Here is a 288,358-nt window from a genome sequence, read left to right on the forward strand (position 1 = left end):
CTGAGTATATATATATATATATATATATATATATATATATATATATATATATTGGTCTACTTCTAAATTTTGAAGTTTCAAAATGTCGACTTTCTTATGGCCGAGACCATAAGATCAAAGTTTTCAAACTTCGACTTTATGGTCAAGACTACATGTAGGATTTAAAAGATAGGCTGCAATTTCTGTGGTTGCTGCCTTGCTATGCTACTTACCACTGTTATCTTGAGATAGTACAGAACTTTTTACAGTACGCTTTCATTATTGCTACATACCTGACTCAGTAACCTTGGATGATTTAACCTGTATGCTACTATTCCTGAACTGTCTCTAGTTTTGCAAACACTGTGTAACATGATATGTGTTGTTTACTTGCCAAAGGTTTTACTTGTATAGCTGCTTAAATGTGCTTTGTTTCCTTAACCCTCTTTTTTTCTCTCTATTTTTCCTTTAAGTGTGAACCCTTGCTGCTAGTACCAACCCCTAGCTTCAGTGTCCGTTGTCTACCAGAGGCCAAAGATATTTCTTCAACAAAGTTATCTGATACCTCATCCCAGTATAGGGAAAAGTATCTTGTCCTCCTATGCTGTACTGCATTTGAAACACAGGAATCATACCTTTTGGAAGTATGTGTCTAATACTGCTCACTTCCTAATCGAGTTATAACCTGCCTCATATTTATTTTATTTTCAGTGAATGTTCCCTGTCAGGGTAGCCAGCAGCAACAGTCTCCCGATTCGTTACCCCTTTACTCCCTATTGAGGCCCCCTGCAGAAACACCCCCCCAGGATCTACCTATTTATTTTATTTTATTCTCTCATACGATATACCTATTTACTTTATCTTCTCTCTTTCTCCTAATTCCCTACTCTTTTGCTTCCTCTATCTACATGGGGTACGCCTTATTACACAGTACCTAGGGTGACCACTAGAGGGCAGTAGGGCCACTTTTGTCTCCCATCACTTTACCTGCTTTACACTGCAGAAGTTACACTAGGTTTTAACTCTATTTTTGCCTCTGTACTCCCATACATTTTCCTTTATTTCTGTAGTTATCTCTAGCTGCTCTCTACCTACTCTTCCATCCCAGATATCTTACTAGGAACTCACCTCCATATCTCACTAATTATTTTTTCTCCTCTGCACTGGTCCTCTTGGCTCTGCCCCGGTCCGTTCACCCTGCGGGCTCACTCTGCTCCCCTACCCTACCCCCATATCCCACCCACCCCCAGTAGCCCTAGCCTTATACTTCCCTAGCCACACCCCCTCCCCACCTACCAATCATTTACTCTAATCAATCTAGACATCCTAACCATTCCCTCCATTTTTCACCTATCTCCTTACTCACTTTCTCCAATTCCCTTACCCTGAGCACTGTCCCTAATTCCTTTTCCTTTCCATTACTTCCTAAAAAAACTCTGCCTTCCTTCATTTTCCTCATTTCCCTTATCCCTGCCCAAACCTCTTTTGTAGTTGCACAATTTACCTTCTTGAACTTCCACAGCTAACCTTAGCAAGATGCTCACAAAAAAGAAAGCTCTCCCAACTAAGTTACTACTTATAGCCATTATTATACCAGTCCTCACTTCTGCCTACCTCCTCACCTCCTTTGAAAATATGAACTATGTTCACTTCAACTACTCTCCAAAACAAACAGCTATACAAACTTCTACCCTTACCCATTTTCAAATATATTACACATCTACCCCCTGCTACCTTCTAGCCAAATACCATAGTCTCACACATATTAAAGTCCATAACTCCTCCATAAGGAAACTAGGAAAAATCAATCTAGTGACTTTTATAACCGTTTGTCAAGACTAAAACCTCCCACCTTAAAATATTGTGATATCCACCCCAACCCTGGCCCGACAAATGTTTCCACAGTCACAACTCACAGCACCACTTCCTCTGCCCTAACAACCTTAACCAGTCTCCCAAACTCCTTGCTAGTAGGACATCTAAATATCCATAGTGTCTACAACAAAGTTGCCCAGCTCCATGTCCTTGTTGACATTCATTCCTTTGATATCTTCTGTCTTACAGAAACTTGGTTAAAACCAAGAACAAAGGACAATGAAATTATTCCCCCAGGTTATAATATTTTGAGACTTGACTGCACTAAACGGAAGGGTGGAGGAGTAGCCATTCTGTTTAGAACTGGTTTACAGATCTCCACAATTCCTTTCACCCCCCCCCCAAGATAGTAAGGCAGAAGTCCTTATTACTAAACTTAAACTAAATACTAGCAAATACCTAAACATCATCTGTACCTACCTTCCTCTTGGTAATAACAACACTATAATAGAGGATATTCTAAGCTGTGTTTCCACTAACTATCCACAAGAAACAATTATACTAGGTGACTTCAATACTGACTGGAACTGCATCAACACTGTAAACCCTTCCTCACATATTAACCTACATGGTTTCAGTCAATCAATCACCACCACTACTAGAATTAACAAACCAAATAAAAAAGAGAGCATCTTAGATTGGATTCTCATTAACAGACAACAACAAACTTATAAAGTTGGAACCTTGCCTGATGATGTAAGTGATCATACTTTGACTTACATTGTTAGACAAAAGAATGACATTCCAAACTCCCCCATGTCCAGGATCTTAACCAGGTGTCTTTCCAAAATGAACTTAACGCCTGTGACTGGAACCCTCTAAAAACTCTCCCACTCGAAGAAGCTGTTAAATATTTCAACTCAAAATTCCTAACAATTTTAGATGAACATGCACCCAAACGAACTATTAGAATGAAGTCCAAAATAGCCCCCTGGATGTCAAAAGATACTAGACAAAAGATACTGCTAAGCAACAAATATTGGGCTAAATGGAGATCTAGCAGAACTCTCTCTGACAATCAAACCTTTAGACAGTTGAGAAATATTACAAAAAGAGCCATTCTTACTGATAAAAAGAACTACTATTGTAAACTACAGCAAACTCACCATAATAATCCATAGAAGTTCTGGTCTAGCATACATAAACTTCTACATCCTGGGCACTCTACCACACCAAGCCCATTAGGAGCTGATAATAATACCCTCCAGCAAACAGCCAATGCCTTTAACACCTTTTTTTTTTACAGACACTATACAATCCTTAGCCCGTCATCTATCTACAGACAATGCTAGCCCCCCTATATCTTTACCTGACAGTCTACCTACCTTCCAACTTCAACCTATCTCTACTACCTACATCTAAAAAATCATCCAAAAGCTTAAGCCGCAGACCAGCTACCATCAGAATATCTGCAAAGAGCGGCTAAATTAGATGCCTACCCTATATCCATCCTAATAAATAGAACCATTATCGAAGGAATAATCCCAGAAATCTGGAAAATCTCAGACAACATTCCTTTACATAAAGGTGGTAACTCTAATGATTACTCCAATTACAGACCTATAGCTCTCTTATCACCCCTAGCTAAGGTCATGGAAAAATGCATTCACCATCAGTTAATGGCCCACTTAACCCAACACAATATCTTAGCTAACTGCCAACATGGTTTCAGGCCTTAACATAGTACCACCACAGCTCTCCTCTCTTTCACCGACTCCATCAATTGTAACCATAATAACAATAGCCTCTCTTCAGCACTCTTTATTGATTTGTCTAAAGCATTCAATATGGTAAACCATTCCCTACTCATAAACACCCTCAAATCCCTTTCTCTAGACAACAAAGTATCCTCTGGTTTAAGTCCTATCCTAACAATAGGCAACAGGCAGTTCTCTAGGACAATAAACTATCCTCCCACCTGCCCATCTCCCTTGGAGTCCCACAAAGCTTCATTCTAGGCCCTCTCCTTTTCTCTTTGTTCATCAATGACCTGCATGTTGCAATCCCTCAAGCAACCTGTATACAATATGCTGACGATTCTACACTCATATGTACTGCCAAAACTTCATCTGAACTTCATGCTCTAACCCAGAAAGTATTTAGCACAGTAGAGGCTTGGTTCTTGAAATGCTGCCTCCTGTTGAACACTAAAAAAAAACAAGCTCTTGCTTTTCACACCTAACACTAAGTCTTCTTCCATAGATTTCTCAATTAAATCCAATAATGGCACCTGTATATCCCCAGACTCCACCACCAAACTGCTAGGAATCACAATCGATAACAATCTCACCTTTGATAACCATATAAATAACACCATTAAAACAGTAAATAGAAAAATAGGCTGCCTATATAGAATAGAACACTTCCTAACTCCAACATTCAGAATTAGAATTGCTCATTCCCATTTAATCTCATCTCTTATGTATGCTTCACCCATATATACTAACCTAAAACAAACTAATCTTGTCAAACTAGACAACTCCTATAATAATATAGCCAGATTTCCCACTGGGAACCCTTTTACAACTCACCATTGTCAGACCCTACAACAACTAGATTGGCTAGAACTAAAAAACATTTTGACATATTCCCAACTAACCATTATTCATAAGATATTTTACCGACCAAACAACACCCCTATTCTTTTTAACCTCATTACCCCATACCCCATACAGGAATCTCAGTTCCTTACGATCTTCCAGTAAACTTCTTGCTAGCATAAGCATGTCTAATAACCTGGCAGGTGAGTCCTTGTTCATCAATACTGCTGGAAAAAACTGGAATAAGCTGCAACAGGATATAACTATGCTTCCCTCGCTGCCGCTCTTTAAACAAAGGCTCAAGAAATACCTGATGACTCACTGGTTATGCCCCTGTAGCAACCCTGACTAATCCTCTGATTTCTCTACTTCTACCTCCAGCCTGTCTCCTCTCACTAATCTATTATACTTCAGCCCTATGGAAGTAGTTATGATCTCTAGTAATTTACATAAGTCATGCCATGAATGTTATTATCAGTTCTGTTCGTCTCACCATTGATAACATACTGTAAAATGATCTATCTTTCTTGTACAATTTTTGGAAAGTAATGTAATCATTCCTATGAATTAGCTGCTTTATTATCTCTACTTTTTTGTAGAATTGTTCCATGATATATATGTGTGACACAATCACATGTAATATTTTATTGTATGATAAATTGTTTTTCTTTACTATATCTCTTGTTACTACTGGAGCTTTTCTCCCCGGGCCTCCACTGAAAATGGACATATACCCAGCTGGACTAGCCCGGTTAACAAATGTAAAATAAAAATAAATAAATAAATCAGCAAACTATATTTTCCTTAATACTGTCTGAAAGGAGGGCTTTCCCCTTAATCCCTACTTAGTTCTTACAAGCAAGGGGATAAAGGAGCACCAGTCCCCTTACAAATGGTACTACTGAAAATACAACTAAAAATAGAAAAACATGGTGCCAGAGCCATGGACTAAAACTCAATGCAAAAAAATGCATAAAAGTACCTTTTTGAAAGATGTCCACCCCTGGAAATTACCACATTGATAATACACCCTTAAAAACAGAATCTGTGACCAGGGATTTGGGAATGCATGCTGACATTAACCTGACTTTTGACCACCACATGTCTACTGTGGTGAAAAAATCATTTTGTGCTGCACAACTAATAAGTAAGGGCATGGCATCCAGGTCCAAGGAGGTCACTATTCCACTGTACTTGGCTCTCAGCACACCAATCATTGAGTACAATGCACCATTTGGCTTGTACCAACCAGGCACTTGCAACAGCCTGAGACCACAGAGCTTACTCACAAATATGTCTCAAAAATGTGGAATGCCATTCCACTCCCCATAAAAGTAGATTCTTCAAACAAATCCTTTAATGAAGTCCTAAAAATGCATCTCATGGATAATGAACTTGCTCTTGCTCCACCCCTAGCAAAAATATTATTCCTATTCACTTAATCCTATAAGTGGAACAGTGTGTCTAGAGCAATCCTACCTGTTAAACCGAAACAATACGTTTCCTAATAACCTTTGGTAGGGTTACCACCTTTTCAGATGCTTCATGCAGAATATTTTTCTTCATTTTATTTTATTATTTTTTTTTTTTTTTGAAGAGTGTGATTTTGCAGGACAAACTATACTTAAAGGTCAACAATGGGATTCTATTATTACATGCTCAACTTCTCTGTCCTTTTTCCTCCCTATTTACTGTCCCTGCTATGAATCAACAACACTACAGCATTTAAAATATTTTAAATCGACTGTTTCTCTCTCTACTAGAACAGTACCTTACTGTACTGTGGTGGTTTCACTTTCAAAAAACTTTTATCCCGCCCTGGAAAAGCTTGCTGCAGTCTCCAATTCATTGATATCTTCAAGGCCAATGAATACAGGTAGCTTTCTGGCCAATTCCCTCCCCAAACTGACATCACCATGACTGTCCTAAAAACCCACCCATGCTGTGATGTCATAGCTCCGAGGTCCTTCCCCTACCCATTACAGAAAGTAAAGGCTAAAACAAGGAAACAGTACATGAGTCAAGTCTCCTGCTCTGAGTTGTCAATCACAGCAGGTAACAGTTCAAATTATCCTTAGCACTTTGACAGCTAGGGAAGTTAGGTATAAAAGAGGAATGGGAGATGAGTCATACTAGTACAATTCAGGCTTCACAAAAGACTGTCGTTTAGCCATTCTAAAAAGAAGCCGCAGTAAAAAGCACTTTGAAAGTCTGTTCTGTGGCATTTGCACTGTTTGTGTTTTAAGTAGTCCTTGAAAAGCATGAAATGTTACTTAAAACTGACTGAAAGACAGCAGTGTATGCATGTAAAATCAATGCAGTGACAGGAGCTTTAGGAAGAGAGGCCTGTGTGATGTAATTTTTTACAGACAAGCACTGCATTGTGGGACACCTAGAGGCAGACTAAGCAATCTGAATTACTTCAAGATGCCAGACTCCATGTGGTCATACTCAGAAATTACGTATATAAATATTTAAAAACCTGTAAATAAACATGTTTTTTAAGTCTCTCAGTGTGGTTCTCCTTTAAAATCAATAGGAAAGACTTATCAATATTACCAAAATAAGTGATGGTTTAATAAAGACGTTTCTTGTATGAGAAAAACAGGAATTTAATAATTTATGTAATGTTGCTCAGTTTATAGGATATATAGCAATCCACGTGAAGTATACTGTTTATGTTAATTATAGTGTGATTACTTTTAAATGAATGTAAATTTGCCTATGTCACAAGTGATAATTCAATAAAGGCGTTTGAAAAAAAAATAAAAAAGCTCGGTTTTCAAGAATTTGAGATACTGATGTTATTTCATATCACATTAAGATGATTCAGATGCTAAATTGTTGTTTTATGCCATTTTTTTTTGCAGGACATAGTTTCTCAAAAAGTGACTGGTAGCAACTTCACACTTCTAAAGAACCTTGCAGAGTAAAAACACACACACAACGCCATTTAACTTCGATACAAAAAGTCCAGCTTGTAAATAAATTAATAGCACTTGACTATACTGAGTAGTTAGCAAAATGAAATCAAAATTAATTAATTAATAAAACGTTGTTGCCGTTCAGGTCATTACCACGCGCAGTCAAGTGCGCCCATGTTTATGGTATAGTACTACTCACACTACTGGCGTAAAGCTCTTTGCATTGTGTTCATCATAATACTGTATGTAGATGTAGATATTGACATTTATCTAACCCGGAAGTGTTCATCCTACACCGGAATAGATTGTTTGGAGCTTGCGTTAGTGTGGAAGTTTTGCATTTTGTGAACGTTGTGGCATCTTTTTAAGTCTAAGTCATGGTACGTTTTGTTTTTATTTCTTTGTTGAGTTATCGTGTTTATATTGAAACTAATGACACCATCAGCACTGAATTTATTTTGGTTATTGCAAACACGATTTCTTAAACGATTGATTCTGTAACTGGAGTTACAAAGTTTTGTTTAGTCATTGTCGTAGGCTGACAGCCGAAGTGCTATTAGTCATTTGATGCAGTGTACATTAGTAACTCGAGCTTCACTTGGTGTAAATATTTATATACATCTTAGTGTTTTGTGTGCTTTTTACAGCTGTTTAGTTTAATAACCGGTAAACGCTGAGCTATAATATGTATGTACAGATCGAAAGTGAAAATGTTTGTTAGTACGTCCCACAGATACACAGAGATGTAGAACGTGTGAACTGCTTTTTCCATTGAGATACGTGTGAGTGTACTACACTAAGTGAGAGCTTTGAAAAGACAAGTGTATATGTAAACATATACGTGTGCTGATGTTTGTTTTTTCAGGATTCACCGAATACTGCCCCTTTTAAGCAAAACCCCAGAGGTACAGAGGATTGAGCAGTAATTTAAACATCATTACTTAATATTACATCCAGTTTTATGTATTTGTAATACGGGATCCATCTTTTAAGCGGGATATTATTTTTACGGTGGAATGAAATAATTTTTTGTGTGGTGTGTACAAAGAGAATAGGGTTTTGTTATCATAGGTTTACACAAAGTTGCAGTTGATAAAATAGTTTTTAAATATTTATAAACGTCATGCTTGTATAGCAGGAAGATTGATTTACAAACGTCATGCTTGTATAGCAGGAAGATTGATTTACAGTACAATTAATAGAAACGTTCTTTGTTGTAATGTATGTTTTACAAGAGAATGCATCTTTTATTTATTTCAGTCAGTTATTTAAGTTTAATTGGAGTGGTCTGTAGACACTTTCAGCCCAACCTGGACCTGTTGGCACATGAATACATTAGTATGTATATAACAAACATAGTACAACGATTAATAATGCAGTGGTACGTATATGACAGGGTAATGCAATACTACATTTATTTATTTATTGACATTTGATTACTGGGTAGAAGCCCAATTTCAGCTGAGGCCCAGGGAGAAAAGCTCAAAATGATCACTAAATACTTTAAGAACAATCATTTTACAGTCTTAAAAAAATAAAAACATCTGCAGTTTAAATTATTAAAACAGGTTAGGCATAATATAAAAACATTTCTTAAGAATCGATACAAGGTGTATGACAGTCATTTAATATTTAGAGGTGTATGACAGTCATTTAATATTTAGAGAAATTTTAGACAGTTTGTAGATAAATTAAATGCAAGTTAGTTTAATACAAATAGGAATTGCAATATGAAGTTAGGGAAAACATTTAGAGAGAAAGTCAGAAAAGATAATTTGATAGCTGTAAGGAAGTAAGTGAAGAAAGGAGAGTAAGTACTTGTTCACATTTACAGATATAGTTTATCCTGGTTTTGAGAAGGAACAGGCCAGATTGTTTCAAAGATGAGAAGGAGGGTATGGACTTGATGGGTAACAGGTAAGGAGTTCATGCATTAGCAACCTTGTATGACTAGAGACAATGCCCAGCAGATTTGTTACGTTTTTAGACAGATGGGAGTATTTGGCCACTGGATCACAATGACAGACTAGGAATATAGTTGTGTAGAATGTTTTTCAGTGCTATGCAGACAGATGGATGCTGGATAATTTTTATAGATGGTAAGAACTTGTGTATGTTAGTTGATGGTGGCAGTTCTAATCAATTTAGTCTTTTCAGTGTGTTCTGAAAAGGGTATGTGCTGCAAATTTAATTTGTTAATAGCATTGTTCAAGTTTGTGAAGCCTGGGAGTTAGCATAAAGGAGGGGGGAGGAGATAAGTGTCAAGTGTAGTTTTAGTTTGGTCAGTGAGAAGGGTTTTGGCTCTCTAAAGCATATGTAGTTTTTGATAAGTATTTCTTATGCAGTTTTATATATGCAGAGGTCGAATGTAAGATTATCACCCAGTATCACCCAAAAAGTTTGCGATGAGAAGTGACTTAAATGGTTGTATTATCAAGTGAGAGGACTTTAATTTCATGAGAGAGGGATTTGGGGAGAGAAGTTGTAGTTTTTTTTTTTTTTTTTTTTTTTTTTTTTATTATTAGGTTTAGCATGAGTTGTGAGTTGCAAAGCCATGTTTCAATAGCTTTTAAAGCTTCCTGAGTAATCTTTGGAGGTGTACCATGTGTCATGTACAAATGAGTGGAATCATCTGCGTATTGTATTAAGGTGCCCTGTTGTTTGGACATATAGAGGGTGTTGGTGAAATGTTAAGAGGAGTGGACCAAGGATAGAGCCTTGTGGTACACCACTGGTGTCTGGGAGGTAAGGAGAAAGCATGGAGTGCCATTTTACTGACTGACAACCTATTGGACAAGTAGCTTTTGAATCACAGAAGGGTGGACTGAGAGAGACCTAATGAGGACATTTTGAAATAAAAGCTTGTTGTGACAAAATGTGTTGAAGACTTTAGACAAGTCTAGAAATAAGGAAGAGACTAGTTTGCCATTATCTCTAGCTTTATTGACGGTGTCTGTATAGGTTAGAACCGCAGTGCTAGTACTATAGGAAGGACGGAAGCCATGTTGTAGAGGGGATAGGAGTTTTTCCTGCAGGAGATATTCTAGTAGTTGTTTTTGAATATATTTTTCAAGTATTTTGGAAAGGAGATTACTATAGGTCTAAAGTTATTGATGTCTGTCTGAATTTCCTTTATATACAGAGAACTAATGGCAGCTGTACAAAATTCAAGTTATACAGTCATATGTCCATGGGGTTTGGCATATGGCTGGTGTTTAATTACAGTAACGTCTTCTTTTTTCGGCTTTTCCCGGTTAGGGGTCGCCACAGCGGAACTCCAGTCCGCTAATGATTGGCAGTAGATTTTTACGATGCCGAGGTGCCAGCCCGACACCCAACCTTCAACGAAGGCACGCCCATTCACGCATGTCTTTCGAACGCCACTCGACTGTGGGGAGGACATGTAGACTCCACACAGATGGCACTCCAGCTGACAATCGAATGGGAGAACCTCTTGCTGTGAGGTGACAACGCTACCGCTGCACCACCTCGGCTTACACTAACCATTCTCTCTAGAGCATAAGCGTTTGGAGTCCTGCAGCAGTTCTTTTAGTTTTGTTATAACAGTTTTCTTTTTGGGAGTTTATTCCAGATTGCAGGGACCAGTTTTTCAGACTGTACATTCTCCTGTGGCTGTATTAAAATGTGGTCTGGTGGGGGTTAAGCCAGCTCCTTGACTGTTTGATAGAGAGTAGTTTAGATTTTAAAAAAGGATGGTGTCCCAGTTTTAGTAATTTTAATACCTGTAAGCTGAGTAGCAAGGTAGCTCTTTCACACTGACAGGAAGCCACTTAATGTGCTCACGGATTTGCCAGAGGTCAGCTTGTGGTTCTGCAAATAGTGTAGATGTACAGATTTTGCTTGTAGTGGTTTTGTATTTTCTGCGTGTTCGTGATGGCGTGAGTTGTTTAGAGGGAGCCCATATTCAGTTTTTAAGATAACTACAGCTTTGCAAGCCTTGCGGTTAAGTAGGTGAGAACTTATAGCATTGTTTAAGTGTTTTGTTAATGATATCCGTTTGGATTATTAACAAACAAGTAGGATCCAAAGTTATTCCTAGATATTTTTATTTTGCTATTAAAGGTGGCATATTGCATAAGAATAACTGAAACAGTAGGCCCCATTATTGATAGTTTTGGTGAGTGCCAAAGACCATATTTGATTTTCTAAGATTGATGGCACACTATTGTTATGTCCATCGGAAGTCTTCTAAAACTAGTAGTTTTTGCTGTAGGATGGTAGCATCGTTACTTGATTCTAATAGCAAGAGGTTATCAGTCTACACGACTATACTGAGTTCAGTTAGATCTATATCAATGTTATCATTGAGTAGTGAGAACAAAAAGAGGGCCAAGTACAGAGCTTTGTGCAACTTCTGTTTTAATGGTACTTTAGACAGGGTTTCCCCTGCTAACACCTGTTATGTTCTGTTTTGCATGTAACTGTACTCATACAAGGTTGCTAAGGCCTGGAACTCCTTTCCTGTATCCATTAAGTCAGTAACGTCCCTCCCATCTTTCAACCACTCTGAAAGCCTTCCTAACTTAAATCTGGGTTAGTTTATCCTGGTTTAGACCAAGAACATTATCCCTAAATGTGAACAAGTATCTTTTCATTTCTTAAACCTCCTTACTTTTCCTTCTTTATTTACTTTCGTACTTCTTTCAAATTCTCTTCCTCGACTTTCTGTCTAGATATACCATATGCCTGTTTTTCTCTCCCTTCATATTGCATTTCCTATTTGTATTGGACAAACGTACCTTTAATTTTTCTATAAACTGTCTAAAATTTCCTTTAATGTGGATGGATTAAATGATTGTAGTATAACTTGTATCGGTCTGTAATATGTTATAATTTTTAAACTGCAGATGTTTTTGTTTTATTTTTGAAGATTGCAGAATTATTGTTATTAAAATGTTTTGTAATAATTTGGAACTTTTTCCATGGACCTCTGCCAAAAATGGGCTTCTAACCAATTGGACTTTCCCAGTAATCAAATGCCTATAAATAAATAACAATAAAAGCGTTCAAACCATCTTAGTAGCTGTTGATTCTAATAGCAAAAGATAGCCTAGGCTACCATCTTGAAATCAGCTAAATCAGAGATATCAGTGTACTTGACCATCTTGAAATCAGCTGAGTCAGAGATATTGGCGTACATGACCATCTTGAGATCAGCTAAGTCAGAGATATCCGCATACATGACCATCTTGAGATTATCATCTAAGTCTGTTGCCATTTCATTAATGAATAGTGAAAAGAAAAGAGGCCAGAGTACAGAGCATTGTGGATCTCTTGTGTTGCTGCTACATAGGTAAGGGGTTCTGTGCTTGTACCTGCAGTGTTCTGTTTTGTAGGTAACTTTCAAACCACCTTATAGTTGTTGAGCCTACATCAAAATTACTAAGTTTGTCAAGGAAAAGTTTATGATTTATAGTTCCAAACGCTCTTGTAATTTTTTTGAAATAGTTACCTGGTAATTTGTAATCAGTATTGTTAAAATGGTGTTTGTGGCAGCATGTAGTGCTGTCATGGTTCTAAAGGAGTTTCTGAATCAATGGAGGGAGTCTATGTGGTTGAAAAGTTGTTAGTAAATTAACTTTTTCAAAAATGTTTGCTGTTGGTCTGTAATCTTTGCATTATTTTGCTCTTGGCATTTTGGGTAATGTATGATGAAGTCTTTATTGACTTGTTTTGTATACTGTGATTTGTTTTCTTTACAGTGTGTTTTACTTGTATTCTACTTTTAAGTGCATACTAAAACTAGGAAAGAAACCACAGTTGTCTCTTGTGAGTCTCACAGAAATTAGAACAGGTCAGTTAAGTAGTCGAAGTTAAAACAGGTAAATTAAGGTTAAGTGTCTGTGAATTGTGGGTGGAGCTAGGAACTAAACTTTCCTTAAGTGGCAAAATAAAAAATGTCAAAGCTTTACTGGAAAAGCTTACCCAGACTGTGCCACAACTTTCTCTGAGTGAAAGGTTAGTTTGCTTTTGTTTTCTTGTGTTTTGTATTACTTTGTTGCCTTCTTCTGTTCTGTATACTGTGATTTGTTTTCTTTACTTGTACTGTGCTTTTAACTACATAATTAAAACTAGAAAAGAGACCACAGCGGTGTCTCTTGTGAGTCGCACAGAATTTTATCCCACCCTTGTACCCTAGTGCTGTTATATTCTTAAACACAACTGTCTTTCTAGTTGCCTGCCCCTTATGTTTGACCATGTACCTCTTTCCCTCTCCCCTTTCATTGGCTGTTGTGATTTGAGTGCAAAATTATCGTTTTGCAAAATCACTCCCCTTCAGCTGTTTAAATTTATTGGCCATCTCACTGTATTCCATAGAACCAGAATGCAAAATGCCCACCCCCTTTTCAATCTGTCTTGCTGTTTTAAAATGAGTGGCTCTCCACTTAAGACAGCTAAAGCTTAAATACCCCTCTTATTTATTTATTTTATTGCATTTGTTAACTGGGGAAGTCCACTGGGCCTGGAAATGGGCCATTTTCAGTGGAGGCTCGGGGAGAAAAGCTACACAATAATTACATACAAAGAAAATATCAATACACATAAAGAATTTTGAGCAGTACTATTACACTGAAAGAAAACAAAACAAAATCGTGAAAATAATTACAAGCTTGGAAAAACAGTAGTAATAAATGTCATATATTGAAATTACACATGAATGTAATATTTCTGCAAGATTCAATGCAGTGGGGGTGTTAGTACAGTGTAAGAATCGGAGGTGATAGAAGGGCTAAGGAGGAGAAAAGGCAGGATAGAGTGGCAGGGAAGGCAGTAAGTAGGCAGAGTGATGGGAAGGAAGTGATATAGGTAGTAGAGTTGTAACACCAGCGAGAGAAGTCAGGAGTTGGGGTTGTGTGTTGAGGTACAGGAGCATAACCAATGAGAGGAAAGATATAGTTTGAGGGATTTTTTAAAGGAGCCAGGATTGCTGATAGTTCTGAGTGATGGGGGGGGGGGGGATTATTCCATGCCTTAGAGACAGTATAGGAATACAACATTTGACCAGCTGAGAGCTTAGGTTTCTCAATGAGCAGTAACATTTTATTTTCGGACCTGAGGTGTCGGTTAGGATGGTACATAGTCAGTGTGGAGTAGAGGGAAAGGCAGGTTTCTGGTAGATGAGCTTGTAGGTTGTAGTTAATTGTAGAAAAGTGAGATAGTGAGGGTATTCTAGCCAATTCAGTTGATGCAGAGAGAAACGGTGATGGGTAGAAAATTTTGCATTTGTGGCAAATTTAGCGATTTTGTTGTAACAAGATTATAGTTTTGCTCTCAAGGAGGGACTGTAGATTGGTGAGGATGGGATCGCCATTTAGAAGTGTTGGAAGCAGGAAGGATGAGGCAAGAGCCTTCTTTGCAGAGGGGCTAAGAAAATAGTTGTGCCTACACAGGGCACCTAATTTTTCATGGGTAGATGTAAAGGTCAAAAGTTAGTAATTTGGTACTATGGACGACTTCAATGATGGTGTTGTTTTGGGAGCGAACTGAGTGACTTGTCAACAGGGCTGGATTTTGTGGGGGTAAAATATTAAAAGTTTTGCTTTATTGGGGTTGAGGGCGAGATGGTTCTGGGACATCCAGGTTTCGGTGGAAGCAAATGCTTCTTTGGTAAGATGCTGTAGTGCAGTGGCAGATTTAGAAGAGCAGGTATAGTCATCTGCATATTTGATGACAGTACTGTGGGTGAGAGAGGAATGGAAGTTGTTGACAAATATGCTGAATAAGAGAGGTTCCAGTATTGATCCTTGGGGGACACCTGTATTTGTACTTATAAAAGGGGAGGAAGAATGTTGCTATTTAGTAGATTGCTGCCTGTTACTGAGATAGGTTTGAGGGTTTAGTAAGCAGAAGTGAGTGGGAAATAGTGTTGAATGCCTTTGATAAATCTAGGAAGAGTGCTGAGACTAAGGAGTCAGCATCTCGACCTCTATTTACTGTGTCCAGGAAGTAAATGAGAGCAGTGTTTAGTACTATAAAGCCATGTTGAGTGGGGGATAGGGTTTGGTGTTGTATCAGATGACTGAGTACCTGAGTGTGAATACATTTCTCTAGTATTTTGGAGATTGGGAGAGAGTGGCAGTATGATAGAAGTTTGAGATGTCAGAGTTGTTGCCGCTTTTATGAAGTGGAAGGATAAATGCTTTTTTCCAGATATTGGGTATGCAGGATTTCTGGATGGACCTGTTGAGGAGGATGCTGATGGGTTGTGCGATGGAGGAGGCTGACAGTTTTAAGTTATCTGGGGCATTGGTACAGGGTTTGAGTTTGTGAAGAAGTTTTTTGATGGTGGAGATAGGTATGGGTGTTAGTGTGAAAGAAGGTAAAGGATTTGAAGGGGAATGTACAGATGGCGATCCTGGTGGGTCAGTTAAAAATGGGTGGGAAGGTGGTAGTCAGTTTTTTGATGGTGTCTGAAGTATGTGTTAAATAGGGAGGCTGTCTCGGAGGGTGTTTTTTTTCTGGGTTAGGACAATGGGTTGTTGTTAGTTCCAGGGTGGAGAGGGGAGTTGATTGCCCCCCCAGAAATACTTTGGGTTTAGTCTCTGTTGGTCTTGGATAGTCTAGAATTCTTTTTTTGTTTTTGATAACTAGCTGTTTAGCCTGATTGCAAAGTTGTTTATATTGAGTGAGGTTAGATAGTGTTTTTTTTTTTTTTTTTGCCAGACTTTCCAGGCTTTGTCCGTAGAAAGCCAAATAGCATGTATTGCCTTATTCCATTTTAGTCAGAGTGGGGCAAGACTATTTAGGATTCTAAGAAATGTAGAATTGAAGAATTCTACAGCTTCATTGAGTGGAAGAAATTTTAGTAGGCTCCAGTTAGTGTTCTGCAGGATGTCATTGAAGGTGTTTGGTGATCACTATTTGGGAGAGTCCCTGAGGAGGTGATTTTTTTGTGGGTCAGATACTAAGATCCAGTCCAAGATTGAGCCTCTGATTGGTTGGGTCTAGTAATGTCAGAGATTAGCTGTGTATAGATGTGAAGGTTAATATCTGTAGAGGGATCATTATTAGAAATATCTAACCAGTTAAAATTAATGTTGCCTAGGATGATGGTTTCATTTTTTATATTGTTGGTTGCCCGTGCAAGAATTTCTTCAAGAATAGGATTATCGCCAGGGGGTTGTATACAACTATGATGCAAAAGCTTTTGCAATCAAGTTTTAGGAAGGTAACAAGTAGCACTGCAGTGGAAAAATGGGGAATTGGTTTGGAATATGGGATTACTGTAAAGGTGCTTGGGAATAATAAGGCAATGCCTCCACCTTTTTATGTAGTCGTATCAGTTCTGAGGCAAGAGTAGTTTAGGGGTAGAAATTCAGAATCTTTGATGTATGGTTTTAGCCAGGTTTCAATGACAGTGGTAAAGTCTGGTTTATGTTGACTTAGCCATGCGTGCAGTTGGGGAATTTTGTTTCTAATGCTTTGGAGATTAGTTGTAGTAAAGCTTAAGGATTTTGTGGCGTTAGGGGAATAATGAGAGGGAGAAGAAGGGTTAGGATTTATGTCACCACATAGGACTAGATTACTGAGAACAGAAAGTGGTAGGTAGGGGCTTCTTCTTTTGGTAATGGAAGTATGTGACGTTGTGGTTGTAAGGAAGGTTATGATGTCGGGAGAGAGTGATGCGTTTCTTTTGTAATATTAAATCTGTACTATAGAGCGTGGAGCAGATGACAGAGTAACTGGGGAGGGTGTGTATGTAGGTTGATGTGGAAGGGGATGGTGTGGGAGGTATGTAACTTGTGTGAAAGGATGATAGTTTTAGAAGGAGAGAGTAGTAGATAATGTAAAAAGATGTTGAATAGAAGACGCATTGCTATAAAATGTTGAGTGGTAAGAGTGTTTGGATGAGTATTGTGGTGTGGGAGTTAGGATAGGGGAAGTATAGTACAATTGAAGGAGTGGAAAGGCAAATATAGGTTTGCTGGGTTATGGGGAGGGTAGTTGTAAGGGGTGGAGGTAGGTGAGAGATTGGGGTTAAGAAAAGAGTAGGGGTGGAGTGTATTGAGCTAATGAAGGTGGATGTGTATGTGATGGTTGATGAGATAGGGAGGAGTGTGGAGGAATGGATGGGTAGATGGGATGGGGATAGCTATAAAGATAATTGAAGTAGGGGTGGTTGGGAATGGGGTAGGATAGAGGAGTAGAGTGAACCTGAGCACAGTGAGGGTGAACAGAGAGGGTTTACCCAGCTGGAAGAGGCAAGAGTGCCAAAAACAGTCAGGTACAGCACTAGGGTACTAGATAGTAGGTAAGCTGTACTTTATGTTGCTAGAAGACTATCTTTAAGGGAGAAATTGTATGTAAATTGAGGACTTCACTCCCATGCTGTTAAGGGCTTTAGTGCTTGTAAAATAAGGGAGAAGGACTGGATGTCATTTGAGTTTATATCTATTAGTTTGCTTGTAATGTTTAATATATAAAGGTATTTGTGCAATACGTAATGGCGTATATTTAGATCTCTACTGCCATCTAGTGGATTATGAGGGGAACAACAGTTAACTGAACTAAAAAGAGCTAAAATGTAAATGGGGGACAAAGCAGAGAATAGAGAGATCCTCGGGGAGGGTCCACAAGTGCGCAAGCCACAATATAAACCAAAAAACTGCACTTAAATAACAGCTTAAAGCTGAGGGCTGTCACCTACACTGTGGGACTAATTAGGAGAGACTTCCAGGAAGTCCGGCCGATGGTCATCCGCTAGTATTGCCGAGAGTGCAGAAAAGTAGGATGTGGTAGAGATGGGAGGGCAGTCTGAGCTTAAACGGCATTCATCCAAGTGGCAAGCACAATGCGCGGAGGTCCGAGGGAGACGTCCTGGGCAAGAAAAAGGGATTTAAATATTTAACTGCTTACTGCACACTGCAATGCTTGGGATATTAACTCATTTTTTTTCCATTTTAGCAAATACACGAGAAGAACAGGAAACTGTAGACAAAGTCACCAGCCACTCAAAATTTAGTGTCGGACATGAGAAATAGGTTCAAAGTCCGTAAATCTTGATGTACAAAGTAGTAATCCTCAATTTCGAGACCAAAACAGCAAAGAAACCAAAGTGAGAAAGCCAAAATTGCTTTAATTTGATAGACCACAACAAGTACCATATATTTGTAAAGACTCTTGGGAATTCTTAGCCTGCATACCTTTGGACAGATACCATCCTGATTTGTTGATGATAACCATCGATGTCATTGAACTGTTCCCCAGCATACCTCATAACATCGGTATTGAATGGTTTACGGAGACATTGGTCACCGAATCAGAGTTCAATAGTAACATGGTCAATCTGATAGTGGAATTCATGGAAATCATCTTGAATAATAATTACATCTTTTTCAATGGCGAATTTTTCAGGCAGTGTAAGGGGGTCGCCATGGGTGCTCCATGTGCCTCCTCCTACGCGAATATCGTACTGCACAGATGGGAGTCCAAATTCATCCACACATCATTTTGGAAGGAGAACATCATTTTTTACAAACGTTACCTTGATGACGTTTGTTTATTATGGCAAGGTTCTAAGGACAGTTTCCTGGAGTTCTTTAACTACCTAAACTCTTCCACAAATTTCTTAACTTTTACGTACAAGCTCAGTGAGCACTCTCTGAATTACCTTGATGTAACTTTGGTGAAAGATGTGAGTAACAACACCTTCACATCTCAGATCTTTAGAAAAGAAACTTTTTCGAATGCATTTCGACAGTTTCCATCCACATTACACCAAAAGGGGAATAGTCAGAGGGCAGATGATCCGAACCTCGAGGATGTGCAGCACTTCAAATCTATTTTTGAATGAAATCCAGCATCTATCTACTTTATTTGAGGAAAGGGGGTACCCGGACTGGCTGATTAAATCATGTGTGGACGAGATCAAAACAAAAAGAGACTCACATTATCCTCCTTTGTTGGGCCATGGACTCCCATTACCTAGCATTAACAGACAGATACATGAGGAGGTTTCTAGAGGTTTTGTCTATACTTACTCTGAGGATGCAGAATGTATTGAGCACACAATGAATATGTTTTGGCCAATACTTATGGCACAAAATGATATTACCTCTTGGCTTCCTGAGAAAATTCAATTCATTAGAAAACGTGACAAGAATTTAAAAGACATTTTTGAGCAGGTTAGGCACAATCGTGTTAATAAAAACAACACTAATACATTTAGAAAAAACGGTTCCTATAAATGTGGGCTATGCAAGCAATGCCCTTACTTATTGAATGAAGGTCATGTATACATTCCATCCAGAGGCCGTACATTGAAGGCACGGGAACACTTTAACTGTAATTCCTTAGGAGTAGTATACCTAGGGTTGTGCACTACATGTTCCGCATTTTATGTAGGAAAGACAACCAGGACTATTAGAGAATTTATGAGCACACATACGACATTGAGAAGAAAAAGGAAAGTAATGCCTTTTATAGGCATGCCTTAAAATGTAGTAACATGGTGATTAAATTCTTCATTCTGGAGAGGGTCAGCCCTGACCCCAGAGGAGGAGACTGGGAGAACTTCCTGGAACATCGTGAATTGATGTGGCAACTACAGTTGGATGCTACTAGATTCCCAGGCCTTAATGATGGTGTTAGCCTCAAAAGTGTTCTTAAAATTAGAAACAAACAATTATAGGGATACTAGTACTGTAGTTTATTTCTTGACACCTTTGATATCACTTTTCTGGGTAAATATAATATAACACCCGGAGTTTAATAAATCTGTTCTTTGATTTATTGTTACAACAGGTAGTTACTTTTTCTTATGATTTTTTCAATATGCACCAAGAAAGACTAACTTTGTATTGTATTATATAATTGGAATCCACTAGGTGGGCTATTGATTTTTACATAATTTCTACATTTTTATATATTTATGGTAATACAATGTCCTAGTGACAAGTTATTTAGACTATGTTTTATATTATGTGGGTCAGTATTTGTAACATGAAAGCATAAATTAAGAATTGCATAACTTTATGAAAAAGTTCAGTTATATTGATATGTAATTAAAATATATATTTATATTTATTATTTATGGCTTTGTAGCCAAATATAATCTACACAGATCATGTGAATGCTTGCATCTTATATATACATATATATTTTTCTATATTTTTAATTTATTATGTATAGTTTTTAAAACAATTTTAAATGTTTCTTTTATGGTTAAACAATACTTGAAATGGCTTAATTAATTAATTGATTGGCCTATCCCATGATATAAATAAAGGGGATGGCCATATCACATTTGTAACTTGATAAAGCCTGGGATACACCAGGCGAAAGCGCTCGTTTTTACTTGTTGTGGTCTATCAAATTAAAGCAATTTTGGCTTTCTCACTTTGGTTTCTTTGCTGTTTTGGTCTCGAAATTGAGGATTACTACTTTGTACATCAAGATTTACGGACTTTGAACCTATTTCTCATGTCCGACACTAAATTTTGAGTGGCTGGTGACTTTGTCTACAGTTTCCTGTTCTTCTCGTGTATTTGCTAGTTTTTTGGTAGTTCCGCTTTTTTCCATTTTACCTTTAAAATCTGCAACATCTATTTCAAGACCACCAGTTAATGGAGAGCCTAAATTATCTCTCGGTAATCATCTTGGGATTAGTGCTTCTGTTTTCTCCTCATGAGAGAAGGAGCACAGGGACATTATTTCCTTAAGACTGTTGATCACCAGAAAGCCTAATAACTGCTTCATAGGTGACAGCTTGAAATTTGTGCTTATATTCTGCTCCTGGTGAGAGAGAGAGCAGAGTGCAGATTCTTGATTGTTTCTGGTTGGGCAGCGAGTGTCTTGCTTGACATTCCGGATTGGTCTGGTTGCTATTCAAGGCATATGTGACGTCCCCTCCATACCTCTCGACCTCTTAGTACAAGAAGTCTGGACAAAGCCTAACAAGATGGGAGGACAAAGGCCCAAAAATGGGGAAATATTTTAAATGTTGCTCTTATAAATTTAGAAAGTTGCTAGAGTAACAGGGTTTGTTTTGACATAAGTGCAGCAAGTACGGAACACCAAACCGAAAAACACAGCAACACCTGTTGATTCCAATAAAGGCTGTCCCTCCAGTAGGTTCCTCTCTTCAGGGGAACATAGAATACCAATACTTTCCAATAAGCACACAGGAGAATTCCAAAAACGTAACAGAATATTCACACAAACAAATAAAATAAAAAACAGATTGAGCGCTTTCATCTCCACTTTGGAGACTTTATCAGAATGATTATTCAAAATAATTATACACATTTTATATCAAGCCACATCACTTTTCATTGGCCACCCAATTAAATCACAAAAATAAATTAACTCTTGAAGGTCCAAATACATTTTAACAATGCTTAATACCATAAATATGTAAATATAAATATATAATGGATGTTCTAAAATTAATAAAAATATATGAGTATAAATGTAATGACATTTCTTTTAATGTGCAGCCTGTAGTGAAATACAGATTATTGTTAAAAGGAAACTGCTCCAAGATCCTTAGGAGTAGGTAATTTAATGTCCTTTTTAAAAAAAAGTATGCATCATGTTAAGTTTTGTTAAAAATATATTACGAAATATAATGTAAAGAATAATTGTATACAAATTATATAAATGTATATATGTTTTGTATTATTTCAATACTTGTTCATTGTTCCTTAACTAATGCATGTGTTTCTTTAGGGGTCCGATCTTTTGGGGTTGGATGCTAGTAGTTTTAAAGTGGGGATAATGGATATGTGGTCATTCAAACCTGGACTGTTGCATGCATCCAACCTTAACTGCCAGATCGTTTCCCGAAATTCTAATCGGGTCTCCCAATCACCCCCTCTCTCTCACTCTGTTTTACTTCCAACACCCAAAATTTGTAACATGATGCACACAGTGAAAAGTGATGTGGCTTGATATAAAATGTGTATAGTTATTTTGAATGCTGATTCTGATGAAGTCTCCCGAGTGGAGATGAAAGCACTGTCTATCTGTTTTTTTTATTTTATTTTATTTGTTTGTGTGAATAAATTCTGTTACATTTTTGAAATTCTCCTGTGTGCTTATTGGAAAGTATTGGTATTCTCCGTTCCCCTGAAGAGAGGAACCTACTGGAGGGACAGCTTTTATTGGAATCAACAGGTGTTTTTGTTTTGACATACATTTTCTGTAGGATTTCAAGTCTTAAACTCAAATGTGTGTCATTATTCAGTGACTTCAGTCCTCAGATCATCTCATTGATTTGCCAGAAAACCACAATTTTTACAAGGAACAGACCAAAAAATATGAGCCAAAAATCTGGGTATTCTGCAAAAATCTGGACACTGAGGTATGCTCCCATCACTGTCCCAGTAATCAAGGAGCCTGAATCCTCGCCACTGACACTGGAGAGGAATGTTCACTTGGAACAAAAATAGATAAAACAGTATTTCCAGATGCAGCTGTCTGCATCCAGCACAGGAAACACACTCAGTCCAGCATCTGGATTTTTCTCTCTGTCCACTGGCATAGCTATAGAGTTGAGTCCTAAGCCAAATGTCCAAGCTAAGTCCTGCAGCACCCTGTCTGTGAAACCAGTGCTTTGTGTCCCTGCTCCAAGTAGCTGACACACATACTCTTTTTTTGAGATTTGATTTACACACACCTGGGAAAGGCTGGCACAGATTTACTAGCTATGCCCCCCCCTTCTACCCAGACTATAAGGTAGTTACTGCCACCAGACACTCCAAAGCCAGCTCCTCTAAGGCTCTTACAAGGTTACCCAATTATACTGAGTAGAATTAATATTAATACAAATGGTAGTGTTTGACCAATGCAGTAAGGCTTTCAGGAATGGCCACAAGAGTCACCAAACAGATACAAGTACTCTCAAAGGTTAAAATATTCTCTAAAGGACAAGCCATAATGAAAAGTTTAAATATTTAGTATTTTCATGTTCTTTTATTATTAAATATATCTGGAAATATTTAAATAACGCAGATGAATAGATACACACACATATACAGAAAAACAGTATTTAACTAATCCACTGTTTTTCCTGACTGATCTAAAGAATTACCATTCCCTGGTTCAGTTACCAGAGCCAGGCAAGGTGAAGTAGATGAGGGGTGCTTCTTTGTCTGCTTCAAAAAGAGTGCTTTGAGACCTCTCTCTGGTATTAAAACATTATTTTTGTTGTTCATAGGTAGGTACTAGGCTATCGACCCTGGGGCCTATACAAGCCCAGCCAAAAAAGTACCCTGGCTTTTGCCACCCAAGAAAATTGTTTTCCTGTGCCACTGTCGAGCAGAGCCACAGAGGTGATCCCCGGGGTGAATTTCCTATTTCCCATCCAGTCATCAAGATTTTTCTTGAAGAGTGCTAATGAGGAACTTTGTTTGATATAGATAGGTAGTTTAATCCAGAGTATGCGAAGTCTCTGGGACAGGAATCTTGTCACTCCGGCATGTTCTGTTTATTGTGGTGACAAGGTTTAGGGCCCTAGAGTGTGTAGCTCGGAGGGATTGGGATTTCTTTAAGTGGAGCATGTCCAACAGCTCTGGGTTTGACATAGCTTTGTATGTTAGGCAGAGATCACCTCTGAGTAGGCGATGTGCGACGGAGTAAAGCTGGAGTTTTTTGAGACGGTCTGCGTAGGGCATCTGTTTGAGGCCGGTAATCCTCTTTGTGAGGTATTTCTGCGGCCTTTCCAGTTGTTGTAGATGTCTTGTGAGGTACATACCAAAAGGGGCGTTGTACTCTATAATGGGTCAAATGAGTGATGAGTAGAGGGGAACAATGACCTCTTTTTTTCTGGATGAGAAACCTTTTGTGATGAGTTTTGCCACGAAGAAGGATTTCCTGACTACTGTGGCGATGTGATTATCAAAGGAGAGACTGCTGTCCACCTGTGTCCCAAGGTGTCTTATCACACTTTCAGTGTTAAGTATACTACCGCCTATGTTGTAGTTCATGGGTACAACATTTTTACCAAGGGGATGACAATGCACTTTTTGGCATTGAGCTTGAGGCCATGGCTTTGACACCAGGCATCTGTCTCAGTGAGGCCCTTTTGTAGGATGTCCGCATTGTTAGGAGTTTTGATTGTGGCTCCTAGTTTGCAGTCATCTGCGAACTTCGTTAGCCAAAGAACTTCTGTGTTAGCCTGTACTTCAGAGAAGTAGATACCAAACAGGAGAGGACCCAGGACTGAACCCTGTGGTACTCCACTTGTTACTGGTCTGAAGTCGGATTTGGAGTCTGCTACTTTTACAGTGTGGGTTCTGTCAGTGAGCCAGTTGGCAACCCATCTTGTGATATAGGGATTTATACCTAGTTTAGTGAGTTTATCTATAATTCCAGAGTGGGGGGTGGTGTCAAAAGCCTTGGCAAGATCTAGATAGGCTGTGTGAACCACCTTACCCTTGTCTACGGCTGTGGTGACTGCTTCTAAGAAGTCTATCCGGTTTAGGAGACATGATCTGCCTTTTACAAACCCGAACTGGGTGGGGTCCAGAGTTTGGGAGTTTGGAGATTACCAATGTCTTTGTTTATAAGCTCCATGATGATATGTTCCATGGCCTTGCAGACCAGGCTTATCAGGCTAATGGGTCAGTAGTTCCTGGGGTTCGTGATGGCTCTCCCTTTGTGGAGTGGAATAACCATTGCTGTGCGCCATTCAGCAGGCACAAAGCCTGAGGTGAGGCTATGATTGAGCATGGTACTTGGGTGGGGTGCCAGTTCGTTCTGTAGTTCGTGTAGAACGCAGCCTGGGATGTTGTCTGGTCCCATGGATGCTATGTTCTTGGCTTTGGAGAGTGTGGTTTTTACCTGTGCAGCCGTGATTACAGGAACTTTGCATTCTTCCGATATAGAGATGGGCTCTTTAGGGGGTGAGAGGGGGGTAAAGTTAGCACTGAACCTATCTGCCAGGATGTTGGCAATATCAGTTGGGTCTGTATATTTAGTGCCATTGTGCTGTAACTCAGAGCAGATCTGAGTGTTGCCATTGAGATTCTTGACATAGCTATAGAATGCTTTGTGGTTGTCTTTAGAATCGGTGGCAATTTTTTTTGTTTTTGTAAATAGCTTTGGAAGATTTTATCAGGGATCGCAGCTTCTTACAGAGGCTGACCAGGGAGCTCCTCCACTCGTGGGATTTTACTCTCTTCTGCAACAGTTTCTTCTTTCTGTTGTATAGTTTGTTTATGGCAGGGGACCACCAGATTGGCTTCCTTTTTTTGGAGGATAGCTTCTTGGTTCTGTTTGGGATAGCATGATCCATGCACTCATGTAAATGCTTATAAAGTGCAATTGTGTAGGATTCAGTAGTAGTAACTGTATTGTCCATCTGCATGGGTGTCATGAAGTTCACCACTTGTGTCTTAAGAAGCATGAAGTTGGCTTTGTAGAAATTTTGTTACCATGGTTTCCTTAATGGGGGGTGGGGGCAGGATGTGGATATCTAGGGTAATTAGCTTATGGTCTGATCGGACCAATGAGTCGTTGACTTCAGGTGTGGAACACCGGTCACTCATGTTGGTAATGACTAGATCTAGGAAATTGTTGCCCCTGGTGGGGGTGTGGATAAGTTTATCCAGGGCATTGGAGTTTATGAATTCCAGAAAGCGTTGAGCGAAGGGGTTGGTACAGGAGTAGTTTTCCCAGTTAATGGTGGGGTAGTTGAAATCGCCCATTATTAGGGTGTTTGGTTGAACCCTAATATTTTCCAGTACATCAAGAAAAGAGGAGTGGGAATCCTGGGGCATGGTGGGTGATCTGTAGCAAGCTACAATTTGGATTGCAGTTTTGCCCAGAGTTGCACTTGGATAACCTCGGCTGCATTATGCTGAGCAACTAGCCTGTAGGTGTGGATATCCTTGATGAATATGGACACACCTCCGCCTTTGGCGTTCCTGTCCAGGTTACATGGCCGAAAAGTGTGGTATGAGTTATAGCCTGGTAGTGCAGGGGTGCTCTCTGGAGCCTTAAACCAGGTCTCAGTCACTGCACAGATGTTGATGTTCTCCATTTTAAGGAGTGCCTCTCGTGAGTGCATTTTGAGATTTAGACTTCTAGCATTGGGTTGCATCACCCTCAGTTTTTGCTTGCCTGTTCCTGTTGCGCTTGTGAATTTGTCGTTTGAACCTTGCCTAAAAAAGGCACTATAGGGGCGGCAAGAACCTTAGAAAGTATCTGGAATCCCAAGGGTGACAGGTGCAGGGATTACAGAATGACATCACATGCGTCTGGTCATCTGACTTCTGGTTCCCATGCTACCCAATTGCTAGAAACTGAATCAGAATTTAGCACATGTGTGTTACCATACACACAGATAGAGGTTTGCTGAGATGTGTTATACCATCTGGAAGCTATAAAACCGTAAAACGCTTCCACTCTTCCTACAGGAGCTAATAAACCATTCTCTGGCATAGACATTTTGATCTGGCTGCAGTCAGAATCATCAGATAAAATATTTATGCCTTAGATTAAGTAATTTAATTTCTTACTGTTTTTCAAAGTGAGTTAGACCGAGAGTAACATCTTCTCTTCCAGTATCCTCTATTAATATAATTTCCTCAGTTACAGTACAGTCAGGACCCACTGTTGGTACATTTTTTAACACAAGCAGCTTTATAAATACATTTTTCAACACAAGCATCTGTACAAATCAGTTTGATATACAAATGACATATAATTCTTTACAAAATTCCAGCTAGTCATGCTGGCATATGTTACACATCCACTGTCCTTCTTCTGGCATAACTTGCAATACCTCACATCACAGCATCTACAAGCTTACAGACCCTTGCATCATCTGGGACAATAAAGTGGATCACCAAACAGGCTGTGGCCTGCTTCCCATCCTGGGATTGGTGCAGATGTTTTGCTTCTGGTAAAAGAAGAAGCAAAGGAGCATTGTATCCTAGCAGAGTGAAGCTGTGGTGAGACCAGCATTAGTAGTAGCCAGACAGTAGCCTTTCATGCGGCTCCCCTCTTTTCGACATTCTTGACAAGGTATTTATTTGTTTTCAGTAAGTACCTGTTGCTCGACTTGTTTCCACCTTCAGAATGTATGCCTTAATACTTCATCCTTAAGTTTTTCAAGGTCTGCTTATTCGTTTCCCTCAAGTGTTTGGCAGTGCCCTGTATGGACACAGACACCTTGAGTGGCATTTTTCCTGTAAAACCACAATTAAAATTTCATCATTGCCTAGTTGCACACAGGATAGCTAGTTCGCAGTGACAAGCACTGTCCTCAGTGTTGCAAACTGGATACTCCTGACATTGCTTTATATTCTCATTCCAACTGTCTGTTAAATAAAAGAAAAGGGTGTGCTGCCATGGTTATGAACTTTCCTACTATCTCTGTTAGCTTGGGTGGGTATGGGCATTCTGAGGCAATATAGAAATTGCTTCATGTTTACTGACAACCAGTTATTCCTCAAACAAACTGATATGGAATGTGAGAGATGTATTTACACAGTGTCACTGGAGGCAGAGCTGTTACATAAAAGTACACCTAATGTCCATCAGGTTGGCAGTAGTACACACATTGCACCCATCACATTCAGTTCAAAGCAGACTTATAGACTCAACATATGCTGAGGTACGTAAATGTAACCTTACTAAACCCCAAAAACCTCAAGTACACACAAATACCCTCAGCAGCCCCAAATTCACTCTTTCAAAACCCCACATCAACACATGCAGCTACATCTCATGGAGCCTCGACTTCTAAGCCCATAAGGCAAGCTATCACACAAATCAACATTCTGATCATTGGAGACTCCACCGTGAGACACACTGATGTCCCTCTCACCAGGATGAGTAAGGAGAAAGTCGCAGTCAGTTGCTTATCGGGGGTTATAATCTGCCACATTATGCACACACTCAGGTCATTGGACTACAAGTACCAGTACGACTCCGTCATTGTCCATGTGGGTGTAAATGATCTGAGACGTACCTCCCTAGAGTATGTGAAGAGAGACATCATGGAGCTCTCAGAATGTGTGTCCTAGGCTGGTATGAGCCTAGCATTCAGCAGCTTTTTACCTTCTCCAGGGATAATGCCACAGTATGAACAAAAGATGGCTGACTGTAATAATTGGCTTAGTTTCTGGTGTCTTTCTAAGGGAATGCAGTATTTGTCAGCATGGAAAGGGATGGTCTGCACCTCTCCCCTTGAGGCTTTTAAATATTAGCTAAAACTTTGTCTTCCCTCATAGTGCCTTTTTTCGGCAATGCCAAACTGAAAGTACTTCTCCCATCGCAAATCAAAACTAAGAAAATCTAAAGGTATTACTACTCAATGCTAAGAGTCTAAACAAAAACTCCTTTCCCTAGAAGCAAGAGAATGCTGATGTCTGTGTGGTCACTGAGACATGGTTTAAAGCTGCGGAGAGCGCACCAACAGTGTAGGGTTATAATACCTTCCACACGTTTAGACCAGCTACTGCAGAGACCGGGACTAAAGGTGGAGGTATCTCAATTTAAATCGGATATAAATCACACCACAAGGAGGAAAACTGCTGAAATAAAAACTAATAAATGCAAAAACAGCACTGAAAGAATAAGACAGGATCGATTCCAAAAACCAAATAGTTTAATAACAAAACAAAAAAAAAATACATTTCATAAACGCATTAACTGTGTCACCGCATTTGTCACCCTCCAGACTTCATTATATGCCAGAACTATCCAGAATTGACCATATCTATGTATGTATGTATATCTATATATATATATATATATATATATATATATATATATATATATATATATAGATATATATATATATATATATATATATATATACTAAAACACTGCAATTTCTAACCAATTAAATTCAATAATCAATAAATGAATGATCAACATGATTAAAATGATCAAAATTTAAACACAGTGTTGCTCTGTCAATATAAATATGGTTCAGTATATACTAAAATTATAAGAGAGCTGCTATTTATATATGGCAACCATTAATATTGTAAAATAAACTTATCTATACTCTTAAAACACTACATTCAGTTAATAAAACCTAAAACTACAGCAAATGGTTGAAGAGGTGCATAACAAATGACTGTAATACATGTTTTATTAAAAATGTTTTCAACAGGAATAAATTGTATATAAAGATCTATAAAACTAAAATATGTTTAAAATAATAACGTTGTCACAGTCTGGCTGCCGTCAACTGTAAAACAGGGACTGAGACATTTTCATTCATCCCAGGAAGTTTATTGGCCTCAAGAACCAACTGCCAGTACAGTTACTTAAATTCAATAGAGGCAAGGTCCCCCTCTTATACCAATGGGAACTTACTTAATAACTAAAAACCTAAACTTGGCTCCCCTCACAAATTAAAGTATGTTTAAATAAAGCGTTCCTTTCATTTCTTTTCTTAATATCCTAATTATGCTCATAGGTTCTACTTTAACTTCTCCGTTTTCTTTTCCCCACATAGAAGGCTGCACAAACATCACATGTAGCAAGATAAACCAAATTTAATTACAATTGGAAAAAGTTTTACCAAGCATATACTTCCTCCTACTAGGTATATAAATATCACTTTCTTCAAACATGCAGGGACAATAGGGGCAGCAAGCACACCTACAGGTGCCAGCCCTCTTCTGACTCCTTTTAACATTATGAATGGTACCTCCCTCAGAAGTATCCTTCAGGCTCAACCCTTTTCGAAAAATAAATAGGTGGTGTTTTAGTAGGTTGTCAGATCTTGATAGGATTTTTAAACTGCATCCAGTCATGGTGATTATGATTTTTAATAATCCTGCATCAGCACTATATCACAAAAGCAATTTTAAATTTACCCATGTCATTACCTGTCACTGGTTCATCCTCCAACCCTTTAACTACTTCATCCCTCATACTATTTTCCTTCCCGAAAATAGGGTCAAATCTACTACTTTTGCCAGACACTACTTTTTATTCTTCAGCTCAATCAGATGAAGGGGGTACCCCCTTACAAGAAACATGTTCTTTACTGCCTCGCATTCATCGAAGAAGTCCTGTTCTTCTGATATCATTATATTAATACTAACAAATTGCCCCTCAGTACTCTTCTTTTGTGAGAGAGGGTGCACACTAGTATAAGTAGGAGTTGGAAAATGTATCCTGAAGCTGTATGGTTGATTTAAGTACCATAGTTGCCAGCACCTTATGAATAGTAACATCCAAAAAATTCACAGTCATATTTTATCTCCTAAGTGAATTTTAAAAATTCAGTCGTATTACCAATATAAGAAATGAACTCCATTTAATTTATCTTGTGTGTCGGACCAAAGTGTACACCAGCTTTGCAGATAAGGGGAATTAAACACAAATTTCTCTTCCCGTATAGAGGGAATGATGTTTGCATAAGCAGGTGCACAACATGCACCCATGGCTGCTTCACTAATCTTCTGGAAAAATTACCCCTTCAAAGTAAATAAAATTATTTTAAGTACCATTCACATGAGTTCAAGGCAAGTAAAAAAAATTCTTCATGCGTAAAGGTGCCCTTCTTTGAGAGAGCTTCCTCAAACCACTTCATAACTGGTCCCTATTATTTTAGCAAACGCATTGAATTGCGAACACTGTTTAGATGAACGTCATTACACGAAATAGCAAAATACCGAAAGCACGGAACAGTGAATTTTTTTTTTTTTTTTTTTTTTCCCTAGGGGAAAAAAATCACTGGGCCGTTTTCAGGACTTTGCCATTTCCTCCACTGTGGTGCGATCTCTGAGTTGGTATATTTAAGCAAAGCCCCCTACTTTTTTTTTTTTTTACGGATCGGTGATCTCCCCCCCCCCCCCCCAGGAAAAAAATCGCTGAACCGTGTGCTCGACATTTTCAGTTTTTTGGGGATTGTTGGTCAAAAATTGCGTTCGCTTATATAATATAGACCCTTCATAGCAGTACTGTGTGGGATAATGGAAAAAAGTCTACCACATCTGTTGTTGCAAAAATAATGTCATCATGGAATAACCCTGGTTTCACCATTCTTAAAATAAAATCCTAGGAATCTTTTAGAATGCTAGACTCCCTCGTCCATACTTTTCATTTTAAAGTCTAAAAACTTAGCCAGTGGGTAAGGCCTAGAACCACAAGCTGAAACAGTGGGTCGCAATGGGGTTGCCCATATTTTTATGTACTTTTGATATGCCAAAGATGGAAGGTATTCTAGGCTTGTCCATAGTTAAGTAAAAATGTTTCCAAATCAATTCTTTAATTGAGGGTGCAAAGGGGGATTGTAGACATACTTCTTTTTAACATATTGGACTCTACCCCATTTGTGGGCCCATCTATGAATAATAACGCCAAATTTTTCTTCCTTAAAGAAATAACTTAAGATCTATTATAACTTTACTAATATTGCACTTGGTCCAGGCAGTGAACTTAAAACCTAAAATAACTATAACATGCATAGCCTTAATACTTACATCTACAATATTTTAAATATAGTAGTTTACTTAAATTCCTCCCCAACAGTTCTCAGTTCGTGGCTACATCCATAATTCAAAATCTTCCCCTCTCCTTTGGTTTCCCCCTGTTGTAGTTATAATAATAAGGGGTTTTGTTTTTCAACCTCCCTATCACTCGGGGAGGTGGAAACTCTAAAGGGCCATTCAATTCTAAATTTTGCTAATAATCACTTTTATTGGAATTGATGTACCCATCACTTCCTCCATAATTAGCCATTCGAATATTTTCTGTAAAATAATGCTCATTACCCCAGTCCTTGTAAGGCCCAGGCAGTTTAGTTAACTCCGGTTCTTCCTATATTTCTCCAAATCCCTTTCCAATTTTTTACATTTTCTGCTCATTAAAAAATTACCTTTCTCACATACCTTGCTCTTAATACTAAAGTAGTTTTCCCTTTCATGTTCTATTGTAAACATTAAATCATAATACAATTATTACTGCTCTCAATATTTACAAAAATGGTTGCCATATCAGTCTCATTCTGCTTTATTATAGCTCTCATATCAAAACCACAAGAGTCGAATATCTTTAAAAGCTCTTTGTGGAACTTGCTACCTTCCTTTCCAAAGATCCATGGAGCTTTTTGATGTTACTATAAGTGTCAGCAGAATTATTACCAGCTATTTTGGAGCCTGATACTTAAATAAAAACTTGTCAGTTAATCAATTACCTAACCAGTTAGAATCATAGACCATGAACCAATGTATTGCATACATAGGTAAGCAACTGAACCAGCTGAGTCAGCTGCCCAACAATCTGCCTTAAATCGCCAACTTCTCCTCTTTTATGCTCATTATTCTGCCTAGTTGCCTGCACCTCCATATCCTACATAAGTCACTCAAACCAAATCACACAACAAGGAGGAAAAGTGCTGACATCAAAACTAAATAAATGCAAAACAGCACTGAAAGAATAAGGCAGATTCAATTCTGAAAACAAAATATTTTAATCACAAAACAAAAAAATAATAAATTTCATAAATGCATTAACTGTGTTACCGTGTTTTTTTGTCACACTCCAGACTTCATCAGATGTCAGAACTGTCCAGAATTGGTCATATATACACATACATACATACATACATATACTAAACCACTACAGTTCCATAACCAATTAAATTCAATAATTAATCAAAAAATTATTAAAATTAAAATAGTGTTGATGTATCAATATAATTATGTAGATATGCCTCAATATACACTAAAATTATAAAAGAGGTGATTATTTATTTAAAGCAGTTATAAATATTATAATAGTGTCAAAGAATGAATCGATTTAGCCATCAAAAAGATAGATTTAAATATTAATGATTTAATGCTATATATCACAATTGATTTGGAAACGTGTTTTTACTTAACTAAGGACAAGCCTAGAATACCTTCCATCTTTGGCATACCAAAAGTACATAAAAACATGGTTACCCCCCCTCCCATTGTGACCCATTGCATCAGCTTGTGGTTCTAGGACTTGCACATTGGCTACGTTTTTAGACTGTAAATTGAAAAAAGTATGGGTGAGGGATTCTAGCCTTCTAAAAGATTCCTGGGATTTTTTAAGAATGATGAGACAAGGGTTATTACATTATTTTTGTAATAGTAGAGGTGGTAGACCTTTTTTCCATTATCCCGTACAGTGTTGGTATGAAGTGGTTTGAAGAAGCTCACTCAAAGAAGGGTACCTTTTAAGCATGAATTTCTTACTTGCCTTGAACTCATGGAAGTGGTACTTAAAAATAATGTTATTTACTTTTGAGGGGAAAATGTTCCAACAGATTAGTGGGGTGGCCATGGATGCATGTTGTGCCCCTGCTTATGCAAACATTCTCTCTCTATGGGGGGAAAAAACAAAAATAAAAAAATTAATATCACAAAGATGGAACGCAGAAAAGAAGATTAGTAAAGTAGAAGTTAAAAAAAAAAATAGAAGTTGAAGTTATGGAGTTCCTGCGAAGTGAAGGATTTGGTATAGAAGGCCTAACACAGGTTACATCACAGCATGATGGAGTCCCGAAAGTAAGGAGAAGGAAGATTAGGAAACATCTGAAGAAGAAATATGGACATGTGGAAAGAAAGAGATTTCATACGGTGTAATGTTTATGCAAAGAAGAAAGCAAAACTAACCAATACAAAAAGAGCAATACCAAAGATATTTGAAGAGAAATACAGGCAAAAGAATTCTGACATGGAAAACTATACAATATAAAAAAATAAGACAGAGGAAAAGGAGATTATTAATGGAAAAGTTTAAGAAATAGAGTTGAGGTTATGGTGTACCTGCTAAGTGAGGGATTCAGTGTAGAATATCTAATGCAGAAAGCGCCACAACAGGATAGAGCAATTGATATCCAAATTGAGGGGAAACCAGTGGAACGGGAAGCAGTTGCTCAGGTGCCATATCAAGATATTTTGGAGCCTTCTGCAGGAAACCAGTATAAACATCCACTTGAAGTTAGACAGCAAGGGAAGGAACAGGAAATTGTGGAAACTCTGATGCAGTCAATGTTGAGTTATAGGCCAGTGAGTTCCCATATGACAGAGCAATGGATGGCACAGGATGAAATTGAAGGGAAAGTGCTACAGGAAAATGCTGTAGAATGTCCGCAGGAAATGGAAAACAAGGGATGTGCCCTCAGTTTGGAAGAAAATGAGCTAAGAGAAAAGTTGCTTGATTTAATAGACCTAGATATATTAATATCAATGAAAGAAATAGACTGCAGAAGGTCAGTAAAACCCAAAAAGTCAGAAGTCTGATAAAACAAATGGACGCAGTGATTAGTACTGTCTATAGAAATCCATGCGATATAACCGAAGTAAACAGGATATATTACTGTGCAGCTAAGTTAATAACTGATAAAGCTCTACCACAAGAACACTGAGTAATGAGGGAAAGGAAGTGAAGAAATCAAATACCGTCATGGAAGTATCAAATAGAGAAAACTATGAAGCAATTAACACACAAAGTATCAGTCTCAGACTATATAGAAGAGGGAACAGATCAACAAAAATACTAAGAACGTTAGATGTGATAAAAGCAATGTGCAGTATTAGAACAGACGAGTATCTATAATGCACTATCGCAAATAATTTCAGCACAGTCAGAAAAACTTAGAAGATACGTAGATAAATATAAAAGGAAAGTACAAAATAAACAATTTATTGATGACCCAAAATTTTATAGAGAACTGGGAAACAAGGTAAAAGGAATTAGGAGACTACCAAAAACAGAAGAAATAGATACATTTTGGAGACGTGTCTATGAAGATCCTGTAGAACATAACAAAGATGTTAAATTGATAGAAAAGTAAACGAAATAATAAGAAGTTTAAAGGTACAGGATATGAAATGGGCTGAAATAACAGCCAGAGAGAGTGAAACAAAGTTAAGAAAAACCTCTAATTGGAAAACCCCAGGCCCAGATGCAGTACCTAACTTTTAGTTAAAAGTATTAACATCTTTGCACAAAGACTTCACCATGAGTAAGAACTATTTATAAGAGCACCCCGAACAGACACCAGCCTGGCTAACAGCAGATAAAACAATGCTCCTACTTAAGAGTGAACCTCCAAGCTACCCTAAAAATTACAGACCAATAACTTGCCTTATGTATAAATTATACACTGGCATTAACGCTGACAGAGTTTATAGTCATTTAGAAGAAAACTCAATTATTGCAGTAGAGCAAAAAAAGTCATATGGAACAAAGGATCATTGTTAAAGTCAAAGTGGAGAACTGTAAAAAAGGGGGAGAATCAAAGTATTTGATAGTATCCCACATTCATGGATAAAAGAGTGCTTAAAAATGTATAAGGTACCCCCTACACTGACTACATTACAGTAACCATGAAACAGTGGCAGACCACTTTGCAATTAAGCCACGATAAAGGAAAAATTATTATCCCAAGGATAAAAATTGAAAGGGGGATATTCCAGGGTGTCTGTCTCTCTCTCTCACCATTGCTATTCTGCCTTGCCCTTAACCCATTAAGCTGTTTACTTAACAGCTTAGGCCATAGTTGTAATTTAGCTCCTAGAAATAATTTAGCTCCTAGAAAACAACAAAGTCTAAAGACTTCTCATATTCTCTTTGTCAATGATTTAAAACGGTATAGCTCATCAGATGAGGAACTGAAAGCACAGCTGCTGCTTGTCAAAACTTTTTCAGGTGATAAAAAAATGTCATTTGGTGTTGGTAAATGTTCAAAAGCAACCTTTAAAGCAGGAAAACTGCAGCACCAGGAAGACATTAGCTTGGGACAAGAATATGATATAAAAGAACTTGAGCAAGAGGGTGTGTATAAATATTTGGGAATTGGTGAAGGATCAACAATAAAACATGAACCAGTGCAAATAAAACTTGGTAAGGAATACTTTAGAAGACTTAAATTAATCCTGAAAAGAGCATTGGCATCTAGGATCTGCTCTTCCTGTAATTACTTACAATTTTGGAGTGAGTGATTGGCTCCAAAATGTGTTGGATAGATTAGATAGGAAAACAAGAACCATGCTTCATGCTCACCAAATGATCTGTAAAGATCAGTTTATACCAAGATTATATATTCCCCGTCCCAAAGGAGGGATGGGCCTCCTTGAAATTGATTACATGTAAAGATCTGCAGTTGTGGGACTCCACAAATATCTGCTGATCTCACAAGACCCAAATGTAGTGAAAGTTTTGAAACATGAGAATAAATCTAAGATGACTTCTTTGCTTAATCTAGCGGAAGCATATTGGCATCAAGCAGGAATGGAAATTAAACCAGACGTAAATAAAAATCAGGCAGCAACTGAATGTCCCAAAAAACAAAAAGAATATAAGGTGAAGGACGAAATGCGAAGGTAAGAAATCTGGAAAATGCGTAAATATAGTTTCATGTATAGAAATGCAAGAACCTCATGTTGATCGGGAACGAACGTAGGAATGGTTAAGGAAAGGCAAATTCATACCAAGAAATGAAAGGTTAATATTGGTGGTCCAAGATAATGGGCTATGTACAGGTTGGTTTACATAGTCCATTGAACATGTGGGAGAAAACATACAAATGTAAGTTTTGTAAAACCGAATTGGAAACTGTCACACACCTCATTGCTGGTTGTGACATACTAATGGTAGAAGGACTGTATACTGAAAGGCATAGTAATGTAGCAAGACTGTTGCACTTGGGATTGTGCTTACATTATGGTATTGAAGTGGCTGAAAAACACTGGAAACATGAGCCACAAAGTAGCATAGAAAATGATTAAGTTTATATCACATGGGATCACCCATTACCAACTGTTCAAAAGATAGATGCTAGAAAACCAGATATAGTGGTCCAAGGTAAAGAAGACAAAATTAGCATTGATCATTGAAATCGCCACACCCAGTGACTACAGTGTCTTGCGTACAAAGAGAGACAGTCATAAACTGCTCTCGTTTCTGCCTGCAGATCCTGTTAATGTGGAAGAAAGATACTCCGTTCCAATAGTAGTAGGAGCAACAGGTCTTATAAAAAGAATCTACAATTTTATTTAGATATGTTACCAATCCATATAACCCTGTACGAATTGCAAAAGGAGTCATTTCTGGGCAGATTGCAGGTGCTGAGAAGAGCACTTTTGGCTGACATCATAGATTAAAGTTCATGAAATTAGTATTGTTTCAATCATACTTTGACTTAGGAATGGGGTCCGTTCCTGTCCTAGTATTAGAAACCCAAAAGATTTGGAGACATTAAAAGAAACAATAACCGCACCAAAGGTATTTGAAGAGAAATACAGGCAAAGGAATCCGAACATGGAAAACTTTACAGTACAAAAAATAAGAAGACAGAGAAAAAGTAGAAAAGGAGATCTGTAATGCAGAAGTTAAAGAAATAGAAAGGCCATGAAGTACCTCCAAAGTGGAGGATTCCGTGTAGAAAATCTAATTCAGAAAGCACCCCAACAGGACAAAACAATGGAGCTCCAAATTAAGGGGAAAGCAGTGGAATGGGAAGCAATTGGGCAGATGCCATATGAAGATATTTTGGAGCATTCTACAGAAAACCAGTACAAACATTCACTTGAAGCTAGACAGCAAAAGAAGTAACGGGAAACTCTGACACTGTTAATGTTGAGATGTGAAAGGCCAGTGAGTTCTCGTATGACAGAGCAATGAGTGGTACAGGATGAAATTAAAGAGAATGTGCCACAGGAAGATGCAATTGTACTTTCTATAGAATGCCCACAGGAAATGGAAAACAAACAATGTGCCCGCAGTTTAGAACAAAACGGGCTAAGAGAAAAGCTGCTTGACTTAGTAGAGATAGACCTATTAAGATCAATGAAAGAAATATAATGCAACTTGAACAGCACAATTTGTGCTTTTTATTTCTTCATTTTATTAAAGCCTACATTTTAACAGAATTTCTTAGTGAACTTTTTGCTGTGGTGGAAGCCTTTTTTCATTTTACTATTTTTGCCTATTAAGGCTTCCTCTGGAGGTGGTTTTTGGTTTGATTGTTTGTAAAGAAATATAATGCGGGTCAATAAAACCCAAAACGTCAGAAGTTTGATAAAACAAATGAACACAGTAATTAGGACTGTCCATAGAGATTCATGCAATGTAACAGAAGTAAGCAGGATATATTACTGTGCAGCTAAATTAATAACTGATAAAGTTCTACCAGAAGAACACAGAGTAGTGAGGGAGAGAAAGGGGAGAAATGTGATACCATCATGGAAGTATCGAATAGAGAAAACTATAAAGCAACTAGGACAACAAGTGTCACTGTTAGAAGAGTATAGAAGAGGGAGCAGATCAACAAAATTACTCAGAAAGATAGATGTGGTAAAAGCAATGTGCAGTATTAGAACAGATTAGGATCTGTCATGCACTATCGCAAATGAACTATAAATCTTAGCATAGGCAGAAAAACTTAAAGATATGCAGATAAATATAAAGGGAAAGTACAAACTAAGCAATTTATTGACGACCCAAAAAAGTTGTATAGAGAATTGGGAGGGAAATAAGGTAAAAGGAATTGAAAGACCACCAAAAAAGAAGAAATAGATACATTTTGGAGACGTATCTATGAAGATCCTATGGAACATAAAGATGCTAAATGGATAAAAGAAAGAATAAGAAGTTTAAAGATACAGGATATGAAATGGGATGAAGTAACAGGCAGAGTGATTGAAACAAAGTTGAGAAAAACTTGTAATTGGACAGCCCCAGACCCAGACGCAGTACCTAACTTCTTAAAAGTATTAACATCTTTGCACGAAGATTTAACCATGAGTAAGAATTATTTATATGTGCACCTCAAACAAACACAATGCTCCTTCTTAAGAGTGAACCTGCAAGCTACCCTAAAAATTATAAACGAATGACTTGACTTCCAACAACATATAAACTATACACTGGAATTGATGCCGGCAGAGTTTATAGTCATTTAGAAGAAAACTCCATTATGGCAATAGAACAAAAGGGCAATAAAAGGAAGTCATATAGAACAAATGATCATTTGTTGTTAAATAAAGTCATAGTGGTGAAGTGTAAAAAGGAGAAGAATTTATGTATGGCATGGATTGACTACAAAAAGCATTTGATAGTATCCCACTTTCATGGATAAAAGAGTGCTTAAAAATGTGTAAGATGCACCCTACACTGATCGACTACATTGCAGTGATCATGAAACAGTGGCAGACCACATTGCAATTAAGTCATGATAAAGGACAACTTATTATTCCAGGGATAAAAATCCAAAGCGGGATATTCCAGGGTGACTCTGTCACCGCTGCTATTCTGCCTTGCCTTTAACCCATTAAGCTGTCTACTAATAGCTTGGGTCATGGCTATAATTTGGCTCCTAGAAAACAAAGTGTAAAAACTTTGCATCTTCTCTTTGTCGACGATTTGAAACTGTATAGTCCATCAGATGAACTGAAAGCACAACTGCGAGTTGTCAAAACTTTTTCAGATGATAGAATGTCATTTGGTCTTGATGATAAATGTGCAAAAGCAACCTTTAAAGCAGGAAAACTTACAGCACAAGAAAACATAATTTTGGGACAAGAATGTGATATAAAAGAACTTGAGCAGGAGGAAGTGTACAAATATTTGATAATTGGTGAAGGATCGGTAATAAAGCATGAGCAAATGTGAATAAAAGTTAGTAAGGAGTACTTTTAGAAGACTTAAATTAATCCTGAAAACAGCGTTCGTTAACATTTATGAACAAAATCCAAGCTATAAAACAATTTGCTCCTCTTGTCCTAACTTACAGTTTTGGAGTGACTGACTGACTGGCCCCAAAACATGTTGGATAGATTAGATAGGAAAACAAGAAGTATGCTTCATGCTAACCAAATGATTTGTAAAAATCAGTGCATACCAAGATTATATATTCCCCTTTCTGAAGGAGGGATGGGCTTCCTTGAAATTGATTTACATGTATAGATCTGCAGTCGTGGGACTCCATACATATCTGCTGACCTCACAAGACCCAAACATAGTGAAAGTTTTGAAACATGAGGAGAATAAATCTAAGATGTCTTCCATGCTTAGGCTAGCAGAAGCATATCGGCATCGAGCAGTAATGGAAATCAAACCACAAGTAAATAAAAAAAAAAAAATAAATAACAGGCAGCAACGGAATGTACCAAAAAACAAAAGAAAGACTATAAGGTGAAGGACCAGATAAAAAGGCAAGAAATGTGGAAAATGTATAAATATGATTGCAAGTGTAGAAAACTTCTGGAAGAACCTCGTGTTGATCAGGGACTAACGCAGGAATGGTTAAGGAGAGGCTAATTTAAACAAACAGATGAAAGGTTAATATCGGCGGCCCAAGGTAGTGGGCTGCATACACGTTGGTTTGCAAAGTCCATTGAACATGTAGGAAAAACAGACAAATGTAGTTTTTGTAAAACATAATCGGAAACAGTTGCACACCTCATTGCTGGTTGTGACATACTAATGGCAGAAGGATTGTATACTGAAAGGCATAATAATATGGTGAGACTGTTGTCAGAGGTTGTGAAAACGTTATGGTATTGAAGTGGCTGAAAAAATATGAACCACAAAGCGTCTAGAAAATGAGGAAGTCTGCATCACATGGGATCATCCATTACCAGCAGTTCAAAAGATGGATCCTAGAAAAGCAGATATAGTGGTCCAGGAAAAGTAGCATTGATCATTGAAATTGCCACACCCAGTGACTACAGTGTCCTGTGTACAAAGAGACGCAAAGTCATAAAATATCACGATTTGCAGGCAGAAACACGAGCAATGTGGAAGAAAGTTACCCAGGTAGTTCCAATAGTAGTAGGAGAAATGGGTCTTATAAAAGTGTACAATCCTGTGTAGATATGTAGCCAAATGGACAGCCTTATGTGCAGGGTTTGAATACACAGAAGGGTTATTGAGCATTTATTTACCTCCCTGTCCCCCCCCCCCCAGCAGTAAACCAGGACATCCCCAGCACCTGTCCCCCTTCCCTCATCACCAGGCAGCAGGTCTTTTAATTCCCTCTCAAAGCCAAAAAAATACAGTCTCCATGGGACCCGACAACATCCCTAGCTGCATCCTATATGAACTCAGGCATGGGCTCTTACCTCCTTTAGGCACCCTATTCAACCAGAGCCAGAGCACTGGCTTCGTCCCAGCCGAATGGAGGACAGCTACTGTCATCCCCCTACACAAAGGTGGAGCGTCCACTGACCCCGGCAGTTGTAGGCTCATCGGCCTAGCTAGCCTGATCTGCCAAGGCCATGGAATGTATTATCATGGACCTTATAAACAAAGACACTGGCAGTCTCCAAAAGCTTGACCCCACACAGTTTGGTTTTATCAAAGGGAAATCATGCCTATTAAACCTGGTCAACTTCATTGAAACGGTCACCAAAGCTATGGACGAGAGGAAGAAGGTGCACACCGCCTACCTTGACCTAGCCAAAGCCTTCGACACTATTCCTCACTCGGGTGTAATAGATAAACTCTCTCAGCTAGGCATCAACCCGTATTTTACCAGGTGGGTACCTAACTGGCTCACTGATAGAACCCACTCAGTCAAAATAGGGGAAGCCACCTCCTGTAGTGAGCAGTGTACCCTAAGTATCAGTCTTGGGGCCTCTACTGTTTGGGATATACTTTTCTGAGGTGCAAGCCAAAACCATTGGTGTGTGGCTGACCAAGTTTGCAGATGACTGCAAGCTGGGCTCTGTCTTAAATTCCCCTATCCTCCAAGAGGGCCTTACCCAAGCTAATGACTGGTGCCAGGAGCATGGCCTCAAACGGAATGCCAAGAAATGCATCATTATGAAGCTTTATACAAAAAGCCAGAAGAATCAAACATATTATCAGAACTACTGCAAAGCATTCATTGATATTTTATCATAAATGGCAAACAATGTTATTTACACAGATAGTAAACACAGCTCTGAGTTGAGAGTACTAACACCACTAACTAAGGTGACATTCTTGTATATATGTATATAGAGTATAGTAGAGTAGACTGTTAACCTTGGGTAGGTTGGTGTTGTGCCTCCAGTTATACTCTCATTTGTAACCAGAATATACAAGTGAACTGTTATAACAATGCTCTGACTATGACATAATATAGCATAGCTTCATAATAATCCAAAGTGTAATCTTAGTAGAAATGTGTAATACCTAGTTTAAAATAACTTGCGAAATGTTAAGCACTATGTAACATCAACTGTGTCATATATTTTATGACTTGTTACTCTCTCTGTTTTGCATTCAGTTTAAGAAAAATACTCAATAAAAAGATATTCAATAAAAGAAAAGAAATCCATCATTATCCCCTTTGGGGAAAATGGTATCCCCACTAATTATCACATTAATAACAATGTACTAAGCACGCAAGCAGTGAGGGGACTTGGGCACCCAGGTTGATAGCAACCTGATTTTTGGCCACCACATTGCCTCCATTGTACAGAAGGCTTTCTACATGGCCCACCTCATAAGTAAGGGTATTTCATCCAGGAACAAGAAGGTCTCAACATCCCTGTACTCCTCCCTTATCATACCCATTATCAAGTACAATGCCACCTTCAGCATGTACCTTGCCAAGCACATGCAGCAGTTGGAGAGACCACAGAGGTTCCTGATCAGGAAAATCCAGGGTCTCAAACACCTGTCTTTTATACAGATAGGCTAAAAGCCCTGCCCCTGTACTCAGTCTCATGCAGACTGCTCAGAGGTGACCTGTGTCTGGCATACAGGGTCATCTTAGACCCATCCTCGATGGAGTTGCTACCATAAATCAAAATCCACTTGGACAACCCACATGCAAGGCCTCAACCTGGTCTGGGACATTAATAGAACTTGTTGGCTGGATAGATTTGTGTCCCAGAGACACTCCCGTCTGTGGAATCGACTCCCTCTCCATGTTAAGCAGACTATCTCTCTAGCCCACTTTAAGAGGAACCTGGACAAGAGCCTCCAGGCCAATATCCTAGTGTCATCCTATGAACCAGTGCAGGTACCTCCATATGAATTGTAAAAGGAGTCATTACTGGGCACATTGCGGGTGCTGCGAAGAGCACTACTGGTTGATAGCAAAGAGTGAAACAATACTAATTTCATTTACTTTAATCTTACTTTGACTTGGGAATGGGGTCCATTCCCATCACGGTGTTAGAAACTTAAAAGATTTGGAGAAATTAAAAAAAGGAAGAAATCATCAGTTTGGGACCCAAATGTGATATAAAAGAACTTGAGCAGGAGGTTCTCCGGTTTGATCCTCGGCTGGGGTGCCTTCTGTGTGGAGTCTGCATGTCCTCCCTGTGGTCGCATGAGTTTCCTCCCACATCCCAAAGACATGCTGTAGGTGGATTCGATACTCTAAATTGGCCCTAGGTGTGCGTGCGTGTGTGTGCCTTCTGTCGAAGGTTGGGCACGGGGCTGGCAACTCGATACCGTAAATCTCCACTGCCAGTCATGAGCGGACAGTTGATCATCTGTGGCGACCCCTAACCAGGAAAAGCTGAAAGAAGAAGATGACGATGATGATGATGATGAAGGATCAACATTATTGTACTATTACTTGATATATGGGAAAATATTAGGCTTCAACCAAACACCCTAATAATGGGCGATTTCAACTACCCCACCATTAACTGGGAAAGGTACTCATGTACCAACTCCTTCGCTCATCACTTTCTGGAATTCATAAATTCCAATGCCCCGGATCAACTTATTCACACCCCCACCAGAGGCAACAATATCCTAGACCTAGTCATTACCAACATGAGTGACTGGTGTTCCACACCTGAAGTCAACTCCTCGTTGGTCATATCTGACCGTAAGCTAATCACCCTAGATGTCCACATCCTGCCCCCACCCCCCATTAAGAAAACCATGGTAAAATTTCTCCAAAGCCAACTTCTTGCTTCTTAAGACAGAAGTGGCGAATTTTCATGACAACCATGCAGATGGACAATACAGTTACGACTGCTGAATCCTACACAGATGCACTCTATAAGTACTTACATGAGTGCATGGATCGTGTTATCCCAAAAAGAACCAAGATGCTATCCTCCAAAAAAAGGAAGCCAATCTGGTGGTCCCCTGCCATAAACAAACTCTACAACAGAAGGAAGAAACTGTTGCAAAAGAGAGTAAAATCCCATGAGTGGAGGAGTTCCCTGGTCAGCCTCAGTAAGAAGCTGAGATCCCTTATAAGATCCTCCAAAGCTAGCTACAAAAACAAAATCACCACTGATTCTGTCAGTAATCTCAATGGCAACACCCAGATCTGCTCTGAGTTACAGCACAACGGCATGAAAATTACAGAACCAACTGATTATTGCCAACGGTCCTGGTAGATAGGTTCAGTGCTAACTTTACCCCCCTCTCAACCCCTAAAGGGCTCATATCTATCCGGGAAGAATGCAGAGTCCCTGTAATCACAGCTATGCAGGTAAAATCTGTACTCTCTAAAGCCAAAAACACAGCATTATTGAAGTAAAATAAAGTATGACCTTCTAGAATCTGAACTTCGACTTCATTGATTTTTTGCCACCACGGCGAGCAGAGCTCCTTAGCCGAGCCACATTTACGTTGTTTTGCTTGTTTTTTCTGTGTGTTTCATCTTTGATTTCTAGCTGCCACACTAGCGGTTCCTCTCACCAGGCGACCTGACCAGCCGGAACTGCGACCTGTATACGAAGCCTTTCTAAAGGCTTTACTCAGCCTTCAACCACAAGCGCTCCGGTACGCACAGCCTTTCTCAAGGCTTTACTGGTAGCCCAGCTTCTTTACCGACATCCCACCGTACCTTTATTAAGGCAGCCTTACCTGGTCATCCATTTCTTCTTGGCTTCCCTAGGGTATTTTATTTGTGAACATTTTTCCTCATCTGCTTAGGAGCTTGAATACCCAGGTCCCACAGACAATCTTTTTCCTGCTGGACTATTATAACTGTGTAAATGTATATAGTTTAACAGTGGAAGCTGGAACATAGAAAGTTAACTTGCAAAACTTCAGAAAAATAGTTGAAATTAAATTATTTTTTTTAACTGCGCCATAAAAGATGGTTTCAATGCAGCAAGGAGACAGTATGTCTAAAACTAGGGAGCCTTCTGCATTGTCTTGTAAGTGTTTTATTGTTTTATGTCTTCCAGCAATTGCAAAGATCTGAGGGCTATGTATTTTTCACAGGGACATGCTAAATGCTGGCAGTTGTGAGCAATGGGGGTTTAGCTTGGGAACTAAAGTCAGATGACAAGAAGTGATGTAATCCTGCAAGCTAACCCATCAGTAATATTTTATGATATTTTAAGAAGTCTGTGAGATAGATACAGTGTATTCTGTATTTGTCTTTGACCTGACATCAGCTGGAAAACCCATTCACCACACTTACCTTGCTGTGTAAGTTAAGTTAAGTAGGGTACAGCAAGTTCTCTTAGATTAAGTAAGGAATATAGTGAAGCATAGTTTAGATATTTTCTGTATTTACTGTATTTATTTGAGACTGTCCTGCAGTGTTGTTTTAAGTATTTCCTCTGATTTTGATCTGTGAGGTAACTGTGATTATTTTCCTAGTATTTACTTGTTCTTTTATTATGTATTCTTTATTGTTAAATATATTTAAACCTATCTTTGTGGCTGACATTTTTGAGACATATTTACGTTCTGGGAGTACTTGCATATTTATTTGGTACCACTGTTTGGGCCACTCCTAATAGCCTTGCTCTTGGTTAAACTACCATTTGGATAAATAGTAACATTACACAGTAAGATTGGACACCCTTTGTTGAGGGCCTTAAAGTAGCTGATAGAGTTGTCTAGTGGCAGTAATAACTACCTTATAGTCTGGGCATAAGGGGACATGGCTAGTAAACCTGTGCCAGCCTTTCCCAGGTGTGTGTGTTTGTTCATATGTAAATCAATTTTCAGTGTGTTTGTGTGTCAGCTACTTGGGCAGGGACACGAAGCACTGGTTGGACAGAGAGGGTGCTGGAGATCTTGGCTTGGCCACTCAGCTGAGATCTCAACTCTATAGCTGTGCCGGTGGGGAGTCATTAAGGATCTGGAGAAACCAGTCCCAGAGTGACTTGTGGTCTCTGTGTGCTCTTAAGGGAAATTGCACTTTACTGTGTGTGTACTTGTTATCCTCCCAGTGTGTACATCCCCCACTTTTGCCAGTGGTGATGACTGAGGCTCCTTGATTACTGGGCCAGTGTTGGGGTGTTACAGTGCCAAAAAGACAAAAGAGAATATAAGGTGAAGGATCACATGAGAAAGAAACAAATGTGGAAAATGCATAAATATAGTTGTAAGAATAGAAAACTTCTGGAAGAACCTCGTATTGGTCAGGAACAAATGCAGGAATGGTTAAGGAGAAGGGAATTCAAACCAAGAGATGAAAGGTTTAATACTGGCAGCTCAAGATAGTAGGCTATGTAGATGTTAGCTTACATAGTCCATTGAACATGTGGGAGAAACAGACAAATGTAGGTTTAGTTGCACACCTCATTGCTGGTTATGACATAACTGTGGCAGAAGGACTGTATACTGAAAAGCATAATAATGTGACAAGACTGTTGTACTGGGGATTGTGCAAACATTATGGGATCAAAGTGGCTGAAAAACACTGGAAACATGAGCCACAAAGCATCATAGAAAATGATGGATGAAGTCTACATCACATGGGCTCACCCATTACCAACATTTCAAAAGATATTTGCTACAAAGCTGGATATAGTGGTACATGAAAAGAAGACAAAAGTAACACTGATCATTGAAATCGCCACACCCATTGACTACAGTGTCTTGCATACAGAGAGAGACAAAGTAAAAAAATGTCAGGATTTGCAGGCAGAAACTAGAGCAATGTGGAATAAAGATACCCAGACAGTTCCAATAGTAGTAGGAGCAACGGGGGTCTTACAAAAAGAATCTATAGTCATATTTAGATATGTTACCAATACATGTAACCCTATACAAATTGCAGGAGGAGTCCTTACTGGGCACATTGCGGGTGCTGCGAAGAACGCTTCCGGTTGACATCAAAGATTGAAACAATACTAATTTTTTGAATTTTAATCGTAATTTGACTTTGGAATGGGGTCTATTCCCATGATGGTGTTAAAAACCCAAAAAAAGTGGAGATATTAAAGAGAAGAGAGAAATACGTGTTTAATTCCCCTTATCCACAAAGTTGGAAATTGTATAAGTGGTACCTGGATGATATTTGTATACCAAAGAAATTTAATGGAGTTCATTTTTTATATTGATAATATGACTGAATTTTTAAAATTCACTTATGAGATAAAATATGACTAATTTTTTTTGGATGTTACTATTCATAAGGTGCCGATGATCGACTACGGGATTTACATCTACCGTATATCGTAAGAGTACGTTTTCCAGCTCCTACTTATATTATGCTAATGGACAGCCTTTCTTGCAAAAGAAGAGTATTGTTAAGGGACAGTTAGAATTAGTAGAATGATATTGGAAGAACAGGACTTGCATGAATGTGGGGTAGTAAAGAACATGTTCCTTGAAAGGGGCTACCCCTTCATCTGATTGAGGCTGTTAGAACAGTAGTAGTAGAAGATTTGCCCCTGTTTTGGGGAAGGAAAATAGTATGGGGATGAGGTAGTTGGAGGATGAACCAGTCACGGATAATGACAAGGGTGAATTTAAAAAGTGCTTTTGTGACCGATTTTAGTGGTGATATGGGCGTGCCTTAGTTGAAGGTTGAACGTCGAGCTGGCACCTCTGCGTTCGTGAAAATCTACTGCCGATCATTAGCGGACCGGAGTTCCGCTGTGGCGACCCCTAACTGGGAAAAGATGAAAGACCAGCAACAACCGGGATTATTAAAGCATAATCACTAATGAATGGATGGAGTTTATTTAGTAGGTTGCCAGATCTTGAGATGATTTTTAAAAAGCCTCTTAAATTTATTTTTCGAAAAGGGTTGAGCCTGAAGGTATTTCTGAGGGAGGTACCATTCATAATATTAAAAGGTGTCAGAAGAGGGCTGGTACCTGTAGATGTGGTTGCTGCCCCTATTGCCCTTGTATTTTTGAGAGAAGTGATATTTATATACCTAGTAGGGGGAAGTATATATTTGGTAAAACTTTTTTCTAATTGTAGTTTATTTGGGGCGCTTTACCTTGCTATATGTGATGTTTGCGCAACCTTCTATGTGGGGGAAAACAGAGAGGAAGTTAACTAGAATCTGTGAGCATCATTATGATATTAAAAATAAAAATGAAAGCAACACTTTATTAAAACATACTTTAATTTCTGAGGGAGCTAAGTTTAGGTTTTTTGTCATTGAGGAAGTTCCCATTGATACAAGAGGGGGGGACCTTGGGAAACCACTATTGAATTTAAGGAATTGTACTGGCAGCTGGTTCTTGAGGCTAATAAATTTCCTGGGCTGGATGAAAATGTCTCAGCCCCGTTTTAAAGTTGAGGGCTGCCAGATTGTGACAACAATATTTTAAATGTGTTTGTATTTTATATACAATTTTTTCATGTTGAAAATATTTTTAATAAAATATGGTGTTATATGCATCTGTTCGACCGTTAGGTTTCATTATTTAAATTTAATGTCTTAAGGTTTTTAGATAAGTATTATGTTAAATATTAATGGTTGCCATAATTTTAGTATATATTGAAACATATTTACATATTTATATTGATACATCAGCATTGTTTGAGCATTTTAATCATTTTTTGATTGATTTTAATTGGTTAGCGACTTGTAGTGTTTTAGTATATATATGTATAGATATAGTCAATTCTGGATAGTTCTGACATCTGATGAAATCTGGAGTATGAAGAAAACAGTTAATGCGTTTATGAAATTTATTATGTTTTTTTGTTTTGTGATTGAAGTATTTTGTTTTTGGAATCGAACCTGCCTTATTCTTTCAGTGCTGTTTTTGCGTTTAAATCAAAATAAGTATACCTCAGGGCTGGTCACACAGGATACTGCACTTGAGATGCTCCATGTTCAAATCACCTTAGGCAAAATTCAACACTTCCTTGCAAGCTATAGGTCCTCCTGTATGACCCGGGAAACCCATACCATGTGTTTACACTTATTGGAAACACTCGCCATCCAACCCAATACCATATTCATTGGTGATTTTAATTGCACCACTATTAACTGGGAATCCCGTACGACGCCAAACATGCAGGCACAGATATTCCTGGATTTTGTAAACTGAAACTCCCTGGACCAGATTGTCTATACACCAACCAGGTTTGCAACCATACTGGATCCTGTCCTCACTAATATGGGAAAGTGCTGCACATCCCCTAGTATAATGTCGTCTCTGGTAAGATCAACCCTAAGGAACTACTCTAAGGCTAACTTTTGGCTATTAAGTGATAACCTGGCAAAATTTCAAGCTGCCATAAAACCTGAGAACACTGTTGCCTATGCAGAACTGTTCACAGAAGCACTATACAAGCTCATTAATAGCTGCACAGAGGCAGCTGTACCCACCAGAAGTAGTACATAACTAACTCAAAAAAACAAGCCACCCTTTTTTATCACAAAATCATTCAGCTATGTAACAGAAGGAAGAAAATCATGGCAAAAATTAGGAGGTGCAGCATCCAGCAGGATAAAAGTACTCTCATCAAACTAAACAAGCAACTCAGAGAACCGATAGTCTACCGAAGCCAAATTTGAGGTAAATGTGGCCTCCCAGGCTAAGGACAACCACAAGGCATTCTTTAGGTATGCCCGCAACCTCAAAGGCATTAAACATTTGTGTGCAGTGCTCATTGTAAATGGAGCCACCTATACTGAACCAGAAGATGCAACAAACTGGCCGATTAAATTCAGCTACGACTTTCCCCCTTTCTCGTCCTCAAACTTCCCTCAAGAAGTACCATCAAATGTAACTCACCCTGCTATCACTGGGGAACAGATCCTTAATGCTTTCTGTAAGGCCAAAAACACTGCATCAATGGGCCCATACAATATCCCGGGATGCCTTCTAAATAGTATGAAACGTGGCCTATTAGTCCCTATAGAATTGCTGTTTAACTGTAGCCTTTAAACAGGCTTCATGCCTCATAAATGGAGAACAGCAACAGTCATCCCTGTGCACAAAGGTGGGCCATCTACAGACCCTGGCAACTACAGATCCATAAGTCTCACTAATCTTGTATGCAAAGACATGGAAAGATTATCATGGAAATGATCAGTAATGACATAGGAAACTTCCAGACACTGGACCCTACTCAGTTTGGTTTTGTCAAGGGCAGGTCATGCCTACTCATCTTGGTGGACAGCAATGAATAAGGGCAAAATGGTTGACACTGCCTACCTTGACCTGGCCAAAGCATTTGACACAATACCCCACTCTGGCATTGTTAACATACTCGATAGATTAGGTACAAACCCGTATGTCACCCGGTGGATATCCAACTGGCTGACGGACAGGACCCAGGAAGCAAGAATTGGGGATTCCACCTCTGCAAAGAGGCTAGTCACAAGTGGAGTCTCACGGGGATCTGTCCTTGGACCACTCCTTTTTGGCATTTATTTCTCTGAAGTCAAGCCCAGTGTCAGTGGTCTGTCTCTGACTAAATTTGCTGATGATTTCAAATTTGGAGCCGTCATTGAATCCCACACTGACTCAGATGTTCTTGGGGAAGGGCTGACACAGACAAACAGCTGGTTTCAGAGCCATGGAATAAAACTAAATACCAAGAAATGCATAATAATATTCTTTGGGGAGTCGTCCATCCCTGATAACGATCATATTGACAACACACCCCTTAGAGTTGACCCAGTAGTCAGGGACTTAAGAATACACACATAGATAGTAGTCTAGCCTTTGACCATCAGATGCCTACAATAGTCAGGAAATCATTCTATGTTTAGCAACTTATAAACAAAGGTATGTCATGCAGGTCCACGGAAGTCATTGTTCCACTGTATTTGACATTCGTCAGACCAGTCATTGAGTATAGTTCCCTCTTTGGTATGTACCTAACCAGGCATATCCAACAATAGGAACATCCAAAGAAATTCCTCACTAAAAGAATACAGAGCGTAAGTAAAATTCCTTTGCAGACTGCCTCAAGGCCCTATCCCTGTATTTTATCTTCTACTGCCTGGCATACAGGGCATTGTTAGACCCCACTCTGAGGGACCTCCTACATATCCACAAAACAAACAGCACCAGAATTACCTGTTCTGAAGCCTTAAACCATGGCTGTGATAAAAAATAGAACCTGCTGGAGAGACAGGTATGTATCCCAGTGACTACCCCATCTCTGGAACAGGCTCCCCATCATGTGAATCAGAGTTCCTCCTTAACCCAATTCAAGTATACCTTGTACAGTTGGATGGAGAGCAGGAAATTCATCCCTGGTTTGACACCTGTGTCTCTAATGGACACAAGCAAACTGTAAATGGTTCATCTCCCAGGCACCTGATTGTAAATGACACATCTCCCAAGCCCCTGCTTACATGTATCTAGGGTACCAGAACTTGTCAGAGATTTAGGATGCATGGCTGGGCTTAAAAAGGCCTTTGTGTTTGTTTAGCCTAGGAAACACCTATGAACCTATGAAAGCATGTTTGAAGGCTGTAGGAAAGATAGTTGAGGTTAGTGAGAAATAGATTATGTGAGTGAAAGGTTTAGCTGTATGAGGTCTGAATTTTTTAGAAAAGCAGAGTGGTTTGGTGGCCTTACTGTTTTTGTAGGTTAAGAATAGCCTTTTTAAGTAAACTGTCTGAAATAGAAAGTTGGGTTGTATTCTACTATTCTGCTGGTGTGTACAGTTGGGGAGATTGGCTCTGTACTTGTGCTTCATTTGTAATCAGTAGAGGGGTTTGTATTTGGGGAGAAATGTTTGGCTCGGTTTTGAATGGTTTTGTTTAGAAAGTGTTTATTGCTCATTAATATGTTTGTGATGGTCTTTTCTAAGATTATTGGTCTTAGTAGAGTCTGTAATACTACCAGTTAATGATTTGACTTCCCCTAATTGCATAGGACTTCCTGTCAGAAGTTCTGGCTTTTGTTTGAGCTGGTTATAGTTTTTATGGATATGCTTGACTGAAGGCTGCTGTTTTCAGTGCTTTAGACTAGTTCTGTGGATTTGAGCAGCTTTTAAGTTCTGATGTTAGCAGTGGTCATTTCTACCCTGTCAGCCTTCTTTTACCACTGGGAAGCCTATGCCCTGGCAACTGGGATAAATTCATGGCCACAGTGTATTTTATATATGTGAGGGTGTCGTAATGGTTAAGGTGTTTACCTTACAGGCACAAGGTGCAGGGTTTGATTCTCACATGGGGTAATTGGCTATGCTTAAAATGGCCCACAAAGGCAGTTAGCCTAGCTTTAATCTATGAACCTATGAAGAGGGTTATGGCTGAGTTAGGACCTGTACAGCTATAAATTGTTGACAAGTGGTTAGGACCTGTACAGCTATAAATTGTTGACAAGTTAGTGGAGTTTGTTTGCAATTAGTATGTGGTGGTTTGATTCTGAAATTGATGTATAGGAGATGATACATTGTGGGATATTTGGTGATTTGAAGGACCAGGTGGAAAGAACTGGGTAATGATTTCTTAAATTAGTAGTTCAAATGCTATTTATTTGAATTCCCTTCTTATATTTGTTGTAATGAGATCAAGTATAGAGTCTTTTCCAGTAAGTGTTTGTAATGTTGGAACCTGCTAGATCAACATGCAGACTGAATGGCCAAAACACAGGCTTGGATATACTAAGTCTGAGTTGACCATTTCTTGGGATTTTCCCTTTCTTCCAAGGTATGGTGATCTAGGAGTTATATGTTCAGGAGGGGGTGCGGGGGGGGGGGGCTTGCCTCCCTGCAAAAGAAAAGTTTAAAGGAGAAGACTGATGTGTGAAAATCGCTTTTCTCCTCCAGTTTTTTTTTTTTTTTTTTTGGGGGGGGGGGGGGGGGCGCTCAGTTTTTGGAGTGCCAACATTTCCAGTGCTTAAGTTGGTTATTTCTCCTCTGTGATTGTTTTCAGCAAATTCAATAGGCACTAATGTTAGCTGTGCTCCAGATTAATTACTGTGGTAACAGAATTTGGTTTGTAGAGTTCATGGCTTATAGAAAAACAAACCACCGGTGGAATTAGTTGCTAGTTTATTATATTTATGGGGATAAGAGTAAAAATTGTGTATATAATCAGGAATAATTAAATGGAGTGCCCAGCATGTGTTTGATTAATTAGAGCAAGGAGTAACCAACTGTAGAATCGATTCTTGATCACTTTTCCTAAGTCTAAGAATTATGGGAAATTAGTAGGTATCTGTGATTGATATTAAAAAGGTCTGAGCATGCAGTTTGGTGGCATTGGGTATAGATAACGTATGTTGGAATTTTGTTTAGAGGTTATGTTGTTAATTCATTTCTGCAGTTGAAGTTGTGGAAGGGAAATTGTGACTCTTTAATACAAAGGGGAAGGAACAGGGAGGGATAAGTATAACAGAAGTGATCCGAGGGGTGGGTGTTGATGGGGATAGGGTGGAGAGTGATTTGAAGCAGGGCTACTTCTCTAGGCGCTGTTTCACTGCCAACAACACTCTGTAACCCATGGTGAGCTCGCACCCAGTTAAGGTTTCGGTGTTTCATGTTTTAATTTTTGATGGTATTTAACATAGAGGGGGCAAGCTACTTAAGCTACTAGGATGAGCCCTCTGGGATGCATGTGTTTCTCTCAGTTGTGTGGATATAATACCCAGGGTTTATTGGCTGTGGTGATTTCTCCACGAATGATTCATTACTCTTCCAGGGACGAAAAACTCTTCAGGGCAAAAATAGCATATAAACATAATCACTTTTCACAAACTAGCCTTTATGGCTTGTATAACAGAACAAGAAGGTTGGCAGCAGCAAGTCGTTTCTGATTTTAAATGTTTGGAGATATGGACATCTTTCCGCAACTTGTTGCTTTTATTTTCTTCTGTGGTAAAGAATCCGTGTCTGAATGTGTTACAGTAAGCAGGACTGCACACTGTCCTATGAAAAATAAAATTGATTTGAAAACAAATGCTCCATTTATTGCAGTAAGAGAGTGTATATATGCATATGTTGCTGTACACTACCTGAAGGGTACAATAACATATGCTGCTGTTGTAGATTGTATCATTACTAGTATGTTAGCCAGAATTTTTGCTTTTACCCTCTCACATCACTTTTGCACTAGAGCGTTCACAGATTATTCTGTTTTAGCATATTTGAATGTGAAATTAATTTAATCATTTGACAATTTACTCCTGTAATTTTAGTTTGTGGAAGTAAAAGTTGAGCTGTACCATTACGGTGAGGGGATTTAATATTCTCAGTCCTTTTGGAGTGAATCCCTTGGTGGTTGAATGTGGTGCTGAAATCAAGTTTAAGGTACTACCTTTTACTCAGTTTGGTACAGATTGCAAATGGCATAGCAGTAAGTTATCACCTTTTTATTTTTCAAAAGGCATTAACAGTTAATCGTATATCTGTTTAGGACTGTGGCCTTCAATATGCAAGTTTATAATGGGCTGAAAAAATTATAATGGGCTGAACCTGTTGGTGTTACATTGAGGATACTTTGTGTCGAGTGTGGTGCCAAATTCAAATATTAGTCACAAAATGGCATTAGGTTACAAGTAAATGCAAACTAGGTGTCATATTATCAACTAGCAGGTAAATTAACCCATTTAGTGTCTATAAATTTGAATATCAAATGTTTTGATAGGTGTAGAACAGGCTTACAGATTACTGACTCATAGCACTTGAGTTCATGCTTGTGACATTACAGGATTAAAGAAAGACTAGCATAGCCATAGAGAATCGTGCACATTATTAATTTCACCAATGAAGTGCTTTAATTCCATTTAATAAGATAGGAAATACAACTGGCATGCCAGCATAGAACCTTGGACTGGTATACTACAATAGAACCTGGGAATGGTGTTCTACCTTTTTTGTATAACACAGCTAATAATAGTAGATATCATAGTCATGACATCTTGGTAGTACATAGTTTTAACACTCAGTAACATTTTTGTCTGTTTAACCACCAAATTCTTGAAGGTCAGCTATGTATACAGTCAGTTTGTGTGTGTATCACATTACAACAGTGTAGTTTCAGTGCTACATTGTAGTTATTAGTTCAGTTTTAAAGTATGTGGCTAGTTATTGAGAGATATCTTTGCTTGGATGCAGCTATGAGTTTAAGTTGTAGACATAGACAGGTTAGAGAAAAGAAGCACTGCAGACACTTGATTATGGATTAAGAAATCGTGAGGTTATAATTTAGCCTGAGCAGTACATTCCAAGGGAGAGTTTACGGGAACACTGGCTAAGAGGGTAAAGACACTGAGGTGTGATAATGGTCACATCTTCAAAAAAGAAGCATACTACATGTTCTGTGATGGACATTTGTTTGATGGAAGTGATAAGTGCATCTGCTATATGGCAGAAAAGTAATAAGGGCAAAGATTAAACTACAGTGATTGTTATGTACACTATGAATGTAAAGTGCGGTTAACAGATCATAGGAGATTACTAGGCTATTGACCTGGAGGTCATTTTAAGCCTAGCCGTTTCAACCCAATGTAGTACCGTAAAAATACTAGTCCATACCAAAGATTACATTTAATGATGACTGCCCATGTCTAGGAGGGTTGTGGGCACTATCATCATCTTCTTTCGGCTGTTACCTTTAGGGGTTGCCACAGCGGATCATCTGTTTCCATTTCTTCGTCCTCTGCATCTTGCTCTGTCACACCAACCACCTGCATGTCCTCTCTCACCACATCCATAAACCTTATCTTAAGCCTTCCTCTTTTCCTGTTACCTGGTAGCTGCATCCTTAGCATCTTTTTCCCAATATACTCAGCATCCCTCCTCTGCACATGTCCAAACCAACATAATCGTGCCTCTCTGGCTTTGTCTCCAAACCTTCCAACCTGGGCTGACCCTCTAATATACTTATTCCTAATCCTGTCCACCTTCGTCTCACCCAGTGCAAATCATAACATCTTTAACTCTGCCACATCCAGCTCAAACTCCTGTCTTTTTATCAATGCCACTGTCTCCAGCCCATATAACATAGCTGGTCTCACTAGCCTCTTGTAGACCTTCCCTTTCACTCTTACTGGTACTCATCTGTCACAAATCACTCCTGACACTCTTTTCCACCCACTCCATCCTGCCTGTACTCTCTTCTTCACCTCTCTTCCACACTCACCATTACTCTGAACTACTGATCCCAAGTATTTAAACTCATCCACCTTCGCCACCTGTACTCCTTGCATCCTCACCATTCCTCTATCCTCCCTCTCATTCACACACATATATTCTGTCTTAGTCCTGCTGACCTTCATTCCTCTTATCTCTAGAGCATATCTCCAGGGTCTCCTCCACCTGTTCCCTACTCTCACTACAGATCAGAATGTCATCTGCAAACATGATAGTCCACAGGGACTCCTGTCTGATCTCGTCTGTCAACCTGTCCATCACCATTGCAAATAAGAAAGGGCTCAGAGCTGATCCTTGATGTAATCCCACCTCCACCTTAAACGCATCCGTCATTCCCACCACAGACCTCAACGCTGTCACACTACCCTCGTACATATCCTGTACCACTCTTACATACTTCTCTGACACTCCCGACTTCCTCATACAATACCACAACTCCTCTTTAGGCACCCTGTCATATGCTTTCTGTAAGTCTACAAAAACAATGCAACACAAGCAAGGGTTGTGGGCACTATCCCTGGTAAGAATTTACTGTGCCCCATCCACTCAACCAGGTTCCTCTTGAACAGTGTCATAGAGGTGCTCTGTTTTACATGAATTGGTAGCCTGTTCCAAAGACGTGGCAGTCTCCATGAGATTTATGTCCCTCCAGCATGTCCTGTTTAAGTCGCAGGCCATATTTAAGTCCCTGAAACGGATTTCCCGTAGACCCATTTGATTTGTGGATATGCAGTAAGTTCATTAGGTTTGGGTCTTGGGTTGCTCTGCAGACCAGTCATAAGTCTCCCCTAAGAAGTCTGTACAATACTGAGTGTAGTGATTTTAGTCAGTCCATGTAATGTCCTGGATGTCCTTGATCTTCTTTGTTAGAAACCTCTGAGGTCTCTCTGATTGCTGTAGGTGCTTAGTACAGCCCATACCAAATGGAGAGTTCTACTCAATTATGTGCTGGATAAGTGCTGAGTATAGGGGGGTTATAACTTATTTTGCTCTCGAGGCAATGCCTTGACTAATCAAATGAGCCACATGGGAAGCTTTCCTTACAACGGTATACACATGGTGGTCGAATTTAAGATTACAACCAACCTGTGATCCCTTGTCACTTACCACTTCATGGGTACTTGGGGTATTCTTGTTGATTTGATAGTGTGAAGGGACATTGTGCTGAAGGGAACGATGATGCATTTCTTTGCATTCAGTTTGAGACCATGACTAATGCCCCAGTCGTCGGTCTGTCCGAGAGCCTCCTGGAGTATACTGACATCATTTGGGGATTCAATGATTGCACCTAGTTTGCAGTCGTCTGCAAACTTGGTTAGCCACAACCTTTTAGTTTTGACCTGAACTTCTGAGAAGTATATAACAAACAGATGGAAGTTTATAAAAGTGCTATGTGGTATAATTGTCAGATAAGCACTTGTATTACTCTAACGGGGGGTGGAGGTAATGTTTTTATTATGCAGTTTGTAGAGATAAGGAGTGTGATGTTAGACTTGTGTGCTTTCTATACTCTGGTAGAGGGCATGTGGCTAGCTAATGTTTTTGGGTCTTGTCTAAGTTCATTTGGTAGTAAATTGCAGCAACTACCTATGTGGGTGGAAAAGGTTAATCCCTGTGGTGTGTTTTGATTTTTGAATATGTTTTAATTCTTTACATTTGAAGTCTTGGTCACCTTGATGGATTAAATTTCTGAATTAGATTTTTAGAAGGGTCAAACATCTGTCAGGTTTATTTAGGATGTTCTGATCTTTTTTGTGGTGCGCTACATCTGGTTTGTGTTTTAGATCAAGCCATTCTATCTTTTCAATGTATTACAGTGGCAGATTCTGATTTAAACATTTGCTGCAAATTTAGCTATAGCTTTGTTGTACTTTTTTATGTAGATTGATATCGTTTAAGCTAGAGGAATGATCTAGGCGACTTGAGAGTAGAAATGATTGAGTAGCAGCTATACAAATGTAGCTTGTTAAATATTTCATGCGTTTTGTATACTGTTGTGTACACTGTTCAAAGTCAGTATGTTCTACTACTTTCTGTTCTTGATTTGTCATTGCACATATGACTTTTTGGATCATTTCTCCATGGCCATCAACTGAAAATGGATTAACTTGTCCAGTTGGACTTTCTCAGAAAAGAGAAATAAAATCTTTTGGCTTTGGTTTTATATAACTTAATTTTTTTTATTGATTTAATTGATCATCAACCCCATTTTTCTGTCACCACCTCTCTCAATACAGTGCCACTCTCCTATATTCTGTTTCATGTCTTCTGTCACAAAATCCAGCCAACTCTTTACTGGGTATCCTCGTTTCTTCGTTCCTTCTTACGGTCTCAAATTCTTTCACTGAATCATCTTTCGTGCACATACACCCAAACCGCTATCATTTGTTCTCCTTATCATTCTTTGCAGTTAAAACTACTTTGGCTACTGTTCCAGTATCATTTCTTCATCTGTCCCACACCACCAGCCTCAGGTAATTCGTCTCCATCGCCTCTAGCTTCCACAACTGCACTGCTGTCACTGCCCAGGTTTTTGTGGCATACAGAAGTACTGGTCACAGCATTGTTTTGTACACTTTATTTTTCAGTTTCTTTGACATTATCCCATTGAATAGTATTCCTGACACTCTGTGCTGTTTGGCTGCAGCACCTGTGATTCTAACGTTGACCTCCTCAAACTTCCCTTATCCTCGACCACCTCTTCCAGATACTTGAAGCTGTTAACCTGTTCCCTTCTGTCTCAACCTTTGACTTATTCTGATTTTCAAGTAACAAAATGGGAGGCCAGCAACTGTGGCCTCCCACTTTGTTACTTGAATTTTTCCATTTTGGGGCCATGCAGTTGCCGTACTTGCAGGGGCTGCTTCGTTTGGTTTATTCTGATTTTTCTTCATTTGCTGCCATGACATCTGTAGTGTCTGTTCTTATTCCATGAGCCTTTGGTTTTGCATTTCATTTTCCTGTTTTGCTGAAGGCCACAAGGGTTTGATTTTGGGGCCAAGCAGTTGCCATACTTGCAGGGGCTGCTTCGTTTGGTTTATTCTGATTTTTCTTCATTTGCTGCCATGACATCTGTAGTGTCTGTTCTTATTCCATGAGCCTTTGGTTTTGTATTTCATTTTCCTGTTTTGCTGAAGGCCCTGTTCAGAGGCTGCTTGTAATGCCACATCATCTTCTTGCAGCAGATTTGTTAATAAAGCCTGTGTGACCTGTTTGCTAATGTAATCCATTACCAGTTTGAACAGCAGTGGTCTAGGAGTTAAGCTCTTATGCACACCTATTCCCACTGGAAACCTGTGTCAGTCTGACCACTGTTCGTGCTTGTATATTGGGTTATAACTTGCACTGTTTCTAGGATTTCGAACCATATCACAGAACTGGCCAAATCAGCTTTCTCGCATCCTTGTCATACGCTTTCTCCAAGTCTAAGAATGCCCAGTTGCACTCCCCCCCCCCCCCAACTTCTTGTTCACTATCTGTCTCACAGCAAACCTCGTTTAAGTTGTACTGATCCTAATCTGAATCCAAACTGCTCATCTCTCATATTACTGTCTACTATTCTGTTTGTCAACCTCTCCATCTCATTCATACAGTGTCACAAGGTTTTGATGACGCTGTGTTTTGCCCACAGCTGTAAATGTCCCTGTTTGGAGAATACGCATACTTGTACTGGAATGCGTATTCTCCATTCATCTAGGAAAAACATTGAGGACCTTAAGGAGCCATTTCTCCCCTAACACGCTCAATACCTTGATCACATCTGCTGTAACTTCATTTGAGTTTGCTGCTTTCCCTGACTTCATTTTTCTGGGTGCTATTCTTCTTCTAGGCTGGATTTGTCTTTCTTTTTCATCATAGGCTGGGTCTGGGACAGTGCAGCTTCTGTGAATTCATCTTCAGAAGCTGCTGGAATTACTCCTATTTGCCATTGTTCTGTTGACTGGTGAGCAGGTTTTTGCTGACATAGCTATTGAAGGTTGTCCGAGGACTGTCTTCATTATCTTTCTGTCTTTTCCTTGTAAACGATAGTGTCTTTGTGCCATCTGCCAAGTCACTTTCCAGAAGCAGGTATAATGTGCCTCTGATGTCTTGTTCTCTGCTGATGTGACTGTTCATTTAGCCTCATTGATAGCTGACTAGTATTTATCTCCAACATTTTCTTGCACTTTTTCTTTTGATCACTCTCAGGTTTCTGCATTCCACCACCGTCTTTCATTGTGTACCCCATTTCCATACCAGTGTCAGCCACGTGTTTGTTCTATAGTCTTCACACATGCTATGTAGAGATGGTGCCAGTTTTCTTTGACTCCACCTAAAATTCCCCACTTCCTGAGGTGAGAGACCCTGGAGTATTTCCTTGAACTAATGTTTAGTTTTCTGCCAAACTGTCAAGTTAACAGTTTGGCAATTGCGTAACTTAATTCACAATTTCTTGCCCATGCTAATCCAGCATAGATAGAGCTGGAACCCAAAGTGACGTAACTGTCTCCTGTCCACATATTAATATTAATGTTGTAAACTCAGCATTGCATTGCTAAACACAGCTGTGTATGTTTTAGTGTTCAGACTTTTTAAACTGTTTCTTTTTAATTGCTGCAAAACACTTATTTTCACACCAAAAAAAGTGTTTTTGTGCATGAAGGTTCATGTGAATGCTTTCTGTTGTGAAAACAAAAGTTTGTTTCACTCAAGGTTTATCTTTAAAATCACATTCTCTCCTGCCTGCTGTCTATGCTGGTAAAGTGTCCCTGACTTTTTTAGTACAAGGGTGTGTGTTACTGCCTTTGTGGCAGCATTCACAAAGTGCTTTACAGCTTTGAAAGCCAGCAAAACACTTGACACTTTTTGTAACTAAAGTTCCATGCACTACAAATAATTATGATTGGGTCTCCACTCATAACCCATTGTTATGTGTTTGAGACATGCATGCTGAGATTCACCTCTCGACCTTCCCTTTCTCTGTGAATTTCTTGGCATCCTTGTCTCACATAATGAGCCAATTTTGCTCAGCAACCCAATCATAATCCTTTATATAATAAATGAAGTGTAAGTAATACAGCACAAACAAGTCTTGGGAAGGAATGATTTTAGTTGATTAAAACTAATACTAAAAATGATTTTTACATCTAGGGATAAAGATTAAGCGATATATCAAGTTGTGGTCCCTGTTATGACTTGCAGTTGTGGAGTGATATACTGGCCTCGAAAAGCATTAGACTAGCATGAAATAATTTTACTGGCTTCTATCAAATGATGTCTAAAAACAATATTGGGGAGAATGTATACCTTTGTCTGAAAGCCATAAAATTGATTGTGAAAGTGCTTACACATTTGTTGTAATCAGATCCAAACAGTGTGAAAAGTCCTGAAGTATGACAAAAACAGGTCAAAGATAATATCCTTGCTGAGATTAGCAGAAGCATTTCAGAAGGAAGTACAAATCGAAAACAGACCTGAAATGGAAAAGTAGCAGAAAATGCTAAAAAGCAAAAGAAAGAATATAAGCGAGACCTGGACCTGGCCATCATATCCAGTTCGTAGTGTCTCTCAAAGGTGAGACTAGAGCCAGTGGAATCGCATGCATCGTCCAGAGCTCTGTTTCTGAAAAAGGCTGTGGGACTAGCAACTGCTCTCATTGATTGAGCTTCTGTTGTTAAGACATGAGTCTTAGTGAATATAGTTCAACATCAGCTTAACTAGGGTAACTTTGATAGCATTCTGACCCAGAATTTTCCTTGGGGGGGGGGGGGGGGAGAAACAAGCTGCTGTCTATTTTGTGGATAGACTTAGTCATTTTATAGGTGCATAGGCATGAGGATAACCTGGATTTGGAGAGTCATCAAGAACATTGCACTTACTGCCCTTGTAAATGCAAGGATAGAGCTGTTTCCTCTGGACAGAAGGTCATTCAAATAAATACCCTGCTTGGATTTGTGGTTACGAATCTATCATTGAGGGTTGCTTTAAAGGTATTTGTTTGATCTACATGGCAAGTCCATTCCAGAGATGGAGAATGTGTTTGGTAAGAAAACGTATCACAATGGTAGATGTTAATTTTGTAATGGAAGTTTAGTTCTTTGATTCTGGTGTCTGTTAAGTCTGTTAGGAGGGAAAAGATCAAATAGCACAAGGTCTTTGCTACGCATAGGTTGCCTGTCAAGATCATGTATGAAAAGGAGTCGGGGGGGGGGGGGCGCAGATTTTAGTCGGTCAGGCTAGTTTAACTAACCATTAGTTCAAGGAAATAGTCAGGGGTCTGACACCTCAGAAAGAGGGTAATTTTAAGTGGAATCAAAGAGAAGTGGCAGCATCTCTACTTAGCATTATGTGAAGACTGTAGAACAGATACATGGCTGAGACTGGTATGGAAATAAGATTACCTTAATCTTTGGGTCCTTTTAATTTGTACCTTGGGTAGGTACATTCCAAAGGGGGAATTGTATTTGATTGTGAATCTAATAAAGGAATAAAGGGGACATGGATGTACTTTATCTAATGATATGCTCTGGTAGATAAGCTATATGAGGTGGAAGGATTTCCTAACTACAGCAGTGGTAGTATATTGTATTCAAAAAAGAGCACATTGTACCAGGTCTCTAACAGAGACTTGTAATGGTGGTGGTGGTGGTGGTGATGCCAGTGACTGAAGGCTGATGCTTTAAGATGAAGTCATGGGTAGCACACTAGGTGTATGTTTGATTCAAATCTTGCTGTGCTGATTTGATAACTACTTGCTTTACAGTCATCTACAAACTTTTGTTATGTAGAGAAATTAGACATCTAATGTCCCTTCTGAGAAGTGAAGGTTAAATAAGAGAGGGCCATTAGATACGGAGTCCTTTAGAACACTGTTAATGCTATTTCTGTGGTTGTAAGAGATAAATAGATATATCTTACCTTTTGTTGGCAAGTCAGTTTAACTTTTCACAGCTCACTGTATAACACGGAGACTGAAAAACCCATGGGAATGGTGTTGAAGGCCTTGGTGAAGTCTAGACAGCCTGACCCTTCTCTAAGGCTTCTCTGTGACTTTGTTAGAAAAATCAGTCCGATCGAGTAAATGTGACCTAGACTGATTGGCATTGGAGATTGCTTCTTTCATTTTTAATTGTCTCGCAATAATGCATGCATTGTGTGATTTTGTTTTTTTAAAGGTAATACTAATAAGAGTAATAGGCCTTTAGTTGCTGAGACTCTCTTGGAACCAGCTTTACAGAGAGGCATAGTAATAGCTGTCCTCCAGGCTTCAAGTACATTGGCTGTGAAGAGATCAGAGTTGAGAAGGGGTTGAGCTATGTGGTGGTTGATATTTGCAAACAGACAGCCCAGATATTGTTGTGACTCATGGAACAAGTGTTTTTGATATTGCAGAGTGCTCATGTGACCTCTACTCCTTGTTTCCTCACCTTACATTCCATCTTAATGCACCTGAAGGGTTGTAGCCAGCTCCCCACATCCTGTTATAGTAAATGTAGACGTGTAGTAGCAGGTGTCTCAACAGACTTGTTGCATGTTAATACTTCAGATGCTTTTTACTTCTGTAAAGTTGTTTCCCTCTTTTACTGTAATTTTTATATAGCCATCCATCCACAACCAATATTTCACATTTTTGCACATGGGGTCAGGAGTCGCTTCACCAGTGGCAATCATTTAGAGCCAAGGTTTACCCTGTCTGGTGGCTAGCCCTGCCGCGGTAGTTTTTATACATTCGCAGTTTACACCTGCGGCCAATTTGGAGTGTCCATTCCACCTACTGCATGTCTTTGGAATGTGCGAGGAAACCGCAGCACCCGGAGGAAACCCATGCAAACACAGGGAGGAAAATGCAGGCTTTGCATAGAAAGCAACTCTACCGAAAATCAAACCGAAGAACCTCTTGCTGTGAGGTGACAATGCTATCTGCTGTGCCACTGTGTTGGCTTAAAACTGACCTGCTGTTAATAATTATTAAAATGTTTTTCTGGATCATCAAAAGTGATGTATCAAAATGTTCTTGCATTATATCCAAGTACACATGAATACTAAATTTTTCTGTTCAGCTAGTCCTGTTCTCAGAGAAACATCCAAGTACATGACAGTTGTCGCAGGGAAAGTTGTGGGAGAGGGGGGCTGCACCTTTCTCGATCTAGCTAAATGATAGTTGTATTTGTAAAAGACTGAAAACACATGTTAATCTGTGCCAGAGTATTGGTTGATATTTGAAACATGCCAGCAGACACTTTTGATAGTGTGCTGTTTGTAGGCTCGTCTTCTCACAAAGGCCTTCCTTTCTTTTCATCACCTTTTTTGTCCTCTAGTCTCATCCCCAGGAGAATAATAGCACCTTGTATGGTAGGTCCCAATTCCAGGTTGCATTAGAGCATGTTGCTGTAGTCCCCACAGTCTTAGTTGAGAACAAGACCTGTACAGTTTAGACCAAGTTATTCACTCATCTCCTAGTTCAAGAAAACGTGTGTGGTGGATCACCACTGTCATTTTCTGAATTGTCATTCCTTTTGAGCCGTAAGCTGTGATTACAATGATGGTGTTTACCTTGTGGTTTAGCATCTGTTATAGTCTAGGCTAGGACGGCGCAGTGGTGCAGCGATAGCGTTGTCACCTCGCAGCAAGAAGTTCTCTGGTTCGATATTCTGCTGAGGTGCATTTTGTGTGGAGTCTGCATGTCCACCCTGTGTTCATGTGGGTTTCCTCTGGGTTCTCTGGTTTCCTCCCATGTTATAAAGACATGCGTCTGGAGTGTTTTTGCCCCTGGTCCTCAGCTGAAAATTGGCTTTTTTCCAAGTCGGACTTTCCCAGTAAACAAACGTTAAATAAATAAAATAAAATTCACTCCTCAGAAGGTGACACACTTGCCTCTGACAACATAATGATTGAAAGGCTGTGGGTTCATTGTGTACTCCAGATGGTTGAACTAATGGTCCAGTACTGTCGGGCAGTATAGTACAGTGTGCACTGTTGAGGTCTTTTCCTTCAAATGTTAATGAGACGCCATCCAACTCAGATGCAGTTAGGATAACTGGATGTCAAAGATCTCCTGATGGCTATCAGCAAGAGTAGCAGGGAAACTTTCCCAGTGTCCTGACCAAAGTCTTCCTTATCTGTGTAAATATCCCCTCATGCCTTACCTGAAAACAGCCCACAGGCCTAACAGAACCAACCCAGACAACAGAAAGTAATAATAATTAAAGGATTGTTGTCTTCCTGTCATCGGGGCCGGGCAACCCATTGTTGTGGAAGTACAGGTAGCCAGGTTAGCACTGTATTAGGATCATAGGAGGTTCCTAGGCTAATGGCCGTGGAGCCCTTACAAGCCTAGCCAAGAGTTTATCCCCAAAAAAGAAACCTCAGTCATCACCTTTCTCCCCTGTCAACAAGGGACTCTGGTGGAACCGCTGGACAAATTTGTGGTTTCTCATTCACTTTTGTACTGTTCAGCATAGTTGTTTGCATCCTCTGAGAGAGGCAGTGGTGTGAAGCTACTGATACCTTCCCTTAGGAAGTTGTAGTCCGCTTTTGAGAAGTTTTTTAGCCTGGTTACAGCTGGGAGTGGGGGGGGGGTTGGGTGGGACAGAAACTTTGAGATGGACCAATGATCCGATCTCGCCAGGAAAGAACATACTGTGGGAATGGTGCAGATGTTGCCCATGTTGTTGAGAACCAAGTCCAGAATGTTATCTCCCCTTGTGGGGGATGAGATGAGCTGGTCTAGTATGCTAGAATTGATGAAGTCAAGGAATTGGGTGAGTGCACTGGTGCAGGAATAGTTCACCCAGTCTATGGTGGGATAGTTGAAATAACCAAGGATCAGGGTGTTAGGGGGTGCCTTGATGGAGTCAAGTAGGTCCAGGTAGGAGGAGTTGGTGTCCTGAGTCATGGAGGGGGTTTATAGCTGGCTATAACTTGGATGGGTGTCTTGCCCAACTGTCAGTTGCACCTGGAGTAGTTCCAGTGTGTTATGCTGACAAACCAGTCTGGACGTGGGTCTGTCCTTGATGAAGATAGAGACTCCACCACCCTTAGTCTTTCCAACCTCATTTTGGGGTTGGAATGTATGGAATGAGGTATAGCCAAGGCAGGGGTGCTCTACGCAGCTCTTAACCAAGTTTCAAGTCACCGCACAGACGTTGGCATCTTCCAGTGTGAGGAGAGCCTACAGTGAGTGCATTTTCAGGTTAAGGCTCCTAGCGTTAAGCAGCATGACCTTCAGTTTGCTTTTTGGCAGATCTTTTATGTTGCAAGATTTGTCTTTGGGACATTGTCTAAAAAAGGCACAACGGGGGAGGCAAGAGCCTTGGCCAGGATCCAGAATCCCAGGGGTGAGAGGTGGAGGCCATGTCTGGCAAAGCATCGGGGCCTGTCAACCATGTCATCTCAGGCAGACAGATATCACAGCCCATTGGAATGACACCAGAAACTAAGCCAGTTGTTGAAGTCAATTATTTTTTGCTGGTATTGTGGTGTTATTCTTGGTGAAAGGTGGATGCTGCTTAGGGCTAGGGTCATACCTGCCTGGGACACGTACTTTGAGAGCTCAGTCATGCCTGTCGTCATATAATTCAGGGAGATACGTCTCAAGTCATTCACACCAACATGGACAGTGACAGAGACATACTTGTAGCTGTTGTGGAGCGACTTAAGTATGTGCGAGATGTGGCAGTTTCTGGCACCTGACAGACAACTTACCACATGGTCTTCTCTGTTGAGCCTGGTGAGGGGGACATCGGTGTGTCTAACAACTGAGTCCGCCAATGACTGGTATGGTTTGTTTATTGTTATGCCTTATGGGCTGTGCTTGTGAGACATTGGTGTGTTGTCTGCTGTATGTGATGTGTTTGCTGTTATGTGTGGAATATTTGTGTGCGTGTTTTGGAGGTCTCTGCTGTTTGGGTAATTTGTTTATTGAGGACCTCTGCATAGATGGGTGTGTGTTGTTCTTGGCTATGTGATGTGAGTGCTGTGAGTCTCTTCTCTGTCAGGAGTACTGACTGTGGCACAAGAGAGCATGGATTCAGGGTTAATGATGTAGATGCATTTCTCGCAAGTAGAAGAATTATGTCCTGGGAGAAGAGGGCTGTCAGTAAACATGATGCAGTTGCTACACTCTCGGTATGCCCATGTTGACCAGGCTGGCAGGAGAAACTGATGGCAATTGTCCAGACCTAGTGTTCTGAATACTTGGGCGGACTTATGCAGCGAGAGTTTTGATAAGAGTTTGTCCACAAGAGTGTAGACCAGAAAAACCTTCTTAAATGTAAAGTAACTGGCCTGAATCCCAAGTGCTAAAACCAAAACTAAGATGCTTAGAATAACAGATAAATGTAATCAGGCTACTAGCAAGCAGTAATAAATGCAGCAGAATAAAAGCACTTAAACACTTAAAGTGCAATAAAGAAGTATTTGCCCCCTTCCCGATTTCTTATTTCTTTGCATGTTTGTCACACTTAAATGTTTCAGAATATCAAACAAATTTAAATATTAGACAAAGATAACCCAAGTAAACACAAAATGCAGTTTTTAAGTGATGATTTTATTTATTAAGGAAAAAAACTATCCAAACCTATATGGTCCTATGTGAAAAAGTAATTGCCCCACTTTGTTAAATCATGAAGTAACTGTGGTTAATCACATTTTTGGGAAAGCAGAGTTCAATTTCACTAGCCACAACCAGGCCTGATTACTGCCAGACCTGTTGAATCAAGAGATCACTTAAATAAAACCTGTCAAACAAAGTGAAGTAGGCAAAAAGTAAGACATCATGCCGCGATCTAAAGAAATTCCGGAATAGATGAGAAACAAAGTAATTGACATCTATCAGTCCAGAAACGTTTACAAAACCATTTCTAAAGCTTTGGGACTCCAGCGAACAACGCTGAGAGCCATTATCCACAAATGGAGAAAACGTGGAACAGTGATGAACCTTCCCATGAGTGGCCGGCCTACAAAAATTACCCCAAGAGTGCAGCAACTACTCCTCCAAGAGGTTACAAAAGAACCCAGAACAACATCTAGAGAACTGCAGGCCTCACTTGCCTCAGTTAAGGTCAGTGTTCATGACTCAACCATAAGAAAAAGACTGGGAAAAAATGGCATGCATGGCAGAGTTCCAATGCGAAAATTATTGCTGACCAAAAAGAACATAAAGGCTCGTCTCACTTTTGCCAAAAAACATCTTGATGATCCCCAAGACTTTTGGGAAAATATTCCGTGAACTGACAAAACAAAAGTTGAACTTTTTGGGAGGTGTCCGTCCCGTTACATCTGGCGTAAAAGTAACAAAGCATTTCAGAAAAAGAACATCATGCCAACAGTCAAACATGGTGGTGGTAGTATGATGGTCTAGGGCTGCTTTGCTGCTTCTGGACCTGGACGACTTGCTGTGATTGATGGAACCATGAATTCTGCTCTCTACCAAAAAATCCTGAAGAATGTCCAGCCATTAGTACATGACCTCAAGCTGAAGCGCACTTGGGTTCTGCATCAGGACATTGATCTTAAACACACCAGCAAGTCCACCTCTGAATGGTTTAAAAAAAAAAAACAAAATGAAGATTTTGGAGTGGCCTAGTCAAAGTCCGGACTGAATCCAGTTGAGATGCTGTGGCATGACCTTAAAAAGGTTGTTCATGCTCTGAAACCCTCCAGTATGGCTGAATTTAAAAAATTCTGCAAAGAAGAATGGGCCAAAATTCCTCAACAGCGATGTGAAAGACTCATTGCCAGTTATCGCAAATGCTTGATTGCAGTTGTTTCTGCTAAGGGTGGCACAACCAGTTATGAGGTTTAGGGGCAATTACTTTTTCACATAGAGGCATGTAGGTTTGGATAGTTTTTTACAAACATGCAAAAAAAAAAAAAGAAATCAGGAAGGGGGCAAATACTTTTCCATTGCACTGTAAGAGCACACTGCAAAGCAAAATAAGGTAATAAAGTAGGAAGAGCACAATTACAGTAAAAGCAGCTAAATAAAGTGCATTTTTTTGTTAAGTGGAGAGGGAGGAAACGGAATGCAATTCAAGATTAAGAAACTAAGGGGGTGGCCGTTCCAGGTGCTCTCTCTGTACACTGAGCTGATGAGATGGGACTGGGGGGAGTGTCCAGAATCAAAGAAGCAAAGGGGTAACCATTCCCAAATGATCTCACTGTATTCAGTTGAGTGAGCAAATGAGATGGGAATGGGAGGAGTGACCAAAATCAAATTTACAGCAAGGGTGGGCAATTCCAAAGCCACCAAGTTTAAGAATACAACAACACTTGGACAGGAGGGTGGGAAAACCAAAATGCAGACATAGACCAGCAATCGGTGGGAAAAACAAACAAAACGCAGCTAGAGACCAGTAATATTTAATCAAGCAAGTAAATAAATGCAGTACAGTTTTTTGTTAACTATCACTGAAACATTTCAAGTTCAGAAAAGTATACTTATATCTGCTTGGTATATCCAGAGGGTTATAGTATCAGTCACAGCCAGGTAATTAGCTCTGCCTGAGCACAGTTTCACAGAAATCTAAGTCTTTATACCAGTAGTATAAAGGAAAGATAGACCCTCCGGCAATCGGATAAACACAAAGTGGTGTTAACCATGAGCTTACGCCTTGGGTGGGCTGCCTTCACAGAATGTAAAGCAACCTCCACTATGAAACCAGCTGGCTTAGAGCTCAAGTGCTGTACTAACCCTGAGAAACAAAATGCAGACAGAGGCCAGCAATAAACAATGAAGCAAATAAATAAATGTAGTACAGTTTTGTTAACTATCACTGAAACAGATCAAGTGTAAAGAAAGTATACTTGTATCAGCTTGATATATCCAGATGGTTATAGAGTCAATCAGTCAGCCAGGTAATCCACTCTGGCTCAGTCCATCCCTTCCTAGAGGTTGGGGAGTCTCTTGTATGTTAGCAGGCATGGATAGATGATGGTCTTACTCACCTCGCTGCTGTAAGGCATTTGTTTTAGAAAGAGGGGGGAATCGCATGATGGCTCAGGGATGCTCCTTGTCTGATTTTGCACATTCTGGGATTGGGGACTTTCTAATGGACTAGATCAGCAGGGTTGACTTTTTTTCCGCAGGATTGATTATTTTATTTCTCTGCACAAATTGCTTCACTGTCAGTGACTTTTTGTTTCCAACAAACCTGGGGTTGCCAGTGATGGGCCTTTCTGTGCCCATAGTACCAAATGTCTGTGCATTCTTACTTAATTTGAATGTCCTCTCCTCTGGACTGTAAGTCCATCCTGTCCTGTGGTTCTTCCCCAGAGGATACTTGATTTGGCGAGTCCCTTTATTTGATGAGAAACCACTTTAAATGGGAATCTAGAGTGGTAATGCTTGTCCAGAAAACATATTTAGACTTTCTGGTCTTAGTCAGTGTGGGATGAAATGCATGCAAACCAGGGAGAACACGCGGACCCTGCACAGAAGACACCCCAGCCGAAAATCAAACCAGAGAACCTCTGACTGTGAGGCGGCAATGTTAACCACTGCTCCACTGCACAGCCCGTATGCCAGCAGCATGTTGCTGTTCTGGGGAGATGGTGTGAATGCACCAAGAGAAAGGGTGCAAAGCTCTGGAAGTGGATTTGAACTTCAGGTCTCGACCTGCAGCAGAGATCCCTATGGTGATTGTTGCAGCAGCAGCGATCCTGCTTGGACATGGGTTGGTTCCATCTATTGCTGTCCTTTATGGGACACCTGCCACAATCCTCAATTTTGAAATCATATTCTGGCAACAGGGGAGTACCACCACCACTAAATTCATTCCTGAAGCTTTCACATGCTTCTTGAGTGTGATGATGGACAGTTCTTTACTTCCCTGTTTTTTGTTTCTGCTTGAAAGTACTTATGTAGGACTTTGGGAGTGGTGAGGCAGTCAAGAATTGGAGAGGAAGAGATGTGATTGCCAAAATCTTGCTCCTGGTGTTGGCAAGGGGTAGTCTCAGAAAGTTAAAAGTAAAGATGGAACCCAATTGAAAAACTGGAGGAAGAGAAGAGGATAGAGCCATTTTAGTATTTCCTGCTGCCACACAGCTTAAGCTTGAAGAACCAAGATTGCAGTGGATATCTTTTAATGTATTGCACCTTCTGCTTTGAAGTAGTGGATAGAAGATTAAATATGTAAAAAAATGCTACTTTCCTCTACTTTCTGGTGATGTCTTTGTGCCTTCGTTTGACACTACTTCCACTTTAACAGTACTTCATCATGGTATAGTCTGTATGCTAGTACTTGTTCATGATGATGTGATGACTGTGACTGGCTTATGTGCAGCATGTGCTTTCTTTCTACAAGATGCTAATACTTGTACTGCATATTATGTTTGTAATGCCTCTTTTTTTAAACCCTTGAAGGAGTCCAGAGGATTAAAATGCCAGCTGAAGGACAGCATTCCAGTTAGTGAACTTAATCCTAATGCAGGGTCATACGGAATTCATGATACATTACGCAAAGGGTGAGTAACAACAAGTAGAAGTCATGTATAGGATAACAGTTCAGAATACTTGCACCCATTACATGCTTATTATGGTGCAGTTTTACTCTGCTGTTTCTTGTCTTGGTAGGTAACTGGCATTTTCTTATGAAAGTGATGTAGCTGATGCTTGTTGTACAACGTTGAAAGAAATGTTTGTTGGCAGAAAGGAGAGCGAGTGCTCATTTTACCGCATTTTTTCCACACTGGCATTTTTAAGTGTCTGCTTTTTTTTTTTCCTCTCCCTAAGCCATTTGGAAATAAATGATACACTTCCGTTTGTAGGCACAAGTCAGTATTTAAGCACCACATCTAACATCAGTAACTTGCCTCCCAACGAAGGGCTCTTACCAACTTGAAAACTCAAGTAATTGCAAAACTTTTGTTGATCCAGTAAAAGGTATTACAGCATGTGTGTGCGTTCCGTTGTCATTGTGTTTTCTGTTAGTGGACCAACACAGCATTTCTTAAATTTGTTTCTACCTTCTGTGTATCGCAGTGATATAACTTAATAGCATAACAGAATCCTGAAAAAACAGTTTTTATTTCAGTGTTTATAAGGCTTTGAAGGCTGCCTTTATTTGAGAATGTTATGTTTGCACGTGGCCTTTTCCTTCCTATCATCTGGCAAGCGCTGTTGCAGTATGCAGTGCAAACCTGCCAAATTCGGCAAGAGCCTCTTTCCACAGGCCATCAGCTTATTCAGCTCTAACAAGACGCATGACAATGGCCATCAGGTGTAGCAGTTATCTATGTTGATGAGAACTTGTATTTTTGTGCAGTAACTCAAATGCTGATCTCAACACATATTTTGGTGCAATAAACTGTCTCATGTACACAGACAGCCCTCTACTCTTAACACCAAAGAACACAATTTGTGAGAGATGCAGTTACATTAAGAACCTAGAATCCATGCTCTCTCACCCACAAGTCAGTACATCTGGCTCAGAGAAGGTTGTCAGCACAAACATCCCACCTCACACACCACCCACACCTACACAACACAAAACTACATGTGCATAGATTCTCACCAGAAACACACCCAAACACAGGAGACCCCCCCCCCCCCAAGCAAAAACATAAGCATACTCCACAGAACACCACTGCGCAAAACTTGCATAGTACACAGATCAGTATCTCGCAGCCCCTAAGGTTAAGTAAGATAACATATTAGTCATAGGAGACTCGATTGTGAGAGACACAGATGTGCCCCTCACCAGGCTGGATAAGGAGAAAGTCACAGTGAGTTGCTTGTCAGGTGCCAGAATCCTCCACATCACACAAGCACTAAAGTCTCTCAACTGCAGGTACTGTTATAGTTTCATAGTTTAGAACAAGGCTATCTGCCCTGGGGCATTTGTAAGCCTAGCCATAGTGATGTGGCTTTCGCCACCCCATGAAATGGTACAAAAATGCACAGAATAGATTTAGAATACTGTGCCTCTGTCTAGTAGTGACACAGTGAAGGCCCCCTTATATAATAGAATTAGTTTACTGTGCCCCTGTCTAGCAGTGACACAGATGTGACCCCTGGGGTAAACTTACGATCTCCCATCCACTCATCAAGATTTCTCTTGAAGAGAGTCAGTGAGGGGCTTTGCCTAACATGAACTGGGATCTTGTTCCAAAGCATGGGAAGCCTCTGGGTTATGAATCTATCCCTCCAGCATGTCCTATTCATACTTGTGCTGAGGTTTAAGTCTTTAGCTCTCGTGGTCCTGATGGATTTGGATTTTTTGAGGTGGAGCATGTCCATCAGATCCTGATTGGACATGGCCTTGTACGTCAGGCAGAGATCACTTCTGAGCAGGCGGTATGCTACTGAATAGAGCTGGAGTTTCTTTAGTCTGGCAGAATAAGACATATGTTGGAGACCCTTGATCCTCTTGGTGAGGTACTTTTGTGGTCTCTCCAGCTGTTGCAAATGCCGGGTGAGGTACATACCAAATGGGGCATTGTACTCAATCATGGGTCTGATGAGGGAGGAGTATAGGGGTACAATGACATCCTTGGATCTGGATGTGAATCCCTTCATGATGAGGTGTGCAAGGTAGAATGTTTTTCTAACCACTTTGGCAACGTGGGTGTCAAATGAGAGGTCGCTGTCAACTTTGGTCCCTAGGTCTCTGATTACTTTTTCCGTACTCAGTGGGTTGGTGTCTATGTGATAATTTGTGGGTACTTTGTTTTTCCCAAAGGGGATAACTATACATTTTTTGGCATTTAGTTTAAGGCCGTGACTCCGGCACCAGTTGTCCGTTTCTGTGAGGCCTTTTTGTAGGATGTATGTGTCCGCTGGTGTATCGACTATGGCGCCTAGTTTGCAGTCATCTGCGAACTTTGTCAGCCACAACCCTCCCATGTTTGCTTTAACATCTGAGAAATAAATGCCGAACAAGAGGGGTCCCAGGACAGATCCCTGTGGGACACCACTTGTGACTGGCTTTGAGTCTGACATTGCTCCAGCGATTTTAACTTTATGGGTTCTGTCCCTTAGCCAGTTTGCAACCCATCTAGTGACATAAGGGTTTACGTTTAAGCTGGTGAGCTTATCTATGATGCCTGAGTGGGGTATTGTGTCGAAGGCCTTAGCCAAGTCCAGGTAGGCTGTATGGACTGCTTTGCCCTCATCAATGGCTCTAGTGACTGTTTCGAAAAAGTCAACCAGGTTCAAAAGGCAGGATCTGCCCTTTACAAAGCCAAACTGGGTGGGGTCAAGTGTCTGTAGGTCCCCTATGTCTCTGTTTATGAGTTCCATAATGATTCTTTCCATAGCTTTGCAGACCAGGCTGGTTAAGCTTATGGGGCGGTAGTTCCCGGGGTCTGTAGAGGTACCCCCCTTGTGGAGTGGGACCACTGTTGCTGTACGCCAGTGTTCAGGTACATATCCTGTAGTAAGGCTAAGGTTAAATAGCATTTTTATGTGCGGGTGTAGCTCCTCTTGGAGTTCACGTAGCACGCAACCCGGGATACCGTACGGTCCCATTGATGCTGTGTTTTTAGCTTTGTTGAGGGCGGTTCTCACTTGGACATCTGAGATGACAGGGAGATAACATTCAGCTGGGATAAGTATTTCTTCTTTTGGGGGTGAGGGAGGGAAGAAATTTGCACTGAACCTGTCAGCCAAAATGTTGGCAATATCTGTGGGTTCAGTGTATTTTTTGTTGTTGTGAACTAACTCTGAGCATATCTGAGGGTTTCCGCCCAGGTTTCTAACATAGCTGAAGAAGGCTTTGTGGTTATCTTTAGTGTCCTTAGCGATTTTTCTCTCAAAGTTGGCCTTGGATGTTTTTATGAGAGAACGTAGTTTTCTGCTAATATTGATCAGAGATGTCTTCCCTTTATGGGATTTTGCTCTGTCGTGCAGTAGCTTCCTTCTTTTGTTATACAATTTGTTAATGGCCAAGGTCCACCAGACAGGACGCTTGCCTTTGGTGGAGAGGGACTTGGATTTATTTGGGATTGCATGATCCATGCATTCTTGGAGATGTCCATAGAAAGCATTTGTGAAGGATTCGGCATTGTGGGATGTGGTATCCACTGGCCCAGTGGGCTTAAAGGATACCATCTCAGTCTTAAGAAGAGTGAAGTCTGCTTTTGAGAAGTTTTTCACTGTGGTCTTTTGTGCTGGGGGTGGAGGTGGGATATGTATATCCAGGGTGATTAGTTTGTGGTCAGATCTCACTAGTGAGGGGTATACCTCCGGTGTGGAGCATTTTGTCCCCATGTTTGTGATGATCAGGTCTAGTATATTATCTCCCCTTGTGGGAGAGGTGAGTAGTTGTTCCAGTGCATTTGAATTTAGGAATTCCAGGAACCTTTTGGCTAGGGTGTTAGGGCTAGAATAATGTACCCAATCTATGTTTGGGTAGTTGAAGTCTCCCAGTATGATGGTATTTTGTGATACATTCATATCCTCCAATGTCTTCAGGAAGGCTGAGTGGGGTTCCTGTGATTGGGAGGGTGGTCTGTAACATGCTACCAGTTGTATAGCAGTTTTGCCTGTGGTTAGTTGCACCTGTATGGTCTCTGATGCTTCATGTGTTGCTACTAACCTGGAGGTGTGGGTGTCCTTGATGAATATGGACACTCCCCCTCCCTTTGTGGTTTGGCCCAGGTTTTGGAGCCGAAAGGCATGATACGAGGTATAGCCTGGTAGCGCTGGGGTGCTCTCAGAAGCCTTGAACCAGGTTTCAGTTACTGCACAGACGTCGATGTTCTCCATACTGAGGAGTGCATTGAGTGCCTGCATCTTGAGATTTAGACTTCTGGCGTTGAGCAGCATTACCCTTAATTTTTTTTCATTTTTGTTTTCTAAGGAGGTGGGTTTGTCTTTTGAACCTTGCCTACAAAAGGCATTATGGGGGTGGCAAGAGCCTTGGCCAATATCCGGAAGCCCAGTGGTGGCAGGTGCAAGCCGTCCCTTGCGAAGCAGCGTGGCTTGTCCAACATGTCATCCCAGGCAGACAGACATTGGATCCCCTTAGAATGACACCAGTACTTGAGCCAATTATTAAAGCTGATGATCTTGTCTTTGTATTGTGGCATCATTCTTTGTGAGGGCAAGATGCTGCTCAGGGTCAGGGTCATACCAGCCTGGGCTACATAATCAGAGAGCTCCTCTATGTCTCTTTTCATGTAGTCCAGGGAGGTACGTCTCAGGTCATTCACGCCAGCATGGACAATGACGGAGTCATATTTGTACTTGCTTTGGAGTGACCTGAGTGCGTGTCTTATGACTCTCTTGTCCATGTTGGTGTAAATGACTTGCGTCATACCGCTCTGGACTATATGAAGAGAGACATGATCAAGCTCGCTGAATGTGTGTCCCAGGCAGATATGTCCCTAGCCTTAAGCAGAATCGCCGAGAATGATGCCTCAGTACAAACAGAAAATGATTGACCTCAGTAATTGGCTTAGCTTCTGGTATCATTCCAAGGGGATCATGCACCTGACAGCCTCGGATGGCATGATCGATAGGCCTCGTTGCTTCATCTGTCCTCCCTCGGCTTCCAGCTGCTGGCAAAGGCTCTTGCCTCCCCCATAGTGCTGTTTTTAGGCAATGTCACGAGGAAAAAAATTCCAACATAAAAAATTCATCCAAATGTAAATTAAAGGTTATGTTGATAAATGCTAGCAGTCTTAACATGAAGCTGCATTCTCTAGAAGCACTCCTAACCTTGGAAAATGCTGACATTTGTGCAGTCACAGAAACCTGGTTCAAAGCTGTAGAGAGCACCCCAGCCTTACCAGGCTACTCATCCATCTATACATTCAGACCCCAGACTGAGGGCAGTAAAACTAAAGGAGATGGAGTATCTATCTACATTAAGGATAAACTCACCGCCAGACTTGTCAAACAATGTGATGCACAGGAGGCGCTCCAGGTGCAATCTCTGCAGGCAAAATACCTAGCCAAGTCATAGCCAGCTATAGGCCCCCATCCATAGATCAAGGTACCCACTCTGCCTGTCTGGATCTACTAGAATCATTCAAGATTCAACCTTTCACCTTGATCGTGGGAGACTTTAATTATCTTCTCTACTCTTGCCAAAACGCACTTGCCCAGAGATTCCTTAACTTCATCAACTCTGATGCCTTGGACCAGCTGGTTTCACCCCCACAAGGGTTGAAAACATCTTGGCTCTGGTACTGACGAACATGAGTAATCACTGTAGCACCCCTACAGTGCCATCTTCCTTGGTAAGATCTGAACACAAAGCAGTCATTTTTGAAATTACCATCACCTCTGACTCCCCCCCCCCCCCCCCACCACCACCACCACCACCACCAGCTGTGATCTGTCAAAAAAACTTTTCCAAAGCTGACTATAACTTCCTGCGGGCAGGTGTAAACAGCCTCATGACTCCTCCCTCCTCTACGGAAACTGACATATGCAGAAACCTATACAAAGGTTCTTTACAAGCACATATATAGCTGCTTGGACTCTGCAATACCAGACAGGATCAAAATATGCTCTTTAAGAAGATCAAACCAGCCTGGTGGACTTCTGCCATAAATAAACTCTGTAATAATAGAAAAAAAATGCTGTCCGGGAATAAAAAGGAACAGGTCCCAAACTGGAAGCAATCTCCTCTTAGCCTGAATAAACAATTAAGGGCCCTTGTGAGATCCTCTAAAGCTAACTATGAGTCCAGATTGGCCTCCTTAACAAAAAGTCACAGTGCCTTCTTCAGTTTCGTCCGTAACCTCAAAGGCAAGACCCAGATCTGTACAGAACTAGTGGTCAATGGAATCGCACACACAAACCCCATCGACATGGCTAACCTGCTAGCAGATAAGTTTAGTGAAAACTTCACCCCTGCCCCCCCCCCCCCGACAGTTAATGAAGACATTCCCAGTACCTGTCCCCCACCCCTTATCTCAAACGAATAGGTCCTAAATGCCCACTTCAAGGCAAAAAATACTGCTTCTGTGGGACCAGACAGCATCCCAGGCTGCATCCTACACGAGCTCAAACAGGAACATGCAACACCACTGGGTACCTTAGTCATTCATAGCTTAAGCACTGGATTCATCCCAGCTGAATGGAGGACAGCCACTGTCATCCCACTGCATAAAGGTGGCACATCCACTGACCCAGGAAACTATAGGGCCATTAGCCTGACTAGTCTGATCTGTAAAGCCATGGAATGCATTGTCATGGACCTCATAGAAAAGACACTGGCAGTCTCCAGACACTTGAGCCTACTCAGTTTGGGTTCATCAAAGGGCAACAATGCCTGTTAAATCTGGTGGACAACAGTCACAAAGGCCCTGGATGAGGGGGAAAAAAAAGGTGCTTACTGCTTACCTAGACTTGGCAAAGGCTTTTGACACCATTCCCCACTCAGGCATCATAGACAAACTCACCCAGTTAGGCATAAACCCATACGTCATTACATAGGTAGCCAACTGGCTTACGGTCAGAACCCACGCAGTCAGTATAGGGGATTCTACCTCAAGTAGAAGACCTGTAACTAGTGGTGTACCTCAAGGATGAGTCCTGAGGCCCCTACATTTGGGAATCTACTTTTCCGAAGTGCAGGCTAAAACCAAAGGCCTGTGGCTGACCAGATTTGCGGATGACTGCAAACTGGGGTTTGTCGTAAATTCCCCAAATGATGTGGACATTCTGCAGTAGGATCTCGCCCTAACAAATGATTGGTGCCAAAAACATGACCTCAAACTCAATGCGAAAAGTGCATCATCATCCCCTTTCGCAATAATGATGCTCCTGCAAAGTACCACATCAACAACAACAATGTCTTCATCACAATCAGTATTGAGAGATTTGGGCACCCAGGTTGATAGCAACCTAACATTTGACTCCCATGTGGCCTCTATAGTAAGAAGTGCATTCTGTATGGCCCACTTCATTAACTAAGGGCATTGTGTCTAGGAATAACGAAGTCATAACCTCCCTGTAGTCATCCCTTATCAGGCCACTAATCGAGTATAATGCCCACTTTGGTATGTTTCGCCCTAAGCACCAACAGCATCTAGAGAGACCACAGAGGTTCCTGACCAGGAAAATTCAGGGCCTCAATCTAAAGTCCCTGTCGCTGTACTCTGTTTCATACAGACTGCTCAAGGGCAACCTCTGTCTGGCATATCAAGTTATCTCTGACCCCGCCTTATTGGAAATGTTACATATCTGAAAAACAAACACACATATAACTTGCACTAGAGACCTAAACTTGGCTTGTGATATCAATAGAACTTGCTGGCGGGACAGATTTGTGTCCCAGAGGCATCTGTGGAATAGGCTCTCTCTTCACGTTAAACAGAGCACACCTCTCTCCCTTTTTAGGCGTAACCTGAATGATTGGATGGGGAGCAGGACATTTACCGCAGGGATCCCACCAGTGTCCCTGCTAAATGGGGCAACAGGTGCTGGCTTTGGAAACAAGGGCATAAAATTTGGCTATGCTTATAACAACCCCATGGCCAGTAGCCCAGTAACCTCCTACGAATATTGATAACTGTTGGAATTTTGTGCAGTAGTGTACTGTTTTAGATTCATAAAATGTTTTGTGTGTTATGTGTGTAATAGTTTGCTGTGATGTAGTAATGTCTGTTGTAAGGATACTTGTGGCGATTTGCACATTGAGTCCAGAGAAACAAAATTTTGTTGTGTTGACAGTGTTGTGTGAAGTCTGAATGACAATAAAGTTCACTTTGACTTTTGACTTGAGTAACAATACTACATCATAAAGTACAGACTGTGGTTGAGCAGTGCATATTCAACAAATTATGTAAATGCTGGGCTACAGTCCCCCCCCCCCCCCTCCAAGAATCTGTGTCTTGTTTCTATGCAGCTGCAGTCTGAAACATTTTTCACTTTGTACAACAGTAGAACCTCCATAGTTGACCACCTCCTTAAGTTGATCTAATTTTCATAGAATGGACATGCATCCATAGTTGACCACCTCCTTAAGTTGATCTAATTTTCATAGACTGGACATGCACATGTACTCAATGGAAGACTGACCTCTCTGTATTGACCACGTCTGTAAGTTGTATCTTGACCACTTGGACTGTCACGCAGAATATTAATTTACCCTCTATAACTTGACCAGTTGAGTCCACTCTACACCGAGGGGTAGAAAGTGTGGGCTTTGCCCCTTAATTGTATTATTTTTTCTTTAGTATAATTTCTTTTTTCATGTTTTATTATTACCACATGTTGGATTAGGCCTAATTTCCTATTGTTTATCACGTGTTGCTGAAGATTTTTTCAACGTGAAGGACTGGTCTGAATTGTAGGGACATCCTACAGTTACTGAAAAATTGTTAATCGAGACATGATGACCCAAAGGAAAGACCTCAAAGAGCTGACATTGAAGGAAAAGATTGATGATCTACATTTTCTGGAAAGCAGCAGTCGAAAGACGGAACATTTTGGTGTTAGCAAGGCCACAGTAAGCAACATTCAAAAACATATGAGTACTTGAAGAGATATGGTAAGGAAAGCAGAGACGACAAAGTCGGTGAAGTCACATTAAGCTGGTTAAAACTAATGAGGGCAGTTAACGCCCACATCTCTAGACAGATGATTCAAGAAGTTGCTAAAAAATGCACACAGGAATTTGGGGGGACAGATTTCCAAGCATCAAGTGGTTGGATCAAGAAATTTAAACTGCGACACAAGATCTCCCAGAAAGTCTTGTGTGGTGAATCCAATGAAGTTCCAGTAGAAGTTGTGGAGGAGTTCATCAAAAAGTTCCCAGACTTCATCAGAGGCTTCAAAGATAGTGACATCTTTAACGCTGACGAGTGCGGACTCTTTTTTTTCAAGGTGATGCCTGATAGCCTCGTCATGAAGGGTGACAAATGTAAGCGTGAAAAACTTTCCAAAGAACGTTTCACAGTTCTGCTTTGCACTAGCTCAGCCGGAGAGAAACTAAAGCCCTTGGTGATTGATAAATCGTCAAAGCCATACGCATTCAAGAACCTGAAGCCCGAAGAACTCCCTTTCACTTGGAGATCAAACAAATGCGCATGGATGACTGGTGCCCTATCTGAGGAGTGGGTAAGGGGTATCTACAGAGAAATGAAGAAGAAGAAACAGTCTATTCTACTGACAACTGACGTGGTCGGCCACAAGTGAATCATCTCACAAACATGACACTGAAATTTCTGCCTCCAAGTATGACTTCAAAAATCCAGCCTCTTGACCAAGGCATCATCAAAACATTTAAAATGCACTACCGAGCCCAGCTCCTGCAGTTGGTCATTACCAAAACACAAACCTGTGGTCAGCCTTTGGAAGCAACTTCATCCGCTGCATCAGTTAACGCTATGGATGCTGTCCTCTGGATCAGTTCTGCTTGGAATAAAGTTCAGCCAGAAACGATACAGAAGTGTTTGTCACAACCCAAGAGCACAATGTTTTGGCCCCATCAGAATTCAAAGGAGTAGAATTTGAAGGTTTTGTTGCAATGGATGATGAGGTGGCAACCTGTAATGGACCTGACCCAGAAGCAATTTTCCATGTGATATTGACCAAAGTACATACCAGTATAAAAGTGCATGGAACACCTGATGAAGTGGAAGAAGCAAGTGAAGATGACACAGAAATTGCAGAGACTGCAAAAGAAGAGGATGTCAGGCATCTGGTAATGCAGTTGAAGGCATTTGATGTGGAAAAAATGCCCAGGTATGCTGAGTGGTGTAGCCAGCATTTAGTGCTTTCTCCACTTACCTTTGTAATAAGAATAAGAAACGGAACAAGATTGACTCTCTTTTTCCGAAAGAATGATTAAACCATGGGAAAACAGTAAATGTATTGATTTTGTATGATACCGTATGCATGATTTACTGTGTTTTGATTTGGTATGATTTCGTATGATATTATCTAATAAAAGCAGTACAAGATAGTAAAGTACATGTACCTATCAGTACAGTAGGCCTAGTTTCTTATGTTGACCACCTTCGTATGTTGACCAGTTTGTTACATTCCCTAGGGTGGTCATCTGGTTCTACTGTATTTAATTTTACACATAATCATGACTTGATAATTTTTTTTGAAATGTTAATGTACCTCACTGCTAAAAAAAAAAAAAAAAAAAAACAAATACTTGTTAAACTTGCAGAAAAAAAATGACAGCTGTTATGCGTGAATGCTGATTAAAGATGGACATTGGTTGTGTTTTTTATATAAATGTTATGGGAAATAAGTGTATTCCAGGACTGAATGAGTCTGCAGTGTACAAGATCTGACTGATTACAGCATATACTGGCAACAGTCATACCTTAAAACTGAAAATCTGTCTGGTGTTTTCACTTTCAGGTACCTGACATTACTAATTTCAGTCAAGTGTTCATCCTTTCTGAAGTTCCATAGTTTGTAGATATTTAAAACAAAAAGTAATAAATTAATTTAGTAAAGTCCAGCTGCAGTAAACCTTCAAGGTGGATCCCCCTGGAAGCAGGGCTGCTTGACAAGTAAAACTTTTCCACGCTGCTCGTTTCTCTCCTTGTTTCAGAGTACACTGTGCTTTCCTGCTTCTTTCCAATTTTTTTCCCCACAGAGAAAGCTCATCTGGCAAAGAAAAAATGGCCTTGAGCTGTTTCATTATTTTGGTAATTTGTTTGTGCTTTGATTCAGCACTTTGAAAAACCAGACGTTTATTTTTTTTTTTCTTGCTGCCTGTCATTCAGAGGCCATTTTTGACTAGTTGGGGTGAATATTTTCCTTTTGTCTGTGTCCTGCTCCCTGTCAATACTAGCTTTAGTCTTTTTCAGAAACTTTTTATTATGACCCTAGTTGCAACTAAGTGTGCACCTGTTAGGTATACTCTGATTGCCTATAAGGACTAGTAAGTATCTTTACTGTCTTTGACCAAAGTATATTATCTAAGTGGTCAGTCGACATTTGTTTTAACAGTACCACAAAACAGCTCGAGCTATTGTATGCCTTTTTAGTATATGAAGCACTTTTTACCATTGGATTTTGGTGCTGGTGCTTCTGAATTCTCTCCAGCAGTATCTGTTTCCTTGTCTTCTAGGCTGTGGAATACTGATATAAGTATAAAAAATAAAGAACACAGAGATTATGCCAGGTCCTTCATGCAGAGAAATAAATTCCTGACTATGGCACAAGTGACTTGAGTTTGAATAGTTGCTTGGATGCCTGTAGGAGCTGGCCAAGGACAGTTGGAGTGAGCAGTCTCATATGGCTTTGCCTCAGGGGGGGGGGGTATGGCTGTCCACACAGGTGACACCTAGCGACGAGAACACTAGGTGTTACACTCAGTGGAACCAAGCCTCCTGAGCATCTGTTGAGAGCATTTGAGCACACAGGCCAAGGGGAGCTCAACATGTAGAGGCATGCTTACCCTCAGGATACAGCAGGAAAGGAGCTTATAACAGCTGTCAAGGGAGAATGTGGGTCACCTTGCAGCACCAGTAAGTTGGCCCACTCCCTAGTGTCGCTCATCTCTTGTTCATTCAAATGAGACGCTGAGGCACTGTGATGGGTTCAAGTTGTTCATTGTATATTTATTTATTTAGTTAGTTAACCTTTGTTTACCAGGAAAGTCCAACTGGACATTGGTCCTTTTTTAGTGGAGGCCTGGGGAGAATAGCTCCACTTATAAGCAGAAAGAGTTACATATTACAATAAACACATAGTATTTTTATTAGAGAGATTAAAGAAAAACATTTTAGTTTCCAGGATATGTACAAGTAATCATTGTAGTAATTTACAATAGAGACAGTTTGGTAACAAAGGTACAAACTGCATACTTGGAGACATTCTTTAAAAAAAAAAGTTTGGTGACTTACTAAAAGTGTACTTGGAGACATTCCCAATCCATATGCTTAATTCTGGAACATACTTGCTGTCTAGAAGTGGGTAAGTTTGACTCATGTTTGATTGTACACAGTTTAGAGACATGGAGGTTAGTTTAATGTGTGAGTGTTTGAGTGTAGGTACAATAAATGACAAAAAATGAGTAGTATTTGATAAGTGAGGTCGAGAGTAGTAATTAGTTAGTGGGGTTGAGAGTTGGATTTGCTAAGATAGTTACAAGTACAAAGCCAAGTGTCTATTAAGTGTAATTTTAGAAGTGTTTTAAATTGCGACATAGAGTTGCTAGTGGTTGTTGTAGATGGGAGTTTGTTCCATATTTTTGAAGTGTAGTAGAAGAGTGATTCCCCAGCTTAATTGGCTTTTGTGACGTCTAGGAGGAGTTTCCTAGTTGAGCGAAGGGATCTGGAGAAAGTGTATGGTCTTATAAGATTTTGGAGAGCTGGGGTATTATCTGGTTTCTGGAGTAATTTTAAGGCAAATGTTAACTGGTTGAAGTGTAGTAGCTGTGGAAGTTTTAACCAGTTCAGCTGTTTTACTGATACACAGTGATAGGACTTGTATGAGGCATCTATAGCAAATTTGGCTATTTTTATTGTAACAAGAATGCAATTTGGAGAAGTCAGTTTTGCGGAGGTTAGTTATAATAAGGGAGGCATGTAGGAGGGTTTCCAGGAGGTTTGTGTGGGCAATAGTAGCTTTTATATTGGCTGTTAAAAATTGCTTATTCCTGTATAGTAGACCTAGTGTTTTGTGGACCATTTTATGACTTGAGTTATGGGGATATTAAATTTTAGGTTATTGTTGATTTCTACTCCCAACAGTTTGGTATGAGTGGTTGGGATGATAGAAGTTTGATTTTTGGATTGGATCATGAAGGACTAGGGAGGTGGGTTCTGGTTGGGTAGAAGAGAAGGAGCTTTGTTTTGTTGCAGTTTAGTAAAAGTTGGGAATTTAATGAGCCAATTTTCTACAGACAGAAAGGAATCTTGGGTTATGGTGTGCAGGTCTTGTAGGGAGGAGGCTGAACATAGAGTTGAGTTGTCTGTGTATTGTATTACTTATGCATGAAGTGTGGCAGTGTGGAGCTAGTTGGTGAAGAGAGAAAGGAGTAGGGGACCAAGGATGGAGCCTTGTGGAACCTCTATAGGGACTGGGAGAAGTGAGGAGAGCTGCTGTTGCCACTGGAAGGCTTGCTGTTGTCCTGAAAGGTAGCTTTGGAACCAGGAAAGAAATGAGTTACTAAGTTTAAGTTTGTAGAGAACCTCAATGAGTTTGTTGTGATCTACCATATCAAAGGCTTTAGAGAAGTCTAAAAATATGGTAAATTCAAATTGCCCATTATTTCTATGATTGTTTACAGTGTTAGTAAAGGCCATAAGGGCTGTTGTAGTGCTGTGTTGGGGTCAAAAGCCGTGTTGAGTGTTTGATAGGAGTTTGTATGTAGGAAATTCATGAGTTGGTAATGTATGACCCTGTCTAAGATTTTAGACTGGAGGCAGAATAGCTATTTGGCGATAGTTTGTAAACTTGGTGTAATTCCCTCCCTTGTGTGGAGGAATGATGTGGGAGATCTTCCATATGGGAGGGACTGTATTTTCTGATATTGATCTGTTTACGAGTGTAGTTACTGGGTATGCTATTGCTTCTGCTACAGTTTTCAAAAATTCTGCTGGGAGGTTATCTGCGGCAAGTGTGGTAGGTTTAAGTTTTTTTAGTAGTCTTTTTATAGTATTGACAGATACGGGATGAAATGTAAATTGATTGGGGGTATTTTGCGAGGCAGCTAGGGCTTGGATAGTTTCAGTAAAGTATTTGTTAAATTGGGTTGCTGTGTTGTCAGAGCAAGAGGTTGATGTTAGAGTTGGAGTGGCTACCGTACCTGGTTGAAGTATATTGTGTCAATTGCAGACCAGAACTTTTGAGGGTGGTTGTGGTGGTTATTTTGGATATTGTGATAGTAGTTGATTTTAATTTTACAAGTTTTTGGCTCTGTTTCCAAGTTCTAAAAATGCTTGTTTTGCAGATTGAGTTTTGGTCTTCTGAAAGTGATCCCAGGCTTTGTTTCTAGCCTTGAGTAGGGATCTGCATTCTTTGCTTAGCCAAGGTGCATACTTAGTTTTTACTCTAATATTTCTAGGGGGGTATGGATATTTAAAATATCTAGGAAGGAGGAGTTAAATGATTTAATGGCCTCATCTAGGGGTAGTAGTCTGAGGTTCCCAGTTGCAACTTTTTAGTGCCAGGATAAAAGTAGTTGGGTTGAAATGCTTTTATTCCTGTTTAACTGGTAAGTGGGTTGGTTAGTTTCTTGCAAGCAGGTACACAGCAGGACGGTTGGTTGATGGTCACTCAGGCCATCAGGGAGACAGCCTGAATATGATGCTAGGGTGGGGTTGTTAACCAAAATCCAGTCAAGAGTTGACTGTCGCTTAGAGGATTTCAGTTCTAGTGGGGGATGTGATAAGCTGGGTGAATCCGTGGAGGTTTATGTGGGATGCTGGCTTCAGAGATGAGCAAGTTAGCCACTCTATATTGAAGTCTCCCATCAGGATTGTTTCTTGAAGGAGGGATTTTGAGACCCAGTATAGTAGGTGCTCTAGTGTAGGGATATTATTACCTGGAGGAATATAGCCACCAATGATAATGTTTTTGGGGTTCATTTCTAATTTGGTAAACATGAGTTCTGAATTTCCAAAGACCGGGATACTTATGTCAAGATAACTAAGTTTGAGATGGTCTTTAGATAAGACTGCTACTCCCCCTCCCCTCCTAGAGGTCCTGTCTTTATGAAGAATATTATATTCAGGAGCTACTATTTCATTATTGCTGTTATCTGGTTTTAACCATGTCTTTGTTACTATAATGTCAGGAGAATAGAGAGTAGTGCATGCAGATCACGGACTTTGTTTAAAATGCTTCTTACATTTAAGTTAAGGAGAAGTAGAGATGAAGAGTTTTGTCTTAGTATTATGGGGTTGTAGTTATTTTGAGGAGTAGGGCCAGGATTTGGGTGTATGTCACCAGAGCGATTCACTATCCTAATCCAGTATAAGATAAATTTGGCAAGCTTGTTTTCTAATGTTTCTTGCTTTAGATAGGTTAGGGGGTGTTTGAGGGATGGTGTTTGTTAGCATGATAGTCTATGTGCTTAATGTGGAAGAGGGTGGAAGCTATGGCGTAATGAACTAGTTTATGTGGGAGGGTTGATGGAGAGGTTTGCCAGGGAAGGGAATTAGTTGGTGGTAGGATAGTAAGATATGAAGTGAGGGTGTAAAGAATAAAGTAGTAATGAGGTAGTTGTGATGTATAGGGCTGTTGGGTATATGAGAATATTGTTCAGATAGAGGATGTTGCAAGGAGGCTTTTGAAAAGTAGGCTGGGTTATGGAAGTACAAGTGGGGGTGGGTGGAATGGGGGTAGGGTAGGGGAGTGGAGTGAGCCCGAGCAGAGTGGGTAGAAACGGGCCGAGTATCAGCAGTTCTGCAAAAACAATGAGTTTTCCATGTGAGTTTGGCTCAGAACAAGTGGGCTATAATATAGAGTTAATACAGAGTGCATGTAGCTTGGGAGTGGTGACAGACTAGAAGATAGCCGTAACTAATTTTTCAGAATGAGTCCAATTAACTAATGGCTAACAGTAAAGGTGTGATGATATGGGAATTCTAAGTACTTGCATACTTTTAAGTTGTGTGTAAATTCACTTTTGGATACATCAGAAACTAATTGGAATGAATTAAGCTAACTGATTCAGTCATTAATTCAGACACATTCTCATGTGCATCTCCATTCATGTCTGCATTCACTCTAATTGATTGTAAAAAAGTGGCACTGTTCTTGCACATGATTAGTATGCACGTGCTATCTATCTACAGTGGCTGACTAGATGCAGTACACTGAATGATAACATGCAGTAGGAGAACAAGATATATAACATGCTAGATATCACATCAACATTTCAACAACAAATGAATTCAAGTCCAAGTTGCTGTGCGTTTTGAAATAGATTTGGAAATTCTACCTGATCTGGTCACATAAAAACTTTGACTGGGTTTATCAACTTGGACAGTCTCTGGGATTCTTTCTCAACCAGTACTTCAGGGGATACATCAGGATTACTTGAAGTACGTACACTGTTCTCTGGGATTTCTACAAGTGTAGAGTCGCTCTGAGAAGTAGCCTCTGGCACACACAATCTGCTGCATCACTGTTTGAGACACCGGAACTATATGTCTTCAATTCCTTCTGAAATCCATTTCATTTGTCTGTGCGATGTAAGAGCTTGCTATTCACAAGGGTTTTTAACTGTACCCTGTCGATCATATCCTTTTGATGATTGTATTCTCTTGCTACAACTTTTGTGACTTATGCTTTTTCAAAAGGTTAGCCTTTACCACTTTGTTCTTCACATTTGGTACCAACAATTGTTTACTAATCAGTAAAGTTGTTCTCATCTGTCTGGACATTAATCTGTGAGCAGGTGAACCAAGCAAGTTACCTCGAGGAATGTTTCTGAAATTAAGTAAGTTAAGAAAAACATGGGTACCATCTCTCTCTTGGATTTCTCCAACAAACCTTTCACATTTTGAACTGCAGTCTCAGCTAATCTGTTGGACTGTAGATACTCGGGACTACAAGTAATGTGAACAAAGACCCAGCAGATTTCTTGATCTGCTGACTCGTAAACTGAGCCATTGTTAGAAATGACTTTGTGCGGACTTCCGTGAACAGAAAAATATCTGTTCAATTTCATAATGACAGTACTGGACGTTAAGTTAGGAGGAAGGTCAATTTCAAACCAATTTGAGTAAGAGTCTACTAACACTAAGTAATGCTGACCATTCCATTTGAAAATATCAATAGCAACTGTTGACCATGGTAATTCAGGCATCTGGTTTAGCTGAAGTGGTTCTTTTTGTTGGTTCGATTTACTACTGTTGCAAATTGAACATGCTAGAGTTTCCTTCTCTATATCTTTTGACTTAGAAGGCCAAAATACTATGCCTCTTGCCCTTCTTGTGGTAGAATCGGTACCCAGGTGACCACGATGCATAATTCTGATATATTCCATTTGTAATGCTTTAGAAATTACAGCTTTAGGACCTTTCAGGATGATTCCGTCTTCCATCATTATAAGCCCATCTCAGTAAGGAAAATACTGTTGAATGTCAAGTGGTAGACTGATTTGTCTTGTTGGCCATCCTTGACTGATAACATTTTTCAATGTCTGGAGAATTGGGTCTGAGGCGGTGTGATTTCTGAGTTCATCAAACAATGATGACAAAAAATTTCCGACTTCCATGACTTCAAAGTCTACTTTCTCATTTTCATGCTATTCTGTGGGTGCTCCTGACAAAGCATCAGCAAGGCATAGATATTTGCCTTTTTTATAGACTATATTGAAATTGTACTTTTGCAATTTTAACATCATCGTTGCAAGCATGCTGAAGCTGTCTGTGTACTGGCTTTTTCAAAATTGTCACTAGAGGTTGGTGATCAGTCTCTATTTGAATAAGTTTGCCATAAATATAATCACTGATCTTCCAACATGTGAACACTACAGCCAAAAGCTTTTTTTTCAGTCTGTGCATACTGCATTTCGGTTTGGGTTAAAGTTCTGGATGCCTACTTGAAGACCTGCTGCACTAAGACCATACTTCGAAGCATCACATGAAAGAGTTACAGGTTTTTGAACATCATAATGTTTCAGTGTTTGTGGACTGGCAATTTTCTGCTTCAGAGCATCAAATGTCTTTGGTGGTGGTCCAACCAGGACTAGTGTACATTTTTGCGTGTAAGCTGAAGTAATAATGCTGAGTAATAATGACTCATGTCTGGGATGAACTTTCCTAAGTAGTTGACCATACCAAGAAAACATTGTAAAGATTTGACATTTTCTGGATCTGGCATCTCAAGACTTGCTGCCTACCTAGGCAGATCTGTTTGTAAGTCAGAGCTGGTAAACAATTGACCCACATAAGTAAATTCTTTCAGCTTGAATTTACATTTTTGAGGATTCAGTTTGACTTCACGAGCATGGTCTAGAACTTTCTTGAGGTTTCTCTCTTGTTCAACTTCACCATTGCCCCCTATGATAATGTCGTCAACTATAATAGCATGTGGATCACCAGAAAAAAAGTGTTCAATGGCACGTTGAAAGACTTCACTGGCAGAATTTACTGGGTGCCATATAGTGGGAGCACCCATTGGAGTTCAAGTCTAGCAAGCATGTGCTGCTGTATGTTAGATGGACAGTAAATTAGGGGAGTTCCATGTGCAGAGGCACACTTCCTTTCAGAGGGCAGCTGTAGTGGAGCTTGGTGGAATTGCCATATGGGGGATGCTTCACCAGCAGAGGAGGCACTGTCACATAGGAAGAGCAAGTTGGCCTGTTCATCACCACCCAGTTCTTGTCATGGAGGGGAGGAGCTGATTAGGAATTCCAGGGCACAAATAAATGGACTATGGGTCTGTTGTGTGTCATGTAAAATTCCTGTCTTATCACAACAGTGAAACAAATGGAACAGTTGAGTGCAAGTAAATGAGCCATTGGGCCTTTTAGGGATGGAATAAAAAAATTGTGGCTTCCAGTTCAACAGAGATATGATCTGTTATTGTAGGTCCCGTCTATTCAGATTGTTGTAATTATAGGTTCATAGGTAGGTACTAGGCTATTGGCCCAAGGGCCTGTTTAAGCCTAGCCAACAAGGTTCCCAGCCTTACGCCACCCAAGAAAGTTATTTTCCTGTGCCACTGTTGAGCAGAGCCACAAAAGTGATCTCCGGGGTGTATTTCCTATTTCCCATCCACTCATCAAGATTTTTCTTGAAGAGTGCTAATCAAGATTTTTCTTGAAGAGTGCTAATGAAGAACTTTGCTTGACATAGATGGGTATCTTGTTCCAGAGTATGGGAAGTGTCTGGGACAGGAATCTATTCCTCCTGCATGTCCTGTTTATTGTGGTGACAAGGTTTAGGTCCCTACAGCGTGTAGCTCAGAGGGATTGGGATTTCTTTAGGTGCAGCATGTCCAACAGCTTTGGGTTTGACATAGCTTTCTATGTTAGGCAAAGATCGCCTTGGAGTAGGCGATATGCTATGGAGTAAAGCTGGAGTTTTTTGAAACGGTCAGTGTAGTCAGTGTAGGGCATCTGTTTGAGGCCAGTAATCCTCTTTGTGAGGCACTTCTGTGGCCTTTCCAGCTGCTGCAGATATCTTGTGAAGTACATTCCAAAAGGGGCATTGTACTCTATAGTGGCTTTTAATGAGTGTCGAGTAGAGGGGAACAATGACCTCTTTTTTCCTGGATGAGAACCGTTTTGTGATGGTGTGCCACGTAGAAGGATTTCCTGACTATTTTGGCAATGTATTTATCAAAGGAGAGACTACTGTCTACCTGGGTCCCAAGATCTCTTATCACACATTCAACATTAATAGACTGCCACCTATGTGGTAGTTCATGGGTACAGAGTTTATTTTTACCAGTGGGGATGACTGTGCACTTTTTGGCATTGAGCTTGAGGCCATGGCTCTGACACCAGGCATCTTTCTCAGTGAGGCCCTTCTGTAGGATGTCCACATCATTTGGGGACTCAGCTATGGCTCTTAGTTTGCAGTCATCTGCGAACTTCATTAGTCAAAGGCCTTCTGTGTTAGCCTGTACTTCAGAGAAGTAGATACCAAACAGGAGAGGTCCCAGGACTGAACCCTGTGGTACTCCACTTGTCACTGGTTTGAAGTCAGATTTGGAGTCTGCAACTCTTACAGTTTGGGTACTGTCAGTGAGCCAGTTGGCAGCCCATCTTGTGACGTAATTTGTCAGCCTTTTTTGCTGTCAGACTTGCTGTTAGACAAAGAGACTGAACTCAAGATATGTCCCCCTTTTACAAATTCCTTTCTGTAAACTTTACCATAGTAATCTCTGTTGTTGTCCCCAGAGTTTTGAGAATTTGTCCCACCATAGTCATATAAATTTAACTACCCTCGGTACATATCCTCCCTAAAATGCACTTTGAAAAATTGCAAAATGCAAATGCTTTGTGTAGTCACCCCCAGCATAATCTGTCATTGCTCTTTTTTTCTTCGCTCTCTGTCTTCATGCATGCAACTTTTACAGTTTATAATCATTGCTACTATAATTTTAGTATCCTTATAGACAGCAGTTTTTTTTTTTCATTTTCTGCACTCCTCTTAAAATGAGCCTTTTAAATTGTCCATATATTTGTACAAAATTAGTCTCCATCCCATTTCCTCCTCTTTAAATCCTTGTATTTGCATTTCCTATACATATGTTCTGATCCTGTATGTATTTATTTGCTTTATATTTTATTGATGACACATTTTGATCATGTTTATGAATACATGTATTTATTTTATGTTGTGTTGTTTACACATTTTGATCTTGTTTACCGTTGTGTTAATTTAAGTGTTTGTACATAGTTTGACTGTTAAGAGAGGCTGTTTATAATCAAAATGATTATCTTACCAAAAATCTTATATATTATGCAATCACTAACATTACCCCCCACAAAAAAATAACACTTTAATTTTGAGATTTCTCTGGTACCCCAATAAACCAAGAATTGCTGATCATATGAGAGACAAGGCAACAGGAGGGATAGCGCTACCAGATCTAGAATTATCTTCATTATCATCAGTTATAAAAACAATATGGATTGATAACACTTGCACAGTTAGGTGGAGAGTTTTTAGGAAATCTTTTTATAAACTCTAAATATTATAGATACTCTAATTATTTCATACTAAATAACAATCTACATTGGTTATTAAAGAATTATCTTATAGAAAAAGTCACCAAACAAGTGACTCCTATTTCATTTCTACTATATTAAACACTTTTTAAAAAAAATATATATATAGAAACCTGGCATATAAAGCCTGGATCTTTTGGAGCATGGATATTCCTATGGCATATATCCAAAATAACATCTCCACCTCAAAGTTAGAAACAGTTGTCACATTTAAAGAGAAAAAAAATCTGCTATATTTGTTTCAATTAATGAACGTTGAAAAGATACATGATGTTGATTGTATTAAGAACAAATATAATTTAGATAGACATGTGGCTAGATGTACAGTCCTACAGACAACATGTAGAAGGGGAAGTTAAGTTAATGCAACCAAGGATAAGAGATCATATCCCAAAATTAATTGAATATTTAATATTCTTAATGCAACAAAACACACTGTCACAGGGTCTCTTTCCCAAGTTGTATACAGTTGTAAGTTGAAATAATGACCTCCGAAGAGGTGAAGAAGATAAACATTAATTTCTGATATCTTCTAAACCTACAACTTCATCTCTTAGAATCTCTTTCATTTTTGCATTGATCTTTCTTCACACCACATAAAATTGAAGTAATGTTCAAGCAGAAACAAGTTTGGAGATGTAAACAAGTTGGCAACACGTTTTTTGACTGTACTGTCGTAACACCTTATATTAAAAACAGGCTTTTTTAAAATAAATTTGTTTTATTTAATTACTAATCCTTTTTAACACCCCTATTTCTGTATCTGTTAAAAAATGAAATATATTTGTGGTATCTATAGCGAGAACGGTTACAACTAATAATTGGAAGAAAGAATCTACACCCTTCTTCAAAGGTAACTGAAGTATGTTAGCTGGAAATCATTACAATTAAGTCGAGAACAACCAGGATTACCTCTTGCTACAATGCATGGACAGAACTTGGGGATCTGCTTGACAAGCAAAAATAACTGCATATTGGATTTAATGTAATGTATAATAACTTGAATGACTTGATGGTTAATGGACACTCCTGTAAATAGTTGTTTTTTTCTTTTGTGTGTAAGGTTTAGTTGACATTTTTTTTTCATTTATTATGCTCACAAATCTTTGACTGTAAATATTTTTGTGATTATTTTACAAATTGAAAATCCAATAAAAACTTAAAAAAATTTAATTTGGATGTGATTAAAAGGCGTTTCACTTCACCCTGTAAACAAATTGAATTCAATGATTAAAACTGCTGTGCTGATCCAGTGTTGCAGAGGGGTAAAACCCTGACTACAACTCAGTTGGCTGGGGTTTAATTTGGGACGTTGGTGACTGGCGGAGTGGCAGGGAGGATGACATTGGAATTGGCCACACAAAGCAATAGATGTTTCCCAGCGGAGACTGAGAAGCGTGACTGAAAGGGTGAGGCAGCTTGGCATCGTCGGCACCATGCAGAAATGTGGAGGCAGAGCAGCACAGTCTGCATCCCCTGAGGCCAGCCACAGCACACACTTCAGGGAGAAATGGGATAGGATTAAAGTAGAACACCTCCCCCATCTCATTGTAGGCCAGCATCAACCTCCAGGACAGCCTCAGATTCCATGATGACCCCAGTGTCAAATTCTGTAATAGTCTGGGGGATGATTAGTGTGTCTGGTAGATGCAGCATGGATGTGGGACACTGGGATGGCTGTCAGGATGAATCTAAGGAAGAAAAAAGAATGTTTCTTGTTTTGCAGAAGGCTGTAGAAGAACCTTCCTCTATACTAAGCACATGATTTGTACACTTGCACAAAGAGTTTTATTTAACTGGTGTTTGTTTTTGGTTAACAGGTTTTCAAGTGTGAAGAGTGAGCTTTTGCCAAGTCACCCATTAGAACTTGCAGAGAAAAATGTAAGTCTTATTTTAAATAAAACTTTTACATTTTAAAATTTGCAAAGTTAAAGCAAATTGGAGTGAATTGCTGTTTTTCTTACTTGTGATACTTGTGGCAAAAGTGTACCATCGTAAAAAAGATTGTAAAATGATATTTAATTACTTGAATTTGGAAAAGTAATTTGGGCAACATGGCAAATGCTGAGTAGTTGCCTTTCTTCTTTGTAGCAATTACACTATGCATTAGCTACTGTTGTAGTAGTATATGCCATCTCTCGGGGGGGAAACTTGGCTGTTTGCCATCCTTTATGTTGCCATGCTGCAGGTGTTAAATTTAAACATCTGAATTCATGTTTTTCAACCCTGTCATGGAAATATTATTCAATTGCAAAAGGTCACAGCCAAGGCTAAGTTAAGGTTAATTCATTTTCCTTTAACAGAGGCAAGTGCAGTATTCTTTGTTTGGTTCCCCTCAGACCTCATTATAACCAGTCCAGTACCCCGCATCCATGCCGGGTCTACCAGCCATCCTCCTTGCTCCCTCCCCCCAACTTGCTCAGTGTTGCTAGAATTGGTTGTGGATCTTAAGAGTGTCCTGGGGGCTTGGCTATCTGTGCTTCTGTCCAGTGTTTTTACCATATGCCCTACCCACTTTTCCTTCCCCACCCCCCACACTCTTTGGTTATATCTGAGGAACTCTCCACTTTAGACCATTACTCCCCTTACCTGAAAAATATCATTTTCTGTGTATTGGAAAACAAGTTTAATTACTCTATATTTTTCTTTAATTGAGCATGGCATGGAAACCTGACGTCAACTCCAGTAGTCCTCATCCTAACCTGCTGTCTGCCTGTAGTTAACAGGTTCTACAGAAAACATCCTTAAGCCTCAAACATTCTTCAAGGGTCCCTATCCATTTATATGTGATTTATCTCCCTAAAATGAATACCATTGCATCACCCTCTATAAAGTCACCATTCTCCCTGTAAACCATCAGAATCGGTACATAGTTGCTGATACAATTTAGAAATTAATCAGTGTCAAGCAGTTTGCTTAGCAGGTAACATATACAGAATTTTTGGTAACCATTTATTGTGCTAGCCATTAGTTCTGCCTTGTTGGTTGGTTGGATAAATATGTTGCATTGCTATAGTTGTAAAGTAATTTGGCCACTATTTTCCTGAACTTAATTTCTCTTGTTTGATGCAAGTCCAGCATTAGAAAAACTTCCAGGTTATTTATAGCTTCCAGGTTTTGTCTAAAAAAATTTTAAGCTTTTTAACTCTTGAGATTATGTGAAGCCAGTAATCGCTTTGTTTTGATGCAGTAATTTGATATGTGAACAAAGATTTTTAAAACTACCAGTCTGCAGTAGTGTTTATTGTGGATTAGAAAGAGACAAACTAAATTGCCAGCAAAAGGGATGCCTACTTCTCACCCCCACAGAATAAATGGGCTGATTGGCTACAGGTAGAGGAAACATCGGGTTGGTGGAAATAAATCATAAGCAGAAGGGTTCATTCATGCAGGAAATATTTCTTGTCATTGTGGATTAGAAAAGAAAACCTATTTCCTTTCTTGTGGCTCCTTACCCCCGTTCTCTGTCAAGTCAGCCCTTTCTTGACCATTTTTACAAATTCATTTCCCTTGACTGGGGTAGGGGTTGACTGAAGTGAGCCTTAATTTAGTCAGTCATCTGGGGCAGTTTACATTTTCCTTATTTGCTTCTTAGCCGTAACTAATACACAGCCAGCTATAGGCAGCAGGGAGAAATGTGCATTTGACTTTTGTGGAGGATGTCCTTTTGCTTACCCAAGGGGCATTACCCCTAAGCAGGCCTGTCCCACGCGTTGAACCACACGCAGGTCTGTTTTCAGTCTCCACCAGGGAGGTAGCGCTGCCGTGTGTGCCACCAAATGTATGGGACCACTTCCCACACCCCCAGCAAATGATCTTCACTCCCCCTCCCCCTGCCTGGATCCTCCACAGCTGGTGGTGCTAATCACACCCACATTGATTGGGTCATGTTACTGGTTCTACACCTCTTTGCCACAGATTGCACACACAAAAGTGACAAACTCAGCTGAGGAAGCTAATTCATCCTTTTCCACTGGGGTGGGGGGTTGTTCTCCAAATTATCAAGTAATGTAAACAGGTGTAAGCCAATAAACTCCGTAGCCAAATATTAAAAAATGAAGATAAGGGCATCATTAGCTTACATGCCATTTGTAAGTATTTGTTATATTGTTTGATAAAACATATGTCCCAGTTTTGATCCTAGTGGTTGCATCAGGACATTCTAACTTTATAGCTATAGTGGATGCCTTGAGAAATTTCATAGCAAGTCAAGCATGGAATAACAAGAGCCAACTGATCTTATTAATAGTTTTCTCTAAATCTTTGCTGATTGTGATTGCCACTTGGACTTTTATTACTTGCTGTAATGCATGTTGCTTTTTCACACCGCCTGACTTTGTAGAATGTGATACTGCTGGTCATAGTAAAGTAGTGGAGGTAGTTACATTTACTGTCAGTTCAGCAGAGCTGTAGGAAAATAATGCATCCATGTTGGTCTCTAAATTTCAGGAAGTGGGACGTCAGAGTTGTTCTGTAAAGAGGTGTTTGACATTTTTAGGCTCCTCATGATATTGTAAACCTCTAGCGAATAGTGAAGTACTGAACTCTTCAGGAATATTTCAGGGCATCAGGTTCCTCCTTTGGATATAAATTTTGGTATAACAACTATAGAGAATTGCTAAAATATCATTAACTGAGTACATTTTGTTACCACTTTAAAAAGTCTTCTGCTACACTGAGTTATATCAAGTTAATGGCATAGAATGGGGCTTGAATCATTCCATTCCATTGCATTTGCAGGTTCTCTCTCACTCTTTCTCTTTCTCTCTCTGTCTTTCCCTCTCGTATTCTTGGCTCTTGTCCTAAGGGAGATCATATAGGAAAAATACAAAGCTTTTAGTAGGTGTTATGCTCATGACAGTACCATGAATGTGATCTAACTCTTCTGTCTCCGTTACCCAGGTTATGATATGAACAGCCAGATAAGGAGGCTGGGAATCAAGTCTTGGTGGGAAGGACCCAAGTTCATGGGGAAAGTGTAGCAAAATGTGTATGTTCTGTTAATTTAATAGTTGCTACCTCAATAATATTCTCTCTACATGGTTTGAGTTAATGTACATCATGTAATTGCTGCTATACATATTCAAGATACTTTTTTTGGGGGGTGTAATATCTGCTTTCAGTGTAGAACTGTTTCTTTTTGAAGCCTTCACCGAGTATTAGCTAGACATCTTGGAAAGTGCTGTGGGTGCTGTTAAGTCCTTTGTATTGCATATACTCTCTAATCTCTTACAAGTACCATAGTCCCTTCCTGTCTTAAATAACTTTTCTCAGTACCTTTTATCATGGCTAAAACTTCATGTCACTTTTCTAATAAATGTGAGTTAGGGTGAGCTTTCCTTAAAAAGACTGAAAGAAGGACCATGTATAACCTCTTTACCAGGTTTGACATGTTCTGCAGTCATCCTTTTGTGTTTCGCCTAGACATATGAAGGAGTTTTCTTTAGTTAACTGGGTTATTAAGCTAGTTAATGTTCCGAGTTGCTGTACGTGTCGTAATAATACTATTTGGTTCATAAACTGAAACGTTGGTAGTGGATATGTGCTATGGAACTAACTGCTTTTAAGTTGTGTGCTTATTGCAAGTGACTGCTGAATGCAGCAGCATAAGGTGGCTGGTAAGAAGCATAAGGGCAACGAGGCAGGTAGCTACTTTTTGAATTTTACTTGAAACTTGAGTCAGTAGCAAAGCATTTGGTGCATTTCCAAGATTGGGAAATAGCTAGCTATCTGCCTCACTTTTTGAGCCATGAAAACCCCACTTTTATTTGGCCTTTTGTTTCTTCGCACACCCAGTGGCTCCACAAACGACCAAACTAGGGTCCTAAATTTACACCAGGAAATAACTGCACATGTTCTACGTGTTTCACTGTCACAGTCATCACATTTGGGTTATCCCTGCCAGTGTAGCCCTCGGCCGGCCCAAATACCAGAGGCTTAGTATTTCTGCGTCAGTTGCTGTCGCTTCAGGACTGACGTCAAGATGTTCATCGTGCATACAGCTGCAGTCATAACAGATGGGTTCTCCTGCCGTCAGGCGGGTCCTCGGTCGGCCGAATTCCAAAGTCTAGGTCCGGCGTCGGTTGTCGTCGCTTCTTCCCTGACGTCAGTGCGACAGGGGTATAAAAGAACCAGCCGACGCCATTTTCTTCAGTCTTTCTTGCCGCGCGGTGCCCGAAGCAGAAGCAGTTCGCAAGTGCCGGTCGGCCAGCTCCTGAAATTACGAAAAATTTTGCAACCGAAATCATCTAAAAGCTAAGTACCCCGTTGGGGAAACTTTTCTTTAATAATTGTATTTCATGTGGGAAGCAAATACCGCATGAGGATTTCCATTCCCTCTGTATTCCTTGTTTAGGCCCAGACCACGACGTTTCGGTCTGTCGCTTTTGTGCTACATTCAACAAACGCACCATTAAGCGCCGGGCGGAGTTCGCCCAGCATTATTTTGGCAAAAAATTTAACTATATTATGTCGTCGGATACTCCGACTCCAGTTTTGTCTAAAAACGCAAAGACAAGGACCGACACACGAGGTCCGCGGCCTCTACTGACACCACGCCAAAGCCGACTCCATGTGGTCCGGTTCTCAGCGAGGTGCCTACGCAGCCCCTGATTACCGACGACACTACATTGGCGGTGTCTCCTGTGCCCGAGGTCGCAGGCTCCTCGGCCCACACCCCGACTACAGATACCGAAGCCACTCTTGGCGGTGAATCTCAAAATGTGGACAGGTCTACCTCCTCTCAAGGTGTCTTCAGACCTTCCTCTTCTTTCTCCATCAAGGCTTACACTAAGTCTAAAGCAGCCATGCAGTCTGAGACCAGCTACCCAGGGCCCATCTCCAGGCCCCATGCCTAAAAAACAGATGCTTAAAATGGCTGAGGATTTGATTACTCTTATCAGGGGTTCTCAACCCCCCCCCCCCCCGGACAAAAGGCCCAGAGTGGAGGAAGAATCCCCCTCCTCTGATCAGGGCACCATTATTTCAGAGCACTCTGATGAACAGAAACATTCTTATTCCCCTTTTGAAGCTTCTGATGCTGAGGAGTCCATTCCCTCTGTCTCCCCCCCAGAGGATTACTCATTTGGGGAAACTTTGCATACCTTAAGGGAACACTTCCATTGGGAAGGCCAAGATAATTCAGACTCCAAGAAAAGGCTTAGGGAATTTCTCTTGCTACCTCAGCACAGGCCTCTAGCTATACCTCCTGTCTTAGACATACTAGATGATGTGTACTCGGAGGCCTGCCTTAACCCGGATTCTCTGCCTCCAGCTCCAGTCAAGCCTGACAGGTACTACAGGGTTCCTGACTCACACCAATTTCTATACAAAAGCCATGCTGCTGACCCAGAAACTTATCTCACAGGGCCCCAAGGGAATTAAGGCCTCCACTGCTAAAAATCCTTTACCATCCGAGAGAGATTCCAGATCCTTAGAAAGGTGGGGGGAAAAGGTATATACCTCGGCCACCTTAACCGTGAGGGCATTAAACTATCAGTTCCATATGCTAAAGTACCAACAGTTTTTGTTATCACAATTGAGAAGTAAAATGTCACAACCTGAACAACCAGATTTGAAGGAGTTGCAGGATTTGATGCATAGTGCAGAACAAGTGGGTAAGCATACCTTACAACGTGGTTTTGATGCTCTAGAGGCCTCATGTAGAGCTGCTGTTACAAGATCAGTCATACGGAGGCATGCCTGGCTCAAGGAACAAACCTTACCAGATCATGTCAAAGCTAAATTACTAGATGCCCCTCTACAAAAGGATGTATTATTTGGTGTTAATGCTGAAAAGGTATTAAGGAAAATGGAGGAAAAGGCTAAATCAATGCAAACAGTGAAAGATTTTCTACAGGTACAACCACCACGTTTCAGTAGAAATTGGCCTTCCAAAAATTGGTCCTTTCCAGCCACGGACAGACCCCAAAGAGGTAGATACAGGCGCTCGAGGGGCAGAGGGCAATCCCAAGGATCGTTTAGAGGCAGACAATGGCAAGCTCCTACGCAAAGAGTTGGTGAGGATAACTCGCAACCATTCAGAAAGCAAGCCCAATGACTTTCCCCTTTGCATGCCAAGCAAGACTCAAATGGCAGCACCATTAGGCGGAAAACTGGCATTATTTTCAAAAAATTGGCATATTGTCACAAAAGACAAATGGATCCTGGACATTATAAACAGAGGCTACAGATTCCATTTTCACACCCTTCCAAAAATGAGAGGCATGCCAAACCTGCCATACAATCAAAGGGCAGAGGCACAAAGACTAATTTCAGATCTCATAGACATGAAAGCTATTCAAGAGGTACCTACGCACGAACAAGGTCAAGGTTTTTATTCCAGACTATTCCTGGTACCAAGGAAGGGAAAAGATTGGAGACCTATTTTGGACCTATCCATCCTAAACACATTTCTACTGCATCAAAATTCAAGATGCTCACTCTACAGCAGCTTCTTCCCATGCTGGGCAAGGAGTCTTGGCTGGTAATATTGGACCTCAAGGAGGCATACCTACATGTCCCAATCAGACAAAATTGCAGAAGATACCTCAGATTTCTTGCAGGTTCAACCCATTATCAATTCTCTGCGTTGCCCTTTGGCTTATCTACTGCGCCCAGAGTATTCACGAAATGCCTGGCATCAGTAATTGCCTACTGCAGACTTCAAGGGATACAAATATACCCCTATTTGGACGACTGCCTGATCCAAGCGGACAGCAAGCACATTCTTCTGAAACATCTAGCTTATGTAATAATGTTGTTGAATTCTCTGGGATACACAGTCAACAAAAAGAAATCAAGGCTAATACCCTCTCGGAAAATAATTTTCCTGGGTGCCAACTTGGACACAAACACCCAGATGGCCTACCTCACGCCAGAGAAGCAGGGGCAACTAACTCAATACTTCAGAACACTAGCGAATTGCACCAGGCTGACTGCAAGGAAAATCCTGCAGGCTCTGGGATTCATGGCATCTTGCATCTTACTAATCCCATGTGCAAAGTGGCATATGAGGAAACTTCAATGGTACCTGAAAAACCTATGGTCTCAACACAGCCACAGCCTGGAAACAATAATACCATTAATTCCATGTCTTCAAAAGGAATTTCTGTGGTGGGCTCAAGCATGCCAAGCAAACAAAGGTCTCCCATTCAACAAGCCTCTAGCATATCAGGTCATCACAACAGACGCCTCGGACTACGCCTGGGGGGCGCACATGACAGATCGGTGCATTCAGGGCAAATGGTCCCAAAAAGAAAAGCACCTACACATCAATCAAAAGGAAATGCTAGGAGTAATAAATGCTATTATAGCTTTCAAAGACCTCCTGCAACCAGGTCAGCTATTGATAAGGACGGACAACACCACAGTAATGTAGTACATAAACAAACAGGGAGGAACCCATTCATACCCACTATGCAGACTGGCCATGTCACTTTGGAACCTGGTCCTGGACTTACAAATCGAACTACAAGCACAGTACTTGCCAGGCAAGGAAAACACGCTGGCAGACAACCTAAGCAGAAATATGACAGATCCACACGAATGGAAGTTGCATCCTCAAGTTTTTACAGAGATTATTCAAGCATGGGGAAGGCCAGACATAGATCTCTTTGCCTCCCACGAAAATCACCAATTGACAAAATTCTGCTCAAGGTTTTTTCATCCAAAGGCCTGGAGAGTGGACGCTCTCTTTCAGTTGGACATCAATGACAGTTTATGCCTTCCCACCTCTTCCTCTGCTGCCCAAAGTTCTATTAAAAACCAGAGCAGACAGACCAAAGATGATTCTCATTGCTCCAGACTGGCCAAGACAACACTGGTACCCACTCCTGAGGAGCCTGACGCATTCCCCACCATGGACCCTGCCTCTAATGCCTCTTCTTCTGACCCAGCACAGCTTCAAAACTCTTCACAGTCAGCTAAAAACACTCAATCTAGCCGCATGGAAGGTTCTTTAGCATCACAACAGACCCTACTCTCCAAGTAAGTGCAGGATGTCATTTTGGAGGCCAGAAGGCCATCTACCAGAAAAGCTTACACCGCAAAATGGAAACGGTTTTGTGTCTGGAATGAGAAAAAGGGCCAGGATCCTGGAAAACTGAATTTACCTCAAATATTACAGTATCTAGCTGAGCTGCTAGGCAGTGGACTTTCGTTCTCCTCCATCAAAATCCATGCCTCAGCCATTTCTGCAGAATACAACACTGATCCACCTTTATTCTCTCACCCCCTCTTAAGACAGTTCCTCAGAGGGGCTAAGAATCTAAAACCCCCAAGGAAACAACCAATACCTGCTTGGGATCTCAATTTCATTCTAGAAAAACTGACCTTGCCTCCTTTTGAGCCAGCTGCCTCATCAGACTTGCAATATTTGTCCTGGAAAACAGCTTTCCTTCTGGCTATTACCTCAGCTCGTAGGGTATCGGAACTGCAAGCTCTCATGGCTGTGCAACCTTTCATAATCTTCCATCAGGACAGAGTTTCCTTACGAACCAATCCATCCTTTATGCCAAAAGTGGTATCCAGGGTAGCTTTGAATCAGGCTATACACTTACCTACCTTTTATCCTAATCCTCAAAACAAAGGGGAGAGATTACTACATTTCTTGGACATCCACAGACAACTGCGTTATTATTTGGACAGAACAAAGCCTTTCAGGAAATCAGATCAGCTCTTTGTGTCCTATGCTATAGGAGCTCAAGGGAAGCCAATTTCCAAACAGACTATCTCAAAATGGATAGCCCACTGCATACGTTTCTGCTATTCTTTTCATGGAAAAACTGTACCTATAGGCATCAGATCTCACTCCACAAGGGCCACGGCTACCTCTGCAGCTTTTCTCAGAGGAGTTCCTACAAAAGATATTTTGGAGGCAGCCACTTGGAGTTCTGTGCATACCTTCTCCAAGCACTACCACCTTCCATTATACTCCAAATCTAGAGCGGGCTTTGCCACTGCAGTCTTGCAGGGCATTCTGGCTCCTCCTAGTTCCACCTAGTGCCTACCACCCCTTTCTTAGCTTTGGGATTCTACCCATCTGTTATGACTGCAGCTGTATGCACGATGAACATAGTACAGTTTTGTACCTACCATAAATGTAGATGTTCGAGTGCTAATACAGCTGCAGTCCAGGTTTCCCTCCCTCCTTCCCCTCTTGGGACAGGCCTATTGCCTAACACCTCCTCATGCTACCTGATTGGGGTATTCATTCTTGTTGTATTTGCTTGCACTACTGTATTTTGATCATATTGCATTGCTTTATCACACAAATTTATGTATTGCCTTCCTTCTGGGGGCACCTGACATCTGGGGCAAGAAAAACTGAAGAAAATGGCGTCGGCTGATTCTTTTATACCCCTGTCGCACTGACGTCAGGGAAGAAGCGACGACAACCGACGCCGGACTTGGACTTTGGAATTCGGCCGACCGAGGACCCGCCTGACGGCAGGAGAACCCATCTGTTATGACTGCAGCTGTATTAGCACTCGCACATCTACATTTATGGTAGGTACAAAACTGTACTTAGTCAGTAGTAAGGCAGCCGATGCCATTACGTCAGTCTTTCTTTCCGTGGAGCCCGAGGCAGAAGCAGTTTGCACGAATGCCGGTTGGTCCCTACCTGAGTTTCGTCTTTCAAACTGAAGCTGAAGTCTTCTAAAGCTAAGTACCCCATTGGGGATCCTTTTTTCTTGCACTAACCGATGTCAGAAAAAGTTAACAATGGTCTCGTCTGTGGAAAGCAAATACCACACAGAAACTTTCATTCTTACTGCGTCACTTGCTTAGGCCCAGACCACGACGTCCCCCGCTATCGCTTTTGTGCTTTGTTCAACGCCAGAACTATACGTCCTCAAGCCCTTATTGAAGCTAGATATTTTCGCTTACAGTCCTCTAATTCCGATATGGCTTCAGAAAGCCATCCGACAAATCTTCCGAAAAAACGTAAGGATAAAGACAGAGACAGACACCACAGGTCCAAACCTACCAACGATGCTTCCGTTAAGCTAGTCGTCAGTTCTCCGGTCTTCAGTGATGCCCTTTCGTAACTCCTGATGCCCACTTCTGTGGATTCGCAGGCCGCTACCAAGACCCTTTTGGAGTCCAGTATGCCGCAAAACTCTTCTTTGACTAAGGATCCTGTGGTTGTCTCTCCCTTGGAATGGTCTGGAGCCGCTGAGCAGGCACCAGCTTCCAAGGAAGTATTTCGCACTACCGATTCTCGACACAAACAGACAACTTCTTTTTCATCTACCGTTCTTTCGAAAGCTACCGATTTTCTAAAATCCAGGATACGAACCACACCCAAGAAACCGATGACCCAATCTCAGGCACCAGTCTCAAATGCTTAAAATGGCGGAAGACCTTATCATGCTGATCAGGCGAAGCCAAGCTACCCCTTACAAAAGAAAAAGAGATCTATCCCCAGTAGTTTTGTCTGAACAGAAATCTGATGACTGATGCATCTGAATATGAAGACATGCAACCCCTCTCTACTTATGAGGATTCTGATGCAGAGGAGTCCATTCCTTCAGCCTCTCCACCCGAGGACTTTTCCTTTGGGGAAATCCTTCATACCTTAAGGGAGCATTTCCAATTGGAATGCAATGACTATCCTCAGTCTAAATACTCAGGGAATTATTCGATCTTCCACAGCACAGACCCCTGGCCATTCCCCCAGTCCTGGATGTTGTGGACGATGTTTTCCTGGAATCCAGCTTGACTCCTGACACCTTTCCTCCTGCACCCAGAAAACCTGACCGGTATTAGAGTCCCTGACTCACACAAATTTATTTTCAAAAATCCTACTGCTGACCCTGAGGTAATTTCTCAAGGGCCTAAAGGAATTAAAGCAACATCTGCTAAGAATCCCACCCCCTCAGATAGGGATTCCCGAGCATTAGACAGATGGGGTAAAAAAGTATATACCTCTGCTACTCTTGCTATCCGAGCACTAAATTGCCAGTTCCATATGCTAAAATTTCAGCAACATACCATGGAATTCCTCTAACAAAAAGTGTCTTCCTTTCCTGCTTGTGCAGAATCTAAAGTGTTACAAGAGTTGTGGGGTTGTGAGGGTGGCCTAATGGTTAAGGTGCTTGCCTTACAAACACAAGATACAGGGTTTGAATCTCACAGGGGATAAATGGCTAGGCTTAAAATGGCTTGCAAGAGCAGTTAGCCTAGTACTAACCTATGAACCTATGAACCTATGAGTTAATGCATTCTGTAAGTCAAGTAACTAGGCACACCTTACACTGTGGTTTTGACACCCTAGAAGCTTTTTGCAGGGAAGCAGTCACCGGATGTTCTTCGTGTTTCACCGTTGGGGAAACTTTTTTCTTGCTTTTTACCGATGTCAGAAAAAGTTAATAATTGTATTACTTGTGGGAAGCAAATACCTTATAAGGATTTGCATTTATACTGTATTCCTTGCCTAGGCCCTGATCACAACGTGCCTAGCTGTCAGTTTTGTGCTAAATTTAACCAACGCACTATTACGCGTCTGTATATTTTTGCATCAAAGTATTTTGGAAACCGATTTAACTACCCAGAAATGTCGTCGGATAGCAATCCGACTACCGGAGTACATAAAAAACGCAAAGAAAGGCAGTCGAGATCCAAAACTGACGACGAAGCTTCTCCTAAGCCAGTCGCCGGTACTCAGTGAGCGCCTTTGCAGCCTCTGATACCGCTGCCTTCGAGTCGCAGGCCTCTATTGACACCCATGTGGAGTCCGGCATGCCGCAAGATACTCAAGGTATTGGACCGACAGATGTAGCTCCCTCGGATGGGTCCTGAGCCGCTGAGCAGGCACCGGCTTCTGAGGGTGTATTCAGACCTCAACATTTATATATCAAACCGACGACAGCTGCAAAACCAAAGACAAAGGCAACTTCTAAAACTAAAAAAATGACGCATGAGCCACATGCACAGGCCTCTATGCCTAAAAAACAGATGATCAAAATGGCTGAAGACCTTATTACCTTGATCAGGGGTACCCATCCCCGTCCAGATAATAGGCCTAGGCAAGACACTGATTATGAATCTTCAGATCAGGTTTCCATTTCTTCTGATTCCTCTTCTGATCAGGAATCATCTATACCTCCCTATGAGAATTCTGATGCTGAGGAGTCTATTCCATCTGCATCTCCTCCAGAGGATTATTCATTTGGAGAAACGTTGCATACTTTTAGGGAGCATTTTCACTGGGAGAGTCGAGACTTCTCAGAATCAAAAAAGAGGCTCAGGGATTTCCATCTTCTCCCTCGGCACAAGCCTTTAGCCATTCCCCCTGTTTTAGACATTGTGGATGATGTATTTTCGGAGTCAAGCTTGACCCCTGACTCCTTACCTCCGGCTCCCAGTAAGCCTGACAGATATTACAGGGTCCCTGACTCTCATAAATTTTTATTTAGAAACCCTGCTGCTGATCCTGAAACTATTTCACATGGCCCAAAGGGAGTTAAGGCCTCAATGGCAAAAAATCCTACCCCCTCTGACAGAGATTCAAGGGCACTAGACAGATGGGGGAAAAAGGTTTATACATCTGCAACCTTGGCAGTCAGGGCATTAAACTGTCAATTTCATATGCATAAATACCAACAACATGTTATGGGATTGCTGAAACAGGAAATTATGTTGATTTCAGAATGTGCAGAAAATAAAGAATTGCAGGAATTATTTCATGCAGCTGAACAAGTTGGAATGCATGCTTTGCAATGTGGTTTTGATTCCTTAGAGGCCTCCTGCAGGGCCGCAGTTACTGGATCTGTGATTAGGAGGCATGCCTGGTTAAAGGAACAAAATTTGCCTGATCATGTTAAAGCTAAATTGCTAGATGCACCTTTACAGCATGATTCTCTGTTTGGTATTAAGGCAGAAGAGGTTTTAAAGAAAATGGAAGACAAAGCGAAGTCTATGCAAACTGTTAAAGACTTCTTACAAGTGCAGCCACCAAGATTCATTAGACACTGGCCTACAAAAATTGGTCCTTTCCTGTGTCAGACAGAGCTCAAAAGAGCAAATCCAGACGCCCAAAGCGTTCCAGATACCAGGCGCATGATTCATACAGGTCAAAGCACTAGGGAAAATCTACCTCCAAATCAGGGGGAGATAAAGCGCAAGCCTACAGAAAACAGTCCCAATGACTTCCCTCTGCCTACACCAAGCACTTATCTTTTGACAGCACCCTTAGGGGGAAAATTAGCACTTTTTGCTCAAAATTGGTAGTTAATAACCCAGGACAAGTGGGTATTAAACATAGTATCACAGGGATACAGATTCCATTTCCACACTCTGCCATTGGCAAACGGTTGGCCAGATCTGCCCAAAAATCAATGGACAGTGTCACAGAAACAGGTTACGTCCCTCATGGATATGGGGGCTATTCAACCAGTACCAGAACAGTAAAAAGGACAAGGTTTTTACTCAAGACTGTTCTTAGTACCCAGAAAGGACAAGGCCTGGCGGCCAATACTGGATTTATCAATTTTGAATACATACCTGGACATTCCAAAATTCAAAATGCTGATTTTGCAGCAGCTTCTGCCCATGCTGGGCAAGAATGCTTGGCTGGTGACATTAGACCTAAAAGAGGCATACCTGCATGTCCCAATAAGACAATCGTGCAGAAGATGCCTCAGATTTCAGGCTGGCGTAATGCATTACCAATTCTCTGCACTGCCCTTTGGCTTATCTACTACGCCCAGGGGTCTTTACAAAGTGCTTGACACCAGTAATTGCATTTTGCAGACAATGAAGTATACAGATATATCCTTACTTGGATGACTGTCTCATTCAAGCAGAGAACAAGGACACTGTTTTTCGACACGTGGTGTTTGTGAAAAGGGTACACAATAAACGAAAAGAAATCACAACTGGTACCCTCTCAAAAGATAACATTCCTGGGTGCAAGCTTGAATACAACTGCCCAGATGGCTTACCTTATGCCAGACAAACAAAGGCAACTGACTGCTTACTTCAAACTGATGGCAACAAAAACCCAGTCTTCTGCAAGACAAATTCTGCAGGCTCTGGGCTTCACGGCATCCTGCAGCCTACTAATTCCATATGCAAGACTGCATATGAGGAAACTTCAGTGGTACCTAAAAAGTTTATGGAGTCAACATTCACACAGTCTGGAAACAATGATTCCTCTCATTCCCTGCTTGCAACAGGAGTTTCAATGGTGGGCAAAGGCCTGTCACCAAAACATGGGACGGCCCTTCACTCTACCCCCTGCCAGCCAAACCTTAACAACAGACGCATCAGATTATGCCTGGGGGGCCCACATGGCAGGAAGATGCATTCAGGGCATATGGGCACCAAAACAAATGCATCTACATATCAACCAGAAAGAGATTTTAGCTGTTCAAAATGCCCTAACAGCCTTCAAGGACTTAATTCATCCAGGACAACTACTGATAAAGACGGACAACACCACAGTCATGTGGTATATAAACAAGCAAGGGGGCACACACTCATACCCCCCTTTGCAGATTAGTCATGGCACTGTGGGACATAGCTTTGACCTACCAAATACGTCTTCAAGCTCAATTCCTGCCAGGAAAACAAAACACTCTGGCAGACGATTTAAGCAGAAATCTTATGGATCCTCACAAGTGGAAACTAAATCCACAAGTCTTCGGCATGATAACAGAGAACTGGGGGAGCCCAGACATAGATCTATTTGCCACTCCTCAAAATTATCAATTGAAAAGATTCTGCACAAGGACTTATCACAGACAAGCATGGAAAGTGGGCGCCCTATCCTTCAGTTGGAAAAACCTATCAGTTTACGCCTTTCCTCCTCTGCCTCTTCTACCCAAGGTCCTCCTAAAAGTCAGACAAGAGAAGCCAAAGATGATATTAATTGCCCCGGACTGGCCCCGCCAATACTGGTACCCAATCCTAAGGAACTTGTCTCAATACCCAGCATGGACCTTGCCTCAAAGACCACAACTACTGTCCCAGCAAAACAATCAGATCCTGCACTACCAACTACAGATTCTAAACCTGGCAGCATAGCTAATCATGTAATCATACAAACAACACCTCTCAGTAAAGCTGTGATGGATGTCATTTTGGAAGCCAGAAGGTCTAGTACTAGAAAATCTTATGCTGACAAGTGGAAGAGATTCTGTGCTTGGAGTCAAGCACAAGAAACTGATACAGCAGAACCAAATATTCCTCAGCTATTACAATACTTAACTGAGATGCTTGACAAAGGCCTATCTTTCTCATCAGTCAAAATCCATGCCTCTGCCATTTCGGCTCATTACAACACAGAGCCACCAATCTTTTCTCATCCTTTAATAAAGCAGTATCTTAGAGGAGCCAAAAATTTAAGGCCCCCTAGAAGATCACCATTACCTGCGTGGGACCTCAACTATGTGTTGGAAAAGCTCACCCTGCCTCCATTTGAACCTGCTGCTACCGCTGATATAAAGTTCTTATCATGGAAGACAGCTCTGTTACTAGCAATTACTTCAGTAAGAAGAGTTTCAGAGCTACAGGCCCTCATGGCTGTAGAGCCTTTTATCATATTTTACCCGGACAGGGTGTCTCTGAGGACAAATCCTACTTTTATGCCTAAGGTGGTTTCCAGTGTGGCTCTTAACCAAACAATTCATCTGCCAACTTTTTATCCAAATCCGCAGAACAAAGGGGAGAGAATTCTGCATTCCTTGGACGTACACAGACAACTAAGATTCTACTTGAGTAGGACTAAAGCTCTAAGAAAAAACTGAGCAATTACTAGTGTCATATGCTGCAGGATCAGAAGGAAAGGCTATTTCAAAGCAGACAATTTCAAAGTGGATAAGTCACTGCATCCGTTTCTGCTACTTACACTATGGTAAACCTGTGCCCAAGGGCATTAGGTCTCATTCCACCAGAGCTGCAGCTACTTCAGCAGCCTTTCTCAGAGGAGTACAAACGAAAGACATTCTAGAGGCTGCTACTTGGAGTTCTGTTCACACCTTTACAACGCATTACCATTTGCCTCTCTACTCTTAAGTCCAGGGCAGGCTTTGCCACTGCAGTGCTGCAGGGCCTTATAGCCACACCTAATACTGTTTAACTCCAGCCTCCCAACCATAGCTTTGGGATTCTACCCAAATGTAATGACTGCAACAGTGAAACACGAAGAACATAGTACAGTTGTGTACACTTACCATAAATGTAGATGCTCGAGTGTATTCACTGTTGCAGTCCAGGTTACCCTCCTGCCACCCCCCTGTCATTCTGAAGTTTATCTTTCCTTCACTATCTTCTACAACCTATGTGATGTATTTGCTTGTAGATGAAGGTAAAGTTTATATTGATGTATGTATTTATTTATGTGTGTGTGTGTGTGTATATATATATATATAATATTGCTACCTTTTTGGGGGCACCTGACATCGGGGGCAAGAAAAACTAAAGAAAATGGCGTCGGCCGCATGTTTTATACCCTTGACGACTTGACATCATGAAAGAGAAGACAGCAACCGACACAGGACCCTAGACTTTGGAATTCAGGCTGGCTGAGGGCAACCTGCCAGCAGATTACCCAAATGTAAAGACTGCAACAGTGAATACACTCAAACATCTACATTTATGGTAAGTGTACAGAATTGTACTTTCTGTCCTTAGAAAGCATGCATGGCTTAAGGAACAGCCCTTGCCAGACCATGTTAAATCTAAATTATTGGATGCACTTTTGCACAAAGACAACTTATTTGGCACTAAAGGCAGAGGAGATCTTAAAAAAAGATGGAAGAAAAAGCTTAAATCTATGCAGACAGTTAAGGATTTCTTACAGGTCCAGCCACCCAGGTTCAGCAGGCATTGCCCCTCCAAGCACTGATGTTCTTAGTGTTTCACTGTTGCAGTCATTACATTTGGGTAATCTGCTGGCAGGTTGCCCTCAGTCGGCCTGATTAACAAAGTCTTGGTTCCTGCGTCGGTTGCTGTCCCTTCTTCCATGACGTCAGGTCGTCAGGGGTATAAACATGCAGCCAACGCCATTACATCAGTCTTTCTTGCCGTGCGGTGCCCGAAGCAGAAGCAGTTCGCAAGTGCCGGTTGGCCGACTCCTGAAATTTATGTTTTCGAGTTTCAGATCCGAAGTCTTCAGCTAAAAAGCCAAGTACCTCGTTGCGGAAACTTTTTCTTGCTCCTTACCAATGTCAGTAAAAGTTAATAATTGCATTACTTGTGGAAAGCAAATACCTCATAAGGATTTTCATTTGAACTGTATTCCTTGCCTAGGCCCTGACCACAACGTGCCATGCAGTCGATTTTGTGCTTTATTTAATAAACGCACTATTAAACGTCGGTACATTTTTGCTTCTAAATATTTTGGCTCGCGCTTTAGTTATCCAGAAATATCGTCTGTTAGCAATCCGACAACCAGAATACCTAAAAAATGCAAAGAAAAAGACAGAGACAGGCCGTTGAGGTCCAAAACTGCCGACGACGCTTCTCCTAAGCCAGTCGCCGGTACTCAGTGAGGAGCTTTCGCAACCCTTGATACCCGCTACATGTTCATCGTGCATACAGCTGCAGTCATAACAGATGGGTTATCCTGCCGTCAGGCGGGTCCTCGGTCTGCCGAATTCCAAAGTCTAGGACCGGCGTCGATTGTCGTCGCTTCTTCCTTGACGTCAGTGCGGCAGGGGTATAAAAGAACCAGCCGACGCCATCTTCTTCAGTCTTTCTTGCCGCGCGGTGCCCGAAGCAGAAGCAGTTCGCAAGTGCCGGTCGGCCAGCTCCTGAGATTTACGAAAATATTTCAGCCGAAGTCTTCTTGAAAGCTAAGTACCCCGTTGGGTAAACTTTCTTGCCTCAGACCGATGTCAGACAAAGTTAATAATTGCATTTCATGTGGGAAGCAAATACCGCATAAGGATTTCCATTCTTTCTGTATTCCTTGCTTAGGCCCAGACCACGACGTCTCGGCCTGCCGTTTTTGTGCTAGATTCAACAAACGCACTATTAAGCGTCGGGCGGAGTTCGCCCACCACTATTTTGGTAAAAAATTTAATTACATTATGTCGTCGGATACTCCGACTCCAGTTTTGAGTAAAAGACGCAAAGATAAGGACCGACATACGAGGTCCGCGACTTCTACCGACACCACGCTAAAGCCGACTACCGGTGCTCCGGTTCTCAGCGAGGCGCCTACGCAGCCCCTGAGTACCGATGACACTTCATTACCGGTGTCTTCTGTGCCCGAGGTCGCAGGCTCCTCTGCCCCCATTCCGACTACAGATACCGGCGCCACTCTTGGCGGGGAAACTCAGAGTTTAGACAGGCCTTCCTCCTTTTCCATTAAGGCTTTCACAAAATCTAAAGCAGCCATGAAAACTAAAAAACAAGGACCACAGACCCCCTCTCAAGGCCCCATGCCTAAAAAACAGATGCTCAAAATGGCTGAGGATTTGATTACTCTTATCAGGGGTTCTCAACCCCCCTCGGACAAAAGGCCCAGAGTGGAGGAGGACTACCCTTCCTCAGATCAAGCCTCTATTACCTCAGAACATTCTGAGGACCAGGAATATTCATATTCCCCTTTTGAAGACTCTGATGCTGAGGAGTCCATTCCCTCGGTCTCCCCCCCTGAGGACTCTTCTTTTGGGGAAACCCTACATACCTTGAGGGAACACTTTCACTGGGAAGGCCAAGATTACTCAGATTCCAAGAAAAGGCTCCGGGATTTTCTCTTGCTTCCCCAGCACAGGCCTCTGGCTATCCCTCCTGTCTTAGATATATTAGATGATGTGTACACAGAAGCCAGCCTCAACCCAGATTCTTTACCTCCAGCTCCTGTTAAACCTGACGGGTATTACCGGGTTCCTGATTCGCACCAGTTCCTATACAAAAGCCATGCTGCTGACCCAGAAACTATTTCACAGGGTCCCAAGGGAATTAAGGCCTCTACTGCTAAAAACCCATTACCTTCAGAGAGAGATTCCAGAGCTTTAGAAAGGTGGGGGGGGGGAAGGTGTACACCTCGTACACTTTAACCATGAGGGCATTAAACTGTCAGTTCCATATGTTAAAGTATCAACAGTTTTTGTTATCTCAGTTGAAAAGCAAAATGACACAACTTGAGCAACCAGATTTAAAGGAGTTGCAGGATTTCTTGCATAGTGCAGAGCAAGTGGGTAAACGTACCTTGCAGTGTGGTTTTGATGCTTTAGAGGCCTCATGTAGAGCTGCTGTTGCAGGGTCTGTCATACGTAGACATGCTTGGCTCAAAGAGCAAACCTTACCAGATCATGTCAAAGCTAAATTACTATATGCACCTCTTCAAACAGATGTATGTTTGGTGTTAAAGCTGAGGAGGTACTAAAGAAAATGGAGGAAAAGGCAAGATCAATGCAAACAGTGAAAGATTTCCTACAGGTACAACCTCCACGTTTCAACAGAAACTGGCCTTCAAAAAATTGGTCCTTTCCAGCCACGGACAGACCTCAAAGAGGCAGATACAGGCGCCCGAGGGGTAGAGGGCAATCTCAAGGATCATTCAGAGCCAGACAATGACAAGCACCTACCCCAAGAGGTGGAGAAGATAGATCACAGTCATTCAGAAAGCAGACACAATGACTTTCCCCTTTGCATGCCAAGCAAAGCTTTAATGGCAGCACCTTTAGGCGGAAAACTGGCATTATTTTCAAACAATTGGCATATTGTCACAAAAGACAAATGGATCCTGGACATTATAGACAGATGCTACAGATTCCACTTTCACACCCTTCCAAAAATGAGAGGCATGCCAAACCTGCCACAAAATCAAAGGGCAGAGGCACAAAAACAAATTTCAGCTCTCATGGACATGAAAGCTGTTCAAGAGGTACCTGCAAAAGAACAAGGTCAAGGTTTTTATTCCAGACTATTCCTGGTACCAAGGAAGGACAAAGATTGGAGACCTATTTTAGACCTATCCTTCCTGAACACATATTTACTCGTACCAAAATTCAAGATGCTCACATTACAGCAGCTTCTTCCCATGCTGGGCAAGGAGTCTTGGCTGGTAACATTGGACCTCAAGGAGGCATACCTGCATGTCCCTATCAGACAAGATTGCAGAAGATACCTCAGATTTCTTGCAGGTTCAACCCATTATCAATTCTCTGCATTGCCCTTTGGCTTATCTACTGCGCCCAGAGTGTTTACGAAATGCCTGGCATCAGTAATTGCCTTCTGCAGACTTCAAGGGATACAAATATACCCATATCTGGACGACTGCCTGATCCAAGCGGACAGCAAGCACATACTCCTGAAACACCTGGCGTTTGTAATAAAACTGTTGAACTTTCTGGGATACACAGTCAACAAAAAGAAATCAAAACTAATACCCTCTCAAACAATAATTTTCCTGGGTGCCAGCTTGAATACAAACACCCAGATGGCCTACCTCACGCCAGAGAAGCAAGGGCAACTGTCTCAATACTTCAGCAAAATGGCAACCTTCAGCAGGCTGACTGCAAGGAAAGTCCTGCAGGCTCTGGGATTCATGGCATCTTGCATCCTGCTGATCCCATGTGCAAAGCTGCATATGAGGAAACTTCATTGGTACCTAAAAAACTTATGGTCTCAACACAGCCACAATTTGGAAACAATTATACCACTCATTCCATGTCTTCAAAAGGAATTTCTGTAGTGGGCTCAAGCATGCCAAAGAAACATAGGTCTCCCCTTCTGCATACCTCAAGCAAATCAAATCATCACAACAGACGCCTTGGACTACGCCTGGGGGGCGCACATGACAGATCAGTGCATTCAGGGAAAATGGTCCCAAAAAGAGAAGCACCTACACATCAATCAAAAGGAAATGCTAGCAGTGCAAAATGCTATTATGGCCTTCAAAGACCTACTGCATCCAGGCCAGCTATTGATAAGGACAGACAACACCACAGTGATGTGGTACATAAACAAACGGGGAGGAACTCATTCATACCCCCTGTGCAGACTAGCCATGTCCCTTTGGAACACAGCTCTGGAATTGCAAATCCAACTTCAAGCACAATTCCTGCCAGGGAAGGAAAACACACTGGCAGACTGCCTAAGCAGAAATATGACAGATCCACACGAATGGAAGTTGCATCCTCAAGTTTTCGCAAAGATAACTCGGGCATGGGGACAGCTAGACATAGATCTCTCTGCTACCCACAGAAATTACCAACTGAAAAAATTTTGCTCAAGGACCTATCATCCACAGGCCCGGAAAGTGGACGCACTTTCTTTCAGTTGGTCAACATTGACAGTCTATGCCTTTCCACCTCTTCCTCTGCTGCCCAAAGTTCTATTAAAAGCCAGAGCAGAGAGGCCAAACATGATTCTCATTTTTCCAGACTGGCCAAGACAACACTGGTATCCACTCCTGAAGAGCCTGACGCATTCCCCACCATGGATCCTGCCTCTAGTGCCTCTTCTGTTGTCCCAGCACAACTTCAAAACTCTTCACAGTCAGCTGAAAACCCTCAATCTAGCCGCATGGAGAAACCCTTGATTTCCCAACAGACCCTCCTCTCCAAGGAGGTGCAGGATGTCATCTTGGAGGCCAGAAGACCTTCTACTAGAAAAGCCTACTCCGCCAAATGGAAACGGTTTTGTGCCTGGAATCAGAAAAAGGGCCAGAATCCTTGGGTAATAAATTTACCCCAAATATTACAGTACCTAGCTGAGATGTTAAACAGTGGACTTTCCTTCTCCTCCATCAAGATCCATGCTTCAGCCATTTCTGCACAGTACAACACAGATCCTCCTTTATTCTCTCATCCTCTCTTAAGACAGTTCCTCAGAGGGGCTAAGAATATAAAACCCCCAAGGAAACCACCAGTACCTGCTTGGGACCTCAACTTCATTTTGGAAAAGCTGACCCTGCCTCCATTTGAGCCAGCTGCTTCAACAGAACTGCAATATTTGTCATGGAAAACAGCCTTCCTTCTGGCTATCACCTCAGCACGCAGGGTTTCGGAACTACAGGCCCTCATGGCTGTGCAACCTTTCATCATTTTCCATCAGGACAGAGTTTCCTTACGAACCAACCCTTCCTTTATGCCAAAGGTAGTATCCAGTGTAGCCTTGAATCAGACTATCCACTTACCTACCTTTTACCCTAACCCACAAAACAAAGGGGAAAGACTACTACATTCCTTGGACATTCACAGACAACTTCGTTATTATTTGGACAGGACAAAGCCATTCAGAAAATCTGAGCAACTCTTTGTGTCCTATGCTACAGGTGCTCAAGGAAAGGCTATCTCCAAACAGAAAATCTCAAAATGGATAGCCCACTGCATACGCTTTTGTTACTCATTTCATGGAAAAACTGTGCCTTCAAGCATCAGATCCCACTCCACAAGGGCCACAGCTTCCTCTGCAGCTTTCCTCAGGGGGGTTCCTACCAAGGACATTTTGGAAGCATCCACTTGGAGTTCTGTGCACACTTTCTCCAAGCACTATCACCTTCCACTTTACTCTAAATCTAGAGCGGGCTTTGCCACAGCAGTCTTGCAGGGCATCCTTGCTCCTCCTAGTTCCACCTAGTGCCTGCCACCCCTTTTTAGCTTTGGGATTCTACCCATCTGTTATGACTGCAGCTGTATGCACGATGAACATAGTACAGTTTTGTACCTACCATAAATGTAGATGTTAGAGTGCTAATACAGCTTCAGTCCAGGTTTCCCTCCCTCCATGCCCTCTTGGGACAGGCCTTATGACAAACACCTTCTCATACAACCTGATTGGGGTATTCTTTTATGGTGTATTTGCTTGCAAACTACTGTTTTTTGATTATTCTATATTGCATTATTACATAAGTTTATGTTTTGCCTTCCTTCTGGGGGCACCTGACATCTGGGGCAAGAAAAACTGAAGAAGATGGCGTCGGCTGGTTCTTTTATACCCCTGCCGCACTGACGTCAGGGAAGAAGACGACAACCGACGCCGGACCTAGACTTTGGAATTCGGCCGACCGAGGAACCGCCTGATGGCAGGATAACCCATCTGTTATGACTGCAGCTGTATTAGCACTCGAACATCTACATTTATGGTAGGTACAAAACTGTACTTTCTGATTCGCAGGCCTCTACTGAGACCCATTCGGAGTCCGGTATGCTGCGAGATGCTTCAGTTATGGAACCCGCAGATGTCTCTACTTTGGATGGGTCCGGAGCCGCTGCTCAGGCACCGGCTTTTGAGGGTGTTTTCAGGCCTACAGATTTGTATATTAGACCGATGCCATCTTCAAAACTCGGGCCAAAATCTCTATCTGTGCCTAAAAATCTGACGATTGGGCCACATGTGCAGGCCCCTATGCCTAAAAAACAAATGATCAAAATGGCTGAAGATTTAATTACTCTGATCAGGGGTAGCCAGTCCCCCCTTCTAAGAGGCCTAGGCAACACATTGATTATGAATCTTCAGAACAGGATACACATTGATTATGAATCTTCAGAACAGGATTCCATTTCTTCTGACTCTTCTAATGAACAGGAATTGTCTGTACCTACTTATGAGGACTCTGATGCAGAAGATTCCATTCATTCTGCTTCTCCCCCTGAGGATTTTTCTTTTGGGGAAACTTTACATACCTTATGGGAACATTTCCACTGGGAAAGTCAGGATTTCTCTGAATCTAAAAAGAGACGTAGGAATTTTCTTTTCTTCCTCAGCATAGGCCTTTGTCCTCCTGTTATAGACATTGTTTATGATGTTTTTTCAGAATCTAGTATGGCTCCTGATTCTCTGCCTCCGGCTCCTTGTAAGCCAGACAGATACAGGGTTCCTGACTCCCACAAATTCCTTTTCAAAAATCCTGTTGCAGATCCTGAAACCATTTCTCAGGGCCCCAAGGGCATTAAGGCTTCTACTGCTAAAAATCCTACCCCTTCTGATAGAGATTCCAGGGCGCTGGATAGATGGGGAAAGAAGATTTACACTTCTGCAACCTTGGCAATTAGGGCTTTAAACTGTCAGTTTTATATGCTAAAATATCAACAGCATAACATGGGACTGCTTACACAGAAAATATGTTAATTTCTGACTGTGGAAAACAAAGATTTACAGGATTTTTTGCATTCAGCTGAGCAAGTTGGAAAACATACTTTGCAATGTGGTTTTGATTCTTTGGTGGCCTCTTGCAGGGCTGCTGTAACTGGGTCTGTGCTAAGAAGGCATGCTTGGCTCAAAGAGCAAAATCTGTCTGATCATGTTAAAGCAAAATTGTTGGATGCTCCTTCACAACAGGACCGTCTCCTTGGTAATAAGGCTGAAGAAGTTTTAAGAAAGATGGAAGATAAAGCTAAATCTATGCAAACTGTGAAAGATTTCTTACAAGTGCAACCTCCAAGATTTAGTAAGCACTGGCCTACTAAGAATTGGTCCTTTCCAGTCCCCTCGAGAGCCGCTCAAGTCAAACCCAGACATTCCAAAGGCTCCAGGTTTCATTCACAAGGGACTTTCAGAACAAAACAATGGGGTGCCTCCTCTTCCAAATCTGGAAACAAGACACCTCCCTATGGTAAGCAGTCTCAATGACTTCCCTTTACACTTACCAAGCACTTATCTTTTAGCCGCCCCTTTGGGGGGAAAACTGGCTCTTCATGCAAGAAACTGACTACTTATAACCCCAGGACAAATGGGTTTTAAATGTAGTATCTCAGGGATACAGATTTCATTTCCACACATTGCCAATTCCAAATGGATGGCCAGACCTGCCCCCAAATCAGTGGGCAGAGGCCCAGAAACAAGTACTTTCCCTCATGAGCCTGGGGGGCTATTCAACCAGTACCAGAAGAGGAAAAGGGACAAGGTTTCTGTTCAAGGCTTTTCCTGGTACCCAGAAAAGACAAATCATGGCGTCCAATTCTGGACTTATATACTCTAAACACCTTTCTGGACATTCCAAAATTCAAGATGCTGACTCTTCACCAGTTACTACCTATGCTAGGCAAAGATGCCTGGTTGGCAACTCTAGATTTAAAAGAGGCTTACCTGCATATCCAAGTCAGGGAATCTTGCAGAAGATGCTTCAAAGCGGGCTACTTGCATTACCAGTTCTCTGCACTGCCCTTTGGCTTATCTACTGCATCCAGGGTCTTTACAAAGTGCCTAGCTCCAGTGATTGCATTTTGCAGGCAAAGAAATATTCAACAATGTCCATACCTGGACGATTGTCTAATTCAGGCAGAAAACAAGGACACTCTTCTAAACCATCTGGCATTTGTAAAAAGGGTTCTAACTTGCTTTGGGTACACTATAAACAAAAAGAAATCACAACTGGTACCTTCTCAGAAAATTACATTCCTGGGTGCAAGCTCGAATACAACTGCCCAGATGGCTTTCCTTATGCCAGAGAAGCAAATTCATTTGGTGACTTACTTCAAACAGATGGCCATAAAAACCCTGCTTTCTGCAAGGCAAATACTGCAAGCCTTGGGGTTCATGGCTTCCTACATTCTTCTAATTCCATATGTAAGACTGCATACGAGGAAACTTAATTGGTACTTAAAAAGTCTATGGAGTCAGCATTGTCACAGCCAAGAAACAATGATTCCTATCGTACCTTGCCTGCAACTAGAGTTACTATGGTGGGCAGAGACCTGCCACCAAAACAAGGGGCTGCCATTCTCACCACCCCCTGCTGCCCAAACCCTAACTACAGACGCATCAGACTATGCTTGGGGGGCACATCTGGCAGGGACGTGCATTCAGGGCAAATGGAGTCCAAATCAAATGCACCTTCATATCAATCAAAAAGAAATGCTAGCTGTACAGAATACACTGACAGCCTTCAAGGACTACCTTCATTCAAGACAATTAATGATAAAGACAGACAACACCACGGTTTTGTGGTACATAAACAAGCAGGGGGGACACACTCCTACCTCCTTTGCAGACTAGCCATGGCATTGTGGAACACGGCCTTGACCTATCAAGTACAACTACAAGCTCAATTCCTGCCAGGAAAGCTGAATACTCTGGCAGATGAACTAAGCAGAAATCTCATGGACCCACACGAATGGAAACTGGACCCACGGATTTTCAACATGTTGTCACGCAAATGAGGGAGCCCAGACATAGTTCTGGGGTGAGGCAAAAAGATCTATCAGTTGGACAAATTTTGCACAAGAACTCATCACAAAAAAGCCTGGAAAGTGGATGCTCTATCCTTCAGCTGGAAAAACCTATCAGTCTATGCCTTTCCTCCTCTGCCTCTGCTCTCCAAAGTTCTACTAAAAGTCAAACAGGACAAAGCAAAAATGATTTTGATTGCTCCAGACTGGCCTCTCCAACACTGGTACCCACTCCTGCGCAATGTGTCACATGTTCCACAGTGGCACCTGCCTCAGACACCTTACTTACTGTCTCAGCAGAACAACCAAATTCTGCACACTCCATTCCAAACTTTGAATCTTGCAAAAGTGGCTAATCACCTAAATTCTCCCTTAGCTTGCCTCATCAAATCTGTGAGGGATATAATTTTGGAGGCGAGAAGGCCTAGTACTAGAAAATCTTATGCTGACAAATGGAAAAGATTCTGTGCCTGGAATCACTCTCAAGGGATAAGCACAGCAGTGCCCAACATTCCTCAGATTTTACAATACTTAACTGAGATGCTTCACAAGGGCCTGTCCTTTTCTTCCATAAAAATCCATGCCTCAGCCATTTCAGCTCATTACAACACAGAACCTCCCCTCTTCTCTCATCCTCTGCTAAAGCAGTATCTCAGAGGGGCCAAAAACTTAAGACCACCCAGGAGAGCTCCAGCCCCTGCCTGGGACCTCAATTTTGTATTGGAAAAGCTCACGCTCCCTCCTTTCGAGCCAGCTGCCAGTGCAGACTTAAAATGTCTGTCCTGGAAAACAGCTTTCCTTTTAGCAGTCACTTCAGCTAGAAGGATTTCCAAATTACTGGCTCTTATGGCAGTGGAGCCTTTCATCATTTTTCATGCGGACAGGGTATCTCTCAGGACCAATCCAACCTTCATGCCTAAGGTGATATCCAGTGTGGCTCTTAATCAGACCATTCATTTACCAACTTTCCCAATCCACAGAACAAGGGGGAGCGGATTCTGCTTTCATTGGATGTACACAGACAACTTAGATTTTACTTAAACAGGACAAAATCTCAAAGAAAATCTGAACAACTGCTGGTGGCATTTGCTGCAGGGGCAGAGGGAAAGGCTATTTCAAAGCAAACCATTTCCAAATGGATAAGCTATTGTATTCGTTTCTGCTATATGCACCATGGAAAAACAGTCTACCAGGTGATCAGAACCCATTCCACCAGGGCTGCATCTACTTCTACAGCCTTTCTCAGAGGTGTTCCTACCAGGGATATTCTAGAAGCTGTTACCTGGAGCTCAGGTCATACGTTCACCAAACATTACCATTTACCACTTTTCTCTAAATCCAGAGCTGGCTTTGCCACTGCTGTCCTGCAGGGCCTTATAGCTGGTCCTAATGCTGTATAATTCCCTCCACCCAACCATAGCTTTGGGAATCTACCCAAATGTAATGACTGCAGTAGTGAAACACGAAGAACATAGTACAGTTGTGTACACTTACCATAAATATAGATGCTAAAGTGTATTCACTGTTGCAGTCCTGGTTACCCTTCCTCCAGCCCCCTATTTTTCTCTGGCTATACCTCTACTTTTCTTTCACTATGCTTAAAAGCCCTTTTGGTGTACTTGCTTTTGGCATTGGAGGTATATTTTTTGTGTTTTTAATTTTATTTGCTCCCCATTTGGGGGGGTACCTGACATCTGGGGCAAGAAAAACTGATGTAATGGCGTCGGCTGCATGTTTTATACCCCTGACGTCATGGAAGAAGGGACCGCAACCGACGCAGGACCCAAGACTTTGTTAATCAGGCCGACTGAGGGCAACCTGCCAGCAGATTATCCAAATGTAATGACTGCAACAGTGAATACACTCGAACATCTACATTTATGGTAAGTGTACACAACTGTACTGTCCTTTCCTGCTCCCACCAGGTCAGTTCAGCCCAGATGCCGGGGAAGCAGACCCCCCCCAGACAGCAGCCACAGGGAATGCAGAGATCATAACAGTGGAATTCCTCCATTTCAAAACCAGGGAGTTCTAAGCCACCCCCTCATGGTAAGAACTCACAGTGACTGCCCTCCCCACCCCCTCCCTCTGCCCACCTTCACTTACTCCTAGGAGGAAAACTCTCCTTTCATGCAAGCACCTGGGCCACCATTACCATTGACCGCTGGGTCCTCAACATAGTGTCCCAGGGATACAAATTTTCTTTCCACACTCTTCCAACCCTGAAAGGGTTCCCAGATCTACCTCCAAACCAGTGGGCAGAGGTGCAAAAGCAAGTCCATTCCCTGCTCCTCTATGAGGGCAATAGAGCACGTTACTGCAGAACAGAAAGGCCAAGGTTTCTACTCCAGACTTTTTCTGGTACCCTGAAAAGAGGGCACCTGGCACCCCATCCTCGATCTATCCATTCTAAACACCTTCCTGGTGATACCAAAATTCAAAATGCTCACCCTCCAGCAACTGCTACCCATGCTGTCCAAGGATGCTTGGCTAGCCACCCTAGACCTAAAAGAGGCCTACCTCCACATTCCTGTCAGGGAATCGTGCAGGAAATATCTACATTTCAGGGCAGGATCTCTGCACTTTCAGTTCTCTGCACTTCCCTTTGGCTTATCTACTGCTCCCAGAGTTTTCACAAAATGTCTGGCTCCTGCCATTGCCCTTTGCAGACAAAGGAATATCCAAATTTACCCATACTTGGACGACTGCCTAATTTAGGCAGACAGTCAGGAAAAGCTGCTCAAGCACCTGGCCTTTGTAAAGTCCCTACTGACCTCCCTTGGATACACTATCAATGAAAAGAAATCCAAACTAGTACCCACCCAAAGGATTATATTCCTGGGAGCAAGCCTGTACACAGCCTCTCAGATGGCATTCTTTACACCAGAAAAGCAAACTTACCGGACAGCCTACTTCTCTCAACTAGTCACCAGACCCCAGTTATCTGCAAGGAAAATCCTGCAAGCTCTGGGGTTCTTGACATCTTTGTATTCTACTCATTCCATATGCCAGACTGCATATGAGGAAACTTTACTGGTACCTAAAAAGCCTTTGGTGTCAACACTCTCAGGACCTGGAAACATACCAGTAATACCTTGCGTCAGGAAAGATTTTCTTTGGTGGGCAGCAGCATGCTCCCATAATAAGGGACTACCTTTCTCACCCCCCCCAGACCCGCACGACAGACGCATCAGACTATGCCTGGGTGCACACCTAGATGGCAGGTGCTTACAGGGCCAATGGAGCCCACAGCAAATCCATCTGTACATCAACCAAAAAGAGATGTTAGCTGTCCAGCACGCATTAACAGCTTTCAGGCCCCTTCTCTCCCCAGGGGCTCTCCTGATCAAAACAGACAACACCACTGTGATGTGGTATGTCAACAAGTAGGGAGGAACTCACCTTGACCCTTTGACACACAGTTTCTGCCATGCAACTCCACCTGTTAGCACTATTCCTGCCAGAGTCTCTAAACTCCGTGTCAGACCACTTGAGCAGAAATCTTCTGGACCCACACGAGTGGCAGCTAGATAAAAGAACCCTCACCTTAATAACTCAGAAGTGGAGCACCCCGAAGGTTGACCTCTTTGCCTCCCACACCAACCATCAGCTCAGCAAGTTCTGTACCAGGGAGCATCACTGCATGGCTTGGAAAGTGGGATGCCCTGTCCTTCCCCCTGGGTCAATCTATCGGTCTATGCCTTTCCTCCCCTACCGCTCATCCCCAGGGTAATGCTCAAAATAAGGGAGGATAAACCAAGGACCATTCTTATAGCTCCAGACTGGCCCCGGCAACACTGGTACCCCTTGCTGTGCAGCCTGTCCCCGCTGTCTCCATGGCATCTTCCTCAGATTCCAAACTTCCTGACCCAGAGGGAAGGGGAATTCATGCATCCCCAATTGCAAACTCTCAGTTTGGCTTATTCCCTAACCACTGATCAATCTGCCAACTTCTGTAAACAGGTTCTAGATGTTATACGTGAGACCAGACGCCCTAGCACTAGAAAGTCTTATGCTGACAAATGGAAAAGGTTCTGTACCTGGATTCAGGCTAAGGAAGCCGATATGGCACAGCCCTCCCTACCTCTCATCCTGGATTACCTAGCTGACCTGCTACACAGTGATCTCTCTTTTTCCTCTATTAAAATTCATGCCTCTGCTATCTCTGCTCATTTCCCCACTGAGCATCTCCTTTTTCTCACACCCTCTGATCAAACAATTCCTAAGAGGGGCTAGCAACTTGAGGCCACCCAGAAGAGCACCTACCCCAGCTTGGGACCTTAACTTTGTGTTGGAAAAGCTCACCCTGTCCTACTTGGAACCAGCATCTTCAGCAGAGTTAAAATTTCTCTGCTGGAAGACAGCTTTTCTTCTGGCCATCACTTCAACCAGAAGAGTCTCCGAGCTACAAGCACTCATGGCTGTGGAGCCCTTCATCATCTTCAATGCTGACAGGGTTTCCCTCAGGACTAACCCATCCTTCATGCCCAAAGTGGTGTCCAGTGTGGCTCTCAACCAATCCATTCATTTGCCCACCTTTTTCCCTAACCCACAAAACAAGGGGGGAGGATCCTGCACACTCTAGAAGTGTACAGACAGCTCAGATTCTTTCTAGACAGGACTAAATCATTCAGAAAGTCTGATCAATTACTGGTTAGCTTTGCTGCAGGGGCAGATGGCAAAGCCATCTCCAAACAGTTTCCAAATGGATAGCACACTGCATCCATTTCTGTTACAAGGAACACGGAAAGCCTCCCCCCTAGGGGGGGGGGTCAGGACTCACTCCACCAGAGCAGCCTCCACCTCTGCAGCTCTCCTCAGAGAAGTCCCCACCAGGGACATCCTGGAGGCTGCCACCTGGACATCTGTTCACACTTTCACCAAACATTACCACCTGCCTATCTTCTCCAAATCCAGGGCAGGCTTTGCCACTGCAGTCTTGCAGGGCATCCTAGCCAGCCCCTAGTCTTCTTGACTGCCTCCACCCTTTTCCATAACTTTGGGAATCAAATGTGATGACTGCAACAGCGAAACCTGAAGAACATGGTACAGTTGTATAAATGTATATGTTCGAGTGTATTCCCTGTTGCAGTCCTAGTTTCCCTCCCTCCATCCCCCTCTTCTTGCTCTGTCTCTCTCCTTACAAGGAACATTTTGGTATTTGGTTGGGTTCTTCCACCATAACCTGGCTCCCACTTGGGGGCTCCTGACAGGGCAAGAAAAAATGATGTAATGGTGTCGGCTGCCTTACTTTATACTACTGACAACCTGACGTCAGTCTTGAAGTGACAGCAACCGACACACTAAGCCTCTGGTATTCAGGCTGGCTGAGGGCTACCGTGGCAGGGATAACCCAAATGTGAAGACTGTAACAGTGAATACACCCAGACATCTACATTTATGGTAAGTGTACACAACTGTACTTTTTTTATCCTTGTTCAAACTCTTGAGTGTGTGTGTGTGTGTGTGTGTGTGTGTGTGTGTGTGTGTGTGTGTGTGTGTGTGTGTGTGTGTGTGTGTGTGTGTGTGTAGTTATGGCAATGTTGGAGACCAAATTTTTATTTAGTTCCCCTTTCATGACTTATATTGTACACTCGTTTTCTTGATTATTTATTTGTTGCATGGGAGGGTCCTAGTCAACATATACCAGGGTTTATTGATTATCTTTATGGTACCACTGAGTTTTTGGTATTTACTTAAGAAATGGATTTTAGGAGTATTGCTTATTTAGATGTTCAATTGACCAAAGACATACAGAGAAACTAATTAAAATCTACTATTTATAGGAAGAAAACATATTCAAAGAAATTCTTACACTACTCCAGTAATCACCCTTTTCATGTTAAGAAGGCAGTAGTGAAAAGGTCAAATAGTGTGGGCTGCAAGGATGGTTACACAATTTGACGAGTTTGTTTATGAATATGATTTTATAGGTGAATGTTTCTTAATAGAGATTATTCTAAGACCCTTATAGTCAATAACCTCTGAGGTTATTTCTAAAAGAATGTCTGATCTGATGTTAATCTTCATTCCATTCATCACTGATGGGTTATCGGTTCCGTCCTCGGAACCAAGTCGGCCTTGCACCAAGCTCGCACCAGCCAGAAACCCTTGAGCTAAGCTTTTACCCAAAGTACCCTTCTCCCTGTTACCTCAGATCTCATTTACCTTGTAGCCGTAAAGCCATGATGTAATGGGATGCTATCTCGCCTACATTCATAACAGATGGGTTCGGAGCCGATCCATCGGCTCCGACTCGGCAACTAATACACTAGCACGAAGTCTCTCATTGGCTGGGCTACTCCCTATCCCAGGATGCACTACACCTGCTTCCCCAGATCTCGTTTGCCGCTTTACAAGCTGGACGTGGTCTCGACTTGGCTGGAGCTAAGTGGTTCTTTTTTACCTTTATTGGTCTTTGACCTTGGGATTTTTGTCTATATTAACCAAACAGCTGTTTTAACAGCTATTCCTTACTATCCCATACTATTTGATATATTTTGTGTGCTTGAGTGTCTTCTGGTACTTTAATTTTTCAGTCGGGCAAGGCCCGTTTAAGTTAGAGGGCCTTTGCCCTACCTTTGAGTGCTATTAAGCCTTAATTAACTTTTTTGGTTAATTGTTTTTCGGGCCAAGCCCGTTTAAATTAGAGGGCTTTGGGCCGTTGAACTTGTTTTGTCTGTGACTGTGTGTTGTGAGGTAAACTTTTTTTCCTCAGTACTCGCGCCAGTGTGTCTCGCGCTTTTCAGTTGGCGCAATTTTGTTTATAGTGCTTACTTGTTGTGGTAAAGTCAGGTTTTTAAAAATCTTACTTGTTGAAGGGCCTGTATTATGTCTAAGGAACAAAAGTCAGGCTTTAAAAAATGCACTCGGTGCAGTTATAAAATGTCCATTACAGACAGCCATTCTGTCTGTGTTTATTGTTTGGGGCCGAAACATTTGCAAGAGACTTGTAGCGTCTGTCATGCGTTCTCCTCTGGAGTTCTTCAAGAACGCAAGAACAAGCTAATTTTGAAAGGGCTTATTAAACCTTCTTTTGAGGAAGCCTTGGATCCACCTGTTGCTTCCAAAAAGAAAAGATCGTCGGCTCCGACAAGTCCGTCGGAGCCGTCTACTAAAAAGCCAAAATTGACTTCTTCTTCCTCGGCTCCACTGACTTCGGGGCCGAGGGTCGAAGGGTCTGCCTCGATACCTCCTGCCTCGGCTCCATTGGTTTCGGAGCCGCAGGTTGGAGTATCGAGGTGAATCACCTCCATCGGTTCCAATGGCTTCGGAGCCGGTGGAGGTGTGCAGCTCAGACTCTTCCCCCTCGGCTCCGAAGAAAGCTCCTTCGGCGCCGATGGTGGTCCATGCTGTGGTGGAGTCGGCGCCGATAGCGTTGGAGCCGTTTCGGAGCCGGTCCTCTTCTCTCTCGGAGCCGAGAGGAAAGTCTTCTCGATTGTCTACCTCCTCTAAATCATCGAGACTTTCTGATTCGGACCTGGATAGGGTGATACAGAGGCTATTCCAATCTCCAGTTTTTACTAAATTGGTCTCGGCTCCAGCACAGTTAGCTTCGGAGCCGATCCCCCCTCCAACACATTCGATTCCTCCTCCAACCTCCTCGGAGCCGTTGGAGTCGGTGGTGGTGGAGCAAAGCGGAGCCATACGGTCGGAGCAGAGACCCCTTCGAGGTCTCTCGGTTCCGACTGTGCTTCCTACCCTGTCCTCCGGTTCAGGGTTTGGTACTGCGACCTCTTCAGCCGGGCCCGAGGGGAACACTTTGGGTTTGGGTGCTTCGGTGCCTAGTCTTCCTCTCGGAGCATCGGCTGCTGGAATTCCCAGTGCCATCGTGGCCTCTAGACCAATGACCTCCTTGGATTCTGGAGGTCCGGCCTTTGAGGCCATGAGGAACGCGCTGGCCATGCCTTTGCCGGTTCAGCAAGATTCTACCTCACCGTCCCTAGATTTGGAGACTGGTGCCTCTGTTGTGTTGCAGCTCCCCGGCAGCGGGGCCCCAGGGCCTGAGGATACCCCATCGGGGTTCCCTTCTTCCGGTGGTCCATCCGAAACTGCTTCGGACGAACCCCCACGGAAGAAATTGTGTAAGAGGAAGCACGTAGACTCCCAAGATGAGTCTGTTACATCGGATACTGACCTCGATGACGCAGAAGGGTCCCCCAAATCATCTTCGGATGATGTCTCCTTCTCAGATATCTTGGAGATTCTGAGACAGAGAGGTGACTGGCAAGCCAAAACCCCTTCAGCTGAGGAGTCAGTCTTCCTCAAGGCCTTTGGGGCCCAGCCTTCCGCCTCCTGGGTGTCTCCGCCTTGATGAACTCCTTGATTTGGTTTCTCGAAGGGCGTGGGAACACCATGATTCTGTGGAACCGGTGCCTGCGAGGCCCAATAAGTTTTTGTCAGCCCCCCCCCAGAAGGAATTTCTCACAAAGGGTGTGCCTGTAGATGCTTTGGTGGTGGCTTCTGCCACACAGCAGGACGTGGCAGAGGCTTCAACGTCTGTTCATCCTCCTAATAAGGATTCCAGGAGCATGGATAGGTGCAGGAAGCGTGCCCTGTCTTCAGCGGCCTTTACCTTACGGTCGCTGAACTACTTATGTCATTTTACGAGGCTCCAAAGGGATCTCCTCAAAGAGCTAAATGACTCCCTTGTTGGTAATCTACCTGAGGCGCTGGCCCCGACTGTTGGTGCCCAGATGACTACCCTCTTTTCTATTGTTAACTCGTCCATGAGGCTCATTTCCTATGCGGCGAAGGCGAGTAGAGCAGGAACAGGCGTTGCCCTCAGGAGACACGCCTGGTTACGCTTGTGTTCGCTTGGAGGCCTTCAAGTCTTCCTTCGCCGACGCCTTTGATGGGTCATCTTTGTTTGGACCCATGGTGAAGGACACACTAACTCGGTGCGAGCAGGAGGGCAAGACTTTGACTGCCGTTGGGGCCCGATTTTCCGCTCCTTCTAGGCCTTACCCCAAGGCTCAGAGAGGAGGGAAAATGTGGTTTAGAAAATCTCAGAAGTCTTTCCCTACTCCACCCAGTGATTCCCCCTCCAGAGGCAGGGGAGGGGGAAATTCTGGAAGACGCCGCCCCAGAGGTGGCAGAGGCCCCCGTAACTCTGGAGACCGCGATTCCTTTCGTGGTTCTTCATACAACCAGCGTCCCTGAGTTGTTGCCCGACTGTGCATCTCCGGAGCCAGTCAGGGGTCGATTTGCGGCGCACCCACAAGCTTGGGAATCCATAACAAGCGATCAGTGGGTGCTTCGCATTATTACCGGAGGATACAACATCCCCTTCAACAAACCCCCCCCTTCTTTCAGGGAAATCCCGGACGTACCACCCAGTCAGCGGGATCAGGCAGCATTAGAGGTTTCAAAGCTGCTAGAAAAAGGAGCCATCCAGCCTGTCCCCATCGACCAGATCGGCTTAGGAACTTACTCAAGATTATTTGTGGTACCAAAAAAGACAGGGGACTTCAGGCCCATTTTGGACCTCAGTTCATTGAATCGTTTTGTAAAAAAGTCCAAATTCCGAATGGTCACTCTTCAATCTATTCTTCCTTTGCTGGAAAAAGATGCATGGATGTGCTCCATAGATCTCCAGGACGCTTACTATCACATTCCGATAGCTCAAGAGTCCAGGAGACACTTGCGCTTCCGCCTCGGAGTCAGTCATTTCCAATTCCGAGCACTGCCCTTTGGTCTCACCACAGCCCCCAGGGTGTTCACCAAGTGTCTGGCAGTGGTAACTGCTCACCTGAGAAGTCTGGGATTCCAAGTGTTTCCATATCTAGACGACTGGCTCCTTACTGCCACCTCCGAGCATCTACTATTCCAGGCGCTCAGCGCCACGTTCACCTTGGGCCGTTTCTAAGGGATTATGTTCAATTTGCAAAAATCTGTACTACAGCCATCTCAGCGTATTACTTTTATAGGCGCAGACTTAGACACAAAAAGAATGCGCGCCTTTTTACCGGCAGCAAGAATTCAGGTCCTACAAGATCAAGTCAAATCCTGTCTTCCCTTACTAAGAGCCCCGGCCCATCAGATTCTACAACTGTTGGGTTCGATGGCGTCAACCATACTTTTAGTTCCCTTGGCCAGACTTCACATGCGAATTTTACAATGGCTACTGTCGGTTCAATGGTCTTATCAGGAACTTCCCTTGAACCATTTAATCATGATCACGGAAAGTTGCCGTTGAGATCTGCGTTGGTGGCTTCTCCAATCCAATCTCGACCAGGGGCGACCCTTTATACCTCAACATCCCGTTGCCACTGTGACTACGGACGCCTCCCAGGTAGGGTGGGGGGGTCATTACCTGGACAGGTCGGTCCAAGGCACATGGCAGATCCAGGAAATGCATTTGCATATCAATGTCCTGGAGATGAGAGCGGTACTATTGGTACTCCAAGCTCTCCATCACGCTCTCCCACAAGGCCCGATTGCTATCCTATCCGACAACATGTCGGTGGTGTGGTACATAAACAAACAAGGTGTTCTGTGCAGAGAAGCCATGAGACTTTGGCACTGGGCGGTAGCTACCAACCGCTTTCTAATGGCAACGCACATACCGGGGAAATCCAATGTGATTGCGGACAGATTAAGCAGGACCATTCTTTTACCCCACGAGTGGTCCCTCAACCAGGGAGTAACTGCGAAAATCTTCGACAGATGGGGTCTCCCTTGCTGCGACCTGTTTGCCAGCCCTCACAATGCGAAATGCAGAGAGTTCTTCACGCTGTTCCCTTCTCAGGGACAGATTCCCAGGGACGCTCTGACCCACATTTGGCCCCCCGGTCTTCTCTACGCCTTCCCTCCGTTTCCCCTCCTACCGAGGGTGATACAGAAGGCTATTTACCTGGAGAGCGAGATGATTTTGATTGCCCCGCACTGGCCTCGTCAAGTTTGGTTCCCTTTCCTACAGAGGCATGCGATAGAAGGTCCATGGTTCCTGGATGCGGTGCCAGACCTGCTGACTCATCAGTCAGGACGGCTTCACCCGTCTCTCAGGTCCTTGAAGTTGGCAGCATGGTTACTCCACTTCCATCCTTAGTCCGAGACAATGCTCTTTCTCCGGACGTGGTCCACATATTGTCTTCTTCTCATAAACCTTCCACTATCAAACTTTATTCCAGCAAATGGAAAAGATTTCCCTTCTGGGCTCAGGAACGGGGTATAGACCCTCTCACTGCACCAGTATCGGAGGTTCTGAATTTTCTGGCCTCCCTTTTTCAGTTGGGCTCTTCAGTTTCTACCATTAAGGTTCAGCTAGCGGCGATCTCTAATTTTCATGCCTCATTTGAACCTTCATTGATGTCTCACAAACTTTGTAAGGCTTTCCTTAAAGGGGCGTGGCTCCTTAGGCCTCCATTATCTCATCCTGTCCCCCCTTGGGACTTGAATATGGTTCTTGCTGCCCTAACTGCCCGTCCTTTCGAACCAGCTGCTACCTGTGATTTAAAATTTCTGTCTTGGAAAACGGCCTTTTTAGTGGCCATAACTTCTGCCAGGCGAGTTTCAGAACTTCAAGCTCTTTGTTCTGATCCTCCCTATTTGATTTTTCACAAGCATAGAGTTTCATTGAAATTAAACCCTTCCTGTATACCAAAGGTGGCCTCCTCTTTCTGTATTCAACAAACTATAGCACTCCCTGTTTTTTTCCCAGAATTCTCTAATAACGCAGAATATACCTTGCATCAATTGGACGTACATAGACAACTGCGTTTTTACTTGAATAGAACCGCTCACACGCGGAAATCAAATCAATTGTTTGTTTCCTTTGCAATGAACAAATTGGGTCAACCAGTAACAAAAACCTCCATATCTAAATGGATTAAAGATTGTATCATTTTTATTTATTCACAGGCTAACAAAGAGCTTCCCTTTCCAGTCAAGGCTCATTCTACCAGGGCAATGGCTACTTCTGTAGCTTTTCACTCCAAGTTATCAATAGATGATATTTGTGCTGCGGCAACCTGGAATTCTCCGCACACTTTCATTTCTCATTACAAATTGGATGTGGTTTCTCGAGGCAGGGCTTCCTTTGGTTCCACAGTTCTCAGGAGTGTTTTCCAATGAGCCACCCGGGATTTAGGTGCTAGGGACGCTGTCCCATCTGTTATGAATGTAGGCGAGATAGGATCCCATTACATCTTTTAGTTATGTACTTACCATAACTTCAGATGTATGGGATCCATCTCGCCTACATTTATAAGTACCCACCCTCCTTCCCCCTTCCATTCGGATTTAGAGGAGCTGTAGTCCCTTTTTTTTTGGTGATCTTTCTTGAAGAACTTTAGTTGGTTATAGTGACTACTAGTTTTTCTGTGTTTGTATGGATGTATGAAAGCGAACAAACAAGATCTGGGGAAGCAGGTGTAGTGCATCCTGGGATAGGGAGTAGCCCAGCCAATGAGAGACTTTGTGCTAGTGTATTAGTTGCCGAGTCGGAGCCGATGGATCGGCTCCGAACCCATCTGTTATGAATGTAGGCGAGATGGATCCCATACATCCGAAGTTATGGTAAGTACATAACTAAAAGTTCAAGCCAGCTGTCAGCTAAGTCTTACATTTTTTGATATATTGCTTATTGGAAAGTCTTGATACCGGTGAGAAGAAGAGACAGCCTAAACCTAAACTGGTGAAACTTTCCATTCCGGACCAGAAACCATCTGTTAAGGCACTGATTTTGGTACCGTCTACTTCAGTATCGTCGGCGCCTCCTTCGACACAGTCTGCATCACGGTCTATGCCTAAATTACAGATTTTGACCTCTACACCGATCTCTGCACCGAGCCTTCCAACGGTTCCACTCACTCAGGTGGACACTCCTCCCTTGATTGTCTCAAAGCTGGAGACAGTGGTGCCATTAGACACTCAAGCACAGACCTAATATTCACCGTCAGTGGATCCTTTCTTAGTGACCAGCGTCCACATCGGGAATATCCACGAGATCCACCAGGAGCCTCTCTGAACTAGATGTGGTGTGTGTTGTGGACCAGCTGCTGACAGCCAGGGGGATTCCTGCAGATTCAAAAACCCAGTCCCTTCTTGGACTTGGAAATATTGCTGCACGGACTCTCATCTTACTCTTCTCCTTTGACCTCCTTGCAGGTTTCGAAGCCCATGACACCAACACCTCTCTCTGCACCCACAGCTTCGGTGCCAATAGTGGATCTCACTTTGGCCCCGGAGCTGACCCTTTGGCCTTCTGCTCCTTCGGAACCAGGTCTTCCACAGACCCAGGATTGGACTACAAGCTCCTCGGTGCCGAATTTGGTTTCGACCCTGTCTACGGTGCTGTCCACAGTGCCAGGAGCCCTGTTGGTACTGATCCCTCTTGAGGCTCCATTCTTGGGAGCAGACTTAACGGAGTGGGGTGTGACCCCGGTTCCAGGGTTGTCTCTCGGTTCCGGGCTCCCACTCCTCTTTGGGCGGCCCTGCATTCCAAGTTGTGGAGAGGGCCCTTGCCTCCATAGGCAAGCCTGTGGCATTGGAACCCCAACCATGCCCTCCCCCTGAGCTGCAGCTGTCACAGGCCACCATCTCGGGACATCGAGTATGAGAGCCCCAGGAGACCCTATTGCAGAGTGCCCTTTCCTCTGGGTCCTCCTCAGCAGCTCCCGCTGAGGAAGTTCCAAGGAAGAATTCATGCAAGAGGAAGCACGTAGACTCCCGTGAGGAATCCCTTACAGAACATACAGATTACGATGAAGGGTCCCCACGATTACCCCCTGAAGATGTTTCCTTTGGAGACATCCTTGAGATCTTGAAACAGAGGGGTGATTGGAAGCCCAAAAACCCGTCCTCCGAGGAATCAGTGTTCCTGCAGGCTTTTCGTGCTCGACCATCTACCTCTTGGGTGACCCCGCCTGCAGGCGAGCTAGTTCAGCTTGTGGTGCAGTGCGCCTTTTAGGAACCCTGACTCTGTTGAGGCAATCCCATGGAGGCCAGATAAGATTCTCTCTCCCACTGAAGAAAACCCCATTGGTCCAGAGGTTTACCAGTAGATGCGATGGTGGTGGCGGCGGCCACAAAGAAAGAGCTCGCTGAGGAGATCTACATTATTCACCCTCTTAACAGAGAGTCCTGAGCAGTGGACAGATTGGGTAAGCAAGTTTTTGCTTCATTGACCATTGTAATTCGTTCCTTGAACTACCTGGCGCATTTCACCAGACTCCAGAGAGACCTAATCTCAGAACTCTATGGTACTCTTATCAGGACAGGTGTCTGACGAGGTAAATGACCAGGTGGCCTAGCAGCTAGCAACCCTGGAATCAATATCTAATTTGTCCATAAGGTTAATTTCACATGTAACTGAAGGGGTGGCAAGTGCTGCGGGTTCAGGTGTAGTTATAAGACGTCCCGCTTGGATGTGCCTTTGTGGCTTCGCGGATCCTTTTAAGTCTTCCTTCCTTAATGCTCCAGTGGAAGCGTCTTCCCTTTTTGGCTCTAAAGTGAAGGGCATGCTAGCCAGCTGTGAACAGGACAGCAAGACCCTGTCTGCTGTTGGTGTACGTTTTTTCCGATCCTCAGCGTTCCTTCTCCAGGAACCAGAGAAGTGGAAAATTGTGGCATAAAAAGTCTCTGGGTCCTTTCGTGATACACATGGCGAGTTCACCCACAGAGGCAGAGGGGGCAACTCTTCTAAAAGACGCTACTACAGAGGCAGAGGGAGTCCATGTAATTAGGGTTCCAGAGACTTATTCTCTGGATAACCCTACCTACGCTCCTGAAGAGTGGCCTAATTACTTTCCTCTAGAAGCAGTCGGGGGACCTCTTTCTCTGCACCTCAGTGCCTGGCTATTAATTGCCACCGATTCTTGGGTGCAGAAGATAATAACCAGAGGTTACCAAATTCCATTCGATTCCTACTCAAAGCCACCAAAACAAATTCCTGACATTCCACCCAATCTAAGGGAAGAAGCAGCTCTACAGACAGAAAAGCTGCATCAAAAAAAGAGTCAACCAAAAAGTTCCACCAGATCAGATCTGGATTCTACTTCAGATTCTTTTTGGTGCCAAAAAAGACTGGGGACTGGAGACCAATTTTGGACCTCAGCAGTTTAAATAGGTTTGTCACCCAGACAAAATTCTGTATGGTCACGGTTCAGTCCATCCTCCTTTTTCTGGAGGAAGGTGATTGGATGTACTAGATAGACCTTCAGGATGCGTATTACCACATCAAAATGGACAAACACTCCAGAAGGTTTCTTCGCTTCCGGCTGGGAGCCAGTCATTACTAATTCCATGCTCTGCCCTTAAGACTCTCTACAGCCCCCAGAGTGTTCACCAAATGCATGGCAGTAGTAACAGCTCACTTGAGACTACAAGGATTCTGGGTGTTTCCATATTTAGACGATTGGCTTCTTACGGCCCCCACCAAGCACCTACTGGTAACCGCTTTGTATTACACCCTCTCTTTGGCAAATTTTCTGGGAATCTTTATAAACTGGGAGAAATCCAATCAGACTCCAACCCAATCTTTGGTTCATAGATTGGTACTAGGCTATTGGCCCTAGGGGCCTATACAAGCCTAGCCATAACAATTCCCTGGCTATTTCTTCTCACAATATTTACTTCCCTGGACTCCTGTCTAGCAGGGTGGCTGACGTGATCCCCGGGGTGAATTTCTTATCTCCCATCTAATCGTCAAGGCTCCTTTTGAAGAGGGCCAAAAAGGCACTCAGCTTGACATGCATGGGCAGCCTGTTCCAGAGTCTGGGGAGTCTCTGGGTCAGGAACCTATCCCTCCAGCATGTTTTGTTCATTGTGATGACAAGGTTTAGGTCCCTGGAGCATGTGGCTCTGAGGGATTGGGATTTCTTTAAGTGTAGCATGTCCAACAGCTCTGGGTTTGACATGGCCTTGTATGTTGAGCAGAGATCACCTCTGAGTAGATGATATGCGACAAGAGTTTAGCTGGAGTTTTTTTTAGACGGTCAGCATAGGGCATCTGCTTTAGGCCTGTGATTCTTTTAGTGAGGTATTTCTGCGGCCTTTCCAGTTGTTGCAGATGTCTTGAGAAGTACATACCAATATATAGAATTATAGTATTCTATAATGGGTCTAGTGAGGGATGAGTACAGTGGGACAGTGACCTCCTTTTTTCTGGATGAAAAGCCCTTGGTGATGAGGTGTGCCACATAGAAGGATTTCCTGACTGTTGTGGCGATGTGGTTATCGAAGGTGAGACCACTGTCCACCTGTGCCACTAAGTTTCTTATCACACTTTCGGTGTTTAGTGTACTGCCACTATGTGGTAATCACGGATACTTTTTTTCCCAGAGGGAATAAGTATACATTTCTTGGCATTGAGCTTGAACCCATGGCTCTGGCACCAAGAATCTGTTCCTGTAAGGCACTTTTGTAGAATATCCACATCATTTGGGGATTCAGTAATAGCTCCCAGTTTGCAGTCAACTGCAAACTTTGTTAGCCAGAGTCCCTTAGTGTTGGCCTGTACTTCTGAGAAATAGATGCCAATCAAGAATGGTCCCAGGACTGAACCCTGAGGTACTCCACTTGTCACTTCTCTGGAGCTGGATTTGGAGTCTGAATTTATAGGGGTGATTTTCAATGGATCCCCTTCACATGATTGACTTTTCATAAAGCAGAGACCATATAATCAACTTTTGAAAAGCCAACCATGGGGAACCGCTATCTCCGCACAGTACGGAATGGAAAAATTTCCCACTTCCACACTGTAGTGTGATCTCTGAGTTGGTATATTAAAGTTACGGGGGGGGGGGGGCACAGGGTGGTGAATCCCCCCTGCTAACAGTTTAAGGTAAGTGTTTGTTGTGTTTTTATGTTTATTTTACACGGTTGGCATTCTGAAAGTCGATTATATGGTCTTGGCCATATGAAAGTCAACTTTCTGAAATGTCGACCATGTAAAGTAGACCCATTTTCACTACCCGTTCTTGCTTAATCTCTCTCCCAGATTACAGGCTACAAAGACTAAGGATCCAGCTCTGAGTGATACTCTGCCACGACATGGTTTCAGCTCGAGAGGTCCTGCAGCTGTTAGGTTCAATGTCAGCATCAATATCAATAGTCTCCTTTGCAAGGCTTCACATGAGACTCCTACATTGGCTTTTATTAACTCAGTGGTATTCAAACCATCATCCTTTGTCTTTATAGATTTGAGTAGCGAATTGATGCAAGCAAGACCTAACTTGGTGGATGAAGTCAGAGACAGAACTGTGGAGCCGACCCTTCCACCCCTCTCAGCCCAGCGCCACTATGACCATGGACGCTTCCCTGATGGGCATTTTCAGGGAATGACCGTCCAAGGCACATGGTCTGATAAAGAGGCCAATCTGCATATAAACATTCTAGAACTGAGGGCAGTGCTTTTGGCATTGCAAGCATTCCAGTCTGCCCTTCCTTCGGGAACAATTGCTATCCAATCAGAGCACGTCAGTAGTATGTCAACAAACAAGGAGGAGCCAAGTCCTACCCCCTATGTTGAGAGGCCATAAGAGTTTGGCAATGGGCGATAGCTTCCATCCGCTTTCTGATAGCAGCATGTATCCGGGGAATTCCAGTGTGATTGCAGACAAGTTGAGCAGATGCTTTCTACTGCCTCACGAGTGGTCCCTCAACTCTAACATAGCAGCAAAGATATTCAGCCATTGGGGCCAGCCTTGCTGTGACCTATTCGCCTCCCCGTCCAAGTCAAATGCAGCAACTACTTTGCCCTAATTCCCCCGCAGAAGAGTCCCTTGAGGGACGCTCTAATCCACGATTGGCTCACGGGACTTCTATATGTTTACCCCCCCCCCATCCCTCTCATTCCTCAATTTGTGAAGAAAGCTCTTCGGTTGAAAAGCAAAGTGATCCTCATAGCACCTTGTTGGCCTCAACAGGTATGGTTCCCCTTTCTCCTGCCTCACCTACTTTGCCGACCGTGAATCCTGGATCCAACTCCATATCTGATTTCTCACCCCCAGGGGTTGACCCACCTGAACTTGACCAGTCTCAAGTTTACAGCTTGGCTTCTCAACTTCCAATGATTGCCAGGCATTGTAATCTCTCTTCTCCAGTACGTGACCATATCCTGGCTTTGCATAAACCGTCCATCAGGAAACTTTATGTTGACAAATGTAAAAGATTTTCAATTTGGTCTAGACAGAGAAAACTAGATCCATACTCAGCACCAGTCTCTGCCATACTACAGTACTTATCAAACTTCTTTGAAGAGGGTGCCACAGCATCAACTATACAAGTTCATTTAACTGCCATTTCAAACTTTCATAATGGTTTTGGGGACTCCTAAATTTCACATTGCCAAAGCAAAACCTTTTTGAAAGGAGTCTGTCACTCCGGACCTCCAATTAAGCAGCCCATAGAACCATGGAGTCTCACACTAGTCTTAAAATCTTTAACACGGCCTCCCTTTGAGCCTGCAGCCACTTGTGACATCAAGTTTCTGTCTTGGAAATCTCTCTTTCTGGTGGCCATTACATCGGCCAGATGCATTTCCGAGCTCCATGCTCTTTGTATGAAGCGTCCTTATTTGATTTTCCATAAGGACAGAGTATCACTCCGGACCAATCCTTCCTTCCTTCCCAAAGTAATTTCTGAGTTCTCTATTAATCAGACTATTGACCTACCATTCTTCTTTCCCAAATTTTCAAACAAAGGAGAATATTGATTACATTTACTTGACGACAGCGGAGATTTTACTTAGGACAAAAACAATCCGCAGATCAGACCAGTTATTTATATCCTTCTCTGGTCCTAAAATGGGAAAGTCATTTTCTAAGGTGACCCTATCTAAATGGCTTAGAGACTCTGTAAATTTCATTTATCATCACGAGAAAAAATCTACACCACAGAAAGTCAAAACTCACTCCACCAGATCAGTGGCAGCTTCTGTAGCATTCCACTCTAGAGCTTCCATGGACATCTGTGCAGCAGCTACATGGGCTACTCCTCATACCTTTATCACTCATTACAAATTGGATCTAGTCTCCCGAGGAAGAGCTTCTTTTGGCTCAGTGGTGCTCAGGAATATTCTTCCATAAGGACCGCCCAAGCGACACAAGGTAGCTGGGGACTCTGTCCGGGCAGTGATGAATGGAATGAAGATTAACAACATCAGATAAAGAAGTTCTGTCTTACCATAATGTTCCATTTGTGCTGTTGATCTTCATCCATTTATCATGTCCCACCCTCCTTCCCCCTCCTAGAGGCTTCTGGGGGATACTTTGGGTCCAACTCCTGAATTAGGGTTCTTGCTCCGAGACTGCCTCTGCTTTACTAATTACGGGCAAATTCAATCTGAGGTAACAGCAAGCTGGGTACTATGGGTAAAAGCTTAGCTTGAGAGTTTTTTTGCTGGCGCGAGCTTGGCATAAGGCCAACTCTGTTCCGAGGATGGAACCGATAACCCATTAATGATGAATGGATGAAGATCAACAACACAGATGGTACGTTATATTAAGACATAACTTCTTTTTTTTTTATACTCCCCTGTTGAGCCAATTCTTGGATCGACTAGGGTCGGCTGTTTATTAATGAATTTTCAGATATTGGAACTAGTTGCCCACTTCAGGCTGGGAGTGGTACAACTGTTGGCTCAGATATACGTACTTTTGATGACAGTGGAAGAATTGATTCCAATGCTTTTGTCACCACTTTTACCAATGATAGTAAAAGGATTCTAAGAACTATACAAAAAAAACTGGGAAATCATTTCATGAGATAAGGAGGCGAGTCGTATTTTGGGTCCTTGTCCTTAAATAAGGATTGGTGTGATACACTAACTTTTAATAAGACCAGATTAAAAGGTAAAATGAAAAAGTGTGGTATGTGTAACCAGTGTAGGTGTATAATAGAATCTGATCATAATGTTAGGGGATAGATGTATTAGTATTCCTGGGCAAGGTGTGGTATATGCTGCAAAGTGTTTTGAGTCGTTCTGCCTATTATGTAGGAAAAACGGAACGTAAAATTAAGCAGTGGATATATGAACACACGTACGACATCACTGAAAAGAAAACTCTAATGCTTTATTTAGACATGTTGAGCAGTTTAATGACCATTCCTTTGGCTTTGTTATATTAGAACATGTAAAGGTGAATCCCAGGGGGAGGTCCTTGGAATGTTTCATTAGAAAATAGGGAATATTGGTGACAAACTTTTCTTAATGCCTCTGTACCACTTGGTATAAATGATGATTTCCTTCTATTCCTATGTTGCAGTATTCTTGGTGTGGAATTTCCTTCCCTCAGGCGACCCGTACGTTGGCTCCTATACAAAAGCATCAGCTTGGCTGTTGCAGCTGCGTGGAGTGTCACACGTAGGGCTATAAACCAGGTACCCTATGAGTGACATCCGCATGCACAATCCTCAGAACTTTTCGCCGCAGACAACTTCGCATCATACAATCACTCTCCAGACTTCGGATTGACTATAGATAAGTAACCCATTGGGTTTTTTCCATTTCTAATATTTTTCCGATCTTTCGCATTGCTTAGGCTTGGTTGTTGTAGCTTTCAGCCGATGTCAAGTAAAAAGGGAAAGTGCCAATGTGGGCGCCAGATTCCCCATAAGGACGCCCATGACAAATGCGTTTTCTGCTTAGGCCAGGAACACGACCATAACACGACCATAACGCCTGCCCTATTTGTAAATCTTTTGTGCCCAAGACCTTACGTAGCCGTTTGGCAGCTCTAAACCTTTACTTAGAAAACCAGAACCTCAAATGACTGGCTCTCAGGATGGATCCTGCTTCGGAGGCCGTCCAAGAATCTCCGCTTAAGAAGGCCAAGATGCCTAGGCCTTCATCGCCTGCCGCTTCGCACCTGGACGCCCCGCCAACTACCGGTATAGGTGTTGAGCGTTCAGTGGATCAGTCGCCTCCATCGACCTCCCTCACGGAGGCTGCTGCATAGCCGATGTCCGGCACATCCACGGAGCTTTCTCAGACACCAGGGGAACCAAATTTGGGGGTTCCTTCGGCTGGGATCCAGACCTCGGATATAGCCGCTGCCATACCCAGCTCTAGACAGACTCCAACTAAAAAGAAGCAGAAAACTAAACATTTTTCACCTGCTTCTGAAACCCCTTCAGACTGGGAGGCCTTCACATCCTCTCTTATGCAGGCCTTTATGGCCCTTAGGCCTTCGTCCTCACCCACAACTACATTGTCTCTGTTAAGCCCTAGGCCTACCTCTGCTTCTTCTATTCGTATGGCCCCCCCTCCCTGAGGAAGAAGAACATGAACCTACCTACTCTTCCCCGGATGAATCCCATCTCTTATGCATCCCAGATTGCTTCTCCCAAGGAATATTACTCTCCTGATGAGGATTTTGTGGAAGGGGATTCTCCTCCTGAAGACATTACATTTGGTGAAACCATTACCAAAATGAAAGACTACTTCAAATGGGGTACTTCCCAGATGACAGAAACCCAAAAAAGATGCTTTGAACTGCTGCAAGTGGAGTCCCCCTCTCCTTCATCTGTTCCCCCTGTTCTTCCTGCATACTTGGATGCATTCACTGCAGCTTCTAGAACCCCTGACTCTCAGCCCCCTGCACCTAAGCACCCAGACCACTTCTACAAGGTGCCAGAGGAACAAAAATTCCGCCTTTAGCAGACCCAGCAATGATTGCCACTGCACCTGATAAACGGTCTATGTTGCTACTTTCTGCCTCCCATTTCCCACGGATAAAGTTAGCAAATCCATGGATAGGATAGGCAAGAAGGTGTACACTTCCTCCACATTGGCCTTCAGAGCCATTAACTATCAAACGCACATGACCAAGTATGCCCTGGACTTAGTATCCCAAGCCACCTCTGTGTTGACTTCTATTCCTGACAGTCCCATTAAAATGGATATCTCCTTCAAATTATCCTTAGCACTGCAAGTGGCTAAGATGCAGCTACAATGCTGCAGAAGCCTCTGCTCGCACTGCAGCATCAGCATCTGTCCTTAGGAAATATTCTTGGCTTAGACTACAAAATCTGCCAGAGGACTTCAAGTCCAAAATCTTGGATGCTCCCTTGGATCACAACTTCCTCTTTGGAAAGCAATCTGCAGACCTGTTTAAGAATCTGCAAGAAAAAAGCAGAGTTACAGGACATTAAACATCTCTTGGTATCCCCTATACCCAAATTTTATAGGAACTACCCGCTAAGACTACCTTTGTTAGGCGTAACCCGCATTCTGCTGCCTCCTCCTCCAGACCCAGAAGAGGAACTAGAAGACATTCCTCATCCAGGCCCACTGGCCCACCTCCTCAACCTAGACAGACAGGGGAGGTCCCAATAATGAGTGACTGCCTTGCTCATATGCCCCTCTCAGCTCGCCTTACCCTCTGTTTCCCCTTCTGGCAGAAAATCACCACAGACCAATGGGTATTAACCATTATTCAGAAAGGATACTTCCTATCCGGGAAACAAATCCCTCCCTGGATAGGCATTCCATTTCCCCCCAAAAAACAATGCCATCTCCTTCCACAAATTCTGTCAGACCTGCAACAACAAGGCACAATAGACCGCGTTCCCACAGGGCAAGAAGGAAAGGGATTCTACTCCCATCTGTTCCTGGTCCCTCGAAAGGACGGCCCCTGGAGACCCATTTTGGATCTCTCCTTCGTAAACCTTTACCTGCAGGTACCATCCTTCAAAATGCCGTCACTTCCCACTCTCTTGCCCCTCATAACCTCAAATGCTTTCGCGGTCACCTTGGACCTAAAAGATGCCTACCTGCACATACCTGTCAGGACCTCAGACAGACGTTTCCTGCATTTCTCTGGAACATCCTCACACTTCCAATTTACGGCCTTGCCCTTTGGCTTATCTACTGCCCTAAGAGTGTTTACAAAGTGCCTAGCCCTAGCCATTGCCTTGTGCAGGACCCAAGGAATCCAGATTTACCTATATCTGGACGACATCCTAATCCTGGCACAGTCAGAAGATTCCCTCTTAAGAAATCTACATTTTACTATGTCCCTTCTACAAAGCCTAGGGTTCACCCCAAACCTCAAGAAGTCCTCCCTGAACTCGGACAAGGACAAGATAATTCCTATGTTGCAGACTCAATACAGACAGAACAAAAGCCTTTCTCCCACAGGACAAGGTTCTATCTCTAACTTCCCACTTCCAGGAAGTCTTGTTCTCCCAGGCAGTCACTGCAAGGCATTTCCTTCTTCTCCTGGGATTGATGGCAGAACCATCTCCCATGCTACCATTGGCCAGAATGCATATGCGAAAACTGCAATGGCACCTCAAAAATGTCTGGTCACAATACCAGAATCACTTGGAACAAGTTATCCCCCTTCTTCCCTGTTTAAAGAAGGAAATCGTTTGGTGGATCAAACAAGTACAACTAAACCCGGGCCTTCCACTACAACCCCCTCACCCCACACAAATATTGCATACAAATGCCTCATATTCAGGTTGGGGAGCCACCTTGCACTCTTTACAGAGTCCAAGCCCAGTGGCAACCTCCCATGAATACGAAACACATCAATGTAAAGGAGATGATAGCAGTTCTTTTAGCTCTTCAGACCTTCCTACCCCTACTGCTACCAGGTCCTCTTCTGATAGTGACCGACAATACCACTGTAATGTGGTACATCAACAAACAGGGAGGTACCAAGGCATACCAATTGTACAGGCTAGTCCTAATAATTTGGGACCTAGCATCCCAGCACAACATATCCCTGCAAGCCAGCTACATCCCTTCGCAGGACAGCAAGCAAGCAGACCTCCTGAGCAGAACATCTCTCCACAACATGAATGGATGCTGGACAGGACAGTCTTTCTAGACATAGTCCACTGGTGGGGCACTCCACAAGTAGACCTGTTTGCCTCCCCCCAGAACAGGCAACTGCAGACCTCCTGCACAAAGACTTACCCCCCCCCCCAAGCATGGAGAGTAGACGCCTACAGTTTCAGCTGGGAGGAAAAGTTCCTGTACGCCTCCCTCCCCTTCTCTCTGATTCAGAAAGTCCTTCTGAAAATCGGGAAGGACAAACCAAAAATCTTGCTAGTGACTCCCTACTGGCCAAAGCAGCACTGGTTCCCCATTCTGTACAATTTAGCCAAGGGCAATCACTGCAAGTTACCCCACAAGGTGGACCTTCTGGCACAAGACAAAGGAACTCTCCTACACCCACACTTGCAAATGCTATCCCTGACTCTGTGGGTGATAAATCACTAACCCATTCAGACACCACTATTCAGAGGAGTGCTTTCAGTCCTGAGGGAGGCCAGGAACCCACTACTAGAAAATCATACCTTGCTAAATGGAAAAGATTTACTCAGTGGTGGCTGGGACAGGAAAGGGACCCTTATGAGGCTGACACCCCCCCATAGTCCTCTCATATATGTGTCGAATAGACTTTCCTATTCATCAGTGAAAGTGCACCTCTCCGCATTATCAGCCTGCTTGCCTCTAGATCCTCCCTTGTTAGCCAGGCTACATGTGAAACTCTTCCTTAAAGGCATCTTACACATCAGACCACCTAAGAAGCCTATCCCTCCTCCATGGGGCATGAACTTTATCCTGGAAAAACTCACCCAGCCCCCTTTCGAACCGGCTAATACAGCTTCTCTACATTTTTGTACTTGGAAAATAGTACTGTTAGTGGCTATTACCTCTGCCAGAAGGGTTTTCGAGCTAGAAGCTTTAATGGCATGCTCACCTTACACCATTTTTCATAGGGACAGGGTCACTCTGAGAACTAACCCTTCCTTCATGCCTAAGGTAGTAAGTGACTTATCTCTAAACCAATCCATTCACCTACCCAGTTTTTTCCCCTCTCCCACTAACCAAGGAGAGAGGATACTTCACTCCCTAGATGTCCACAGGCAACTGAGATTTTACCTGGACAAGACTAAAGACATTAGGAAATCCAAACCATTCTTTGTATCTTTCCACCCCAGGGCATTGGGCAAGGCAGTCACCAAACAGACCATTGCATTATGGATTAGAAAGGCAATCGTTTTCTGCTACTCACACCACGGAAAAACCCTTCCAGTTGGGGTTAAGGCACACTCCACAAGAGCAGTGACCACTTCAAGGCCTTCCAAAAAGGCATGGACACAGCTTCCATTATGGAAGCAGCTACATGGTCCACTATACACACTTTCACCAAACATTACAAACTGGACTAAATTTCCAAAGCACGCGCAGGATTTGCCAGGGCAATCCTACAAGGCTTTCTGGAATCATCTTCTGCATCCGCCACCCTTACATCAAACTAAGCTGTGGTACTCTTCCACACCAAGAATACTGCAACATAGGAATAGAAGGACATAGAATAGTTGTGTAAAATCGTACCATAACCATAGATGTCCTTCTCTTCCATGTTGCAGTATTCCTTCCCACCCACCATTCCCCCTCACAGACCCTACCAGTCTAACTGCTCCCTGATGCCTCTCTCCATTACAGAAGAGACTCAGGGCATTATACAGGTCAACTTTGGCAGCCTATCCTGTTGTGCCATCTACTTTATCTGCTTAGCTTCAAGTTCTGAGGATTGTGCGTGCAGACGTTGCACATAGAGTCCCTGGTTTATGGCCCTACGTGTGATCTTCCACGCAGCTGCAACAGCCAAGCTGAAGCTTTTGTATAGGAGCCGACGTACGGGTCGCCTAAGAGCAGGAAATCCCACACCAAGAATACTGCAACATGGAAGAGAAGGACATCTATGGTTATGATAAGATTTTACACAACTATTCTTTATCTCTATGTCTAGTGTTTTAAAAATGAAAGTTTTTAACAGATGAAATGTGTTGAAAATGGGGTTTTCTTTTTGTTTATGGTTGTTAGGTTGGGTTGGGAGGCTGCTGGTATTGGAAAATGTAATTAATTAATAGGAAACCACAACCCAAGCTGCGGAAGCCCTTACAAATGCCTTCTATGAACACCTCCAGGACTGCATGGATCAGGCAATCCCAAATAAAACCAAGACTCTTTCCACAAAGGGCAAACGTCCAGTCTGGTGGACCCCAGCCATTAACAAACTTTACAATAAGAGGAGAAAGCTATTACATGATAGAACAAAATCCATAAAAGGGAAGTCACCCCTGATCATTATTAGTAAAAAATTACGAGCACTCATAAAATCAACTAAGGCCAATTTTGAGAGAAAAATTGCCATGGATTCAAAGGACAATCATAAGGCCTTTTTCAGCTATGTTAGGAACCTGGGTGGAAACTCACAGATATGCTCAGAATTAGTCCAAAATGATACAAAATCACTGAACCCACAGACATTGCCAACATACTGGCAGACAGGTTCAGTGCAAACTTCACCCCTCTCCCCTAAAGGAGAGATAACTATCCCAGCCGAGTGTAGCCTCCCGGACATCTCAAATGCGCAGGTGAAAGCTGCTCTCTAAAGCTAAAACACAGCATCAATGGGACCGGATGGTGTCCCCGGCTGTGTGCTACACGAGCTAAATGAGGAATTAAACCCGCACATAAGGCAGCTGTTTAATCTCAGCCTTACCACAGGATACGTGCCCAAGGAGTGGCGACGGCAACTGTGGTCCCACTCCACAAAGGTGGCGCCTCACGGACCCTGGTAATTACCCCCATAAGCTTAACAAGTCTAGTCTGCAAAGCTATGGAGAGGATCATAATGGAGCTCATAAACAAAGATATAGGGGACTTGCAGACATTGGACCCGACCCAGTTTGGCTTTGTCAAGGGAAGATCATGCCTTTTGAACTTGGTCGACTTCTTGAAATAGTCACCAAGGCCATTGAGGAGGAAAGGCAGTCCATACAGCCTACCTTGACCTTGCAAGGCTTTCGACACAATACCCCACTCGGTATTGTAGAAAAACTTACCAGCTTAAATGTAAACCCATATGTCACAAGATGGGTTGCAAACTGGCTTAAGGACAGAACCCACAGGGTTAGAGTTGCTGGCGCTGTGTCAGACTCCAAGCCGGTCACAAGTGGTGTCCCACAGGGCTCGGTCCTTGGCCCCCTATTGTTTGGCATCTACTTCTCAGAAGTACAGGCCAACATGGGAGGACTTTGGCTGACAAAGTTTGCAGATGACTGCAAACTGGGCCATAGTGGAAAGTGCATCGGACACTGATATCCTTCAGAAGGGACTCACAGAAACAGATAGCTGGTGCCAGAGCCATGGCCTGAAGTTAAACGCCAAAAAATGTATAGTCATACCCTTCGGGAAAAACAAGGTAACCCCAAGCTACCATATAGGTGGCAATCCACTAAGCACAGAAGAGGTTATCAGGGACCTGGGGACCCAGGTTGACAGTGGCCTTTCTTTGACACTCACATTGCTAAAGTGGTTAGAAAGACCTTCTACATTGCCCACCTGATCATGAAGGGATTCACATCTAGATCTAGTGAGGTCATTGTTCCCCTGTACTCTTCACTTATCAGACCAATGATCGAGTACAATGCCCCATTCGGGATGTATCTCACCCGACATCTGCAGCAATTGGAGAGGCCCCAAAAGTTCCTCACCAAAAGGATAAAGGGACTCCAAAATCTGTCATATGCTGCCAGATTGAAGAAACTCCAGCTCTATTCAGTCGCATACCGTCTGCTCAGAGGTGACATGTGCCTGACATACAAGGCCATGTCCAACCCGGAATTAATGGACATGCTCCACCTCAAAAAATCCAAATCCACCAAAACCACTAGAGCAAGCGACTTAAACCTTAGCACGGATATAAATAGGACGTGCTGGAGGGATAGATTTATCACTCAGAGACTCCCTATGCTGTGGAATAAAATCCCGGTCCATGTGAGGCAGAGCACCTCGCTGACTCTGTTCAAGAGAAGTCTAGACCTGTGGATGGGAGATCGTAGGTTTACCCCGGGAATCATCTCTGGGTCACTGCTGGACAGAGGCACAACAAACTAATGGGCACAGTATTTTTTCATATAAGGGGTGGCGTAAGCCACAATAATTTGGGCTAGGCTTATAAATGCCTTAGGGCAGATAGCCTAGTATAAACCTATGAACCTAATTAACTATTTTATGAGATGTGAATTACACAATTGTTTTAATTGTCTAATTTTTATATAGAAGATCATGTGATAAAGTCTTTTGTGTCTGAAGACAGTCGGATTTTGCCGAATGAAAGTGCTTACTATTATATTAAAAGTTTGTTCCTAAGAGCTGCATGGCTTTTATATATCTAGCTATCCTACAGTGTGCACACTGCTAACGGGTTCTAGCCCCTTCCACTAAAACTAAATTGGTATAACTTTGTTTCCACCCAATATTTACTTTAACAATAATAGCATATCCTGCAAATAAGCATTAGGAAAACATATTACTTAAGCACCCAGCAACCTGTTGCTAACTTTAAAATCTTATCCTAGATGGAAGGTCTAAAAAAAGTACACTTGTGTTACAGACCCTAGAAAAAAATACCTGTGTACAAGTCTTCTAACTTAAATTAAGCTTAGTAAGACCGTTTTTATCTCCATATACTGTTTGACCTAGTGTCTGCTGCCTTTTTTTTTTTTTTTTTTTTTAACCATCAGAAACATTGGTACAAAACTACAGAGGTTAATCTACCACAAGCATGGCTTCAAAGAAAACTAAAGAGGCATCTGCTAAATAACTAGTTGTGCATATGCACTACCCCAGAATAACCCCCAACATCATACTCAACCTAAACTCCACCTTCAAAGCTGCTCTGTATTTATTTAACCTTTCTGCACCCTAATCATACGCAGGTAAATTTATATTTCTGTCATTAAGAAATCTCACTGTATATTCTCCCACAACTGTCATTTACACTACCCTACTGTGTACCTGCTTCTTCTCCTACAAAACTTCCATATCCCATTTAAGTACCACTGTCTTTATTTTCTCTACTTCAGGTCTGTACAAGCTCTGTAACTCAATCTACCTACCTAATGTTTCGTATCACTACTTGTCCTCTTTTAAGTTCTACTTCCTGCTAAATTCATTGCTGCCTTTGCTATCCTTCTCTCAACTGATAAGCACTTGACATAATACATACACTGTCTCTCTGTGTAATTTCTCTGTACCCAAATATATCATGGTGAAAAAAAGTATTTCCTTAAATTAATAAGCTGAAGCATTTTATATAACGAGTTCTTAATGTGTTTACATAATTGTGTTTTCATGTAAACTCAGTATATTTCAAAAAATGTCTTTTTTGTCTTTAAACTTGCCTAATATGTGTAGCTTTCCCCCGGGCCTCCTCTGAAAATGGGATAAAACCCAGTCAGAACTTCATGGTAAACAGAGAAATAAATGTGAAGCGCATGTTTTTTGGGACAGTCAACCACTGTGACATGCATTGCACAACATTAATCATTCAGCATTTATCTTAAAATCAATGAATACAGAAATACCTCCAGCCCCAGTAAATAAAACAAAACTCTCTGTACTAAAAAGGTAATGCATATAAACAGTTGAACAAGCCAGAAAATGTGTAAAAGCACATTCGGCTAATGAAAGAATTCACTTGTATCAGAATTTCTTCCAAAGCATAATGAAAACTTGTTTCCACAGAGCAGATTTTTATAAAGAAGTAGGAGTGTAAGAATATCCTTCATTTTTGATCTAATGGCCTGTTTTTCCTTAGCTAGTATTGCTGTGTGATGGTGACAACATGCAGACAATATTGTCAGTATTATCTTGTGACATTGGCTACCAGGTGGCAGGAAGCTGCATCGTACTGTATGTGAATGCTTCATATTTTAACAACCACAACAGAAATGTGTAGTGTGTAAGTTAATATTGTGCATTGTCCTCATTTTTTTGTGTGCATTTTTGTTGTAGTTTCAACTTAATCAAGACAGAATGACTTTTGCTTCTTTAAGAAATATTCAAGGACTTCATGCGCCACTAAAGCTGCAAATGGAATACAAAGCTGTAAAACAGGCAAGTTTATTGGCTTTTGTTTATTTTTTAACATTTGGAGTCCATTTTAAAAAATATGGGCAATTATTGAACATGTTATAAATCAGAATAAACTAAATTTTCCTTTGCTTTCTAAAGTGGCTATCATCAAAGTGAATATATTACCCAAGTTATTATTTAATTTTAATTCAGTCAGTCTAACAATCAGTCAACATTTTTTCTCAAAATATCCATACTAAACTCTTATGGTCTCCAAAATTAGATTAGGGTTAGATACAAAAAGCTAATTTATCCTAAAAGCCTTGGTGGATTGAGTCTTCCTGATTTTAAATTATATTACGACATAGTAAATTCTAGACACTAATTCAGATATCAGAATACAATCCTAAATTGACTTTATGGACTCCTGCTTGGGTTAAAATATGGTAACAACTCTGTATACAAGTCTGTTTGCAACCCAAAATCTGTACCTTTTATTAAAAAAAGAAAATTTCAAAAATCTTTAACTACATAATTTCCTAACACGTAGGCTAAAGGCATTTCAATGTCTAATAGATTTGATTGATTTAAAAAAATAATTTGTTATTGCAACCACTTCATTTAAATCCTAGCTTAAAGCTTAATAATAGAATTCTAAACCTTTCTATCTTTTTCTCAAAGATAAGTCTGTCATGGACTTTGAAACCTTTCAAATGGCGACTTAAGAAAAACCTTAAATATTCCCAAAAGCTATACTGTCATATTGAGACAAATAAGATAATTAACTTCAGTATTTCTAAATGAATCTAATATTAATGATTATAATATAACTATGCAGTCAACTCTGGAAATCTTCATCTCAACGAAAATTCTGTCAAATTCATATTAAACTTCTAAATTTTTACCTTTAAAAAAACCCCTCTATACACAGCTCATGATAATTAATAATGCTTATCTGACTCCAGTCTTAATAAATTTTACCCCAGTTTATCACCAGAGTGTTCCTTTTGTAAATTCCAAAGAGCTGATTTATTACACATTTTATGGAGTTGTAAATCTTCATATAAATTATGGTGTTCCCTAAAAGGTAAACTAGAATAAAATGGGTTATAAGAAATCTACATTATCTTGGTAATTTTGCATTATTGCATGTCCCCCTGAATAGATTAACACAACAAGGCGTTCATATTTTAATCTCACTGTTTTCACTGATTAAGCTATTCATTACGCAAAATTGATAGATGGAAAATTACATGGGATGGTTTTAAACAATTACTGCTATTAAGTATATTTTAACACACAAAGTATTCATAACCAGCCCCTCTAAACACATTCCTGTTATATCAGTTACTGGAATAAACTGATTGTATCCTCATAACATAAATCCCTAATATAAATTCTTATAATCTAATTGTTTTAATGCATCAACACTTCTAAATACTAATCCAGAGTTATAATCCAATGTTTTTTCTTATTTCTTACTTTTTATAATATTTATTGGATTTCTCATAAAACTGATACTCCTTTTTAGTCTTATTCCTTGTTTTTGTCTTTTCTCAAATATGTCTTAATCTCATCTTTTTGGGCTTCTGGCATTTTACTGTATATATAGCATTTTTTGTATGTAGTTCATATTTTGTGCATATGTTGTTGTCGCTACTTCACACTGTATTTGTATTCTTACAGTATCCCAATCTGTTAGGCAGTTGCCTTTGTTATTGTTAAAAATTGGTAATACAAAATAAAGATTTTTGAAAAAAGAAAAACATTTGGAGCTGTTTTAGCCAAGATTAAGTGATGTATTCAATGTATATAAAGTATTTTCTATATATTACCCAGAAAAGAAGGTTGTGCGTTAGGCCTGGCAAGCCAGTATGTAAAAATCTACTACCAATCATTAGCGGACCGGAGTTCCGCTGTGGCGACCCCTAACCGGGAAAAGCTGAAAGACACAAACAAACAAACCCAGAAAAGCCCTCCAGCACAGATAGGTTAATGAACCTCTTTTATTCTGACACACTTGGGAGCCTTTGGGCAAAACTAGTCTCTGCTGCTTGAAGTGCTCCTTGCTCGAATACAACTGGTATTTCATCAGTCTGTACTGCAGGTCTTTGTTTTTTTTTTTACTGTGCTGTTGCTGTCTGTGCACAAGAAGGGAATGTATTCCTTGTTTTGCACGTGCTTGTGTGTGTATGCATATTTGTATGTGCATATGTAAGAGAGAGAGATACGCACACACAAATATAGATTTAGTGCAGTATGTCGAACAATCACAAATATAGATGTAGTGCAGTATGTCGAACAAGCACAATGTTGACATGCAGAGCAGTGATGTAAAAATATAGAACGTCACGTAGTGTGCATGCTTCATGAATTACTCTGGAACAAGCTAAGCCAATAGCAGTCATTTTTTTTATAGGGGGTACCCCACACACACCTGCTAATTTTATATATTAGCTCCAAGACTGCACAAACCCCATGGAAAGGGAGTTATCCCCCTACACAGGAATTGTCAGTCCCATGTACATTTCGACCAGACACCAACATTGTGTTTGTTTGTACTGCACTACACCCACTTATAAACATATACATGATTAAACATATTCATACATATGTGTTTGTGCATGTATGTATTCAACATGTACTTATACATATATATATATATATGTATGTATGTATGTGTGTGTGTGTGTGTATATATATATATATATATATATATATATATATATATATATATATATAAATTTTATATATAAAATGTATGTGCCTCTGCACCACTGGATCGCTGCCATCTAGCACTTTTACATATAATGGGTGGTCCTGGCATGAGCTTCAGTTCTTTCTAGGCCTAAGAACAGAGCCTGATAATTCACAAAGTGTTTCTACCCAGCAGTATATTGTCTGCAGATAGGTTTTGTCTTTTAGGCTGATATTTTCATTCTCTGCCGTATTACACCATGGGGGTTGTTTGGTGGCTTTTTAATTATTTTCTTCCTGTTAAGCTTCAGTGAACCATTTTAGTAGGCAAAAATTGTGTAGGAGGCAGATTCCCAAAAGATATCCACATTTTTTATACCTCCCTGCACCAACTGTTAGCTGCCACCAACTCCTGTCCTCGTTCAGCAGCTCTATTAGACTGACCTTTAGCCTCCCACAGGCTCATCCTGATCCACATCTAAGGCTGAGAAGGAAATCAAGGATGCTGTTGCAGCGTGGTACTGCTGCTAGGTAGAGTGCTCTAACTCTGGCAACTCACAGCTCCCTTGGTGGGGCTCCACAGTTACTGCCTTGTGGGAGGTGTATGCTTTTGTGACTCTGAACCTTCATCCACAAGGCCTAGGACTACTCTTCAGTAGACATTTTTTTTAATCAGTTTTTGATTGCAGGCATTGATGAAGGGGTTGACTCTCCTGCCATTGCAACGAAGACCCAGAATTTAGGAATGGAAGCAGTTAATGCAGCAAAGGAGAGTGTGACCCTTTAACACTATTCCTTTTTCCAAGTGCAGATTACAGGAAGCCTGTTTAACATCACATTCCTCCTTGGATAGTTCTGCCTATGGTATGTATCACTTTTTGTCCCACTGCCGAGGGACACTGTTTGAAGACTTCACTACCTGCATTCATTTGGTCTATTCATTCCACTAGAGCAGGAGATGGGCATCCCTGTGTTAGACAAGATCCCAAATCTCCCATTTGTTCCTACCCAGGAAGTCCTGTCAGCCCATCCACTCACCTAGTGGCAACAGTCGGATAATGAGAATGTAGTCAGTTGATCAAATTGACCTACCCCTAGACTGCCTGTAGACTATCTATAGCTGCCTGGTTGGGGGAGGGGGTGTGCATGCTCCTGTACACACCGCCTGTTCACAACTTAGGTGGAAAATCACGGCCTGAAGCAGTATGGGCCACCATGGCTACTGCAACCTGACATTACCCTCACTCACTACTAAGTGTCACTAATGCCACAAGAGTAACAGCCTCCCTTCCCAGAGGATGAGCAAGCTGGCTTCAGCTGATCAAGTTCATCTTCACCAGCCCAGTCCCTCTGATACCTGTGCTGCTAATTAAACAGTACTTGCTTGGGCTGTAACTGGGACATCATCCTTTTACCCCATAGGGCCATGGTCCTTTGGTGGGTATCTTAAATTTGCTTCTAAAGCTGAATGGGAGAACTCAGATGCAGTAGTTCCTGTTCCAAATTAACTTGACCCATGTTGTCCAGCCCCTCTCCAGGAGTGTTGAGTTTGGACAGACTTGCAAACCAGATGTCATTTACTCTCCAGCAGTTCTACAAAAGTTTTTAGTCCCTCAAAGTTTAGCCATCCATTCAGCTGATAACTAGTTCAGAGCAGTTGACAGACTAGATAAGTGTATATGTGTTTCTGCCTCTTTGCCCATGTAGACGGTGAACTACATTACACAGCCACTGTTTTTTCAAGAGGGCAAGGCTTATGAAAGGCACCTTGTGTTGGGAAGGGGTTACTGAATGGACCATGGAAGGAAAAGTTAGTCTCTGACCAGTACCTCCACAAATGTGAGCTGTGGGGCAGAAAGTATTGCTAGATTAGATTAGAGTTGTCTTTGTATGTATTTTGGGAAGGATGGTTGAGGAGAAGGGAAGTCCTGAATGAGGAGGTCTGAGCTAGCATCAGAGGAGCTGCATCCAACTGATACAGACAGTTGGGTAGTGTATGACCAGAATAATGCCAAAGAAGCAAAAAAGCAAGGTGTTCAAAATGTTTGTGAGACCAGTACTACTGTATTGTCAGAAACCTGGGCAGTAAAAGCAAAGCAGTTGAGGAAGCTAGAGGTGATGGAAATGATGTGCCTGAGATGGGTAGTAGGATGTTCATTGTGGGACAGACGAAGATATATGAACAACTGAGCAGAAGCCAAAGTAGATGTTCTTCATGTTTCATTGTTGCAGTCGTCATATTTGGGTTATCTGCTTGCAGTAGCCCTCAGTCAGCCTGATTATCAAAGTCTTGGGTCCTGCGTCGGTTGCTGTCTCATCTTCCATGACGTCAGGTCATCAGGGGTATAAAGCATGCAGCCGACACCATTACATCAGTCTTTCTTGCCGTGCAGTGCCTGAAGCAGAAGCAGTTCGCAAGTGCCGGTCGGCCAACTCTGGAAATTTTCGTTTTCGAGTTTCAGAACCGAAGTCTTCAACTAAGTTAAGTACCCCGTTGGGGAACCTTTTTCTTGCTCTAAACTGATGTCAGTAAAAGTTAACAATTGTATTTCTTGTGGAAAGCAAATACCTCATAAAGATTTTCATTCATACTGCATTTCTTGCTTAGGCCCAGACCACTATGTACCTCGCTGTCGGTTTTGTGCCTTATTCAAACCGCAAACTATTCGTCGTCTGTTTATTTACGCTTCTGAATATTTTGGTACTCGGATCAATTATCCAGAATTGGCTTCAGTAAACAATCTCACTGCCGACATTCTGAAAAAATGCAAAGATAAAGACAGAGACAGACCGCATAGGTCCAAAGCTGCCAACGACGCTTCTCCTAAGCTAGTCGCCAGTTCGCCAGTACTCATTGAGGCGCTTTTGAAGCCCGTGATACTTGCTACTTCAGATTCGCAGGCCTCTACTAAGACCCATTTGGAGTCGGTATGCCGCGAGATGCTTCTTCAACTGTGGAACCTGCGGATGTCTCTACCTTGGATGGGTCCGGAGCCGCTGTGCAGGCACTGGCTTCTGAGGGTGTTTTCAGGCCTACTGACTTGCATATTAAACCAACGCCATCTTCTTCAAGGCCTAAAACCCAATCCATGCCTTGAAAACCAACGCCCAGACTGCATGGTCAGGCCCCAATGCCTAAAAAACAAGTGATAAGAATGGCTGAAGACCTTATTACTCTAAACAGGGGAAGCCACCCTTCCCCCTCTGAGACCTAGGACTGATTTTCCTTCTGATTAGGACTCTGAAATTTCTGTTTCCTCTGATGACCAGGATTTACCCTTATGTACTTATGAGGATTCTGATAAAGAGGACTCCTTTCCCTCTGCTTCCCCTGCAGAGGATTTCTGTTTTGGTGAAACCTTGCATACTCTTAGGGAGCATTTTGGCTGGGAAAGCCAGGATTATTCTGATTCCAGAAAGAGGCTTTCACCCCAACACAGACCTTTAGCTATCCCTCCTGTACTGGACATTGTTGATGATGCCTTCTCGGAATCTAGCCTGGCCCCTGACTCTTTACCTCCTGCTCCCAGAAAACCTGATAGGTATTACAGGGTTCCTGACTCTCACAAGTTTCTCTTTAAAAATCCTACTGCGGATCTTGAGACCATTTCACAGGGACCCAAGGGCATTAAGGCTACTACTGCCAAAAATCCTACCCCCTCTGATAGAGATTCCAGGGAGCTGGATGGATGGGGTAAAAAGGTATATACTTCTGCAACCTTGGCCATTAGGGCCTTAAACTGCCAGTTTCATATGTTAAAGTATCAGCAGCATATTATTGGATTGCTTAAACAGAAAATGATGTTGATTCCTGACTGTGCTGAAAATAAAGATTTACAAGATTTAATGCATTCTGCTGAACAAGTTGGAAAACATACTTTGCAATGTGGTTTTGATTCATTAGAGGCATCTTGCAGGGATGCTGTCATTGGGTCTGTACTTGGAAGGCATGCTTGGCTTGAGGAACAATCCTTGCCAGATCATGTTAAAGCTAAATTGCTGGATGCTCCCTTAAACCAAGTCCACCTGTTTGGCAACAAAGCAGAAGTAGTACTTAAAAAGATGAAGGAAAAAGCTAAATCTATGCAAACTGTTAAAGATTTCCTGCAAGTACAGCCTCCCAAATTTAGTAGGCATTGGCCCACTAAGAATTGGTCCTTTCCTGCCTCTTCCAGGCATTCTCAGTCCAAATCCAGAACCAGCGGAACACCCAGGCTTCAGTCCCAAGGTACTCACAGGACTAAGCAGTGGGGGGCTCCCACTTCCAAAGCAGGGAGTAGTAAGACTCCCCCTATGGTAAACTGTCTCAGTGACTTAACTTTAAATCTTCCAAGCCCTGCACAACTGACTGTTCCTTTAGGGGGAAAGATTGCCCTGCAGGCAAAAAATTGGGAACTCATTACCCAGGACAAATGGGTTTTAAATATAGTTTCCCAAGGATACAGATTCCACTTCCACTCCTTACCAACCCCAAACGGTTGGCCAGATCTACTCCCAAATCAGTGGGCAGAGGCTCAAAAGCAAGTTCTCTCTCTTTTAAGCATCAGGACTATTCAACCTGTCCCAGAAGAAGAATGGGGACAAGGTTTCTACTCAAGACTTGTCCTGGTACCCAGAAAGGACAATTCCTGGTGTCCTATCCTGGACCTGTCTATCCTAAACACATTTTTGGTGATCCCAAAATTCAAGATGCTAACTCCTCATCAGCTGCTTCCTATGCTAGGCAAAGATGCCTGGTTGGCAACACTGGATTTAAAGGAAGCCTACCTGCACATCCCAATAAGGGAATCTTGCAGAAGTTACCTATGCTTCAAAGCAGGCTACATGCACCATCAGTTCTCGGCACTGCCCTTTGGCTTATCTAATGCCCCCAGGGTATTCACAAAGTGCCTAGCTCCAGTCATTGCATTTTGCAGGTAAAGAAATATTCAAATATACCCCTACCTGGACGATTGTCTAATTCAGGCAGAAAGCCAGGACATACTATTAAATCATCTGGCGTTTGTAAAGAAATTGCTAACTTCTCTGGGGTACACCATAAACGAAAATAAATCACATCTTGTACCCTGCCAACAAGTTGTATTCCTGGGAGCAAGCTTGAATACAGCTTCCCAGATAGCCTACCTCACACCAGTGAAACAAGTTCATTTGACAGCGTACTTCAAACTACTGGCCACAAAGACCCAGCTATCAGCAAGGAAAATACTGCAAGCCCTGGGGTTCATGGCCGCCTGCTTTCTATTAATTCCATATACAAGACTGCATATGAGGAAACTACAATGGTATCTAAAAAGCGTATGGTGTCAACATTCTCAGGATCTAGAATCAATGATTCCTGTCATACCTTGTCTACAGATGGAGTTCCTTTGGTGGGCAGAGGCCTGCCACCAAAACAAGGGACTGCCATTCAGTCTACCCCCTGCCACCCAAACCCTAACAACAGATGCATCAGACTATGCATGGGGGGCTCACTTGGCAGGAAAGTGCATTCAGGGCAAATGCACCTGCATATCAATCAAAAATAAATGTTAGCTGTACAGAATGCTCTGACAGCCTTCAAGGCCCACATTCTTCCAGGACAATTGTTGGTAAAGACGGACAACACCACTGTTATGTGGTACATAAACAAGCAGGGGGGGGGAACTCGCTCATACCCTCTCTGCAGACTAGCCATGGCTCTGTGGAACACAGCCTTGAGCTACCAAGTGCACCTACAGGCTCAATCCCTGCCAGGAAAACTAAGTACACTGGCAGGCGAACTAAGCAGAAATCTCATGGACCCACATGAGTGGAAACTGGAACCAAAGATATTCAACATGCTGAGAAACAAATGGGGGAGCCCAGAGAGAGACCTGTTTGCCTCCCCCCAGAACTACCAGTTGGACAAATTCTGCACAAGGACTCCCCACAAACATGCTTGGAAAGTGGATGCCCTGTCCTTTACCTGGAAAAACCTATCAGTTTACGCCTTTCTCCCTCTGCCGCTACTCTCTAAGGTACTACTAAAGATCAAACAGGACAAACCAAGGACAATACTGATTGCACCAAACTGGCCACGCCAACAGTGGTACCCACTCTTGCACAGTGTGTCACTGCTGGCACCATGGCACCTGCCTCAGACCCCTGCCCTGTTGTCCCAGCAGGAGGGCCAGATTCTGCACCCACAGCTTCAAATCCTGAACCTGGCAGCCTGGCTAATTACCTGATCTCTCCTTTACCATCTCTCAGTAAACAAGTGATGGATGTCATTCTGGAGGCAAGGAGGCCTAGTACTAGAAAATCCCATGCTGAAAAATGGAGAAGATTCTGTTCCTGGAACCAAACTCAGGGCATGGGCACAGCAGCGCCCCTCTGATTCTTCAATACTTAACTGAGATGCTTCAAAAGGGCCTTTACTTTTCCTCCATCAAAATTCATGCCTCAGCAATTTCAGCTCATTAAAATACAGAAACACCCCTCTTCTCTCATCCACTGCTGAAGCAGTTCCTCAGAGGGGCCAAAAACCTAAGACCACCCAGGAGAGCCCCTACTCCAGCCTGGGACCTTAACTTTATATTGGGAAACCTCACTCTACCTCCTTTTGAGCCGGCTGCAAATGCAGAGTTGAAATTACTTTCCTGGAAAACAGCCTTCCTTTTAGCCATCACTTCAGCAAGAAGGGTGTCTGAATTACAGGTCCTCATGGCAGTGCAGCCTTTCATCATCTTTCATGCGGACAGGGTGTCCCTCAGGACCATTCCTTCCTTCATGCCCAAGGTGGTATCCAGTGTGGCCCTTAATCAGTCCATTCATTTGCCAACCTTCTTTTCTAATCCACAGAACAAAGGAGAACGAATACTGCACTCCTTGGACGTGCACAGACAACTTAGATTTTACTTGGACAGGACTAAACCTCTCAGGAAATCTGAACAGCTGCTGGTTGCATTTGCTGCAGAGGTGGAGGGGAAGGCCATTTCAAAGCAAACCATTTCTAAGTGGATAGGCCATTGCATTCATTTCTGCTATAAGCACCATGGAAAACCTACCCCACAGGGGATAAGACCACATTCAACCAGGGCTGCATCTACCTCTACAGCCTCTATCAGAGGTGTCCCTACCAGGGACATCCTAGAAACTGCTACCTGGAGTTCTGTACATACCTTCACCAAGCATTACCACTTGCCAATTTTTTCTAAATCCAGAGCTGGCTTTGCTACTGCAGTCTTGCAGGGCCTTATAGCTGATCTTAATGCTATCTAATTTCCTCCTCCCATCCTTAGCTTTGGGAATCTACCCAAATGTGATGACTGCAACAGTGAAACACGAAGAACATAGTACAGTTGTGTACACTTACCATAAATGTGGATGTTCGAGTGTATTCACTGTTGCAGTCCTGGTTACCCTCTCTTCAGCCCCCTGACTTCTATTGGCTATATCGATTCTTGTTTACTATGCTTAAAGCTTTTTGGTGCATTTGTTTTTTTGTTGGAGGTGTAACCTTGTATGTAATTGCTTCCCATTATGCGGGCACCTGACATCTGGGGCAAGAAAAACTGATGTAATGGCATCTGCTGCATGCTTTATACCCCTGACGACCTGACGTCATGGTAGATGAGACAGCAACCGAAGCAGGACCCAAGACTTTGATAATCAGGCCAAATGAGGGCTACTGCAAGCAGATAACCCAAATGTGATGACTGCAACAGTGAATACACTCGAACATCTACATTCATGGTAAGTGTACACAACTGTATTATCCAGTTGCAGAAAAGGTCAGAGAGAACAGATTACAGAGGTTCAAGCAGCATGTGCAGAAAAGGTCAGAGAGAACAGATTATAGTGGTTCAAGCAACATGTGCAGAAAACAGAAGACAGCCTGGTGAACAAGGTTTGGGACAGACGGAAAGAAGGTAGGAGGTAATGAAGGCATCCAGCAAAGAGGTGGATGGACTGTGTGAGAAGACTTGCAACAGTCTGGCATGAGTTTTGAAGAAGGTAGGCATTGAATACAGAGAGATGGTGACACAACAGCCCGACCCTATGTAGAAAATGGTGGTGGTGGGGGGGTTGATGATGATACTTATCTGGATCCCTGGAAGCATGCCAGACTGATGATGCTAGGACAGGCATGTAACTCAGAACTGCAGCAGTAAAGCCCTGAAGATGATGTTGGCTAGTGCCCCTATTCTATTACTGATGTCTGAGTGGGAGGGAGTCTGCCAAAGCCATAAAGAGGAGAACGGTAAAGTTCTGGAAATCTGCAGAGCCACGTGGCTTCCTGCAGGCAAGAATCCTTACTGTTCTTGCACTAATAGGTTCATAGATTAGTACTAGGCTAACTGCCCTTGTGAGCCATTTTAAGCCTAGCCAATTATCCCCTGTGAGATTCAAACCCTGTACCTTGTGTTTGTAAGGCAAACACCTTAACCATTAGGCAACCCTCCCAAGCCAGTTATGTATGCTGTCATGATGTTTATGTTTCTGTAAAATCACAACTTTATACAAGTTCTAAAACCCTAGAAATAAATAAATATTTTTTTAGTTCTTGTTCATACGGTAATATAATATGTTTTTGTCTTTCAGTTTGTATGTGTGTGAGTGCATGTGTGCATTCCTTTTTGCAGAATTCTGTTTTGAGATTTTGCAATTATTACTAAAACAGTGGGCTGATAGTATTTTAAGAAACATGTTTGCTGAAATAAGCTATTCTGTACTGTTTTTGACACTTTTTGCCTCTGTTGCCTGCTATCCACGTGTTCCTGTCTCTGTCCATTAGCTCATTCCCTACCAGGTGAGACATAACCGAAAGGGGTCATAACCCAGGCAGCCATCAAGGATTCCCCACAACTGCACACACGCTCATCAAGGCACAGGGGGGTGCAGTGGGCTGTCTGCAGAAGTGGTATTCTCATTTCCACAAGGGGAGTTTCCACCAAGCATTCATGACCCCCCCCCCCCCCGGCACAAGCATTAGTAACTGTGGTCTCCACCAGGGAGATTGCACTGCCATTTGTGCTCCCAACTGCATGTAAACCCTGACACCCCCCCTTCAAGAGAGGCGGGTGGGACACCCCCTTCACTCCTCTCCCTCCCCTGCCTATTCTGTATAGTTGATGCAACTGCTTTGGTCTAAGTGAAGGTATCCAGTGTAATTTACTGACATAGGGTGAGGATATAGGAATGTTGGTAGTTAATTATTTGTTTCTGATTACTGGGTAAAGTCCATCTTCAGCAGAAGCCTGGAGAGAAAAGCTCCACATTACATATATTTGTGAAGGCTGTTGGCATGAGCTAACAGTAAAAATATAGTATACAACATGATTTAAGGGTAACCATTTGAAATGTCGTGACTCGCTCTAGAGAGTCCCAGAATGCTGAGACTGAATGGCAGAAATATTAGACTTGTATATACAAACCCCAAGATGCCATTTCTCAGAATATTACCTCTTCTTTGAATATGGCACTTCTCTTCTCCAGGTGTTTTTTTTTTCCGGCTTTTTGGCACTCACCATTTCTAATGCCAACATTTTAATAGTCAATTTAATGGGTGATCGCCATGTTGCCATGTTAAGTACGCTATGTAGTATTTACAGCATGTTAAGATCACAGTCTCCTAAAATATATTCAGCATTATTTTACTGTGTCTGTGTGTAGTTACTTAGAAATTTTGGTACACAGATAGTAGATGAGGTATATGTATGTTTTATCCAGTTATTCACCTGGGATCTGTAAACAGGGCATAAAGTTTGGGGATTTTACGATATTTATTTGGTTTGGCTGCATAAGGAGGGGCCTCAATTGGTAGAAGGGCAGCACTGTTTTTTGATGGGTATTATTTTTTGGGGATTTTAAATTCTAGACAAGGTGATATTAAAATAGGAAGAGGGCTTACTAACAGGGTGTCAACAGGTGTAGGAACATTTGGTTGTTTGGGTATGTTTTTCAGTGTGACATTAAACTGTAGATGAAATAAGACGTTTTTGGTATCTTTTCATGTCTGTTAATGTCTGGTATCTGTTGTATATGTTTATCTGTGTCACAGGTGTCCTCTACCAAGTTGCCATTTAGATTGTTGATACGTTAATGGTGAGCATGGGAAGCTTATGAGACTACAACACAGCACACAGTGCTTTCCTAGCTCATTATCCTGTCAGTGCAGTGACAAAGACTGGCACTCTATAATGTGGCATAGTTTGGCCTTATAGTAGTATCTGGCCGGCCTTTGCACCTACAAGTATTTTTTTAAAGAAAAATGGAATTTGAAGGTACACTGTGTTACTAGAGTTGGCTGCTGTTCCAAGCATATGCATGCAGTATGTGGGGGAGGGTTTGTTCTGTTGTATATTAATTGTCTTTTCTCTTATAGATTCAGCGCCTGCCATTCCTTCAGAGTTCACATATTGCACTTGACACTCTAAGAGGGGCAGATGATTCTATTGGATTTGAGGATATTCTAAATGGTAGGTACTTTTCCACTAACAGCTTTTTGAGACTTGCCAGCAATCACAAAAGTTTATGCAAGTTCTAAAATTATAGAAGCTGTATAGTAAAAATATTTGGACATAGAATAATTTTTATTTACATCAAGAATTACAGTAGCAGCTGTACTGAACATAGTGCTGTAGAACTGTCTTTTGCAGTGAAAACTTTGAAAGAGTTCTCATTGTTGCCCAGTTAAAGCATCTTGCTCACACGTTACATTTTATGAATTACACATTGAGTACTCCTGACTTACTGTAATGCTCCTGTTGGATACAAAAAAGTGAAATTTATTTCATTTGGTACAGAGTACTGCAGTATGCTAACCGATAGGCTCACATGGCCTGTGCTGTGTTACTTCAACCGATATATTCAACCCTTGTATATGACTTGCTCATTTTAACAAACTTCAACACAATGCTTAAATCCAAGCTAGCATCCTGTTATATAACAAGATATTTGAGTTTGCACCATATAGAACCCACCTCTGCAAGTTCTTAGCATAACTGGTAGAGCTTATCTACCACCCAGTATACTCAGAACTAGTTGCTGCATTCTCTCTCTCTTTCTCTCTCTGTTGGCTTTTCCCATTTATGGGTCGCCACAGCGGATCACCTTGTCTGCTCATGATTGGCAGTGGAGTTTTTATGGTGTCGAGTTGCCAGCCCGGCACCTAACCTTCCACAGAAGGCACACACATGCAGACACTCACGCCTAGGGCCAATTTTAGCGTGTCCAATCCACTTGCAGCATGTCTTTGGGGATGTGGGAGGAAACCGGAGCACCCGGAGGAAAAACACATGACCACAGGGAGGACATGCAGACTCCGCACAGAAAACACCCCAGCCGAAGATCGAACCGGAGAGCCTTTTGCTGTGAGGCGACAACGCTAACCGCTGCACCACCGCGACCGTCCCACTGCACCACCGGCATTTATTGTATTTATTTTACACTTGTTGACCGGGATAGTCCGTCTGGGTGTGAGCCCATTTTTCAGCAGAGGCCTGTGGAGAAAAGCTCCAATAAAACAAGAACAACATTGACAGGTACAGTGTTGGTTTTACATAGAATTTAACAGAAATATCTAGAGCCAATAAAGTACAATATACAATAGACACTTTTGTGAAAAGGAGAAAGTTATTGCAATATAGTAAAGTCGTGTGTGTGTGTGTGTATAATATATATATATATATATATATATATATATATATTTTTTTTTTTTTTTTTTTGAGGACAGGGGTCCACCTTTAGTTGCTCATTTGAGTATACTTTTAATACGTGTACATATGTATACCCTTACAAAAGAAAATAAATTACCTAATTATAGTCTTATTGTAGGTAGCTGATAGGTGATGTTAAGTGGGAGTGGGGTATACATGGAGACTATAAAAGTGTTACAGTGAAAAATGACCAGTACTAGAAAATATTCTACTGCCTTGCGTCCCCCCAAGGGATCTCTGCTTAGTGAAAAATGCATGTTAATCAGAAGTGAAAGTAACAACTCAACAGTGTCTCCAAGCTCTGGAATGCCTTCCTTCCATATATAAAAATGACTGGAAAACTTGCAGGCTTGAAAATATATTTCAGACAGCACCTTACTCAGTCACCATCACGCTCTTGCTCTTCACCAGGTTGAGTTTCTCATCTCGTACTCACATTTCTTATTCCTCATCTTTCATCTTCTCTCCTTAGCTGTGTTAAAGTAATCCTTTCTACATTTCTTTAGCATATTTTCCTCTCATCTAGCTTTTCTGCATTTTGAGACTAATCTATAGTGCTGTCCTACCTATAATGTTAGACCTATGTCTTGTAACACAAAACCCGTATCTCTGCTACCATGTCCTACGTCTTAGTACACCTACCAATCCTGTTACCAATCTCTTCATCAGTACTCAGAAATATATCCTAACTTCACAGGATACAGTAACTCACAAATGTATCCTAACTTCACAGGATACAGTAACTCAAGGTGCAAGACTCACTGTTAAGATTTTGGCTTAATAAATTACATCTAGACTTTAATTTCTAGTGAAATAAACATTATAATCTTATGTATATAGTTAATGCTGTTTTTCCTGTTGCTTCCATTTTTGCCGTTATTCTGCAGTTATGTTATGCAACCACTGTATCTCTGTAACTGAAACTTGTAAATGTACAACATAAATGCATCTGTGTGTTCACTTCTGATAGAAACTTTCTCTCCGGGCCTACTCTGAAAATGGGCTTTGCCCAGTCAGACTATCCTGGTCAACAAAGACACATAAATAAGTGATGCTCTACTTTAAGTAACTTCATCAGCTGGCATCATTCTGATTGGCCACTTTGATGTTGGTTTTGCAATCTGTAAAGCTGTAGGAGGATATGTGTTAATTTTCCAACTTTTAGCAGATAATTTTGATTGTTGTAAATCTCATTTGTTGGAAGATAAACAAAGCTACTGTAAGTAAATGAAGACTTTTCCTTCCTCCTCTGCTATTTCTCCATCATCCATGTACAAGTCTATAGCAGCCTTGCATATGTCTGTGTATCTGGATCCAGAAGTTGTGATTAATGGCTTTAAGATTTTGGCTAGGATTTATAATGTTTATGATTAATTCAGCTGCTAGTTCAGATCACATTCTTCTTAGGGGACAATCCATGTAAATCGCATTCTGTTTTCCTGTTACCCAGTTGAATTTTTCCAGTAATGTCTCCTCTCCTTTTGGACCTGTGTAGGACTTGCATCTTCAGAGGTGCTAATTCATATGGCATGAGATTCCTATTTAAATGTCACATTGTGCATCGCTATTTCCCTCTAATCAGTGTAAATACCACATTGAATATCTCCTGAAGAGGCCACTGACGTAGTGGGACTAACCAGGTCGGCAGAGGATAGATAGCTAACCTTATTTAATGGATATACTTATTCATGTAGACAAATAGCACCTAAAGATTGCCATATATGCTAGATGTGAAACATTTTGTTTGTCGCCTGCTACATCTAGGGACTATTTTATTAGAACTAATCAATTAAAAAAATGTACAGCTGTACATGAAGTGGAGGGGACAAGCCACCAGTACCCCTTGCTAGATTAAACATCATCTGAGATTGCGCAACCTTTAGAGAAATTTGCTGCGTCAGCAAAATGGTTTGTCGATTTATAGTTAAAATCTCTATAGTTTCCAGGGCCCAGAGCTGTTTAACCAGCTGTTAGCTGAAAGAACAAAACTGAGCAAACTGTCTCTTCCATGTGATCCTCCTGTTCCCCTATAGTACCTATTAGAAACTTATTAACTAATTGATTATTTTAACTGTATTGTCATTACTTTACAGTAACAGTGGACAATGCTGTCATATTATAGGGAACCTTACAAATTGATGTCATCTATTCGCACATTGCATTTCATGTCTTTTCTTGGGTAGCTTTCTGGGAGGTTCGTATTACCTGCTGTGCTGTCTACCAATTTTTGTGGCGCAAATTCATTGTATTTTCTGTAAATTACATGTACAAGTGGTTGGTTTACTAATGACACAGTGAATGATGTACAAGTTTCTGCTGATCAATCAGTTTTCAGCATACCGTGTTTTTCTTGTACTAAATTAAAAATTGTATAAGTTGACTTCTGGCATGGTAGCAGGTGTTCTTGCATTAAGAAACTAAAATAGTGGCTAAGGCTGAGCTATTCCAGAATAAGCTGGTTTCTAATAATAACTAATAACAATGGTATCAATGTATTCTTTATCCAATTATCTCGTGTGTAAAATTGTAATCACATTGTATATGTTTAAGTAGTAAGATCAGGAGGATTGTTGTTTTCACTGCTTAGACAACCTATAATGTATTGCATACCTGCAACAAGTACTACTTGGCTAATATTTTAATAAACTGATTGTTCTGGAGTTGTGTTCTTTACATGTTATCACTGTTACGACAACTGATAATGTATGTTAATGAAATGTATTGCTGCTATGACATTGTTCAGAGTGGTTGTACTACTATAAAATCTTTGCTCATTGCTCCAAGTACTGCTGTCACAAATAATTTGTAAACTGGATGTACACAGGACCTTTCATATGTGTGTCCATTGCTATTTTGTAAAACTAATTAATTATTAAAAATTTTGCCTGTTCAGCCCTGTCTGTGCCTTAAAAGGGTTTTTGTTGGACCAGTTTACCTGGTCCCACTGGCCTAATGGATCAGACATCAGCCTCTGGAACCAGGGATTGTGGGTACATGACCTGTCATATTTGTGTCCATTGCTATTTTGTAAAACTAATTGTTAAAAATGTTGCCTGTTCAGTCCTGGCTATGCCTTAAAAGGGTTTTGGTTGGACAAGTTCACCTGGTCCCACTGGCCTAATGGATCAGACATCAGCCTCTGGAACCAGGGATTGTGGGTATAAGTTCCCACTTAAGTTGTTGATTCTTTAATTGAGTATAATGATCTCTCTGGCATGTACCTGACCAGACATATGCAACAGTTGAAATGGCCACAAAGGTTCCTTACCAGGAGAATCGAGGGTATAAACACACTGTCCTGTATTGATAGCCTTAAAGCTCAGTCTGTGTACTCTACCTCCTATAGGTTGCTGAAAGGTGGTCTGTGTGTGGCATACAAGGTACCCTTGGATCCAGCTCTGATGGACCCTTTGCACATCCATAAAGTGAACAGCATCAAAACCAGTAGATCCAAGGATTTAAATTTTGCATGTGACATAAATGAGACATGTTGACGAGACAGATGTGTCTCAAGGGGTGTCCTTCCGTATCACTGTTGCAGTAGATTTCACCTAAGGGATCTCTTGCCAAGGATAGCCCAACATATGGCCAGTTTACCAAACCTTTTGGTTCTTATAGGCACCGGAGGTCTCACATATGCTCCCCACATAAGAAGTAGGGCATAAAAGTGACGTGGCATAACTCAGCACTTCTTTGCCACCAGTCCTAATATTATCAAATGTCTTGTCTAAATGCCCTTCTTCTGTGCTGGTCACCAAGCTTTTTTCAAATAGGTGCCCCATTGTTTTTTTTTTTTTTTCCAGAAAGGGAAAATGGCAGTGTGAAAGGTAGATTTCCCATAAAAACCATCACAACCAGAGTCTTTTTTGCATGTGTGCTACCCATGACCATACACATTGTTCTGTCTGCCAACCGTTTGTGCCTAAGACCCTTTGTAGTCAGCTCTCCTCCTTGTTCATATTTATTGAGAATCCATGACTTAAGCTGGTGACTCAAGGTGCTATGTCAGAATCCTCCCTTCCCAAGGGCTGGCTGCCTGCCAAGAAGAAGGCCAGAAAGGTTAGGCTTGGTCTGGATGCTGTTCAGCCTCCCCTTGACGTCTCACCAAAGGCTAGTGAAAGCCCTGAAGACCCATCCGGTGCTTGCTTCTGATTCCTTTGCCATGATCCTGTTGGAAGCTGGCATGGCTCCAGATTCTCACACGTTCTCCAAGGCTTTTCCAGTGTTTTCATTTGACACTGATGGAGAACCTTGACTGATAATATCCAAGGGAGATTCCTTTCCTCAGATTTTTAGTAAGGGAGGAAGTACCTACCACTGTTCTTGAGTACCATCAAGGGTCTGACCCTCCAAGAGTTTTTCAGACAGACACCATGCAGAAAAACAAGCAGAAAACTAAGCATATCACCTCTGTTGTTAAACCCTAAATGAAATCTTGCCTTTCAGGTTGGGGATCTTTGTTTAATACTTTAATGGTCTTGAAGCCTCCTCAAGGGGTGTCTGTACCCCTGTCTTCATATTCTGTTAAGAGGCCTGGGGAGTTGGATTTCTTGGATGAGGATTTGGATGCTGGAGAAAAATCCCCTGGCTTTTTCTTCTCATCTGGATTACTGTTCAGAGTAAGAAGATTCTTTGAGTCCAGACTCCCTTTGGAAAAGTTTCTCTTTGGGAATACTATTGCACGCATGATAGTGGTACTGTTCCCAGGTTTCTGAAATTCAAAAGAGATACTGTGAGCTCCTGCAAATGGAGTCTCTAAAATCATACTTTCTCTCTCTCTCTGTCCTGTTCTGGCTGCCTTTTGGACACCTTTTCTGCAGTCTCTGTAGCTTCTGACTCCCAGCCTCCTGCACCAAAGAAATCTGATAGGTTCTACAAGGTGCTTAAGGACTGTAAGCTTCTTGTATAAGTGCCCTGTAAGCTTCTTGTATAAGTGCTCTTCTGCTATTCCTTAAGTGGTATCTTTGACAAACCCTCTAAGTTATTGTCATCTACTAAGCTCCTTCCTCCCAGTATTGATAATCAGGCCATAGAAAGGTTGGGCAAGAACGTTATACTGCCTGCACCCTGATTTTAGGGTAATTACCAAACTCGTATGACCAGTTATGTTTTGGCCCTCCCTTTTTCAGGTATCTGAAGTGGTCTCTGACTTTCCTAATTCTGATTGGAAGACGTCTGCCTTTTCCCTGCTGGGGTCCACTTCTCAGGTTGCCAGTCACTCAGTAAAATGCAGTTATGATGCAGCTGATATCTCTTCCAGGGCTGCTGCTTTTGGTTCAGTAAAGCGGCATTATGCTTGACTACATCTTCAGGCTTTACCTGATGGTATTAAGGCCAAGCTTTTGGTTGCACTTCTGAATAACAAAAGCCTTTTTGGGACAGCTGCTGCTGATTTAAGTCCCTCCAGGAAAAGGGTAAAGCCTTGTAGAAACTTAAACATAGCTGGTCTCCCTTATTCCCAAATTCAGTGGTGCAGCAGTTAGCAGTGTCGCCTCACAGCAAGAGGTTCTCTTGTTCGATTCTCGGCTAGGGTGCCTTTTGTGTAGTCTGCATGTCCTTCCTGCGTTCACTTGGGTTTCCTCTGGGTGCTTCAGTTTCCTCCCACATTCCAAAGACATGCATCTGGAGCATTTCTCCCCAGGCCTCTGCTGAAAATGGGCTCTATCCCACTCGGACTTTCCCGGTAAACAAATGTTAGATAGAAGGATAACCTGTTTTATTTATTTATTTGTCTGCCTTTGTTCATAGACAGATTTGCCCCCTTGTAAGGGTAAGAAGGGTTCTAGGTATGTTCCTCCTGCTTAAGTCTACTCAGACTCGTCCTTCCCAGAAACCTTTTCAGGACAAACCCAGCTCTGTTTGATATTTGGCCATCCTTTCCCCTTGGCCAGGTCTCCTTGTCTCTTTTCTTTCTTTCTCTTCCAAATTGGCATTGGATCACATCAGATTAGTTGGGTCTCTTGATTATTGGTCAGGGGTATTCCTCAATCTCCTCGAGAATAGCTTCATCATTTTCCAGAGGTTCTACAGTCCCTTTTGGATGAGGGCAATATTCACCCACTCAGCTGGGGAAGAGATTGTACAGAGCGTTTTTGGTTCTTGGGAAGGAGAGTACATGGAGACCAGTTCTGAATCTTTCTCTGCTCAATACCTTTCTCAAGACTCCGCCTTTTTGGATGTTGTCCTTCAGACAGTTCTTCCCCAGGACTTTATGGCTTATCTAGATCTCAAGGATGCATACCTTCACATCCCGATTCACCCTCTGTTCAGGAAATTTTTTTTACATTTCATTTTTTCCTTGCCTTTTCAGTTCTCTGCTTTGCCCTGTGGCCTTTATACTGCCCCAAGGGTATTCACCAAATGCTTTGCTCTTGTAATTGTTTTTTGCAGGCTTCATGGTATACACATTTTTCCCTACTTAGACGATCATCTCATTCAGGGTCCTTCCTCCAGCATCTTTTGCAGGATCTCCCGTTTACTGTTTGTCTTTTTTCACAGTCTGGGATTAGCCATAAACCTCCAGAAGTCAGTCCTGACCTTCCCAGGACTACGTTTTCCTTGGATGTAGGTTTTAGACTTTTACCATACTGGCACCTCTCTGGCCCCAAGGTTCTCTTTTTGACAACATAGTCTCTTCTTCCTCTGTCGCAACCAGGGAACTTTTTCAGGGTTCTGCGATTTATGGTCTCCACTGTTCTCATGCTCCCTCTCACAAGGCTCCTTATGAGGAAATTTCAAATGGTACCTGAAACCAGTGTGGCTCCACCATTGCCAGCCAGAGAGTTTGCTGTAGCTTTTCTTCCCTGTCTTGAGATCAAGCTTCAGTGGTGGATTCATCAGCTAACTCTCACTCAATCCGGGGATTCCCTTGCAGGCTGCAGTTCCCTCTCAACAGCTGTTTAATGGACACCTCAAACATGGAGTGGTTAGCTTCTTGTGGCACCCTAAGCAGACTCTGGCCTCCTCATCAGAGGTTAGGTAATGTTAACATAAAAATGTAAGGGCTCTGCAAGCTTTTCATTCCCAGACCTCTCAAAGTCTTTATAAGTAATACCACAGTGATGTGGTGTGTCAACAAGCAGGGGGACACAAGGTCTTTTCTTCTTTGTAGACTAACTCTTCAGGTCTGGGATTTGCTATCCAGTATCGAGTGACTCTTCAGGTTGTTTACATTTCTTCAGACTCTGAGCAGGTCCAGAGCATAAGCTCATGAATGAATGAAGGTTTCACAGTGATGTATTCCTGGATATTGTCCAGTGGTAGGGTATTCCTCAGGTAGATCTTTTCACCTCCTGTCCGACCAGACAACTTCTTCTGTTCTGTTCCAAAGTCAAGTCCTCTGACTTGGAAAGTGGACACCCTGTCTTTTCCTTGGAAGAGAACGTTTCTGTACACACACACACCCCCCCCCCTCCTTTCTGTTACCACAGGTTCTGCACAGAATCAGGCAGGAAACTCCAAAAATCTTGCTGGTGACTCCCTTTTGGCCCAGACAGCATTAGCTCCACATTCTTTCATTTGGCCAGGGGCAGTCACCATAAGTTACCTTACCAGGTAGATCATCTCACACAAGACAAGGGATCTCTTGTTCATCCTCACCTGTCCACTCTTCAGATGACACTAGGTGGTAGGGTTTTTGATCCCTTTTAGGTACGTTGTTTCTGTGAACATGTTCTGGGTTCTGCAGAAGGCCAGGAAACCCACTACTGGAAAGTCATAAATGTCCAAATGGAAAATGGTGCCTCTCTCTCACTGCCAGGATCCCCTATCTGTGGAGGTTCCTCTGATTGTCTCTTATTTGTTCGATCTGCTTCATGCTGTGTTGGCATATTCTTCAGTTGTACCCCACCTGTCAACAGTTTTTGCTTGTATACCCCTGACTCCTCCTTTGCCCTCTAGATTTGAGGCCAGTCAATTTCTTAAATGTGTCCTTCATATCCGGTGTCACAAGAAGCATACTCCTCCTCCTTGGGACCTCAGTTTTGTACTTGAAAAATTGATCAGGCTGCTTTTGAGGCAGCCAATTCAAATTCCTTACAACATTGTATTTTTGAATCTTCTCCCAAGAGTGTCTGAACTTCAGGCTGTCATGGCAATTCCTCCTTTTTCAGTTTTCCATAGACGTGGTGTCTCTTTTTATTAACATTTAAGCCCAAGGTGGTCAGTGAGTTGTCCCGTAATCAGCCTATTCATCTTCCTTCCTTTTTTCCTTCTCCAAAGTCTGACAGTGAGAAGGTTCTTCACACCTTGGATTTGCTTAGACATTATTTAGCTAAAACTAAAGCTCTCCACACATCTGAGCAGCTTTTTGTTTTTCATCCCAGGACTGTGGGTTTGGCTGTTTCTAAGCAAACTATTTCCTCATGGATTTCTAAGGCTATTTCCTTCTGTTATTCTTTTCATGGCAAATGTCTTTTCTCGTCTTTAAAAGGCACATTCTGCTAGGGCGGTTGCCTCCTATGGTGCTTTCTTCATGGGTTTGGATACCAATTCCATCCTAGAGGCTGCTACTTGGTCCTCTTTTCATACTTTCACTAAACATTACAAGCTGGATTTTATTTCCAGAGCCAGGGCAGGCTTTGCCAGGGCTGTCCTGCATGTGTTTTTGTAGAGGTTTCTTTTGTGCTTTCCTCCTCCCAGGCTTCTTCTTAAGCTCTTTTACTCTCCCTTAGGTGAAGAATGCTGGAACAGTGATCTGGAAGAACATAGTACAGTTGTGTAATGTGTTACCATAACAGCAGATGTGTTTATCTTCACTGTTGCAGTATTCGATCCCCCTTCCTTCCCCATCTGTCCTTGCTCTTGCCCTGTATTTCTGTTGCCCTCCTGGCCAAGGATCCTTCTTCTTTTTCTCTTCTGGATGCACATGTTCAACTTTGTCCCTGAGGGTATTCTGTTCCTCCTGGGGCTTTTTCAGTTTCACGTGTTTGGGTCAATAAGTCATCTTTATGCCCTACACCTTGTGCAGGGAGCATGTGATGTACAGTGCCTATAAGAACCAAAGGCATTGGTGTACTGGCCAGACATTGGGCAATCCCTGGCAGGAGATCCCTTAAGTGGGGAATACTGCAACAGCCCTGGCAGGAGATCCCTTAAGTGGGGAATACTGCAACAGTGAAGAGAAGGATATCTACTGTTATGGTAACATTTTAAACAGGTGTACTATCCTCATCAGATGGATCACTGTAACAGATCACTGTAACAGATCTCCATCTTCCAAAGCTTCAGGGCACTGTCCATGTGCCCAAACTGTCATGCAGCTCGAGCTGACTAAAAGAGAAGTTTATTGCCTCCAAAGAGTATGCTCTTCTGAGGCTTTCAAGGATCGACTGTTGGCTTGTGCTTCGCTTTGCTGGGTAGATATGTTCCCTTCGGGGAAAAACATTCAGTTGTCTTAGTTTTGTTAATGCTTTATTACTTTTTACTTCAGTAAAGTTATTTTAATGCTGGGAACATTGTGTTTGAATGGATTGTATTGAGACTGTAGCGTACTATAGCAGTCATTTTATTTTTGCCAGTTTAAAAGTAGTGTAAATTAACTGAAAACATTTTTTTTCTGTGGGGAAATTGTTTATTTTAATTTGGTGGACTGGAATAGTGTTTTAAAATGTTTTTCACTGTGTTTTCTTTTGTCAAAATAACTTTTGTGGACTGATAGTGTTTACCAACTTTGTCTTCCTGGGAAAGAGGCACCATCTTCAACTTGGCCATGGAAGAGACACGGTCAGTCCTTCTTCCAGCCACGCATACACAAAAAAGGTTAAACAGCCTTCATCACTACAGCAGGTTAGCAGTTTTCCTCAGTTGGATGACTCTGCTGTAGCCATTTGTTGCACCTCAGACCAATCGTCTTTTACCCCGGAATCCTCTGTTGTAGCACCTACAGCCACTATGGATTGGGGGTGAGGGTTGGCCACATCCTGTACTGCATTTGGTGTCCCCTCTGTGGGCAAGGAAGAGCCACATTTGGTCCTGAGAGAGGGAACAAGGAAGGTTTTCCTGTTGTGTCAGAGTGCTGTGCGTAACCCCAGGGATGCAGCTGCTACCATCGAAAACATGATTAGCTCCATTTCTCCTGTCAAAAAGGCACCGAAAACCAAGTGTGTATCTAATCCCCTTCAATTTCTTTACATAGGAGTAGTTTACTGGGCCTGGCCAAGAGTTTAATTCAGGGTATTGATCTTTCTTGTAAAATATTTGTTGGTGTAATAAAGAGGATTCCACTCTTCCTGAAGATATTCAATATTCTGAATCTGAACAGGAAGATGCAAGGAAGAATTCAGTGTTTTTTACTCAGTTTTCTGATTCAGAGTCTGAGGACTGCTTAGTTTTTGATTTTCCCTGTGGGGTTTCTGTTTTTGAGATTGTTGCTAGAATGTGCCAGTGTTTTCAGTTGTAGGGCATCTAAAGTTTTTCAGTCCCTCAAAAAAATACTATGAGTTGTTACAAAAAGAATTTCCAGAATCTACACCTTTTCCTTCTGTTCTGTCTGCTTTAGAGGATGTGCGCATTACTGCCTGTAATTTCATGGTAGCCAGCTGCCCCTAAAAAAGCAAATAGGATGTTTAAAGTTTCTCAGTCTTTCAAATTGTTATACATTATTCACAAACCTGTCCCAGCAGCTGCAGCTTTAGTTGATCCCACTGCTGCTAAGCACTTAGGTAATTCTAATCCTACACTTTGTGATAAGGATGGGAAAAATATTGCTAGGTATGGAGAAAAAGTGTATATTTATGCAACTTTGATTTTCAGAATTTTGAATAGTCAGGTTCACTGGCTAAGGCTCTTGCCACCCCTATAGTGCCTTTTTTAGACAAGGCTCAAACATCAAACGCACCACCATAGTAGATACAAACAAGCAAAATCTAAAGGTAATGCTACTCAATGCTCGAAGTCTAAACCTCAAAATGCACTCACTAAAGGCACTCTTTAAGATGGAAAACATCGACATCTGTGCAGTGACAGAGACCTGGTTTAAGGCTCCAGAGAGCACCCCTGCATTACCAGGCTAAAATTCTTACCACACCTTTCGGCCACCTAACCTGGAATGAAACACTAAAGGAAGAGGCGTGTCCATATTCATAAAGGATATCCACACCTCCAGGCTAGTTGCTCAACACAATGCATCTGAAATTATCCAAGTACAATTAACACTGGGCAAGACTGCAATCCAGGTTGTAGCTTGTTAACAGATCCACCGCCATGCCCCAGGACACCCACTCCATGTTTCTCTATATACTGTATAATATTAAGGTACAGCCCAATACCCTAATATTGGGAGATTTCAACTACCCCACCATCAGTTGGGAAAAGTACTCCTGTACTAACTCATCTGACCAACGTTTTCTGGAATTCTTCAATTCCAGGGCACTTGATCAGCTTGTCCATACCCCTACCAGTAGCAGCAACATCCTGGACCCGGTCATTACCAGTATGGGTAACAGATGCTCCATGCCAGAGGTCAACTCCTCGCTGGTCAGGTACGACCACAAGCTAATCACCCTAGACATCCATATCCTGCCCCCCCCCCCCCGCAATTAAGGAAACCACCATAAAAAATTTCTCCAAAGCCATCTTCATGCTTCTTAAGTCAGAAGTGGCCAACTTCACGTCACCTACACAGATGGAAAATAGAGACACGACTGTTGAATCATATACAAAAGCACTGTATAAGCACATACACAAGTGCATGGACTGTGCCATCCCCAACAGAATCAAGACACTGTCCTCCAAAAAAAAGGAAGTCAATCTGGTGATCCCTGCCATAAACAAACTCTACAACAGAAGGAAGAAACTGTTGCAAAAAAGAGTAAAACCCCATGATTGCAGGAACTTCCCTGATCAGCCTCAGCAAGAAGCTGAGATCCCCTCATAAAATCCTCCAAAGCTAGTTACAAAAATAAACTTGCCATGGATTCTAAAGACAACCACAAAGCTTTCTACAGCTATGTCAAGAATCTCAATGGCAACACTCAGATCTGCTCAGAACTACAGCACAATGACACTACACTAACCGAACCAACTGATATTGCCAACATCCTGGCAGACAGGTTCATTGCAAACTTTACCCCCCCTCACCCACCAAAGAGCCCATCTCCAAACCGGAAGATTGCAAAGCCCTTGTAATCACGGACGCACAGGTAAAGACCACACTCTCCAAAGCCAAGAACACAGCATCCATGGGACTGGACAACATCCCAGGCTGCTTTCTGCATGAACTACAGAGCGAACTGGCACCCCACCTAAGTACCATGTTCAACCATAGCCTCACTTCAGGCTTTGTGCTTATGGAATGGGGCACAGCGACGGTTATCCCACTACACAAAGGGGGTGCCACCACTGACCCCGGGAACTACTGCCCCATTAGCCTGGTCTGCAAGGCCATGGAACGCATCATCCTGGAGCTTATAAACAAAGACATAGGTAACTCCAAACTCTGGATCCCACTCAGTTTGGGTTTGTAAAAGGTAGATTGTTCCTTTTAAACCTGATTGACTTCTTTGAAGCAGTCAGCAGTGCCATAGACGAGGGTAAGGGTGGTGCACACAGCCTATCTTGACCTCACCAAGGCTTTCGACACCATCCCCCACTCTGGTATTATAGATAAGCTCACTGGACTAGGCATAAATCCATGTGTCACAAGATGGGTGGCCAGCTGGATCGCTGACAGAACCCACACAGTGAAAGTAGCCAACTCCAAGTCCGATTTCAAACCAGTGACAAGCAGAGTACCACAGGGTTCAGTTCTGGGTCCTCTCCTGTTCGGTATCTACTTCTCTGAAGTCCAGGCTAATACAGCTGGTCTCTGGCTAATGAAATTTGCAGACGACTGCAACCTAGGAGCCATAATAGATCTGCCTAAGAATGTGGACATCCTACAAAGAGGCCTCGCTGAGACTGATGCTTGGTGTCAAAGTTATGACCTAAAGCTCAATACCAAGAAGTGCATTGTCATCCCCTTTGGGAAAAACACCATATCTGTGAACTACCACATAGACGGTAGCCTACTAAACACCAAAATTGTGATGAGACCTTGGGACACAGGTGGACAGTAGTCTCTTCTTTGATAATCACATCGCCACAGTAGTCAGGAAATCCTTCTGCGTGGCACACCTCATCACAAAGGGGGTTCTCCTTTAGAAAAAGAGAGGTCATCGTTCTTCTCTACTCATCCGTCATCAGACCCATTGTAGAGTACAATGCCCCATTTGGCATGTACCTCGCAAGACATCTGCAACAACTAGAAAGGCCACAGAAATACCTCGCTGAGAGAATTACTGGCCTCAAACAGATGCCATATGCAGACCATCTCAAAAAAACTCCAGCTCTACTCCGTCGCATATCGCCTACTCAGAGGCGACCTCTGCCTAACATACAAAGCCATATCTAACCCAGATCTGATGGACATGCTACACTTAAAGAAATCCCAGTCTCTCCAAGCCACACCCTCCAGTAACCTAAACCTTGTCACCACAAGAAACAGAACATGCTGGAGGGACAGATTCCTGTCCCAGAGACTTCCCATGCTCTGGAACAGGCAACCCATTCATGTCAAGCAGAGCTCCTCATTAGCCCTCTTTAAGAGAAATCTTGACAGTTGGATGGGAAACAGGAAATTCACCCCGGGGATCACAGCTGTGGCACTGCTCGACAAGGGCACAGGAAAATAATTTTCTTGGGTGGCAAAAGCCCGGGAACCTCGTTTGGCTAGGCTTGTATAGACCCTAGGGCCAATAGCCTAGTCCATACCTATGAACCTATATGTTAAAGTTTGTTCTGACAAATTGTGAATGTATGAGGAATGTTTTATCTGCAGTCTTTTCTTGTGAGGAAAAATTTGCTTTAAATAACTCTGTTGCAAAAGTCACTACTTATTGTTTATAGTGTGTGCATGTCTGTAGCCCTGGAAGGTGAGGTTTGCATGGCTACATTATCAGAACCTCCCCGATGTTTAAAATGAAATTTTAAATTCTGCCTTAGATGGAGATTTAGTGTTTGTCCCCTCTGCTGCAGAGATAATCCAAGTGTAATGAAATAATCTGATCCAGGGAAGATTTTTCAGCTCTTCTATTCCAAATTGTCAAGAGATTTTCTGTCTTGTCTTCTAATTGTGGAAAAAAACATTCAATGGGGCTACATTAAAGAAGTCTCAAGCCCCCCAAAAATCAAGGAAAGTCCAACATTCATTTTTCCACTGCTGTAAGGGCTGTTGCTGTTGTTGCTGTGCAACTGTAGTAGTGTGTGTGTGTGTGTGTGTGTATGTATGTATATATATATATATATATATATATGTGTGTGTATATATATATATATATATATATATATATATATATATTTTTTTTTTTTTATTTTTTGTATGTTGTTTTCAGTGCTTTTCGGCTCCTGTTTTTGTGGTTCATTAACACTTGGGCTCCAAACCAGTCATTTTACATTAAGAGGGTTAAAGTCTGCACTCTGCAAGAGAGGACTGATTTCACCTATCTGAGCCAGGCAAAAAGCTTATTGTGTACTAAAATTTGCCTATGGGCATACCTAGTTTAAAATGTTTTTTTTCAGCTTCTGTATAAGCCTCTCAGCACTGCATTTCTTACAGTGGTGGTTAACGGTGCCCTGTATGTGTACAATCAGTAAAAGTTGTACTTTTCCCTATAAGAACTACCACTGAAATTTTCCACATTGATTTTCTACTCTGGGAACAACCGGTTTGCATGCTGAGCAGCAATGTCTTAAGTACCTTCAGATTAAATTCTTAGAGCCTTCATAACTTCTGCCCAAAGAACAACTGGTTTGCACAGAGAAAGGACCCCAGCAGTGCAGGGCTGTAATGCCTTTCACACATTCTGACCTCAGTCTGCACATGAAAGGAACAAAAGGTGGAAGGAGTATCCATCTACATAAAAGGATAAGCACTCCTCAAGACTGGTCAAACAGTATGACATGCTTGAACTACTCCCATGTCCTCCACCTTGAACCAGGAAAACTATACCTTGTACCTGAATTTATTAGAATCCCTTACCATTCAGCCCAGTACGACACTCGTGGGTAATTCCATCTACCCCTCCATTAGCTGGGAAGCTTACACAACCACTAATACGCAGGCACAAAGATTTCTAGACTTTGTCAGTGCACATGCCATGGAGCATCTAATCTGAGCAACTAGTCTGCATTCCCACTAGGGGTACAGATGTCCTACATCTGGTACTCACAAATATGGGAGAGTATTTCACCTTCACCCCCCACCCCCAGTATAGTGTCTTCACTTGTCAGATCAGATCACAAAGTGGTGTCCCTTGAAATAAATATTAAACTATAACTCCCACCCAATGCAAAAACCTTTAAGAACTTTACTAAGACAAACTACCTGCTATTAAGTGACTGCATAACTAGTTTCCAAGTTTTCACAAACCTAGAAAACACAGAAGTCTATGTGGAGGCATACAGAAAAGCCTTGTAACTGCATAGAAACAGCAGTACCAGACCAAAACAAGCTCATGGCAAATTGCAAAAACAAGCTGTCCCTGTGGACCCATGGTATAAATAGATTGTACAACAAAAGAAAGTAAAGCCTATGTAAAAGTGAGAGAAAGTGCAAAATGGAGCAAAAACACCCTCATTAGTCTAAATAAACAAATTAGGGCACTAGTCAAGTCTTCAGAAGTGAATTTTGAGGCACAAGTAGCCTCTCAAGCTAAGGATAACCATAAGGCATTTTTTCAGTTATGTCTGCAGTCTTAAGAGCCACACCCAACAATGTGCGGAGTTAGTCCATCCAGAGGATGTAGCAAATCTGCTGGTCAATAAATTCAGGTCAGATTTCACTGCCCCTTCACCTCCAATTACCCCACAAGAAATGCCCTTTACCATTACTCTACCAGTTATAACAAAAGAACAGGTCGCCACTGCACTCTAAAGGTAAAAACACTGATTTGACAGGTCCTGACTGTATCCCAGGGTGCCTTTTAAATAACTTTAAAACATGATGTATCGGGCCCACTAGCCAGAATGGTCTCGTCCCTGGGAATGGAAGACTGCAGCAGTCATCCCTCTGCATAAAGGGGGGCCATCAACAGACCCAGGAAATTAAGTACCCATAAGTTTGACTAGGTTCATATGCAAGGCCATGGAAAGAATAATTTTGGACCCAATCCACTTTGGCTCGGTCAGGGGCACTTCATGCCTGCTCAATTTGGTAGACTTCTTTGAGAAAGTCACTAGGGCTGTGGATGATGGTGAAACGGTGCATACTGCCCACCTTGTCATAGCCAAGGCATTTGACACACTTTCCCCACTATGGTATTACTCCTACATCACCAGATGTATAGCCAAATGGCTCATGGATAAGGGTATATGTTGCTAGAGTGGGAAATCCAGCAAAAAGCAAGTTAGTAGTTGTGTACTACGGGGCTCAGTGGTGGGACCTCTCCTGTTTGGAATATACTTTTCTGAACTAAGGCTAATGTAGGAGACTTGTAGCTTACCAGCTTTGCTGATGACTGCAATTTGGGGGCAGTCATCGAATCCCCCAGCAATGTAGATGTCCTTCAAGAAGGGTCTAACTCTGACAAATGATTGGAGCCAAGTGCCACGTCCTAAAACTAAATGCAAAAAATGCATAATTATACCATTTGGGAAGTCGTATACCTCTGCAAATTACGAAATTGGCAGCACACCCTAAAGTGTGGACCCAGTGGTGAAACATCTAGGTACACGGACAATAACTTTTACTTTGACCACCATATGTCCACAGTGGAGTCCTGTGTGTCCCAGCTTGTATGTAAAAGCATGGCATCCAGATCCAGGGAAGTTATAGTTCCACTGTGCTCAGCAGTCATCAGACCAATAATCAAGTGCAGTGCACCTTTCAGCATGCACTTGACCAAGCATTTGCAACAACTGGGGGTGGCCTCAGAATTTCGTTAAAAAGGGTGTAAACAACCTGTCCTATGCAGATTGACTAAAGGCACTGTCCCTTTATTTTATCTTCTACCGACTACTAAGAGGTGATGTATGCCTAACCTAAAAGACACAGTTAAGTCCGCCCTAATGGAACTGTAACACATTCACAAGACAAACTACATGAGGATTACCAGATCCAAGTATCTAAACCTGGTCTGTGACATGAACAAAACATGCTGGAGAAACAGATATGTCTCTCCGAGATTTCCCTTTCTCCGGAACAGGCTTTCAGTCCACATATAGCAGAGCCCTTCCCTGACCCTCTTCAGATGCACTTTAGATCAGTGGATGGAAAATCGTAAATTCATTCCAGCTAGAGTGGCATCTATAACCTTACGGACAGGGGCAGTCTGTGAAAACTCAAAAACTGGTAGGCACATAGCTAAGGCATCCCCGAAAACTTGGGGATCAAAAATCTGTTAAAATCTGGGTAATAGTGGCTAGGCTTGTAAGGGTGCTTGAGCCGTTAGCCTAATAATCTCCTATGAACCTATATGTCTGAATGACTTTTCAAGGGAACTTCTAACCCCCTCCCACTCTGGCCTCTTTTTCTTCCAGAAAATCCTTCATCAGGGTTACCAATGACAGTGAGAGGAAATTCCTCCTTTCCAGAGGGTCTTTCTTCATCCACCACATCAGACTCTTTTGCTTCTACCTGTTTTCATTACATGCTGCCCCAAGGAGTGATTAGAACCAGTTCCTCTTTCCCAGGTGAAGGGTTTTTATTCAAGGATGTTCTTAGTGCCAAAGAAATAAAATACCTGGAGACAAGTTCTGGATCGGTCTTTCTTAAACCTGCTTGTGATAGTGCCAAAATTCAAAATGTCACTTCACAGCCTGTTAACCTCTTCTTCCTCTTTCAAGTTTCCTGGTAACACTAAACTTAAAAAATGCTTATCGGTTCCCTATTCATCCAGACTTCAGACGTTTCTTAATGTTATCCAGACACGCAAAACCTTATCATTTCTATGCCTTATCATGTGGACTATCCACTGCACCAAGTGTGTTTGCAAAGTGTCTAGCCCCATTTGTAGCTCATTGTAGGCTGCAGTGTCCACATTTTTCCATATTTAGATGATTTTCTTATCTTTGCAGAGTCTTTTTCAAAGTGTCAGGAATCTCTCTTGGGTGAGATATCTCTTACACAAGCTGGGATTGTAAGAGAACAGTCAAGTCTTTCTTGACTCCTTCATACAGTATTGTTTTCCTGGAATGTCGACTAGACACCTCAGTTAAAAGGGCATTTCGTCAACAGGAAAAATAAATCTTTTCATTTAGGTGCATGTTTTCCACTCAGACTTATGTTACTGGTGAGGGAATACCTCAGGATTTTAGGTCTGATGGCATCTGTGATTCTCATGATTCCCCTGGCAAGACTCCACCTGAGAAAGATACAGTGGTATCTGAAATCTCTCTGGTCCCAGCATAAACATACTTTATCTTTTCAAATCCCAGTGCTGGGACTTGTCAAAAGAGAAATATCTTGGTTGAGACAACAGATATCCTTAAGTCCAGATTTGTCAAAAGAGAAGACTTTTCATGGAGACAACACATATCATTAAATCCAGGCTGACCTTCTCACTCCCTGCCACAATGGATTCAGTCACTACAGACACTTTGCTTGGGGAGCAGTTTCAATAGAGATAAAAGTGCTGGAGGTGTGGAACACCAAGGACATTCACAAGCACAATAAATATCAAGCATATGCTTGCCCTGATCAAGGTACTCAACTGTCTGAACCATTTTTGGTACCTGGGGCCTCTTCAGTTGGTTACAGTCAATGCCACAGTCATGTGGTACATCAACAAAGTAAGGAGCAACCAGGTTGTACCCCCCCCCCTTGTAAACTAGTCATGTTAGTTTGTGATATAGCTTTGCAATACAGTCTCTCTACAGGCTTCCTACTTTCTTTCCAAGCAAAATTGTGTGGCAGACAAGCTGAGCAGGACCAGGGCAGACCTCCGCAAATGGAAACTAAATCAGGGGTCTTCCAAGATTCAATCCGTCTATGGAGAGTTCAGGTAGACCTTTTTGCTACATCTCTAAGCAATCAACTCAATGTTCTATTCCAGGATGCCATGGAAGAAGGCTTGGAAGATGGCTGCATTTTCATTTCCTTGTACAGGGATTTCTTGCATGCTTTTCCACCCTTTCCACTAATATCCAGAATACATTTGAGGATTCAGAAGAACTCCCCCCAAGATCAGTGTGGTGACTCCCTTCTGGCCCAGTTTACCATAGTTCTCCATTCTTTTGGAAATAGGGGCCATTACAGCAAGCTTCCTCACAGTCTGGATCTACTCACACCAGAACAGGGGTGTTAGATACACCCCAAAATCAGTCATCTTTGTTGACTGCTTAGATGATAGGGTCTTAATTCCTTTTAGGTACCTGTGTACTGAGAATGTGCAGCAGGTACTAATGGAGGCAAGAACTCCTGCTACTAGAAAGCCAATATATTAGCAAATGGAAAAGGTTTTCTAGGTGGTGCCAGCAGCATAACCAGCACTCATTCAGGGCTAGTTGTTCTCTGTTCTTTACAGTATGTGTGTGAATTACTATCCCTAAGGATTTTCTTATTCCTCTGTTAAGGTTAATTTAGCAGCCATTTCAGCATCCCTCCATGGATTTTCCTCTTTTAATGCAGTCTCATATCAGTGTTCTTGAAAAAATTTTTGCATAAGAGTCCTCCAAGAAAACCAGTGGACTCTTTGTGATCTTTATTTTGTGTTGGAGAAGCTAGCACTTGCTCCATTTTAACTAGCTAACCTGGCTGACTTGAGGATGTTCTTCGTATTTCATTGTTGTAGTCATCACATTTGGGTTATCTGCTTGCAGTAACCCTCAGTCGGCCTGATTAACAAAGTCTTGGGTCCTGCGTCGGTTGCTGTCCCTTCTTCCGTGATGTCAGGTCGCCAGGGATATAAAATATGCAGCCGACACCATTACATCAGTCTTTCTTGCTGTGCGTGCCCGAAACAGAAGCAGTTCACAAGTGCTGGTCGTCCGACTCCTGAAATTTTCGTTTTTGAGTTTCAGAACCGAAGTCTTCAACTAAAAGCTAAGTACCCTGTTGGGGAATCTTTTTCTTGCTCTAAACCGATGTCAGTAAAAGTAAATAATTGCATTACTTGTGGAAAGCAAATACCTCATAAAGATTTTCATTCATACTGTATTCCTTGCCGACGCCCTGACCACGACGTACCTCGCTGTCGGTTTTGTGCCTTATTTAAACCTCAAGCTATCCGTCATCTGTATATTTTCGCTTCTAAATACTTTGATACTCTGTTCAATTATCCTGATATGTCTTCGGTAAGCCATCCGACTACCGACATTCTGAAAAAACGCAAAGATAAAGACAGGCCGCATAGGTCCAAAGCTGCCAACGATGCTTCTCCTAAGCCAGTCGCCAGTTCGCCGGTACTCAGTGAGGTGCTTTCGCAGCCCCTGATACCTGCTACTTCAGATTCGCAGGCCTCTACTGAGACCCATTCTGAGTCCAGTATGCCATGAGATGCTTCAGCTGTGGAACCTGCGGATGTCTCTACCTTGGATGGGTCCGGAGCCGCTGTGCAGGCCGGTGAGGGTGTATTCAGGCCTACTGACTTGCGTATTAAACTGACGCCATCTTCTTCTTCAAGGCCTAAAACTCGAACCATGCCTAGAAAATTTCACATTCCTCAAAACCGAGGTGGAATCCTTCAAAGCCCCCGGGCCTGTGGAAAATACGGCCCAGACCGCAGAATCCTTTATAAACGCATTCTATGAACACCTTCAGGAATGCATGGATCATGCAATCCCAAATAAAACCAAGACCCAATCCTCCAAAGGCAGACGTCCTGCCTGGTGGACCCCAGCCATAAACAAACTATACAATAGAAGGAGGAAGCTACTACATGATAGAGCAAAATCCCAAAAAGGGAAGGCATCTCTGATCAGTGTTAGCAAAAAACTACGGGCACTCGTAAAATCGTCTAAGGCCAGCTTCGAGAGAAAAATTGCACAGGACACTAAGGATAATCACAAGGCTTTCTTTAGTTATGTTAGGAACCTGGGTGTGAATTCCCAGATATGCTCAGAATTAGTCCAAAATGATAAAAAATACACCGAACCGACAGACATTGCCAACATCCTAGCTGACAGGTTCAGCGCAACCCCCCCCCCCTCCCCAGCAAAAGGGCAAATATCTATCCCAGCAGAGTGCTGCCCCCCTGACATCTCAGATGCTGAGGTAAGAGCCGCCCTCTCCAAAGCAAAAAACACAGCATCAATGGGACCAGGCGGTGTCCCGGGCTGCATCCTACATGAACTCCAAGAAGAGCTAAACCCAAACATAAAACTACTGTTCAATCTCAGCCTTACTACAGGATATGTACCCAAAGAGTGGCGTACAGCAACAGTGGTCCCTCTCCACAAAGGTGGTGCCTCAACGGATCCTGGAAACTATCGCCCCATAAAGCCTGACTAGCTTGGTCTGCAAAGCTATGGAAAGGATCATTATGGACCTTATAAATAAAGATATTGGGGACCTACAGACACTGGATCCTACCCAGTTCGGCTGTGTTAAGGGCAGATCCTGCCTCTTAAACCTGGTCGATTTCTTTGAAACAGTCAACAAGGCCATTGACGAGGGGAAGGTGGTCCACACAGCCTACCTTGACCTCGCAAAAGCCTTCGATACAATACCCCACTCGGGCATTATAGATAAGCTCACCAGCTTAAATATAAACCCCTATGTCACTAGATGGGTTGCAAACTGGCTCAAGGACAGAACCCACATGGTTAGAATTGCTAGAGCCATGTCAGACTCCAAACCAGTTACGGGTGGCGTCCCACAAGGCTCAGTTCTGGGACCTCTCTTGTTCGGTATATATTTCTCGGAGGTGCAGGCAAACACGGAAGGACTGTGGCTGACCAAGTTCGCAGATGACTGCAAACTGGGTGCCATAATAGACTCTCCAGCCGACACAAGCATCCTCCAAAAGGGCCTCATAGAAACAGACAACTGGTGCCAGAGCCATGGCCTCAAGCTAAACGCCAAAAGTGTATAGTCATCCCCTTTGGCAAAAACAAAGTGTCCACAAATTACCACATAGGTGGTAATCCATTAAGTACAGAAGAAGTAATTAGGGACCTGGGGACCCAAGTTGATAGCAGTCTCTCATTTGACAACCACGTGGCCAAAGTGGTTAGAAAAACATTTTATATAGCCCACCTAATCGTGAAGGGATTCACATCTAGATCAGGTGAGGTCATCGTGCCTCTTTACTCATCCCTCATCAGGCCCATAATTGAGTACAATGCCCCTTTTGGGATGTACCTTACCAGACACCTGCAGCAACAGGAAAGACCCCAAAAGTACCTCACCAAGAGGATCAAAGGGCTCAAACAGATGCCATATGCTGCCCGGTTAAAGAAACTCCAGCTCTACTCAGTGGCATACCGCCTGCTCAGAGGCGATCTGTGCCAGACGTATAAAGCCATGTCCAACCGAATTAATGGACATGCTGCACAGAAAATCCAAATCCCATCGAGCTACGGCTCGAGACTTGAACCTCAGCACTGAAATAAATAGGACATGCTGGAGGGACAGATTCATAACCCAGAGGCTCCCTTCACTCTGGAATAAAATCCCAGTCCAGGTTAGGCAAAGTCCCTCATTGACTCTCTTCAAGAGGAATCTTGATGAGTGGATGGGAGATCGTAGGTTTACCCCGGGTATCACTTCTGTGTCACTGTTAGACAGAGGCACAGTATACTAACCTCGAAAAAGGGCATAGCAAAATTAATTTAAAATGGGTGGCGAAAGCCAAACACACTCTGGCTAGGCTTGTAAATGCCCTAGGGCAGATAGCCTAGTATGAACCTATGAACCTATAAAACTGACGCCCAGACCGCATGGTCAGGACTCTATGCCTAAAAAACAAATGATAAGAATGGCTGAAGACCTTATTACTTTAATCAGGGGAAGCCAGCCTTCCCCGTCTGAGAGACCTAGGACTGAGTTTGCTTATGATACTTCTGATCAGCATTCTGAATTTTCTGTTTCCTCTGATGACCAGGATTTGCCCTTATCTACCTATGAGGATTCTGATGCTGAGGACTCTATTTCCTCTGCCCCCCCCAAGAGGATTTCTCTTTTGGTGAAACATTGCATACTCTCAGGGAGCATTTTTGTTGGGAAAGTCAGGATTTCTCTGATTCTAAAAAGAGGCTTAGGGATTTCTTACTCCTGCCCCAGTACAGGCCATACCTCCTGTACTAGACATTGTTGATGATGCCTTTGCGGAATCTAGCTTGGCCCCTGACTCTTTACCTCCTACTCCCAGAAAACCTGATAGATACTGCAGGGTCCCTGACTCTCACAAGTTCCTTTTTAAAAATCCTACTGCGGATCCTGAGACCATTTCGGAGGGACCCAAGGCCATTAAAGCTACCACTGCCAAAAATCCTATCCCCTCTGATAGAGACTCCAGGGTGCTGGATAGATGGGGTATGAAGGCATACACTTTTGCAACTTTGGCCATTAGGGCTTTAAACTGCCAGTTTCGTATGTTAAAGTATCAGTAGCATATTATTGGATTGTTTAAACAGAAAATGTTGTTGATTCCTGATTGTGCTGAAAATAAGGATTTACAGGATTTACAGCATTCAGCTGAAAAAGTTGGAAAACATACTTTGCAATGTGATTTTGATTCTGTAGAGGCATCTTGCAGGGCTGCTGTAACTGGGTCTGTGCTTAGAAGGCATGATTGGCTTAAGGAGCAATCCTTGCCAGATCATGTTAAAGCGAAATTACTGGATGCTCCCTTAAACCAGGACAGCCTATTTGGCAACAAGGCAGAAGAAGATGTTAATCGTGCATACAGCTGCAGTCATAACAGATGGGTTCTCCTGCCGTCAGGCGGGTCCTCGGTCGGCCGAATTCCAAAGTCTAGGTCCGGCGTCGGTTGTCGTCGCTTCTTCCCTGACGTCAGTGCGACAGGGGTATAAAGGAACCAGCCGACGCCATTTTCTTCAGTCTTTCTTGCGAACTGCTTCTGCTTCTGCTTCGGGCACCGCGCGGCAAGTGCCGGTCGGCCCGCTCTTGAGATTACGAAAATTTGGAAACCGAAGTCTTCTTGAAAGCTAAGTACCCCATTGGGGAAACTTTTCTTGCCTCAGACCGATGTCAGACAAAGTTAATAATTGTATTTCTTGTGGGAAGCAAATACCGCATAAGGATTTCCATTCCCTCTGTATACCTTGTTTAGGCCCAGACCACGACGTCTCGGTCTGTCGCTTTTGTGCTACATTCAACAAACGCACCATTAAGCGTCGGGCGGAGTTCACCCAGCATTATTTTGGGAAAGCATTTAACTATATTATGTCGTCGGATACTCCGACTCCAGTTTTGTCTAAAAAATGCAAAGATAAGGACCGACACACGAGGTCCGCGGCCTCTACCGACACCATGCCAAAGCCGACTACACGTGGTCCGGTTCTCAGCGAGGCACCTACGCAGCCCATGACTACCGACGACACTTCTTTGGCGGTGTCTCCTGTGCCCGAGGTCGCAGGCTCCTCGGCCCACACCCCGACTACAGATACCGAAGCCACTCTTGGCGTTGAAACTCAGAATGTGGACAGGTCCACCTCCACTCAAGGTGTCTTCAGACCTTCCTCTTCTTTCTCCATCAAGGCTTTCACTAAGTCTAAAGCAACCATGCACTCTAAGAGACAAGCTACACAGGGCCCATCTCCAGGCCCCATGCCTAAGAAACAGATGCTTAAAATGGCTGAGGATTTAATTACTCTTATCAGAGGTTCTCAGCCCCACCGGACAAAAGGCCCAGAGTGGAGGAAGATTCCCCCTCCTCTGATCAGGGCTCCATTATTTCAGAGCACTCTGATGATCAGGAACATTCTTTCTCCCCTTTTGAAGACTCTGATGCGGAGGAGTCCATCCCTTCTGTATCCCCCCCTGAGGATTTCTCATTTGGGGAAACTTTGCATACCTTAAGGGAACACTTCCACTGGGAAGGCCAAGATTATTCAGATTCCAAGAAAAGGCTTAGGGAATTTCTCTTGCTACCTCAGCACAGGCCTCTGGCTATACCTCCTGTCTTGGATATCCTAGATGATGTTTACTCGGAGGCCTGCCTTAACCCGGACTCTCTACCTCCAGCTCCAGTTAAGCCTGACAGGTACTACAGCGTTCCTGACTCACACCAATTTCTTTACAAAAACCATGCTGCTGACCCAGAAATCATCTCACAGGGCCCCAAGGGAGTTAAGGCCTCCACTGCTAAAAATCCATTACCTTCCGAGAGAGATTCCAGATCCTTAGAAAGGTGGGGGGAAAAAGGTATATACCTCGGCTACCTTAACCATGAGGGCCTTAAACTGTCAGTTCCATATGCTAAAATACCAACAGTTTTTGTTATCACAATTGAAAAGCAAAATGTCACAACCTGAACAACCAGACTTGAAGGAGTTGCAGGATTTGATACATAGTGCAGAACAAGTGGGTAAGCATACCTTACAATGTGGTTTTGATGCTCTAGAGGCCTCATGTAGAGCTGCTGTTACAGGATCAGTCATACGTAGGCATGCCTGGCTCAAGGAACAGGTCTTGCCTGATCATGTCAAAGCTAAATTACTAGACGCCCCTCTTCAAAAGGATGTACTATTTGGTGCTAATGCTGAGGAGGTATTAAGGAAAATGGAGGAAAAGGCTAAATCAATGCAAACTGTGAAAGATTTTCTACAGGTACAACCCCCACGTTTTAGTAGAAATTGGCCTTCCAAAAACTGGTCCTTTCCTGCCACGGACAGACCCCAAAGAGGCAGATACAGGCGCCCGAGGGGCAGAGGGCAATCCCAAGGATCGTTTAGAGGCAGACAATGGCAAGCTCCTACACACAGAGGTGGTGAGGATAACTCGCAATCTTTCAGAAAGCAAACCCAATGACTTTCCCCTTTGCATGCCAAGCAAGTCTCAAATGGCAGCCCCCTTAGGAGGAAAGCTGGCATTATTTTCAAAAAATTGGCATATTGTCACAAAGGGCAAATGGATCCTGGACATTATAAACAGAGGCTACAAATTCCATTTTCACACCGTTCCAAAAATGAGAGGCATGCCAAACCTGCCACACAATCAAAGGGCAGAGGCACAAAGGCAAATTACAGATCTCATAAACATGAAAGCTATTCAAGAGGTACCTACGCACGAACAAGGTCAAGGTTTTTATTCCAGGCTATTTCTGGTACCAAGGAAGGGAAAAGATTGGAGACCTATTTTGGACCTATCCATCCTAAACACATTTCTACTCGTACCAAAATTCAAGATGCTCACTCCACAGCAACTTCTTCCCATGCTGGGCAAGGAGTCTTGGCTGGTAACATTGGACCTCAAGGAGGCATACCTGCATGTCCCAATCAGACAAAATTGCAGAAGGTACCTCAGATTTCCTGCAGGTTCAACCCATTATCAATTCTCTGCATTGCCCTTTGGCTTATCTACTGCGCCCAGAGTATTCACGAAATGCCTGGCGTCAGTAATTGCCTACTGCAGACTTCAAGGGATACAAATATACCCCTATTTGGATGACTGCCTGATCCAAGCGGACAGCAAGAACATTTTTCTGAAACATCTGGCTTATGTAATAATGTTGTTGAACTCTCTGGGATACACAGTCAACAAAAAGAAATCAAGGCTAATACCCTCTCGGAAGATAATTTTCCTGGGTGCCAATTTGGGCACAAACACCCAGATAGCCTACCTCACGCCAGAGAAGCAGGAGCAACTAATTCAATACTTCAGAGCACTAGCAAATTGCACCAGGCTGACTGCAAGGAAAATCCTGCAGGCTCTGGGATTCATGGCATCTTGCATCTTACTAATCCCATGTGCAAAGCTGCATATGAGGAAACTACAATGGTACCTGAAAAACATATGGTCTCAACACAGCCACAGTTTGGAAACAATAATACCACTAATTCCATGTCTTCAAAAGGAATTTCTGTGGTGGGCTCAAGCATGTCAAACAAACACAGGTCTTCCATTCAGCAAGCCTCAAGCAAATCAAGTCATCACAACAGACGTCTCGGACTACGCCTGGGGGGTGCACATGACAGATACCGCATTCAGGGCAAATGGTCCCAAAAAGAAAAGCACCTTCACATCAATCAAAAGGAAATGCTAGCAGTAATAAATGCTATTATAGCTTTCAAGGACCTTCTACAACCAGGTCAACTATTGATAAGAACGGACAACACCACAGTTATGTGGTACATAAACAAACAGGGAGGAACACATTCTTACCCCCTATGCAGACTGGCCATGTCACTTTGGAACTTGGCCATGGACTTACAAATGGAACTACAAGCACAGTACTTGCCAGGCAAGGGAAACACGCTGGCAGACAACCTGAGTAGGAATATGACAGATCCACACGAATGGAAATTGCATCCAAAAGTTTTTGCAGAAATAATCCAAGAATGGGGAAGGCCAGACATAGATCTCGTTGCCTCCCACAAAAATCACCAGTTGACAAAATTCTGCTCAAGGATTTTCCATCCAAAGGCCTGGAGAGTGGACGCTGTTTCTTTCAGTTGGACATCAATGACAGTTTATGCTTTCCCACTTCTTCCTCTGCTGCCCAAAGTTCTACTGAAAACCAGAGCAGACCAAAGATGATTCTCATTGCTCCGGACTGGCCAAGGCAACACTGGTACCCACTCCTGAGGAGCCTGACACATTCCTCACCATGGACCCTGCCTCTAATGCCTCTTCTTCTGACTCAGCACAGCTTCAAAACTCTTCACAGCCAGCTAAAAACACTCAATCTAGCCGCATGGAAGATTCCTTAGCATCACAACAGGCCCTACTCTCCAAGGAGGTGCAGGATGTCATTTTGGAGGCCAGAAGGCCATCAACTAGAAAAGCTTACTCCGCAAAATGGAAACGGTTTTGTGTCTGGAATGAGAAAAAGGGCCAGGATCCTGGAAAACTGAATTTACCTCAAATACTACAATATTTGGCTGAGCTGCTAAGCAGTGGACTTTCATTCTCCTCCATCAAAATCCATGCCTCAGCCATTTCGGCAGAATACAACACTGATCCACCTTTATTCTCTCACCCTCTCTTAAGACAGTTCCTCAGAGGGGCTAAGAGTCTAAGATCTCCAAGGAAACAACCAATACCTGCTTGGGATCATAATTTCATTCTGGAAAAACTGACCTTGCCTCCCTTTGAGCCAGCTGCCTCATCAGATTTGCAATACTTGTCCTGGAAAACAGCTTTCCTTCTGGCTATCACCTCAGCTCGTAGAGTTTCAGAACTACAGGCTCTCATGGCTGTCCAGCCTTTTATCATCTTCCATCAGGACAGAGTTTCCTTACGAACCAACCCGTCCTTTATGCCTAAAGTGGTATCCAGGGTAGCTTTAAATCAGGCCATACATTTACCTACTTTTTATCCTAATCCTCAAAACAAAGGGGAGAGATTACTACATTCCTTGGACATCCACAGACAACTGCGTTATTATTTGGACAGAACAAAGCCTTTCAGAAAATCAGAACAGCTCTTTGTGTCCTATGCTGTAGGGGCTCAAGGAAAGCCAATTTCCAAACAGACAATCTCTAAATGGATAGCCCACTGCATACGCTTTTGCTATTCCTTTCATGGCAAAACTGTACCTACAGGCATTAGAACTCACTCCACCAGGGCCACAGCCACCTCTGCAGCTTTCCTCAGAGGAGTTCCTACCAAGGATATTTTGGAAGCAGCCACTTGGAGTTCTGTGCATACCTTTTCCAAGCACTACAACCTACCTTTATATTCCAAATCTAGAGCAGGCTTTGCTACTGCAGCCTTGCAGGGCATTTTGGCTCCTCCTAGTTCCACCTAGTGCCTACCACCCCTTTCTTAGCTTTGGGATTCTACCCATCTGTTATGACTGCAGCTGTGTTCACGATGAACATAGTACAGTTTTGTACCTACCATAAATGTAGATGTTCGAGTGCTAATACAGCTGCAGTCCAGGTTTCCCTCCCTCCTTCCCCTCTTGGGACAGGCCTATTGGCTAACACATCCTCATACAACCTGATTGGGGTATTCATTTATGATGTATTTGCTTGCAACTACTGTATTTTGATTATATTGCACTGCATTATTACACAAATTTATGTATTGCCTTCCTTCTGGGGCACCTGACATCTGGGGCAAGAAAAACTGAAGAAAATGGCGTCGGCTGGTTCCTTTATACCCCTGTCGCACTGACATCAGGGAAGAAGCGACGACAACCGACGCCGGACCTAGACTTTGGAATTCGGCCGACCGAGGACCCGCCTGACGGCAGGAGAACCCATCTGTTATGACTGCAGCTGTATTAGCACTCGAACATCTACATTTATGGTAGGTACAAAACTGTACTTTCTTAAAAAGATGGAGGAAAAAGCTAATTCTATGCAAACTGTTAAATGATTTTTTACAAGTTCAACCTCCAAGATTTAGTAGGCATTGGCCTTCCAAGAATTAGTCCTTTTCTGCCTCTTCCAGACCTTCTCAGTCCAAATCCAGATCCAGCAGAGCTCCCAGGCTTCAGTCCCAGGGTACGCACAGGACTAAGCAGTGGGGGGGGGGCCTCCACTTCCAAATCTGGGAATAATAGAACTCCCCCCTATGGTAAACCGTCTCAATGACTTCTTTTTAAAACTTCTAAGCACTTCTCAACTGACTGCCCCTTTGGGGAGAAAGATTGCTCTTCTTGCAAAGAACTGGGAACTCATTACCCAGAACAAATGGGTTTTAAATATAGTGTCCCAGGGATACAGATTTCACTTCCACACGTTACCAACACCAAGCGGGTGGCCAGATCTACCCCCAAATCAGTGGGCAGAGGCCCAAAAGCAAGTACTTTCTCTCTTAAGCATGGGGGCTATTCAGTTGGTACCAGAAAAGGAAAAGGGACAAGGTTTCTACTCGAGACTTTTCCTGGTACCCAGAAAAGACAATTCATGGTGTCCTGTCCTGGACCTGTCTACTCTAAACACCTTTTTGGTGATTAAAAATTCAAGATGCTGACTCTTCACCAGTTGCTCCCTTTGCTAGGCAAAAACGCCTGGTTGGCAACATTAGATCTAAAGGAAGCATACCTGCACATCCCAATCAGGGACTCTTGCAGAAGATACCTATGCTTCAAAGCAGGCTACACGCACTATCAGTTCACTGCACTGCCCTTTGGCTTACCTACTGCGCCCAGGGTATTCACAAAGTGCCTAGCTCCAGTCATTGCATTATGCAAGCAAAGAAATATTCAAATATACCCATACCTGGACGATTGTCTAATTCAGGCAGAAAGCCAGGATGTACTTTGAATCATCTGGCCTTTGTACAAAGGGTACCAACTTGTCTGGGGTACACCATAAACAAAACTAAATCACACCTGGTACCCTGTCAACAAATTATAATCCTGGGAGCAAGCTTGAATACAACTTCCCAGATGGCTTTCCTCACGCCAGAGAAACAAATTCATTTAACAACCTACTTCAAACAAGTGGCCACAAAAACCCTGCTATCTGCAAGGCAAATACTACAAGCCTTGGGGTTCAAGACTGCATATGAGGAAACTACAACGGTATCTAAAAAGCCTATGGTGTCAAAATTCTCAAGATCTAGAAGCAATGATTCCCATCAAACCTTGCCTACGCCTAGAGTTCCTTTGGTGCGCAGAGGCCTGCCACCAGAACAAGGGTCTACCATTAACACTACCCCCTGCCGCCCATACCCTAACAACAGATGCATCAGACTATGCATGGGGGGGCTCACCTGGCAAGGAAGTGCATTCCGGGCAAATGGAACCCAAGTCAAATGCACCTGCATATCAATCAAAAAGAAATGTTGGCTTTACAGAATGCTCTGACAGCCTTCAAGGACCACATTCTTCCAGGACAATTCATGGTAAAGACGGACAACACCACTGTTATGTGATACATAAACAAGCAGGGGGATGCACATTCTTACCTCCTCTGCAGACTAGCCATGGCATTGTGGAACACAGCCCTGAGCTACCAAGTGCATCTACAAGCTCAGTTCCTACCAGGAAAACTAAATACACTGGCAAACGAACTAAGCAGAAACCTCATGGACTCACACGAGTGGAAAATGGAACCAAGGATTTTCAACATGTTGACAAGCAAATGGGGGAGCCCAGATATAGACCTGTTTGCCTCCCCCCAGAACCATCAATTGGACAAATTTTGCATAAGGACTCCCCACAAACAAGCTTGGAAAGTGGATGCTCTGTCCTTCAGCTGGAAAATCCTATCAGTTTATGCCTTTTCTCATCTGCCTCTGCTCTCCAACGTACTACTAAAGATCAAACAAGACAAACCAAGGACGATTTTGATTGCACCAGACTGGCCACGCCAACACTGGTACCCTCTCTTGCGCAGTGTGTCACTGTTGGCCCCATGGCACCTGCCTCTGACTCCTATCCTATTGACTCAGCAGGAGAACCAGATTCTGCACCCTCAGCTTCAAACACTGAACCTAGCAGCCTGGCTAATTACCTAATCCCTCCTTTACCATCCCTCAGTAAATCAGTGATGGATATCATTTTAGAGGCAAGGAGGCCTAGTTCTAGAAAATCTTATGCTGAAAAATGGAAAAGATTCTGTGCCTGGAACCAATCTCAAGGGATGAGCACAGCAGTGCCCAATTTACCTCAGATTTTACAATACTTAACTGAAATGCTTCACAAGGGCCTGTCTTTCTCCTCCATCAAAATTCACGCCTCAGCCATTTCAGCTCATTATAACACAGAACCTCACCTCTTCTCTCATCCACTGCTCAAGCAGTTCCTCTGAGGGGCCAAAAATTTATGACCACCCAGGAGAGCTCCAACTCCAGCCTGGGACTTCAACTTTGTATTGGAGAAACTCACTCTTCCTCCTTTCAAGCCAGCTGCTACTGCAGATTTAAAATTCCTTTCTTGGAAAACAGCTTTCCTTTTAGCAATCACTTCAGCAAGAAGGGTATCTGAATTACAGGCCCTTACGGCAGTGGAGCCTTTCATCATCTTTCATGCGGACATGGTGTCTCTCAGGACCAATCCCTCCTTCATGCCCAAGGTGGTATCCAGTGTGGCCCTTAATATTCATTTGCCAACCTTCTTTCCTAATCCACAGAACAAAGGGGAACGGGTTCTGCACTCCTTAGATGTGCACAGACAACATAGATTCTACTCGGACTAGACTAAACCTCAAAGGAAATCTGAACAGCTGGTGGCATATGCTGTAGGGGCAGAGGGGAAGGCTGTTTCAAAACAAACCATTTCCAAATGGATAGGCCATTGCATTCATTTCTGTTACAAGCACCATGGAAAACCTATCCCACAGGGGATCAGACCCCCACTCAACCAGGGCTGCATCTACCTCTACAGCCTTTCTCAGAGGCATCCCTACCAGGGACATCCTAGAAGCTGCTACCTGGAGTTCTGTACATTCACCAGGCATTCCCATCTGCCAATTTTCCCTAAATCCAGAGCTGGCTTTGCCACTGCAGCCTTGCAGGGCCTTATAGCTGGTCCTAATGCTATCTAAATTCCTCCTCCCATCATTAGCTTTGGGAATCTACCCAAATGTGATGACTGCAACAGTGAAACATGAAGAACATAGCACAGTTGTGTACACTTACCATAAATGTAGATGTTTGCAGTCCTGGTTACCCTCCCTCCAGCCCCCTTACTTTTTTTGGCTATACCTCTGCTCTCCTTTACTATGCTCAAAAGCTTTTTGGTGTATTTGCTTTTTTGTTGGAGGTATAACCTTGTATATTTATAGATTTAATTGCTTCCCATTAGGGGGGGCACCTGACATCTGGGGCAAGAAAAACTGATGTAATGGTGTCGTCTGCATGTTTTATACCCCTGATGTCATGGAAGAAGGGACAGCAACCGACGCAGGACCCAAGACTTTGTTAATCAGGCCGACTGAGGGCTACTGCAAGCAGATAACCCAAATGTGTGCTGACTGCAACACTGAATACACTCGAACATCTACATTTATGGTAAGTGTACACAACTGTACTTTCTTAATATGGAAAACAGTTTCTGTTTTTCTCTGAGCTCTGCAAGAAGGGTAGCCAACTCTATCTCATTTTCTGTAGGGACAGAATTTCTTTGAGGACTAATCCTTTTATACCTAAAATGGTATCCGAGTTTACTAAATTGTCCATCTCCTCATTTTCTTTCCTGAACCTAAAAATGAGGGAGAAAGAGTACTCCATATCTTAGATGTCCACAGACAATGTAGGTACTACCTTGACAGAACTAAATCTTTCAGTGTTTCAGATCATATGTTCTTCGTGTTTCACTGTTGCAGTCATTACATTTGGGTAATCTGCTGTGACAGGTTGCCCTCAGTCGGCCTGATTAACAAAGTCTTAGGTCCTGCGTCGGTTGCTGTCCCTTCTTCCATGACGTCAGGTCATCAGGGGTATAAAACATGCAGTTGGCGCCATTACATCAATCTTTCTTACCGCGCAGTGCCCGAAGCAGAAGCAGTTCGCAAGTGCCGATCGGCCGACTCCTGAAATTTTCGTTTTCGAGTTTCAGAACCAAAGTCTTCAACTAAAAAGTTAAGTACCCCTTTGCGGAAACTTTTTCTTGCTCCTTACCGATGTCAGTAAAAGTTAATAATTTTATTACTTGTGGGAAGCAAATACCTCATAAGGATTTTCATTTGTACTGTATTCCTTGCCTAGGCTCTGACCACGACGTACCTTGCTGTCGGTTCTGTGCTTTATTTAATCAACTCACTATCCGTCGTCAGTACATTTTGCACAAGAACTCATCACAAAAAAGCCTGGAAAGTGGATACTCTGTCCTTCAGCTGGAAAAAAACTATCAGTCTATGCCTTTCCCCCTCTGCCTGTGCTCTCCAAAGTTCTACTAAAAGTCAAACAGGACAAACCAAAAATGATTTTGATTGCTCCAGACTGGCCTCGCCAACACTGGTACTCACTCCTGCGCAGTGTGTCACACATTTCACCGTGGCACCTGCCTCAGACACCTTCCTTTACTGTCTCAGCAGAACAACCAAACTCTGCACCCTCAGCTCCAAACTTTAAATCTTACAGTGTGGCTAAGCACCTAAATTCACCCTTAGCATCCCTCAGCAAACCTGTGATGGATGTCATTTTGGAGGCGAGAAGACCTAGTGCTAGAAAATCTTATGTTGACAAATGGAAAAGATTCTGTGCTTGGAATCGGTCTCAAGGGATAAGCACAGCAGTGCCCAACATCCCTCAGATTTTGCAATACTTAACTGAGATGCTTCACAAGGGCCTGTCATTTTCTTCTATAAAAATCCATGCCTCAGCCATTTCAGCTCATTACAATACAGAACCTCCCCTCATCTATCATCCTCTGCTAAAGCAGCATCTCAGAGGGGCCAAAAATTTGAGACCACCCATGAGAGCTCCAACCCCTGCCTGGGACCTTAATTTTTTATTGGAGAAACTCACTCTCCCTCCTTTCGAGCCAGCTTCTACTGCAGACTTAAAATTTCTCTCCTGGAAAACAGCCTTCCATTTAGCAGTCATTTCGGCTAGAAGGATTTCTGAATTACAGGCTCTTATGGCAGTGGAGCCTTTCATCATTTTTCATGCGGACAGGGTATCTCTCAGGACCAACCCATCCTTCATGCCCAAGGTGGTATCCAGTGTTGCTCTTAATCAGACCATTCATTTGCCAACTTTGTTTCCCAATCTACAGAACAAGGGGGAGTGAATTCTGCATTCATTGGATGTACACAGACAACTTAGATTTTACTTGAACAGGACTAAATCTCAAAGAAAATCTGAACAACTGCTGGTAGCATTTGCTGCAGGGGCAGAGGGGAAGGCTATTTCAAAGCAAACCATTTCCAAATGAAAAAGCCATTGTATTAGTTTCTGCTATAAGCACCATGGAACAACTATCTCCCAGGTGATCAGATCCCATTCCACCAGGGCTGCATTTACTTCTACAGCCTTTCTCAGAGGTGTTCCTACCAGGGATATTCTAGAAGCTGCTACCTGGAGTTCAGTTCATACTTTCACCAAACATTATCATTTACCAGTTTTCTCTAAATCCAGAGCTGGCTTTGCCACTGCTGTTTTGCAGGGCCTTTTAGCCGGTCCTAATGCTGTATAAATCCATCCTCCTAACCATAGCTTTGGGAATCTACCCAAATGTAATGACTGCAACAGTGAATACACTCTAACATCTACATTTATGGTAAGTGTACACAGCTGTACGTTGTTCATGTCTTGTGAAGATAAGAAGGAGGCAACCTATGTCAAACCAAAACTATTTCCAAATGGTTGTCCAACGCTTTTACATTTTGTTATAGTCACGTAACAAAGCTATTCCAAGCAGGGTCAAAGCCCACTCTGCCATGGCCTTGGCTTCATGTTTGGCTTTTTGGAAAGGGTTGGATTCTAGACGTTTCAGAAGTTGTTGCTTGGTCCTCTGTACATACATTTAAAAAGCGCTATAACCTTGATTCCTTCAGTGGGTCCAGATAAAGCTCTGCTTGGATCATTCTCCAGGGGCTCTTGGACTCTTCTTCCACTTTCCAGATGTAGTTAGCTATGGTAATCTAGCCATATAGCTAAGGCTGCTGCAGCTGTGATCAATATGTTGATGTTCTTCGTGTTTCACTGTTGCAGTCATTACATTTGGGATATCTGCTTGCAGTAGCCCTAAGTTGGCCTGATTATCAAAGTCTTGGGTCCTGCGTCGGTTGCTTTCTCATGTTCCATGACGTCAGGTAGTCAGAGGTATAAAGCAAACAGCTGATGCCATTACATCTGTCTTTCCTGCCGTGCGGTGCCCGAAGCAGTTCGTAAGAGCCAGTCAGCCGACTCCTGTAATTTTCGTTTTCGAGTTTCAGAACCAAAGTCTTCAACTAAAGCTAAGTACCCCGTTGGGGAAACTTTTTCTTGCTCTAAACCAATGTCAGTAAAAGTCAATAATTGTATTTCTTGTGGAAAGCAAATACCTCATAAATATTTTAATTCGTACTGTATTCCTTGCCTAGGCCCTGACCACGACGTACCTCACTGTCGGTTTTGTGCCTTATTTAAGCAGCGAACTATTCGTTGTAGGTATATTTAAACTTCTAAATATTTTGGTACTCGGTTCAATTATCCAGATATGTCTTCGGTAAGCCATCCGACTACCGACATTCCGAAATAACGCAAAGATAAAGACAGACAGGCCGCCTAGGTCCAAAGCTGCCGACGACACTTCTAAGCCAGTCGCCAGTTCGCCGATACTCAGTGAGGCGCTTTCGCAACCCGGTACCTTCTACTTCAGATTCACAGACCTCTACTGAGACCCATTCGGAGTCCGGTATGCCACGAGATGCTTCAACTGTGGAACCTGCGGATGTCTCTACCTTGGATGGGTCCGGAGCCACTGTGCAGGCATCAGCTTCTGAGGGTGTATTCAGGCCTACTGACTTGCATATTAAACCAATGCCATCTTCTTCTTCAAGGCCTAAAACTTGATCCATGCCTAGAAAACCGATGCCCAGACCGCATGGTCAGGCCCCTATGCCTAAAAAGCAAATAAGAAAGGCTGAAGACCTTATTACTCTAATCCGGAGAAGCTACCCTTCCCCCTCTAAGAGACCTAGGACTGATTTTCCTTTTGATTCTTCTGATCAGGACTCTGAAATTTCTGTTTCCTCTGATTACCAGGATGTACCGTTATCCACTTATGAGGATTCTGATGCAGAGGACTCCATTCCCTCTGCTTCCCCTCCAGAGGATTTCTCTTTTGGTGAAACCTTGTATACTCTCAGGGAGCATTTTCGCTGGGAAAGCCAGGATTACTCTGATTCTAAAAAAAAGGCTTAGGGATTTCTTACTCCTCCCCCAACACAGGCCTTTAGCTATCCCTCCTGTGCTAGACATTGTTGATGATGCCTTTTTGGAATTTAGCTTGGCCCCTGACTCTTTATCTCCTGTTCCCAGAAAACCTGATAGATATTACAGGGTTCCTGACTCTCTCAAGTTCCTTTTTAAAAATCCTACTGTGGATCCTGAGACCATTTAACAGGGACCCAAGGGCATTAAGGCTGCTACTGCCAAAAATCCTACCCCTTCTGATAGAGACTCCAGGGCGCTGGATAGATGGGGTAAGAAGGTATACACCTCTGCAACCTTGACCGTTAGGGCCTTAAACTGCCAGTTTCATATGTTAAAGTATAAGCAGCATATTATTGGATTGCTTAAACAGAAAATTATGTTGATTCCTGACTGTGCTGAAAATAAGGGTTTACAGGATTTAATGCATTCTGCTGAACAGGTTGCAAAACATACTTTGCAATGTGGTTTTGATTCACTAGAGGCATCTTGCAGGGTTGCTGTCACTGGGTCTGTACTTAGGAGGCATGCTTGGCTTAAGGAGCTATCTTTGCCAGATCATGTTAAAGATAAATTGCTGGATGCTCCCTTAAATCAGGACCACCTGTTTGGCAACAAAGCAGAAGAAGTTCTTAAAAAGATGGAGGAAAAAGCTAAATCTATGCAAACTGTTAAATATTTCCTACAAGTACAGCCTCCAAGATTTAGTAGGCATTGGCCTTCCAAGAATTGGTCCTTTCCTGCCTCTTCCAGGCCTTCTCAGTCCAAACCCAGAACCAGAAGAACACCCAGGCTTCAGTCCCAGGGTACGAATAGGACTAAGCAGTGGGGGGCTCCCACTTTCAAATCCGGGAGTAGTAAGACTCCCCCCTATGGTAAGCTGTCTCAGTGACTTACCTTTAAAACTTCCAAGCACTGCTCAACTGACTGCTCCTTTAGGGGGAAAGATTGCTCTGCAGGCCAAAAACTGGGAAGTCATTACCCAGTACAAATGGGTTTTAAATATAGTTTCCCAAGGATACAGATTTCACTTCCACATGTTACCAACCCCAAACGGTTGGCCAGATCTACCCACAAATCAGTGGGCAGAGGCTCAAACGCAAGTACTCTCTCTCTCTTAAGCAATAAAGGCTATTCACACTGTACCAGAAGAGGAAAAGGGACAAGGTTGCTACTCACTTTTCCTGGCACCCAGAAAAGACCACTCATGGCGTCCTACCCTGGACCTTTCTATTCTAAACACTTTTTTGGTGATTCCAAAATTCAAGATGCTAACTCTCTCCACCAGTTGCTTCCTATGCTAGGCAAGAATGCCTGGTTGGCAACACTGGATTTAAAGGAAGCCTACCTGCACATCCCAGTCAGGGAATCTTACAAAAGATACCTAAGCTTCAAAGCAGGCTACATGTACTATCAGATGTTCTTCGTGTTTCACTGTTGCAGTCATAACATTTGGGTTATCTGCTTGCAGTAGCCCTCAGTTGGCCTGATTAACAAAGTCTTGGGTCCTGCGTCGGTTGCTGTCTCTTCTTCCATGACGTCAGGTCATCAGGGGTATAAAACATGCAGCCAACACCATTAACATCAGTCTTTCTTGCCGTGTGGTGCCCGAAGCAGAAGCAGTTCGCAAGTGCCAGTTGTCCGACTCCTGAAATTTTCATTTTCAAGTTTCAGATCCTAAGTCTTCAACTAAAAGCTAAGTACCCCATTGGGGAAACTTTTTCTTGCTTTAAACCGATGTCAGTAAAAGTAAATAATTGCATTTCTTGTGGAAAGCAAATACCTCATAAAGATTTTAATTAGTACTGTATTCCTTGCCTAGGCCCTGACCACGACATACCTCGCTGTCTGTTTTGTGCCTTATTTAAACCACGAACTATCCGTCGTTGGTATATTTTCGCTTCTAAATATTTTGGTGCTAGGTTCAATTATCCTGATATGTTTTCGGTAAGCCATCCGACTACCGACATTCCAAAAAAATGCGAAGATAAAGACAGAGACAGGCCGCCTAGGTCCAAAGCTGCCGACGACGCTTCTCCTAAGCCAGTCGCCACTTCGCCGGTACTCAGTGAAGGGCTTTCTCAGCCCCTGATACCCGCTACCTCAGATTCGCAGGCCTCTACTGAGACACATTCAGAGTCCGGTATGCCACGAGATGCTTCTACTGTGGAACCTGCGGATGTCTCTGCCTTGGATGGGTCCGGAGCCGCTGTGCAGGCTCCGGCTTCTGAGGGTGTATTCAGGCCTACTGACTTGCATATTAAACCAACGCCATCTTCTTCTTCAAGGCCTAAAACTCAAACCATGCCTAGAAAACTGACGCCTAGCCCGCATGGTCAGGCCTCTAAGTCTAAAAAAACAAATGATAAAAATGGCTGAATACCTTATTACTTTAATCAGGGGAAGCCAACCTTCCCCATCTAAGAGACCTAGGACTGAGTTTGCTTATGATACTTCTGACCAGGATTCTGAAATTTCTGTTTCCTCTGATTACCGGGATTTACCCTTATCTACCTATGAGGATTCTGATGCTGAGGACTCTATTCCCTCTGCCCCCCCCCCCCCCAAAGGATTTCTCTTTTGGTGAAACTTTGCATACTCTCAGGGAGCATTTTTGTTGGGAAAGTCAGCATTTCTCTGATTCTAAAAAGAGGATTAGAGATTTTTTACTCCTGCCCCAGCACAGGCCTTTAGCCATACATCCTGTACTAGACATTGTACATGATGCTTTTTCAGAATCTAGCTTGGCCCCTGACTCTTTACCTCTTGCTCCCAGAAAACCTGATAGATATTACAGGGTTCCTGACTCTCACAAGTTCATTTTCAAAAATCCTACTGCTGATCCTGAGACCATTTCACAGGGACCCAAGGGCATTAAAGCTACTACTGCCAAAAATCCTACCCCCTCAAATAGAGATTCCAGGGCGCTGGATAGATTGGGTAAGAAGGTATACACTTCTGCAACTTTGGCCATTAGGGCCTTAAACTGCCAGTTTCATATGTTAAAGTATCGGCAGCATATTATTGGATTGCTTAAACAGAAAATTATGTTGATTCCTGATTGTGCTGAAAATAAGGATTTACAGGATTTTAATGCATTCTGCTGAACAAGTTGGAAAACATACTTTGCAATGTGGTTTTGATTCACTTGAGGCATCTTGCAGGGCTGCTGTAACTGGGTCTGTACTTAGAAGGCATGCTTGGCTTAAGGAGCAATCCTTGCCAGATCATGTTAAAGCGAAATTACTGGATGCTCCCTTAAACCAGGCCGCCTGTTTAGCAACAAGGCGAAAGAAGTTCTTAAAAAGATGGAGGAAAAAGCTAAATCTATGCAAACTGTTAAAGATTTTTTTACAAGTTCAACCTCCAAGATTTAGTAGGCATTGGCCTTCTAAGAATTGGTCCTTTCCTGCCTCTTCCAGACCTTCTCAGTCCAAACCCAGATCCAGCAGAGCACCCACTTCAGTTCCAGGGTACGCACAGGACTAAGCAGTGGGGGGCCCCCACTTCCAAGTCTGGCAGTAGTAAAACTCCTACCTATGGTAAACTATCTCAATGACTTATTTTTAAAACTTCCAAGCACTTCTCAACTGACTGCCCCTTTGGACGGAAAGATTGCTCTGCATGCGAAGAACTGGGAACTCATTACCCAGGACAAATGGGTTTTAAATATAGTGTCCCTAGGATACAGATTTCACTTCCACACATTACCAACCCCAAGCGGTTGGCCAGATCTACCCCCAAATCAGTGGGCAGAGGCCCAAAAGCAAGTACTCTCTCTTAAGCATATAGGTTATTCAGTTGGTACCAGAAAAGGAAAAGGGACAAGGTTTCTACTCGAGACTTTTCCTGGTACCCAGAAAAGATAATTCATGGCGTCCTATCCTGGACCTGTCTACTCTAAACACCTTTTTGGTGATTCCAAAATTCAAGATGCTGACTCTTCACCAGTTGCTTCCTATGCTAGGCAAAGATGCCTGGTTGGCAACACTAGATTTAAGGGAAGCATACCTGCACATCCCAATCGGGGAATCATGCAGAAGATACCTACGCTTCAAAGCAGGCTACACGCACTCTCAGTTCACTGCACTGCCCTTTGGCTTATCTACTGCGCCCAAGGTATTCACAAAGTGCCTAGCTCCAGTCATTGCATTTTGCAGGCAAAGAAATATTCAAATATACCCATACCTGGACAATTGTCTAATTCAGGCAGAAAGCCAGGACATACTTTTGAATCATCTGGCCTTTGTACAAAGGGTGCTAACTTGTCTGGGGTACACCATAAATGAAAAGAAATCACACCTGGTACCCTGTCAACAAATTATATTGCTGGGAGCAGGCTTGAATACAACTTCCTAGATGGCTTTCCTCACGCCAGAGGAACAAATTCATTTGACAACCTACTTCAAACTAGTGGCCACAAAAACCCTGCTATCTGCAAGGGAAATACTGCAAGCCTTGGGGTTCATGGCCTCCTGCATTCTTCTAATTCCATATGCAAGACTGCATATGAGGAAACTACAATCGTATCTAAAAAGCCTATGGTGTCAACATTCTCAGTATCTAGAAGCAATGATTCCTATCATACCTTGCCTACGCCTAGAGTTCCTTTGCTAGGCAGAGACGTGCCTCCAAAACAAGGGACTACCATTCACTCTACCCCTTGCCACCCAAGCCCTAATGCATCAGACTATGCATGGGGGTCTCACCTGGCAGGGAAGTGCATTCAGGACAAATGGAACCCAAGTCAAATGCACCTGCACATCAATCAAAAAGAAATGTTAGCTGTACAGAATGCTCGGACAGCCTTCAAGGACCACATTCTTCCAGGGCAATTAATGGTAAAGACGGACAACATGACTGTTATGTGGTACATAAACAAGCAGGGGGGGGTACCCATTCTTACCCCCTCTGCAGACTAGCCATGGCATTGTGGAACACAGCTTTGAGCTACCAAGTGCATCTACAAGCTCAATTCCTGCCAGGAAAACTAAATACACTGGCAGACGGACTAAGCAGAAACCTCATGGACCCACACGAGTGGAAACTGGAACCAAAGATTTTCAACATGTTGAGAAACAAATGGGGGAGCCCAGATATAGAACTGTTTGCCTCCCCCCCCAGAACTATCAATTGGGCAAATTTTGCACAAGGACTCCCCACAAACAAGTTTGGAAAGTGGATGCTGTGTCCTTCAGCTGGAAAAACCTATCAGTTTATGCGTTTCCTCCTCTGCCTCTCCTCTCCAAAGTGCTACTAAAGATCAAACAGGACAAACCAAGGACGATTTTGATTGCACCAGACTGGCCACGCTAACACTGGTACCCCCTCTTGCACAGTGTGTCGCTGTTGGCCCCATGGCACCTGCCTCAGACCCCTACCCTGTTGTCTCAGCAGGAGAACCAGATTCTGCACCCTCAGCTTCAAACACTGAACCTAGCAGCCTGGCTAATTACCTAATCTCTCCTTTACCATCCCTCAGTAAACCAGTGATGGATATCATTTTAGAGGCAAGGAGGTCTAGTACTAGAAAATATTATTCTGGAAAATAGAAAAGATTCTGTACCTGGAACCAGTCTCAAGGGATGAGCACAGCAGTGCCCAATTTACCTCAGATTTTACAATACTTAACTGAGATGCTTCACAAGGGCCTTTCTTTCTTCATCAAAATTCACACCTCAGCCATTTCAGCTCATTATAACACGTAACCTCCCCTCTTCTCTCATCCACTGCTCAAGCAGTTCCTCAGAGGGGCCAAAAATTTAAGGCCACCCAGGAGAGCTCCAACTCCAGCCTGGGACCTTTAACTTTTAATTGGAGAAACTCACTCTTCCTCCTTTCGAGCCAGCTGCTACTGCAGATTTAAAATTCCTTTCTTGGAAAACAGCTTTCCTTTTAGCAATCACTTCAGCAAGAAAGGGTATCTGAATTGCAGGCCCTTAAGGCAGTGGAGCCTTTCATCATCTTTCATGCGGACAGGGTGTCCCTCAGAACCAATCCCTCCTTCATGCCCAAGGTGGTATCCAGTGTGGCTCTTAATCAGTCCATTCATTTGCCAACCTTCTTTCTTAATCCACAGAACAAAGGGGAACGGGTTCTGCACTCCTTATATGTGCACAGACAACTTAGATTCTACTTGGACAGGACTAAACCTCAAAGGAATCTGAACAACTGCTGGTGGCATTTGCTGCAGGGACAGAGGGGAAGGCTATTTCAAGGGAAACCATTTCTAAATGGATAGGCCATTGCATTAATTTCTGCTATAAGCACCATGGAAACCTATCCCACAAGGGGATCAGACCCCACTCAACCAGGGCTGCATCTACCTCTACAGCCTTTCTCAGAGGCGTCCCTACCAGGGACATCCTAGAAGCTACTACCTGGAGTTCTGTACATACTTTCACCAAGCATTACCATTTGCCAATTTTCTCTAAATCCAGAGCTGGCTTTGTCACTGCAGTCTTGCAGGGCCTTATAGCTGGTCCTAATGCTATCTCATTTCCTCCTCCCATCCTTAGCTTTGGGAATCTATCCAAATGTGATGACTGCAACAGTGAAACACGAAGAACATAGTACAGCTGTGTACACTTATCATAAATGTAGATGTTCGAGTGTATTCACTCTTGCAGTCCTGGTTACCCTCCCTCCAGCCCCCCTGACTTCTTTTGACTATATCTCTACTCTCCTTTACTATGCTTCTAAGCTTTTTGGTGTATTTGCTTTTTTGTTGGAGGTATAACCTTGTGTGTGTGTGTGTGTGTGTGTGTGTGTGTGTGTGTGTGTGTGTGTGTGTGTGTGTGTGTGTGTGTGTATATGTATATATATATATATATATATATATATATATATCTATATATATATATATATATATATATATATATATATATATATATATATATATATTTAATTGCTTCCCATTAGGGGGCACCTGACATCTGGGGCAAGAAAAAACTGATGTAATGGCGTCAGCTGCATGTTTTTATACCCCTTGTGACCTGACATCATGGAAGAAGAGACAGCAACTGACGCAGGACCCAAGACTTTGTTAATCAGGCCGACTGAGGGTTACTGCAAGCAGATAACCCAAATGTGATGACTGCAACAGTGAATATACTTGAACATCTATATTTATGGTAAGTGTACACAACTGTACTTTCTCTCCACTGCCTTTTGGCTTATCTATTGCGCCCAGGGTATTCACAAAGTGCCTAGCTCCAATCATTGCATTTTGCAGGCAAAGAAATATTCAAATATACCTATACCTGGACGATTGTCTAATTCAGGCAGAAAGCTAGGACATACTTTTGAATCATCTGGCATTTTTACAAAAAGTGCTAACTTGTCTGGGGTACACCATAAACGAAAATAAATCACATCTTGTACCCTGTCAACAAATTATATTCCTGGGAGCAAGCTTGAACACAACTTCCCAGATGCTTTCTTCACACCAGACAAACAAATTTATTTGATAACTTACTTCAAACTAATGGCCACAAAAACCCTGCCATCTACAAGGCAAAAACTGCAAGCCTTGGGGTTCATGGCCTCCTGCATTCTACTAATTCCATATGCAAGACTGCATATGAGGAAACTACAATGGTATCTAAAAAGCCTATGGTATCAACATTTTCAGGATCTAGAAGCAATGATTCCTATCATACCTTGCCTACAGTTAGAGTTCCTTTGGTGGGCAGAGGCCTGCCACCAAAACAAGGGACTACCATTCACTCTAACCCAAGCCGCCCAAACCCTAACAACAGATGCATCAGACTATGCATGGGGGGCCCACCTGGCAGGGAAGTGCATTCAGGGCAAATGGAACCCAAGTCAAATGCACCTGCATATCAATCAAAAAGAAATGATCTGAAGTAGTTAACTTCATTCTTTCTGCACATATGGGTATTCGGATCCGATTCGGATCCGAGCCGGCAAAACTTTTACAAGCATCAGCTCCAAGCTCCTCCCCTACCTATAATACATCGCTTCCTCCTGACTAACCCCAGATCTCGTTTGCCGCTCTAAGAGTTAGCATCGTGGTCTCTGAGCTCTAAGCGAAAGTGGTAAGGTTTCTCTTTTTCTCTTTTCAGTACAGTTGGTATGTGTGTACCTGTTCCCCTTTTCCTCCCCCCTTCACGTCTGGTCGTGTTAATAAAAAAAAAAAAAAAAAAAAAAAAAAAGGGGGGGGGGGGTTTCTGTGTAGCTTGCTGGTAGTTTTAGTTTCCGCCTAGGCCCCATCCCTTGTTTTGTGTGTGTGTGTGGGCCTTAGGATTTAGTTACTGTTCCGCCCTTATGACTGAACAGCCTAAAGGTCTTTTTAAAAAATGCACAGAGTGTGGTCACAAGCTCTCACCAGCCGATGGCCACACTTTGTTTAGGGGGTCTCCCATTTGTCAGCCTCCTGCGACATTTGTGCAGGTTTTAACCCCAGGGCCTTGAAAGACCGTCGGGCTAAGCTCGTGGCCAAGGGTCTGCTGCCAGCTTCTGCCCTAGAGTCTGTCTCGGTCTCTGCTCCAGCCAGTGACTTCTTGCAGGCAGGGACTCAACTTCCCACTCATCCTGCAGCCTCAGATTCGTCCCAGAAAGGTAGGGACAAGAGAGAGAGGGAGAAGCGCCACAAAGAGAGGGACAGGCCCAGAAAAAGATCCCCCGACAGGGAGTCTTTCTCCAGCCCCTCTTCTAAAGTCCACAGGTCCCGTTCTCCTCTGCTCCGCTCTCCCCGTTTCTCGCAAGAGCCAAGGGAGCCCTCGGAGCTGAGGCACTACCCTCAGATCCAGCCAAGACCCGCTTCGGTCGCTTCTTCTTCAAGGTCGACTCGCAGTGTCTCCGACCTTGACATGGACAGGCTGATGAGGTTCATCCAGAATCAGATTCAGATGGGGGTCTTACCAGGTCCCTCTCCCATCGGAGAGGGTCCTTCTACAACTCTATTTCACCCAATCTCTCCTTCCTCGATCCGACCCAATGCTTCAAGGTTCTCTGATCCGAGGCCCTTTGGAGCTGTTGGTTCGGCGCCGACAGTTTCCTCGATGCCGGCCATCACCTTGAGTTCATCGGATCCGATTTTGGATCCAGGAGACTCTCGGGGCCGTGGTCAGGGAGTCGGACCCGAGGGTCGAGGTCATTCTCTTTCGGATCCCATCCTTGATACCCAGACTACCCTGCCTTCAGCTCCAATCCCTGCTTCGGACCCGGGGAGGGCCTCATCCTTACGGGTTACGGAGGTCTCTCCATCGGCATTGGGGGCAGCGGAAAGGGTTCTCTCCCAGGGGTTGAGACCACAGCTCACCTGCTCGGATCCTACCTAGACCTCCCTGTTTTCAGATTCTGCTCCCCTCACCCTGTCTCAAGGACAGCCCGTGCCAAAGCAACCCCAGGTTGTTCCCCTCAGGGAACCCCCGGAGGCTTACGAGTGCTCTTCAGAAAGTCCCACTGGAGAGGAACCTCGTAAACGCAAGTGTTAAAGGAGGCACTTGGACTCCCCTGAGTCCATTACCACTGATTCGGACTTGAATGAAGGAGAGGGTTCCCCCAGATAACATCCCGAGGATGTCTCCTTTGAAGACATTATGGAGATCCTCCGCCAAAGAGGAGGTTGGTCAGCCCCCAAACCCTCTGCGGATGAGTCCGCGTTTCTGGAGGCCTTTGGCGCGGCCCATCTACTTCCTGGGTTTCCCCACCAGCCGACCCTTTGGTGGACCTCATCACCACTAGGGCATGGAAGGATCCTGACACCGTGGAGCTTATACCCAAAAGACTGGACAAAATTCTTTCCCCGCCGTCAGATAGGCAGGCATGGTCCAAAGGAGCCCCTGTGGACGCTTTGGTGATTGCAGCTGCCACAAAGAAGGAACTGGCACAGGAGAGTTCCTCGGTCCATCCACCAGACAAGGAGTCCAGGTTGATGGATCGTTTCGGTAAGCGTATGTACTCGTCAGCGACTTTTTCTATCTGTGCGCTGAAATACTTGGCACGTGTTACCCGACTGCAGCGCGATCTTATTACGGAACTAACTGAGTCGCCCCCGAAGTCTCTGTCACAGCAGGACAAACAGTCCTTTACTGCGAAGATGACTACACTAAAATAAGTGACAAATACATCTATGCGTCTCCTCTCCCATGCTACGGAGGGAGCCGCTAGAGCTGCTGGTACAGGCATTGCCTTGAGGCGACACGCCTGGATCAGACTGTGTCAATTTGCGGACCCCTTTAAGGCGTCTTTTATTAAAGCCCCTTTCGATGGATCATCCCTCTTTGTGAAGAGTACGCAACACACTCACCCAGAGTGAGAAGGACGGAAAGACTTTGTCTGCCATCGGAATCTGCTTCTCTAACCCCCCGAGATCCTATTCCAGGAACCAAAAGGGGCAAAAGAAAATGTGGTTCCGGAAATCACAGTCTTTCCGGGACACTCAGGACTATTCGTCCCCCAGAGGCAGAGGGGGACAAGACCGCCATCCCAGAGGCAGAGGGGGTCCCAGAAACTTTGGGTCTAGGGAACCCTTTTCCGACAGGCCCGCACAGCAACCCCGAGGGGTTGCATGACTGCTCTACTCTGGAGGCAGTTGGGGGAAGATTCTCCTTACATCCAGCGGCATGGGAGTCCATTACTACAGACCACTGGGTGTTAAACATCATATCCAGAGGCTATTCTATCCCTTTCATATAATCTCCCATAACTCCAGCATGCCTCCCAAATGTTCCACCCGATCACAGGGAGGCAGCAGCTTTACAGGTTTCAAAACCGTTACAAAAACGAGCCATCGAACCGGTGCCAAAGAAGACGGGGGACCTCAGGCCCATACTGGACCTGTCTATCCTCAACCTGTCGGTAGAGAAACAAAAATGCCGGATGGTCACTTTACAGTCCATTCTACCGTTTCTAAGAGAATGCGACTGGATGTGCTCGTTAGACCTCCAGGACGCTTACCATCATATCAAGGTCCACAGAAGCTCCAGGAGGTTTCTGTGCTTCCAGATAGGGGCCGGTCACTTTCAATTCAGAGCCCTACCTTTTGATCTCACCACAGCCCCCCAGGGTTTTCACCAAGGTAATGGCAGTCGTAGCAGCTCACCTGAGACTTCAGGGGCATTCAGGTATTCCCCTGCCTAGTTAACTGGCTCTTCACTGCATCCACCAAATGTCTCTTGTGCCAGGCCCTACACTACTTTCTCGGTCTGGCTCACAAGTTAGGCATCATGATCAACCTCAACAATTCCCACCTGGCTCCGGTTCAGGTCATAGACTTCCTCGGGGCACGGTCGGATACTATTCAATCAAAGATCTTTCTTACCCAGGAAAGGATTAGAAATCTCAGACTCCACGTGTCCGCTATCTCAGAGCACTCTGTAGTCACAGCAGGCGATGTTCTCAGGGCCTTGGGTTCGATGACCGCCTCCATTTCCATTCTCCCTCTTGCATGTTTTCATATGAGAACCCTTCAGTGGAATCTAGCAGTTCAATGGTCCTGGCTAGACCTCCCGATGACTTTCCAAATCTGAATCAACCGGACATGCAGAATGTCACTCCAGTGGTGGCTTCAGTCATCAGACATACTGGCAGGGCGCAGCTTTCTAGCTCCGCCGGCCCAAGCTACGATGACCACGGATGCCTCCCAGCTGGGGTGGGGTTGGGCACTTCCTGGGAAGAACAGCCCAAGGCACATGGTCCCTACTAAAGACCAAGCCGCACATCAATGTCCTGGAGATAAGGGCAGTGCTTTTAGCGTTGAAAGCCTTCTATCCTGTCCTACCTCCAGGAACAGTGGCCATTCAATCAGACAATATGTCAGTAGTCTGGTATATCAACAAGCAGGGAGGGACCCGATCCTACCCTCTTTGTCACAAGGCCATGAGAGTTTGGGAGTGGGTCATGTCCACCAACCGGTTTCTGATAGCAACACATATCCCGGGACGCTCCAACATTTTAGCGGACAGTCTAAGCCGGGCAATCCTTCTGTCTTACGAGTGGTCTCTAAATCCATCAGTGGCGAAGAGAATCTTCCTCGTATGGGGTCAACCTTGCTGCGACCTCTTCGCGTCTCTTTCCAACACGAAGTGCAGCAATTTCTTCGCTCTGATCCCCCCTCCAGAGGATGTCCCAAGGGACGCTGTGGTCCATGCTTGGCCTCCCGGGTTACTTTATGCTTGGTTACCTCTGATACCGAAGTTCCTTCAGAAAGCTTGCTGGTTGCAGTGCAAAGTCATTCTCGTAGCTTCCTTCTGGCCTCGCCAAGTGAGGTTTCCCTTCCTATGGTCTCACCTTTTGGCTCCTCCATGGACTCTAGATCCATGCCCGGATCTACTTGCTCATCCGTCGGGCTTGCCTCTGCCCAACCTGGACAGTCTCAGGCTGACTGCGTGGCTGCTCCAGTTCCCATGATCATCAGGACTCCCAGACTTTCATCCCCTGTTAAGAACATTCTGGTAGCATCTCTCAAAGCCTCCACTAGGAAACTCTACAGTAGCAAGTGAAGACGTTTTTCCGTTTGGGCCTCTCAACACAGTCAGAACCCTTTTACAGCCCCCATTCCAGTCATTTTAGATTTTTTTGGCTGGTCTCTTTCAATCAGGTGCAAGTTCTTCCACCTTCAAGGTTCAACTGGCTGCCATCTCTGGCCTCTGCCAAATTGTGTAAAGCGTTCCTGAAGGGCACCTTTCTCTTGCAACCTCCAGTTAAAGAGACAGTTCCTCCATGGGATCTGACTTTAGTCCTTCAAGCATTGACCTCTCCACCTTTCGAACCTGCCAGTTCAGTCCCTATGAAATTCTTGTCTTGGAAGATGGCATTCCTGGTTGCCATCACCTCAGCTAAAAGGGTTTCAGAGTTACAGGCCTTATCCTCCATGCCCCCCTATTTGATTTTTCACAAGGACAGGGTTTTGCTGCATACAAACCCCTCCTTGCTTCCCAAGGTGTCCTCAGAAGCCAGTATTAACCAATCTATAAAATTGCCAGTCTTCTTCCCAAATTTCCAAAGTAAAGGCGAATATAGACTCCATTTATTGGACGTCCATAGACAGCTTTGTTTTTACTTTCATAGGACTAAACCCTACCGAAAGTCGGATCAACTCTTTGTCTCGTTTTCACAACCATGTTTGGGCAAAGCAGTTTCGAAAGTGTCCTTAGCAAGGTGGATCACTCTTTGTATTGCACAAGTATACAAGGACAAAGGCTCATCTCCTCCTGGCTTATTGAAGGATCATTCTGCTAGATCAATGGCCACTTCTGCAGCTTTCTGGTCAAAAGTACCTTTAGATGATATCTGTACAGCAGCCACGTGGGCCAATTCACATACATTTATCTCGCATTATAAATTAGATTTGATTTCTAGAGGGAGAGCATCCTTTGGCTCTGTGGTGCTCAGAAATATCCTTCCATAAGGGCCTCCCAGGAATACTAGTAGCCTGGGGACTCTGTCCCATATGTGCAGAAAAAATGAAGTTAACTACTTCAGATAAAGAAGTTATGTACTCACCATAACATTCCATCTGAGTAGTTAGACTTCATTCTTCTGCACCTTCTCTCCCTCCATCCCCCTCACTATTCAGGTCTTATCCTGTTTGGATTGTGGGATATGTTGCTAGTTAGTGACAGCAAACTCGATCTGGGGTTAGTCAGGAGGAAGTGATGTATTATAGGTAGGGTAGGAGCTTGGAGCTCGGAGCTGATGCTTGTAAAAGTTTTGCCGGCTCAGATCCGAATCGGATCCGAAAACCCATATGTGCAGAAGAATGAAGTCTAACTACTCAGATGGAACGTTATGGTGAGTACATAACTTCTTTTTAGCTGTACAGAATGCTCTTGACAGCCTTCAAGGACCACATTCTTCCAGAACAATTAATGGTAAAGACGGACAACACCACTGTTATGTGGTACATAAACAAGCAGGGGGGTACCCATTCATACCGCCTCTGCAGGTTAGCCATGGCTCTGTGGAACATAGCCTTGAGCTACCAAGTGCATCTACAGGCTCAGTTCCTGCCAGGAAAACTAAATACACTGGCAGATGAACTAAGCAGAAATCTCATGGACCCACACAAGTGGAAACTGGAACCAAAGACTTTCAACATGTTGATAAACAAATGGGGGAACCCAGATATAGACCTGTTTGCCTCCCCCCAGAACTACCAATTGGACAAATTCTACACAAGGACTCCCCACAAACAAGCTTGGAAAGTGGATGCTCTGTCCTTTAGCTTGAAAAATCTATCCGTTTATGCCTTTCCTCCTCTGCCTCTCCTCTCCAAAGTACGACTAAAGATCAAACAGGACAAACCAAGGAAGATATTGATTGTACCAGACAGGCCGTGGCAACACTGGTACCCTCTTGTGCAGTGTGTCACTGCTGACTACATGGCACCTGTCTCATACCCCCTACCCTGCTGTCACAGCAGGTGAGCCAGATTCTGCACCCTCCGCTTCAAACCCTGAACCTGGCAGCCTGGCTAATTACCTAATCTCTCCATTACCATCCCTCAGTAAACAAGTGTTGGATGTCATTTTGAAGGCAAGGAGGCCTAGTACTAGAAAATTTTATACTGAAAAATGGAAAAGATTCTGTGCCTGAAACCAAACTCGAGGGATGGGCACAGCAGCGCTCAATTTACCTCAGATTCTTCAGTACTTAATTGAGATGCTTCACAAGGGCCTATATTCTTCGTGTTTCACTGTTGCAGTCATTACATTTGGGTAATCTGCTGGCAGGTTGCCCTCAGTCGGCCTGAATAACAAAGTCTTGGGTCCTGCTTCGGTTGCAGTCTCCTCTTCCATGACGTCAGGTCGTCAGGGGTATAAAACATGCAGCCGACGCCATTTTATTCAGTGTTTCTTGCCACGCTGTGCCCGAAGCAGAAGCAGTTCGCAAGTGCCGGTCGGCCAACTCCTGAAATTTTCGCATTCGAGTTTCAGAACTGAAGTTTTCAACTAAAGCTAAGTACCCCGTTGGGGAAACTTTTTCTTGCTCCTTACCGATGTCGGTAAAAGTTAATTGCATTACTTGTGGGAAGCAAATACCTCATAAGGATTTTCATTTGTACTGTATTGCTTTCCTAGGCCCAGTTCATAACGTGCCTTACTGTCGGTTTTGTGCTAGATTTAACCAATGTACTATTAAGCGTCAGTATATTTCTGCTTCTAAATATTTTGGATCCAGATTTAATTACCCTGAAATGTCGTCGGTTAGCAATCAGACTACCAGAGTTCACAAAAAATGCAAAGAAAAAGAGAGAGATGGTCGAGGTCCAAAACCGACGAAACTTCTCCTAAGCCAGTCGCAGGTTCGCACCGGTACTCAGTGAGGCCCTTTTGCAGCCCCTGATACCCGCTACTTTTGAGTCGCAGGCCTCTACCAAGACCCATGCAGAGTCCGGTATGCCGCGAGATTCTCAGAGTATTGAACCCGTGGATGTCTCTCCCTTGGATGGGTCCGGAGCTGCTGAGCAGGCACCGGCTTCTGAGGGTGTTTTTAGGCCTCAACATTTTTTATATAAAACCGACGCCAGCCTCAGAAACAAGATCAAAAACATCTATGTCTAAAAGACCGACGCATGAGCCAAGTGCTCAGGGCCCTATGCCTAAAAAACAGATGATCAAAATGGGTGAGGACTTAATTACCTTGATCAGGGGTTCCCAACCCCCCCACCACCACCACCACCACCACCACCACCACCACCCGCTAAGAGGCCTAGGCAAGGCACTGATTATGAATCTTCAGATCAGGTTTCTGTTTCTTCTGATTCCTCTTCTGATCAGGAATTTTCTATTCCACCCTATGAGGATTCTGATGCAGAAGAATGCATCCCATCTGCATCTCTTCCTGAGGATTATTCTTTTGGAGAAACCTTGCATACTTTAAGGGAACATTTTCACTGGGAGAGTCAGGATTTTTCTGAATCAAAAAAGAGGCTTAGGGATTTCCTTCTTCTTCCTCAGCATAGGCCTTTGGCAATACCTCCTGTATTAGACATTGTTGATGTGTTTTCGGAATCAAGCATGGCTCCTGATTCCCTACCTGGGTCGGCTCCTAGTAAGCCAGACAGATATTACAGGGTTCCTGACTCCCACAAATTTCTATTCATAAATCCTGCTGCTGCTGATCCTGAGACACACAGGGTCCCAAGGGTGTAAAGGCCTCTACAGCCAAAAATATTACCCCCTCTGATAGAGATTCCAGGGCGTTGGATAGATGGGAAAAGAATGTTTATATGTCTGCAACCTTGGCAGTTAGGGCCTTAAACTGCCAGTTTCATATGCTTAAATATCAACAGCATGTTATGGGCTTATTGAAACAGAAAATTATGTTGATTTCTGATTGTGTGGAAAATAAGGAATTACAGGAATTATTGCATTCAGCAGAACAGGTTGGAAAGCATACTTTGCAATGTGGTTTTGATTCCTTGGAGGCCTCTTGCAGGGCAGCAGTTACTGGATCTGTGATTAGAAGGCATTTCTGGCTCAAGGAGCAAAATCTGCCTGATCATGTTAAAGCTAAATTGTTGGATGCCCCCTTGCAGCATGATACTCTGGTAATAAGGCAGAAGAGGTTTTAAAGAAAATGGAAGACAAAGCTAAATCTATGCAAACTGTAAAATATTTCTTACAAGTGCAGCCACCCAGGTTCAGTATGCAGTGGCCTACTAAAAACTGGTCCTTTCCTGTGTCCAACAGAGCCTCTCAAAGCAAATCCAGGTGCTCAAAAGGCTCTAGATACCAATCACAGGGTTCTTACACGTCAAAGCAATGGGGTGCCTCCACCTCCAAATCTGGAGGAAACAAATCACAACCCTACAGTAAGCAGTCACAATGACTTCCCTCTACCTTCACCAAGCACTTATCTTTTGTCAGCCCCCTTAAGGGGAAAATTAGCACTTCTTGCTCAGAATTGGCAGTTAATTACCCAGGACAAGTGGGTATTAAACATAGTATCCCAGGGGTACAGATTTCATTTCCATACTTTGCCAATTCCAAACGGTTGGCCAGATCTGCCACAAAATCAATGGGCAGAGGCTCAGAAACAAGTTACATCCCTCATGGATATGGGGGCTATTCATCCAGTACCAGAAAAGGAAATAGGACAAGGTTTTTATTCAAGACTTTTCCTGGTACCCAGAAAAGACAATGCCTGGCGTCCAATACAGGACTTATCGATTTTGAACACGTTCCTGGACATTACAAAATTCAAAATGCTGACTTTAAAACAGCTACTGCTTATGCTGGGCAGGAATGCTTGGATGTTCTTCGTGTTTCACTGTTGCAGTCATTACATTTGGGTAATTTGCTGGCAGGTTGCCCTCAGTCGGCCTGAATATCAAAGTCTTGGGTCCTGCGTCAGTTGCTGTCTCCTCTTCCATGACGTCAGGTAGTCAGGTGTATAAAACATGCAGCAGATGCCATTTTGTTCAGTCTTTCTTGCCACGCGGTGCCTGAAGCAGAAGCAGTTCGCAAGTGCCGGTTGGCCGACTCCTGAAATTTTCTCATTCGAGTTTCAGAACCGAAGTCTTCCCGTTGGGGAAACTTTTTCTTGCTCTTTCCCGATGTCAGTAAAAGTTAATAATTGCATTACTTGTGGGAAGCAAATACCTCATAAGGATTTTCATTTGTACTGTGTTCCTTGCCTAGGCCCAGATCATAACGTGCCTTGCTGTCGGTTTTGTGCTAGATTTAGCCAGCACACTGTTAAGCGTCTGTGTATTTTTGTTTCAAAATATTTTGGATCCAGATTTAATTACCCTGAAATGTCGTCTGATAGCAATCGACTACCGGAGTTCACAAAAAAACACAAAGAAAAAGACCGAGACACACCGTCGAGGTCCAAAACCGATGACAAAGCTTCTCCTAAGCCAGTCGCCAGTTCGCCGGTACTCAGTGAGGTGCTTTCGCAGCCCCTGATACCCTCTACTTTTGAGTCGCAGGCCTGTACCCAGACCCATGCGGAGTCCGGTATGCCGCGAGATTCTCAGAGTATTGAACCCTCGGATGGGTCCGGAGCCGCTGAGCAGGCACCGGCTTCTGAGGGTGTTTTCAGGCCTCAACATTTCTATATAAAACTGACGCTAGCTTCAAAAACAACTTCTAAGTCTAAAAAACCGACGCATGAGCCACATGCTCAGGCCCCTATGCCTAAAAAACAGATGATCAAAATGGCTGAGGACTTAATTACCTTGATCAGGGGTTCCCAACCCCCCCCCCCCCCCCCCGCTAAGAGGCCTAGGCAAGGCACTGATTATGAATCTTCAGATCAGGTTTCTATTTCTTCTGATTCCTCTTCTGATCAGGAATTTTCTATACCACCCTATGAGGATTCAGATGCAGAAGAGTCCATTCCATCTGCATCTCCTCCTGAGGAGTATTCTTTTGGAGAAACCTTGCATACTTTAAGGGAACATTTTCACTGAGAGAGTTAGGATTTTTCTGAATCAAAAAAGAGGCTTAGGAATTTCCTCCTTCTTCCTCAGCATAGGCCTTTGGCTATACCTCCTGTATTAGACATTGTTGATGATGTGTTTTCGGAATCAAGCATGGCTCCTGATTCCCTACCTCCGGCTCCTAGTAAGCCAGACAGATATTACAGGGTTCCTGACTCCCACGAATTTTTATTCAAAAATCCTGCTGCTGATCCTGAAACTATCTCACAGGGTCCTAAGGGTGTAAAGGCCTCTACAGCCAAAAATCCTACACCCTCTGATTGAGATTCCAGGGCGCTGGATAGATGGGGAAAGAAGGTTTATACGTCTGCAACCTTGGTAATTAGGGCCTTAAACTGCCAGTTTCATATGCTTAAATATCACCAGCATGTTATGGGCTTATTGAAACAGAAAATTATGTTGATTTCTGATTGTGTGGAAAATAAAGAATTACAGGAATTATTGCATGCAGCAGAACATGTTGGAAAGCATACTTTGCAATGTGGTTTTCATTCCTTGGAGGCCTCTTGCAGGGCCGCAGTTACTGGATCTATGATTAGAAGGCATGCCTGGCTCAAAGAGCAAAATCTGCCTGATCATGTTAAAGCTAAATTGTTGGATGCATCTTTACAGCATGATACTCTGGTAATAAGGCAGAAGAGGCTTTAAAGAAAATGGAAGACAAAGCTAAATCTATGCAAACTGTAAAAGATTTCTTACAAGTGCAGCCACCCTGATTCAGTAGGCACTTGCCTACTAAAAAATGTTCCTTTCCTGTGTCCAACAAAGCCTCTCAAGGCAATTCCAGGCGCTCAAAAGGCTCTAGATACCAATCACAGGGTTCTTACATGTCAAAGCAATGGGGTGCCTCTACCAACAAATCTGGTGGAAACAAAGCACAACCCTACAGTAAGCAGTCTCAATGACTTCACTCTACCATCACCAAGCACTTATCTTTTGGCAGCCCCCTTGGGAAAATTAGCACTTCATGCTCAAAATTGGCAGTTAACTACCCAGTACAAGTTGGTATTAAACATAGTATCCCAGGGGTACAGATTTAATTTCCATACTTTGCCAATTCCAAACAGTTGGCAGATCTGCCACAAAATCAATGGGCAGAGGCTCAGAAACAAGTTACGTCCCTCATGGATATGGGGGCTATTCAGCCAGTACCAGAACAGGAAAAAGGACAAGGTTTTTATTCAAGACTGTTCCTGGTACCCAGAAAAGACAATGCCTGGCGTCCAATACTGGACTTAATGATTTTGGACACGTTCTTGGACATTCCAAAATTCAAAATGCTGACTTTACAACAGCTACTGCCCATGCTGGGCAAGAACGCTTGGTTAGTGACTCTAGACTTAAGAGGCATATCTGCATATCCCAATAAGGGAATCGTGCAGAAGATACCTCCGCTTCAAGGCAAGTTTTATGCATTACCAATTCTCTGCACTGCCCTTTGGCTTATCTACTGCGCCCAGGGTCTTTACAAAGTGCCTGGCACCAGTAATTGCATTTTGCATTCAAAGAAGCATACAAATCTATCCTTACTTAGACGACCGTCTCATTCAAGCAGAAAACAAGGACATTCTATTTCAACATCTGGCATTTGTAAAAAGGCTTCTAACATGCTTAGGGTACACAATAAATGAAAAGAAATCACAAGTGGTACCCTCTCAAAAAATTACATCCCCTACCTACAACAGGAGTTTCTTTGTTGGGCAGAGACATGTCACGAAAACAAGGGACGGGCTTTCACTCTACCCCCTGCCACCCAAACCCTAACTACAGATGCCTCAGACTATGCTTGGGGGGCCCACCTGGCGGGGAGAGGAATTCAGGGCATATGTAACCCAAAGCAAATGCATCTGCATATCAACCAGAAAGAGATGCTAGCTGTTCAGAATGCCCTGACAGCCTTCAAGGACTTACTTCATCCAGGACAACTACTGATAAAGACGGACAACACCACGGTTATGTGGTATATAAACAAGCAGAGGGGTACACATTCCTACCCCCTTTGCAGACTAGCCATGGCATTGTGGGACACAGCCTTGACTTACCAAGTCCATCTTCAAGCTCAATTCCTGCCAGGAAAACAAAATACTCTGGCAGACGACCTAAGCAGAAATCTTATGGACCCTCACAAGTGGAAACTGGCTCTACAAGTCTTCAGCATGGTAACACAGAAATGGGGGAGCCCAGACATAGATCTATTTGCCTCTTCCCCAAAATTATCAACTGAGCAAATTCTGCACAAGGACTTATCACAGACCAGCATGGAAAGTGGATGCCCTATCCTTCAGTTGGAAAAACCTGGATGCCCTATCCTTCAGTTGGAAAAACCTATCAGTCTACGCCTTTCCTCCTCTGCCTTTTCTCCCCAAGGTCTTACTAAAGGTCAGACAGGAAAAAACAAAAATGATCCTAATTGCTCCAGACTGGCCTCGCCAGCACTGGTGCCCAATTCTAAGCAATATGTCTACCTCCTCTACTGTCTCAGCAGAACATTCAAATTCTGCACACTCAGCTCCAAACTCTGAACCTGGCAGCATGGCTGATCATGTAATTATTCAAACAATACCTCTCAGTAAATCTGTGATGGATGTCATTTTGGAAGCTAGAAGGCCTAGTACTAGAAAATCTTATGTTGATAAATAGAAGAGATTCTGTGCTTGGAAACAAGCGCAAGGAATGGACACAGCAAACCAAATATTCCTCAGATTTTACAATACTTGACTGAGATGCTTGACAAGGGCCTATCTTTTTCTTCAATAAAAATCCATGCCTCTGCCATCTCGGCTCATTACAACACGGAGCCTCCCATCTTTTCTCATCCTCTGCTAAAACAGTATCTTAGAGGGGCCAAAAATTTAAGGCCTCCCAGAAGATCACCAACTCCTGAATGGGACCTAAATTGGACCTAAATTTTGTGCTGGAGAAACTCACCCTGTCTCCTTTTGAACCAGCAGCTACTGCGGATATAAAGTTTTTATCTTGGAAAACAGCTTTCCTTTTGGCAATCACTTCAGCAAGAAGGGTTTCAGAACTACAGGCCCTATGGCTGTGGAGCCTTTTATTACATTTTAACCGGACAGGGTGCCACTCAGGACCAATCCTTCCTTTATGCCTAAGGTGGTATCCAGTGTGGCTCTTAACCAAACTGTTCACCTGCCAGCATTTTACCCATATCCGCAGAACAAGGGGGAGCGGATTCTGCATTCATTGGACGTACACAGACAACTAAGATTCTACTTAGGACCAAATCTCTAAGAAAGTTTGAGCAACTACTGGTGGCATTTGCTGCAGGATCAGAGGGGAAGGCTATATCAAAGTAGACTATTTCTAAGTGGATAACCCACTGCATTTGTTTCTGCTACTTGCATCATGGTAAACCAGTGCCCAAGGGAATCGGGTCACATTCCACCAGGGCTGCCTCTACCTCAGCAGCCTTTCTCAGAGGAGTTCCAACCAAAGACATTCTAGAAGCTGCTACTTGGAGCTCTGTTCATACTTTTACAAAGCATTATCATTTGCCTCTCTTCTTTAAGTCCAGGGCAGGCTTTGCCACTGCAGTTCTGCAGGGCCTTAGCCTCTCCTAATGCTATTCAGTTCCTTCCTCCCATCCATAGCTTTGGGACTCTACCCAAATGTAATGACTGTAACAGTGAAACACGAAGAACATAGAACAGTTGTGTACACTTAAATGTAGATGTTCGAGTGTATTCACTGTTGCAGTCCGGTTTACCCACCCACCATCCCCCTTTTTTCTAGAACTTCTCTTTCCTTCACTATATTCTAAAGCCTTTGTGGTGTATTTGCTTTCAGGTTGAAGGTAAAGTTTATGTTGCTAAAAGTGCATTTACATGTATATTGTTGTTTATTTTTATATATATATATATATATATATATATATATATAATATATATATATATATATATATATATAATATGAAGTCATGGAAGAGGAGACAGCAACCGACACAGGACCCAAGACTTTGATATTCAGGCCAACTGAGGGCAATCTGCCAGTAGATTACCCAAATGTAATAACTGCAACAGTGAATACACTCTAACATCTACATTTATGGTAAGTGTACACAACTGTACTTTCTTTTTCCTTCATCAAAATTCATGCCTCAGCCAATTCAGCACATTACAACACAGAACCACTCCTCTTCTCTCATCCACTGCTCAAGCAGTTCCTCAGAGGGGCCAAAAACTTAAGACCACCCAGGAGAGCCCCAACTCCGGCCTGGGACCTTAACTTTGTATTGGAAAAACTCACTCTTCCTCTTTTTGAGCCAGCTGCAAGTGCAGAGTTAAAATTCCTTTCTTGGAAAACAGCCTTCCTTTTAGCAGTCACTTCAGCTAGAAGGGTATCTGAATTACAGGCCCTTAAGGCAGTGGAGCCTTTCACCATCTTTCATGCGGACAGGGTGTCCCTCAGGACCAATCCCTCCTTCATGCCCAAGGTGATATCCAGTGTGGCTCTTAATCAGTCCATTCATTTGCCAACCTTCTTTTCTAATCCACAGAACAAAGAGGAACGAATACTACACTCCTTGGATGTGCACGGGCAACTTAGATTTTACCTGGACAGGACTACATTTCAAAGGAAATCTGAACAACTGCCGATTGCATTCACTGCAGGGGCAGAGGGGAAGGCCATTTCAAGCAAACCATTTCTAAATGGATAGGCCATTGCATTCATTTCTGCTATAAGCAGCATGGAAAACCTATCCACAGGGGATCAGACCACATTCAACCAGGGGTGTATATACCTCTACAGCTTATCTCAGAGGTGTTCCTACCAGGGACATCCTAGAAGCTGCTACCTGGAGTTCTGTACATACTTTCACCAAGCATTACCATTTGCCAATTTTCTCTAAATCCAGAGATGGCTTTGCCACTGCAGTCTTGCAGGGCATTATAGCTGGTCCTAATTCTACCTAAATTCCTCCTCCCGTCCTTAGTTTTGGGAATCTACCCAAATGTGACTGCAACAGTGAAACATGAAGAACATTAGTACAGATGTTCATCCCTGCTGCAGTCATCACACTTGGGTTATCCTGCCATCAGGCGGTCCCGCAGTCGGCCCGAATTCCAAAGTCTTGGTCCGGCGTCGGTTGCTGTCGCTTCTTCCCTGATGTCAGTGCGCCAGGGGTATATAAGAGGCATCCGATGCCATTTTCTTCAGTCTTTCTTGCCGCACGGTGCCCGAAGCAGAAGCAGTTCGCAAGTGCCGGTCGGCCGACACCTGAAATTTTCGATTTGAATTTCAGTCTGAAGTCTTCAATAAAGCGAAGTACCCCGTTGGGGAACATTTTCTTGCCTCAGTCCGATGTCAGAAAAAGTTAACAATTGCATTTCTTGTGGGAAGCAAATACCTCATAAGGACTTCCACTCCTATTGTATTCCTTGCCTAGGCCCAGACCACGACGTCACAGGTTGCCGGTTTTGCGCTAGGTTTAATAAACGAACTATCAAACGCCGTTTTGACTTCGCACGGCATTACTTTGGTAGGAAATTTAATTATATCATGCCGTCGGAGCAGCCGACAACCACCATTCATAAAAAACGCAAGGATAAGGACAGACAGCCTAGGAATAAGCCAGACCCCGAGGCCTCAGCTGGGCCTGTCGCCGGTTCTCTGGTTTTCAGTGAGGTGCCTACGCAGCTCCTGACTACCACAGAACTGGAACCCCAGACAGCTGCGGATTCCCAAGCGGAGTCTACTAGGCCGACGCAGCCATCTACCGACACCGGAGCAGAACTAGACACCGGTACAGTGGAAGCACCTTCAGTTGCAGAAGGTGTCTTCAGACCGACTACACTCACCATTAAATTATGCTAAACTTAAAACTCCTTTAAAACCTAAGAAAACTGTACATCAGTCTACAGTTCAAGGCCCCATGCCTAAGAAACAGATGCTTAAGATGGCTGAAGATTTGATTACCCTTATCAGGGGTTCCCATCCCCCTCCTGATAAAAGACCAAGACAAGAGGAGGATTATGCATCCTCTGACCAAGTTTCTCTCTCCTCAGATTCTTCTGAGGAACAGGATTACACTTTTCCACCTTATAAAGATTCTGATGCTGAAGACTCTATTCCCTCAGCATCTCCCCCTGAAGACTACTCTTTTGGGGAAACTTTACATACCATGAGGGAACATTTCCACTGGGAAGACCAGGATTACTCAGATTCTAAGAAAAGGCTCCGAGAGTTCCTTTTACTACCCCAGCACAGACCTCTTGCTATCCCTCCTGTTTTAGATATTGTGGATGATGTTTACTTGGAGTCTAGTTTAAATCCAGACTCTCTACCTCCTGCTCCAGCTAAACCAGACAGATACTACAGAGTACCTGACTCTCACAAATTCCTTTATAAAAGCCCTGTAGCTGACCCAGAAACAATTTCCCAGGGTCCTAAGGAAGCAAAAGCGTCTATGGCTAAAAATCCTGTGAAAGGGATTCCAGAGCCCTAGCTAGATGGGGAAAGAAAATCTACACCTCAGCAACTCTGGCTATGAGAGAATTGAATTGCCAGTTTCACATGTTGAAATAGCAACAATTCCTAATGTCTCAGTTAAAACAAAAAATGAGCACAAATTCAGAACAGCCTGAATTCAAGGAAATGCAGGATCTGTTGCATGCAGCTGAACAGGTGGGCAAACGTACTTTACAATGTGGATTTGATTCATTGGAAGCTTCCTGTAGAGCAGCTGTTACTGGCTCTGTCATACGTAGACATGCTTGGTTAAAAGAACAAACCCTCCCTGACCATGTTAAAGCAAAATTATTGGATGCACCTTTACAGCAGGATGTATTATTTGGTGTCAAAGCAGAAGAGGTTTTAAAGAAAATGGAGGATAAGGCAAAGTCTATGCAAACGGTCAAGGATTTTTTGCAGGTACAACCCCCTCGTTTCAGCAGAAATTGGCCAACAAAAAACTGGTCCTTTCCAGCTCCAGACAGATCACAGAGGGGCAAATACAGACGCCCAAGGGGCAGACGTCAGTCACAGGGCCCTTACAAACCTCACCAATGGGGTTCTGCTACCCAGAAAGGAGGAGAAGACAGGCCCCAAGCTAGCAGAAGACAAACACAATGACTCTATCCTCAAACTACCAAGCAAATCTCTCCTGGCAACTCCCTCGGGAGGAAAACTAGCATTTTTTGCAGACAACTGGCACATCATCACAAAAGACAAATGGGTTCTAAACATTGTCTCTCAAGGTTGCAGATTCCACTTTCATACCTTACCAAGGAGCAAAGGAATGCCAAACCTGCCACCAAATCAATGGGCAGAGGCACAAAAACAAATTACAGCTCTCATGAACATGAGAGCCATTCAACAGGTACCTACACAGGAGCAAGGACAAGGATTTTACTCAAGACTCTTCCTAGTCCCAAGAAAGGACAAAGCATGGAGACCCATTCTGGATCTTTCAATTCTGAACACCTATCTGCAAGTACCAAAATTCAAGATGCTAACACTACAGCAGCTTCTTCCCATGCTGGACAAGAATGCTTGGCTACTCACTTTGGACCTCAAGGAGGCATACCTGCATGTCCCTATCAGACAAAATTGCAGAAGATACCTCCTCTTCATTGCAGGTTCAACGCATTATCAATTCTCTGCACTGCCCTTTGGCTTATCTAATGCGCCCAGGGTCTTCACAAAATGCCTGGAACCAGTAATTGCATACTGCAAACAAAGAGGAATTCAGATATACCCATACCTGGACGACTGCCTTATTCAAGCAGAAAGCAAGGACATTCTTTTAAAGCATCTGGCATTTGTCAAACACCTTCTAAGTTACTTAGGGTACACAGTAAATGAAAAGAAATCAAAACTAGTGCCCTCACAAAACATAATATTCCTGGGTGCTAGCCTGAATACAACGGCCCAGATGGCTTATCTCACGCCAGACAAGCAACGACAGCTGTTTCAATATTTCAAAATAATAGCAACAACGACCCAACTTCCTGCAAGAAAAATTCTGCAGGCCTTGGGATTCATGGCATCTTGATACTACTAATACCATTTGCAAAACTGCATATGAGGAAATTACAATGGTACCTGAAAAGTGTATGGACTCAGCAGAGCCACGGCTTGGAAACAATGATACCACTCATTCCCTGCCTTCAACAGGAGTTTCTATGGTGGGCACAGGCATGTCACCTCAACAAGAGTCAGCCTTTCACCTTACCCACAGCCAGGCAAACTATGGCAACAGATGCATCGGACTATGCCTGGGGAGCACACATGGCAGGGCAGTGCATTCAGGGCAAATGGACTACAGATCAGAGGCATCTGCATATCAATCAAAAAGAAATGCTAGCAGTACTGAATGCCCTAACAGCTTTTAAGGACCTTCTACACCCAGGACAACTAATAATAAAGACGGACAATACCACAGTCATGTGGTACATAAACAAGCAAGGGGGTACACATGCCTACCCTCTATGCAGGCAAGCAATGACCTTGTGGAACACTGCACTGTCTTACCAGGTTCAATTACAAGCACAATTCCAGCCAGGAAAGAAAAATACATTGGCAGACGACCTAAGCAGAAACATCATGGATCCACACGAATGGAAACTAGATCCACAAGTATTTGCAATGATAGCTCAAAAATGGGGACGCCCAGACATAGATCTGTTTGCAAGCCCCCACAACCACCAACTTCAAAAATTTTGCACAAGGACCTTCCATCCACTAGCTTGGAAAGTGGATGCCCTCTCATTCAGTTGGAAAACATTAACAGTGTATGCCTTCCCTCCACTGCCTCTTCTAGCAAAGGTAATGCTGAAAGTCAGATTAGAGAGGCCACAAATGATACTCGTTGCACCAGACTGGCCACGCCAGCATTGGTATCCAATTTTAAGGAACATGGCCCACGGCCCACCATGGATTTTGCCACAAATTCCTCACCTGCTCACCCAGCGAGACAATCCGATTCTACACAGCCAGCTCAAGACTTTAAACCTGGCTGCATGGCAAATTACCTAAACAACCAGCCAACACCTTTATCCAAAGCGGTTATGGATGTCATTCTGGAGGCCAGGAGGCCCAGCACCAGGAAAACATATTCAGACAAATGGAAAAGATTTTGCGCCTGGAACCAGGCTAAAGGCCTAAATCCCCTTGACCCAAACATCCCTCAGATTCTACAGTATTTAACTGAGATGTTACACAAATTCATCTATTAAGATCCACGCCTCAGCAATTTTAGCTCATTACAGCACGGATCCTCCTTTATTCTCACTTCTACTCTTAAGACAGTACCTCAGAGGGGCTAAGAACTTAAGACCGCCAAGGAGAGCTCCAACACCTACTTGGGATCTCAACTTTGTTCTGGAAAAGCTTACTTTGCCGCCCTTTGAACCAGCTTTTTCAACTGATTTAAAATTTCTTTCATGTAAAACTGCCCTACTACTAGCAATAACCTCAGCTAGAAAAGTCTTGGAGCTACAGGCACTAATGGCAGTGGAACCTTTCCTCATTTTTCATCAAGACAGAGTCTCTCTACGAACTAATCCTTCCTTTATGCCAAAGGTGGTATCCAGTGTGGCCCTAAACCAAACCATTCACTTGCCCACCTTCTTCCCAAATCCCCAGAACAAAGGAGAAAGACTCCTGCACTCTTTGGACATTCACAGGCAATTATGTTACTACTTGGATAAAACTAAGGCTTTCAGAAAAACTGACCAGCTTTTTGTAGCCTATGCTACAGGATCACAAGGAAAAGCTGTCTCAAAACAGACCATTTCTAAATGGATAGGGCATTGCATACGTTTCTGCTACACACATCATGGGAAACCAGTACCTGCTAACATTAGATGTTCATCGTGCATACAGCTGCAGTCATAACAGATGGGTTTTCCTGCTGTCAGGCGGGTCCTCGGTCGGCCGAATTCCAAAGTCTAGGTCCGGCGTCGGATGTCGTCGCTTCTTCCCTGACGTCAGTGCGACAGGGGTATAAAAGAACCAGCCGACGCCATTTTCTTCAGTCTTTCTTGCTGCGTGGTGCCCGAAGCAGAAGCAGTTCGCAAATGCCGGTCGGCCAGCTCCTGAGATTACGAATATTTTTCAACCGAAGACTTCTTGAAAGCCAAGTACCCCGTTGGGGAAACTTTTCTTGCCTCAGACTGATGTCAGACAAAGTTAATAATTGCATTTCATGTGGGAAGCAAATACCGCATAAGGATTTCCATTCCCTCTGTATTCCTTGCTTAGGCCCAGACCACGAAGTCTCGGCCTGTCGTTTTTGTGCTACATTCAACAGACGCACTATTAAGCGTCGGGCGGAGTTCGCCCAACACTATTTTGGCAAAAAGTTTAATTACATTATGTCGTCGGATACTCCGACTCCAGTTTTGAGTAAAAGACGCAAAGATAAGGACCGACATACGAGGTCCACGACTTCTGACACCACGCTAAAGCAGACTACAGGTGTTCCGGTTCTCAGCGAGGCGCCTACGCATCCCCTGACTACCGATGACACTTCATTAGCGGTGTCTTCTGTGCCCGAGGTCGCAGGCTCTTCTTCTTTTTCCATTAAGGCTTTCACTAAATCTAAAGCAGCCATGCATACTAAAAGACAAGCTCCACAGGGCCCCACTCAAGGCCCCATGCCTAAAAAGCAGATGCTCAAAATGGCTGAGGATTTGATTACTCTTATCAGGGGTTCTCATCCCCCCTCGGACAAAAGGCCCAGTACCCTTCCTCGGACCAGGCCTCCATTACTTCAGAACATTCTGAGGACCAGGAACATTCATACTCCCCTTTTGAAGATTCTGATGCAGAGGAGTCCATTCCCTCTGTCTCCCCCCCCCTGAGGATTTCTCTTTTGGAGAAACCTTGCATACCTTGAGGGAACACTTCCACTGGGAAGGCCAAGAGTACTCGGACTCCAAGAAAAGGCCCAGGGATTTTCTCTTGCTCCCTCAGCACAGGCCTCTGGCTATACCTCCTGTCTTGGACATACTAGATGATGTGTATTCAGAGGCCAGCCTTAACCCAGATTCTTTACCTCCAGCTCCAGTCAAGCCTGACAGGTATTACCGGGTTCCTGATTCACACCAATTCCTATGCAAAAGTCATGCGGCTGACCTAGAAACTATTTCACAGGGTCCCAAGGGAATTAAGGCCTCCTCTGCCAAAAATCCATTACCTTCAGAGAGAGATTCCAGAGCTTTAGAAAGGTGGGGGAAAAAGGTATACACCTCGGCCACCTTAACCATGAGGGCATTAAACTGTCAGTTCCATATGTTAAAGTATCAACAGTTTTTGTTATCTCAGTTGAAAAGCAAAATGTCGCAACCTGAACAACCAGACTTGAAGGAGTTGCAGGATTTGTTGCATAGTGCAGAGCAAGTGGGTAAACATACCTTGCAATGTGGTTTTGATGCTTTAGAGGCCTCATGTAGAGCTGCTGTTACAGGATCAGTTATACGAGACATGCTTGGCTCAAAGAGCAAACCTTACCAGATCATGTCAAAGCAAAATTACTAGATGCACCTCTTCAAAAAGATGTATTGTTTGGTGTTAAAGCTGAGGAGGTATTAAAGAAAATGGAGGAAAAGGCAAAATCAATGCAAACAGTGAAAGATTTTCTACAGGTACAACCACCACGTTTCAGTAGAAATTGACCTTCAAAAAATTGGTCCTTTCCAGCCACGGACAGACCTCAAAGAGGTAGATACAGGCGCCCGAGGGGTAGAGGGCAATCTCAAGGATCATTTAGAGGCAGACAATGGCAAGCACCTACACCAAGAGGTGGTGAGGATAGTTCACAGCCATTCAGAAAGCAGAACCAATGACTTTCCCCTTTGCATGCCAAGCAAGGCTCAAATGGCAGCACCTTTAGGCGGAAAACTGGCATTATTTGCGAAAAGTTGGCATATTGTCACAAAAGACAAATGGATCCTGGACATCATAGACAGAGGCTACAGATTCCACTTTCGCACCCTTCCAAAAATGAGAGGCATGCCAAACCTGCCACACAATCAAAGGGCAGAGGCACAAAAACAAATTTCAGATCTCATGGACATGAAAGCTATTCGAGGTACCTGCACAAGGACAGGGTCTAGGTTTTTATTCCAGACTATTCCTGGTACCAAGGAAGGCAAAGATCGGAGACCTATTTTGGACCTATCCATCCTAAACACATATTTACTCGTACCAAAATTCAAGATGCTCACATTACAGCAGCTTCTTCCCATGCTGGGCAAGGAGTCTTGGCTGGTAACATTGGACCTCAAGGAGGCATACCTGCATGTCCCAATCAGACAAGATTGCAGAAGATACCTCAGATTTCTTGCAGGTTCAACCCATTATCAATTCTCTGCATTGCCCTTTGGCTTATCTACTGCACCCAGAGTGTTCACGAAATGCCTGGCATCAGTAATTGCCTTCTGCAGACTTCAAGGGATACAAATATACCCATATTTGGACGACTGCCTGATCCAAGCGGACAGCAAGCACATACTTCTGAAACACCTGGCATTTGTAATAATGTTGTTGAATTCTCTGGGATACACAGTCAACAAAAAGAAATCAAGACTAATACCCTCTCAAACAATTTTCCTGGGTGCCAGCTTGAATACAAACACCCAGATGGCCTACCTCACGCCAGAGAAACAAGGGCAACTAACTCAATACTTCAGAAAACTGACAACTCTCACCAGGCTGACTGCAAGGAAAATCCTGCAGGCTCTGGGATTCATGGCATCTTGCATCCTGCTAATCCCATGTGCAAAGCTGCATATGAGGAAACTTCAATGGTACCTAAACAACTTATGGTCGCAACACAGCCACAGTTTGGAAACAATTATACCACTGATTCCATGTCTTCAAAAGGAATTTCTATGGTGGGCTCAAGCATGCCAAAGAAACATAGGTCTCCCATTCTGCAAGCCTCAAGCAAATCAAGTCATCACAACAGACGCCTCGGACTACGCCTGGGGTGCGCATATGACAGATCGGTGCATTCAGGGCAAATGGTCACAAAAAGAAAAGCACCTACACATCAATCAAAAGGAAATGCTAGCAGTAATAAATGCTATTATGGCTTTCAAAGACCTACTGCATCCAGGCCAGCTATTGATAAGGACAGACAACACCACAGTGATGTGGTACATAAACAAATGGGGAGGAACCCATTCATATCCCCTATGCAGGCTAGCCATGTCTCTATGGAACATGGCTCTGGAATTACAAATCCAACTTCAGGCACAGTTCCTGCCAGGCAAGGAAAACACGCTGGCAGACAACCTAAGCAGAAATATGACAGATCTGCACGAATGGAAGTTGCATCCTCAAGTCTTTGCAAAGATAATTCAAGCATGGGGAAGGCCAGACATAGATCTCTTTGCCACCCACAGAAATTACTAATTGACAAAATTCTGCTCAAGAACCTTTCATCCACAGGCCTGGAAAGTGGGCGCACTCTCTTTCAGTTGGACAACAATGACAGTTTATGCCTTTCCACCTCTTCCTCTGCTGCCCAAAGTTCTATTAAAAGCCAGAGCAGACAGACCAAAGATGATTCTCATTGCTCCAGACTGGCCAAGACAACACTGGTACCCACTCCTGAGGAGCCTGACGCATTCCCCACCATGGATCCTGCCTCTAATGCCCCTTCTACTGACTCAGCACAACTTCAAAACTCTTCACAGTCAGCTGAAAACACTCAATCTAGCCGTATGGAGGATTCCTTAAATTCACAACAGACCTTACTCTCCAAGGAGGTGCAGGATATTATTTTGGAGGCCAGAAGGCCTTCTACTAGAAAAGCCTACTCCGCAAAATGGAAACGGTTTTGTGCCTGGAATCAGAAAAAGGGTCAGAATCCTGGAATACTGAATTTACCTCAAATATTACAGTACCTAGCTGAGATGCTAAACAGTGGACTTTCATTCTCCTCCATCAAAATCCATGCCTCAGCCATTTCTGCAGAATACAACACTGATCCTCCTTTATTCTCTCACCCTCTCTTAAGACAGTTCCTCAGAGGGGCTAAGAATATAAAACCCCCAAGGAAGCAACCAGTACCTGCTTGGGACCTCAATTTCATTCTAGAAAAACTGACCCTGCCTCCTTTTGAGCCAGCTGCTTCAACAGAACTGCAATATTTGTCATGGAAAACCGCCTTCCTTCTGGCTATCACCACAGCTCGCAGGGTTTCGGAACTACAAGCCCTCATGGTTGTGCAGCCTTTCATCATTTTCCATCAGGACAGAGTTTCCTTACGAACCAATCCTTCCTTTGTGCCAAAGGTAGTATCCAGGGTGGCCTTGAATCAGGCTATCCACTTACCTACCTTTTACTCTAATCCACAAAACAAAGGGGAGAGATTACTACATTCCTTGGACATTCACAGACAGCTCCGTTATTACTTGGACAGAACAAAGCCTTTCAGAAAATCAGAGCAACTTTTTGTGTCCTATGCTACAGGTGCTCAAGGGAAGCCTATTTCCAAACAGACAATCTCAAAATGGATAGCCCACTGTATACGCTTTTGTTACTCTTTTCATGGTAAACCTGTACCTACAGGCATCAGATCTCACTCCACAAGGGCCACAGCTACCTCCGCAGCTTTCCTCAGGGGGGTTCCTACGAAAGATATTTTGGAAGCAGCCACTTGGAGTTCTGTACATACTTTCTCCAAGCACTATCACCTACCATTATACTCCAGATCTAGAGCGGGCTTTGCCACTGCAGTCTTGCAGGGCATTCTGGCTCCTCCTAGTTCCTCTTAGTGCCTGCCACCCCTTTTTTAGCTTTGGGATTCTACCCATCTGTTATGACTGCAGCTGTATGCACGATGAACATAGTACAGTTTTGTACCTACCATAAATGTAGATGTTCGAGTGCTAATACAGCTGCAGTCCAGGTTTCCCCCCCTCCTTCCCCTCTTGGGACAGGCCTAATGGCCAACACCCCCTCATACAACTTCATTGGGGTATTCTTTTATGGTGTATTTGCTTGCAACTACTGTTTTTTGATTATATTGCATTGTATTATTACATAAATTTATGTTTTGCCTTCCTTCTGGGGGCACCTGACATCTGGGGCAAGAAAAACTGAAGAAAATGGCGTCGGCTGGTTCTTTTATACCCCTGTCGCACTGACGTCAGGGAAGAAGCGACGACATCCGACGCCGGACCTAGACTTTGGAATTTGGCCGACCGAGGACCCGCCTGACGGCAGGAAAACCCATCTGTTATGACTGCAGCTGTATTAGCACTCGAACATCTACATTTATGGTGGGTACAAAACTGTACTGTCCCACTCCACCAGGGCTACAGCTACATCAGCAGCCTTTCTCAGGGGAGTGCCAACCAAGGATATTCTGGAAGCTGCTACTTGGAGTTCAGTGCACACCTTCACCAAGCACTATCACTTACCTCTATACTCTAAGACTAGAGCTGGTTTTGCCACTGCAGTTTTGCAGGGCTTACTAGCTTCTTCTAACCCTGTTTGGCTCCACATCCCATCCTTAGCTTTGGGATTCAACCCAAGTGTGATGACTGCAGCAGGGTAACACGATGAACATAGTACAGTTTTGTACCTACCATAAATGTAGATGTTCGAGTGTTCACCCTGCTGCAGTCCAGGTAACCCTCCCTCCATCCCCTCTGAACTAGCTGAACTTATCTCTACCACTCTATCCTATGCTACCTCTGTGGTGCATTTGCTTGTGCCTAAGGGTATTGTTTTATTTTTATATAGCTATATGTATTTATATATATATTTTGCCTACCTATTGGGGGCACCTGACATCTGGGGCAAGAAAAACTGAAGAAAATGGTGTTGGATGCCTCTTGTATACCCCTGGCGCACTGACGTCAGGGAAGAAGCGACAGCAACCGACGCCGGACCTGACTGCGGGACCGCCTGACGGCAGGATAACCCAAGTGTGATGACTGCAGCAGGGTGAACACTCGAACATCTACATTTATGGTAGGTACAAAACTGTACTTTGTGTACACTTGCCATAAATGTAGATGTTCGAGTGTATTCACTGTAGCAGTCCTGGTTTCCCTCCCTCCAGCCCCCTAATTTTTTTTGGCTATACCTCTGTTCTCCTTTACTATGCTTAAAAGCCTTTTGGTGTATTTGCTTTTGTTGGAGGTATAACCTTGTATATATATATATATATATATATATATATATATATATATATATATATATATATATATATATATATATATATATATATATATATATAATAATTGCTTCCCATTAGGGGGGCACCTGACATCTGGGGCAAGAAAAACTGATGTAATGGCATCGACTGCATGCTTTATACCCCTGACTACCTGCCGTCACGGAAGATGAGACAGTAACCGACGCAGGGCCCAAGACTTTGATAATCAGGCCGACTGAGGGCTACTGCAAGCAGATAACCCAAATGTGATGACTGCAACAGCGAATACACTCGAACATCCACATTTATGTTAAGTGTACACAACTGTACTTTTATGTAAGTTGAACTTAACAGAACAGTAGATTTTCGAATGATCACTGCTGCAGTAGTTGCTCCCTCCCTCCATCTCTCTTGTTTTTTGGTGTGTTTTTATGCCAGGGTTTGGACGTTTATATTTTGTTGTTCCTAACATTGACTTTTCACGGCTTTGCCTCGTCTTTATTGCTAGTAAACCTCTGAAGGGCTTTACTCCCAAACTTGCCTTTTACTCAGTTCAGCTCGAGCTGGCCTGACTGTGTGGAAGGTGACTTGAAGCTTTGGAAGCTGACAGGCTGTTGTATCTTTGACAGGATATAACCCATACAGCTAAGGCTACTGCAGCAGTAGTCATTCAAACATCTACTGTTATGGTAAGTTCAACTTGCACAACTCTACTATCCCCATGCTGTGGAACAAGCTCCTTATCCATGTGAAGCATAGTCTATCTCTAACCCTGTTTAAGCTTAACCCTGACCAGTGGATGGAGAAATCAGAAAGTCACCCTGCATCTGGTCCCCATGTCTCTGATAGTTTGGGCATTACTGTCTGCTTCTGTCTAACATGCCACACATTCACACCCCTCACACCCTCTACAGACTGGCTAACCTACCCCTTCCTAATAAATACCCATGTTACATAGGGACACATTTGAGCTGGATTGCACGCCTAGGCTTTTACCTTGGTGGTCATTGGCCAGCTGTATACCTATGAACCTGTGCATCTACCAGATTATAAAATTAAATAACCACTTATTTGCCCTAGAGTGTTTCTGTAACTGTCCCTTTTAAAGGCTGTGAGAGGATTATGCTGTATTCCTTTCTGAATAAAGTAGAAGGTGTGCAGTTAAAACTCTTTTTACACTTTGTAAGCTCCATACTTCTGATCTCATTTACCCCCCCCCCCCCCCCCCATCAGCTTCACTTTAGGTGAGGCTTCAGGGATCTTTCTGTGGTGTCAGTGGTGGCCAGAATACCATGGCCTATGTTTCCATGTATCTTTAACTGTCCCCCTGCAGTCTGTCTGGGTGTTGTCATGGTTACCAATATCCTCCCCTTAGTGCTTGAAGAAAAACACTAATTTATTTCATAACTGGATTGTTGAGGTGGTCCAGCACCCCATTTTGACTAACTTTGTTACAAGAAAGTTGCAAAATTTTTAGCTAATAAGTCTATTAGTCACATCTAGTTTTATTTCTTATGGTCAAGACCATAAAATCGAAGTTTTGAAACTTCAAAAAAAAATGTTTTTTTTACATTCTTGCAGGCGGGCAAGCCCCCTGCACTCCTCACTCCCCCTGCTAATTAAATATACCAACTCCAATATCACACTTCAGAGAGGAAAACTGTAAATTTCCCATTCTGAGCTGTATGGTGATCTCCATGTAAATAGATCTAAGTTTCAAAACTTCGATTTTATGGTCTCGGCCATAAGAAATTTGAAGTTTTGAAACTTTGAGTTTTAAAAGTAGACCCGTATTAGTCTACATGCTGTATGTGTATTAATTCTTGTGGTTACACTTCATTGTTGTACACAGATGGCAATTTACAATATATTATCCATTATATTTCTATTAGTGAAGCATTTCTCACAGGTATCCACTGAAAGTAGGTACCATTGCCCATTTTGACTTTCCTTTTTAAACAAATAGTTACTCAAGCAATCAATCAGGAAACAGATTTTCGGTCACCGCTCTTGCTAAGAAGAATGACATTAAGACTTTCTAGTTACATTAATAAAAGTGTGAACAGAGTTAGAGTAATATGCATTAAAACAATACTGTACAGCTGCATGGATGCAGATGAAATATGATTATATGGAGTAAAGTGAGCAGTGCAAGGTAAGTTCTTTAATACTTGCAATATTCAGTAAGTATTAAAATCTTTTTAGTTTAGTTTTAAGTTGATCCATTGTATTGATTCATTTTTGAAAGTTTGAAAAAGCTTATTGTTTAAAACATGATGAGGTTAGTAAACAAAGTACTAAAATACCAAAGTGTAATTAAGTTAGAGTGCAGCAGTTAAGGAGAGATTTCAAATGAGAGAAGGAGTAGATTTAGTATAATTTGGAAGCAAGACCAGAAGCAAAGGAAGTGGGTTAGAATGGCGAGATGCGAGGACAGTGGCAGCAAGTTGTCTCGGATAGTTGCATGAATTGTTCAGCAGATGCATCTTTTGAAAGTACTGTGAATTTGCTAATGATGATAGTGACTTGTGTGGTGTCCAGACTTTCCATTCAAATGTTTTTCAGTGACATATTTTATAGATTTTTGGTACACAGAATCTCTCAATGTTTTGTGATGTCTGACACTGGGATTTTTTTTTAAATTGTTTAATGTGGGTGTTTTCCCCCCTCATGTCTCCCTCTGAAGGTAGGCCTAGCCCGATACAGTTAGTAAGTTAAGACTGCATAAAAAATGCACAAGTTTTTGTTGTAGCTGTGTATGTGACTTCTATTCTATCTTAGAGGACCATGTAGCTGGAATATGATGTTAAGTAACCAAGCAATTCCAGCATTTAAATGCAGTAAGGGAGCTCGCTGAACAAGAAAAAGCCATCCAAGGGATACCTAGGATGAAGAAATTGTGTAGTGTTACATAACTCTTGGGGTATAAACTGATAATTCCTCCTTGTCTGTGGATGGGAGGAGTTGAATATACTTATAGGTTCATAGGTTGATACTAAGCTATCTGCCCTAGGGCATTTATAAGCCTAGCCAGAGTGTGTTTGGCTTTCGTCTCCCTTTTAGATTAGGTAAGGTCACAGAAGATAGCCCTTTTAAAGTTAGTTCACTGTGCCTCTGTCTAGCAAGGACATAGAAGAGATCCCAGGGGTAAACTTACGATCCCCCATCCACTCGTCAAGATTTCTCTTGAAAAGGGTCAGTGAGGGGCTCTGCCTAACATGGATTGGGATCCTGTTCCAGAGTGAGGGGAGCCTTTGGGATATGAATCTGTCCCTCCAGCATGTGCTATTTATTGCCCTGCTGAGGTTCAAGTCCCTGGAGCGTGTAGCTCTAAGGGATTTGGATTTCCTGAGGTGGAGCATGTCCTTTAAGTCTGGGTTGGACATGACTTTATACGTCAGGCATAGGTCACCTCTGAATAGGCGGTAAGCAACTGTGTAGAGCTGGAGTTTCTTTAGCCGAACTGCATAGGGCATCTGTTTGAGGCCCTTGATCCTCTTAGTGAGGTACTTTTGGGGTCTCTCCTGTTGCTGCAGGTGTCGGGTAAGGTACATCCCAAAGGGGACATTGTATTCAATTATGGGCCTGATGAGTGATGAGTAGAGGGGCACAATGACCTCTCTTGATCTAGATGTGAACCCTTTTGTGATGAGGTGGGCTATATAGAAGGTCTTTCTAACCACTTTGGCAACGTGATTGTCAAAGGAGAGATTACTATCTACTTGGGTCCCCAAATCCCTAATTACTTCTTCGTACTTAATGGATTACCACCTATGTGGTAATTTGTGGGCACTTTGTTTTTCCCACAGGGGATGACTATGCACTTTTTGGCATTTAGCTTGAGGCCATGGCTCTGGCACCAGGTATCCGTCTCTGTCAGACCTTTTTGGAGGATGTTTGTGTCAGCCGGAGAGTCTATTATGGCTCCCAGTTTGCAGTCATCTGCGAACTTGGTCAGCCATAGTCGTCCTGTGTTAGCCTGTACCTCAGAGAAGTATATACCGAACAAGAGAGGCCCCAGGACTGAGCCTTGTGGGACGCCACTTGTAACTGGTTTTGAGTCTGACATGGCACCTGCAATTCTGACCATGTGAGTTCTATCCCTGAGCCAGTTTGCAACCCATCTTGTGACATGGGGGTTGATATTTAAGCTGGTGAGTTTATTTATGATGCCCAAGTGGGGTATTGTGTCGAAGGCTTTTGCGAGGTCCAGGTAGGCTGTGTGGACTACCTTCCCTTCATCTATGGCCTTAGTAACTGTTTCAAAGAAGTCAACTAGGTTTAAGAGGCAAGATCTGCCCTTAAAGCCGAATTGGGTAGGATCCAGTGTCTGGAGGTTCCCAATGTCTTTGTTTATGAGTTCCATGATGATATGCTCCATAGCTTTGCAGACCAGATTAGTCAGGCTTATGGGGCGATAGTTACCGGGGTCCGTTGTGGCACCACCTTTGTGGAGCGGGACGACTGTTGCTGTACGCCATTCTTTGGGTGCATATCCTGTAGTAAGGCTGACATTGAACAGTGACTTTATGTGAGGGTGCAGTTCTTCTTGGAGCTCGTGTAAGACGCAGCCCGGGACACCATCCGGTCCCATTGTGTTTTTTGCTTTTGAGAGGGCAGCTTTCAGCTGTGTGCATCTGTGATGTCAGGGAGGCTACATTCTGTTGGGATAGACATGTGCTCTTTTGGGGGGGAAGGGGGGTAGAAGTTTGCACTGAACCGGTCTGCCAGGATGTTGGAAATGTCTGTGGGTTCAGTGTATTTTTTGTCATTTTGCACTAAGAGCATATCTGGGAGTTGCCACCCAGCTTCCTGACATAACTAAAGAAAGCCTTGTAATTATCTTTAGCGTCTTGTGCAATTTTTCTTTCGAAGCTGGCCCTGGATGATTTTATGAGGGATCGTAGTTGCTTGCTAGTACTGATCAGAGATGCCTTCCCTTTTTGGGATTTTGCTCTGTCATGTAGTAGCTTCCTCCTTTTGTTGTATAGCTTATTTTTGGCCGGGGTCCACCAGACTGGTCGTCTACCTTTGGAGGAAGTGAGTCTTGGTTTTATTTGGGATAGCACGATCCATGCATTCCTGTAGGTGTCCATAGAATGCGTTTATAAAGGATTCTGCGGTTTGGGCAGTATTTTCCACTGGCCTGGGGACTTTGCAGGATTCCACCTCGGTTTTGAGAAGTGTGAAGTTTGCTTTTGAGAAATTTTTCACCGTGGTTTCCTTGGCTGTAGTTTCACATCACTTCCTACCTAAAATATTAGCGGAAACAATCTTTAAACATTTAAGAAGCTGTATATTCATAAAATATCTGGTTAAAATTCTCTTTAAAGCACTAACTTTCTAATATTTTTAACTAATGTATTTTTTTTCTTTTGTAGATCCAGCACAGTATGAAGTTATGGGAGACCCACATGTTATGGTGGAATACAAACTCGGTGTATTGTAAATACAAATGCAATAAAATGTTATGTTTTAATTAAAACCTAAATTGCATTTTTTCTTAACTTCTAATAAACATTTGGATCAAAATTTCTCATTTTGTTAATGTGAAAGGCTTTTTATTTAAAAAAATGAAAAAGAGTATAGGTACTTAAAATTTGTCTGGATTGTAAACACTCGTTAAATTGTCTTCAGAATATTGGTTTCTGTGGAAAGTATTTGAATTCAGTTGTCATGAGCACCACTTTTTGTATTTTTATGCAAATTAAAATGCATTTTCATGGCATAATCTGGGTAGACTTGAACTGTGCTTAGATTTTGTTGAAGCAGGTAGTGTTATATATGATTAATTTCATTATGGTATTCAAATCATCATTGGATAATTTGTGTAGTCTTTTGTATTAAACCATTATTTAATGACTGTAACTTGTCTGACCTAGAGTTTTGTAACTTTTCAGCCCTTATGAAGTTTTGTGAACCTTCATACTTTCATTATTGCATCTTTTTACTGGTTATTAGAACACATTGGGCCGGATTTACGAAAGCTTGCACGGAGTTGTAGAGTAGAGTAAGACGTCAGATAGCCAATATGTCTGCCGAGCGATCCAGCAACAGCCAGCAGGGGCATGCATGAGAGCTTCTAAAGCTACTCTTGCATGGACAGCGTCATGGTATGCAAATTACCTCATTTGCTGCTGAAAGCTATGCAAATGAGGTAAATTTGCAATCCAGGAAACACTAACCTGTCCGTGGAAGAGTAGTGTTATTTGCAGAAATGTACTCCGTTGGTAACGGAGTACCGTTCTGCAAATTGCGAAACGGAGCTATGACAGCACCAAATAAAGGATGCATCCAGTTGAAGCATGCCAATGGCCAAATATAAGGCCATTGGCATTTTTAAATGTTTAAAATTATTAAAATCTAATTTTTTCCCCCGATCTCTGATGTTTAAGCATAGCGCAGCGCCGTGCAAACGTGCGCCGCTTAAAAAAACAATAAAATCATTTCAAAATAGCCAACAGTAGGCATTTTCACTAAAAAGCTTATCCTGCCATGCAGGTGAATGGCAGGCTGAAGACAACATGGCCACTGAGTACTGGTTGCTAAGGGGGGGGAGCTCAGTGTGAGAGATGTAACCAAGCATTAGTAGGCAGTCCTATGCAAATGAGGATAAGGATGGTGAATCCCAATTTTCCCCAGCATGTGAGCCATGTCCCAAGAGTGTAAGTGTAGAAGTAGGTGAGTAGTACAGTAGAAGATAGGTGACATCGTGAAGGGGGTATGTCAGAAAGGTTGTATGCTTATTGGAGCACAGTGTCCTGTGTTTGCCCTGAGTTGCTCAGGATTGCAAGAGTTGTGTCTACAGTTGTCCTTTTTGAAAACCAGAAACCAAAGGTGTACGCCGTGAAAATATCTGAAATTTCTTGCAAACGGGCACACAGCGTGTGTGCACGTGTTTGCGCGGCGCTGCCCCGGGCGGAAACAGAAAGGGAAAAGGAAGGAAAAGTAGTAGTAGGAAGTTAACCAAGGAGAACTAGCAGAGCTGCCAGGTGAAATATATCAGAATCAGCCAATTACACAGGCAGCAGACTAGCCCAGCTCAGCCCAGCACTTTAAACTCTGCAAACAGCATTCTTCCCTTTTTTTTCCCAAGAACTCTGCAACACTGCAGTATACAAAGAGGGAAAGTTTAAAAACTTTAAAGTCAAACAAACTGTTAGGGACTGCTCTTGCTATCATAAACCAACATGTGCAAGGTGCTGAGGGTGGTGGTGATGTGAGTGCTGCTGAGCAACCCACAGTGAGGAGAAGGAGAAGAGTGTACAGACCCAGGGTAACCTACCAGGGGCTACATGAGCTGGAGATAGTGGAGCGCTGTAGGGTGGACAGAGACCTCCTGCATCAAATTTTGAGTTGTGCCGGCCACGCCTCACACACACAACCAACAGAGGGGAACCCATCCCAGCGAATACCAAGGTATGTGTTGGCCTAAGAATACTAGCTACCTTCCAGAGACCATAGGTTCATAGGTTGGTACTAGGCGATCAGCCCTAGGGGCCTATACAAGCCTAACCATAACAATTCCCTGGCTATTTCTTCCCGCACTATTTACTTCCCTGGACCCCTGTCTAGCAGGGCAACTGACATGATCCCCAGGGTGAATTTCCTTTCTCCCATCCAATCATCAAGGTTCCTTTTGAAGAGGGACAGAGAGGCACTCTGCTTGACATGTATGGGCAATCTATTCCAGAGTCTGCGGAGTCTCTGGGTCAGGAACCTATCCCTCCAGCATGTTTTGTTTATTGTGATGACAAGGTTTAGATCCCTGAAGCGTGTGGCTCTGAATGATTGGGATTTCTTTAAGTGTAGCATGTCCAACAGCTCTGGGTTTGACATGGCCTTGTATGTTAAGCAGAGATCGCCTCTGAGTAGACGATATGCGACAGAGTATAGCTGGAGTTTTTTAAGGCGGTCAGCATAGGGCATCTGCTTTAGGCCTGTGATTCTTTTAGTGAGGTATTTCTGCGGCCTTTCCAGTTGTTGCAGATGTCTTGAGAGGTACATACCAAACGGGACGTTGTATTCTATAATGGGTCTAATGAGGGATGAGTACAGTGGGACAATGACCTCCTTTTTTCTGGATGAAAAGCCCTTAGTGATGAGGTGTGCCACATAGAAGGATTTCCTGACTGTTGTGGTGATGTGGTTATCGAAGGTGAGACCACTGTCCACCTGTGTCCCTAAGTCTCATCACACTTTCGGTGTTTAGTGTACTGCCACCTATATGGTAATTCATGGATGCATGTTTTTTCCCAAAAGGGATAACTATACATTTCTTGGCATTGTGCTTGAGCCCATGGCTCTGGCACCAAGCATCTGTTTCTGTAAGGCCCTTTTGTAGAGTATCCACATCATTTGAGGAGTCAATAATGGCTCCCAGTTTGCAGTCATCTTCGAACTTTGTTAGCCAGAGTCCCTTAGTGTTGGCCTGTACTTCAGAGAAGTAGATGCCAAACAAGAGCGGTCCCAAGACTGAACCCTGAGGTACTCCACTTGTCACTTGTCTGGAGGTGGATTTGGAGTCTGCTACTTTTACAGTGTGGGTTCTTTCAGTAAGCCAGTTAGCAACCCATTGGGTGACGTTGGGATTAATGCCCAGTTTAGTAAGTTTATCTATGATTCCAGAGGGGGGGTGGTGTCAAAGGCCTTGGCAAGGTCTAGATAGGCTGTGTGGACCACCTTACCCTTGTCCATGGCTCTGGAGACTGATTCGAAGAAGTCAATCAGGTTCAGGAGACAAGATCGGCCCTTCACGAACCCAAACTGGGGTGGGGTCCAGTGTTTGAAGGTTGCCAATGTCTTTGTTTATAAGTCCCATGATAATACGCTCCATGACCTTGCAGATAAGGCTTGTCAGACTGATGGGACAGTAGTTTCCGGGATCCAAGGTGGATCCCCCCTTGTGGAGTGGGATAACTGTAGCTGTGCAGCACTCAGTGGGCACGAATCCTGAGGTGAGGCTATGATTAAACATGACACTTAGGTGAGGTGCCAGTTCATTTTGTAGTTCATGTAGTACACAGCCCGGGATGTCATCTGGTCCCATGGATGCTGTATTCTTAGCTTTGGAGAGTGCGTTTTTTACCTGTGTAGCCATTATTACTGGAATTTGGCAATCTTCTGGTATTAAGATGGGTGAGAGGGGGGTGAAGTTGGCACTGAATCGATCTGCCAGGATATTGGCAATATCCTTGGGATCAGTATATTTAATGCCATTCTGTTTTACCTCGGAGCAGATCTGAGCATTGCCATTTAGATTCTTGACATAGTTATAGAATGCCTTGTGGTTGTCTTTGGAATCTTTGGCAATGTTATTTTCATAACTAGCTTTGGAGGATTTTATGAGGGATCTCAGTTTCTTACTGAGGCTTGTAAGGGAGTTTTTTGCATCCTGGGATTTTCCTCTTTTCTGCAACAGTTTCTTCCTTTTGTTGTAAAGTTTGTTTATGGCAGGGGACCCACCAGATTGGCTTCCTTTTTTTGGATGAGAGCACCTTGGTTCTATTTGGGATGGCACGATTCATGCATGAGTGGATGTGCTCGTACAGTGCCTTAGTGTAGGATTCAGCAGTTGAACTTTCACTTCTCGTCTGCATGGGTGTCATGAAGTTTGTCACTTCTGACTTGAGTAGTATGAAGTTAGCTTGGGAGAAGTTTTTTATGGGGGTTTCCTTACTGGGGAATGGGGGTGAGATCTGGATGTTAAGGGTGATTAGCTTATGGTCAGACCTGACTAACGAGGGGGTGACCATAGGTGTGGAGCATCGATTTCCCATGTTGGTAATGACCAGGTCTAGAGTATTGGACCCCCTGGTGGGACTATGGATTAGTTGATCCAGGGCGTTGGAATTTATGAATTCCAAGAACCGTTGGGCAAAGGTGTTGGTACAGGAGTAGTTTTCCCAGTTAATGGCAGGGTAGTTAAAATCACCCAGTATTAGGGTGTTTGGTTCTATCTTAATATTTTCCAGTATGTTTAGAAAGGTGTAGTGAGAATCTTGGGGTATGGTGGGGGATCTGTAGCAAGCTACAATTTGGATTGCAGCCTTACCTAGTGTTAGTTGCACCTGGAGAATTTCAGACGCATTGTGTTGGGCAACTAGCCTGGTGGTGTGAATATCCTTGGTGAATATTGACACTCCTCCACCTTTAGTGTTTCGGTCCTGGTTTGGTGGCTAAAAAGTGTGGTAAGAGTTGTAGCCTGGTATTGCAGGGGTGCTCTCTGTAGCCTTGAACCAGGTCTCAGTTACTGCACAGATATCGATGTTCTCCATTTTTAGGAGTGTCTCGAGAGAGTGCATTTTGAGGTTTAGACTTCTAGCATTGAGTAGCATTACCTTCAGATTTTGCATGCTTGTACCTGTTATGGTGGTGGTTTTGTCTTTTGAACTTTGCCTAAAAAAAGGCATTATAGGGGTTGCAAGAGCCTTAGCCAGTAACCTGAATCCCAGGGGCGACAAGTGCAGACCATCTCTGGCAAAGCATCGTGGCCTGTCAATCATGTCGTCCCAGGCAGACAGATACTGGATCCCCTTTGAATGACACCAGAAGCTTAGCCAATTGTTGAAGTCAATCATTTTGTCCTTATATTGTGGTATCATTCTGGGCGAAGACAGGATGCTACTCAGGGCTAGGGTCATACCTGCCTGGGCCACATGATCCGAGAGCTGTTCCATGTCTCTTTTCATGTAGTCCAGGGAGGTACGTCTCAAGTCATTCACTCCAACATGGACAATGACAGAGTCATATTTGTACTTGTTGTGGAGTGACTTGAGTGCATGCGTTATGTGGCGGATCCTGGCACCCGACAGGCAGCTGACTGTAATTTTCTCCTTGTTCAACCTAGTAAAAGGGACATCAGTGTGCCGGACTATAGAGTCACCTATGACTAAAGTGTTAGGTACATTGTCTTGCTTTAGGGGCTGTTGCTGGGTGGCACACTGGTGTTGTGAACTATGTGACACTTTGGTTGTGATTGGTGTTTGTTTGCGTTTCAGCTTCAGAGGTCCTTGTTTGCTTGGGCAGGTTACAGTTAAGGGCCTCTGCATATGTGGATTTAGTGTTGCTATGTGTGGGTGTTGGTGGTGTGGGTTTAGAAGGGCTATGTGTTGCTTGAGGTGTAGTGTGGGTGTTAACCTTCTCCTCTTGACTGTCTAGCACAATCTTGGGTGGAGAGAGCTTTGCTTCCATTTTGGCTAAGTGCATCTCTCACAGGTTGTAGTGTTGGGTGGTAGGAGGAGAGGGTTGTCTGTGTACATGAGGCAATTGCTGCATTGCCCCAGTATGCCCAGATTCACCAGGTGGACAGGAGAAATCACCCGAAGCTGACCCTTGGACATGCCTGGTTTGGTGCTTTTTTTTTTTTTTGTAAAGTACAGGAGCTGTTTTCCCTTACCTTAGCAAGGTACTTTGCAATTATAGCCTGTTTAGTGCCTACTATTAATTTTTCCTTATTAACGAGAGTTGAGTGCTTGTATCAGTTTAAGGCTTCGTAGTGCTTTCCAGCAGGTATTAGAAAAGGTGCTAGTCACAGGGATGCTTAAAGGTAAGATGGAAAAAAAAATGCACACTGCAGTGTGCACTAGAGAAGTTAGATGTGAAAGTAGGTAACTTAAGTTTTACCTGTTTAAAAAGTTAAGGTTTAGTGGAGAGTTACTATTTTTAAAACAGCAATATGGATTGAAAGGGGTGGTCACTTTTGTATTCTGGTACTATGGAATACAGTAGGATGGCCAATAAATTTAAATTGTTAAAGGGGAGGGATTTCAAAAATGATGATTTTGTGATTACTCACACAAGCCAGTGAAAGTAGAGAGGAAATTAGATATATGGTCAGATTAACATAAGGGGCAGGCAACTAGAAAGACACTGGTATTTAACAAGACAACTGTGACTGGGTGGGAGGGTGGGGAAAAAATTCTGCCTGACTCAGAAGAGAGAGAGCTGTGGTCTCTTTTGAAGTTTTAATATACTGTTAAAGCAGAATGCAAGTAAAACACAAGGTAAAGAAAACAAACCACAGTATTCAAAATACAGAAAGGCAATAAATTAATACAAACTACAAAAAATAAAAGCAAACTAACCTTTCCTTCACAGCAAAGTGTAGCAGAGTCTGGATGAGCCTTTCTGGTAAAAACTGGTGATATGGGGATTTCACAGGCATCAGCATCCAGGGTACTGCACCAGTTCCTGGATGCCATGTCAGCACGTCGTTGAGCACGTATATTTCCCCAATTCCCGTGAGGCACTGGCCAGCAATATGCGTCTTTTCCACCAAATAGCAGAATGCCCTGAGGTAGTGGGTGCAATAGACTGCACGCACATACACATCAAAGCACCACCCAGTGAGCGGGGTAGGGTCTACATCAACTGCAAGGGCTTCCCCTCCATCAACTGCCAGGTCATGTGCGATGGCCAGGGCATAATAATGAATGTGTGTGCTGGCTGCCCTGGAAGCTATCACGATTCCCACATCTGGCATCTGATGCAGCTGTACCAGAGATTCGCCAGTGGGGACATCCCCGACGGTCACCTAGTGGGGGATGCTGGATTTGCACTGGAGGCGTGGCTGATGACACCCATCAGAAATGCACACACACCCGAACAAGAACTCCATAATGAGGCACACACACAAACAAGAAACATTATTGAGCGTGTGTTTGGGATGCTCAAGTCACGGTTCCGGTGCCTGGACACATCTGGTTGAGCCTTGCAGTACTCACCAACTATATGTACCCAAATCGTCATGGTATGTGCCATTCTACACAGTATGATCCTGCGAAAACAGCTGCAGCAGGAACAGCATGGGGCAGGGCCAAACAGCCCCCCACCATTGCCACGGCCTGCACAGGCACAGTGTGACTCGGAGGAGGAACAACCAGAGCCTGCCCCAGTAGGCAGAAGGAGGAGGAGGAACAACCAGAGCCTGCCCCAGTAGGCAGAAGGAGGTGTGCCCAGTATGCCCTGGCCTTGGCAAAGAGGCAACGCATAGCACATACACTGACTCAGTAGGAACCCTGGAAATGACACCTCTCTCTGACTCGCACATACAGTAAAAGGGATGCCTAACTTGACATTACCTGTTTTCAAAACATGTATAGGGAGTGTACTATGTGCATCCGACATAGGCAGCCCTGCAGCACCACCTGAGGCATGAGTGCCCTATTTTAAGCAATATAAAGCACTGCTAAGCACATTTTACCAGTATTGAGCATATTTAAATACAATTGTGCATAGCTGCGCACCGCGCTAACCAGCGCAACGTCGGGCAAAGTTGAGCAAAGTCGAGTAAGCACGCTCACACCTGCTTTACTGTTCCTTAAGCAGTCTGGTCTGCCCAGCAGGAAAATAAAAAGCAGAGACAGGGCTCGAACTCAGGCTACTGTGCACTATAGTCACAGTACTGAACCACTAAGCCATGACAGCATTTCACTGGCAGACACAACTTAACTCACACATACCAGTTGGGGGGGTCACATACCTAATGGTCACAGCCAGCAGGACAAATGTAGACAAACGCAAACACAAACAAATGCTGTATCATGCCCTCTGAAGAGGCATATGAGTAACTTCCCCCCAGACCTATGCAGACAGATAACAGCAGGCCAGGCAGTGTGATGTGGGTTGGGTAGGCTATGAAGTCACAAACTAATATGCGTGTAATTGGAAGCTAAGGTCTGTAGTGCAGTGATATGCCTCAAGCCAGTACGATAAGCAATAGTACAGACTGAAATAGAGTACCTGACATAGCAGTGCAGGCCTAGCAAATGTGTGTAAGTGTCAGGTGAACCCTTCGTCCTATGTACACCCACAGTAACAATCAGGTGTGCCCCCCCCCCCCCGGGTAGAAATGTACAAATAATAGCGGTCCCCACTGTAAGTAGAATGACTCAAGGAAGCCCTGCCGATGTACAACACAAAGGTGCGCCCTGAAATAAAAACCAACTTGATTTTCACACATACATAGTATATATGCTCATACTGGGCATGCTCACACACAAACAAATTTAGCAAATTTCAGTCAGCAACATACTGAAAGGTCATACTGGGCATGCTCACACACTTAGGCCATGTCTGAGTACAGCAGTGGGCCACACACATCTGGCAGTTGCAGTTCTTACTCCAGACACTTGTCACTATTCACCAATCCTGCCTTGTGCACACACTGATATGAAAACAGACCCATATAATATATTGGACACCTGTCATAATCAAACTATGTACTCCAAGTACTTAAGTTGTTCAAAGAAAGTGAAAAACCAAAGAAGATGAATAATTCTCCGATCAGTGCCATCAAGAAACAATGAGCACTCCTAACATTATCCAAGCCATGGTCAAAGACTCCATAGAGAACCATGAAGCTTTCTTTCGCTATATCATAAATATCAGTGTAAACTCCTACATGTTCTGAGTCAGGGCAAACTGTAAATGAATACATGTACATGACTGACATTGCCAACATCTTGTCAGACAGGTTCATACATATTTACCCCCTTCTCACTGACAAAAGGGCCTATTATCTTACCTGGAGATTGTGAAAACCCAGAAATCACATATACAATGGTTAAACGGCTCTTTCCAAACCTAAAAACACGGCGTATATGGGATAACATGGTTTCCCTGGCTGTGTCATATGTGAACTCCAAAACAAACAGACCCTGCACCTGAACAGTCTGTTGAGACTCACCGTCTGTACAGGATATGAAACCGTTGAATGGGTTACAGCAACGTTTGGCACACTCCACGAGTGTTGGTGCACAACAGACCATGGGAACTATTGTCTTATAAGCCTAATAAACCTGATGTGCAAGGCCATGGAGTCCATCATTATGGAACTCATAAACAGAGCTATTGAGAGCCTACAAACACCCAACCCTACCCATTTTGGTTTGGTCAGGGGCAGATCGTGGTTCCTAAACCTGCTAGACAGTTTTCAAGGCAGTCACTCAGGACATGCATCAATGAAATGAGCTACACACGGCCTACATAGACCTTGAAAAGCCCTTTTCCAACATCCCACACACGTCGTATCCACAAAATCAACAACCTGTGCATAAACACGTATGTCATCTGATGGATTGCCAACTGGGGCACAGATAGATCCCACAAGGTAAACATTGTGGTCTCTTGTTCAAGCTGGTAACAACTGCTGTCCCCCATGGCTCAGTCCTGGGACCCCTCCTGTCTGGTGTATACTTTTCAGAAATACAGTCAAACACCAGGGCTATGCTTAGCAGGGTTTGTGGCTGACTGCAAACACGTCATAATTGATGTTTGGGACATCAGAGACATCCTTAAAAAGGGTCTGTCAGACAGATGTGGTGTCAAACTTATGGGCTCGAGCTACAGTCATACAAATACCACATGGGTGCCAACACTCTAAATATGGAGGTAATAATAAGGGATCTATGGACACGTGGATAGTCATCACTACTTCCAGAAACACATTCACAAAGTGGTTAGAAAATTATGCTGTATGTTCCCACAAACTGCCAAGGTCTTTGCATGTAGGTCAAAGGAGGTTCCCTTTACTCATCGGTCATCGGACCATCATAGAGAACCACAACACACTTGCGATAAATCTGACTAGGCAACTTCAGCATCGGGAAAGACCACTAACGTACCTCAACAAGAGCATTACTGGCCTCAAACAGTTGCCCCATGCAACAAGACTGAATTTAACTCAGTCTGTACTCTGTTGCATACTGTCTACTCAGGTGATCTCTGCCCAACAGACAGGTCCGTGTCCAATGCAGAACGGATGTACATGTGCTATCTGAAGTAACCCCAAGCTCACTGTACTACATGCTCTAGGGATATCATCATCACAATAAATAGAACATGTTGGAGGGATACATTAATAACTCAGACTTCCCTTTCTTTGGAACAGGCTCCCTCCCAACCTACATTAAGCTGAGTCCCTCACTGACGCTCTTCCAGAGGAGCCTTGATGAGTGTATGTGAAACTGAACTGTCACAACATGGATCACTTCATCAGCTCTACTACACAGAGGCCTAGGGAACTTAACTCCATGGGTGGTGATAGCTGCGCACACTGGCCATACTAATATATGCCTTCAGGCAGATAACATATTACCTATCTATGTACCTATATATATATATATATATATATATATATATATATGTAGGGGGAACACAGTATAATAAGCCAAAGATGGATGGGCAGAGATGTGTGTAAGAGGGTGACCATGACAGGGAGCCATCCAGGACTGTCCCACCCAGCACACATCCCAATGGCACAAAAGACATGAGGTGCACATCTCACCCAGTGTACATAACAGCCACCAGTATCTGTAAGCATTACAGTGTATGTGGTCCATGTGCCTGCTGTACAACATGACGGTACAATGAAGTACACATCTACTATCTGTAGATATGTACCTGTCACATAGTCTACTACATACCTATGAACCTATCTTCAATAAGGCATATGTTAGCTTAGGCAAGTTGTGCAGCTTTCACCACCCCATTGGGTAGTCTCCCTAAGCCCCTTTCTAGTGGGGCTGCTGATGTGATGCCTGGCGTGAATTGTCTGTAACCCATCCACTCATCAAGGTTCCTATTGAAGAGTGTCAGCGAGGGGCTCTGTCTGATGTACATTGGGACTCTGTTCCACAGTAAGGCAAGTGTCTGGGATGGTACTCTATCCCACCAGCATGTTGTATTCATTGTTGTGATGAGGTTCATATCTCTGAAGTGTTTAGGGCGACTCAATTTTGTTATTTGTAGATGGAGCATGCTCAGCAGTTATGTGTTGGACATGGCTCTGTATGTTAGGCAGAGTGTGCCTCTGAGTAGGTGGTACGCAACGAAGAACAGATTTAGTTTTACCAGTTGTGTTGCATAACACAACTGTTGAGACCAGTAATCATCTTGGTGAGGTCTCTACAGCTGCTGGATATGTGTAGTCGAGTACATCCAAAATGGTGCATTGTGCTCAGTGATGGGTCTGATGACTTAAGAGTAGAGGGCCAACACTACCTCTTCGGATCCTGATGCAAACCCTTTGATTAGGTGGGCCACATAGGATTTCCCAATCACTTTGGCAACATGGTTGTCAAAGGAAATATGACTATCTACTTGCGTCCCCAGATCCCTTATTACCTTGTCAGTTTTAAGGGGGTAACACCTATGTGGTAGTTTGTGTGTACTTTGTTTTCATCAAAAGGGATCACTATGCATTCCTCCACATTGAGCTTGAGGCCATGATTCTGGCACCACACATCTGTCTCATAGAGTCCCTTCTGGAGAATATTTGTGTCATCTGGGGAATCTATTATGGCAAACACTTTACAGTTCCCAGCAAAGTTAGTCAACCACAACCTTTGTGTGTTGGCATGTACATTTGAGAAGTCTATGTCAAACAGGAGGGACCCTAGGACTGAACCCTGGGGGCCACCAGTTGTTACCGGTGTAGAGTCTGACATGTAGCCAGCAACTCTTAGTTTGTGGAATCTGTGAGCCAGTTTGCAATCCATCTTGTGATGTATGGATTCATGCCCAGGTTGGTGAGTTCATCCATGATACCTGACTGGGGAATGGTGTCAAAGGCTGTAATGAGGTGTAGGTAGGCTGTGTTGAGCTCATTTCAATCATCTGTAGCCTGGGTAACGGTCTCAAAGAAATCCACCCAGTTCAGGAGGTGTGATCTGCATATGATGAAGCCAAACTGGGTGTGCTCAACTGTGTGAAGGTTCACAATCTCTTTATTGTTGACTTCCATTATGATTGGCTCCATTGCCTTAAAGAGCAGACTCGTCAGGCTCATAGAGCATGAATGCCAAGGGGGTTTTGTGGCCCCACCCCTGCGAAGTGTGAAGAACATTGCTGTGCAACATTCTATGGGTATATATCCTGTACAGAGCATGTAGAGAGAGGTGTAGGTATCCTTGATGAATATGGATACATCCCCACCCTATGTGCTATGATCCTGGTCCTGATGCTGGAAGGTATGGAATGAGTAGTATCCTGGTAGTGCTGGTGTGCTCTCTGGAGCCTTGAACTAGGTTTCTGTTACTGCACAGATATCAATATTCTCCATACTGAGATGTGCCTCGAGTGTGCGCATCTGGAGGCTGAGACTTCTAGCAATGAGTAGCATTTAGCTAACTTTGTGGTTATTTGTGTTGGTTATGGGGTTTGGTTTGTCCTGAGTGACCGGTGTTCCACACCTGAAGTCAACGGCTCATTGCTCCCATCTGACCATAAGCTAATTACCCTACATATCCACATTCTGGACCCAACCCCCATTAAGGAAACCATGTTAAAAAATGTCTCCAAAGCCAACTTCATTTCTTAAGACAGAAGTGCTGAACTTCAGGACACCCATGCAGATGGGCAATACTGTTAAGACTACTGAATCCGTCACAATTGCACTTTATAAGCACTTACATGAGTGTATGCATCGTGCTATCCAAAACAGAACCAAGACGCTATCCTCCATGAAAAGGAAGCCAATCTGGTGGTCCACTGCCATAAACAAACTGCACAACAGAAGGAAGAAACTGTTGCAAAAGAGGGTAAAATCCCATGAGTGGAGGAGCTCCCTGGTCAGACTCAGGAAGAAGCTATGGTCCCTGATAAAATCCTCCAAAGCTAGTTACGAAAATAGTTGACACTGATTCTAAAGACAACCACAAAGCATTCTATAGCTATGTCAAGAATCTCAATGGCAACACTCAGATCTGCTCTGAGTTACAGCACAATGGCACTAAATATACGGACCCAACTGATATTGCCAACAGCCTGGCAGATAGGATCAGTGCTAACTTTACCCCCCCCCCCCCTCTCACCCATGAAAGAGCACATCTCTATACCGGAAGAATGCAAAGTTGCTGTCATCATGGCTGCACAGGTAAAAACCACTCTCAAAAGCCAGGAACACAGCATCCATGGGACCAGATTAATCCCAGGCTGCGTTCTACATGAACTACAGAACGAACTGGCACCACACCTACATACCATGTTCAGTCATAGCCTCACCTCAGGCTTTGTGCCTGCTGAATGGTGCACAGCGACGATTATCCCACTACACAAGGGGGGAGCCACCACGGACCCCGGGAACTAGGGCCCCATTAGCCTGATAAGCCTGGTCTGCAAGGCCATGGAACGTATAAACAAAGACATTGGCAATCTCCAAACTCTGGACCACAACCATGTTGGGTTTGTAAAAGGCAGATCATGTCTCCTAAACCTGATAGACTTCTCTGAAGCAGTCACCAAAGCCATAGACAAGGGTAAGGTGGTGCCTATCTAGATCTTGCCACGGCTTTTGACACCATCCCCCACTCTGGAATTATGGATAAACCCACTAAACTAGGTATAAATCCCTGTCACAAGATGGGTTGCCAACTGGCTGATTGACACAACCCACACTGTGAAAGTAGCAGACTCCAAGTCTGACTTCGGACCAGTGACAAGTGGAGTACCACAGGGTTTCCCCTGTCCTGTTTGGTATCTACTTCCCTGAAGTACAGGTTAACATGGAAGGTCTCTGGCTAATGAAGTTCCCAGATGACTGCAAACTAGGAGCCATAATCGAGACTACTAACGATGTGGACATCCTACAAAAGGGCCTCACTGAAACAGATGTCTGGTGTCAAAGCCATGGCCTCAAGCTCAATGCCAAAAAGTGCATTGTCATCCCCCTTGGTAAAAACATTGTACCCATGAACTACAACATAGGTGATAGTATACTTAACATCGAAAGTGTGATAAGATACCTTGGGACGCAGGTGGACAGTAGACTCTCCTTTGATAATCACATCGCCACAGTAGTCTGGAAATCCTTCTACGTGGCACACCTCATCACAAATGGTGTCTCATGCAGAATAAAAGAGGTCATTGTTCCCTTCTACTCATCACTCATTAGATCCATTATAGAGTACAATGCCCCTTTTGCTATGTACCTCACAAGACATCTACAACAACTGGAAGGCCTGCAGAAATACCTCACAAAGAGGATTAGCGGCCTCAAATACATGCCATACACAGACAGTCTCAAAACACTACAGCTTTACTCTGTTGCATATCGCCTACTTAAGAGGTGATCTCTGCCTATCATACAAAGCTATGTCAAACACAGAGCTGTTGGACATGCTCCACTTAAAGAAATCCCAGTCCTCCGAGCGTCGGCCCCAAAACCCAGACTGAAATACTAAAGGAGAGGGTGTATCCATTTTCATAAAGGATACCCACACCTCCAGGTTAGTGGCACAGCACGAGGCCTTGGAGACCATGCAAGTGCAACTAACATTGGGCAAAGCTGCTTATCAGATCGTAGCCTGCTACAGATCACATACCTTGTCTCAGGACCCTCACTCAGTATTCCTGAGAACACTGGGAAATATAAAGGTCCTACCAAACACCATGATATGAGATTTTAACTACCCAAACATTGACTGAGAGAATTACTCTTGTACAAAGTCCTTTGCCCAATGCTTCCTAGAGTTTGTAAACTCAAACGGCCTGGAGCAGCTGGTCACCACACCCATTAGAGGTGACAACATACTGGACCTGATCATCACCAACATGAGGGATCAGTGTTCCACACCAGAGGTAAACCCCTTGCTGGTAATATCAGATCATGAAGTAATCACACTGGACATCCACATCTCGACCCCCCCCCCCCCAGTCAACAAAACCACTGTGAAAAACTTTTCGAAAGCAAACTTCACACTTCTCAAGACCAAAGTGGAAAGTTTCAAAGCCCCCTTGCTACAGGATAATGCTATACAATCTGCAGAATCCCTTACAAGTGCATTCTATGAGTATCTACAGGGATGCATAGATCGAGCCATCCCAATTAAAACCAAGACTCACTCCTCCAAAAAGAAGAAATCAGTCTGGTGGTCCTTGCCCATAAATAAGCTATACAACAGAAGGAGGAAACTAACACATGATAGAGCAAAATTCCAAAAAGGAAAGGCATCACTGATCATTATTAGCAAGAAACTACGATCGCTCATAAAATAATCGAAGTCCAGTTTCTAAAGAAAAATTGCCAAGGAATCTAAAGATAACCACAAAGCCTTCTTTACCTATATCAAACATTTAGGGGGGCAACTCTCAGATATGCTTTCAGCTATTGCAAAATGGCAAAAAATACACTGAACCAACTGACATTGCCAACATCCTGGTGGACAAGTTCAGTGCAAACTTCACCCCCCTCACCCCCAAAAGGGCCCGTGTCCATCCCAGAAGAATGCAGAGCCCCAGACTTCACAGACATGCTGGTAAAAACAGCCCTCTCCAAAGCTAAGAACACAGCATCAATGGGACTGGATGGTGTCCCAGGCTGCGTCTTACACGAGCTCCAAAAGGAACTAAACCCTCACCTACATTCACTGTTCAGACTCAACCTTACCACCGGCTATGTACCCAAAAAATGGTGTACAGCAACAGTCATCCCGCACCACAAAGGTGGTGCCACAACAGAACCTGGGAACTATCGCCCTAAAAGCCTGACCAGCCTGGTCTGCTAAGCTATGGAGTGAATTATCATGCAACTCATAAACAGAGACATTGGAAACCTCCAGATACTGGACCCTACCCAATTTGGCTTTGTTAAAGGCAGATCCTGCTTTCTAAACCTAGTTGACTTCTTTGAAACAGTTACCAAGGCCATAGATGAAGGGAAAGTAGTCCACACAGCCTACCCTGGACCTCATTAATGTCTTTGACACCATTCCCCACTCTGGCATCAAAGACAAGCTTACCAGCTTGAACATTAACCCCTATGTCACGAGATGGGTGTCCAACTGGCTCACGGATAGAACACACATGGTCAGAGTTGCAGGTGCCATGTCCGACTCTAAACCAGTCACAAGTGGCATCCCACAGGTCTCGGTCCTGGGACCCCTCCTGTTCAGTATATATGTCTCTGAGGTACAGGCAAGCACGGGAGGACTATGGCTAACCAAGTTCCCAGATGACTGTAAACTGGGGGCCATAATCGACTCTTTGGCTGACACAGACCTCCTCCAGAAAAGTCTTACAGAGACAGATACCTGGTGTCAAAACTATGGCCTCAAGCTGAATGGCAAAAAATGCATAGTCATCCCCTTTGGAAAAAACAGTGCCCACAAATTACCACATAGGTGGTAATCCACTAGGTACGGAAAATGTAATTAGGGACCTGGGGACCCAGGTAGATAGTAACCTCTCCTTTGATAATCACATTGGCAAAGTGGTTAGTTATTCCTTCTATGTAGCCCACCTAATCACGAAAGGGTTCACCTCTAGATCAAGAGAGGTCATTGTGCCCCTCTACTCATCACTCATTAGGCCCATAATAGAGTACAATGCCCCATTTGGTATGTACCTTAATTGGCACATGCAACAGCTGGTAAGACCACAGAAGTACTTCACCAAGAGAATCATGGGCCTCAAAGAGATGCCCTATGCAGCTTGACTAAAGAAACTCCAGCTCTACTCGGTTGCTTACTGCCTGCTCAGAGGTGATCTATGCCTGACGTATAAGGCCATGTCCAGCCTGGAATTAATGGACATGCTCCACCTCAAGAAAAACAAATCTCTTAGAGCCACACGCTCCAGTGAATTAAACCTCAGCAAAGCAATAAACAGGATGTGCTGGAGGGATAGATTCCTGTCCCAGAGACTTCCCTCACTCCGGAATAGAATCCCAGTTGATGTTAGGCAGAGCCCCTTGCAGACTCTCCAAGAGGAATCTTGATGATTGGATGGGAAATTGTAAATTAACCCCTGGGATCACTTCAGTGGCCCTGCTAGACAGAGGCCCAGGAAACTAATTTAAAAGGGAGGCGAAAGCCAACACATTCTGGCTAGGCTTATAAATGCCCTTGGGCAGATAGCCTAGTACCTACCTATGAACCTACACGCTCTAGGGACCTAAACCTTGTCACCACAATAAACAGAACATGCCGGAGGGATAGATTCCTGTCCCACAGACTTCACATAACCAAGAATAAACTACCTATCTATATCAAACAAAGCTCCTCATTAGCACTCTTCAAGGAAAATCGTGATTATTGGTTGGGAAATGGGAAATTCATCCTGGGGATCACTGATGTGTCTCTGCACGACAGTGGCACAGGAAAATAAATTTCTTGGGTGGCAAAAGCCAGGGTACCTTTTTGGCTGGCCTTGTATAGGCCCCAGGGCCGAGAGACTAGTACCTACCTATGAACCTTGCCTAAAAAAGGTAATATGGGGACAGCACGAGCCTTGGCCAGTATTCAGAAGCATAGGGATGACAGGTGCAAACCATCTGTAGTGAAGCAACAAGGCTTGTCTATCATGTCATCACAGGCAGACAGAGACTGGATTCCTTTTGAATGACACCAGAAGCTCAGCCAATTGTTGAAGTTTATCATCTTTCTGTTATATTGCAGTATCATGTAGGTGAAGGTAAGATGCTACTCAAGGTTTGACCCTGTGTGTGCCAGCATGTGGTGCATCAACCCATATATGATATGGTCATGGCCTATGCATACAATACTCTCACAATACACCTAGTATGATAAGCCTGCTGAGGTTAGCAAATGTGAAAAAAACCTTTGTGCAAACTGTCAGCAAGTAATGCCTGTATTGCACCCTGTAACTCCATATTGCTTGCTGAAGTGTAAAGACGTACTTAGTTTGGATTAAGAACACCGCACTTGCCAACTGTGTGTCTATCCCTGGGGAGAAGCAACCTTTTTGGAGACTACTCAAAACACCTTAAAAGTGGTATATTCATCTTTGTCAAGTCTGATGATGTCACCATCCTACAAATATACCTGTGGAAAGGTGAAATCCCAGTAATGTGTATAGTGTGTTGTGTAAATGTGTACTGCTGTAGTATCATTATGTAGTTAGGTAGGGGTTTGAATCCTGCACTTGCCAACTGTGTGTGTATATATGTGTGTCTCCCTGGGGAGGAGTAACCTTTTTGGAGGCTACTCAAACACCTTAAAAGTGGTATATTCATCTTTGTCAAGTCCGTTGTCACCATCCTACAAATATACCTGTGGAAAGGTGAAATCCCAGTAATGTATATAGCGTGTCATGTAAATGTGTACTGCTGTAGTATCGTAATGTAGTTAGGTAGGGGTTTGAATCCTGCACTTGCCAACTGTGTGTGTGTGTCTGTCCCTGGGGAGGAGCAACCTTTTTGGAGACTACTCAAACACCTTAAAAGTGCTATACTCATCTTTGTCAAGTCCGATGATGTCACCATTCTACAAATATACCTGTGGAAAGGTGAAATCCTACTAATGTGTATAGCATGTCGTGTAAATGTGTACTGCTGTAGTATCATAATGTAGTTAGATAGGGGTTTGAATCCTGCACTTGTCAACTATGTGTGTCTCCCTGGGGGAGGAGTAACCTTTTTGGAGGCTACTTAAAAATGGTATACTCATCTTTGTCAAGTCCGATGATGTCACCATCCTACAACTATACCTGTGGAAAGGTGAAATCCCAGTAATGTGTATAGTGTGTCATGTAAATGTGTACTGCTGTAGTATCATAATGTAGTTAGGTAGAGGTTTAAATCCTGCACTTGCCACCTGTGTATGTGTGTCTCCCTGGCGAGGAGTAACCTTTTTGGAGACTACTCAAACACCTTAAAAGTGGTATACTCATCTTTGTCAAGTCCGATGATGTCACCATCCTACAAATATACCTGTGGAAAGGTGAAATCCCAGTAATGTGTATAGCACGTTGTGTAAATGCATACTGCTGTAGTATCATAATATAGTTAGGAAAGAGTTTGAATCTCACACTTGCTAACGGTGTGTGTCTGTGCTCCAGGTGCGTGACTCCGTTGGCCAATGTGGAGTGGGTTTTGATTTTTATAGTGTATGACATATCACAATGACAACTGTATGTGCATTACACATGTAAGGTAGCTGTGGGGCAAATCCATATACATACATGTGACCCCAAGTATTTCATAGGTGGGTACTCTGCTTTCTCCATGAACGCATGTGTTATCTTTGCCAGAGCTTGCTGGTGCTTTCCAGACCTTGGGTCACTTCTGTATGCTTGTGACAAGCTTAGCCACTGCAGTGATCCCTGGGCTATGGCTTCCATTTCACATCCACTCATCATGGTTTCTATTGAAGAGTGTGAGTGAGGGTTTATGCTTGAGGTATATTTGAAACCTGTTCCAAAGCAAGCAAAGTCTGGCAAAGATGTCTAATCATTATAGGTGTGCAGCAACCTCTGTGGATCTGCATGCAAACCCTTTATTGCTTATGTGCTCCACAGAGGGACTTCCAAAAACCTTTGGTAATGTGATTATCAAAGGAGAGAGAACTTAACACATGGTTCGATGTATACATTAGTACATGTTCCACATTTTGGGGGCTACTACCTATGTGGTACTCTAGGGATACTTTGTTTTCTAAAAGTGGATAACTATGCTTTCTTAGGCTTATAGCTTTACAGCATGAGTTTGACACCAGGTATCTATCTGTATGATACCCTTTTGGAGGATGTGTGTGTCATCTGGAGAATAAAGTATAGCCCACAGTATGCATTTTCATCAAACGTGGGCAGACATATCCCTACTGTGTTTGCTTGTACCTAAGAAAGCTATATGCCAAACAGGAGTGGTCCCAGGACTGAGTGCAGGTGAATACCACTTGTTACTGGCATAGAATAGTACATGGAGGCTGCAAATGTTACTGTGTCCTACATCTGTGCGTCAGTTGTCAAGCCATCATCTAACGAACGTTTATGGTCAGTCTGTTGAGGTTATGTCTAATACCAGTATGTGGGATGGGTATAATTTGCTGGTGAGCTATAGCTTGGCTCTGTTGACCTCCCCTCCCTCACTTATAGCCTCGTTGACTGGCTTGAAGTCTTCTAGGTGTAGGAGCCATTTTCTGGCCTTTAGAGAACTTAAGTGGGTATGGTGCAGTGTTTGCAGGTTCACAATGTCTCTGTTAATGAGTTCCATAATGCTGTGCTCCATAGCCTTCCAGATAACATTGGTCTGGCTTATAAAGAGAGTTTCCAGGACCTGTTGTAGTTCTACCCTTAATCAATTTATGTTAACATTTGCACTGGGTGTTACGAGGGTGGACAGGTATAAGAATAAGTATATTAGAGGGTCAGGTCAGGTTTGAAGGTTAGTAGACCATGCCAGATAGGCAGGATTAAGTTGGTTTGTACATGTGCTGAGGAGGGATGCAGAGTATATTGTGAAATAGATGCTAAGGATGAAGCCGCCAGGTAACAGGAAAAGAGGAATGCCTAAGATGAGGTTTATGGCTGTAGTGAGAAAGGTCATGCAGGTGGATAGTGTGACAGCGTAAGATGCAGAGGGCAGGAAGACATGGAAATAGATGATGTACTGTAGCGACCCCTAATGGGAGCATCCGAAAGGAGAAGAAGCTGTAGCTCAACCCTTGTGGACTGTGAACACCATTACCGTACGTCATTCCACATGTATGTAACCTGTATAGAGGCTCCCATCTGGACAGAGCGTTTAGGTGAGTGGTGACTTCATATGTCAGAGTGTGTATGACACAGCCAGGGACACTGTCCATTACCATTGCCACTGTGGTGTGGACCTTGTTAAAGAGATGTTTTAACTAGAGTGTCTGTGAATCATCAGGTATTACGTTCTGCAGGTCCGGAAATGTGGCCCTTGTATAGCGACAGGGTGGTGAAATCCGCATTCAAACTGTCTGACAAGGAATTGGTAATGTCAGTCAGATAAGTGTACTTTGTGACCATTTACATTAACTGTGACCCAATCTGAGATTTCCCATGCAGATTATGAACAACAGTAAAGGCAGCTTTAGTGTTGTCTTTGGAATCATTGCCATTTTGTGTTTTGAAGCTTGCCTTGTATGTTTATTGAGGGATTGAATTTTCCAAATGATACTGACCAGAGAGGTTATCCCTTCTTGGTATGTAACTCTTTTTTGGTATAACATCACACGTTCTATTATATATTTAGTTTATGGCAGGGGTCCATGAGACTAATGCACTTTTACTGTATAAGTGAGAATTACTTGTGTTTGTGATAGCACAGTCCATGCAACCCTGTAGGTGAACAGTGTGCATTAATGCAGGATTATGCAGCTGGGTCACTGTTAACCTTAGTAATGCAAACCAATGACAGGAACAACAGCATCACCCACAGCACAATGTCAACCCGTGTCATACACACACATGCGTACTCAAGTTCCAAAACGTGTGTAGTACAATGCATACCAGCCACCAATAGAAACTATGGAGTGTTAACACTGGCCAGTACAGGGCATGTCACCCTGCCCATGTGTCCAATATGCATGTACATGCAGACAGTGCACCTCCACCATGTTCACAAATGTACACCTGCAAACCTGTGCTGCACACACCCCACACTTACTGTCCACTGTATAACACATGCTGACACAACCACACACATCAGCCAAGTGGCACATGGGCAAAGAAAACATAATTGGAATAAACACTGGTGGAAACAATACAACATTGCTAATTACAGCTTTAATGCATCATGCCTGCTCAGCTACACCTTCAAGAATATCATTACACTTTACTGCTGACAACATGCTACACATTCAACCATTGCTATACTTTATCAAATTCAGCCTGTGCATCAGCACCATGTTAGCCTTTTCCTGCATCAATGTTACAGATGACAGGAGGTGGCACAGGTTTCATCATATGCACAGGGTGTGTTTTTGGTTTGCCAGAGTCCTACACTGAGCCATACAATCGACATGTGTGTGTGAGGGCCATGAGTACTGTTGTGGGCCAATGTTGATGTAATGTGTGTGGGCATGTGTTTGCCCTAGGTTTCTGGTTTATGTGTGTGTGTGTGTGTCTGCATGCACACAGTTCCACTGTGTGGCTGCCATATATGGGGATTTGTGGGACAGCTACAGACTGTACCTGGCAGATCACCATCTCCGGTCATGGATACGGAACCTGTGCCTGGCAGGGGTGCTACAGACAGTATCAGGTACTAATCCAGACTGGGTACTATCCTCAGAGGTTGACATATGTCCACTGGATCCAGGTCCCTGCTGGGACTGGCCAGAGCCACGTGCACGTGGTCTTCTAGGACGGTCTATGGAAGCCCCCTCCCCAACATTGTTGGGGCTGGCACTGGCACGATGGGAGCGGCTGTGACTTGCTGGATGTCCACGGCGACCTCCAGCTGCTGATGATGTTGGCATATGTCCACGTCAACGTCTCAACCATCCCGCACTGTCCTGACACATGAACATGACATTGTGTAGGACATCCAATGTCTCACCCCAACGTCTATCAATGACCTCAGTGTAATTACGTATGGCACCTGCTAGGTTACGGATACTGTCATTTATAGAGGTGTTATGAGCCCTCTGTGCCCTTAGTCCCTGTCTGGTGTACCGCTCCATTCATGCCTGTGCCTCCATGACAGCCTGGAACATGCATGTGGTTGAAAGAGTTGTGGCACGTCTGCCAGGGGCATGATGACTAGTAGTGCTCTGACGAGAACCCCTGGACATCTGCCTATGTGGTACCATTCCAGACATCTGGCTATGGCTTCTGTGTCCTGATACATGTGCTATAGATACCACACTGTCCTGGCCAGTGCCAACCGTACACTGTCCCTCAGCTAAGAGCAGTGGTGATGATGGATGTACAGGCATTATGTCTATGTGCATGGATGGGGTGGAGACTTGTGTACTGTCAATTGGTGGCCCAACAACAGACCCTGACACACTTGCCTGTGCCTCAACACACCTATCCTCATGATCACTGTCTGTCTCAGTGACATCAGGTTCTCTGCTGTACTGAACCAGCCCCACCTCAGCACCTGTGAGATGAAAACAGGAAACACACTTTAAGACCTGAACATGATGTCAGACCACATGCACACATGCACACATACAAATACACTCCTCCCTAAAGCAGACACACACACAACACCAGCAATCTCAGAACATACACAATAGCAGGTGATGGTGGGGTACAGTATCACAAGCAAAACAGTCATATCACACATGTCAGCATGCAGGACATGTGTTGCTCAACAGCGTGCAGTGCAAGTGTGGACAGTCCTTGTTACTAACACTATACATGGCTTTGATGCATGTTTTTTGTTATTAGGTGATTGGCCTCCCGCTGGAACCCAACCCATACATGGACACAACATTGCTGCGCAAGTATGCAAAACTCTGTAATGTACTGTTCACCATAACTCACAGGTCTACATACCATAGCTGGATGTGTATCAGATAGGTATCCAATGCTGATTACAGCCTCTGTGTCTTTAGCAAATAATTGTGGACACAGTTTTAGCACATGCATGATGAGTATACACACAACATCATCAGTGGTGCATGTATAATTGATGGAATACCATTCGTCCACATACCCAATGTACAGTAGTTATGGTGAGTGTAGATCATATTGTGGACACGCCAGTGTCATCCATGACATGGCATGCTAAAACGCAACTGCATATTTAAACATCACACATACCCAATGTGTGTCATATGACCTAGCCACTCAGCATCACAAGACATATATGTGTCAGTTGTGCAAATGGTGATTGGTATGCATATTGTTTAGAGGTGCATATGTTTGCACACACACAATATTGAGGTGTATAGCAATGAAAGCTATGTGTAGTACTGTGGTTACAATAACTGGATGGGGTATAGTACCATAGGCCATCATCATGAAGCATCATGTGGTCACTCAAGGCTACAAATGTTTCCCAAACCAGCACTAATCATGCTGTACCATAACTGTACTACCTTGGCTACATTCACCATTTCACAACCAGTTGTTACATGGGTTTGTAAGGAGGCCGATAAGGAGCATTCCCTGACATGAATGTGTAGTGTGTTGCAGAGTGTTTAAATGCGCCATGATAGGCCTCTACCCCTCAGGTATATTATTTGTAATGTGTGAATGAAATTTTGGATACTGGAGTGTGTCTTTACAGAGGGTTTGTGAATTCTTTATGTGTAGCATGTTAAAATGCTCTGTGTATGACATAGTTGTGCATGTTATGTGCATGTTGAGTATCAACTTTGCCTATCCAATGGTCACTACAGTGTAGCCACATTTGTTTGAGATGATCTGGGTATTGCATGTGTTTGAGGCAGCTAATCACATTAGTGGGATGTGCGTGGGCTTACACCAAACATGAACACCATGCATTATGGGTAGGTGTGTTGCATGTGTACATGGCCTACACCTTAATTATGACATGCACTTTTTATTTACAATAATAAATGCAGAACATACTCACCAGCATCTGTCCGCTGCCTTGATGTAACCCCAGAGAGACCTACATAGAGATGAGACAGTTTGTCAGCGGCCACAACTGTGGCATTGCTACTGTGTGTTTGCAATCTTACAGTAGAACAACAGTTTACATTCACAGGCCTACATATTATGTTCCAAATGATCAGTATTGCACAACAGGCTCCACATCTTCTAACTACACACTCCACATCTCACATATGCATGATCTACCAATACAGACAACAGTAGTCTACAGATATGCCATATTACCTGCATGCTCCATGTGTGATTACTGGGTGGCTCCAACCTCCCTCATGGTGTATGTCTGCTGCTGTTGTTGGGCAGGTGCCACAAGGCTCAGGAGCAGCTCCTCCACTCTGGTGAGGGGGGGATCGATATTAACACCACCTCCTGTTGCAAGTTGTTGTCTCCTCACATCAGAAGCACGCTGACGGACATGTCTGAGTAGATCACTGCAGTGGTGGCATACCTGCTCATATGTCCGGTTATGCAGGCCTACCTCATTTACCCTCCGGACAACATCTTGCCACATTGCAGTATGCTCCTGCTGGTTCCGGCTTGTTCGTGAGAACATTAGACTGTAGTGCTGAATCATACAGCTAGTAATGATCTCATCTTCAGCACTACTATAGCTGGGATTTCTGTGATGTGCCATGATCCCTGGAAGATATAAAGACAAAATATGTCTGAGCAAGTCATATGGCACATTTAACATTATACAGTACAGATATCACTGAACTGCCATATATAGCAACCTATTGGCTAACTGAGAGTGAAACACTTTAACTACCACTTATCACTGCTCACCCCACAACTGCTTGAAAGTGCCTGGCTCACTCTATCTAATGAACCATGTTCTGCACAGCAACAAAATAAAATCACTATTTAAGACTATACAAGAGTACCTGGCACACTGTATGCAACACAATGCACCACCTAGCCACAGCAGATATACATCAAGCTGATGTGTAAAGAAATATGTCATCCATCACAATGAGTGTAAGGTCCAGTAAATGTATTACTATTATATCACACAACTTGTTAATGGCAAACCCGTGGCCAAAATATGTGCACAATTGGGAATATAGGTTGCATACTGCTGTAGTCCACTATAAATGTTGCTAGATACACAGTTATATGTTTTACCACACATATGACAGAGGACATGTTACAGACATACCCACACACACATCAGACATAATTACAGGACACAAAGGTATGGCAACCCAGATAAGCTTTACGTGTGTACTATACAGTACTGTGTGTCAGTACTTACAAAACATTAATCTTGGGGAATGTAATCTGTGATGAATACAGGGACCACACAAAACAGTGGATGCAAGCAATGTGGACATACACCATACTTTGCTGTACAGGCCCAGAGCTTCAGGTAGTACTACAGTACACACAGGATTTGGATTCAACATCAGTTCCAATCAATAATCATAGATGTAGTGCTTTAGCTTCCAATGATACACCCCAGTTAAAACCAAGGGACTTAATCACACTGTATGCCATAGCACTTTTTCTGCCTAGCAACAGAATCCACAGCTTTTGCTGGGATCAAAGCAAGGACCCATAATACCATGACATAAACAGTTTCCCACTAAGCTATCCCACAAATACATATCTTTGACGTATTCACAAACACATTGACCATCACAGTCAGTCAACAGTACAGAGAATCTATTGCAACAAGTAGATGTAGGTGTGTATGAGTATATATGACTCTCTCTCTCTCTCTATATATATATATATATATGTATATATACATATACACATCCATTGGTATACATATATATGTAGGCACATAAACATTTCACCTTTCATAGTGGGAATATCAATTATGCAAAGGATGTGAGGTGTACAGTAATGTAATAATATCGCACAGTCTTGTGATAAATGCATTGAAAGTGTTCACAGCCCAGGTAGCTTTAGCAGGCCTCACTGGCTTCAACATTGCAAACTGAACAAACCACCCACACTGTTTAACCACCACATGTCATATACCAGCACTGTATGCTGTCTTGTTCATCACACACTAAAACCTACATACAGATATGTGCATACTAACCTTCACCAACATATATATCTCCACTCTTCACAAACAGTTGCAATATGTCCCCTGCTCTATGCACATATATAGATGTGAATATATATGACACATATATATTTATTCATATGTGTGTGGCATACACACACAAGGTCCACACTGTTGTAAGTCCCTGGACCTCACAGCTGAACTGTTGGGCCTTGCTGCAACACAAACAGGTGTCACATGTGAACACACACTAACATTAGAGGGGGTATGTATAGCTACAAATGCTAGATAAGCATACTAGACTGCTACAGCAGTTGCCAATGCTAAGCTACACTTTAATATGACTATCATGCATGTGTTGCTCTGTCACACCCATGTTTATATAATGACAGCACTAATCCCCCCAACAGCCATTGGCCACACTACTGTACAGAACACTGATAACATGGATCAGATTTTTGACATTTAATGCTGAGCTACACATTTCACAGGTATGTCCCACTGCCCACATGTACACACTGTATTGTCCATAGCAGTAGTTAAGCAGGACATCTGTGCATAGATAAGTACTGCTGCCACATATGAATGGTTCACATTATGTAGACTACTCTTCAAAAATATCTACTACATGCCAGTAAATACATATGTGTCACATACCTTTCCTTTGTATGCTTTGGTATTATTTATTTTTCTTTTTCCTTTTCTCTGTCTGTCTCTCTCTCCCTCTCTGTCAGTTTCTGCAATAGAGTGATTGAGTTTGTTGGCAGTGATTGCAGCCTGCTTTTGTAGGTATTTGCACATGAGCATGTGATGGCCTCTGCACAAATTAGTGGCCACCATTTGCTAATTGCATGCAGCCTGCTGTGTAGTAATTGCAGTAATCACTGTCATAGCAACCCAGTACTATAAATTTCTAACTCTGATAGGTGTGGCCCTTTCAGCTTTCCAAGATGGAGATAATCCTTGTTTGCTGTGGACATCATTGTTTAAGACAGAAGGTTGGTATAGTTCTTATATCAGAAGCCAGGGGTGTAACCAGTGATTTACATTTTGTACTCAGACCTAAATGTTGCTGCTTCCAGTACACACTTGTCAGTGTAGAAATGTACTCACCCCTCAAAATGCTAACCCAAAATCATGGGAGGATGTACTTTCTTTTCAAATTTTACAATTAACTGCCATACAAAGCTAGTTATTGAGATGTATTCCTTTGGCACAATAATTGTTTGTGAACTGCTATACTGTGAATATTCATTTACTCAGTTCTAAACAGTTTGTGCTTTTTTATTGTTGACATTAGCACAAGCTGCTCAAGAAAACTGGACACATTTCAGTACTGTGAGTATGCTTACCTACATCCTTGGTAGACCCTGCACACACAGGTATATTCTACATTTGGGTAGGGGTGCAGAAGTACAGAGAGTGTACGTATTATTGTGTGAATTTTATCTTGCTGGACTTACAGGGTTGCTGTGTACATGTTAGTTTATCAAGGCAAGTAGTCTGCGTAACTCCCAACTGTGGACCTATCCACATGGTAGCCAGAGATTAGCCTGTTATTCTTTGTCTGTGCACCACACAGGTCTTTTCAGCACTAGAGCAATGGCATTGTTACAGTTGGTTGCTACCAGTACATGGCTACATCCTTTTGTATTTCAGTGTTTTATTCCTACATAACGGTATGCTTCCGGAACTCCTTCCAAAGCTATTTGCACAGTGTGTAACAGCAGAAAGGCTGATATGCCTCTGTGTTTCTGCCTCTGCCAGACCTCTCAAACACTCAGGTACATATTTGAACAGACTCAGGGAAAAGTAGAGAAAAAGTCAGGGACACCTTTAAAATATTAGTGCCATTAAGTTGAGACTTTGAGAGAACCAGAGCATATGGATTAATACACCTTTTCTGAAGTAAAAGAAGTGTCTAACTCTTAATTATTGTCATTACTCATTACGTGCAATTCACCACCTTTCTGGCCAAAGTCAGTAGTTTTCAGAAGTATTCAGAGGGACAGAGCTAAATTTTGTTTCAAAATCAGGGACATCCCTGAAAATTAGGGACAGTTGTGAGGTATGGCCTCTGCCCTAAACAGATATGCCAGTGTTTGTCCTGCTGTGATACTGTGTGGGGTTTGTAAAGTGATGGTGTAACATTATTTCCTGCTAGAATTGCTGCTTCTCTTATCACAGTCATGTAATGTAATCCCACAACAACTGTTGGTAAAGATCCACAGAACAAGTTGTGTGGTATGGCATTCCTATTTTTCCTTTACATTCACTCATTCTGATGCATGATATATTTATTTCAGCACCAACTTGTATATCTACTGTGGCTTAGTGGTACTTCATGCAGTGTAGTGTGTACAAGGTCCTGGGTTTGAGACTGACAGAGGTGTTTTATTTTACTGTTGAGCAGAACAAGGGCCCTCACATACAGAGTGACTAAGGCACTTTTAAGCAGTTGTAAGTGGGTTTGCGCGATGCTTAGCAATGCTTAGCTAAGTGCAAATACACGCAAACTCGTGCAAACCTGCTAACTACTGCTTAATAGTGCTTACTCCCACTAACCCCTGTGCTCATTTCTTTGAAAGAAAAGAAAATGGGGAGATAATAAAGTGGTGAAAAAGAGGCACAAAGAGGGAAAGACAGTAGGGAAAATAGCTCGGGATGTGCAGGACGGGTGTAGGGAAGGTCCATAGCTGCCCATTTCTTTAACAGCAACAGCTGTGCATATGAAATAAAGTTGGAGGTAAATATGAAACCTTCAACCCCTGAGAGAGGAGTGAGGACAACAAAGTATGTTGTAATGCCAATTAAATTACATTTTATGTGTCCAGGGGACATGTGTGCAAAATGGGCAGCTATGTATGGTGTGTAATTTTTTTTTTGGGAGCATATTGCCCTTTTTTTCAGGTGAGAGTGGAATGTGGGGTAGGGGAAGTAGGTATATTTGGGGAGGTAGGTTGGGGAGGTAAACAGACAAGACAAACAAGATGCATACAGGGGTGGAATATGACACGTGGTGAGTGAACACCATTAACGGGGAGGGATGTTTGGAAATCGCAAGCCCATGAGCCCACAGATGGCAACAGTGGAACTGAGATCCCCACCCATGGGCAGTCACCATTGCACCTTCACAGCCCAGAGGGTGGCTGTGCTCGGGGCTGTGTAGGAGGGGCAGGCTGACCCGGGAGTTGCGCCCTCATGCCTCAAGCTGGCATAGAGGTTCTGCAACAGAACGCTCGATCTCTCTACGCACCAAAGCCCGGACCGTTCGAAGGGTGATAGGTGGCCCTCCTCCACCCACACTTGCATGGGGGCGGTGAGCCCCATCCCCTGCAGCGCTTCCACCTGAAGGTGGCACATGGCCAATGGAGGAGGAGGTCCCAGGCTGGGCACTGGACCTGCTGGTGCCAGGTGCCATGGCCAGCTGAGGTGGGACAGGTGGGTCCGCTGGGACCGGCCTTCCCATACGAACTATGTTTTGGAGAATTTAATAAAGATATGGGTTAGTAACAGTCAACAGCATTCCCAGTTAGTTATAACAGCATGCAGAAGTATTCCCATTAACCCAACACACCAGAGTTTCAACAGTTGAAAAGCAAGCATATCACATGCATATATAGAACAATAGTAGACATTACAACAGCATGCAGGTTTAATTGATGGCAACAGGCCACCAATATTGTGGTATTTGAACAGGGCACATGCATAAAAATGAATGCAAATATTTATAAACCAATAGGACATATGTCCCAACAAATGTTTTGAGATTAGACATACTCATTGAGATGTGGAATTGCATTTTTTATGCGCATACAGTAGGGTGGAAAAGATAGCTCAATTAACAACTTATATATCCTTCTAGTTTACACTACATTCCTATTAACTGTAGTTATATGTCCCTTACATGTATTATTACACTACCCAATGTCCTTCTATTGTGCAATTGGATTTTGCTAGATCATTATATACATGAGCTGTATCTGACATACAAACTGTCCAGGATGCAGATGTTACTGCTACATATTTTGAGAGTTGCTCACATACACTGCTGCTGTGATGGTACACTGACAGCTCTACTTTCATATAATTATCTAGATATGTTCAGGTGAAATTATCACTTATATGCTAACAGCTCCCTACATTTCTGGCAGCACGCTGACATTTCTGGGGAACACAATACCAAGCTACTCATGTGCCAGATTAACCTGTACATGCTGGGCATGAACCAACAGTTAAGGGCTGTAAATATGCATAAAAGCTACTGGCACTCCCTTCATCCACTTTATATGGGCCTACCCAAGTGTGGGTTAACTAACACTGCTTAATACAACAGTACTATTTCTAAAATGCAACAGTACAACAACATATCAAAGAAAATCACACAGACGCACTCCAGGAATTATACCTTTATTAAAGAATTATTACACCTTTATTTATTGGGTTAAAACACTTTTTTGAAGGCTCTCATTTATTTTATATAACAGTACATGCAGAATAATTATTAAAGAATTATTATACCTTTATTTATTGGGTTAAAACACTTTTTTGAAGGCTCTCTCATTTATTTTATATAACAGTACATACAGAATAATTACTAACCTGCCTGGTGACGCAGCCTTTGCAGCCTATCTTCATGGGCTTGCTGATTCATAGCCCGGACACCTGCAGCTGTGAAGTAAATGCAGTGATAGTGAGACATACCTATCCATAGTATAGACAAGAATAGCAATTCTTAAATACTTAATACAATGGCTACTTACTCAGTACTGGGGCATTTGCCATCCCATGGGCCTTCTAGATCCACTGGTCCAGTTGATCCTCCTTGCGTTGCTTCAGGTCAGAGTAATGGTGCCTGACCTGCTCACCAGTCCAAGGAATGCCAGTGGCACTGGTGAGATCATGAGCTAGATGGTTCCAGGCCTCTGTTTTGTATTGGGTGCCCTGGTACTGGCCCCGCAGGAGTCTTTCATCATGACTGTGGACAAGGAGCCAAACCATTACTTTGGTCTCCTCAATGCCCCAACATTGCGCTCTAAATAGAGTGCCTTCTCCAACACCGGCCATACTGACTGCAGAAGGGAGCTACAACCAGTTATGGCAAGTATTCCCACCTGTGGAGCTTAAATATGCCTCATTTCCCACACTTATTTGTGATTGGCCAGTTTAAAAAAAACTCAGCTGTAGGCACACCTGCTTAACTGATGTTAGCAATTTTTAATATTCCTTTGATAGATATGTGGCTGTTGAAAGTGCATGGTTATGAAATGCTGTCGTGGCTTAGTGGTTATGTAGTGTGACTATAGTGCACAGTATCCCAAGTTCGATCCCTGTCATTGTTTTTTATTTTCCTACTGGCCAGACCTAAATGGTTAAGGTACAGTGAAGGAGGTGTGGCCATGTTTAGCCGACTTTGCTCAACTTTACCCGACGTTGCTAGACGTTGCCTGACGTTGCCCGACATTGCTCGACGTTGCTCGATGTTGCGCTGGTTAACACGATGTGCAGCTACGCGCAAACATGTTCTGTTTGCACTAGTTTGCAAGATGCGCAGCTCCATGCAAAGGCATCGCGCTAGTTAATGCAGTGCTCAGCTACGAGCAATTAAATATAAATATGCTCAATACTGGTAAAATGTGCTTAGCAGTGCTTTACATTGCTTAAAATAATTTACTCATGCATCAGTATTCATAACCATTTCACCTTCCTATATATATATATATATATATATATATATATATATATATATATATATATATAAAAATTCGTTCACTACTACATATAACATTTCAATGCTTTTACAAAACTTTAAATAATACATGTCAGGAAATATTTTTGTATACAGATTTCCAACAGAAAATGAAAAGTGTAGTGGTGGGACTCGAACCGGGAATGCCTTCTCTTTGTGCGAAGGCTCTAACCACTACACTATAGCTATTTTGCTTAATTTGCATATATTTTTCTTATTATCCTCTTCGGTGTCTAACCTGCTAACTGTAGCTAAGCAATGGGTAAACCCACACAAACACGCGCAAATACAGGCAGCTATATCAGAAATGAAAAAAAAAAAAAAATTTCTTTTACTTTTTATATTTGTATGGGGTTTACTATATGGGGGAGTTTAGTGTTAGAAATTACACATGTGAGTGGACTCGCTCATGTAACTAGACATTTTCCGAGTTTCAAACTTGCAGGGGCGTAGATTTTTGGACTGATCGGCAGTCCGACACGCCCCCTACACTCGTCCACGCTCCATGTTAGTTTTAGAGTTGAGGCAGCGCACCCTCATTAATATGCATGGCTTGCTGCAGTCTTACTCTTAGACTGGCTCTTCCGTGTAAGACTAATTTAGTTTTACACGGAAGATTAGTGAATCCTGGGGATTATCTTCTGTTGCCATATGGTACTGACATCAGATGGCACCACTTGGATGTGTACAATTTTGGAGTCCTTGCTCATTGCATCATTCTGTGATCCATGTCTGGATGGATAATGTCTGAAAGATTACTTTTGATCAGAGTTGACTGCCTTCCTACTGGCCAGACCTAAATGGTTAAGGTACAGTGAAGGAGGTGTGGCCATGTTTAGCCGACTTTGCTCAACTTTACCCGACGTTGCTAGACGTTGCCTGACGTTGCCCGACATTGCTCGACGTTGCTCGATGTTGCGCTGGTTAACACGATGTGCAGCTACGCGCAAACATGTTCTGTTTGCACTAGTTTGCAAGATGCGCAGCTCCATGCAAAGACATCGCGCTAGTTAATGCAGTGCTCAGCTACGAGCAATTAAATATAAATATGCTCAATACTGGTAAAATGTGCTTAGCAGTGCTTTACATTGCTTAAAATAATTTACTCATGCATCAGTATTCATAACCATTTCACCTTCCTATATATATATATATATATATATATATATATATATATATATATATAAAAAATTCGTTCACTACTACATATAACATTTCAATGCTTTTTACAAAACTTTAAATAATACATGTCAGGAAATATTTTTGTATACAGATTTCCAACAGAAAATGAAAAGTGTAGTGGTGGGACTCGAACCGGGAATGCCTTCTCTTTGTGCGAAGGCTCTAACCACTACACTATAGCTATTTTGCTTAATTTGCATATATTTTTCTTATTATCCTCTTCGGTGTCTAACCTGCTAACTGTAGCTAAGCAATGGGTAAACCCACACAAACACGCGCAAATACAGGCAGCTATATCAGAAATGAAAAAAAAAAAAAAATTTCTTTTACTTTTTATATTTGTATGGGGTTTACTATATGGGGGAGTTTAGTGTTAGAAATTACACATGTGAGTGGACTCGCTCATGTAACTAGACATTTTCCGAGTTTCAAACTTGCAGGGGCGTAGATTTTTGGACTGATCGGCAGTCCGACACGCCCCCTACACTCGTCCACGCTCCATGTTAGTTTTAGAGTTGAGGCAGCGCACCCTCATTAATATGCATGGCTTGCTGCAGTCTTACTCTTAGACTGGCTCTTCCGTGTAAGACTAATTTAGTTTTACACGGAAGATTAGTGAATCCTGGGGATTATCTTCTGTTGCCATATGGTACTGACATCAGATGGCACCACTTGGATGTGTACAATTTTGGAGTCCTTGCTCATTGCATCATTCTGTGATCCATGTCTGGATGGATAATGTCTGAAAGATTACTTTTGATCAGAGTTGACTGCCTTATGCCCTCCAAAAAAAAAAAAAACATTCCAGTCTTGCACTTGACCTGCATTGTGTTCATTCTCTCTTTTTTCCCCTCCTGCCCCATTAGTTGTTGATTTGTATCTCATTCACTTAAAATGTATATGTGGAAAAAAGAATAAGTAGATATTGTTCAGAGAAGCTAAATGAAGACAGGGGTAAGCTTTGCTCTGAAAGTGCTTGCTTAGAAGTATTGGAGACAATATACCACTTGGGTTTTAGAATGTTCACATTTTCTAAATGTCTTTTCCTGCAATATTGTTGAAGCATAATTTTTTTTTTCATTATGGTAGTCGTAGATTGCTGTAAATATTCTTAGTTTAGGGCAAAGTGTTAAGGCTAGCAGGTGCTAACAGTCATCGTCCAGTCTAGGGTTTGATTCCTTCAGATTGCATTTGCCTAAACTATGACTTGTGACTATGAGCAAATCACTTAAATAGACAGTTGTCCTGAGTCTCCCCTGAAAAAAGGCTTGTGTCTTGGTGGATTACTCATTTTAATAAATAGCAAAATATTATTGTGTAGGTGTTTAAGGTAATGTACATTTATGGCAGCTTTATATAATTTTTCATTCCATAATGGCTGTAATGATTTGGCTTAATCCTGGATTTTATGTGGTTGTGATGCATTATTAAAAAGAAAAAAGCTGGGCAGTATAGTCAAACGTTTAATCAGCGAATATGCAACTGCACAAGGAAAACAGAAAAATAACCAGTTATAGAAGATGGGATGATTAAAATATGAATATGTGTAACCTAAGTCTTTCCTAGCAATGTATAATTGGAAGAGTTACTTGGCCATGTGTAGATTTTTTGAATTGTAAGCAAATTCATTCATTTTGTTCGAGTAAGGTAGCCATCTGTACCTCATATCCCTCAAAGTCAGTAATACGATATGATGCCCATGTACAACTTCCCAAACAGACACAACTTACTAGCACCACTTAAGGGGCAGACAAGACTGTTCATTCTCCAACTTTTCTTCCTTCAGCCTAAGTGGTAGTCAGCCTAAGCTAACTCGTTTATCTCTCATGTTTGAGCTATCCCCTTCTCCCTTTTAATTCTTTGAACCCTCATCAGCTTTTCCCTTAACTCATACTTTAGCTAAGTCACTCTATCTGTTTCTTCTAATACTCTGCACACTTTGCTATATTACTGCAGTTCTTCTACACAGCTCTTCTAACCTTTTCCTCAGTCTTCCCCTTTTTACAGTTATTTATTTAATTATACCATTATTACAGTATGTTGCTATTTATCTTCTGTCACCATTCTACTACTAGACAGCCTAGGTGGCAGATAGGCTGTAATATGGTAAGGACCAGCCTACTAGCCTAAGTGGCATTTAGACTGAAAGTTAAAGGAATTTTAGCTGGAAGCCTAAGTGGCAGACTTAGCTATCCAGTTTTATTTCAATGTTTTCAGAACCTCACTACTACCCATTTCACATGGTCTGTCACAGTTCAACTTCTTGCTATAACTTTTTTCTTCAACTTCCCTTCTTTACTGTTTGTGTAACTAGTTACTGTGACATCTGTATCATCTGATATTCTGCACATTTTACTATCATATCCCAGTCTTCGCATGTACTCTTCCTCACTCTCACCCTTTTCCTCTTTATTTTAATCTGTATGTCGAGCTCTGCTGCTTCTTCTCTTCTTTACCCATATTACTTCAACCCAGCCTAAGTGTCTGATGGGGTGGTCCCTCAGCTTAAATTGTTAGTGGCAGTTTGAGCTTATCCCTTCTCACTTCACTATTCTGTGAACCTTTCAACTAACCGTTCTCACATGAATCAAGTCTCAGATTGACATTTTGCTGTAACCTTTTCTACTTTCAGCCCAAGTAGCAACTAATTTACCCTGGCCTGTCTCACTTTACTGTCTTCCAAAGCCCTCAACTTTTTTTCGTTTTTGTCATCAAATAACCTTATGAGTATTTGTCAGACAGAATTTAGATTTTACAAACACCTGTTGAACTATAGATGTTCTTCGTGTTTCACTGTTGCAGTTATCATATTTGGGTTATCTGCTTGCAGTAGCCCTCAGTCAGCCTGATTATCAAAGTCTTGGGTCCTGTGTCAGTTGCTGTCTCATCTTCCATGACATCAGGTTGTCAGGGGTATAAAGCATGCAGCCGACACCATTACATCAGTCCTTCTTGCCGTGCGGTGCCTGAAGCAGAAGCAGTTCACAAGTGCCGGTCAGCAAACTCCTGAAATTTTCGTTTTCGAGTTTCAGAACCGAAGTCTTCAACTAAGCTAAGTACCCCGTTGGGGAACCTTTTTCTTGCTCTAAACTGATGTCAGTAAAAGTTAACAATTGTATTTCTTGTGGAAAGCAAATACCTCATAAAAATTTTCATTCGTACTGCATTCCTTGCTTAGGCCCAGACCACGACGTACCTCGCTGTCGGTTTTGTGCCTTATTCAAACCTCGAACTATTCATCGGTTTATTTACGCTTCTAAATATTTTGGTACTCGGTTCAATATATTTTGGTACTCTGTTCAATTATCCAGAAATGGCTTCGGTAAGCCACCCGTCTACCTGCATTCTGAAAAAATGCAAAGATAAAGACAGAGACAGACCGCATAGGTCAAAAACTGCCGAAGACGCTTCTCCTAAGCTAGTCGCCAGTTCACCGGTACTCAGTGAGGCATTTTCGCAGCCCCCGATACCCGCTACTTCAGATTCGCAGGCCTCTACTGAGACCCATTCGGAGTCTGGTATGCCGTGAGATGCTTCTTCAACTGTGGAACCTGCAGATGTCTCTACCTTGGATGGGTCCTGGGCTGCTGTGCAGGCACTAGCTTCTGAGGGTGTATTCAGGCCTACGGACTTTCATATTAAACCGATGCCATCTTCTTCTTCAAGGCCTAAAACTCAATCCATGCCTAGAAAACCAACGCCCAGAACGCATGGTCAGACCCCTATGCCTAAAAAAAAATAAGAATGGATGAAGACCTTATTACTCTAATCAGGGGAAGCCTCTCTAGGCCTGATTTTCCTTCTGATTCTTCTGATCGGGACTCTGAAATTTCTGTTTCCTCTGATGACCAGGATTTACCCTTATCTACTTATGAGGATTCTGATGCAGAGGACTCCATTCCCTCTGCTTTCCCTCCAGAGGATTTCTCTTTTGGTGAAACCTTGCATACTCTTAGGGAAAAGTTTCGCTGGGAAAGCCAGGATTATTCTGACTCCAAAAAGAGGCTTAGGTATTTCTTACTCCTGCCCCAACACAGGCCTTTAGCTATCCCTCCTGTACTGGACATTGTTGATGATGCCTTCTCGGAATCTAGCCTGGCCCCTGACTCTTTACCTCCTGCTCCCAGAAAACCTGATAGGTATTACCAGGTTCCTGACTCTCTCAAGTTCCTCTTTAAAAATCCTACTGCGGATCCTGAGACCATTTCACAGGGACCCAGGGGCATTAAGGCTACTACTGCCAAAAATCCTACCCCTCTGATAGAGATTCTAGGGCGCTGGATAGATTAGGTAAGAAGATATATACTTCTGCAACCTTGGCCATTAGGGCCTTAAACTGCCAGTTTCATATGTTAAAGTATCAGCAGCATATTATTGGATTGCTTAAACAGAAAATTATGTTGATTCCTGACTGTGCTAAAAATAAAGATTTACAGGATTTAATGCATTCTGCTGAACAAGCTGGAAAACATACTTTGCAATGTGGTTTTGATTCATTAGAGGCATCTTGCAGGACTGCTGTCACTGGGTCTGTACTTAGAAGGCATGCTTGGCTTAAGGAACAGTCCTTGCCAGATCATGTTAAAGCTAACTTGCTGGATGCTCCCTTAAACCAAGACCACCTGTTTGGCAACAAAGCAGAAGTAGTACTTAAAAAGATGGAGGAAAAAGCTAAATCAATACAAACTGTTAAAGATTTCCTGGAAGTACAGCCTCCCAGATTTAGTAGGTATTGGCCCTCTAAGAATTGGTCCTTTCCTACCTCTTCCAGGCCTTCGCAGATCAAACCCAGAGCAAGCAGAACATCCAGGCTTCATCCAAGGTACTACTAAAGATCAAACAGGACAAACCAAGGACAATACTGATTGCACCAGACTAGCCACGCCAGCACTGGTACCTTCTCTTGTGCAGTGTGTCACTGCTGGCACCATGGTGCCTGCCTCAGACCCATGCCCTGCTGGGCCAGATTCTGCAACCACAGCTTCAAGCCCTGAACCTGGCAGCCTGGCTAATTACCTGATCTCTCCGTTACCATCCCTCAGTAAGCAAGTGATAGATGTCATTCTGGAGGCAAGGAGGCCTAGTACTAGAAAATCCTGTGCTGAAAAATGGAAAAGATTCTATTCCTGGAGCCAACCTCAGGGGATGGGCACAGCAGCACCCAATTTACCTCAGATTCTTCAATACTTAACTGAGATGCTTTGCAAGGGCCTTTCCTTTTCCTCCATCAAAATTCATGCCTCAGCCATTTCAGCTCATTACAATACAGAACCACCCCTCTTCTCTCATTCACTGCTGAAGCAGTTCCTCAGAGGGGCCAAAAACTTAAGACCACCCAGGAGAGCCCCTACTCCAGCCTGAGACCTTAACTTTGTATTGGAAAAGCTCACTCTACCTCCTTTTGAGCCAGCTGCAAATGCAGAGTTGAAATTCCTTTCCTGGAAAACAGCCTTCCTTTTAGCCATCACTTCAGCAAGAAGGGTGTCTGAATTACAGGCCCTCATGGCAGTGGAGCCTTTCATCATCTTTCATGCGGACAGGGTGTCCCTCAGGACCAATCCCTCCTTCATGCCCAAGGTGGTATCCAGTGTGGCCCTTAATCAGTCCATTCATTTGCCAACCTTGTTTTCTAATCCATTCATTTCTGCTATAAGCACCATGGAAAACCTACCTCACAGGGGATAAGACCACATTCAACCAGGGCTGCATCTTCCTCTACAGCCTTTCTCAGAGGTATCCCTACCAGGGACATCCTAGAAGCTGCTACCTGGAGTTCTGTACATACCTTCACCAAGCATTACCACTTGCCAGTTTTTTCTAAATCCAGAGCTGGCTTTGCCACTGGAGTCTTGCAGGGCCTTATAGCTTGTCCTAATGCTATCTAATTTCCTCCTTCCATCCATAGCTTTGGGAATCTACCCAAATGTGATGACTGCAACAGTGAATACACTCGAACATCTACATTTATGGTAAGTGTACACAACTGTACTTTCTTCAGTTTTTTTTCTACAGGTATATCTGTCCCTATTAGTAACTAATGTACCCCTCAGGATTAGTTTTTAGCATATCAGTCCTTATTTAGTTATCCTTCTTTCTCCACATCATAGACAGCTTTCACAAAATCGACCTCAAAAATGGTACCATCCACCTGGCAGACTCGTATAATATTCTCATGTAAATGACAAGCAACCTTCAGTACTACAAGGAGATTCTTCTCTATATTTATAGGAATCAGTACTGTAAAATTTTGCTTCAATCTTACAACCTCATTGACAGTTCAGCAAGCACTAGCATTCCTTATTCTACTATCTAAGGCACTCATTACTGTACAGTCTGAGGCAGAAACTTCTTAAATCAGGTGACATACATGCAAACCCAGGCCCATTTCTTCCAACAAATCCATGTACTGTAGACAGCAACATTTCTAGAAACACTGCAGCTTACAGTTACATTAGCATGACTGCTACTGCAACCACTGCATCAAATCCCCTGGCTAACAATGCCAGCATTACAAACAAGCAAGCATAACAAAATGCATGCATTAACACTAGCAGCATTAACAGATGGACCATGTTGGAATTCTGGATTTCCACTGAAAACCCACTAATTCTTGCACTCACTAAAACCTGAGCTGAAAGAAAATACCCTTACCCCTTCATACAGTCTAACTGTAATATCCCTTATGGAATAGACCTGGTACTAAATCAAGAGGGGGTGTCATGCTTCTAATCAAAAAGAACATTTCATTAGACATTTTTAATCTCTCCAATTCTCAGAATACCAGCAGAGCTCCTAACTGTGTAACAGGTAACCTCAGCATAAGAAATCATGCACAGTTTGTGTAGTATACAATCTGATGCCTCTGCATTTAATTAACCTGTGGGTTTTGGTTCCAATCCTCTGAGCAGATTGGCCACTTTTCTACAGCTTGAGCTTCCTGACTTGAGCTCTTCCAAACACCCATAATGCCCCACTCCCCCAACATACCTCAGATCTTGTTTGCCTCGCTTAGCATCAGCAGCCAGTTCCTGTTGCTGTGAGCTTCTCCAGAGGGTTTGAGTTTTTTGGTCTGTGAGTGCCTTAATTTTGTTTCTTTCCTTGTGTAACTTTTCTCTTTGCTATAGAACTTTTTGTTACAGTAAAAGGGTGTATTCATTACCTTCTCGCATATCCTATCTGTTAATTGCATTTCCTGCGTCTAGTTTTCTATCATTTTATCTATCTTTCAAAGGGGGGGGGGTCTCTTCTTCTTGGCAGGTCTGACCAGAAACCCAGAGGTTTTAAAAAAAAATTCACTTTTTGTGGGCAGAAGATTCCTCTGTCTGATGCCCACAGGGAGTGTGTTTATTGCTTGGGGTCTACCCATCTTGAGGCCCCTTGCTCTGTCAGGCCTTTCACCCCCAGGGTCTGGCAGATAGGAAGAGTAAGTTGGTTCTTAAAGGGTTGCTTCCTACATTCTGCACTTTGGCATAACAGTCAATTTCAGGGGCTCAACCCCCTCCGAAGAGGCCTAAGGAGACCTGGGAGGGCAGGCAGCACTGTCCCACCTGGTCGTCCTTGGAGCCTCCTAAGAAGGCTTCTAAATTGTCAGAAATGACTTGGTCATCACCAAGCTCAATTCTGACTTCTTCCTCTCTGCCCAGTCACCTTCTGTTGTCCCGGGGCCAGGTAGCCCTTCACTGGCTCTGACTGTGTCAGCACCTAGTTCGGCACAGATAGGGCAGTTTCCTTGGTCCCGATCTCACTCCCACAGGAGATTTTTGAGACCCCTGTCATCAGCATCTTCCAGGTCTTCCCAGAGTCTATCCTCCAAGGATGTCAGTAGACTGATGAGGCAGTTCCTCGAGGCCCAGATTCAAATGGGACTTGTGCCCATTCTGTCCACATCTGGATGCGGGAGGATTTCACCTTTCCGACCTTTGGCTTCTTCTCCGATCTGCCCATTGGTTTTGGAGTCTTTGATGCCATTGGTCTCTGGTGCTGAGGTGTGAGAGCCAACAGAGATTTCCTGTTCGCCTCTATTTCCCCGACCCCTCTGGCTTTATTGGCTTTGGTTCCAAGCATGTCTGGAGCCACAGTATCAAGGTTGGTTCCAGGGGGAGGATGTTAACCCTGTAACTTTTGGAGCAGTCACTTCCCCTTGGCTCTTGGAGCCTCGGCTTTCAACAGAGTAGCTCCTACTCTCCCTTCAGAGCAGGGAGCTTGAGCTCTCCAGGAGATGTCGGCAATAGTGTCTCTGGCTCCAGGAGACAGCTTTCAGTGATTCACAGCCCTTTGGTTTTGAAGTGGTGGAGAGGGTTCTCTCCCAGCCAGGGAAGACCCTTGGCACTTTCTGGCACAGTACCTCCCTCTCTGCATTCTGTTTTCTTGCTTGAGGCCTCCAGTCTGCTGTGTGGACAGTTGGGCCCCCAAAGCCTCCACACTCTCCCATGGCAGAACCCCAGGCATCTTCGGATACCTCTCCGGAGTGTCCCACCGAGGAGGCCCCACAGAAAAGGCTGTGTAAAAGAAGACACATTGATTCCCATGAGGGATCAGTCACCACGGGCACAGATATCGAGGAAGGAGAAAGGTCCATAATATCACTACCCAACGTCTCCTTTGGAGACATTTTAGAAATCCTTCTCCAGAGGGGTGGTTGATCTGGCCAAAGCCCTTCCCCGGTGGAATCAGTGTTGTGGGAGACTTTTGGGTCTGGCCAATCTACTACATGGTTGTCTCCCAGGCCAACCTGCTGATCCAGCTGTTGTCTTCCAGGGCTTGGAAGGAACCGGACACAGTAGAGCCAATACCAAAATGTGCTGATAAGATTAAGTACCCCCACAGACAAGTTGCTCTGGACCAAGGTTGTCCCTTTAGATGCCATTGTGGTTGTAGCAGCCACCAAGAAGGAGCTGGCCTAGGAGAGCTCCTCTGTCCACCCCCCCCCCGAATCCTGGGAGTTGGACAGACTTGGCAAAAGAGTTTGTCTCTTCCACATTCACCTTGAAGGCGTTAAACTACTTGTCTCACTTTACAAGGCTACAGAGGGACTTAGTAAAGGAACTTTCTAGTTCCACCCCAGAGTCCACGTCTGCCGAGGATCAAAAAACCTTTTTCTGCAGACTGGCCACCCTACAGTCACTGACCAATGTGTCCATCAGGTTGATTTCCCATGCCGCATAGGCTACCTCAAGGGCTGCCAGTTCGGGCATTGCCATGAGGGTGCACGATTTTGTGGAGCCTTTCAAACAAGCCTTTATTAATTCTCCCTTTGATGGCTCCACCTTGTTTGGACCAACTGTTCGTGAGAATCTCTCCCACAGTTTGAAAGACAGACCTTGTATGCCTTTGGAATACATTTCTCTACCCCACTAAGGACCTTTACCAGAGTGGGAATAAGAAAATGTGGTCTCAAAAGTTGCAGGGTCCTTTTCAGGGCACTCATGGAGAATTTTCCCCCTGCGGCAGAGGGGGGGGGGGAATAATCAAAATGGAAGATGCCGCCCATGCAGCTAAGAGGGGGTCCACAAAATCAGGGGTTGCAGGAAACTGCTTAGGGCAAGCCCTTTTAGCTGTCCTGAACAGTTGCCCAACTGTCATCCTCTGGAGGCAGTCTGAGCTGATACTCCTTGCAGCCAATAGCCTGGGAGGCCATCACAAGCAACAGATGGGTGCTAAGGATCATATCCAGAAGATATTTCATTCTTTTTCTGGAAATTCCCAAGAGAAAATCCTCAATCTTCCACCCAATCAGAGGGTGGAGGCAGCCCACAAACTAGAAAAGGTTTTGCAAAAAAGAGTCATCCAGGAGGTCCCCCCCAGTTATGTCAGATCGGGCTTTTACTCCAGATTTTTTTTAGTGCGTAGAAAGACAGGGAACTTGAGACCTATTCCGGATCTGACCTTTCTGAACAAATTTATAAAGCACAAGAAGTTCAGGACGGTCACAATCCAGTCCATCCTGCTTCTCTTCTAGGCAAACAAATGAATGTCCTGTGTGGACCTGAAGGATGCGTACTACCATATAAAAATGGACAGATTCTTCGGCCAGTTACTACATTTCAGGCTGGGAGCCAGTCATTACCAGTCCAGGTCTCTTCTGTTTGGTCTCACCAAAGCCCCAAAGGTGTTCACCAAATACTTGACAGCGTTGGCGGTGCATCTCAGACTGCAGGGCTACCAGATTTTTCTGTATCTGGCCATCTGGCTTCTGACTGCTCCAACCAGGCATCTGCTCATTCAAGCCAGAGACTACTTGCTTCAGCTAGCCCCAACTTTAGGGATGACAATCAGCATGTAGAAATCCCAGTTGGATCTGGTTCAGGTCATAGATTTAATTGGGGCTCATCTGAATGCAGGGACATGTTGGACCTATCTGACGCCAGACAGGGTAATGAATCTAAGAAGTTATATCAGACAAATTCTAACCATACCTCAGCTTCCAGACAGTCTAGTTCTTGGCATTGAGTTCAATGGTGCACACTTTAACTCTCCTGCCCATGGCTCATTTCCACATAAGGATATTGCAATGGACATTAGCAGTTCAATGGTCACTACTCAGGAATCCTGTCAGTACTCAGAAATCCTCTCAGTCTTCCCATAAAATTGTCATGAGTGTGCAAGGAATCTCTGCTTTGGTGGCTTCAATTTGCAGATGTTACTCAAGGACGTCCAGTCATCCTTCATCCCCAAACACCACATTGATTATGGACATCTCCCAGCTAGGGTTGGAGGGCATTATCTGGGTCTAACGGTCCAAGGCATGTGGACATCCCAGGAGACCAAGTTGTTTATCATTGTACTAGAGGTGAGAACAGTTCTTCTAGTGTTGCAAGAACTCAACAGCTTTGTTCCTCTGGAGACTATTGCAGTCCAAACGGACAACATGTCAGTAGTTTGGTACATCAACAAACCGGGAGGAACCAGGTCCTACCCCCTGTGTTGAGAGGTGATGAGGGTTCAGCAGTGGGCAATCTCTACCATCCGCTGTCTGGTAGCAAAGCACATTCCAGGGCAGCCCAACATATTAACAGGCCAGCTCAGTCGAGTATTACTTATGCCTCATGAGTGATCTCTGAATCAGTCAATGGCAGACATGATCTTCCACAAATGGGATCTCCCCTGCTGTGATCAGATGACACTTATTTGTGCTTTGTTGTAAATTATATTACAGAATAATGTTTTTATATTTAACAGGGATTTCTACCTGCAAATACTTGGCATAGCTATGGGCACAGCATGTGCCATTAGCTATGCCAGTATGGTGATGGCCCACTGGGAAGAAGAGAATGTGTATGCCAACAATCCATTTTTGGATAGCATAGTTTGTTATAACAGGTTTGTTGATGACGTGTTTGCTGTATGGCAAGGCACATGTGAACAACTTGATATGTCTGTGCATGGATTGAACGATAGTACAGATTTTTTTTGAAATTTACAGTTTCCTCCTCTGATACACATGTAGAATTTCTTGGTGTTCATGTTTATAAGGGTGTTGATGGTAAGCTTGAAACCACACTGTACTGGAAATCTTGTTGGAATAATGCCAAATTGCATCAGACTAGCACACACCTAAATTTTATATATACGAATGTAATTAAAGAATAGTTCCTGCGGATATCAAGATTATGTACTGAAGAAAATCTGCAAAATGTTTTTGTAGGCCTTAGTGCTGAGCTTTATGAAAGAGGTTATAGCTTCAGAGAAGTGAATGATGTTTTAACAGAGGTAAAGGCTCTTAGGAGGACTCAGGGGAAGTCATACTTCTCTGATAGGAAGGATGAGATTAATATTAAGCAGAGCCCATGCCCTAGTCAGCCTAGAGAGGGACTTACATTTTCTAATAATGTGAGAGATGTTTGTATGGTATGGTTATAAAAAGAAATTGGTCTATTTTGTTGACTGATGAAGGGATGAAGAAAGTTGTAGGGCTGCAACCTAATTTTTATTTTAAAAATGGAAAGAATCTTGAGCAAAAACTCTAAGTATAATTCTGTTTGTGTGGAAAGGCGACTTTCCTTTAGGCTTGGGACTCATCCCTGCAGTAGCTGTAAGGCCTGTGGTTTTGTTTTGAAACTCCATTTTATATACATCCAACTACCAGTGTTAAGTATCAGTTAAAATGTTATGCTTATTGCAAAAGTAAAAGATGTGTGTACATTGTTACTTGCAGGAACTGTCCGTGTTTTTATAATGGTAAGACTAACCGAAGTATTAAAAGGATTTTTAAATCTGTGAGAAATTAGAAAGAAAGTCAGCACGAACGCACTGAGTAAGCATGTTGAATTGAATGCTGACTATGCATTTTGATTCAAGAGTGCTGCAGTTGACTTCTAAAAAGTATTAGAGGTGGATGTATTGTCAATAGAACACAGGTGAATGAATTAAGGTGGATCATCACCT

General features: G+C 42.9%; 1 protein-coding gene across 1 annotated transcript; it reads left to right on the forward strand.

The window, feature by feature from the left end:
* The first annotated feature begins 7,591 nt into the window (after positions 1–7,591).
* On the forward strand, positions 7,592–242,261 carry LOC122803579 (proteasome maturation protein). The gene is made up of 6 exons (XM_044073265.1): positions 7,592–7,698; positions 71,820–71,920; positions 94,845–94,905; positions 150,871–150,972; positions 163,973–164,066; positions 242,108–242,261. Exons 1-6 carry the CDS (start codon positions 7,696–7,698, stop codon positions 242,173–242,175), a joined length of 429 nt encoding a protein of 142 aa, XP_043929200.1. The 5' UTR covers positions 7,592–7,695; the 3' UTR covers positions 242,176–242,261.
* Positions 242,262–288,358: the final 46,097 nt, after the last annotated feature.

The sequence above is a fragment of the Protopterus annectens genome, chromosome 5.part1 (genome assembly GCF_019279795.1).
Source record: "Protopterus annectens isolate FY-2018-M chromosome 5.part1, PAN1.0, whole genome shotgun sequence".
NCBI lineage: Eukaryota > Metazoa > Chordata > Ceratodontiformes > Protopteridae > Protopterus > Protopterus annectens.

What these genes read in the sequence shown, in the direction of transcription:
- LOC122803579 (XM_044073265.1), top strand. An exon ending in CATGATACATTACGCAAAGG is followed by an intron (nt 71,921 to 94,844) that starts GTGAGTAACAAC and finishes TTTGGTTAACAG; the next exon opens with GTTTTCAAGTGTGAAGAGTG. An exon ending in ATTTGAGGATATTCTAAATG is followed by an intron (nt 164,067 to 242,107) that starts GTAGGTACTTTT and finishes TTTCTTTTGTAG; the next exon opens with ATCCAGCACAGTATGAAGTT.